Genomic DNA, 288,358 nt, shown 5'->3' on the forward strand with positions numbered 1-288,358 from the left:
GCCTGGAGGCAGACACATTTTAAAGCAGACGCGCGTATCAGAGCTGCCCAGTGACAGCGGGGCAGACGCGGGAGGGGCAGTGAGTTGAAAGACCCTCAGACAATCTCAGAGAGAGAACAGCCCGGAGACAGCCTGACTCCGTCTCTGCTAAACTCAGATCCTAGAAGCAAATCATATTCTGTTTACTCAATTGGTAGCTAATGAGAAGACCAGATAGGAATTATTTTTTGTAACACTCTGTCTTTTTGTATTTACTTGATTGGACAGTAATTTCAGAGAAGCTAAAGATAATTAATTGCTCTGAGTGGGTGCCTGGTATGTGACTGAAGTACAGCAAGAAGAAATAGCTGCATGAAGCCAAGGTCTGGTGGAGAAGGAAATGAGTTGCTCTACCAGACCCCTCGGTGACTTAGGGGGTGAGCATGGCAGCCTCTCCATCCTCTGTGGACATGATATAAATACTGAATGACATGCGTCACTTTACTCTCCAGATCTGAGACAGGTCAGCCTGAGCTGTCACCAAGTAATGTCCCACAGCTTCTCACTCGCCTCAGAGGTAGTGGAGCCCATGACGGGCATCCTTTTGCTTGCAGCTGACGTTTATAACCAAGTAAGTTCAATCCTTCAAAGAAGCAACTTTTAAACAAGTGACGTAGCTGTGTTTAAGTCACTGGCCCGTTTCTAGAGACCATCTCACACACTGGAATGCCCAGAAGACAGGTTCCATTATTCTATGCACGGGCCTTCATGCCCACATAATTAGAAGTTGTCTTTTCTCTTGTTAATCTCTCTTGTCAATTTAATTATTTTCTAGCCACACAAACAAGGAGGTTGGGGGAAGATTAGCTTCCTCCCCAACACTTCCTAACTAGTTTGAAAGCCTTTTATATGTCTCTTCCATGGCCGAATGCCTTCCCAGCTTTCAGGACTCCCACAAACGCTTCCTTTTTTTTTTTTTTTTTTTTTTTTTTTTTTTTTTTTAATTTTTTTTTTTTTCTTTTTATAGAGGCATGTTTTATTTATTTATTTGTTTGTTCGTCTGTTTCGTTTATACATGCACTGGGTACAGTCAGAAGCGTGGGAGGGTGAGAGAATTCACCAGAGCCAGAGCAGGGAGCAGAGCAGGCAGAAGGACCGAAGTACACTGCTGAGGGGAGCAGCGGGCGGCAGGAGAGGTCTGCGCACCATGTGGGACCCTCCTCTGGTGGCCGGGGAGCAGCCGGGAATTGAACCGGCGCTGCAGAGGCTGCGGGCAGCTTCGCAACCCAGCGCTCAACCGCTGCGCCACCGGGGAGGCCCAAACGCTTCCTTTTGAGAGGCCTTTGATCCCACCTCTACAGCAAGCCAGAAGCAGAATCTTCCTGTTTATTCCTTCATATTATTTGCACAATCTTTTCATTTTGTGTTGTTTCGTATTTGTTTATGTTTATTCTCTCACTAAATTCTGCTCCATGTGAGCACAATTCACATGCAAGCAAAATCCCGTACTTAAGAAACACTCATGAAACTATTAGAATCATTTGTTCAAAGTTAAGCTCCCAGTCCTTGAAGGAGAACCATATTCTGTAGACTGTCTCACAGGAGCTGCCTGGATCTCCAGCTTGCCGGCCTGCCCTATGCATTTAAACCCCCAGACCCCACAATTACATGAATCAAAATGTCTCTCACTCCACAACACACATGTAGCCACGACACACACCTCTCCTACTGGTTCTGTTTCTCTGGAGATCCCTAAGCCTGTCTAGAAAGCCCTTGAATGGACTTACAACATCAGCACTCTTGGAGTGAAATGAACCCTCCACGTGCAAGTGCTTTGCTGGTGATGACATTCTGCACAGGTCAGGGACTCGTCTCTCCACGTGGACGCTAGACAGAGAAATTCCTGTTGGGTCAACTCTGTGAACAGTAAAGGCAAGTGCATTCTGATACCTTCACAGGCCCTCTCCAGCCGGGGTCCCCACATCTGGCGCCTGGTGCTGCGCAGGGCCTCTGACGGCTACAACAGCAGAGTAGTAGCAGAACTCAGGTTTTCTTACCCATTCGCTCGTCATGCAAATCCCAGCTCGTTCACTTAGGAACTGCTACCCTTGTCACTTCTGATCTGAGATCTCCACAACAGGACCACTGTTCTCAAGCTCGCGGAGGTAACATGCTTCAAGAGCTCAGCAAACTCCTCACAGCTGTTTTTTCACCATCAAGTGCTTCACCCCAAAATATGTCAGTCCCTGGCATGCTCTGTTCTGTGCCCCAAATCACATGCCTCTGCTTACGCCACCCCTCCAGCCAGCTTCTCCACAGCCATATTCTCTATCTGCATCGTCCAAAGGCCAATTACCCTGTCTTAGGCCACGGTAGATTATCATAGTGCTTACTTTTTGTAGCTAGCTAGTCTTTGTTTTCTAAGAACTAGGAATTTGTGCCAGGACTGTTTCAGGCAGTATGCACGCACGCATGGACTCAGCTAACCCGAGAACATTCTAGTAAAACTGCCCTGATAACATAAAGGAAACTGAGGCTCCGAGAAACTTAAGAAGCCAGTTCAGGGCCCCGGGGCTGGACTGCCGTGAGGTGGCCTTGACAGAGGACCCTTTTCGCCAAGGTTGAAGGCATCTACTGTTTGGTCGTGGGCACGTAAGCATAGATTGGAAGCTGTCGGGCATGAAGGCTGTGGGGCGTTTAGACAGATGGGAACACAGACGGAGGCTCTGCTCCCCCAGTTCCGCCTCCGAGAACCCCGCCTCCGTTCCAGTGTCACCGCTGAAAAAATCGCTGTGCTCTGACACCTTCGGTGCCTGACATTTTTCTTCCTGAGTGCCTCTTTACAGATGGAGAGTTTTATTCTGACAGAAATTTCAACAATTAGATCATGAACTGCTCACAGAGGGCACAGGGCAGCGGATGTGCCGCGACCTTCCAAGGACGCTTCTGCGTGTCACCTGCAGGCGGCAGAGGAGGCTGCTGGGGAGTGGGTTACACCCTCGCGGCACCAACCCAGCCCTGCACCCCGACACTGTGAGGGTGACCCCGGGGTGCTGGGAAAACTCCATCACAGCTTCTGGGAGTTGGCCCAAGCGTCCCGACGGAGGAGATGCTTTCTGGGTGATTCTAGAAATGTAACAGGGTGGTCCCAGGGAAAGGGGAGGTTCCAGCTTCCCTGCCCCCCAAGGAAGGGTGGAGCTGAGACACACAGAAGCTAGAGAAGGCTGCAGAAGGTCGATGGAGAGCAAGGAGGAGACCTGGAGGAGGCGCATGGAGCAGAGACGTGGGAAGAAGCTGCTCTTGCCTCTGGGCCCGGGATGTGCACCAGGGACTTGGGGGACCTGGAAGGAGATGCCTGAAGCAGACGTGGGTGACAGCCGGGGGTGGGAGGCTGACAATGGCAGCCTTTATCTGTATTTTGATTTTGTTCCATTCCTTGCAGACGTCTCTGGCCCTTTTTGCCCCTTCCCTATGGGTGCCTTAGACTTGGGCCTTACCTCTGGGTCTTTCAAATGGAAACTGTTGTCTGTTCTCTCCGGCTCTTCCCTTCACCGCAGCTCTGGCATCACTGTCCCCGGCCACCACCAAGTCTACACCCCGGGAGTGTGTTCTGTCTTGATGCGTGGTGGGCAGAACCCATTTAGAGCCAGGGAGCGGCGGGTTTAGGGGCTCCGGGGTGCCCCTCACCCTGCCCTGGAACAGAAGCAGCCCTGGGGCAGGCGCCCTTGCGGGGTGTCTGGGAGGGGAACGCAGACGGGCCTTCCTCTCGGGCGCCCAGAGCCTGTGTAGCCACCCGCAGCGCTGGGGGCAGCCGGGAAGGGGGGGCAGGAGGGGGTCCCCCCGGCCACTGGGCCCGAGGCACAGGCGGGTGGAAGGGGACACGGCCCCCCCTGAGGTGAGGCAGCCTCAGCCAGGCCCAGGGGCAAGAGTGGGGGCCTCTCAGACGCTCACCCTGCACGCGAGCCCCCCAGGACAAGGAGTCCAGTGGGTGCTTGGGGGGGGGGCCTGGCCACGCGAACCACGACGGCCCAGGGGCACCCCAGCTGCACCTCGACAAAGCCGTGAGGAAGCCGCGCAGGGACGCCTGGACGCTGCTAGAAGGCGGAGAAGGCGCCTCCTGGGACCTGCACAGAGGCAACCCCACCCGCCGCGTCTCCCCACGAGAAGCCGCGTCAGGCACCCCAACTTGGCAGCCCCGCATGTGGGGGAGGCGCCCCCCGCACCCGCACCCTAGCCGGAGAGCCCAAGGCCCGAGGCGCCGAGGCTGAGGAGGGCGTCCGCTCACGGGCCCCCCCGCCCTCGGGAAGCACCCCGACTGTGCATGGAAAAGGCCCCGTGCTGACCTTCAAACGCTGGGCTGCGGTCGCGGGGCGCGGCCAGACCCGCGAGGAGCCTCGGCCGCCGCCATGTTGGCTGCGCCTTCCCGCGCTCAGGCTTCTTTCCCGGCAGCCCCCGCGCGGGCGCCGCCTCCTGTGGGGACAGTGGGGCTGGGGGTCCCCGCGGGGACAGTGGGGCTGGGGGTCTCCGCGGGGACACTGGGGCTGGGGGTCCCCGCGGGGACAGTGGGGCTGGGGGTCCCCGCAGGGTCAGTGGGGCGGGAGGTCCCGCGGGGACAGTGGGGCGGGGGTCCCGCGGGGACAGTGGGGCTGGGGGTCCCCGCGGGGACAGTGGGGCTGGGGGTCCCCGCGGGGTCAGTGGGGCGGGAGTCCCCGTGTGGTCTGTGGGGGGGGCTCCCGCGGGGACAGTGGGCCGGGGGTTCTGTGGGGTCAATGGGGCGGGGGGCTCCCGCGGGGACAGTGGGCCGGGGGGCCCCGCAGGGACAGTGGGGCGAGACAGTCCTGCAGGGACAGTGGGGTAGGAAAGTGAAAGGAGATTAGGAAGAAGGAAAACTGTACCCGACATGCTGTTTTCTATGCCTTTAATTTTACAACCTATGTTTATTTCATTTCTTTTCTTGCTTATTGAATAACACTGCACTGTGACCTGGGTCAGGTGTGCATCATTAGAAATCAGTATCTGGGAAGGGACAGTCTCTCTATAAATGGGTTGGGGAAACTGGACAGCCACATGCAAAAGAATGCAACTGGACCATTTTCTTATAAAATAGACAAAAATTAACTCAAAATGAATTAAAGACTTGAACATAAAGTCTAAAACTCAAAATGAATTGAAGACTTGAACATAAAGTTTTATTTTTTTTTTTTGGTTGCTTTCTGTTGTTGTTTTTAACAAAGTTTAAGAAGAAAACAAAGGTACTAAGCTCTGGATACTGGTCTTGGTGGTGAGTCTCTGGATTTGACACCGTCTAGTTAGTCACCAAACTGGGATAATAATTCCCCCATTTTATGCTTCCTACAAATATTTCCTTGGAGAAAATATGTAAGTAAAATAGTGACTCCACTATTTAGTGGCTCCAAATTTCTACTGCCTGTTTCTGAAAGAAAAAAAAAAGGACAAAAAACATTCAACCAAAATCAAAATACTGAAGTCATCCAGTATTTGCAGAAAATTCATGTACTTAATTCATTCACCCATTCCAATGCGTATGAAAATCCAACTACAATACATTACATGATCTATATCTTCATGAAAAGTTTCGTAATTACAAGCTTTGATTATTCTAATCACATAAATAAAGTGTGTGGTAGATTTGCTGTAAACAGATTAGCCCATCAGAGCTTAAGGAAATTTAAGTTTTTTGATAATGCAGCATCCTAATTTATGAATTATAAGTCATAAATTGCATACATCAAATTTTCTTAACATGGTATACAATAATACTGATGACAACACCATTAATACTTTCTACACATAGACTCGGAGGACAGGGAATGAGTAAAAGAGATTTTCTAAATGCTTTGCAGTATCAGAACTTTTATCATCTAAAGGGTGCTAACTTTCATGAAGATAATGACCACAGGAGACTTTTCCTTCATTTAGACTAAGACTGTCTTCAAAAATAATTACTTAGAGGATAATTTAAGAACATGCCATCTGGTGTTCGGTGGGGCACTGCCCTAGTTTAGAAATCAGTGCTGGGATGCTGAGTTGTGTGGAAGATGACAGTGCATTAAATGCCACACCCTCACTCCCCTCCTTTTAAGGGCCAGGCGCATACCTAAATGAGACAAATAGTGGGGAGGAAAGAAGCAGCGACTGTGTATCAGTAAGAAAAGCAGATACTTGCTTGTACATCTGTCCCACCAGGGCACGCTGGGTTAAAAAAGAGAGAAAACAGGGCCTCCCTCGTGGCACAGGCGGTTGAGTACAGCACTGTGAAGCTGTCCACAGCCTCTAAAGTGCCAGTTCAATCCCAGCGGCGAGGGTCCCACATGGTATGCAGACCTCTTCTGTCACGCCCGCTGCTCCCCTCAGCAGTGTATTTCATCAGTCTGACTGTTCTGTTCCCCGCTCTGTCTCTGGTGAATCCTCTCACCCTCCCGCACATCTGCCTGTTCCCCGGTTCTTGTATAAATAAATCAATCTTTAGAAAAAAAGAGAGAGAGAAAACAGGTGGACACCTTAGCACTGATGGAAATGCCATTTAGCTTCCTCGCCTGCATAGTGTCTTTATTGATCAACTAGATAAGGAGTTCTATTATGAAGGCTCAGTAGTGTGAAAAATATACTAGCTATTCAATATATTTTTTCTCATTGACTTGATGAAGTTGCTGTGATGTGCCCTATTCTGCTTTCCTTTGCTTGCATAAACAAAGAATGACCTTCTCCGAGTAGTTGTTTTCTTTTAATATCAAATCTATCAGAAAAAAAAATGGAGGGAGAGAAATGAGTCCTTTGTTTTATTTCAGCAATTCATATCCCTGGGGATTCACACTGTTATCTTATGTGGAATGGTGGAAAACATTTTTTATTTTAATTGCAGATTAGGAAAATATATAGCAACATTCTATACATTTTGCTGCAGCTTTTCTTTAAAATAAGTCCATATAACTGAAAAAAAATGAGTCACTTTAAAGAAACACATGACCCTTATAATAGTGGAGGCAAACAATGGTACTGATGGTGGCGCTCAAGATTGAAGTTGGAAAGGCTGGCTTAGTGGCCACAGCAAGGGAAGAGGATGAAGACCTGTAAACAATCATTATTGTTGATAGTAAATGGGACGTAACAAATCCAGCTTGTGAGCAGCTGAAGCTCCAAGAAGCCACGCGGCTGAGGTCTCTGGAGCCCTGTCCTTGGCAACTTGCAGAGAATATCCTTCCAAGAGGAAAATTTCACCATGGCATCCTCATCACCAGCAAGAGATGTCAAGTCATCACCAGCAAGAGATGTCAAGTCCTTTTTCCCTAGTCAAATTACCCTGCTTTTTTCTTCTAAGTAGGAACGGATGAGACAGTCCTTGCTCACCTGCATGGCAGATGTTTTGTGGGAAGCCAGCAGGCAGTCATCTAGGTGAGGAGGGCCAGCCCCACTCTGCTGTCTGATGTGGTCCAGAGGCCATTCGCGTCCCAGGCTCATCTGCGCTAACATCGTTCCTATTCGCTCTGGAGTCTGGTGATTGCAAAGTGGGAATCCAACAATGAACATGAAGTTTTCCTCCACATCTGCTGATTTCATAGTGTGTTTAAACATGGGATGTGGAAGCTGCCTTTGGCTCTGCCATTTCAAGTGATTACAGACCCTTATATGGATTTGCCGTGTCTCTGGTGGGTCTAGAGTCTGGGATGGAACTAAACGGATCTCCAGAAGGTCACTGGGCATATAGAGCAGGTTAAACTCCTAATTCTAGAGAAATGGTACCCCTCTAACAAAGTCTCACAGGTCTCTCCTGGGAGCCTCCCCACAGAAAAGGAAAAGTGGGGGGTTTGGACAGCATCATCTGAGAAAGGCTGTCAATCAAGAGGATGCTGGTGAACTCCTTATTCCAAGAGTTAATGAGAATATTTGCCAACTTTCTCTGTCCTTGTGGGTAATTAAGGAGACTGTAGGATAACAGGCCAAATGGATTAAGTAAATACAGCATGCAATTGCATAGGAGAGGTAATTAGAAATTACATGTATTATTTTGAAAATAAACAGTTTAGCTTAGTAAAAGTTGAAGATAAAGTTTCTAAATGTAAGGAAGTACAAATTTATTCAGACTCCTAGTGAGGAAGCTTGGAGGGCACAGGTTAACTGTTGTGGCTTGGAAGTCTTAGAGTCAACCTTTGGCAGGAGAAATACAGGGCTCTGATGTCTACTGACACGTACTGTTGTCATTAGCCCTTCCCTAGGAAGTGGGCATGCAGTGTGGAAGAAATGCCTCTCGTTAACCCAAAGTGCCTTTCTTTGGGTGACCTGTACTTTTCAGCACATTAACATTAAATAGAATGCTTCCCTATTTCATAACAATGCAGTTTTTAATTATTTTACTGGCTTCAATTGTATCAAATAAAAAATATCAGTTAGGATTCCAGCTTGAATCAGAGATTATTTTAAAATAAACCTCAAATTTAGCAAATGGCTCGAGTGGGCCTATGAATCTTTGGACCAAAAAAAGGAATGTCTTCTCTGTCTTCTGCTCACCAACAGCCGCCCAACTAGGTCAAGAACAAGCTGCGTATGAAAGCATCTGGTGGAAGACTATTTGAGGCAGTCTGATCCATCCTAAATAGCTACTGACTATCTTCTATGAACAGAGAAGTTAGCACAAATCTTTCTCCAAGATGGCAAACCTCTCCATCGGGGTGCCTATGCTGATTAGTTCATAGTAGTTTTCTGGAGAAAAGTGCTAAAATTTTCCTGAGTCTGAATTAAGTTCAGTAGGGACATATGTTCACATATATTGAGAAAGTTCCCTATCCAGAGACAGAGAAAATAAGGTAAGTGTACTCACCACCCTTGTTCTAAAGCTAGGTCACTGATCTTCAATATTGGTTACACAGTCACCCAGGACATTTTAGAAACACTGATGTCCAGTCTCTACCCTTAACGATTCTGACTCCAGTGTGCTAGATGTGCACAGATGTCAGTATTTTTGGAAAGCTGCCCAGGTAACACTGTTTGCAACAAGACAGAAGAATCTCTGCTAAGGATCAGAGTTCAGAAAATCTCAAGGCTCCCGGAACCCATCTCCTGGCTTAGGTATTTATATGGGGTTTCCAGGAAGCTGTGTTTCTTCCCTGAGAGTCCCGGAGACAACTGAAAAATAACCATTTATTTGAACTTGGTAAAGGGCATCTAATGCCCGTCAATGTATTTATCATCAAAAGTCCCAATGAAAATACATACTAGTTAGCAGACTCTGTATTTCCACTCTCTCTAAATGACACATACAAAAGAGTCTTATTAGTGATTCATGTTTTACACATTTATTAACGTGACTTGTAAAACAAGTGAGTTATAATTCCAAATGATTATTTCAAAATGGTGGTGACACCTGAGTGCCTTTAAAGCAATCTCTTTTTTAATATGCACATTTAGCATTTACTCAATCTATTTTATTCTACTGGGAATGCCACTTCTCCAAAATAGCTTCCAGAATGTGTTAGGAAATTTTGAAATGATTTTAAAATAGACTTTCTCACTTCATGTGAAAATTAAGAATGAAAATAGAAAAGGGGAAAGTCGGTTCCAAATTAAAAATGCTTTGATAAATCAATGAAACTGTGAAATGGTTTCTAAATCTTTGATTTAGTCAGACAATAGTGTTTCCTGGTACATAATCTCTCCAATTTTCCCTTCCCCCACTGGACCACCTCGCTTTGGGGAGAGGAAGAAGATGCTTCTTGTCTTCAGAGATGCCTTCACTTGGCACTGACTTTGCATACCATGGATTTGTTCCATTCTTAGAGTTTCTCTTGGCTCTTATCTCGTGAGCACCTTGTGAATGTCCAGCCCTGGGCCTGGTGCTGTGATAGAGAAACAAGACGCAGTTGCCACCCATATGTAGCTTATAATGGAGCCCTGGAAAATCTCCATTAAAAATGATACCACCACTGTCATCCCTGGTTATCCTTCCAGATGCGCTGTGTGATCTGTATTCAAAGTTATCCAGAATTGTATGCAAATAACTATAAATAAAATAAATAGACTATAAATGTAATGTGAATAAAATAAATATAATCAAGTCACTTGCATTTTTCTTTTTTTTAAAGTTTTATATATTTATGCATATAAGAACTGGGGTGCAGGCCAGAGGTGTGGGGGGTGAGAGGATTCGCCAGAGACAGAGTAGGTCACTTGCATTTTTCAAGCTATGAATACATAAACATGTGAGATGTGAAATGGACAAAGAAGGAAGCACTTGAATAGAAGGGGTGGGGCTCTTGCATACACAACTTTTAAGTCTAGAATGTGTGTTATGTTATTGCTCTCTGACCCATGAAATGTATTGACAAGAAAAGACCACAGGGCTGAGTCTGTCGTTTGATGAGTCACTGTATCAAAACAACTTTTTTTATATTATTCCTTGTTTCATAGGTGAGGAAACTAAACCACAGAGAAATTGGGTGATTTACTCAAACCATGCTACCAGGGAGCCCAGATTATAAAGAAGTCTGTTCCTGAAGACTTTGTGGGACCCCAAAGAGGTGCCAATAGGGTATGACACCTGTCACCAGCCTCCTGGCAAATGCAGCCATCATATTTTTTTATCCCATTTCCTACTTTCTGTAAAATTGACATAAATAATATTTATATTAGTGATAAATTAGCAAGAAAACAAGCTCTCATTTCCAAACTTCCAGAGACTTGTGTGTTTTATCTAAACTGTTCAGACTACACACTATTACGTATGCTAATAAGGGCAAACAGTTATTACCAGAAGTTGATTGACCGAGAATGTGGGAGATAATAAACTTTCCTTCATGCCGAATTACTCATATTAAATGGCCATTTATTCTAACATTCTGAATACCTACCCTGTCAAAATATATTAGAGACCATGAATCTTTTATTGCTTATTTCTTTCCTTCTTATATCAAAACTTCTGGTATTTTTGGAACCATGTGAGAAATGGGTTCTAGTATTTACCATTTCCCTGGAGACTCAGTACGATATAGCATAAACTACATTCCATTTTTATATAGATTTAGATTTCATTTGTAAGGCTGAGCATTTAGTAAGGTGAGAGGAATTTATTTCTGTATTTGCCAATCGCATAAACAAAACCAGGCACTGCTGTTACATAAACAGCGTCACTCATCACTTACCCAGCTCAAAGGAGTAAAAGCACCAAAGAGGTGTTCAATCTTCAAATATTATCATTCAGTTTGAATCGTCAGGATCTGAGAACACTGTCATCTTCCCAGTAGTCGCCACAGAACAAACTAGTTCTGGGAAGGGACAAAAATAGAAAAGGAAGCTGACTTTTAGAGGTACCCGCTACCCTGTCAGCCAAAGGCAAAGCAAGGACAGTAACTGAAATGACCCTTCAGACTCACTGTCTCCTGCACAAAGGCAGAAACCAGTGCCTTACCTTCATCACATTAATTCATGACAAAAAGTTGGTGGCATTTTTGTCTGCACTCTACTAGTTAACAGATTTCTTTAAATCATTAATTTATTGAAACTGTAATTTTCAACAAACTATGGAAGTACTTGGTGCATTCTGAAATGCTCTCTAGAAACCAGGTATATTACACTCTATGAAAAATTAAAATCCAGTAGGGCAAACACAGAAGTCCTTTATTACTCTGATTATCAAGACATCACAAGGATCTACTCAGTGATTAATCAATTTAGAAAATGATGTAAGCTCATGTGTCTTGCTCATAATGCTCTCTCACTTTTAAATGTAGTTTAGGGGGCCTCCCTGGTGGCGCAGGGGTTGAGCGCAGTGTTGTGAAGCTGTCCGCAGCATCTGCAGTGCAGGTTTGATTCCCGGCCGGCCAGGGAGCTACCCATATGGAGTGACAGACCTCTCCTGTCTCTCCCGCTGCTCCCCTCAGCAGTGTACTTTGGTCCTTCTGCCTGTTCTGTTCCCCGCTCTGTCTCTGGTGAATCCTCTCACCTCCCACACCTCTGGCCTGTACACCATTCTCGTATGCATAAATAAATAAATCTTTTAAAAATATATATATAAATGTTGTTTAGGTGTCTTGTCAACCATGCTAGGTAATGTCACATCTTTAGGAACCACACAATTGGGTAACTATTGGGCCCATTGATGCTGGTTAATAAATAGATATTGACTGAATGTTCTGTTGCCATCTTGAAATCCCACATTATCATTTTTCAAATGATGTAGCTGGTTCTGTCTGCTCTATATAAGATTCTTTTTGCTTTGGATCATTGAAAATTTTGTAAAATGCTGTTGTTTGCTTAGTTTTGCTCACTCTTCAAACCTATAAGCTCAGGAAAAGTAAGGCCATGCTTACCACCACAAGGATGGGCAAAGTGTCTGTTAGGTGACATTTTAACAATGAATTAAGACAAGTTTGCTTTGGTTTGAACATAACATCCGCATCCCCACCACCGTAGGCTTAATATAGAAAGACAAAGACTCCACTCAGCACTTGCTATTGGTGAAGGGTTATCTGTGACTCTTCCTGGGTTAAATAGAAAGTGTCGCCAGATTCAGATTTGCAACCAACACATTCCGTGTACGGTGCAAAGGCAGTTCAAAGTCTCCCAGCTGTCTCCAGATGAAAGGGCCACTGCGTCCACACACAGTCTCGGGAAACGGGGGACATGTGGCATTGACAACGTAGATGAGGAATTACTCAAGGACAGTTCGTCTGCATTTCCACCATCTCACAATCTCAAAAACCTTAGGAGTAAGTAAGAGTTCAAAGAATTCAGAGTAAAATGTTACAGGTCCCAAGACTAAAAAAAAAAAAAAGAGGAAACAATGGTTGAATGGGGTAACCCAATTCCACCATTCATTAGTGTAGGAGGAAAGCTGATTCCCAAAATGAAAACTCTACCCTGTACCGTATTGCATAATAACTATGTATAATGTAGCTATTCAATATTCTTCATCTACATAGTAATTATGTGCTCTTGTAGCCTGCTTAATAAATATACTTATTAGGGCCAAAATGGATGACTATGTACCTTACCCTGAATTATGAAGTGGGAATGATGCTGTACTTATTTCGTAAAGGACTGCCTCCCTTTCCTTTTCATTTCAGACTTATGACTGGGTCTTCAATTTGAACCAATGCCTGTAGCTAAATTGTACCATGACTCATTTAACTATGTCTGCCCATGCAAATGTGTAGGCAAGTGTTACATTAATTATCTTTAGAGTAGTGTTTGCTCAGCTCACTCTGTGAACATAACCTGTAAGAAGTAAAATGAAAGAACAATGATACCGGCTCCTGGAGGTTTCCTTCCCAGGGCCCAGCAGTGCAAGTTCCTAAGGAAGAAGTGATTCACAGAAAGGCGGGCGCAGAGGCAGCGTCCTGAGCTCAGCAGAAGGGGGTGACCTCGGGTAGCACTTCAGATGTCTGAGTCTGTGTGTCAACAGATCTTCGTGAGATGCCGAAACTGGGAAGTGTCTACTTATGGGGGCGTTTCCATCTGTACTTTCAAATTGAAGTTGAGAGGAAGTGTTAGCCTTGTTAACATGCTTGATTAGATGGATAGATGAAGAGAATAGGAGGAAAATGGTTCTTATCTAACTTATTCTGTCTGTCTATCTGTCTGTCTGTCTGCTTGTCTTATACTATCCATCTATCTTACTGGTTTTGTTTTCTGCCATGGAGCCATGATTGAGCCACTCATATAGCATGAAAATTAAGTGGAAAAGATAGTGCCAGGCAAACACTAATCAAAAGAAACCCAATGTAGAGCAGTATTAATTTCAGAGAGTAGATTTCAAGGCAAGAAGTATTGCCAGAGATAAATGAGTGTGTTTCATAATTACAAAAGGGAGACTTTGTCAGGAAGATAAAGCAACCCTAAATATATATGCAATTAATAAATAGTTTCAGCTACAAAGAAAGCATATAGAACTAGTGGATAAATAGATAAATTGATAACACGAGAATTTAAAATATTCATGAGGCTATAGAAGACATGCACGATGCTCCTAACTAAATTACCTTAATTTTTACTGTAGACAGCTGTGGCCAATAAAAATCAGAATGCGAAATCTAGTCAAGGACAAATGAATATAAGCAATATATAAGCAATATGCCTAAAAGCAAACTTCGATAAATTTTAATTGACTTAAAACACACCAAACTTGGAGCCTCCTTGGTGGCGGAAGGGGTTAAGTCTCAGCACTATGAAGCTATCACCAGCCACTGCAGCACGAGTTCGATCCCCGGCCAGCCAGGGAGCAACCCACATGGCGCAGCCGACCTCTCCTGTCTCCCCACTGCTCCCCTCAGCAGTGTATGTCCGTAGATCTGCCTGTTCTGCTCCCCACTCTGTTTCTGGTGAGTCCTCTCACCTCTCCGCACCTCTGGCCTGTACCCCAGCTTTTGTATATATATATATAAATAAATAAATATTTAAAAATAAAATAAAATAAAACACCAAATTTACTCCATAACACAGTAGAATTGAACTTAAGTCAATGACAAAATAATACATATAAAATAATCAAATGACAATAAATTCAGTGACACACTTCCAAAAATCTCATGAATAATGAAAAAGATCACAATGAAAATTAGATGTATTTTGATCTGAAAATAATGTAAATATAATCAAAATTTATCAACAGTTCTGCCTGCTTTGAATACACAGACCACAGAGAGGTCTTTTTGTTACTTTTTGTTCTTGTTGAAAATCTGGAATTTATTGTCATATAAAATGTTCATCTTTATGTGGAAGTCTTTCCCACTAGCCTAACTATGGTTTATGTAAAAAACACTTTTCAAAATAAAAATTCATTGAAAAATGTGCTTTGATCAACCGTGATTAAAGAGTGGCAGACAGGACTGACATAAGATCAGTGTTGATAAAGGCATTGACCAATCAGCAAAAATGAAGTTTCAAAAACTGAAAATGTGTTCTTTATTCATAAGCATCAACCAATAGGCAATATAATGGCTCTCCATTTTAAAAGGCATAAACTAGAATTATTAGAGCACATTAATCCTTTGCCTTTTTTCTTTTGTTCGATGCATTCCAAAATGCCATCATTGTTGTACAAGTTCAATCAAAGAACTTCTCACTTTCAGCATTTTTTCTCTGGTTATTCTGATGATTGGTTTCATGTAAGGTGGTTATACTCTCATACAGAAGAGAGGGGATGTTTAAAAATGATCTGTTCTGGTTGTCAAGTCCATTAATTCATCACTAATACAAAATAAAAAAAGTGTGATCTTCATTTTCTTTAATATGAAAAAGGGACTTTTCTTTCCTTTGTGGAAGTGAGATGGTTGTGAGGGAAAATGAGTTCTCAGTTTAACTCCCAGTTTTGTCATTAAACATGTAATCTCTGGGAATCCCCTTAATCTTGTTGATCCTTATTTATTCATAATTAAAATTAATATAATACTACTGACTAAACAGGGTATTATAAAATGCATCTAATTAATGCTATCAGAGGAGACTGAAATCCTTACAGGATTTGCTGAAAGAACAAAACATTACCTTTATTTTCTCCACCCTTGTGTTTCCCACCAAGCTTATTCTAACGTGTTCTTTGAGAAATCCAACATTTGGCAGAATATTGAAGAATTTGACATACAGAGGGATTAGTTTTCTAACTTGCTGCGTAGGATGTGTCTATATTCACTTCTGCCCACTACAAATGTACAGTTTGCGTGATTCCCCTGAGCTTGCAGGAATGGGAGGTTGGAAGTGAGAAATGATAACCACAGCAACAAATATAGAGAAGAGACCTGGACACCGTGATGGAGGTAGACTCATGGAAGGGACTGGAGCTAGGTAGATCGGAATAGCGGTCAACTGCTTTGTTTTACTTGGGTTTTCTCTGTTAGTTCTGGCATGCGTGAATTGTGTGATGGTGTAATCCCAGAATGACTGAGGTTACTGCTGGCTCAGCTCTTCATCGATTTACTAGTCTTCTAATTTTGCCAGGATCTAATTCTGTTTCTAGTATTATTATTATTATTATTATTATTATTATTATTATTATTAATTGCCAAAAGTGGCAAGTGTGGATTCTGTTAGGTGCAACTAAATAAAATGCTCAACAAATGCAGGTATCACTAGTTGCTGTTCCTATTACTTCTATTAACATATTACAGAGAACCAGGACATAGCTCGAAATAAGGGCGAAATCTCAAACAGTTAAATGAAAATGGAATGGGCTACCTATGGAGATTGTGGGTTAACCCTCTCCAGAGGTTTCCGGGCTATAGTGGAATAATGAGATTGAAAAGAGATTCCCCATAAAGGATTGATGGCTTTTGCTGTGACCCCCTAAAATTGTTTCCAGGGCTGAGATTTAGTAATTTTATTTTTAAAAGGTGCCGCTAGTGAAACCTGCAGGAGCTGTAAGGGGTGTGAATCATTTTATTCAAGGAGACAGAAGGAGTGAAAATGAATCCCTTCTTCTCCTTGCACTTCCAACCTATTATAACACTCGCAGACGAGGCATCTCAACCTGCACTTAGCAACTAGCATATCCCTGGGCGTGATGCCTATTAGAGACGCTGGAAGAATTACTTTGCAACACTGACACATCATCTGTCTCCATCAGGATGTTGGTTAGTTCTATTTGAAAAATCTTAATTGGTTTAAAAATCATCACAAATACTGTATGTATTAATCACATCGGTATATTACAAAGAACAAGATACGATGAAGTAGATTTAACACATTTTTTAAAAACCTAGTAGATGCAGCTAGTTATGTAATAAACGACGTTGAGCTTTGTTTTGATTACTCTAGAATCAAAATTGTTGGGGCCTCCCTGGTGGCCCAAAGGGTTAAGCATAGCAATATGAAGCTATCTGCATCCTCTGCAGCATGAGTTCAATCCCCGGCTGGCCAGGGAGCAGTCCTCTTGTCTTGCCTGCTGCTCCCCTCAACAGTGTATTTCAGTAGATCCACCTGTTCTGCTCCCCACTCTGTCTCTGGTCGATCCTCTCACCCCACATATCTATGGCCTGTACCCCAGCTCTTGTATGCATAAATAAATAAATCTTGTTTAAAAAAAATAGCTACTTGCATGCCCACCCATCATGTTACTTCATTTTTCTTTATTTTTCAAGACTTATTTATTTATTTTTTTGCATAGAAGAACTGGGGTGTCGGCCAGAGCTGCCAGGGGTGAGAGGATTCACCAGAGACAGAGTGGGGAGCAGAACAGGTGGATCCACTGAAACACACTGCTGAGGGGAGCAGTGGGGAGTCAGGAGAGGTCTGCTGCGCCATGTGGGTCAGCTCCCTGGGGATCGAACTCAGGCTGCAGTGTCTGCAGATAACTTCATAGTGCTGAGACTTAACCCCTGTGCCACAAGGGAGGCCCTAATGCATGTCATTTTATAGACAGTAGCATGTGTTCCTATATCAGACTAGACACTGTCAAGCACTTTTCCTGTCTGTTTTAGTTGGGCTCAGGTGTGTATTATGGGTCCCACCAAAGTGGTATGAACCAAATATGGCCTTGCTTTTTTCATACAACGAAGTTTGGAGATAGTCCTTCCAGGTCACTCTCGCTGAAGTCAGGCAAGAGCCACCTTCAAAAAGCAGCTTTTCTATTCACCCAACGAGGAAGGCTGTTCTCACCCAGGAGTCATGCTGGTCTTGGAGGCGTCAGGAGAGAAGAGGGGCGGAGGCATAGTGTGGATGCCAGCGAGCCGCAGCCCTGTCCTTCTCACTCGGCTCCCCCCAGGGCACATCCTGCAGTCATTTGCTTGCATTGATTGCCCATAACTGCAAAGAAGAAAACAGAGGAAACATCCTGAGAAAATTGTGGCCTCCCCCAGCAGCCAAACAGCGGGCCTCTTGGAGAGGCAAAGCTGGAGAGGCTATGTCGGTGGGATAACAAAGAGACTCCGACCCACTATTAACTCACTTCATCCTCACAGCAACCCCAGCGGTGCTATTCGGGGGACACTTCCATCCCCATCCACAGAGGAACAAAGGAAGCGTTAGAAAATGCAGCTACTTCCCCCCAGCAAGACAATTCATCAGTAGGTGTTATCAGATTCCCAATTTACTGGTTCCAATTTACAGAAGTTGAAGTAACTTGTCTAGAAGCCAGGACTCCAGCCTGTGGGGCCACACAGGGATTCTGGACCTCACCCTGGATGACAGAGATCTCTAGCCTCTACTCTGTCCCTTTTCCCAAGCCCTGCAGTAGGTATAACCCTTCCAGAGTATCCCACTGGCCATGTCGTCAGTCTGCTTGTGAACCTCGCATCGCCCTTCCCATGCTTGCTTTTGGGGCCGCTGCGTCACAACCCCAGGCTCCCAGTCACGGAGGAGACAGATGCGAATGCTGGCAGGGCCCCACCTTAAACACCTGCCACACTGACATGACCAATTCTCATGCTCAGGACCTTCTCTAAAGTCGAAGGAACTTGCTTATCTCGTGCACATGGAAAATGGGGGTTATCATCGTGCAGAACAACAATAAACTCTGAGACACTGACTTAGTGGGTAAAAGCTGCAGCCTCGCTCCCTTTGAAGGGGCACACGAAGGCAGCGTGGTTCCTGCAGAAACTAGCCTTGCAGAACTCAAGTCTCAGATGCATTGCAGCTGCGGGCCAGGCTGCTCTCTGCAGCCCTCTCAGTGTGTGCTGAGCCCCGCTTTCCACTGGCTGCCCCCTCCCAATGACAGGTCGCAGGTCTACTCCTGGGCGTCACACTTGCCTTCCCAACTGCCTCACCAAAATCTCTCTAGACTTCATGACGGTTCTGGATGCTTTACCCACCCTCCGTCTCATCTCACAGAAGCTTTCACGACAAATTGACTGCGTGTTGAGTGTTGTCTTGGTGTCTCCTTCTTGGAGGATCCACAAGACCACAACTCCTCACCTCATCCCTCCTGGGCTTGAGCCAGGATTGCCCACAGCAGTTAGCAGCTCAATAATGTCCCTGCTGCCCACGATTCTCCTCTCCTGCTCTCTCTTCCACCCCCTTACTTCCACTGGCAATGCCCAGCGCTCTCCTTTTGGGGAGACAACCTGAAACAAAACTGCTTCTGCAGAATAGCATTGCTGTGCAAACTTCTCAGCTAGACTTTCAGAATCGGCACTTCAAGTCCTGAAACTACTACTATTCATTCTTTCTATTTTGTTCCCTTCCTGGAGTCCAGACAACTTCTCCTAGTCTCAGTTTCCTTGCACCCTCTCCTAAGCATTTATGCTCGGCACTTGAAGTCTATCGAGAGTAGCCCTTCTCCACCTCAGCGGGTGGTGATAGTATGGAACCACTGCTCACCAATATCCATTACCCCCCCATAAAGGAATATTGTGCTTCCTCACCTTTCCAGCCATGACATGCCCCCCTGATTTGTACAGCCAATTAAATATACAGGAATTATAGTGTTAATTCAAGGCTCCCATAACTATAGTGGTACCCAAGGTCATAAAAAAGCAGGTGATGCACCCCTGTGTTTATTGCAGCACTATTTACAATAGCTAAGCTATGGAAACAACCCAACTGCCCAAAAATAGATGACTGGATCAAGAAGATGTGGTCCATATACACCATGGACTATTCCTCAGCAATCAAAAAAGATAAACTCATGCCATTTGCAGCAACATGGATGGCGCTGGAAGGGCTCATGCTCAGTGAAATAAGCCAGAAAGAAAAAGAAAAATACCGGATGGTCTCACTCATAGCAGGAATCTAGAAAACTTAAATAAGGGACCAGGAAAAAGACTAATCAATACAAAGTGAAAATCAAAATCAACAAGCAACTATAGACCAGAAACACACTACGTGGGGGAGAAGGGAGTAGAATCAAAACAAGGGGGGGGGGGGCGTGGGAATTTTATGGGGATGATAACCAAGATGAAAATTGTACAAAAATGAAAAATGATGTAAAAATATATAAAATAAAAATAAAAAAGCGGGTGAATGTAAAATCAGAAATTGCTGCTGAAAAAGATGTCCATATCTCAGTGTTAGACACCAACTAAGTTATTACATTAGAAAAGTAACTTGGAACTAGATCAGAAAGCAGAAATATAGTGGTTTTGCTCCAGTGCTTTGAACGGATGCATACACTCTACTACAATCTAGACATAACCATTCATTGTTTCTGAAGCATCATTTTAGATTTACACTTTGTTCTTTTGTTTTTATTTTAGGAGTGAAGTGCTAAGAAAAGTAGAATGTGCTTTTTTTTAAAAAAAAATTAACTGTCAAAGAGAAACACAAGTACTTTAAAAGATGAATGTGTGGTGACTCATGTGCTAAGCATGTGGGTGTAATCACCTCCCCTCTCCTTAAGAGAAGTAGCCCATATGCAACACTTCCTAGGCCAGAGTCAGTCAACACTCACTGGAATAAATATCCCCCTGTACTTTTATTCATGCAGTTTCTTATGAATCATAAGTTGATTCTTTTCTCTGATGCTGCCTGGGATCCATTTATCAGAGTTTTGTCATAAGCTCTGTAAGATTTTACAGCTCACAGTCAATATTTTGTTCATAGATTATAAGAAGAAGCCAACTGTCAGCAAGATATAGTGTAATAAAACAACTCCTATGCTTATGGCAATTTTGAGTTTATTATTTAAAAGTGTTGACTTGCGGATGCTCATTCCGTCGACAATAAGCAGGTTCTTAGTATATGTAAGACAACAGAATAGACATTGTCAAGAAATAAAATCTGCCTTGAAGTCTACCTAACCACCATGTGTGACAAATGCTATGGAATAGAGATGAAATATGACAGAGTAGTTGCTTCTATACATGTACATTCACACACAGACATGTATGCACTCATGCATACTATACATATGTAGTCTTATATATTTCATATATTTTTCATGTATATTTCATAATAAAAAATAAAGCCAGTCTGTGAGGTGAATGATCACTGGAAATAGTTAAGTACAGACCTCAAAGAACACAGGAGAGTAATGGTGTGGAGGTCTAATTCATTAAATATGGACACTAGTCTGTGTCCACACAGGTCTTAGGAGACAGGTGTTACAGAATGCAAAAGTTGCAACAGGACTTGAACTACTCGTTCCAACAAACAAGTCCTACAAGTGGAAATTAGAATTTCCCCAACTTACCTTACTGACTCATCAGCTTTCAATATAAAAAGAAATGGTGGTAGAATGGATGAAGTGAGCAGACTTCCCCACTCACATTCCCTAAACTGCCACTCAGTTAGAGAAACAGAATTTTGCTTACATCACTCTTGACACACCGGATTGTGCCACTAAATGCCACTTGCTTACCACCCACTTGCTTGAAGAGTCGTTATACTTTCCTGTTCACAGACATGGGGGGAATCCAAATTCAACAACACATTCAGGCATCTATTTTGTTCTAAACTTTATTTTTTTAAATTACCAGTAATACATTAATGAAGCCTCATGACTGCAAGTTCAAATAAAGTGGATTTGGCTTGATGACCCCAAAACTCTTAGATTTCACTTGACCCTCGAGAGAAACTGTTACCAATTTTGAGCAGTTTTAGAATTTCAGCACGACTGGCAAAGAGGGTGAGATAATTCTTTTTTTTTAAATATTTATTTATTGTTTATACAAGAACCAGTTTACAGGCCAGAAGCACGGGAGGGTGAAGAATTCACCAGAGACAGAGCAGAGAACAGAACAGGCAGACTAACTGAAATACACTGCTGAGGGGAGCAGCGGGCAGGATGGGAGAGGTCTGCTGCACCATGTGGGTTGCTCCCTGGCTAGCTGGGAGTCGAACCTACGCTGTAGAGGCTGTGGACAATTTCACAGCACAGTTCTCGACCCGCTGTGCCACCGGGGAGGCCCATGGGTGAGATAATTCTTGATTGTGGGGTGGCCCTGAAGGATCCCTGGCTTCTCCCCGAGATGCCAGCAGCATCCTCCTACCCCAGCTAAGAAAACCAGACGTTGACAAATGTCCCCAGGTGGGTGGTTCGGTGGGTGGGGAGACAATGTCTGCCCAGGTTTAGAACAACCACCGAGGAGCTGAAGGGATGACGCTAGTGAAATAAGTCAAAAGGAAAAAGGTAAGTATCGGGTGGCTTCATTTATATGTGGCATTTAGAGAAACCGAACAAAAGGTCAGGAAAAAGATGAAACTAGCAAGCTGACCACAGAGCTGAGGCACAGAGCAGGGGAGGGGAGGGAGGGGTCACAGCAGGGGAGGGATGAGCACAAGGGAGAGTGGTGATGGGTCCCGGGTGGCCTGCTGGTGGGGGAACTAAGGGGACCCCGCCTGAGGGGAGAAATCAAATACTGTCCAAAAACTAACAACAGTGTAAGAAAATAAATTAACTTAACAAAAAACCACCATCTAGAATGTGCTACTTGAGACTTTTTATCCTGCATTTATACTATATTTTATCCTGCATTTATACTGTATTTATATTATATTCATTCGGCCACTGAAATCGATAGGGATTTGTGTATATATTTTTAAATATAAAGACATGAAATATACGTATTATTCTGTATCTTGGTTCTCTTCACCTAATAGTAGGTATTTCAACATCAATACCTTATTTTCTTTATTTGCTATGTACCACTCCTTAGTGCGATATATTATTTCTTTAAATACTAATGTTTAGGTTGACTTAGGTACATTCAACCCACTAGGGAAAAAATCATTCCACATATTTGCTCCCAGTTGTGCCTAAAATTAATGCCTGTCACATCTGTGTGAGTCGCTTTTGCTTGCCATTTCTACCAGACAGAATAAAAATATGCAATACCAATATTTCAAAATATCCCCTGTAATTTCTTACATGTTCTCTAAATTATTCTCCACCCCATTATCTGTTTTCTGATGAGGGAGCCACAATGCCTCGGCATAAACAGGCCTTGGGCTTCACCCTTGCAATACCCAACACACTCTGTTTTCTTTCCTTGGGCATTCTGAGGCTAAGCATTATTGAAGCTATAAATCACCTATTCACAGATTCATTTCCCCTGAAAGGGCCCAAGAGCCCCCTGGGTGTCCTGTGTTTGAGAAAACATTGATTCTGAGCTAGAAGCTGTGTGACAGAATGGAAAAGATTCTTGATTAAGAGTGAGAAGGACCAGGTTCTGCCCTCAAGTGCCCTAAGAAGTTCCTCCCTACTCCAAACCTCTGTTTTTCTATCAGAGTGATAGGATTCCAGTAAGATGGCTTCTTAAGATTCCTCCTAGCTGGAATTCTGTGGTTTCATAACCTTTTCAATCCCTTTAGTTAGAAGACCAACATTGTCTGCAGCTTTTATTCAGCCTTAGTTGACATAGGGTGCCCACGTCAGTTGCAAAACAAGGTCCTTTTTTCAAAAACCTGTGTTAGTGGAGGTTGCTGACCCTCTTCTGCATCTCATCTATGCCAAAGGTATTAGACAACTTGCTGCTATACTGAAACTATGATCTAGCAATGCCAATAGAATGTCTCACCCAGCTAGTTCTTTGCTGGGCACGTGAGACAGAATGACCCAACGGGTCATTCCCAAAATGACAGCTGAGTGCTGCGGAGGAGAACGTGTGCCAGGTGCAAGAGGAGCCCTTGTCTACATGACCAGTAAGAACCCACCCTGCCCAGAAGCTCCAGTCTCCCAGATGAAAGTTAGCCCCTCCTTGGAGCAGTACTTTTGAGCTTATGTTCTCTCTTCTCCAATGCTTGCCATGCAGTAAGTTCTTACTCTGATGAGCTAAGCCTGTATTCTGAATTTTTTGGCTTTTGGTCATCAGGCAAAAGGACCCTCACCCACGTGAGTTGGTAACAATACCAATAGTCACATCCTAACAGTGCCCATCTGGCCTATATTCAGAGGAAAGTGTCCCTAACTGTCATCACTTCAATTCTGTAACCCCAAACTCTATAGGTTGGCAATCTGTAGATTGGGAAGGGACAAATCAGAGAGTGTTGATGGAGATGGAGTGAAACTTCCCCACTAGGAACAATAATAAGCAATAAATCAGTCAGATCCTCCTTCATGGTGGTTTGGATTGGAGATTCAGAAAACTCCTGGAAATAGAGCCATAGACATAAAATATAAAAGAAGAAAGATAATGGCAAGAAATGACAGCTACAGGTAAACAGAAGTCATGACATGGAGAAGAGAATTTCAAAACAGAAGGTGAAGATTTGTAGAATAGAAACAGAGAACTGAGTCATAGAGGACCCAGGGGTTCTTGTGGAGAGAAGGGTATTAGGAAGAATGCAGCTGAATGTTGCTGAATCCTCTTTGCTGACATTGTAGACTCTGGGATTCCATGGGCATATGCCTGAGTTGAGGACAACTGGAGACTAAAGATTTAACTATATGATAGATGAGAGAGGCATGATATCCTAGCAAAGGCCACAACAAAACCTCAGCCGCATTCTCTTTTCCATCGACCCCATAACTTTGACTACAGAAGAGTATCTAAAACATGATAATTAGCCCTAAAATTATAGCGTACAGTGAGAACAACCTGGGGAACAACAGGACATCAGTCAAGAACACATCACACACTGTAATAAAACAAATGCAATCTCTGGACAGAGCTGCCCACACAATGCATGAGCAATGTCAAAATCAACTGGACTGACAACATTCTCTTCTATTTTTCAATAGAAATGATCACCGATGAGCCCAATCTGGAATAAAAAAAAACAGTAACTCAAGGATTAGAAATAAATTCCCCACAAATATCTGAAGCTGGCGAAATCTTATTAAGAAACTAAATTAAATAAAACAAGAACTCAAAGACATTTTCCAAAGAAATGACAGAGCTGAAATAAATTTGGGAATAAAACAAAATCAGGAAGTTTGGAGAATGGTGATTGGAGAAAGTAGGAGAATGCTAGTTTTCAAAAAAACTTTAGAAGGATATTGAGATAAAATTGCAATATCATTTAAAAACAATGATACCACTGTCTTCATATTTTTCACAGTACAATTTTTTAGCTTAAAGAGGATGATTTTAAAAAAAGCAATACTTTGTATACTGAATCATTATTTGATACTCATTTTTTCTATTTGAGTTTTTAAAATAATTTTTAAATGGACATGAAATAAATGAGTAATTCTGATATTCAGCATTTCTAGGATGTCATTTTAACAGCATTTTCTGGTTTATCATTGTGTATTTTTCACTTCTCAAGTGCACACAGATATTCAGAATGGCATTCATGTAATGGTGATAATATTTCTGAAGAGCTAAAATGATTTTCAGTGATCTTCAGTTTTTCTTCTGTGTACTTTTCTACCTTTTGTTCATTATTTAATGAGAGCATATATCCATTTCACAAAAAAATAATAAATTACATTTTAAAATGTAATCAGGCAAACTAGATAAATATCTCATTTTCTCTTTCTCCAGTTATGATCAGACTCTTCCAAGGAGAACTAGACAATAATGCAAGAGCCCTCAGTTTTCTCAAGAGAATAAATGTGAAGATATTTTCATTTTCTACAGCATCACCGAAACTCATAGAAATGGAATTTCAATGACTGTCTACTTCAAGTGTTCGGCTTCATGTTTTTATTTTTAAGTTTTGAGATTCGTTTGTCCTCTTTAGAAGCTTAACAGCACTGTGGCTAAGTTGCCCATCCAAAGTAAAAAGAGCCAGTTTGCTCACAATATGTTTTGGACTAGTTGAGGGGTCCGTGTGCGCAGTGGTGTTGACCCACGACCCCCAGGAGACATTCCCTAGGTGTGCTCCATGTCTGTGAGAGTGCTGGCACTTGGGTCCCCTTGCCAACATGCTGTCACGCTCACATATATTTGCACACATCTGGGAGAAGCCGAGTTATCATCAAAAGCTTGCGATTCCTGTGTCAAGAATGACACATCGGACCAATAGCTGGAACAAAGATGTATTGCTGATAAGAAATATGAATGCCCTACCCTGAGCATAAATCCACCAAATCGTTCTCTGCGAACACTCGTGAAGCTTTATAAATGAGGCGCACACAGACGCCAAGGTGATCAGGGACGGGTGTCAGGCGTGCTTAGTCTCCGAGCATCACGACACCCCAAGACAGGAGAAATGGAGAGCAGGTGAGCCTGGCCCAGTCTTCGCCACTGCAGAGGTGCTGTGTGCCACTAAATCCATGTACTTTTCCATTCCAGATCCAAATTCCCAAGTGACAGCAATTCTGTCACTTGCCTCAGGAGATTGAGTCTATCATCTATCTGCCAGCAAGATGTCGCCGAGAATAAGTCTAAGTGTTCCCATTATTTTCATCCTATTACTCCGAGTTATCCCCTACTGGGCCATTCTAAATACTGTAATTCCACTCTCATCTGTTTTTATTTCTTTCAAATATTCACAGGCTATCATTATTTCCCCCTGTATTTGTCCCTCAGCTCTTTTAATCTTTCCTTATAAGTAAGCCCCTCCATCATATTTTTCCTTGGAAGACACAGTAGTGAGTATAAGGGTGCCGTCCATTTTTCTTCATTGCATGTGGAAAATGAGGTCCATTTATAAGAGTTTCCCAGGAGATAAATCACCTAGATCCCAGGAAGCTGGAGGGTTTTGACAATGCATTACTTGCTCTGCCAATGATGCTCGAATTTGGGGACTGTTCTCCTAAAATTGGTCCCTGAGGATCATTCGGCTGGGCCTAGGATGCTGCCCCTGTCCCAGAGAGCCCGCGTGGGCGGCCTGGCGGGGGCTCACCACAGCACTTCTAGGATCCCAGTAAGCTGCAGCGAGTCTCAGCTGCAAATTGAATGCCAGCGAGAAATTCATGAGACGTGTCTCTAATGAGGATGGAAAGCTTGTTGGGCAGCGCAGAGCTCAGCTTCGATGATTCAACTGTTCACCAGGCTGCCCTGTGCCACGGTTATACATAAAACATACCTTCACCTGGGATGTGGCCAGCAAAGCGCGAGACCTGGTGCGCTGCTGATAAATGGGTGCTTTTCATACTCTCTGAGCTGGAAGAAATCATTACTGCTCAGCTTCCCAACTCAGGTTCTGTCCGGGGGTGCGGCTGCATGAATGTCTAGCTGGGGCCAGCTCCCCACACGGTGACTGGGCGATCTCCCTCTGGACCACCTCCACCCTCTCCACGCTCCGCACGGTTGGGCCACGGAAGTGGGTGAGCTATTGAGTCATCCTGTCTCGATGGATTATCCTGATTAGCTCATAGTCCACAATGAACCCGAGGTCTTTAGCACAAGTCATACTTCAAAGTATCAGAATAGGGTACTTGGAAGAGAGAAGGGAGCTCTTCAAAAGAAAATGAAGATGGAATGATCCTCAGAAAACAATGAAGAGCGCATCCTCAGCTCCCTGTCAACATTTCCTGTCACCTGCTGGAGACTTCCGGGACACTGCCCTCAAGGTGTTACTCCCTGGCTGGGTTGGTTGCGTGTTGCTTTTGGACCTTTTTGTAGCTTTCTCACTGTTCTTCTCATCCCCCCTAAAATAGCTTGTTCTCTCAAACCCTCTTCTTGCACTGGAGGTTCGACTTCTCACCATTTTTCATTGGGGATTCATACTCACTTTCATTGCATCCCTTAGCTTTCATACGAGTGACTCTGCACCCTCGCTCTCTCCAGGGTGCAGGTACACACGGCACTGCTTGCTTGGAGACCACCTGAAATTCTCCCAGCTGCTCGGATGCGGGTTTGCACAGACCCTCCCTGGCTGCTGTCCCCTCTTCAGTGGCTCCATTTTTCATGGATCCTCTTGCCAAGCCCCGTATCATCTCCGACTCTGCTTCCCTCTCTTCCCACCTCCCCCTCTCCTACTAAACCCATTTGCTCCCCATCACTACTCTTCTCCAAAAGAAAACCCCGCAGGGCCTTCCCCAAGGCCAATGACAGTCGCTTTTTACCCACCTCCCATCTCCCCCGAATCAGCCGTGTCTTCCATCTGCGTTGACATGTGTCACAAAGGGTTTTCAGTATTAAATGTGTTCGAGAAATATGGACTATAAAAGTGTTTAACTTCAGAAATTTTTAGGGCTTTTAACATCATAATGCAGATCATGGGTTAGAATACACAATGTTTACCAAATTTATGGATAATGGAATCCCTTTTAGAGAGGAAGAAATGCTTCTTGGAGCAGAGCTTGTTGACAGATTAATTTACTTAAAATATTTGTCTTTAAGAGGTAGTTCCAGTGATGTTTCTTTCTAGAATTTTCATTCTGAAATGTCTTGTTTTCCGAAACATAACAACAATACGATTATCTGATATTATTTTCTTTGCCTACTCTGATACAGTCAAAAGATTAAATTCCTTTGTTCCCAATGTTATACCTTTACTTACAACAAATCTTTCAATGAATATATTCTCCCTCTTTCTCATCCCACCTCATACCTTTCTTTCAAAATATACCCATCCTTCGACATTCATATTAAACGCTACTTTCTATAAGACACTTTCTCAAAAGAAATTTCTTAAAAGGTAGGAGATAGGTGATAATTAAATTCATTTGTTTTACAGGACTGTTGTGTAAATGTACTTACATGTGCTTTTGCATACTTTCTTCCCCTGTTAATCTGAGGGCCTGAAATATATACTTCACATATTTTTGGATCTATAATGTCACCTCAAAATATACAGAAGAATTATTTGATAAAATCAAAAATAAATCCATGTTTTAAAAAATTATATTAAATTCAAAATCTGATAAATTATTCCAATTTAAAAACACAATAATTAAGAGCATTCTAAATAGGGCAATGTTTGAAAAACTTCCTTTAAAATGAAAAGCGAAGAGACAATTCACACCATTTAAGTCAACATTGTACTGGATAGCCTCGCTGGCAAAATAAGTAAAGGAAAAGATGTTGAAATTATAAGACTTTAAAGAAAGATTTAAAAAAATACATTTTTACCATTTGCAGATATCAAAATGATCTTCAAGTAAAACCCAATGAATCTTCAGAAAAAACATTGGGAGGCATTGCACAGAAAAACAAATACACGAGTAAGTGTTAAACTGGATAATCATTGGGCAATGCCAACCAAAAGCATGATAAGGATCATATTGTACAAATTCCATGGGTAAAAATTGAGAAATCTGATAATACCAAATGTTGGGGAGACCATAAATCATTAAGGTTTTTAAACCTTTTTGATGGGAGTGTAAGTCGGAAACATTGGAAAACATTTTCAAATTAGTATGTAAATTTGAACAATCTCACATGGCACAATCAAATAATCCTGTCTAGGCTGACCACACCTTTTACATGTGCACAGTAAAAATGCACAAGAATGTACAAAACGAAACAGCAACCCAAAGGCTCATTGGAATGAGTATGAATAAAGTTGAAATATTTGGATAATAACTTTGAAATATTACTCAATTGTCATCATTTTTTGAACTATAGCACATGCAGTAATATGGAGGAATCTAACATTGCCATATTGAATAATCATATTTTTATAATTGTATTTTTATAAGCATTTTAAAAACTTCATAGGATGCTTTCTGGAATACATACATACATACATGATAATATCCTGAGAAGCAGCAAGGGAAGGATTAACGCCAGAGGCTGATTCATAAGAGGATGGAGGGGAGACGTGGAGGGGAAATCAGAGCAGCCATGAGCCAGGATGTCCATTCATCCAGTTCTGTTGGTCATTTTCAAGTGCACAGACACAGGCCCGGGTCCAGCGATGAACTGGAGAGAAGCTCACGGGGGACTTGGCTTGAGCAACTAGGAGAGAGTTGTGCTGTTTACTGAGGTGGGAGAAGAAAATTTCAATTGAGTTTGTTGGGGAGAAAAATAATTTTCCCTCTACCTTTTGAGTGCTTAGTTAAGATCCCTGTGATAAAAGACTGACTAATAGAGAAAATCCAACAGAAATCTGTTAACAAATGTGTCCTATGAATACATGGGGGATACCCAGGGAGAACGAGTTACTCCCCAAGTTTTCTTTAATTTCAGGATTTAATACTATCTTAATAGGGGTGGGGGGAGAGAGGAGAGATGTAGGTCACTTAGGGAAAAGGAAATTATTTTTCAGATGATAAATGGCCCTTGGAAGAATGAATGGAAGGTACCGTCGGGTGTGACTCAGGGTGCACGCCCGAGTGTGGACATGGTTTCCTAGCCTGCAATGAGTCAGCACTCCCTGCTGATGAAGCGCCTGCAGAGGAGATTTAAGATAATTGAGTTTCTTTTGGAAGATCTGTCACTAGACCTAGAAGAAGCGTTCAGAGAAAGCCTCTGCTTGCATTTCCTGCCTTGTAAGTGCCTACAATTCAAAACAATCAATAGAAGGAATTGATGTAGTTCAGGTGGTGGGTCTTGCTGCCTCCCAGCTGAACACAAAGTTCCCCTGTGTCAGAGTCAGAATCTCAGGGGTTCAGGTGGACTCGCACATAGATAGTATGGGGGAGCAGCCTCCCACCCAGAGCCCTGTCACTCTCTGTGCCAGCTCACATAGTGGGACCACATATCCCAGCCTGCCTCGCAGCTGCCTAGTAGCCCAGTTCTAGCCACATGGGTGAGCAGATTGGATCGGGATCTCTGTTCCTCTTCCCTTCCCGAGGCTTAGGGATCGTGGTTCCAACAAACCAACATGCTGAAATCCCTCCAGAACAGAGGCACCTGCTAATTACTCCTGCCTTGAAGAGTTCTGTGGTCAAGAAATAGACTTTTTTGATTGCTGAATAAGTATTCCATTGTGTGTATGTATGTATGTATGTATGTATGTATGTGTGTATGTATGTATGTGTGTGTGTGTGTATATACACACCACATCTTTTTGATCCAGTCATCTATTTGCGGGCATTTGGGTTGATTCCAAGTCTTACCTGTTATAAGTAGTGCCACAATAAACACAGGGATGCAGGTAATATATACATATATATATATAAATTATTAAAAAAAAAGACTTCATGTATGCTTGTGTTTGAACCATTTTATATTTTTAGATACATGCTACCTAAGTAAGTTATAACTGAAGAGCTGTTCCATCAAGATTTAATTAGCTAGATTTAAAATGCATATTAATACTTTCTAATATAAATATGGAAATATTTAACACAAGCTATCTATGTGTTCAAGCCATTCAATCGACCCCACCTAATACAAGACCAGTGTTTTCAGTTGAAGTTCTGCTTTAATGAAAACTGATTAAATATGGAGCCACAACAGGTAGTACAGAAATAGACATCACAGGTTAGAAAGATGGAGGCGCATCTCGTAAAACTGTCACCTGCTATCGCTTGGAAGGAAGATGGAGAACTTCTGAGTATTACTCTGGAAGCAGCAGAAAGAATGTGCTAGAATATTCATGCTTATGGGTCGTTTCTTGATGTTTGTACAAGGAGTTACATGCCAGCGTGTGTAAGCAGAAATTAAAGAACTTTACGGGGCTGAAGAAGCTGATTTCTTCCAGGTTGCAAAGAATAGGAGAAAATTTAAAAGAGGCCCATTAAGATTTCCCAGTTAAAAGAAAAGAAATAGGAGTTGAGCCTCATGGCAAAGATAGATTAAGGTTGTTATAGTTCTACCCAAGCCTTCTGTTTCAGACAGCCTCAAGGTAAGTGCAGGTAATTTGAGGGCAAAAGAGAAGAAATATGGGGGAGGTATCTGGGCGCAAAGCTAGGACAGGGTTGCTGCTGCCTAGAGCTCCCCAGAAGCAAATAGATCAAAAGTCTGTTGCCAAGCGCTGTGAGGGCGGCCTGGCCAGGGAAATCCTGGCCTGGCCTGAGATGCCTTTAATGTCTCAAGCCATAACCCTCTCCTTCCCAGGGTTCACACATGCACAGCAGCCCACAGGCCGCCAGCACTGAGCTCCACGCAGATGTGCCAGCAGGCCAGCAAGGGCATCGCAGGGGGCACCTCGGAGAAAGGGGGAGGGTCTGCTGGCTCCCCTGCGGGACTCTCCACACGCTGGTTCCCCGTTCCCGGCTGGCAGTGTGCCACTGAGGACCGCTTGGCAAGCTTCTTATGAATGGGAGCTCCCACTGGGTCCTGCTGTTACCCTCCGTGTCTAGAGGTTCTCAACCAGGCTGATGTTATGGAGCGAGGGAAGGGAGGAAGCTGCGAAAGGCCAGCGCTTTCTGCTCCTGAGTTTTGATTCTGCTGCTTACTGTGCCTCCTGCAAGGCCCTGACTCATCCCCTGTCCTGCGTGATCTCAGAGGCGGAACCTGAGTTCCTGTAATAGACCCCATCACCCCAGGCAGGCCAAGGAGGAGCAGCCTGGCGGCGGCCTGTGCAAGGCTCTCCAGAGGGAAAGGCAGGTCCTTCTCCCTGAGGCCCACTTCTCCCACAGAGGTGTCTGCTCAGGTGGTGGATGGCGGTCAAGTTCATCATTACTGTTCTGCCTAGATGCCGGGGGAACAGACCGAGGGAGAGGCTCAGACACCAGTGTTTGGGGAACTCTGCACCATGTGGCTGGTATTTCTGCAGCTGTGAGTTCCAGGCAGTGCCAGCTCCTCCTTGTCCACACTCAGATGCAGAGGGGAAAGTGTACGAGAGCCCGCTGCGTCTTAGACTCCGCCTGTTGGCCTATCCAAGCGCGGACTTTCGGAGGGCATCTTCATTACAAACAGCCTGGAGAGAGACTGCTGCTCTCAGTCAGCCACAGGCAGCACGAGTCATGGCTGAGGAAGCCAGGCTCCGCCCTTGCATGGCTGCATCAGCATTTAGGGCTCTGTCTCCAAGGCCAGCGCAGAGGAGGCCTCCCTGCTGATTGGGATCCCCAGGCAGGAAGCTGCGCATGTCGCTCCCGATCACGGTGCGTGTGGTCAGGACTCCACCTGAATCCCGAGGTCAAATCCAGGAGGCAGATGGTTTAGACAGGGACTCACATGGGGCAGGAGCTGTGTGAGATGTGGCGTCTACCTGCTGATACCAGTGACGGCCCTTCTCCCCCGTGATGACTCCAAAGATGTCTCCAGATGTTGCCAAATTGTCCAGAAACACCAGCCTTCAACAAGGCTGTGGATCATCATGGCTGTGGCTGAGAAATGCATCTCTGAAATTCTGCCCCCGAGTCAGACATTTGCCCGTGAAGGCACAGTCAGGAGACCTGGTTTTATTCCCAGACGGTTTAAACTTCCAAGCGAACTCCAGATGTGACTATTCCACATGCCTGTCCACGTCCACCTGCTGATGAAGCCTCAGAACATCTGTGTGCGCTACAGTCATCTTTTTTTTTTTTTTATTCTTGATCCCTTGAATTCTTCATTTTACACTAAGCAGTCCCGGGCACTGAGGAGGTTTTTAAACCAAAATAACAACAGAGGAAGGAGGAGAAAAGCCGTGTTGTTCCTCCTCTGTTTTGCTTGAAATATTGACATTATTGGAAAAAGTCACCAAAAGAAAACAGGAGAGATAATAAAAATGTCCCCATTAGAAAGGAATTTATCACATCAAAATTAATGATTTTCAGCCAGGAACAATGCCACTCTTGGGTTGTCAAGTTAACTCAATTTCAATTTAACTGAGTCACTCTATCATCCAAATCAGAGCAGCAGACAGAGATGAATTAGGGCGACACAGGGGCTCCTTACGCGATGTGCTCTGGGTGAGAATGAACCCCACCAGGGAGTGTTTTCGTCTCTTCATACTCTCTCTCCTCCAGGAATTATCTTTCTCAATTGCAATGATGAAGGTGTCATCAACTTGACCTTATTCCAAGACTGTGATGGCCATTTTCTTTGTCTCCCTTTGCAGCAGAGAGAGACGCCACACTTTCCAGGGGTGACAACATAATCTTCTCCTCTCGGGGGATCTACAGTGATTTCAACAGGTCCCATGAGCACCTCTGCTTAGTCCTTTAAGACGTCGGAAAGCTGGCTGTCGGCATACAGAAACCTCTCCATGTCTCCTTGTGGGGTGAGTAGGGGTGAAAAGGCTCCCGGGATGCCCCATTGGGCATTCTCAGGACGTTGGCTCAGCAAGGGTTTCCTGACAGCAAGGCTAGGCCATTGGGCCAGAGATGAGAGAGACACGGGGCTGCACTCGCCAGCGATTCGAGCGCCATCTCTGACGACTTTCCCCGAGCAGCACTGTGGGAGTCAGAACAGCAAGAATAGCAAGAGGGGTGTCCAGGTACTGGGGAGCCCTCTCCCTAGGTCCCCGGTGACACCAAGGCTGGACTGGAGATGCTTCCCGGTGCTCCTGACTCATGTCTCAGCTCTGCACCCAGTGAGCATCGGGAGAACACTCCAGATGCAGCTTCAATAAATGTCGGGGCCCCCGTGTGGCTGATGCTCTGTCCAGAACTGCATGGCAGAAATGCTTCATCATCTAAGAGCGAAAGGAAACTGAGAGGGCAGCCTGTCCTTCGAGAACATGCTTCCGAAGCCATCGGAGGCCCCCGAGGCCCAGCAACACTGCTCCCGGCCTCTCTTCCTCGTCTCCCCACTTACCTCCCGCCGCTGCACTCCTGCCCCGGGCCCCTCCCTCCGGCTCCTAGCCTGTCTCTCCACTCTTTGCTCTCCACCTGCCCCTCCAGTTTGCATGGTGCAGATAGCTGCGTTTTCCTCTGCTGTTCTGCCTTTCCCTAGTTCCTTTGGGCCTTAGCAGAGAAAACATCTCTTTTGCTCCCATGTCTTTATTTTTGTCTCTCTCTCTCTCTCTCTCTCTCTCTCGCTGCCTCATCTCCTGATTCTGTTTAATGCACATTTAGAGAACTGTGCAGGCAAGAGAGCGAGGAGAGAAGGCCTGGAACGCTCACCCTTCACCTCACTCTGCATCCTGCAAACTCAACACAGAGCTGCTTGGAATCTGCTTTGCAGAACATCTAGTCAGAATTACTTAGAGGGCTAAGGTGACAGCCCCGTCGCATCTCGGAGCTTGAATGCTCTCTCCATCTCTAGGGGAGGATCCAGCAGGTGTTTAAACAATTTTTGAGTCTCTGCTATAAATATGGGCTGAGGAGGAGGAGGGGAGTGACTGGGGGCTGGCGATGCCGGGGCGTCTGCATGGAAGATAATGCTTTTGAGTCAAGCCTGGGGGAGAGGGGAGAGAGGTGGGGGTCGAGTGGCGGCGGAAAGCTGCTCCAGGAAATGACAAGAAGCAGAGAGGAAGATGACATAGTGATCAGACAGTGCGTTCAGTGAGGGGGTGTGTGTGTGTGAGAGAGAGAGAGAGAAAGAGAGAGAGAGAGAGAGAGAGAGCGCGCGCAAGGGGCCTCTCCATGGCTTCCTAACTGTCCAGTGTTTTTCAGACCCTGTTGATCTGCTCCTTTCTTACCCTAACTTGTAAAAATTTCTTGTTGATGATCTTAAAATGACGCCTGCTCCTGGTGGCTTCGGCACTGCCCGCTCCCGATCCCTGAACACTTGCTCAGAGCTTCTCATCTCTCATCCGTGGGGAGTGAACAGAACCCTAACAATGGCCGTCGTCAGAATTCTCATTCCCCTGGATTCTGTGATGCGCTTCGGTGAGGACAGGAGCCGCTACGTTTACTCTGCTGATGTGAAGTTGCTGGAAGCAGCTCAGACACCACGAGGCGTTTTAGAAGCCATCCTGGTGGGATACAGGAGGGCCAGGGGCTTCCGGAGACCATCTCAGCCTCTCCAGACACTGCCTTCCAGCCCCAACTTACCGACCTACTGTGGAGAAGACTCTTAATTTCTCTAGCTTCTAGTTCCCTCTCTGGTTAAGTCCAGATGAGAAGAACCACCTCGTGCTGTAATGCTCAATGAAGACTAAGCAACAGTAAGTGGCAAACGCAATTGAAGCCGCGTTGTATCATGACATGGCACACTCACTTCGCTCTTCCTTAACCCGGTCCACAGCTATAGGAAGAAAGCAATGGCACTTTTTCCACAGGCTGTGGTAAGAATTTAATGAGATCACTTGTGGAGTACATTTACAACAATGTCTTCATAATTTTTAGCTGTGATCATTACCATCATATAAGAAAAATGTGGGGGTTTTTTGATGTTTCAGAGGAAGACTGCATATTTATTTGACTCACCAGGGAGAAGTCAATGGGAGAATGTGTAGCAGCATCAGTCTCTTGTTGGGTAATCCTAATGGATATCTTCTCTTAATGTTTTACTACCAGCTCATCTTTATTTTTATTTTTTGTTTTTTTCTTGAAATCACATTGCACTATAACATTATATAAGTTCCAATCATATTGCACTATAACATTACATAAGTTCCAAGTGTGCATCAGAGAACATCAGCCTGCCTGTATACAATGTTAAATTCTCCATGAACAGTCCAGTTCTCTCTTCATGCCACAGTCCCCTTCGTCAGGAGTCACCCCCTTCCCTCCCCCTATCTTTCTGGAAACCACCAACTGGTCTTATCATCTACAGTTTTATTTTTGTTTTATTTAGTTCATCTGCTTTTTCTCTCCAACACATAAAAGTGAAATCAACAAATGGTTGGAAGGTATTCTTTATGTTTTGCATTAAATCCTGATAAGGAAGAGGTCAAAGCACAAATTTTAAACTTATAAAAGCTAATTTTTATACAACTAGAGAATGAGCATAAGACAGATATTTAAAACTCATTAATAAGAAAATCAGGAGGGTAAACCTAGTCCCATGATTATGTTAAGAAGTGAATAATTATTGATAAGTATTAAAAATTTAATGTTACCCCCCAATAATCCCCTATAAGGCAATTAAAGCATAACCTTTGGAGTTATCCTTTCTACCACATAAAAATCTATAAGTAAATAAAACTTCAGAGTCTGGGTTGAATCAAATAGTACATAGCAAAGTCAAACACCAGTACATCTTCCTACAGAATGAAATAATTCTTGGGTGGGCCAGTTAAACAATCCAACAGTGTAACTTTCAATGGGCATATTAATATGCGCTTTCATCTTATGTCCAAGTTTTCAAGACTTTTTTCTTAACTAAAGTAAGAAGTAACAAAGTGGTAATTAGGCTATCCACAGCTTAAAGTAGGAAACACATCCTCCATATGATGAATCTTCCTTGCGGTATTGATGCAATAACATTTATTAAATATCTGTTATGGGTTTCAGTGCTGGGTGCTCAGCATGGGGAGAAAACAAAGAAAAGGTCTCTGCTCTTGAAAGGTCCTGAGATAAATAGATATGCTCAGTACCTTGCTGTTGACTGATGGATGAGATCCGCACTCTCCTTATCAAAGTATTTAAGAAGGCTGCCTAGATTGTGAAATGTTCTGGCTGCGTAAACTTGGCAAGCTTTTTTATGGCCTGAGCTTCAGTTATCACCATTGCAACAGGAAATAATAATGATACTCACAAAATCTGTACAATCATTAAGTAAGTTCACAATTAGCAAAGTGTCTGGTGCACAGTGATGTACAATAAATGTTAGGTAGCATTATTATGATGACAACGAACTCCTGCAAACTCTGTAACTGGATTGCAAAGACAAAACTTGCCTAGTAACAAAGCCTAACAAGAAGCTAACCCTTCCCAGGAGAAGCTACTCCATTGCTTTACTGAGTGGATGGATAAAGGGATGACTGAGTGATCGGTGAAGCTTCGCTAACCATGGCAAACGTGACAGTCAATTTTCCGACATAATTGCCCGCAACAGTTGCCATGACCTCCCTGTTTTTCTTTGACCTTGACATTAATAGGTCATTTAACAGGTAGTGCATCCATAGACCTAGCAACCTGGCTTCAAATAATTACTTAAAATTGAGTTCCAAATAAATTCCTGAGCTGAGACTTAATTATAAGAAATAGAGATACAGAATAAAATTGTTCCCCACATGTTGTTTACTTTCAGCCCATTGTTTATAACCTTCTTATCCTTCTTCTAATTATCAGCAGAAACCACATTCCTGCCAACAATCCAATTGGCTTCCAAGCCGGTGTCTGCAGTTTAGTTTCTGAAAGGGTTGTGTGCTGTGATGAGTGCATCCTACAGTTCAAAGCATTTTTTGATCCCCAGTCTTTACTCCACCCTGAAGTTTCCCAAAAAAAACCAGGGCCAGTGCTAAGGCTAAATTGTGCAGAAGAAAACAGCAATGCTTCTGAAACACGCAAGAAATTGACTTGTAGGAAGAACCAAGTCACATCTTCACCATGTCCGGCTTCCCCCCTAACAGCCACATGAAAGTGCTTGAATCCAGGTTCCTGAACTGAACACTATACTAGAAAAGAGACTTTATTTATTGCCAGCACCCCCCACCAAGGTGATACCCTTTCTATTGCAGGGATGACCCCCTTTCTTATTGCCACTAGGAGATCTTAAATTCTAATTACACTACTTTTGTAATTACTGACTGGCTTACGTGGTTCATTCAGGGGACAGTGAGCTGCTCCAATATTAAGTCCCACTTATTTTTGTAAACTCCAATCCTTAAAAAGTTGCCCGGCACACATTCGGCATCTGGTAAGCATGTGCTCCACCCACACAATTTCATTACACCTGCTCTCGGGCTCACGGGACCTAAGACTTCCTGGAGGATGCAGCCCTCATCAGGTGGGGTACCCATCTCCAGGTCGGTCCAGAGCTCTTTTTCATGCCTACGGTTCTCTTTTGTTCCCTGGTGTCTTACTCAACACCTTCCTACTCTTTGAAGATGTGCTTAAACTCCTCTCCACCTGACACAATCCATCATTTCTCTGAAGATCCAGGCTGGAGCCCCACCCTTCTATTGCCCCGAACTGCTGACCACACCCCATGAGGATGCACCCCATCTCTCCTCTCGCTTCTGTTTACCCCGTGATGGCCAGCGCGACCCAAGCAATAAGAACTCGGAGATTATTTACTTTTTTCAAATTGAGTTTGCTCACATCTCATAAACGAATCTCTTCCAACAATTGCACTCGAAAGGGCCTTGTGTAAAATTGAAATCTCAGGCATAAGAATGCCAGAATATTTGATCATGGCAATAAAACCAGTAATAGACTCCTTTTCCCTTTCAAAATCTTTAGAAACTAGTAACCACTTCAAGAATGGGAACGCATGGCTCAATTATGAAACGAAAGGAAGATGGTACTTTTTAAAAACCTGTTCCTCCGCCCCTCTCCTCCAGCCCAGGGACATCTTTTTGCTAAGGTGCACTTAATGCAAAAAGCAAGTCTGTCTCTACCTCTTCTTTCTTTTACATTTATTTTTAATTTAGAAGAATACCATTAAGAATCCATTTGAAAGCATAAAATCACATTGCTATGAGTTTCAAAGGGGGAGGAAATTGATTGATAGGTCCCTTGTCTACTCTGAAATCTTCCTTATCTCCCGTTTAATTCATTTATGTAATCATCACAGTCCTTTTCTTCCAGTCTTCCTCTCTCTCTTTCTCTCGGCCCCTTTTCTCTCTGAAATTTCAGGGGTATAATTATTCTCAAAAGTCTTACTTTCTTTGCTGCAAAGCTAACGCCCCCTGAGAGATTTTTGACCCCCCAAATGAGGAAATAAAATAAATATGAAAGGAAATAAAAAGAAGAGAGTTGGTTGCTTGGAGCAACTCTTCAGTGACATTTCCCTGCAGGTTTTTTGGTCCCCACAACTGGCATGCAAATCACTAGATTCCAAAAACGAGGGGAGCACATCCCTCTATGAACCTCTAGCTTGTGAGAGAGCTGCAGCCGCGCTGAAAATAGCTGGCATCCCCCCGCAACCCGGAACAGGCATGTCTGGGCCACAGACACCACCTGGGGCGCCCCTGTATCGGAAATAAAAAGATAAAATCACCCTCACTTAGCTATTTTCAAATAATGTAAAAAATGAGCCTCACAGCATGTAAATGCTAACTCATAAATGCACGGTCAGGCCTAAATAAGAACAAACACTCCAAGGTGGGCTCCTGCGGGTTCTGCTGCTGAACTTGTGAGGATGGCAGCCCCTGGTTTGATTTAAACAGCAGCCCCCCCGGGCAGCTCAGCGTGCCCGCACACCCCGGCGCCGCTCGCTGGACCTCACTGCTCCTGCACTGAAAACTCTGTGATTTCCAGACCCAAAAAATCCCAGCTGTAAAACACGGATCTCTAACCTGGAGGGGGCCGTCTTCTCTTAGAGAATAACAGGGGGGCATGGATCCAGTCACACAGCCTGGGAGAGGAGGAAGAAATAACTCACAGGAAGGAGGAACAGGGAAGAGGAGATGGACTTGCTCAGCGGTGGGGAAAGGACAGACTGACTAGAGAGAAGAGAGGGTTGGGGTGGCATAAAGGGAAGGGAAAGGTTCAGAATAAACATCTTGTTGGAAGAATCAGTTAAATTGAAGGACTGTCGGGCAGACGGCCTTGGAAGCCACCACCATTTTGTTTTTTTAGCAGCTCTGACATTATCCCCTTAATGAGGAATATTCCTGGGCGGCCACAGACGTCCACCTTCCATCCGCCTTTGTCTCCTCACACCCGTCTTCGTGCAGCAACGTGTTCACAAGAAAGGACAGAGGCTGTGTATTTCTTCTCTCCTGTAGCAGCGCTTTTTCATTTGGGTTTCTTGGTCCGAGAGGCTCCAGAATCTGACATGGTCCACTTTGAAGGGCTAAGTTATGACAGCTTAGAAGACACGAGCTTCCCCTGAGAAGATGGCATCAGAAAGGTTTTCTGAATCTTTGGGGAGGTGAGTTTCCTTCTTGAACAAAGAATAACTGGGTCTAACCAGGAGATGTCACCAGTGTCCACCTCTACCTAGGCTTCAAATGGGACCACGCCAACTGCCGGCATGTGATACATGCCATGTGTCTGGCAAGCAAAACGAAATTGTTCCAAGTCAATCTCTGTCACATGTAGACACTCGAGAGTCACGGGCACTGGGTCACAGAAAAGTAGGTGAATAACCAGGCTGGAAATGAGAAGTTGGAAAGAATCAAAAGGCAGGAAAAAATACAGAGGGTGAGTAGTAAAGATGATGGGTCTAAGGAGAAAAGCTCCAGGTGGACCAGGGCCAGCTCCATGGGTGTGTAACCTGTACAGCTGCACCTGCTCTTAGCGGGCTGCTGTGTTGGCTCTGATGCTCTATTGCCACCATCTTGAATTTCTCAATGACTTTTTGTAAGAACTCTCTTCTTTTGCAATGTTGGCACTGATCACTGTGAACTTTGCTTGAGTGTTGCTTCTGCCACATCGCCTACGTTTTGCTATGTTGGGTTTTCACTTCCATTGTCTCAAATATTTTCTGATTGCCCTTTTGATTTCTTATTTGATCCAGTGGTTGTTTAGGAATTTGTTATTTAATTGCCACAAAGGAATTTTCCAATATTCCTTCTAGTTTCATACCAATTTCTGTTGTCATGCCAATATTGTTGAAAGAGATACTCGGTGTAATCTCAGTCTTCTTAAATTTATTAAGATTTGTGTTGTAGAAATAAATTCTAGCCTTTTACCCAGGCAGAGGAAGAACAAGTGGTACTTCAGGAATGGTGAGGTCAGGAGAAGCTTTATGACTCATGCATGAGGTCCCAGACCTGGGTAACCCCGTAAGGTCTGAGCACCCATTTAAATACCAAGGATTTCTTTTATACACAACTGTGTCCATATCTGCCACATTGATAACATCGTTTTTCAGCACAACCATTTGCAGCAAAGTCCCCAGACAAAGGGGGCAAGGCAAGCGGGGAAAGATGCAGGCATTCGGGGACGGCCTTGGAGAGAGAGACCAGCTTGGCCAGTTGCCCGATCTTGTAGATTTTGTAGAGTGCTGAGGCCCTGGCCATGAATCTAAAAAGGGAAGGAGCTGTAAGAAGAAAACTTGTTGATGATGCCTGCATTGGAGTGTTCATTGCACCTGGGCTGGAATCTTTATTATATCCGTTTGCTCAATAATATATTCTCTCATCAAATGGCACTTCAATTAAAAAAAAAGAAAAGATTTGTTTTGTGGCCTCACATGTGATTGATCTTGCAGAATGTTCCCCGTGCACCTGAGAAGGATATGGGTTTTGCTGCTATTGGGGAGAACATTCTGGGTGTGTTTGTCTGGTCCATTTGGTGTATAGCATTGTTCAAGTCTGCTGTTTCCTTCTTGATTTTCTGTCTGCATGCTCCATTCATTGTTGACAGTGGAACTCTATTTTTGCAGAGCTATCGGTTTTTTTCAGTTCTGTCAATGTTAGCTTTATGCGTTTAGGTGCTCTAATATATTTATTAGGTATTGTTATCTTCTAATGAATTAGCCCTTTTATCATTGTATAGCATTTTCTTTGTCTCTTGTGAGCCTTTTGGACTTAAAATCTAATGTAAGTATAGCTTCTCCTATTCTCTTCTGCTTGCCACTTGCATGGAATATGTTTTCCACTTCACTGTCAGCCTGTGTGTGTCTTTAAATCTAAAGTGAATCTCTTATAAATACCATACAGTTGGGTCTTGCTTTTTGGTTTTTATTTTATTTTAATCCATTCAGGGACTGTATGTCTTTTGATTGAGAAATTTAATTCATTTACATTTAAGGTAATTATTTAAAGGGAAGGACGAACTATGGTAGTCTATTGTTTTCTGTCCATCTTGTAGTTACTATGTCCTTCTTTTCCTCTCTTGCTATCTTTCTTTGTGTTGTATTATGGTGATTTTCTTTCCTCTTTTTCCTTTTTTGTGTCTTTTGTAGGTATTTGCAGTTATCTATGAGACTTAATATAAAACATCTTGTAGTTATAACATTCTATTTTCAGCTGATAACAATTTAATTTCCATAGCATACAAACACATTCATTTTCATTTTGTGTATCCATCAAATTTTTGTAGTTTTAGCAATTCATAATGTTTTAGTCTTCAAACTTTTATACCAAAATAAACTGATTTATAGACCACCATTGATGTTGCGGTTTCCGGTTTTTGTCTGTGTATTTACCTTTACCGGTGATTTTTATACTTTCATATGCCTTTATGTTGCTGTTAAGTGTCCTTTCATTTCAACTTGAAGAACTCACTTTATCTCCATCAAAAGAAGGAAGCTCTCAAAGAAGGTGAATTTATACCTCAAGGAACTAGAAAAAGAACTCAGGCCAAAGTTAGCCGAGGAAGGAAACTAATAAAGTCCAAAAGAGAACGAACGGAAATTATAACAGTGAAAAATAAATCAATGAGCCTAAGAGCTGTTTTTTTGGGGAAAAAAAATAGAATTTGCAAACCTTTGTGTAGACTAAGAAAAAGAGATGACAAAAATGAAGTCACAAATTAAAGATGAGACATTACAAATGATATAAAAATAAAAAGGATCACAAGAACAGTTGCATATGAACAAATTTGATAATCTAAAATAAATGGATAAATTCCTAGAAATATACAACCTATCAGAATAGGAAGCTTAAAACTGCATCCTGGTATATCTCCATGGTTAAGCCCAGTTATTTGGGTGTTTTTGCTCTGGAGTTGTAGGAGTTTGGGCAAACGACTTAAATAGACATTTCTCCAAAGAAAATATGAAAACAGCCAAGTGTTATAGGAAAGGTGCTCAGAATCACTAATCATCAGGGAAATGAATATTAAAACCTCAGTGATCACCTGTTAGGATCAAGGACACAAAACATAACCGATGTTGGCAAAGATGCAGAGAAACAGCAAGTTGTCCCCTGTTGATGGAATGTAAAATGCTGCAGCTGCTATGGAAAATAGTAAGGAGAGGCCCCCTATAAAAACAGAACTAGGGGCCTCCTGGTGGCACAGGCATTTGAGGGCAGAGCTGCGAAGCTGCCCATAGCCTCGGCAGTGCCGGTTCGATCCCCGCTGGCCACAGAGCAACCCACATGGCGAGCAGACCTCTCCTGTCTCCCCGCTGCTCCCAACAGCAGTGTATTTCAGTCAGTCTGCCTGTTCTGTTCCCCACTGTCTCTGGTGAGTCCTCTCACCCTCCCGTGCATCTGGCCTATATCCCGGCTCTTGTATAAATAAAATAAATCTTTAAAAAAAAAAAAACAGAACTAATATTCATTGAGGTCCATCCCTGGAAGAGATATCTGCACTCCTAAGTTGTTTGCAGCATTATTCACAGCAGCCAAGATATGGAAATAATTCAAATGTCCATTGACAGATGAATAGATAGAGAAAATGTGGGATATTCACACAACAGGATAGTATTCAGTCTTTAAAAAGAAAGAAATCCTGTCATTTGCAACAGCATGGGAGAAAATGGAGGAGATTAAGTGAAACCCACCAGCCACAGAAGGTCAAATACTACCCGCTGCCACTTAGGTGAGGCACCTGGAGTAGACAAGCCCATGCAGCAGGGAGTAGAGTGGCAGCCACTGGGAAGAGAGGTGAGGATGCAGCTGTTCAGCGGGGTTGAAGGTTCACTGAAGTGGGGTGAATGAACTGTAGACATGGAAAGTAACTAGAAAGAGTGAGTGATCAAGATGGATTTGCCAAGGTGTCCTGTCAACAACAATGCAGGGAGCACTGAAAATATGTTAAGAGGGTACACGTCGTATTAGTGACTTGTCTAGTGATTTAGTCCTTCCTGCAAAAAATAAAAGTAAAAGATTCCAGGGAACTTTGGGATGTGATGCACATGTCTGTTTCCTTGACAGCTCCTGGGCGCTCCCACATGTCCCAACACATCAGACTGTATATATATTAAATATTACCGCTTTCTTAGAGCTGTTGTGCATCAGTCAAGGTGTTTTTAAAACACCACACATTTGCAGATGGTGTAGTTGCTTTGTTGCGTCATGCTCCTTTTCCCATATCCTGTGGCAGATGGACACTGGACCCCACGTTCTCCAGGGCAGAGCAGTGGTGGGGGCAGCACATCACCCCTGGGACTCAGCGCTGTGTGCGTAGCACTCACCAGTGTGCATATTAAGTGTGTGCTCACAGCAGGCACTGGTCACTGTTATTGTCGGTTATGTGGGACTGAGAGGCACGGGAGGAGACACCATCTTGGGGTTCGGGAGGGAAATGGTATCTTCTTACAGCTGCATCCTCCCCAGCCAAGGGATGTCAGCAGAGACTACATGGAAGACATGATGCAGGGCCAAGGCAACCCCTCTTGTCTATGGGTCTTCCCTCGCGGCCCTCTGGCCTCTCCTTGCATGAAATGTGGCCTAGTCTTGCTTCCCGACTTCCCGGGGCGCACACCGGGCTCTGAGTCAGGCACACCCGGTGGACAGCCCCCCTCTGGCTCTTGGCCCCTGTCCACATTAGCAGCATGTCTGCTGAGTATCTGCCCCTCCTAAACACCCTATTCTTTTGTGCCTGTTCCATAAATCCTGGAGGAACTTAGGGCTTTATTCTGGTAGCACTGGGGGAGCAATGTGCTCCAGGGGCTATATTTTAAAAGAGACTTCTGGAGCCTCCTTGGTGGCACAGGGGTTAAAGACAGCCACTGCAGCAGGATTTCAATCCCCGGCTGGCCAGGGAGTTGGCCCACAGGGCCAGCAGACCCTCCTGTCTCCCCACTGCTCCCCTCAGCAGTGGATTTCAGCAGATCCACCTGTTCTGCTCCCCACTCTGTCTCTGGTGAATCCCCTCACCCCCTGAACCTCTGGCCTACACCCCAGTTCTTGAATGCATAAATACATAAATCTTTAAAAAGAAAAAGAGGCTTCTGCTTGTTTTTACTGGAAGGTGAATTTGCCCTGTGCTCTGTGAAAGCAACCCCAGACCCTCAATTGTGATGGGGTCTTCACCTTGGGCCCACTCGTGTCTGCAGGCAAAGGCGGCAGTGGGAGATCCTGGCTCTCAGGCCTCCACTCCCTTCCCAAGTCCGCGACCCACATGCTCTTGCCGCCGCGGGGCTGCCAGGGGCTCTGGAAAGGCAGGCGCCTCTTTAAGGTACTTGAAACATAATAAGGAAATTCAACTGCTTGATTTGAGAAGAGATTGGCCCAGCAGGCAATATAAAAGGATGGTGGGAATATCGAAAAGAGACAGGCAGTAAGTTAGGGGAGAAATACAAAAATACAAACTAAAAATGATACAGGATATCATTATTTCAGCTTTGCCCTAGCTTTATATGACAACTCGCAGAGAGAATACTAATGTAAGACAATAGCAGTAGCAGAACAACTTCAAATGTTCTATTTCTCTTTGTGGAATGGTTGCAAAAGGAAAATTACTTTTGATTATATAGCTCTGTCGGAATCTACTTTCTTATCGGGGGTTGATACTTACACCACATTTGGAGTCTGGCATTGTCGGGATTTGCGGAACAGGCACAAAAGAATAGGGTGTTTAGGAAATAATCTGCTAGATGAACAGAGAATTTGGTCAGACGCAGGCTCAGGACCCCATACTGGGCTGCACCCAGGGCCGGAGGCCGTGAAAGAACAAGGTGTCATGGCTCTAAATAAAGAAAATACGGCCCCTGTTCTAGCGGGGAAGGTGTCTCCTCCCTGCCTCCGTGTCTCTAGGCTCCAGATGGTTCACAGACAAAAATAATTTCCTTGGATTCCATGAAGTGGCTTCAAAAGCTACGGCAAATCATGCGTGGTCCGTCTTCGGGACGTCGGGGATGCAGACGCACAGGAAGAGGTGTCCATGCTACTGCCACTGTCATTTCCCAGCACTGGGGGTGGGAGAACTCAGGGCACTTGCTACCATTTCCCTTAGCCTTCGAGTTTGCCTCCAGCTCCATGGCCTTTCTCTCCCCAGTGGCATGCTCACAGGACACCCCGTCCTGCTTTCTCTAGGCCCGGCTCTCGGCCTTTGCATCCAAGGCTCCTGCCTGCTGCCTCGCCCTGCCCACCCTGGGCCCTGCCCACCTCCATGACCCCCAAGGCAAATCCTAATGGCATGCCCCTCTCTGCAGACACATCCTACCACTTCTGCTCTTGGAAGAATCCTGACCATTCCCTGCCCGCTCTGGACAGCACCACGGAAAGCTTAACACCTGCCACACTAGTCCCCTCAGGGCCCTCTTACCCAGGGCCCTGGCTGACACCATCATTCTTTCCTGTTTGATGCCCACCTTCCTGTTGCCCCACCTCACCTCCTTGGCAAGACAATGACATCATCCTACAAAGTCCAGGATCCTCAATTCAATGTCACTTCCACCTGGAAGCCCTCCCGACTTGTCTTGACTAGGCTGAATCCTCTACTGCGGATTCATAACCTCTGTCCATTCACTTACTCTTTCATCTTGACCCTGTTGAAGCGCTGTGCCCTGGGCACAGGGCTGGCGTCCACCCTTGGTGTCGGGGAACGTGTGATAAATGCAAATGTGGTTTCTGCTCTTAACCAGTGAGCATATCTTTGACAGTATGAGGATGAAGCATAGGGAATTCATTGTCACTAAGGAAATGATAGTCATGTTCGTGGCTCAACTGATAGGAAGCAAACAAAAGAAAATAAGACAATGGGGTGGGCATCTGTATGTTCTGGCTTCACCTGGTATCATAGGGGGTCTCTGTGATTGAGACCTCAACCTGAGATCTCAGCAGCAGGGGGATTTCAGCAGGAAAACACAGTCCTGAGGCCCTGGCCCTGCAGTGAAGGTGCCGTGACTGAGGCAGAGGGAGAAGCAGAGGCCAGACAGAGGGAGGATGGAGATGTGGGAGGGTAGAAATGTAGGGGGGGGAGATGTGGGGGAATGGAGGTGTGGGGGGATGGAGATGTGGGAGGCTGAGATGACAGTTGAGCCAGATCACTCATCTACTGCACATGGAAAGGGGTCTTGGTTTATTCTAGGGACAGCCCAAGGTTTTGTGCAGGAGGATGATCTGATCTGATGGGAATTTTAAGAGACCGCAGGCCGCCGAGAACATCGACTCTAAAACAAGAGTCAGGAAGAGGAGACCAGTTATAAGATGGTTTCATTCAAGTCTGTAATCAAGTTAAGAGATAATGGCTCCAATTAGAAAGATCACAGGAAATAGGAAGGGGAGCGCTCTCCCTATTTGAGATATGGTTAGATAATTGAATCAACAGAACTTCCCGAGAGCTTGAAATGGTGGAAAAGGGTTGAAATGAAACAATACACCCTGGTGGTCTGGCTTGGCACAGCTGGTGTTGCTTGCTAAGCTGGGGGACCCCCGGGGACGGAGCAGACTGGAGGCGCCATGGCAATCCCCGGCCCCAGCGTGCCTATTGGGAACGCTCGGGGGGTGGGGGGTCAGTTGGCGATGTGGGCGCCTGAGGCCTGCAGGGGAGGCCAGTCAATGCCAGAGACATAAACTCGGGGTCAGCCTACAGATGACACTGTCGCCTGCGGCGCCGGCTCAGGAAGAAAGGGGACCACAATAAATTCTTCGGCTGAACCCTGGAACTCCCCAAAGTGAAGCTCTGAGCAGGGAAGCAGCAAATGAGACACAGGAAATAGCATATAGGGGAGAAATAAAAAACAGAAAGAGCAAACAAACCACCCAGAAAGTGTAGCATCCTCGCAGCTCTATTCATGGAAATAACCTAAGTGCTGAGAAACATCTGCAGCGCCGTTTTGCAGCCCCCTTCAATGAGGATTAGCTGTTCTGCAGAGGCGAAGAAACATCCTCCGGCCATGAATCCCATGTGTAAGCCTGAGGGAGGGCGTCCACTCAAGGGCCCTAAACGGGCGGGTAATGATACTGTGGTCCAAGGACACACAAGGGGTGGGGAATGACTTGTGTTTCAAGGATACACGAATGCGTGAGAGAGAAATGATCATTTCCCTGGATTGTGGTCAGTGCTGGGAAATGGAGCCTATATGCAGGGGGAAATTCTCTGGGCAGGAACTTTGTGTCCACAGAGGCGCATTTGATGCCCACCAGTGACACAGCGGAGCAGACACGCGACCATCGTAGTTAATTCAGGACATGCTCATCTCTGCCCCTCACACAGCTCCTCCAGATTTTACTGTCGCCTGCGTTACCCTGAGATTTATATCACGTGACTCTTACCTGGGAACTAGAATGTAACATATGTGTACTATATATATACAATGCCTGTATAGTGTGTGTATACACATATATGTTATAGACATGACCTAGAGAGAGAGCAGATAATATTTATAGGAAAAGGATGTAGCTCTTTTTCCTCACCTGATGAATACAGCAACAATAATCAGACACCAATTATTAAGCCTATACAATATCAGACTCTCTTGGAAAATTCACAAGCCAGGAGCTCTTTCTAACAACGTTACAAGGATAATTTAATCAATTTGCATAGATGGAAAAATGTATATTCCTTTTCCGCAGCGACTCTCTTTTGGAATAAATCATCCAGTTAACATTGTCAGCGCTTTCCTTTGATCTCAGCAGACCTCTTATTACTTTTAGATAGTTCATGAAAATCAATGATAAAGCTGCTCTTTTTTTTTTTTGCAGAAATGTTCTAAGCTCTAGCATGGCAACGATACTTTCTGTTTTGGGTGCTTTTCCCTGCCACACAGGTGCCTTCAATGTTCACTGTCCAGATAATGCTTCCCACGGGCTGCCATCCCTTGTGTGAATGTTCAGTCTCTCCCCGCACTTTGATTTGGCCTTGGGGAACTGCAGCTGTTCCCAGCGAAGAGTATATGTAAATCACCACCCAGAAGCATCAGCTGATTTTACCAAGAAATCCTACTAGGGCAACTTTGCGAGGCTGAAGGATTTGGGATCGGTCTAAATGTCTTGAGATTTACTTCACAACTGGTCTTCAACTCACTCCATACTTGTAAATAAAACCTTAGCGAAAAGAAGATTCATGTATTATGGGTTTTGTTTTTTTTTTTGAGAATAATACTCCCTTTTTTATAAGTGTAGTTAGAGGAATATTTTCTGAGCAGAAAACAAGATTCACAAGGTCAGCTTCTTTGTTTTTTTTTTTTAATAGAGGCATGTTTTTATTTATTTGTTTGTTTGTTTTGCGTGGGAGGGTGAGAGGATTCACCAGAGCCAGAGCGGGGAGCAGAGCAGGCAGAAGGACCGAAGGGCACTGCTGAGGGGAGCAGCGGGCGGCAGGAGAGGTCTGCGCGCCATGTGGGACCCTCCTCCGGTGGCCGGGGAGCAGCCGGGGATCGAACCAGCGCCGCAGAGGCTGTGGGCAGCTTCTCAACCCAGCGCTCAACCGCTGAGCCACCGGGGAGGCCCCACAAGGTCAGTTTCTGAACTTCCCTTTAGTTTGACAATTACATGAAAAGTTAAGCCAATCAGCTTTGCTTTAAAAAAAAAAACAAAACCAACTCAGTTCAAACTGGATGAAACCAAAATGACAGCTGAGATATGATGGTTTGGTTTTAGTGTTTTGGAACCTGGGCCTCTTTGTAATCTTTCATCTCAAATCCCTTTTACCCACACAGGCATTAAACAAAATTCCATAATCCCATAAACTCCTTTTCTAGAAATTCTAACAAATCCGGACATGGCCTTTGTTTCAGTGAATTTGCATCATTTCTTGATGGCTGTCAGGTTAGTCCTTTCTTAAGGGCTAACCTTTGTTTACACATACCAGCCATTTTAAATACAAGAGTAATGACAAGAAGGACAGTTTAATCAAAGATAATGGGAACTTGATTACAATAACCAAGGGGGGTGCATTTGGGATAGTGTGTTTTTTGTTTGTTTGTTTGTTTAAGACAGGTTTCTCCTTAGGAACCTCGGAAAAATAACCTCTCATAGTAACCTCCCATAGTTACATTTTTGAGGGCGTATAACCTTGGATATTCTGATTATATTGTATTTATTTCACTAAAGAGGCAGCAACCTAAGAACTTCCCTATACAGACCAAGCACTCCCCTTCTGATAATATCAGTTCCTGACTTCAATATAACTCCCCAAAAGAAAGATTAATGCCTACTGCTTTTATTTATAAACCAAGATTATACTTGCTTCCTTCTGAGATCTGATTTCCTAAAGTTTTCTTTTTTTTAAGTTCAGTTTATTACCAAAAGGTACACTGCATAGAAATCTAATTTAAAAGATTTTGACTCCATGTACTAAAAGCAGAATTCAGAATCAGTGAGAAAACCATGGTAATGGCAGAGTAAACATTTTATGCAGTTTGCTAAAATGAACATATGTTTAAGCAGCCTTAAAAAAAGACAAAATGTCAAAAGCAAATTTTCAGTCTCGTCTTAAAAGTGCAGAATCCTCAATTGTGTGTTAATTATTATGAGGGGTTGGATTTCTTTTTCTTTGCAGTATTACGAAAATGAAATTGACAGGCAGGACTGTGAAAGTTACAGGCCTACAGCAACATGAGTTGACATCTATAAACTGTGAAATGGTTACCATAGTAAGTGCAGTTAACATCCAAGCCTCATGTAGATACAAAAAGAAGCAATTTTTCCTGGTGATGAGAACTCTTAGACTCTACTTTCTCAACTTTCTTTTTTTTCCCTAAGATTTATTTATTTATACATACAAGAACAGGGGTACAGGTCAGAGGTGTGTGTGGGTGGGTAGGGAGAGGACTCACCAGAGACAGAGCGGGGAACAGAAAAGGCAGACTGACCAAAAGCACTGCTGAGGGGAGCAGCGGGGAGACAGGAGAGGTCTGCCGTGCCATGTGGGTAGCTCCCTGGTCGGGGATCAAACCGTGCTGCAGGGGCTGCAGATAGCTTCAGAGGTTGCGTCAACCCCTTCAATCACACCACATAGGGCTGTTAACTGTAATCACCATGTCGTGCATTACAACCCTGCTCTTATTTATCTCTAGAAGCTTGTACCTTTGACCATCGCTCAGTTCCTCTCCTATATGTCCACATCTGATAACCAAAATTTGACATCTTTTTCCATGAACTTGGCAAAATCCATCATGTTTTTTCCACAAATGGTGGAATTTCCTTCTCTTTATGGCCAAATAATAGAAAGTAACTATGATGTCCTGGGTATGGTACATAATATTGTTCTGAACAATATGACGGTGAAGATCATCTTCCCGAGTTAGTGTTTGTTTCCTGTGATACAGTCCCAGAAGTGGGACCACTGGATCCTATGGTGGCTCTATTTTTAATTTGTTTCGAGTAACTGTCCTATTTCCCTGCAAGAGTTTATCACCCACCTGCAGTGCACAACGGCTCCCTCCTCTACAGCCACAATAGACTCAGGGAGTGATCTCGTGGGGTTCGGATTTGCATTTCCCTAATGATGGGGATGCTGAGCACCTTTCCATGTACTGTTCACTGGTCATTCATCCATTTTCTTTAGAAAAATGTCTATTCATCAACTTTGCCCCTTTTTAGTGGATTATCACTTTGCTATTGAGTTTTATGAATTATTTATATAGCTTATATGTTAAACCTCTTAGCAGATATTTGGCTTGCAAATATTCTTCCCCTTTCCCTAGGTTGTCTTTTCACTTCGTTGTTTTCTCTCGCTGCTCAGAAACTTTTCTTAGGTGATGTAGTGTGACATATTTTTATTTTGTAGCTTGTGTTTCTGTTGGTTTCAAAAATCATTGCCAAGCCCCATGTCAAGAAGCCTTTTTCATAGGTTTTCTTATTGGAGTTTTGTTTTCTGGGTATGTGTAATACTTTAACCCACTTCCATTAATTTTTGTGAGTGATGGAAGATAAGAATTTAGTTTCATTCTTTTACATGTGAGTATCCAATTTTCCCAGCACCATTTATTGAGAGACTGTCTTTTTGCCATTGCATATTCTTGCCTATCTTGTCAAACGTCAGTGGATGATATATGTTTGTTTGTTTTTTCCTGCACTCTTAGTTTTATTCCACTGGTTTATGTGTCTAGTTTTATGCCAGTACCATCCTTATTTTTTTATTACCAGTTTTATAAGATAGCCTGAAATCAGGATCCAAACGTGATGCTTTCTTCTTTCTCAGCATTGCTTTGGCTGTTCGGGGTATTTTGTGGTTTCATGAAAATTTAGGAATGTTGTATTCTTCTGTAAAAAACCACCACTAGAATATCGAGAAGGATTGCTTTAAATTTAGAAATGATGTTGGGTATTATTTAGTTGTTAACATTAAGTATTTAATAACTACGTCTTCCAATGCAGGCCCAAGAAATAGCTTCCCATTTATTTGTACTTTAATTTCTTTCGTCAATATCTTGTAGTTTCCAATATAGAGAACTTTTACCTCCTTTAATTTTTATTCCTAAGCATTTTGTTGTTGATAGCTCATGGTTTGTAGGATCATTACAGATTTCTGTATGTTAATTTCGTCGTCAGCAACTTTAGAGGTCTCATTCATTAAATTTAACAATTTTTGGAGGGGTACTCAGGAACTTCTGTATTATTCCATGTCATCTGCAAAGAGAGGCAAATTTGCTTCTTTCTTTGCAAATCTGATGGCCGCTCCTTTTTTCCCACTTGCCTGATTCTGGCAAGGACTCCCAGTACTTGAATAGCAGCAGTGAGAGTGGGTACCCTCAACTTTTTCCCTTAAAGTTTATGTCTGCATTTTACTATTGAGTATGATGTCTTACACGACCTTTATTATGTTGAGGCTCTTTCTAGATGTAATTCGTTAAGATTTTTAATCATGAACAGATGTTGAATTTTGTGAAATGCTTTTCTGCATCGATTGAGGTGATCACATGTAGTTTCCTCTTCTTTCACGGAAGTCTTTAGGGAATAAATGATTTTATCTTTCAAAGTGCCAAAGTGCATGCCGTCCTCAGGGAAATCAAGCCTTGCTGGATGAGAGCGCTCAGCCTCACCTGCTGCTCCCCAGGACTGGGTGTGAGATTCAGAGGCTTTGCCTCCCTCCCATCCCTGAGGCTGCCAGTTCTCAGGGGGAAATTTTGTTACGTTTAGATCCCTGACATGTGTTTCTTGATGAAAACTATTGAATCTCCATGTGCATAGGGTGACAGGGAAACCCGGCTCAGGGAGAAGAATTTGTAGGCTTGAAGATTATTAAGCGGTTCACTTACACACAGGGCTTCATGTGCTGGGGGCAGAAGACAGCAGGCACTGGCACGTGGAGTCTTACTCCGAGTTAGTGAAAGTTGCAGGACAGAGGCAGAGAGAGTGTGTGGGCCACGTCCCCTGTCCGAGCGCTGCCTACCCGGGCTCGTCTACCGCCCCCCACTTCACCACGCAGGCAGCTCGCTCATAGTGAAGGTGTGTAAGACATACCAATGCCTGGCGGACACCAGACAGACAAAGGGAAGAGAAGAGGAATGAAGAAAAGGAAACGAAACGAGCTCTGGTGTGCAGCCTCTGCGTGTAGATTTTCTAACGTGATTTCCAGTGACCCGTCTTTTCTGGAAGTAGCAGGACGAGTCACAGGGAGACACTGCCTTGGAAGGCTGATGACCGGGGTGGGTGCTGCTCTGGAAAACACACACACTGGAAATGCTCGGCAACCCGTGACATCTGAAAGAAACGTCACTCTCGATGGCGGTCGGGGGGCAGGCAGCAGTGGAGTCAGGTGTGGGCTGGCAGGTGTGACTAGGTCGCAGGAGCCAGAGGTGCAAGAGTGGGGGGCCACTTCCCCAGACTACAAGGCTGTGAAGCACGTGGCAGTGCAGCAGCAAGAAGGAAAACAAGGGATTCCTCCTTGAATCTGATCAGCCAGCCCCACTCCCAGCCCCACTCACAACCAGGCCTGGACACCTGGCCCTGTGGGAGGTGCAGGGGGGATGTAGCCGCCCACCCATCCAGCCCTGGTTGGGTGTGATTTTCCAGATTTGCCTGTGTGACATGAGAAAATGTAACTGACACTGGCGGGGAGAGGGAGGTGCTTAAATCAGGGTAAACTATTGACAAATCTGGTCAAGTTTGGGTAAGAGCATTTGTCCTCCAGCTGCTCATCTCTGTACCCCCTTTTGTGGTGTCCTAAAGGGCGGCTTTTGTGTGGTCTGGTGGAAGGCAGGGGTGCCCGATACACACGACCATTTGCCACAGGGCCATTTGCTATCAGACCTTGTAGGTAGAATGAGAGTAAAAGAGGATTTGGGGGATAAGGGCGCGGAGGGTGATAAAGGTCATAAATGCAGGCATTTTCCCATCCAAACAAGACCCAGGTGCCTTTGTTGCTGGGAAATATTTCCAAGCTAAAAGTGTCGGTGAAAGGAGTCCTGATGAGTCATGCAAATTGCTTCTACTAAGATGGTTGAAGTCTGGGGTCTGGCAGGGAGACAAAACCAATCCACGTCACAGGCATTGCTTTCTGCCACTTTCTGGAAGTTTCTCAGGGCCACCATTCAGCAGCCCCTGTACACTGACACTCGGCCAGGTCACAGGACTGTCAGGAAGAACATGGGGTTTAATTGAGAGACTGGGGCAAATGTCAAGGTCATTGAGACACATTTTAGTCTTGAACCTGAAATTGCCTGACAGATGTCTTCATCTTTAAGCAGGTTTTTCCAAAGGTTATTATAATTAAATTCTTCCATCACGTGTATTTTTTCTAAGGCTGATTATTGGGTACAACTCCTCTCTGAAGGACCTTTCAGGACTTCCTTGAACTAGACTAAGTTCTAGTAAAAGGGATCTTCCGTAATGTCCTTTGACTCAAATCAGATTCCCTTCCTTGTCTTCTTGCCCTGTGTCCTTGAACTTGTCTGTCCCCAAGGCACATAGGCCACACCACATTGCGTCCTCCCTGGAGAGCTCTTCTTCATTGCCTGGCCAAGAGAGAGGGATGATCCACTCTCAACACACTAGTCACCTTCTAGGGAGATGGCACTGCCATCTCCACTTACACTGATCGGGTGCCAGGCACATCATGGACCTTTGATTGACATGCATCAGCTCCGGTAGTCATCACAGCACCCAATGAAGAAGGTGCAGCTGGTACTCCCAACTCAGAGGTGGAAAAAGTGGGAATGAGCTATGAAGGTGTTTGTTATGGCGGATAACTCTCAGGGGAATGCTCTCAGGTCAGACTCCAAAGTGTACACTCGGTTGCTACTTAATGATATAAAAAATGATGAAGAAGATGATGATGAATGTGGCTGATGTTTATTGAACAATTTATGTGTCCGGCAAAGTGCATGGCACTGACCACAATTATAATCGTGTTCAGTTCCAACCACCATTCCAAGGTCAATAATGAGACCCCCCAGTTGGTCTATGATGGAGAAGAGTCACGAAAGGGTGCACAGCTCTCCTACAGCAAAAAGTGTTTCTGGATTTCACCTGGCAGGTAGCACGGTCATCTAGGATTTCTGATCATCAAAGGCATCTGAAGGGGCCTCCCCGGTGGCGCAGCGGTTGAGCGCTGGGTTGCGAAGCTGCCTGCAGCCTCTGCAGCACTGGTTCAATCCCCAGCCACTGGGCGAGGGTCCCACATGGCGCGCAGACCTCTCCTGCCGCCCGCTGCTCCCCTCAGCAGTGTACTTCGGTCCTTCTGCCTGCTCTGCTCCCCGCTCTGGCTCTGGTGAATCCTCTCATCCTCCCTTACTTCTGACTATACCCAGTGCTTGTATAAATAAATAAATAAATCTTTAAAAAAAAAAAAGGCATCTGAAGAAATTATGTGAACCAAACACAAAAGGTGGCCCCCTATGCTGAAGTCATGTGAGGAAAGAGCCGACTAAAAGCCAAGAAATTATAAAATTATTTACACTGTAGTTACTAACACCTTTGCAGGATTCCTCGGGGCTGGAAAAGCATTTTAATTTTTAACTAAAACCCCAGACCTGGTGTCCTAGGATCTTCTGACAACATCACAACAAAAGTATGTTTTGAAACCACTTCATCAAGGGGTCCAGCCCCTAATCAGACTGAGGGAGTTGAAAGTTTTGGTGGAACACCTCACAAATATTATTTTTTGTAAATATTTGTTGATTTCAATTTTTCCTGCTAGGACTCAAGTTTCCATTGACAAAAGTGTTCCTCAGACACCCTGCGGCTTTTTTTTTTTTTTTTTTTTGGCTTTACAGAAGACGGTAGCAGGACGTGGTTATATTTGCTCCACCACGATTACTATTCTTTGCCCATTGCATTGTGGTGAAACTTATTTGAGAGCTGTTAATGGATGGGAACATGATTTGAGTACAAAACAGATGATTAAGAAGGTAGGTTATCATTCTTGTTTGTTTTGGGCAAGGATTGAAGAGAGCGTATTACTTGTTAGGCACTTTGCAAAACTTGCTGAAGGAGGCAAAGATGCACGAAGAAATACGGGTAGTTCTACCAATAAAACCCTAGTTGTTGGTTTCATGACTCTCAGGATTAGGATCTCGAATCATCTGTGATGTTAACCACTTCATGCTCCTCATTTGCAAATACAATGAATGATCCTGCCAGCAAATGTGTAAACAACGGCCATTAAATACATAAATACACCCATTTAACTATTCCTTTCCTTTTGCTAATAGAGTTCATCTTCTCTGTTAATAAACTGCTATACACAAACATTTATAGATGAGTTGCACTTAGATGTGAAAAAAATTTAAAAAATGCTGTTCTGAGTACACAGTGGTAGAAATGATATAGGTATTAAAAATAAAGCCCTAGAAAAGTTAATCACATTCCTTCATATGTCACTGCCTGTGGTCTTCATGGTAGCAATTATCAAAGAATTTAAAGTCCATTAGTTTTCAAGACTTTTGTTAACAAAACGCATGGCTTTATTATACCTTTAGAAATTACGCCTGCAATTACCTTCCTTAATATTTTGTTTTAATACGTTTTCCCTATGAGACATTTCCACAAAGATACTGACTATAAATGTGGAGTTTGTTATGATTTAAAAAAAAAAAAACATTTAAATCCTATTGCCAGAAAAGGAAGAGGCAGTTTTACATTCACATCGCCATCTCTAAATTACCTCCCAGTTCTGCTTCACGCTGGCTATGTAGGTAATGAATATAAATCCCTTATATTTGTAAAGCACTTGGGATTTTATTTGTGGTAGTAAAGCCAATGAGGTACCCGAGCCAAACCAACTAAAGTTGGAGGGTAATTTTTCTTCTTTTCCCCTTTGCTGAGCTGTAACATACATATGTACAAGCATGTAAATTAAATGAAATCATCCCCCAGGCACAGCTGCAGCAGTGCTCATGCCTGTGAACCCAGCACCAGCTCAGAATCTCATCATCCCCCGAGCTTCCTAATTAATAACCAGCCCTGCCAATGCCAATGCAGGGTGCCCAGGAATGCGGACGCTATCAACCCCGATGCCTTTCCCTGCTCTCATAAGTGAAATTATACAATGTTCCCTCTCCTGTCTGCAGTTTTCTTTCCCTCTCAACATATCAGTTTCATCTATGTCACAGCATGTAGTTTTCTTTTTATTGCTGTAACACATCCTGTGAATATAATGCAAGTATTTATACATTCCTCTCTGGGCTGAATTTCAGGTTGTTTCCAATTATTGTGTATTATGTGATTAAGATCTGTTTTTTGTGGTGTAGGCTATGTGTTAGAGATTCAAAGATTAATGGCTCAGTCACTCTTTTTCAGGAATCTTGCAGTAGTGAGGCTATAGCTCAGTGGTAGAGCATTTGGCTGCAGATCAAGAGTCTTGCAGACATGTTTTAAGAGGGAAAAAGGAAAAGTTCTTTTTATTCAATATATTTTTTTAAGTAGTATGCAATGCCCAGCTGACTTCAATGCCCATATCTTTCTGCTACTGAGCATTTTGTCTATAGGACATTCCCCTTGGGTAAAGTTTTCTGCAATCTTTCTAAAAGCACATAGCCCATGAGAAATGATTTGAGCTAGAAAAGGGGTTTTATTATTTAATTTTTCAATATTTACTTCTTCTATACCTAATATTTATTAGATCTGCTGCTTGATTTCTCTTGGTATGTCTTGGATACTAACAACACTTATTACATATGTAATGCATAAAAATTTTCTTTGGCTGCAGGAAAGTTGTTTTTTTTTTTTTAATTTGAAGTAACTCCAAATGTTTATTTTTGGTTTAATTTCCCTTGCTGTGGGATAGAATCTCCAAAACACCTTTATCACAGATATCCTGAAGCATATTGTCAATGTTTTCTTCTAAATGTCTTGTTGTTACAGGTCTTCAATCTTAATCTTTAATCAATTTTGAATGTATCTTTTGTGCTTGGAGTTAGAAAGTGATACACCTGCATTCTTCTACATGTGGCTGTCCAGTTTTCCCAGCACCATTTATTAAAGAGACTCTTTTTTCCCCATTGTAGGGTAATGGTTCCTTTACTGTAAGTTAAGTGTTGATATATACATGGATTTATTTCTGGACTGCAATTCTGTTCCATTGTTCCATGTGCTATTTTTATTCCAATACCATATTGTTTTAGTACTGTTGCTTTACAGTATAGTTTAAGATCAAGTAACATGGTCCTTCGACTTCTCTCTCCTTTTTTTTCTCAGAATTGTTTTAGCTACCCTAGATCTGATATGTTTCCATAAAAATTTTAATACTGTGAATAAATTTTTAAATAAAACTTTTAAAATACCATTAAGCTGAAACAAAATAAGGAGCACTCAAGAGACTAAAAACTGAAGGTGGAGACTGAAGCTGACTTTGAACTTGAGGCTGTTTGCTGAACTTTGAACTTCAATTGTCACAGAAAGATGTTATTATACCCCTTCTGTCTTCTTCTGATACTTTTGAGATTCTTCCCAGATTACACAGGACAGAAAGAATCTTCTCCAAGTACCGGAGAAAAGGAGAGCCTAATGGGAATCTCTGTATTAAGCTACAACCCTCATTTTAGGGTAAATAAGTAAATTTAGTTCTTTAGAGGACTGCAAAGAAAACTATCAACCAGTAAATGTAGTACAAAGTGCAGACGAAAGAGAAGTTCACTCTGAGAGTTTCGATCCCCAAGTTAGGGGTGTGTGAGTTTGCGGCTGAATTTGCACCTCCTCCATAAAGCATCCTTTAAAGTTTTCCAGGCTATTTGTGTCATCCAGGTATATAGATGAAACAAATGCAAATTCTTTCTAGAAGATTCACATTCAACTGAGGTCTCAAAAATTCTCATGAAGGGCCTCCCCAGTGGTGCAGCAGGTTGAGCACAGCGCTGTGAAGGTGTCTGCAACCTCTGCACACGGGTTCGATTCCCTGCCAGCCAGGGAGAAACCCACATTGTGACTCCTGACTCGCCCACTGCTCCCCTTAGCAATGTCCTTGTTCCGTCTGCCTGTTCTGCTCCTCGCTCTGTTTCTGGTGAATTCTCTCACCCTCCCACGCCTCTGACTATACCCCAGTTCTTGTATAAATAAATATTTTTAAAAATTGAGAAAAATTCTCATGAAGTTTTTTTTAAAAATAAAATCATGAAACACAGGAAATATGCCACCAGAGCAAGAGCCAGCAGAAGCAGGACAATAAGGACAATCTGTATTATAAAATAGATTATAAAAGAAAGTGACAGATATGCTGAATGAAATAAGAAATTGAAAAATATGAGTCGCGGAAAGAGACCTCAAAGGGACTAAGCAGTTTTGGGGGAAGATAAAACAAAATAGAACTTGAATCAATAGAAATTATAATAATTCATGATAAGACTGAAAAATATAAATTGCATTTTGTCAGCGTTTCAAAAGGAGAAAAAAGAATGATGAAGAGGCAATATTTGAAAAGATAAAAGCAAAGAACTTTTCAGAATAAATGAGATGATTCTACAATGCCAACAAAAAAGAAAGGAAAAATAACAGAAGCAGAATCCACATCTGTGCATAGCCTGTTGTATATGTAGCTCATAAGGACTAAGAGAAGAAACTGAAATCAGAGGAAAGTTACTTCTGAACAAATGCAATTGAACCGGCAGCTAACACCTCAAAAGCATCAGAGGAAGCCAGAGGGACATAATAATAGCCTCAGTGTCCTTGGGGTAATTAATTTAGAATGGTATACTTACCAAAAAAAGAAAAATCTTTTAAAATGTGGGTTAAACAAAGCCCTTTTGAAATGAACAAACAGACTTTGTTGCCAGCTGAAATTGAGAAAATGTACAATAGACAGAACATAATCTAGATAAAAGGTATAAAATACAAGAAGTAATTTATTTACAATGCAAGCAAACTAAACAAACATTGCATACAACAAAATCTTTTAAGATGAAAAAAATAAACAAAGATTATAGTATATAAGTTGTGAGGGAGCGTAACTGAACTTCAAGTGTTCTGAGGACACTGGGTTTGGGGCGGAGGTGCTGGCATTGATTACCTTTATGGTTATTAGTTAAGTGCGCCTGTTTAGATTCTAGAGAACTATAACAGAAATATAGCTAACTCCCAAGCAAGTAGAGGGACAAGTTGAATGAGAAAAATAATCTGAAACAAGGCAAAGAAAGAAAAAAAGGAGAAAAAAAGATGACAGAATTAGAAAATACAAAATAAGAGGATAGAAGAAAATCCCAAAATGGAAGTGATTTTCAAATTAAGTACTTCAGCTAAAAGACAGTTTGTCAAAGTGCATTAATAATTGTAGACTTATGTTGTTTATAAGTGAAAAATCTGAAATATTATGCAAATCCATTATCTGCAAAAGTGAAAATAGCTTTATCAAAAATTAAGAAATAACTAAATTATGAAAAAGCCCTCAATACATAGGAAGACCTAATAATTCCAAATATGCCTGTACCTATAACTTCAAAATCTATCTAAGGAAAGATAAATAGAATTACAAAGAGAAAAACTAGAAATGGCCCCACACAACTATAGCCAATTATATTTTCACAAAGGTGAAAAAGCAACTCAATGAGGGAAGAACCATCTACTCAACAACTGATACTGGAGCAGTTGGTGGTCTCCAGGCAAAACATGATGTTTCACCTAAACCGAAGCCTCCCACTTAGTATAAAAATTAATTCAAAATGAATCACATTTTGAATGCGACTCACCACACTAAATCTTTGGCGGGGGGTGAAAAATCTGTAATGAATTAGTGAGCCTAAGAAAGTAAAAAATAATTCAAATAATTATTATTAATAGTAATAATGATTTCCCATCTCCTCATGGGCAAATACTAGGTAAACATGGTTGGCCTGAAGTGGGGCCACTGAGGCACAAAAGCCTGCCACAAGTCTGGGGTGTGGCTTCTGGTGGGGACCCACAAGAAAGGCCTAGGCAGCTCTCAGAGAGCTGAGACTAAAGGAGAGATTCAAAATGCAAAATGTGCCAAATAATCCACCATGAAATCAAGACAGCGGCTGCCAGTGTCTCTGCCAAGAACTAGGAGCAACCCCCCACATCTCCCCCCGACGCATCTCCTCCAAGTCACCTTCCCTGCAGGACCAGGGATCAAGTCAGGCTGCAGAAACAAGGGCCACAGATGTAAATTGAAACCTAAGACTTGAAACTTTAACTCTCAGAGGAAAACATAGGAGAGAATTATTGTAACCCAGAGTTCAGTGAAGAGTTCTTAGGCATTACAAAAAGCATGTTCCATAAATTAAAAAGCTATGAAATTGGATTTCATTAAAATCTGCTCTGCCAGAGACCCTCTAAGGAGGGTGAAAAGGTAAGCGAAAGAGAAAGTATTTGCAACACACGTATCTGACAAAAAGATTCCCTGGAATATATAGGAACCCTCAAAACTCAAGAGAAAATGTCAAATTAGGATCACGTGCAGGGGCCAAGGGAGCCGTCGCACAGATGGCAGGCAGCAGTGAGAAGACCTCAGCATCACTACACCTCAGGGAAATGAAGACCCTGGGGAGTCAACCTGGTCGATTTATTAAAATAGAATCCTATTAGAACAGCTAAAAAAAATCCTGACAAGACCAAATGTAGACGAGGATGCTGAGAAACTGATCTCCCACCCGCTGCTGGTAGATGGTAAAATGGTGCAGCCACTCTGGAAAAAGGGACGATTTCTTAAACTAAACATGTACTCACCGCATGACCCAGTAATCACAAGTCAGGACTTTTGTCCAGAAAAAAAAAAAAATGAAGTGTACGTCCATCAAAAAACCTGTAGGAAGATGGAAGCTCTATTTGTAACAGCACAGAAGTAGGAGCACGATCCTCAAGAGGTGTCTGGCCAGACAAGAGGTGATACATCTACCCCCCGCCCGCGACTGCAGTAAAAAGCCACAGGCTGTTAACACACTCGGCTGGGATGGATCTCAAGGGCATTATGCAGAGTTAAAAAGCCAGTCTTTAAAGGTCATATACTTTGAGTCAAGGTATATAAAATTCTTAGAAATGGCAAAATTATACAGATGGAAAAAAGCTTAGCGGCTGCCAGGCAGCGGGGATGGATGTGAAAGCAAAGAGTGGCCATGATAGGGTCGCCTGGCATCGGGGCTGCCACAGAATCAGTGTTTGAGGAGGCTGCACACCTGTCTGAGTGGCGCAGGTGTGCACACACATTGCGTGGGTCCTGGTTTTGATCGTTTGCTGTAGGTATATAAAACAGAAGCTGGGGGATGCTGTGTGAAGTATAGGCGGATCCCTCTGCATTATTCTTACAACTTCCACATCTACAATTATTTTTTAATGAAAAGTTAAAAAATGAGCTGGATCCATCCACCATCAGAGTGGGAGATTTTTCACATTTCTATATATAACTGGCAGAACAAGCAAACTAAAAATAAATAAAAACAGAGGGGGCAATAATTCAGCACAGAGAAGATTTGGACCTTCGAGGAGACACAAGTTTCATGGATACAAACACACATAGATCATTGACCTCAACTCATTCAATATACATTTCTTTTAAGGCAGATTAAAATTATTAATATGCACACCATCTCCCACCTTGCCCCATATGGCAACGAAAGTCAATACAGAATTTTAAAAAGTTGATCAAATACATGTTATTTTCTAGCCATCATACAATCAATAATGAAAGGAAAACTTGGAAAACTACTTATGTTTGTAATTGAGACACGTTTCAAAATAATTAGCCAAATAAATACTAATGGAAACTAGAAAAGGGTTGACTCACTAACAATGGCATGTAAAAATAGTGGCAGCTAAAAACTGTTCTAGAGAGAAATCTTTTACCTCAAGTACTGTGTAAAATATAAAAGGCTAAATATTAACTAAACATTCATTTAAAATGCTATGAAGCTAACTACAGGTTACATCCAAAGAATATAGAAATAAAAAGCGTAAAGAGAAGAGCAGAAATTTTAATGACATATGAAACAATGATACAATATTTTCAACAAAGCTAAAATGTGTTCCTTTACAAAGGTGAATAAAATTAACAATTTCTGTGGCAATATTGATCAAGAGAAAAGAGCCGATGAAAGCAGGCTAGCTGATGCTAGTGTTGATAAAAGGGGCATAACTACAGACACTGTGATAGTACAAGCAGTGTGGGGGCTTCCTCAAAAATCTAAAAAAAGAGGGCCTCCCTGGGGGCACAGGGCTTAAGACTCAGCACCATGAAGCTATCACCAGCCACTGCAGCACGAGTTCAATCCCCGGCCAGAGAGCTACCCACATGGCCCAGCAGACCCCTCCTGTCTCCCCGCTGCTCCCCTCAGCAGTGGATTTCAGTGGATCTGCCTGTTCTGCTCCCCACTCTCTCTGGTGAGTCCTCTCACACCCCATACCTCTGACCTATACCTCAGCTCTCATAGGCATAAATAAATTAAATCTTTAAAAAAAAAACTAAGAAAAGAAGAAATATTTTGTAGACCTTGCCGATAAATTTGAAACACATAAAATGGACAAAAACTTAGGAAAAAACAAGATAGCGGGACTCAACAAATGGGAAATCCAGATTATTTAAATAAGAGCTTACTAACTCTATGAAGGACAAATGGTTATAAGATTATCTGGCTTCCTTTCTTGCCACCTCAAGCAGAAAAATGCCAGAAGTCTGATTGTTTTCTGCCTTTGGGTCTATGCCAAATCCCAAGTCAGGGAAGGAGGTAATTGTCCAGATAAGCTCAAGATGTCAGTCCCTGGGCCCAGGCTGCCTGAACACTCCCAGTAGGAAAAGCCATTCCTCAAAGTTCCCCAAAACAGGGGGCAGGCACCCAAAGACTACAGATCATACCCATCGACATTCTTTCATATGGCACCTCTAGAGCTTAAGATCCAGCTGGCCACTAAATACTGCATGTGGTAGTTCCCCAAAGGTGAGACAAACCCCCCCCAAAATTCCCTTACAATCAGATTCATGTTTGATTTCCGAGCAATAGAAAAAAAGCATATTTCAAAACCTGGCTATAAGATGGTAAAGAATTTCGAAGAAACCATATACCATGGTAAAAATAAACTTAATTAAAATTTCATTCCACAAAATCAATCCATTAGAAAAAAAAGCTTTGCTTCTTTAATAATATATAATAACTAGAAAAAGGAATTAATTATTATTAATCCAGCTAGACAAGAGAAACCAAAAGTCACACCAAGGTTACCCCCAAAACTTGCAGCATCTTGATAAAAGCAAGGATTTAGAATTAGACAATTACAGAGGCCTAGATCTGCTTGCTAGCTGTACAAAGTATTCAGCCGTCTGCTCTTGGATCCTTCATCTATAAAGTGGAAATGTTAATATCTACCTCATAGAGCTGTTATAAAGGGTGAATGAGTGGTAAAGTAATTAGAGCTGTGATTGGCACATAAATGTTCAATAAATGTTTACTGCTGCTGGAATTACCGTTGCATACAAATAAGGAGGTTGGGAAGCCCATTCAGAGCACGATGAATCTACTGGAATCACATAAGAACACGCCACAGCCTCCAGCTACACAATGAACCAGAATTGAGTAATCACCAAGATGGATTAGATAACAGAGCCTGAATAAATAATTCAGAACCCAAACTATATTTTCCCCCTCACTTGCCTGAATTATCCAGAAAATTGCCACTTCTCGCCATTTAATTTGCCTTGATAGTGTCATAAAGTCACTTTTTGCCTCCTTATTTGATGCTTTGACAATCATATTCATAAATGAGTCATTAGGACCTCAATGCGTTGCTAGCAGATGTTGTAAAACCCTATTTACTCTCCAAGGCAAAGCTTAGATCTGGAGGTTCTAGGAACAAGGAGTTCACGACAACATACTCCCGGGGACACAGCAATGAACAGTGATACCCCCACAGTGCTATCGAGGCGTGCCTTCGTGCAAGGTACTTAAACTTTCAAATTGCCATCTTCTTGCAAATGGCGCTGCCTAGCCCTGCCCTCCTTGCTTGAGGCTTCAGCTGGGCTATTACTTGACATTAAAATGAGCATTCTGGGCCTCCCTGGGGGCACAAGGGGTTAAGACCCAACCGATGGAGCTACCCACAGCCACTGCAGTGCGAGTCCAATCCCCAGCCAGAGAGCAACCCATATGGCACAGCAGACCTCTCCGGTCTCGCCTGCTGCTCCCCTTAGCAGTGTACTTCGGTCAGTCCGCTTGTTCTGCTCCCCATTCTGTCTCTGGTGAATCCTCTCACCCCCACACCTCTGGCCTGTACCCCAGCTGTTGTATGCATAAATAAATAAATCTTTAAAAAAATAAAAAATAAAACGAGCATTCTGTAGACTGGCTTCACATTTAGACAACTCAAAAACTTAAGGTTTTGAACCGTCCGTGACTTGCCTATGGCAGAAAAAGGAGGACAAAAGCTTTAAGTGCCTTAACTCTCTTGATTTTTTTTTTTTTAAAAGATAGGCTTATTAGGAAAAGAAGAAAGGGGGAAAGCCGCCTGCATAGACACAGACGGGCAGGCTTGGGACAAGAACTGAACCTTCTTGACTTTTAACAGATGTTTATGTAACTCCTCTTCCTTCTCGTTGCTTTTGAGGACTTGCAAAAACTGAACCCAATGCAAATAGAACGAAAAAGGGAGCAAGGAAACACACACACTGACTTGCCTTCCCTTTCAATTCGTGGCGACACTCGGAGTCTTAGCTCCAGTTTAAAGGTTCATCTGTGTTTCCATGATTTGTCGGCAAGACCTGTTCGACAGAACCGGTGTGAGATTTAAGCACAGGCCTAAAAGCTTGTTCACAGCATTACTAGGTTTTAAAATCATCCACATTTCCAGGCAGATGGCCACAGAGCGAGTGTGGGAAATAGTTTTCACCTCCAAACTCATTCCAGGTATTAGATCCTGGCAGGACAGTTAACTTGAGTATGTTCTTCTCCGACGTAGAAACATGTCAGTGGGAAAAGTCCTGAAACAGAAATTGGGCAGGTTTTGATCTAGAAGAAAGGCAACTCGTTGTGACCTAAATCACAATGGAACAAATAATTTTCCTTCTCTGGACCTATTTTCTTTAGCCGAAATGGGGACATGATGGTATTTCCGCAGAATGTATCATCCTAAGGGCCACTTCTATTACACTGTGATTGTTCAGTAAGCTTTATCTGATGATGATGATGATTTTTAATTGGGTTCTGAAAGTACCTGCTCTTGAAGATGACAAGACAGATGCAGATTCTGGCTGGGGCTGCGGTACCCGCTCAGGGAGGCAGGCCGGATGAGGTAGCCTGAGAGAGATTTCTCAAAGCCAGGATTCTGTTTCTAAGACATGCTCGTGATCCTCTGTGGAATTTGTCCACCGATAATTAGCTTTTGACAATGGTGTCTCTCCTTTCAATTGAATGTGAATAGTCTTTGTCAAATGATTCCTCTAAGTGTCGTGTTAACACTAAGATAATGGCGCAATGATTAATTTCTAGGTGCTGACTTGAATAACATTAATCTTGTTGAAATCAGTTGGTATGAATGTGACTGTCGAATGGATTTAAAGCATCTGAAGTCAACGCAGCTTTTCTGATCTGCCTTGTCGCTGCTTGACATCTGGAGGAACTGGGGGGTCTGCCCGCCCTAGCGCTGTTCTCATGGGTTTGACAATCACTGGTAACTGATGGAATTGTGGGCTACAGGGCAGGAAATTCACTCTCCCGGTGCTGACCAAGCACTTCTCTCCCTGTCTCTCCCCCCCAGGGGCTGAGATGCTTACTCAGACCATAAATTCCAATCCCCGCCATTAACCTCAGGCAATTGTTGCAAAATATCACTTAAGCATGGGAATATTCCGCATGGGATACTGAGGGTGCCTTTCTGTGTCCATCGCTCCCTGGGGAAAGGCACTTCCGAAAGCCCCAGGATGAGTCTCCGCACCGACGCAGGATCACTCGTCAATTCATGTTCATCAGTGACTTTCATGCCAGGGCTTCTAGCAGGTAGCGGGGCACACCTAAAAGGTACAGGGGTGATTCATAATCCTGTGGTCAAGTCTCCCTAGTGGGGGAGGAGCAGAATGAGCGAATCCTAAGCTTTTGAGCCAGACAGCCTGTGTTGTACGCAAACATGGGAGTCAGCGCTGAGCCACCCAGGGGAGTCGTGGGGGGGGGCGGGGGGGCCTCGCTCATTCCAAAGGGGTCAGCTGAGTCTCCGGGAGAGTGACAGGTTATGACATCATTGGCTAGGGGAGAAATGACAGGCGATGACCTCACGAAGAAAAGGGTTATGGGCCCAAATCACATTCTCCATAACTGAGCAGCTGTGATTGTGGCACAGGGTCACTAAGAAAGTGTCCTTTGAAAAATGTAAACCTGCTCATGGGGTCACATAAAGCCTTAACGTGACTGCAGAGGGAGCAGGGATATGTTTTGTGTCTCTTTATCTAAGTCAAGAAAAAGGAAGGCAGGGGCCTCCCTGGTGGCACATGGGTTAAGTCTCAGCACTCTGAAGCTATCCACAGCCACTGCAGCACGGGTTCAGTCCCTGGCCAGGGAGCTACCCACGTGGTGAGGCAGACCTCTCCTGTCTCCCCGCTGCTCCCCTCAGCATGTGTTTCAGTCAGTCTGCCTGTTCTGTTCCCCGCTCTGTCTCTGATAAATCCTCTCATCCCCTGCACCTCTGGCCTGTACCCCAGTTCTTGTATGCATAAGATAAAATAAATCTTTAAATAAAAAAAGGAAAGAAAGGAAGAAAGATGAAGGCAGGTGTTGTCAGTGGAGACACAGACTTGAGGAGGGTTCTGGGGTATGTCAACCCCTTTATTGCCTCTGACCACAAATTCACCTACTCACTGAGCAGTAATCACTGATATTTTTCAATTATTTTAATTAAAAATAGAAGAACCTTCTCTTTTGTTCCTTCCTACGATGTGCCAGACATTGAGATGAGAATTTACTTGATCTTCTAAGCCAACCTGCACCACACGGGTGAAAGGAAGGACCCAGGACCCAGGGAAGAGGAAGCTGAGGCTCAGAAAGGGTAAGTTCCAGGGCAAGGTGGTGGGGTGGTGAGTAGCAACATGAAGGCAGAGGGCATGAGTGTCACTACAACTACCCCCTTCAGTGTTGCCTCTTTTTGAGGTGGGATTGATGTCACATTTGGTCCAGAGGGCAGGTGTTGACTGAGGACAGTGAAAAAATAATTATCTCCCCTCCCCACCCCAAAGGAAAAATCTCTTCTATAGTTGAGAATTTAACCTCTCACACACCCAGGTAAAGGTCCCCGGATGGAAAGTGAGTCCTGAAGCCCTCGACAGGCACTGGGGACACCTGAATCACCTGGGGATATGTATCCAAGGGGAGAAAGCTCAGTGGCGAAAACCTGAGAATTGTCTTTCATGGTTCAGATGCTCAGACCGGGCTCTGTGGGCCTGAGAGCAGGTTCGCTGGGTGCCAGCTTCCTGCCAGAGGGGCTGGTGACACGGGAGGGGAGAGTATGGCTGCCGGGCAGGCCCACCCCCACCCAGCCAGGACCGGAGCCCTCTGGCTGATTCTAAAACCAACAATTTTAAGAAAAGCTGCTTCATAAAATAAGGCTAGTGATTCATTAACTCTGTTTCTCAGCTGAGTAACTGGCTACTTAGCGTGGTTTTAGATTGAGGCGTTTTATGATTTTTATGAAGTCAGTCTGTCATGCAGTGGGTCCGCCCTATGTCTACTATCTTCATGTCTCTCTATTTTTTGAGCAAACATTATCTCGTGTTTATCTTTTAAAATCCTTAAACAGTTCCTTTTTATGTATAGAATTATGGATAGAATTGTTTCCTCCAAAGATAAAGCCAGCAGTCTCAACAGCATATATTGAATGCCATCTTTCCCACTATTTCATTTCTTACATTGAAATGAATATTTTAATACCATGAGTATTTTAAGAAACCTCATTGTTTGCCGCCAACCTGGGGGCGGTCTCAGCTGGAGCCAGACAGCACTCGCAGCCCGGGTTGTGTGATACGACCTCAGCACCTACCTATTCGTTAAGGTGCTCCTTCATTATTTTCCTTTCCCATGATAGCACAGATTATGCTCAGTCACTTCTATTTCCTGATTAAATGTAGAGTAACAACAACATGAAATTATGAAAAATACACTGTACTATGTTGTTGAAAATTGCAATGAAATGATGTACAGCTTTGCAGAGAATTGACCTGTTTCTGCCTGGGATTTCCAGTACTCCTGTCCATTACTTGTTCTCCATATACATAGTCGATGAATTTTTACATAATTCCTCATAGCCTTAGTACTCATGTTGCCAGATTTGCATTAGTGCAACACTACACAACCTATTTTAAGTGACCTCGCCTTTATCCAAGTTTCATGAACTTTTTGCTCTCAATTGGGCTTCCAACTCCTCTGTCTGTATTTGACATAATGTCAGTCACTTATTACTACCTTCTTTGAAAACTCTTCTATCATGCACTAGAAAAATCTTTGAGTGAATAGTATCCATCTCCCTGGAAGAGATTTTCAAAAAATGTTCCCAAAGGCAACTGCTGTGCCCTGTGTCCTTAGGTGTCTCTATTTCAGGACTCTGTGTTTTTCCATCTTCCCAAAGTCTATTGTTTTTTTCAGGCTGTTCTTTTCTTTTGCACTCTTAGGAAATCTTAAGGTTGGATTGCTCCAAAGGGTGGTGAACAGCTATACCGGATGCTATGGATCACCAAAACCTTATGTGCTTTTCTGTAGTGAAGAGAAAGTGAATATAATTGAAAGTTTTGCAAAATTCTTTAGCTAGTAAGTATCATGCAAAATTTCTGACATTTACCGTCTTTGTGGAGAGTATATAAATTGAGATATTTTAGCACAAAATATAGATATTATTTGAGCTTTATGTAAGATGCCTAGAAAGAAATCCTGGATCCTTATTATAATTTGTAAAGTTAGTTCTTTTGCTTATTGAACAAAGAAAGAAATATATTTATTTAATATACATGCTATGCCACATGTATTTAATATATATGTTACACCAAACTACATGAGAGCTTTCATTTAATTGTATATTTAACTCAACATCTAAGACTCCATGACGGGAAAGTAATAAGAGATCACATAAGCTGAATATGGATATTTTGAAAGTAAAATTAATTGTTAAATATAGGCATATGACTGCAAAACAGAATCTAGTTCCTTCAAAGTCATTGTGAGTTTCAGAAATGGCCAAAGGTTCTTCACTACAAAAAAATTTAAATTTGGGTTGGAATTTTCTGTTTTCAAAAGTGGGGACATGTGTATTTTTTTAAAGATTTATTTATTTGTGCATATAAGCACTGGGGTACAAGCCAGAGGTGTGGGGGGTGAGAGGATTCACCAGAGACAGAGTGGAGAGCCGAACAGGTAGATTGAAGTACACTGCTGAGGGGAGCAGCAGGCAAGTCAGGAGAGGTCTGCTGTGCCATGTGGGTAGCTCCCTGGCCGGGGATCGAACTCGTGCTGCAGAGGCTGCGGACAGCTTCATAGGTTGCATCTTAACCCCCTACTCCACCAGGGAGGACCACATGTGTATTTTTTAAAGTTTTTATAAAACAGGTCACTTTGTAAATTAGAACATCCAAACAGCTATTTTAAAAGTTTGACACTGAAAAAAGATACTACACACTATGTAAAACTATACACACTACCAGAAAGAGATTTACCATTCTCAGGGAAGTTAAGGGGTTTATGTACATGGCTGCCTGAGATAGAGACTCCTCAACTTTCATAATTAAAAAGAAGCCCAAGTCTGAAGTCTGATAGTTCTGGAAAAAATGATTCATAATTACAAGTGAATAAACAATTTTTCCAAAGAATTGACTGGTGTTCTAATGGGCTCTTTTACTTAAACAATTAAATTAGCATTTAATGAGAAAGAAAAGTTGTAGCCAATTAAAGACCAAAGTAATACACACACTGCATTTTCCGGCAATTAACTGATAACTTGCTTACCATGGGCTATCTAACAATTAACCAGGGAAACATGCCTAGGAAATTGAAAGCATTAATGTAAATTAGTTCGGGATTTATTCTTTTCAAATCCATTTACCATATTATCTAATCTGGCACAAGCAAAAAGCCCCCAAGAAAGATTACTATTCAAAAACACCTCTAAAGCCTTTTTATATTGGGATCCCTAATTGTTTTGGCAAAATAAGTTATTAAAATAAGACATTTCCAAGGGCTTTCTCAGCCATCACAGGCATCTGGATAAAAAAAAAGGAGAATAAAGCGTTTTCCAGGCCTGCCCAGTGTGCAGAGTGGCAGCCCCCATGGTGTACACAGCCTGTAGATGGATGCGCTCACACCCACATGCCCATGATGGTAGCCAGGGTCATGCAAGTTTGCAAGTATCATAACTGCATCCACGACTGAGAAAGGATATTGCAAGTGACATCAGCATCTCTGAAGTCTGAATTCTTCCTATTTTTTCTCCCTTTTGATGGACAATTAATCAGACCTCCATCCGAAACTAAAGTACCTGGCGCAACACACTGCAAGAGATTCAGGCGCAATTCAGAGATCCAGCCATCTGTAAATGTGCAGGTGGGTGGGTGGGGCACTGGAGGGGGCTGTGGGGCCAGGGAGGCACAGTGGCAGTGGAGGTGGAAAATGAGAGTGGGGAGCAAAAGGCTGCTGGGCTGCGGGGGGAGGAGCTGCTGCCTACATGGTGAGAATGGACCACCCTGACTAAGGGCAAGAGACTGGAAAGAAAGGAAGTAGATACAGAGAACTCGATCAATATATTTGCTGCTGTGAAAAGTTGGCAATGGACAGGTTGTCCAAAAAGAAACACTGAAATTTAGAACAAATTATCTTAACAGATAAATATGTAAGAGAATGTCTAACAGCTGCAGAATACACATTATTCAAAGGACGCAAAACACTCTCCATGCTAGATCATATAATAGAGCAGAAAACAAATTTTAGCAAATTTAAGAAAATGGATATAATAAATGAGTAACCTACCATAAAAAAGAAGATTGAAATCCTCAGTGGTCAGAAATTAGAGATGACAAAAAGGAAGTAAATGGAAACGCAACATATCAAATCTTACTGGATATCGCACAAGCAGTTCTGAGAAGAAAATTTTATAGAAAGAGAAATACATTTATTAAGATGTTCAAATATCTCAAATCAGCAACCTAACTTTACATCTCAAGGATCTAGGAAAATAACAAATTAAATACATAGTTACCAGGAGGAAAGAAAGAAAAAAGAGTAGAGCAGAAATAAATGAACTGTTCACCAGAAAAAAATAGAAGAGGATCATGAGACTAAGAAATGATTCTTCAAAAATATAGACAAAAAAGACAAGGCTCAAATAAAATTAGAAATAAAAGAGGGTCTGTTACAACTGATACCACATAAGAGGCTACTATGAACAATCATATCACTACAAATTACAAAACCTAGAGAAATGTCACGTATCTAAAAACACAATCTATCAAGACCGAAGCAAGGAAATTGAATCAGTAACCAGAAGTCTCCAAATGAATGAAACCCAAGGATCAGATGTCTTCACCGGTGAACTATATCAAACATTAAAGACTATTTATCCTCTTCATACTCTCCCAAAGTATCAGGGAGGCAAGAACACTACACTCTAAACTCTGCTTGTGAGGCCAGCATCGCCCTGATGCCAAAACCAGACAGACACCACAAGAAATCTATAGACCAATATCTCTGCTGAATATCAATGCAAAAATTCTCAATGACATATTAGCAAACTGAGATCAAGGGCACATTAAAAGGATTACATGCTACAACCAGTGGTTGCAAGAGTGCATCCCTATCGTAAATAGTGTTGCAATCCAAAGGCCTATGCAGATGGAATATGGGTGCTTTGGTGATGGGTGTTGTGTAATAACAACACCTGAAGGGGGAGACCCTGTATCTCAGAATTGCGAATAACAATGTATGTAAACTAATGTTAACTCAAAAAATAAAGTGCAAGAAGGGGTCAACATATGTAAATCAATGAATGCAATATGTCCTACCATAAAATGAAAGATAAAAATCACCCAGGCACAGCAGAAGCATGTGCAAAATCCATATCCTTTCATGATTAAAAAAACTCAACAGATTTGATAGAGAAGTAACATACTTCAAAATAATAAAGGTTATTTATTACAAATGAGAGCTTGCACGCAATGGGGTCAAGTTCAAAGCTTTTTCTGTACATTCAAGAACAACACGAGGATGCCCACCGTGTCCTCTCCTATTCAATGCAGCGCTGGAAGTCCTCATTGGGTGATCACGCAAGACAGAGAAATAAAGACATGCAAACTTGAAAGGAAGAATTACGACTGTGTCCATTTGCTCGTGTGATTTTACGTAGAGAAAATCCCAAAGAGCCAACTTCAAAACTGTTGGAATGAATGAACAGTTTCAGTCAAGTTGCAAGAGAGAAATCAACGTTCAGAAATCCATTACAGAAAACGACTTAAGATCACAGTGTTATCTGTCAAACACATTTAATAAAAAAATTAAAAATGGAAGCTGTCCCCACTCGGTGTGAATTAGTGTGCATTAAGCAGAAGAGTATTGTCAGTGACTGGAGAGACATCCTTAACCTTGGCTTCTATCTCACACTTAAAAAGCCCATTTTATCTTGACCTCTTAGCACTTATTAATTCAAAACTGGATGTGGCCCGAGAGGGTCACCAGGCTGTCACCACACCAGGACTGAGAGAACTGCTAAAATCGCACATGGCATGACTTATCTTCCCGAGTCCTGTGAGGACAGCGCCATTCACTCAGAGCTGCCAACGCACACCCCTTCAGGTAAACAGTTCAGAGGTTCAAATAATTAACATAACACTGGGCTTTTTAGGGGCGCAACCATTGGTATGGGGTAAATTAAATATCTAGAACAGGGTTTCTCAGCCCTCAACACCATGGAAATTGGGGCAGAACAGCTCTCTCTGGAGGCTACTCTTGTGCATTGCGGAAATTGACCAGCTTCCCTGGTTTCTACCAATAGATGCCAACAGGAGCCCCCCAGGTCCCCATGCAACCACCAAAATGTCTCCAGATATGGTCCAAGAGCCCCTGGGAAGCAAAATCACCCCTGGTTGAGAACCAATCTAGACCATCAAACCAGAATGTCCTACTTATTCGGCCTTGGGTGGTTGTATAAGCAAAGCCCTGGGGCCAGCTCTTCAGAATGGTTTTTCCTAAGTGACACATCACAGACTTTTATAATTGACTCCAACCATACTCAAGTTCTTTCAAAGAAATGGGAATCTTTACACAGGTTGGAAATCAAAGGTAATGGGCCGTGACAAAATCACCTAAGGAGGAAGGTTTTCTCCTCTTTCTGGAGATAGCCACGTGAGGTATTTGACAAAGAAGTTTATAGGTTGTTAAATTTTTTTGGTTCATTATTTCAAGGCAAAATTGAACCTGTTTTCCCCAACGATGGGGGCTTTCATCTCCAGGAAAATGTTCTCACTTACGGGAGATATCCTCATCCTGGGCTTGTAAAATACAACAACCTCAAGCGCCCCCTGGGAAAGCTCGTTTCGTGTCGACACATTGTTCACCTGTTTCTGGGCATGTCTCCGTGTGCGGAGACAGAGAGAAATTACAGGACTTCTATTAAGGCTTAAACACTACCCATCTATCCCAATAGAACAGTCACAGAAAAGATAATTTTTCTCAGTATCACCATTACCTTCAGTCTGTGTAAAATTATTACTTCCATCTACAGAAAACCAATGGACCATCTTAACTATTTATTCCACTCAAGTTGTCAAACTAAAACAGAGCGAATCCACCAATAATTTATGGCGAGGCCTTAACTCTCTTCCAGAGTATCACAGATGGAAATCTAAGCTCAGAGTAGACAGTTTTAGTCAATAACTGAATAGCAGCTGACCAAACCCTACGCGGACAAGCCCCCACCAAAAGGAGTTCGCATTTAAGTTCTCGATGAATGTATTTTTTTTCATCACCTTCCATGCAGTTAGGACTTGACAATATTGTTCTTTCAGGTCCAGACCCTGAGGGTGTTGGTCTGCACAGGGCTCTGGGTGTTCATTGAGCAAGGCCTCAACTGACTCTTTTTTTTTTATATAATAAATTTTATTTTTATATTCCCCATACAATTGCAACCCCCTTATTTTGACTCTTAATTTTGTTTTTATCAGATAAGATTGTAACGTAATTACAGTGACAGTGGACTCCTGCGTGGTGAGAGGGGGAGACCAGAGGCCATCTTCATTTTTCTTTTAGTCTAAAATTCTGGCTAAAGAAATTGACATTAATCAAAATGAACCTCTGCTTTATAGACTTTTATAAGACATAAAGATGTTTGTGAGATGAACTAAAGAATGGTGTAACAATGCGATGCCTTTTAAAAACAGATTTTAAAATAACCTCTATAAAACAATTTAAATATAACCCAAACTCAGAACACTTCGAAAATGCCAAAATAGGTATAATTCTTAAAATTCTATTTTCGGGTATAAAGCTATTAAAATATTGGCCAACTTAATATAATTTGTCACCATTAGTTCACATGATCCAATAAGTACATCTGATTTAAGTTAACAAAATACTATGAACATTCATAATGCTTTAAACGCTCAAAACATTCTTTTCGAGGATTGTGTAAAATTTCACCGGCACACGTGTACTGAGGCTGACATAACCGTACACCCATCGCTGGCTCCTTAGGGTATTTCGGTATTTCTCAGGTTCATGACGCCAGCACTGCTAACGCTGACCCAATCTCTGCTGCCTTCTATTTGCATTGACATCTGGGGCTCTGTCTATTTTCTGCAATCTTGCTCTATGTCAGCAACTGCAGTGGGTTGAATTGGGTCCTCTGCTAATTCCCACACCGAAGCCCTAACTCCTACTGTCTCCCCTTGACCGGGAGGTTCTCCAGAGGTTCTGTGGGGTTGTTAGTCTGGCCTTGAGCTCCCTGTCCAGTCTGCCTTCTCTTCCGTTGTTTTGTTTCCAAACAAATCCTGCTTGTTGCTGGAATAACGTCTGCCTTTGTGAGAGGCCCACACTATTTCAGTTCATTTAGTAGCTGTCCCCCCCGCCAACACCCCAAGAGAGAGAAGAAACAATTTTAAAAGACTGTTCTGATGTCAGAAGCCCAGGAGAACACGCGATGGGAACACCAGCAAGTGGCTAAAATCCCAGGACAGTGAGACCTGGCAGGGGCTGGGCTGGCAGGGAGGGGGTGGGGACTGAAGGTGCCACCCCTGACCCTGCGGTCCACGGCACTGGTGACCAGCCCCACCCTAGGGATGGCCCAGGAGTCACTGAGTCACATATGGAAGCCCCCTTGGGGATTCGCATCACCTGGGGTGACCACCACATGCAAATACTCCCCCTAGAAGTCACAGCACCACACTCAGCCTGGAGAACCGCTGCTGCTCCCCACTTCACTGTTGCTGCCAGGGGAGCTGTGAGTGTGCCCCAAGGGGGTGACATGGACCTGGGAGCTGGAGACCCTGCTTGTTCAATGCCAGGGGCCTCATGTCCCACCATGTGCAATAAAATGCCTGTTTCGGCGTATGGCACCATGTCGAATTTGACCACATTGGTGCTGACAGCAACAGCCGCAACCCGTCTGTTTCCTCTGGACGCCTGTAAGTGACATGCACAAGTGTCTTGCAGGAGACCCCGTGCGGGCAGCTCACTCATCCGCTATTCTGGAAGGCCTGGGCCGCTGCTCAGACGCCTTCCCTCTCCAAGCACGCAGAACCCCCAGCCAAACCTGGTGAAACACATGCCAGATTTATTTATCTATTAGATCTTTATTTTATATCCCTATGTTTCCCTCAGCCGGGATTTCCTGATAACTCAGCTACATGGAGAAAATGATTTGCCGAAGTTGTTCTTGGCTGCCGTTAGGTCAATTCTGTCTTTCAATAAAAATGCACTGAGGACTTTGATTTATGCCAGGCATTGTGCTAAGTACTGGGAGGATGGTGGGGGGCTGAAACAGTCTTTACTGGGATGGAATTTGCTGGAAGGCCCCCCAGTGGTCACAGCTGCAGACTTGAGGGTCTCCCAGGATTCCTGCCATCTCTACCACTGCACCGTAGCCCCAAGGCTGGATTTCCAAACATTCAAGCCTGACAAACATTTCCCTGGGAACCTCGCAACTGCCAGCAGAAGTGGCAGCCTGGGTGTTTGGGGGCTCAGTTTCCCGGCCAGGAGCTGGTGTTTCCAGAGAGACCCGTTGGCATCTGGGGTGCAGCTGGATCCATCCCACTGCATTTCTCTGATCCTGCAGCACTGAATCCTTTTCAAATGAGAAAGGGGCTGTGCTCCCTAAAGCTTATTTTCCCCAAGAGGGGGTGCAGGACCAAGGTCACAGTTCACAGATTCCAGTTATTTGGCTTAACACTTGATGATGCTGTTGTCTCCCCAGGAAAGAGTGTGTGGTCTTACCGCACAGCAGGCATGCGATTGGACTATAATGTCCTGCAATCGCAGTAGAACTTTCCAGGAGACTGTGCTTATTTGACCATTTAGGTGTGGAGAGAGCTCAGGCTAGCTTTTCACAAGGAAATGAGGGAAACCCCCGACCCATGAATCCCCCAGGGGAGCCATAAGCCTGGATCCAAACGAAAGGGAGAGCAGGCCCACCTTCTCGCTTACCCCACACACACACACTTGCGTGGCCCCTCTGCCGTGCAAGGCTCTGGGGATACACAAATGAATGACACTCAGCTCTGTCTGGTCCAGGGGGAGAACCCACAAGAATGTACTCATGTTTGCAGAGAAGCTCAAGACACTACAAATAGTGACAAAGCCAAGGGCTTACTCGAGGACTTTGGGTGGGAGCAAGTTCCGTGATGGGAGAGGACCTGGGAGGGGTAAATACGTGTCCTTACTAGTCAATATAAACAGATTTTTGTATGTACTATAAACATAATCCTCAGTTCCAAAATAGGCTTAGAGCAAATCCATGTAGTAAAGTCACACCGGGCCCCGGTGAGGGGGTCTGTCAAACTCTGGTCCTTGGAACAGAGGAGGGACTGATCAGGTCTGCTATGGGACAGCTTGCAGGGGTGACACTCAAGTCTTGTGAGGTCAGCAGTGGACAAGGGAGCACTTTCAAGGAAAGGGAACAGCATGCCTCCAGTCCAAGCAAAGGTGTGCAGGTGTGCAGGCCTGCAGGCGAGCAGGTATGCAGGTGAACAGATGAAAAGGTGTGCAGATGAGGTGAGCATGTATGCAGGTAGGTACCTGGTGTATTGGCAAATTTCCAGGCTGTCATATGGCTGGTAGACAGAGGTATGAAGGACGAGTTTTGAGGGAGATGACAGGAGGGCCCAGATTATGGAGGCTTTGTGTGTGAACTGCACCAAGGAACAAGCACACTGTAGCCCAGCCACACGTCCGTGGGGATCTTCCTGAGCACCAAGCTCTAGGACTAATTTCAAGACTAGAGTGAATCATGAGGTGCATGGGAATAAAAGACCGCCCCGTCGTCAGCACCATCCCCAGGCAGCTGGTGCTGAGTCGGTGCACTCTGACCCAGGTCTGAGAGTACAGTACGCCGCGACACTATTCAAACAACAGGGAGCTGCTTTGTAGTGCATCCCAATTGTACTCACGCGGCCTGCATGTTTCCAGGGTGCCTTATCCCACAAGTCTGACTGTGCTGAGCATGTTCACCAGAAGCAAACAGACTGGGTGCAAAGCACATGAGGTCGGGCATCCTCCACCAGTAACAGCACAAGCAGGGCCGTCTGGAGCTCTAGCATGATGTGCTAGCACGCTCGCCAGATCTGGCCTCGCTACTTTTCCTTCCTGTGCACTAACCTGCCCAGCCTCCTCGGCCCCAGGGAGAGAACGCACAGGAAGTGGCCACACCCTGCTCACTTCTCAGCATGGCCTTGGGCTATAAGAGCCAGTGCTGCTTGTAATGCAAGCAAGAGCCAATCTGCAGCATCCAGGCTTCTTGGTAAAGTGGGTATCACTGGGCTTTGACCAAGGCCTATGGAAAAGATCCCCAAAGCTGGGGCCCAAAAGATCCCCAAAGTTTATGCTTTAAAGAAGCTCGCAAGATGATTTTTGAGCAACCACCACTAATCAATAATGATGACACTAGAAATGAGTTTCAATAATGTTTGAAATGTGGGCCTCCCTGGTGGCGCAAAGGGTTAAGTCTCAGGACTGTGAAGCTATCTGCAGCCACCGCAGCATGCCCCGGGCCAGGGAGCTGACCCATATGGCACAGCAGACCTCTCCTGTCTCCCTGCTGCTCCCCTCAGCCGTGGATTTCAGCAGATCCACCGGTTCTGCTCCCCACTCTGTCTCTGGTGAATCCTCTCACCCCCCACACCTCTGGCCTGTACCCCAGCTCTTGTATGCATAAATAAATAAATTTTTAAAAATAGTAACACTTTGAAATGGGGAGATGTCTGAGATCTCCAGTAGCTGAAACTAAATGAAAGCAGCAATCTGGGCAATGAGGACTAGGGTATCCTGGGCTGGTGCCTGCGTAGCTGATTTCTGTCAATCACATTCATGGTCCAAACAGCCACAGGTCAAATCCCAGATCCCCTTGTATGGCATTTGGCAATTTAACTTTTCTGAGATTCAGTTTGCACCTTTATAAACTGTGGTTACTAATAAAGTCTATCTTCAAATGCTGAGCATCTAGTAAGGCTTTGGCAAATGGTAACTATTGTTATTAGAGTCACTGCATATAAAAATATTACAGATGCATTGTATACACACACGTATCCATCTGCACGTAGTACATATTAATGTCCCTCTTATATAGCTTCTTTTCTTATTCTATTACCCTTCTTTTTGTTCCATGTTTTCTTGGTGAAATTGTCAATTAAGTTACCTCTTCTCTGCTAAAGTTACCTCTTCTACTGGCTAAAAAGTAGGGGCTTCACCTACACAAATTCACTCACAATCTGCCTATAGGAACTGAGTCTTCAGAATAGAAAAAGGTCAGAAGAGAAATATTTTGACATAATCTAGCCTTTCTTAGATTTGATGAGCAGCCCAATTTTCTGACTACATGAAGACAGATGTGTGGACAGATACCTTGAAAATCATTTTACTATTTCTAATAATAAAATAGACATTTCAATAGGCGAGGAGTGAATGCTGAAATGTACCAATGTCTCTTGGAGACAACATGGAACTTTGAAAATTGTTTATGCTAAGACCATCATAGAAAGTAGTTCTGGTGGTATCAACTCAACCGGTATTTGCAAAGCTGGCCTTGACCGTGGGATCCAGAGCTCCAGAAGCTGAGTCATCTCAAGAAGCAAGGCTCCTAAGCAGATGACATCTCGGGCCACCTACATGTATCTCTGCCCATGTCTTCTTCATACTTCCACATTGCGGCATCTTATGCTTGGAAGTCAGGTCTTTCTGCAGCCTGGACAGAGATTTTTTTCCTTTATGGATGGAGACATGCAGGGTTCCAGGTGGCTTATATCGCATATGAAATCACAGAAACCTGCTAGAGCTCACCTAATACATCATTTGGGGGAAAAACACAGTCGATGATGCGAGAATACGCCATTTGAGTTTGTTAACATTTGAGGATTCTTCAAAGTTCTAGAAATGTTCATAGTTCCTTTTATTAGCGAAATGAAGCAACCTCTTGAAATATAATTCTGGTAATTAGTATATTTACTGGGCATCATAAATTCATTTCAGTATTAACTCAAATTCAAATTAACTTCATTATCTTTCATTTGAAAAAACAATAACACTTTTATGTCCTGGGATAGCATAATGAGATTAAGCAAATCCAATTTGATTTGGTGATTAGATTTCCCAAGACCAGGTCTATTTTTCTTGGCATGTGTTACCCTCTTGCTTCTCTTTTTGATAGTTTGATGCTTTTCTTTGCTTCCTGGAAACTAACACTGATAAACATTTGCTTAGTGTTAACAACTTCAACATAATGCAATGGCCTGGAGCCATCACTGGCTACTCTCAAACTCCCGTCATTCCCTGTTAGACAGTCTTGAGCCCCCTCAGATGCACTAAAAGCTGCTCCCAGGTCTACTGTTCACAAGTCCCCCTTGGTTCCTCTTCATTGTTGAGGCCCCCAAGGAACTCTGACTTATGTGACTTACGTCTGTTGATATCTTATCGGGTAAGAAAAAAATTATTTCTTGATTCATGCAAACCAATTACATGTTAATAACAATATATGAAAAAATAAGTTATGTGCTATAAAGCACATAATTAGTGAAAGGATGCCATTGTTTTAGATCTCTGTCTATCTTAGCTGGATTCCTATCTGAATCTGCCTTCAATTTGCTTCCATGTGTTATATTTTTTTAAAGATTTATTTTATTTATTTATGCATACAAGAGCTGGGATATAGGCAGAAGTGTAGGGGGTGAGAGGATTCACCAGAGACAGAGTAGGGAGCAGAACAGGTGGATCGACTGAAACACACTGCTGAGGGGAGCAGCAGGGAGACAGGAGAGGTCTGCTGCACCATGTGGGTAGCTCCCTGGCCGGGGATCAAACTCATGCTGCAGTGGCTGCCAATAACTTCATAGTGCTGAGACTTAACCCCTGCACCACCAGGGAGACCCCCATGTGCTATTTTGGTTGATGTAAATAAAGGAAATCTGGCCTCACATATATAAGTAGCTATACAATGGAGGAAAGCATTTTAATATTCCATTGGAAGATATTGGGAATAATCACCTTCGCTTTGGTCTTTTAGAAGATAATGGTTCATACTACATATGCGTATTATTCAAGGAAAAACATTCTGACACTTGTTGAAAGGTAAAGAAGGCTTTACCTTTACCTTTATCTGGAAGAGGGGAGATGAGGTCAGATCAATTCTGAGTGCAGTCAAGACAGTTGGGAATTTACTGCCAATGAGCAGAAGGAGGAGGTCATTGGATGAGAAATAGCTAATAGGGGACATCAAAGGTAGAACGTTCTTACTTCACCAACTTAGTAGGACTTTTGCTGAAGGCAGGTCAATGACTTGTGCTTAAACATAAGGGATGAGAAAACTGATTAGCTACTGAGGGTGATCAGATATCAAAGGTGGGAGATTCTCATGAAACTGACTTAGCAGCATTCTTACCAAATAAACTGTGCAGGCACAGCAAGGCTGGGGGCCAAGGTCAAGGTCTCGCTGAGAAGCAGACTCAGAGGTAGACCAAGGCTTAGGGAGAGTCTTTGTCAATATCTTCCTAATACTGACCCATGCATTCTACAATTTCAGAAAATTGTTTATACCACAACACCAATGTTAACGTCACAACTAAAACCATCAAAAAAGTCTAAGTATCGCAAACCCATCTGTCTAACAGTGGTGGAGTTTTCTTATACTCTAATTTTAACTCTAAACTTTAAATTTTAGAACTGGCAGCACATAATGTTAATTTTTCCTTGATGTAATAGGTATACTTTGTTATTTTTTTAAGTCTGTCAAATGTCCAGTGTTGAGTAATCATAGTCTGTCCACTGATGGTTCTTTCACGTAGAAAATGGCGCTCCTTGAGAAGAGTGGCCCGTTCACCTGGCAACCACAGAAACTGCCAGAGCGTTCTCTCTCGAGACAACCATCACATCTCCGTACCTAGGGGCTCTGGGTATAATTCAGGTGTGCTATATAAATGCTAAAAAAGAGGTGAACTCAAGGGGTAAGATTTACCAATTTTTACTGCTTCCTTACGGACAAACTTAAGTGACAATGGGCTTATTTTTAATTAAAAGTGCATTTTGATGAATTGTATGAATAATTGCAGGACAGTTCAAATTCTGTGGTCCTGATTCATGCTCAAGTGCCAGAAGTTTTACGTACTGTTACTTTCACTCCAAATAGTGCAAATGTCAACCACTGAACAAGGCAACTGCCATTTTAATATTATGAGGGAAATAGTTTTCACCTCAGGGACCCCCAAAAGGATTTTATCCTCCTTCCCCTCAGCAAACCAATTTACTCTAGAATGTTACTCTGACTTCCATAGCTCAACCTCCTAATTTAAGGGGCTTAACCATGACCATATTTGAAACAGTAGTTCTAATTTAGGAATATATTTCAAGAAATTATTCAGAAATGAGTTTATAAATAAATGTATGAAGAAGGATTATTTCAATGTAATTCATAGTCACAACAGAGCGGAAGCAACTTAAGTATGCCAAAAAACAGGAAAACTTCTAGATAATTTATGGTAAATGAGATCAGGAGGCATTTTGCAGACATTAAAATATTGTTTTGAAAGATGAGGCAAACCTCATTATCTAAGTGGCCTCATAAACGTAGGATACAAAACTATATATTTAAGATAACAGTTGAGATAAAAAATATGTGCATGGATACTGGCAAGAGAAAATGGATGAACTTGAGCACTGCTTACCTCAGAGAGGAGGGTTATGGATGATTTCTGTATTAATATCATGTTTGCCAATATTTTCCCTTTTTATTTTGAATATCTGATAATATTATCAAGAAAGAGATGTGGACAAATGCTGGAATGAAAAACTAAAAAGAGGGGTACAGTTAATTAACCACGTGACTGGGAGATCAGAGGCAGCCCCAGAGACAGAGGAATTGAACGAGACTTTGCATTGTCTGCTCTGCCATGGCCTGGAGCTCAGACTTGGGGAACATCCCTCCACCAGAGTGGCTGGTCGCTGAGCTCAGCACAGTAGCCATACCCGAGTGTCCCAGAGGGTGTCTCTGTGTTTCTGTCCTTTCAGATGCCCACAGCTCTTTCCACCCTGTAGCTGTCAAGAGAACCTTCTGGATGGAGTAGCTAGACTCCACGGTGAAAGCTCTTCCCCAGCCCGCCTGGTGCTGCCACAGCTCAGGGTCCTGGTGGGACTCGGGGTGCATCGCCTCAGGTGGGAACAGCTGTGGGGACCATCAGCAACACTGAGGACACCCGTCCAGCCTCCCTTCTGGTTACAGCCCAGGCCCGCGTGAGGGGATGTTCTGCCAGCACCCCCACACTGGGCAGACCTCGGGCTCCCTCCTTGGCTGTGTGAGAGCTTGGTGGGAGATTCAGAGTCCAGAAGGGATTTAGACATTTCAAGTCGGCCTTTCTGTCAGCTCCCTGCTGCCTCTCTGGGCCTCTGCCTCTCCACTCCAACTCCTTTTTTTTCTCCAAAGATTTATTTTTGTGAAGACCTACTGGGGTGCAGGCCAGAGGTCCGGGGGATGAGAGGGTTCACCAGAGACAGAGTGGGGAGCAGAACAGGTGGATCCACTGAAATCCACAGCTGAGGGGAGCAATGGGGAGACAGGAGAGGCCTGCTCCGCCCTTTGGGTTGCTCCCTGGCTGGGGATCGAATTCAGGCCATGGTGAACTCAGGCCATCTTGGTGACAGCCCAGAGACTTAGCCCCTAGGTCACCAGGGAGGCCCCCTCCCCCTCCTCCCAGGGCAACCCCCTCCCTCTTAGCTCTGGCCCCGAACGCTGCTGCATCTGCCAGATGAACTGCCGCCCCACACTGATATTTGCCCTAAAACCGATTTGCTGAGAACCTGCACATTCTTCAGAGAGGATGTCGAGACAAGCCTCTCCGATGCTAAAAATGATCACTTCTCCTAGAATATTTCTCCTGAGATCAGGGAGGAAAAATGAGGAGAGAGTGGCTAGCACAGTTCTTGCAGCCCCTCCACGGGGCCCTGGCTGCCCCGATCTCTCACCTTTTGATCAAACCTTGATCAATGTTGCTTCAAGGGACATAAACTGAATTTCTTATTAATTTTCAGAGATGGACATTTCTCCACATGTGCTGTGAACTGGTTTTCTAAAATCAACCTTGTAAAAAGAAACCCAGGTTGAAGAAGGAAAGCATAATCCTTTAGTCATCCACAGAGGAACTGTGCTTGGAAACAAACCTCTGATGAAAATCTCATGCATACAGATACCCTCACCCTCGGCGAGTCATAAAGAGCCGAGATAAACAGACCATCTGACATTAGCAACGTGGGTCCTTCTGTTACTAATTTCTACTTATGACCCTGTCATGTTTTAAAAAAAATGCCTCTGAGGACTTTCCTCTTCCAGAAGTTCAAGATGTTTGTGGAACGAGAAGAGGACTCCATTGGGGACTGTAACATGGAGGCTGTTCTGTCCTTTCCAGCAACTGCCCCCTTGTCTTCCCGCAGTGGACACACTGGGTGGCGGCTGCAGGGAGAAGGGCACCTTCTGCAAGTCACCTGCTGAAGAGGCTGGAGTGCAAAGGCACAGCTGTTGCCCAACACGCCATCCAGAGGGGCACCACCAGCTCCAGCATGGCAGCAGCAAGGGGAGGAGCTGGGCTGTGCGCAGCGACCAGAGGAAGGCATGGGGTGACCACAGCTCGGCGAAGGCATCATGGCTCATGCACACCGAGAATGAGTAACTGAGATCACAGAGTCTGGTAATAAGCTGGGATCGTCTGTCCAGTTGCTTCTTGGGCAAAGGGCCAGCAGTGTGGGAGCAGATCTGGTGAGGAAGAGGAGAGCAGATGCTGGCAGGTGCTTTGCCAGAAAACTGACTCGAGATCAATGAGTTGTCCCTGAGGAGCCCCCAGGAATCTCCGGAGCCAGGGGACCCTGTCGGGAGAGCCTGTGGGCAGCCATCACATGAATGGAGACTGGAGATAGCATTGTTTCTGCACATGCCTGAAATGTACTATTTTTAGACGTCACAGGCTAGTATTTTGGGACTGTGTCATGCAAAAAAATTAAAAAGCAATCCAAGGCTGGTCTCAGCTGTGGAAATGATCACAACCATCCCTTTTCAAAGCCCACCACAGTGGGTCTCAGGGCCTTGTGATCTCCATGGAACCATCCAGCTCAAAACCAAGACAAAGCATAGGTTTCTGGCATGTAATGAGAACCTGTGTGGGGCCGAGGCTTGCTCTGCCGGATGGGAACATGCCCAGCCTATCTAGGCCCCAAGAAAGGATTCTGATGTTCGTTCTGCAAGTCAAGCCCATGTTTACTCATGCGATAACCAGCTGACAGACCCGCGGCCGGTTCAGGTGAACCCCTGCTAGAGAAGGAATCTTCCCGGCAGGGACGGGGGACAGTGGGAACCACATCAGGGGGTGACGAAGCCATAATCCCCACTGTCCACATAGGAGTAATTACTCAGTCTCTCATTAGATAGAGGACTCTGTCAGTCATGGAGTCTGGGTGTTGGGAAGCTTTAATCCTCAGTTACCACCACCACATTGAGTATCTCCTGATTTATACAACACACAAGAGTCATAAACTCCAACCAAACTTACTGATTTGTATAATTTATCAAAAACGAGATGCGTGCGCAACCTCTCTCCAACTCACTCCATTTGAGTTGATAAGAGCCTTAGAGCAAATCCAGGGGCCCACATGTGGTTCCAGCCCATTAGTCTGCACAGCTCTGAGATAAAGCACACTGGATCCTTAATTGTATCTTGCTAAGGGACAATCCCCCGAGTGGGGGACCCATGGCATTGAATTATTCATCGGCTTCTTATTTCAGAGTCTATTATAACTCAGGGTGCCTCTGGGACGCAGGTACTTCATTAGCAGATTTGATGGTCCTTCTGCACCTCAGCTATGGGGAAAATGTGCACTTAAATAGAGATAATCAGTATTAATGCCAAACCAAGTTTATAGTTTCTGGAAAAGTAAACTTTGTAAAGTCGAAGACAAATATTGTGATGAACTATTGTATGTGGCAGTCCTGTGGGGGCTCAGCTGGTTTCAGTTTTATCCTATGTCCTTGGGTAAATGCGAAATCCTGAAATGCTTTACAAATTAGTCACTTAGGAGGTAAGAGCAGAGAATAAGAACTAGCCATAGGTGATTTGCTATCAAGAGGAGGAATTTTACAGGAACTACGCCTGAGAGGAGAAAGCATGCAATGTACTAAAAGGAAGAATGATGTAAAAATATATATAAAATAAAATTAAATTTTTAAAAAAGAGGGCCTCCCTGGTGGTGCAAGGGGTTAAGCACAGCACTGTGAAGCTGTCCGCAGCCACTGCAGCACGAGTTCCATGCCCGGCCTGCCAGGGAGCTACCCACATGGTGCAGCAGACCTCTCCTGTCTCCCCGCTGCTCCCCTCAGCAGTGTGTTTTGTCAGTCTGCCTGTTCTGATCCCTGCTCTGTCTCTGGTGAATCCTCTCACCCCCCCGCACCTCTGGCCTATACCCCAGTATGCATAAATAAATAAATCTTAAAAAAAAAAAAGAGTAGGAGAACCTAAATTCTTGTGCTCAGAAGTGACCTAGAATCAGCGAGGCGCCCCATGACAGTCATCGGTAAGGCAAGGGGGTTGTACAAAGTCACCTACACTTGACCTACAGATGCTCCGGCTTCCTGCTGCAGGCACCAACTCGGAGGTGACTATGTGGCAAGTGTGTTATGGCACACCATCGTCACCACAGGGGAGTAGGTCACATCTTAAATTGATCTCTGTGGTTTAAATCCCACCAGTAGTCATTCTGGTTTAGTTGCTGGACCCCAAGGACCCCTTGTTTGTGGTCTGGGTGTTACCAAGGTCTGATTCAGTGAATCCACTTGAGATCTGATTGCTCAACCTCAAGTGTGTGTAGACGGGAGTGTAGCCTCCGCTGGGCCTTCTTGTGTGAGGTCAGCCACCATGCTCCAGCTGTCACATGACCCATGATAACTGTTCGTCTTGGTCTAAATAGTGGGTCCTATAGTGGAGGCAATGCCCAGAACACAGTGTCAATCTCCAAGAAGAGCTAGAAAAATCTGTGCACAGAGTGCTCCAATGTGACTTTCACACACACGCAAAAGGATCCTTCCCCAGTTCACTCACGAGACCAGGACAGTATCTCACCCAAGGTGGTGCAGAGGGCAACCTCATGCTTGTTAACTGCGTGAGACACACACCCTCGTGGTAAGTCAGGGAAGGGGGAGAAGATGAATAGTTACGGTGTCTGGGTTGATGCTTACAATATTTCTGGAGCAAAGAAAGTCATTTCGTCCTCAAATATTCACTATATCATGTAAGTCACAATATCATTGATATCATAACAATGACAATGATGAGGATGAGCTTTTATTTAATAGTATTATGTAACATCTATAATATCAGGGATCTCGGGTCTCCTCTCCAGGCACTTCTCATCTACTTGATGACTCGGTATTGTCACTGAGATCAAGCCCTAGTTCCCCTGCCAGAGTTTCAATCTTATCAGCAAGGCTTTCCACTGATCAGCCTTTGGGTCCCTTGTTATACATTGTCCTTGCCTCCACCTCCAACCCCCGGGCATTTGGGTCATATCCCCTGAGGTATAAGTCGGGAGTACATTTTATGCATCGGTCATCAGCCCCCCAGGCACTCCCAGCCATAGCTGTGATGCCCAGCCTTCCCAGAGTGACCCAGCTTTGTGCTCTTGATTGATTTGAAAGGTACCTCGCAGGGTTGGACTCCTGTACCTAACTGACCAGGCCCTTCTGACCTTATTTAGGAATTAGAACCGTAGATAACAAAATGGTGGCCGAACACACTGCTTGGGATTAGCAGACCCACAGAAAGTCCTTCTCAGCCTGTTCGTTCACCGCGACTCACGCTCTGGGTTGAGTGGAGATGAAAAATGACGGCACTAAGGCTAAATCAGGTGATAAAGGACAGGAAATAGCAAGGAACAAAAATCTCTAGTATATCCAATAAAACACTGAGCATAGGGGAAACACTTCCCTTCCTACTCCTTAAAGCATCCATGGCCCCAGTAATAGTATGTCAGCTGATTTCTTTTTGCTGATGAGAATTTTCTTTAAAGAATAGTTTTTACTCAACCGAAAAGATACCACCTCCTGTGACAGGTACAAATGTACACAAGAAATACTTTCCTGGTTTTTTGTTTGCATTGAATGTATCCAAATAACTTCAAAATCAGCTTGCCAGGGCGTCAGTCACCTACACAGGACATGGTTTTATATTTAAAGGCTTCCTTCATCCGGATAAGGGGGCCAATACTGTGCACTTGAATTTGTTATTGAAACAGGAAAGAAAGCAGATTATGCCGCAAACGTCCTGGACCGTTAGTTGCAAAATGAGACAATCGGAAGAAAGTTGTAATCAGGGCTCCGGACGTGCCCTATGGTGGGCAAAGGAGAATGCGCGGAGAAAGCAGGACTCCCAAAGTCCATCCCCACTCGTGTTCCATCTTCAGAGCCCTGGTTTGTGCTCGCTTGACTTGCTTTGTATTCGTGGAGGTGTGGCGGGTCACGCATCAAATCACTCCCGGTGAAACTCTTTGTCCCCCTCTCCTGGGCTTCAGAATGTGGGGAGAGACCCAAAAAACTGCTCCTATTGTTATAGGACAGGGAGAGGGGCAGCCCAAACCCCGCAAACCTGCCTATTCTACATGGGTTCTGCCATCCGCCACATCAACACAAAACATAGGAGACTTTAATGGGAAGGAACTTTAATACAACTAGGAAACAATACAGGTAAGGCAAAGAGTCTAGTTTCTAAATGAAGCACCCAAAGTGACCCGTCCCCTCGTGGGTAAAACTCCATCCATATGGGATCGGCCCAGAGCAAGGCCCCAAAGCCTGCCCCAAGTCTAAAGCATCTTCCAGTGGGGACCCACAGAAAAGAGTCAGAAACAACCAGACAAGCCCGGAAGGAAAAGAGCAAAATCAACATCAAGATAAAAGCTGCCATGGTCACCTCCCCATGAGTCTCACCCCCATCTGTGTCACCCAGTCCACGACCAAAAGACAAGCACAGCTTCTTCACGTGTCTCTAGGCTCCATGCGCCTCCTCCAGGTCTCCTGGCTCCATCCAGCTTCCTTCCTCAGTCTCCTCTGCAGCTTCTCCTCTTCCTGCTCAGCTCCACCCTCCCTTGGGTGGGGCAGGGAACCTCCCCCTTTCCTGGGGACCCCCCTGTTACATTATGACTCCCATACCTACGAATGCACTCTTACCAGTTTACTGCTCTCACATGGACGGCATCTAAGCACAAGTTCATCTTCCCTGCAGGTAGATGTGTACAGAGTCACTATGTCAATTTTCTCTATCCATATAAATTGCACATTTTAATAAAACTCTGGAAAAGTGCTGGCAATGTTGCCCACAGTCTGAGCTTGGAAGGACAAGCCGTACCAGCATGCAGACATGGCCTCAGAGGCCAGGTCGCCTGGTAGGACTGAGTGACAGAGAGGGAGGGAGGACCCACCTCAGTGTCTACACCACTTGATCCCCACAAGTGGCCCTAGGCCAGAGGCCCTGCTTCTTCAGAAAGGCCCACATTTTCTGACTTTATTTCACCAACATAATTCCCCCCTCCCCTGAGTTGGAAGGCTTTTTCTTGCTCTGGTTTATAAAAGCAAGTTAAAGTAGCGAGAACCAGGGTCCTACGAGATTGAAAACAGTGGATGGGTAGCCCATCACCCCAGGTCTCCGGGACAAAGGAGTCCAGGCCTGGGGGTAGTGACAACACCTGCAGCTGGTCCTCTTTCCCAGAGAAGAGAGGGGTTTCTACTCCAAGCTGGCGGTGGTGTTTCTTCTGCAATACTAGCCTTTCCGCCCTGCAGCCTCGCGAACTGATCAGAAAACCAGAGTGAACAAAGGCAAGGCCATATTTTGGTGTCTTCGTTGACTCAATGACCAGATTCAGAGCATAAAGTTTGGAAATTTATGCTCCTGGCTATAAAGAGCCCAAGCATGAATATATTCATAATTCCGAACAAGCATAACACTTCTGGCACAAAAAGAACATAAATCAATTCATAAAATGCTAATTTATTCCTCTGTTTGTCCATAGGGGAAAGAAGAAACAAGGTATAGAAGATTGTCTGTGACTTCAACCTCATTAATAAAAACACAGCTCCTTTACGGTAGGACAATTATAGCAAAGCTCGGTCAGTTCATTATTATTAACAGAAGCCCTGCCTGCTCTCTCAGTAATTCCTCAGTAATTCTCACCCAATGTTCTCAAAATTCCAGATTCTTTTTTTTTTAAAGATTTATTTATTTATGCATACAAGAACTGGGGTACAGGCCAGAGGTGTGGGGGGTGAGTGGACTCACCAGAGACAGAGCGGGGAACAGAACAGGCAGACTGACTGAAACACACTGCTGAGGGGAGCAGCAGGGAGACAGGAGAGGTCTGTTTTGCCATGTGGGTTGCTCCCTGGCTGGGGATCGAACTCATGCTGCAGATGATGCAGATAGCTTCACAGTGCTGTGCTTAACCCTTTGTGCAACCAGGGAGGCCCAAAAGTCCAGATTCTTTTTTTTTTTTTTTTAAGATTTTATTTATTTATTTATACAAGCACTGGGTACAGTTAGAGGCGCAGGAGGGTGAGAGAATTCGCCAGAGCCAGAGTGAAGAGCAGAACAGGCAGAGTGACAAAGTACACTGTCTAAGGGGAACAGCGGGCAGCAGGGGAGATCTGCGCGCCATGTGGGACCCTCCTCCAGTGGCCGGGGATTGAACCAGTGCTACAGAGGCTGTGGGCAGCTTTGCAACCCAGCGTTTAAATGCTGCGCCACTGGGGAGGCCCCAAAAGTCCAGATTCTTATTGCAACATCCCTATTCCTATATCATTCACGAAGGAAGGCTGAAGCTTTGCAAGTTACCCACAGGGCCTTTGACCTTTGACCTTTCCCAAGACTCTCACATTCATGCATATGTTCAATAAATCTTTACAAAATGCTTTGTAAGCATGAGACACTAAAGAAGAACCAAAAACATTTACAACAATTAAGTCATCTTTAAAAAGAGATTTTATAAAATAACTACAACTACTCACCATCTTGGTAACACAGATAAAAATGAGAGCAGAGCAGAACAGGCTAGATAAAATGTGTGTTTTCCTCAAAAGACATTCTTGAACTTCCCTTTGAACGTCTATCATGTTGAAGTGTTCAGTAACTAAAGCAGGAACTCATGAGTTGCACAAAGTCACATAATACTTTCAACTTAGAGATCCTGTAGAGTCCTAAGTTGATTAAGTTCTTTTCCCCATAGGCTTAAATTTCTCCAGTCAGTCACATAGCACAGGTTCCTAATGAATCAAGTGAACTGATATAAGCCATTATGCTTCCTTACAAGAATGCCAAGGTCATGAACAGCAGGAGCACTCGCCCAAGACTCAAATGCAGAGTTCCAGATTCCACAGTCAATGATCTCTTGACCATGGTACATGGTTCTTGATTTATAAGATATAAGTCTTCACGGTACATTCAAGGAAGTCCATTTCATCTCACTGAAACCATCACACCCTCCCCATAAATCTCCTGGAAACTACTCTTGCCTGTTCTGATTGTCTGCCCTGCTGCCACAATGAGCCTTTTGAAAAGCAACCAATCTTGTTGCAGCAGAAGCCAGCTTGACAATTCCTCAAAAACTTTAGCACAGAACCGCCATAAGATCTGGCAATTCCATTCCTAGCTGTAGACCCAAAAGAACTGAAAGCCGAGACTGAAACAAACTTACATACCAAAGTTTTTTGCAACATTATTCACAATAGCCAAAAATAGAAACAACCCAAGTGTAGATTAACAGATAATTGGATATTCAGTCATGAAAAAGAATGAGAAGCTGCGATAGGCTATGTTATGGATGAACATTGAAACATTATGCTTAGTGAGATAAACTAAATACCAAGTCACAAATATTTGGTGACCCCAGTTATATAAAATATCTCTAATATGCAAATTCAGAAAGTAGGTTAGAGGTTACAAGGCTTGGGGGAGTGAGAAGTGGGGATCTACTACTTGCAGCGTAGAGTTTATGTCTAGAATGATAAAGCTCTTTTGGGGAGGTGGGCAAAATGGGTAAAGACAGTCAAAAGCTATAAACATCCAGTTATAAAGTAAATTGTTTAAATGTGCAACACGGGGACGATAGTTAATGTAATGTTTTCATGCTTGAAAGTTGCCAGAGATAGGTCTAAATTGCTTACCACAAGAAAAAAAATATTTGTAACTATGAATGGTACAGATGTTAACGAGACTTATTATGGTGATCATTTTGACACATCGACAAATATTGAATCATTGTGTTGTGATATAATTTGTCAGTTATGCCTCAACAAAATATATAGAAATAACAAAGGTAATATCAGATATTAATGAAACATAAGTGCAATGCCAGTGTACTAAACAAAAACATTAAAATCTTCTTTTAAATAATTGATGAAATGAATATGCTATCAGGTAATTTAATAAAGAAACAAAAGCAAAAGACATGTAGAAAACATTTTAACTTTAAAGAATTAACTCTTCATACTGATAAAATTGCAGCGATCATGAGACTGTTTATCTACTTCTAATGCAAAATTAATTCAAAGAAACTATCTCAACAAAATCCTCCGGCTCAGATTTTTCACAGAGGAATTCTAATGTATCATTAGACACAAAAATGCCCCCAAGCCAGATTCATTATTTTAGAGCACATAAAATTAAAAGCTTAACATTCTTTAAGAAATAAAATGTTGTACCCTGAGCCTGATTTTTTAAAAATAGCACAAAAATAAAATTATGGACTATCACTTAGATTATCAGTGAAAAATGTTATCAGTCAACCAACTCCAATAGCTCATTAAGAAAATGCAGTATGATTAAGGTTTATTTATGTAAGGGATGCAAGGATGGTTCAATATGAGGAAATATATTAATATAACTCATCATATTAAGAACTAGAAGAGATTTATTACCTCCATAAATGCTGAAAAACATTTTGACAAATTTAATATTCATTCCTAGTAAAATCTCTCTGAAAAATAGGAATAGACACATTGCTTTAGCAGGGATATTTAATTCTAGATTTCTGAAGCTACAAGCACAAACACCCTACTTATCTATCTTCTATCTTATTTAGTGAGCCTATATTTCTAACAAGGGTTAGGAAAAAAGGTAAGAAATCTCACTTACTACCCTTTAATGTCTTACTGGAGATATTAGCCCATACAACTAAATAAGACAAAACAATTAGAAGCATATGAATTGAAAAAAGAAAAACTAGGTCTGTATGCAGACAATCGGTACATTACTGTACCAATAATGGAGAAGCAATCCAAAAACAAACAAGGAAGTAATTCAACAAGATAGCAGGATATAAAATTAAGCTACAAAAATCAATAGTCCCTATCTGCACAAAAATAATCAAAAAACATACTTCAAGAAGAAACCTCATTTATATTAGCAACAAGATTGAAATGCTTATGGATTAACTAAAGAAATGTTCAAAACCTATAGAATGGATATCAAATATACTCTAGAAAGATAAACTAACAAGGGGAAACCATTCCTTTTTCTTCATAAGACTATCTCAACATCAAGATGTCAGCTCTTCCTACATTGATTTATAAATGCAATTCAACCCCAATAGAAATATCACTGTATTGTTTTTTATCAAGAACGAGGCATGTTGATTCTGAAGTTCATGTGAAAAAATCCACGTGAGCATATACAGGAATAAACTGGAAGGAAGAGCTAGGGTCGGGCTGAGAGCCCTACCAGGTATTTAAAAACACTTATAGTTAAGGTGTGGGACTAGCACAGAAACACACAGGTCCATGAAACAGAACAGGAAGCACAGAAATGCACCCACATACCCATGACTAACTAAATTATGATTAAGTGAGATTTCAAATGACAGGGGCAAACAGACTTCAAATAACTGGTGTTGGTGGGCAATTAGCCATTTGATAAAGGATGAAGTCATACCCATTGCTCCCACCCTACACCCATCTGTGTGGCAGCCTTGTGTAGACCCCACCCGTGTGGCTTCAGAGTTGAATTGTGTCATATGTCACCTCTAGTATTTGATTTGAAAAGACTACCACCTCCATCTTGGTCTCCCTCCTCCCGCCCCCTAGGTGCCCCCACACACGCATCACTCACTCTGGGGGAAGCTACATCGTGAGCAGTCCCATGGGGAGGCTCCCTCCATTGGAGCTCAAGGCTCGGCGCACCTTCTCTTGAGCGAGCTTGGAAGTGCCTCCTCAGGCCTAGTCAAGTCTTCAGAGAGTGCGGCCTGGCCCACAGCTGGAGCTCGGCCTCCTGCTCGACTGAGCCAGAACCACCCAACCACATTTCCTGACCCTTACAAGCTTGGTGAGCTGAGAGATGTTTGTTGTTTTAAAATGCTGGGGGTTGGGATAATTATTTTTCCATCAGAATAAGTAACTAATGCACAATTATCGGATTAATGTCCCCCATTGAGTACAATGGAGGCAGAAGCTGTTCCTTCCCGTGCTCTCTGATCCCACCACCCACACCTACTGCAGTATCCGACAAGCAACAGACACCCCGTAGACACGTGTGTGTGACGTGTGTGTGACTGAACGAACCCCGCGACCTCCCGGGCCGACCAGAAGGACAGGTGCAGCGTGGCCCTGGAGGCCAGGGGGCAGGCGGCAGTGAGCTCTGCTAACACAGCCTGCAATGTAAATCACACTTCATTCACCGCCGCCCCGGGGGGGAAATCAGGACTCATATTTTTCGTTAATAGACCATGCAACTGGACAACCTGGAGAAAAGTAAATTTAGACGGAGCGGAGAAAGGGAGACCCGGGCCAGTGCCGAATGCACGGACCTTCCTTTGTAGAAATTGAAGCCACTGCCAGTCATCACAGAGTTGAAGAAAATGAAAAGGACAAGGTGAAAGTGAGACAGAAAGTTATTTGGGGGAAATACAGTTCCTGTCCATCACTGTGACTGACAGGTTGCTCAGGAAAATAGCTCAAATCCAATGCACGCTTTCCTACTCCCTTAACACAGAGATAACTTTTTAAATGATTTTCCAGACCCAGGAATGATTGCTAAATGACGAGGAAGAAAAACAGTGTACAAATACAGAAAACACCTGACAAGCAACTGCATTTAGCAAGAAACAGGAGATTGAGACATTAGAGAAAGGAGTCGCTAGAAAAAGATTGAGTCTTTAGTCAAAGTGGACACAGAACACCAGCCTCTTTTCCCAGGAAGGATGTGGTGACAAGTCAACACTATGGGACACGACACTTAGGCCAGCTTCTCCCCAGCCCGCGATGGTGGCTCCGGCAGGGCTGCGTCAGCTGATGCCTGCAACGTGTCCGCGTCAGTGGGGTGTGCACGCAGAGAACACATTCAGGAAAGGGACGTAAAACTGGAGGTTGGAAGCACTCAAGAGCAGTCCTGACAGAAGATAGGCTTGGGATAGTGCACTTGAAGCTCTCAAGATTGGCCAGATGGCGAAGTGAACGGCACCCGGGGTCACGGAGGATATGGGTGCCTCCCCTGCTCGCACCCTGGCCTTCAGAGTGTACTTTTTCACACGCACATTGTGCTTACACAGATTTTCATCTTCATTGTAGGCGACCAGACCCTGGCCGTCACGCAGACACGTCCTGCTCTGCCCTGAGTTGCCAATTCCCAGAACACGCTGCTAAGAAAAATCAAGTTGAGACAAGATTTGAAGCACAGAATGGAGAAAGAGAGAGGAGCTTCTGTCCTATTTTCACAGCCATATTTTTAGAGGGGAAAACAGAGCCCCCGGCATCATTCCCTGGGGCACCCCCCGGTCCCTGGCCTGATGACTGCCCTGCCTGACTGGGTTCTTGGAGCCTGTCTTCTGGGGAAGGGAGACACAGCCTGCAGGAGGCGTCAGGAGCTGGCTTCAGACACATTGCAGTGAGGAACTGACAACCTGGGGGTGTTTAGCAGGAACCTCTCAGTTGTGGCATCAGGAGAAAATTCTGGAAGCGATGTGCAAGGTTGAAAAAATAGAAAAAAGAGAAGAGAGCAGCTAGGGTTGTGAGGGGAGAGTAGGCTGGTTTGGTGCAGCTTTCATAAAAGGAAGGTGGTAACTGATGGAAAAGGATGTTTGTGGGGTCAGAGAAGCCAAGAGAAAGCTGAAGAAGCGAGTTTTGGAGAGGCCCTGCCCCCAAGCCTCCGTGGAAATTCCAGTCAAGAGGCCTTCCTGGGTGTGCTCCTCTGGGCCAGGCCCACGGCAAGAAATGGGGTCAGTTACTTTCCTTCTTTGCCTCACTCTTCGGGACCAAAGGCCCAGGAATGCGTGGCTGGCAGGGCGACTGCTTGGCCAGGCCAGGGAGAGGGTCCTAAAGGACAGTCCCGTCAACACTTGACGTATTTTCCCTTTTACAAGAGACCGGCTGCTCCTTCTTAACGTTAAAGGGACACAGGCCATGGCCGCCCAGGTGGGGTCAGCAGGCGGCTGCTGTCCTAACCCAGCAGAGGGGAGACCAGCCCACAGCGACGGGCGGCCGCAGCCTGTTGTCTGAGCTCAGCGCTGACGCGAAGCCTGCAGGGCGGGCGGTCCCCACACAGGGGCAGCGAAGGGCCTGCTGAGCTCCGAATCTGCTCGTCGCTGCCCAGAGTCCATCCAGCGTGCACAGGGAGTCCCGGCGTCCCTGCCCTCTGCTGCTGGCCCCGCGGCCTGCCCTGCCCTATGATCTCCAGGTGGGAGCTGTGACGCTGGCCGGGGAGGACTGAGCCTGCCTGGCAGCCAAGAAGCTGAGGTTGAACAGTCACTGCTCACTTCTGTTCTGGGGAGAGCAGTGACCCGGGGAATGCTAGCGCCCCCTGCGCCCTCACACCCTGAGGGGTGACATCCCTATGAGGTCATGGCCCAGGTTCCTGAGCACGGGCCACAGCCCTCAGCCCTACAGGTCCCCAGCCCCCCAGATAGGGACCTCAGGACCAGAAGGGGACGCGCCCCCCGGCTCAACTCAACCACTGTAAGAAGATCTCAAGGCAAAGTTTGTGTCTAAAAAGATGTCTATAAAACACAGAGAAATGAACAGCATTTGTGTGAAAATAGAATAAGGAGGCAAGAACAAGGGTTAGGTAAGCCGTTCACTGTGCTTTTCGCTTCCAGAGAAAGAGAGACACCCTGTGGATTTCAGGGAGTCCAGCCGAGCTCAGTTAACTTGAACATTCTACAAAGGAAAACTATTATTGCTTAAGGAGCAGGCAGTGCGCGCGCACACACACACACACACACACACACGCACACACGCACACACACACAAAAGACACAAAGAGAACAAGGAAATTAAAGTGGACAACACGGATGAAGAAAAATCTAGAGCTTTGTGGTGCTGAGCAGAAATGCCCAGGGAGGGTTTGTCTTGACTGTGTGATGAGTGGGGGTTTAGGCGGGCACCCTACAGGTGCAGACAGACTGAAATGAAAAGGCGGGAGGAAGGTGGGGTTCCAGGTGGGCCCGCGTGCCCTCAGCCCTGGAGATGAGCGTGGGCGGGGGGCACAGGGAGGAAGCCTGAGAAAAGCATCTGCTGCTCATCTGCTCCCCACAGCGGGACCCAGCGGGGAGCGGGAAAGCACGTACACTCCCACCTCCTCCAGATACTTGGCTGAGGCTTGAATCAGCAGAGAACAGCACCTCTGCTGACTCTGATATCACCTGACACTGAAAGACGCCTGAGGGAGAGCAGGTTGGCCTGCAGCTCCCCCTAGTAGAGCCTGGGAAATAACTGCCGGGACTGAGGGGCCAGGGCCGCAGGGGAGGGGGCAGAGGGTCTGGGTTCCTGAGCAGGCTGAAAACCAGCCATGTGCTCCCAGTGGGACCTGCTTGGTGTCTCCTCGGCAGCCCCCGAGGCGCTGGCTGGGGTGTGATCTTGGCACTGCCCCACTGACCTGCAGATCGCAGGACTGAGACCCGGCCCCGAGGACCCACCGCTCTTTTCCGAGAGAGCTCTGGCCTGAGCGGCGAGGCCAGTGTGGGCAGCACCTGCTCTGCTGCCTGCAGGACTAGGCAGTCTTGCTTTCTAGTTCTAGAAATCAGCTTGAAAATACAAAGCAAAGCCAAATAACGTACAAGGTGTGATCACGAATATTCACGCACTTAGACCCGCCTGTAATATCACAGGCTCCGCCGTAGCTGAGAGTCAGCCCCTGAGGCCTATCCCTGAGTCACCAAAAAGACAACCAAGCGCATCAGAGAGCTCGTGTGGCTAAGTCAGCAAGATGAGGTGCAGGCCCCCAAAATGTGATAAGACACAGGCCTCAGACACAGAGAGGCATTTTCTAAATCAAAAATCATGCAAAACCTCTAATTTGCTCTCTGTAGATGAAGAATGATGCTGAGATTAAAAAACATAATCAAACAGCTATGCCTGCACTTTTGTGCCTTATAATTCCAAGTGCTGGTTCTAGAAGCCAGTGGGCCTGGCGTGGTCCATCGCCTCCAGGAATGGCCCTCTGGACAGTGTCCTCAAAACCAGCATTGACTCACACACACGCTGCTCTCATAAAGCATAAAATTTAGCAGCAAACCTTTTATACACTACAATGCAAATGGTAGAAGCTCACTGTCCCGTAGTGTCTGCTGCATAATTGTGTTCACTCCCTTTGTGTGTTTTAATAATGGGAGTCTAATTGTCAGTGCTTATAATACATATAATCTCATTACTGTCACTCCCGTTCGCTGCTTCCACTTCAGCCAGTACACAGTGTTCCACTTTCCCTTTCGCTGAAATACATAAATATTTCTCCCCTCTTGCAGCCAGATTTCAGCCTGATTCCTGACAGTTTGCCCGCTAATCACGGAGACAGTGCTGCTGCCTCGTTTTCAATCTACCATCATGACACGATGCCAAGAAGCCAGCATTGCGCTGGCACTGACTTGCCTTACCTGCATCCTGGTGCCCCGTTAGGATGGTGGAGACTCTTACTTGGGGCCAAAGCTTATTTATCCTGCAAATGACTGTTCCTGCGGTGGCAGTGCTGGGAGGGCTGGGAAGCTTGAGAGCATATATCACTGGCCTCTGTCATTTTCTTGAATGTCTTCTGCTTCTAAGAATTCTTATTACCTGTAAAAGAGTTTAATCAACTTTTTAACTTCATTACCTTCTCAAGGTAATGTATATATATAGTTTTAAAAATCAAACAGTATTAATAGAATTAAAGGAAATATCCCTTTCCAGACGTAATGACTTCAGATTCTCTTAATTAGTTCTGAAATCCAAAGACCTTTATAGTTCTATATAAATTTCTCTATATTTCCATATTTTATATATTAATTATGCAGAACAACTCTCGTCTCCCTATTTGATAGGTGAGAGTGTAGCTCTCTTTCCTCACTTTTCTGTTTCTTCTTCCCCAAAGTCTAATTATAGTAATATGGCAATTTTCATTAGTAGGAATTCTGCTACATATATCAAGGATATACTCAGTTATTTTCTTTATGGTCTTAGACCTTACCTCCTCAGGTCTAATTAGTCTATCCAGTTTATATATTTCCCAGCTTTCAAAATATTATGGACTTACATTTTAAAAATATTTTTATGATAACTTTAAGTCTATCTTTAGAAGAAAGTAAAAGTAGATATATAGATATTCAATATGCCATCTTAATGTGAACATTTCTAAATTTCTTTTTTTTCAGTATATGTATTTTTATATATATTTCTTACATCATTTTTCATTTTTGCACAATGTATGCATGTTCATCTTGGTTATATTCCCCATACAATTGTACCCCCTTTATTTTGATCCCAGGGCTCCTTTCCCTGTCCCCCCATAGTGTGTCTCTGGTTTATAGTTGCTTGTTGATTGTGATTTTTACTTTATTGTAATTAGTCTTTTTCCTGGTCCCTTATTTAGGTTTTCTAAATTCCTGCTATGAGTGAGACCATCTGGTATTTTTCTTTTTCTTTCTGGCTTATTTCACTGAGAATGATCCCTTCCAGCTCCATCCATGTTGCTGCAAATGGCATAAGTGTATCTTTTTGATTGCTGAGTAATATTCCATGGTGTATATGTCCCACAACTTCTTGATCCAGTCATCTATTTTGGGGCATTTGGGTTGTTTCCTAAGCTTAGCTATTGTAAACAGTGCTGCTATAAACATAGGGGTGCAGGTGCCCTTTTGAATTAATGCTTCTGTGCCATTTGAGTAAATACTTAGGAGTGGAATTGCTGGATCCTATGGAAGCTCTATGTTTAGTAGGTCCAGAAATCTCCACACAGCTTTCCATAATGGCTGGACCATTTTGCACTCCCACCAGCAGTGCAGGAGAGTTCCTTTTTCTGCACATCCTTGCCAACGTTTGTTGTTACTAGTGTTTTTAATATGTGCCATTCTCACTGGTGTCAGATGGTATCTCATTGTAGTTTTGATTTGCATTTCCCTGATTACAAGTGATGCTGAATATTTTATCATATGCCTGTTGGCCATTTGCATTTCCTCTTTGGAGAAGTTTCTTTTTAGTTCTTCTGCCCATTTTTTGACTGGATTATTTTCTTTGTTTTTGTTGAGTCTCATCAGCAAAGCCATAATCATCAAAACTGCATGGTATTGGAACAAGAACAGACACACGGACCGATGGAACCTAATAGAAAACTCAGAAATAAGCCCACAGATTTATGGTCAACTAATCTTTGACAAAGGAGCAAAGAATATGCAATGGAGCAAAGAGAGTTTGTTCAATAAACTGTGCTGGGAAAAACTGGGTCACTACATGCAAAAGAATGAAGCTTGACCACTACCTCATGCCATGCACAAAAACCAACTCAAAATGGATTAAAGAACTAGACATAAGTCCTGAAACCATAAAATATATAGAAGGAAATACAGGCAAAACACTACATGACATGCACCTCAAAGACATCTTTACAGACACATCACCCAAAGCAGTGATAGTGAAGGCAAAGATAAACAGCTGGGACTACATTAAATTAAAGAGCTTTTGCACAGCAAAAGAGACAGTAACCAAAATAAAGAGAAACCCCACCGACTGGGAGAAAATTTTTGCACACACACTAATGATTTTAAAGGACTGATCGTAAATTTCATTTCAAAACACATTCTACCATAACACTAGTCAGTCATCTTGTACTGTGGGTCAAGCCTACCTTTTAAATGCTCTTCAAATCCAGCCTCTCAACACCCACCTCTGCTGTCCCATAGTTCAAATTTTTCCTCCACGGAAACTCAGAACAATACCCTTTCATAATGTAATTCTCAATCCCCTGTAGGTAAATGAGCAATAAACAGGAAGGAAAAATCTTTGGCGGAAGGAGGATACTCAACACGTGAGATAAAAACAAGTGAGGCTGTTTGTCCAAATGACGTAAAAACTCAGGTCCACACAAAACCTGCGCACAAATATTTACAGAAACCTTGCTCATTATCACCAAAAATTGTAAGCAAGCAGCATGTCCTACAACAGAAGGCTGCATAAACAAATTGGGGTGAATTCATGCACTGTCCTAGTATTCGGCATTAGAAACGTGTGAATGATCAAAATCATAAAGAAGAAATTGATGAATCATAAATGTCTACTGCTAAATGAAAGCAGACAATCTGAAGAGGCTGTATGATTCCAAGTAGCGGACATTCTGAAAAAGGCCAAACTACAGAGACCACCTACATCACTAGCCACCTAGTGGGTAAGCACAGAGAGTGGGTAAGCACAGTGGACCCCAGGGTGGGCCAGAAATCTCTGTCCCTCTAGCTGTACACCCATGATCACATGCAATTGTCAAAGCCTATAAAACTTTACACCACCAGGAGCAACCGTGAGCATATGCAAATTTTAAGTCATTTAGGAGATCAGGGGAATCTCAGGGTGGAATGCAAAATGAAGCAAAGCAAACTAGTTGTATTCTGAATGCTTAAAACAACTTTCATGAAGAAAGTGGAGGAAAAGACCCTATAACTAAGAAACTCCAAGTGTGAGTAAACTCTGTAAGAAGAAACACCAAAAAAAGGGTTAAAAAGCACCATTATTAACTTTAGTTAATAAAGTTACATGCATCACGGGTGGGTCTGGGGTTGCCAACTCAGGTACCCCCATATAGGTAAACTGGCATGAATAGTGAAGTAAGTACAAGGTGGACGGTCATGGCAGCTTCTCACTAATGGACTTGGGGGGTTAAAGGTAAAAAGGGGAGGAATTAGACTCATCCTATATTGATGGATAGAGGTGAAGGCATCAGTATGAATTCAGGCGAAGCTCAGCAAAGACAGAGATGCCTACACACAGGAGAGTTTATAGAGATGTCTAAGCATGGACATGTGTGTATCGTGGCTAGTTAGTGTGAAAACACACAGTCATCTGAGAAGGTCCAGAACAACATACCCCAGTAGCAACAGGCACAGCTAGTTCCCATATCTTGGTTTCTGACACCACACTCCGATAAAAAATCTGCCATCTGGAATAACAACACTGGTCTATTAGTGACAACTAACTCCTTAGTAACAGAAAGTCTTCTAAAGGTGAAGCTGGGTGTGGTGTGGGTGGGGACTCTTTGTACTGACTGTGTCACCGTTTATCTGTGCATCTGTAACTATCCCAACCTTTAGCATCTATTTGAAAAACAAAATGACCAAACATAAAACAAGTGATTCTTGCGCACGATTCCATGTGTTGAGTCAAAAATAATCATCTATAATTGAGAATAGGATCAAGCTCCACATTGGAATAATCATAACACTTTCAAATATCTACCAGTGCTTCTTGGTTGCCTGGTCTGACCCTGAAATGAGCCCATTCTTAAATTATTTAATCTTATGGGCAACTATGACCAGATGAAATTTTTATAAAGAGCATCAAAAACTTTGCAAATAGCGCAGGTAGTCCTGGCTAAGGAGCGCAAAGGTGCTGAAGCAAGCACCTGTTTCATCACCTTGCACAGTGTGACAAAGAACAGGTCTTAGGTGAAATTTTGGAGTTGGCCCTGCAATGAAAGTCCCGTCCCTTTATCCAGGCAGCCGAAACTACCATTCCCCCATGTGAGTCCCTGCAAAAGGAGGTTGTTCCTGCTACTCCTCCGCATGAGCAGGTCGCCATTGACCTTCACAGCAGGCGCCTCCATACACCACATCAGAGCAAGGTGTCTGCTGGCAGCTTGAACAGAGTAGAATCCTCCATCTCAATTGGCCCGAGTCCCCTCATGTGGCTTTTCCACATCTTCAAGGGAACAGAGGACAGTAACCCAAGCTTTGGTTGCTGACTTTGTCAGCCTCTCAGGAGCATTGCCCAGAAGTCTTGAAGCCTCCCAGGGGCACGTGGGGAGGCGATGGGTCACTCAAACGCTATGGCAGATGGCAGTGTGAGCACCATGGGCACCTCGGCTTCTTTCCCCTTGAAGGCTCTTTTCCAATTGCTCTCGGCAACGATCAGCCCACGAGTGTCACAGGAGTCCTGCCATGAATGGTAAACTCGATTTCAAGAAATGGAAGAGGAAGTGGCTATGGATGGAAAATATACGCAGGGCATGGGCCGCTGCATGGGGTGGGGGGGTCTAAGCCAGCCTCATCCACACTTTCCCTGAAGATGCAAGCCTGTCCCCTAAGGAGCTGCTGTGAGGTCCTGCCCACGTGGAGTTCAAGGTGAAGCCTGGGAGTCTGGGAGGCAGCACCTGAGCTCAGACAGGGAGCCCTGAGGCCACTTCGGGCCTCCTGGAGCTTTCGGAACCTCCTATTTTTTTTCAATATGCATCAAATTGGATTTGAAAGAGTTGTGAATGTCACAGTACATAAATTTTATTGAGAACTGCAAGCTAACTTTTCAAAGTGAGGTGGTGTTGAGCCATCCTGACACAATCCAGTGTCCCCTACACTTGAACAAGCAATGTATAAGTGGAGCCTGTGACAGCGCTTTGGAAAATAAATAGGTTCACACACACACACACACACACCTCCTAGTTCTTCCCACAGGAAGAGCCTGGAAGTAATGAACACCCAGAATCCAGATCTTCATTTTGAAGGGATCTCTGTGGGGAAGCCAGGATTCAGGAGGAAACCTCTTATTTTATTGTAGGTCTAGGGGAGGCAAGCCATAAGGCCCTTTGTCTTACCACAGAGGGAGCTGGGGTGAAGCAGCTCACACCAGCCAAAGCCAGGAGGGTGCAATACTGACCAACAAATCCTAGCAAACAAAAGCTACCCATGACAGAAGAATGCCAGTTGGTAAATAAGTGAGGAAGGAATGATATTGGGGGGAAAATCACCATTTTACAACAACCAATTTGATGACTGAGCCTGACAGGAATCACCTGTGGACACAGTTACTAAAAAGTGGGGGTGGGCACAGTAATGGGGAGTCACTCACACATTGTCACCTCACTTAGGCCTAGAAAACCGCCATCCAGCATCAACGCAGCTCAGCTCCCGACAGAATTAAAGCGAGAGTGAAGAGTAGAGTTCTGGGAGAATTCTCATCTGGAGCCTCTACTGTTTTTTAATAGAGCAAGAAATATTTAATCCAAAATTACCATAAGAGTCAATAGCTTCAAAAAACAAAAGTGTGAAAAGTTAAAGTGTTGGAGGATTTAGGCATGCACTTGGAACTTATATTTTATATTTCTTTAATTTATTTGTGGGTAGAAGAACTGGGGTCTAGGCCAGAGTTGCGAGGGGTGAGAGGATTCACCAGAGACAGAGTGGGGAGCAGAACAGGTGGATCCACTGAAATCCACTGCTGAGGGGAGTAGCGGGGAGACAGGAGAGGTCTGCGCGCCCTGTGGGTAGCTCCTTGGCCGGGGATCGAACTCAGGCCACAGTGGTAATAGCGCTGAGCCTTAACCCCTAAGCCACCAGGGTGGCCCCAGCACTTGGAATATAAAAAATTGAAATTCTAGGAATGAATGATGGATTGAAAATGAGTATTTCAGTTGAGAAGTTTAGCCACAGATTAGATGTTGGACTGATGAAGGTCAACAGAAAATTCTAAAAAGAGAACAGAGAACAAAATACATGAAAGGTAGGGCCTCCCTGGTGGCACAAGGGGTTAAGCACCACACTATGAAGCTGGCCGCAGCCTCTACAGCATGAGTTCTATCCCCGGCTGGCCAGGGGGCAACCCACATGGCTCAGCAGACCTTTCCTGTCTCGCCCGCTGCTCCCCTCAGCAGAGTATTTCAGTCAGTCTGCCTTTTCTGTTCCCCGCTCTGTCTCTGGTGAATCCTCTCACTCCCCATATCTCTGGCCTGTACCCCTGCTCTTATATGCATAAATAAATAAAGCTTTTAAAAAAAAAGCTCTGTTAAAAAAAATACATGAAAGGTAGAAAACACCCTAAGAGACATGGACAGGAAGAAAATGACCGACATGTTTATGTGGAGAGGAGAGAACAGAATAGAATAACAGTGGAAGATATAATGCCTGAGAAGTTTCCAGAAGCTAATGGATACATTCTAGAAAACCCAAGCAAGTGAAATATGAAAAATCATGATTAAGCTGATGAAAATCTAAAATGAGAAGGAAATTTAAAAGGACAGCCAAAGAGAAAAAGGACATTCTACTTTAAAGTTTGAACTATACCTGAGAGTTTCTCAAAAGAATCAGTGCAGTCCAGGAGAGGAAGAATGGCGCATTTTAGGTGCTAAAAGATAATAAATTTCGGCCTATAATTCTATGCTTGTCAAAATTATGCCTCAAAAATGAAAAATAGTACATTTTCAACTACTAAAAGCCCAGGCATGAGAAACCCACAGCAAATAGCACTGTCAGAGGTGAAAGACAGAAGGGAGAGGAAGCCTGCTTCTCGCACGTCTCTCCGCAATGTTGCCAGAAGCCCTGAGCAGAACAAGGCGGGACAAAGAAATTAAAAACACCCAAATCATACAATAGAGAAGTGTGGTTTTATTTGCAGGTGGCATAACCTCATATGTAGAAAACCCGAGTCACTCCACCCCCAAAAGCCCTGTCACAATTAAAAAATGAATTCAGCAAAGCTGCAGGATACAAAGCCAACACCCCGAAAATGAGATGCATTTCTCTACACCAACAATGAACCATCTGGAAAGGAAAGAAAGAAAACAATTTCATTGACAATAGCCTCCAAAAAATAAGATGAAATACTGTACACTTGAAATGACAAAGTGTCTCTGGAATAAACCAAAGGCACCAGTGTGGGGAGGGTTGGGGACAGAATGGGGAGGTGACATTCTGGGTTTCCACGCAGGACGTCACAGAGTTGGAATGTCGGTTCCACCCAAAGTGCTCAGCCCCTTAAAGATACTAATCGAAGAAGGATGAGCCATCACTCAGGAGACATCGGGTGTGACTTCACCTCGAAGAGTTACTCGAGCACTCAAATTCAAACAGACAGCAAGGCACACTGGGCCTCCCGGGGCCTGCAGAAGGAGGTGACTAGGGAGTTTGGGTTTAATGGGCTTCAGTCGGGGAAGACACAGAAAATTCCCTGGAGGATGTTGGTGATGGTTGACGGAATGTGACTGTACCAGTGCCACTGCCTGGGTCACTTCACAATGGTGGCTTTCTTAGCGTTTGTTTATCACAATAAACTTTTGCCTAAACACCTACTCTCAAAAGAAAAAAAGAAAAGGCTCGTCTCTAAAGATCAAGCGTAAAGTAGAAGGGTATCTCTCATTCACAGAAATCCTTGCCAATGAACTTCAGTTTAAAGAAAAATCCAATTATTCCTGGTATTCGGAGTTAAATAAGATAAGACTGAACGTGTCAGCAACTCCTGAGAGTGGCCCTTGACCTGAAGGTCCCCTTTCAAACTTCCCGTGGCCAACCGCTGACCCCAGGGCCCTGGGCTCCAGCCTGTACGTAAATCACCCTTAGCCCGCGTGCTGGGCTGTTCTGGAAACTCTCCAGGCTTGCTCAATCCTCTGCTACTCCCGCTCAATAGCACCTCTTAATGCCTGGCCGCCCATCGCCTGAAATGTTCCCGGTAAGATATGAGCTAATAAAGACTTGAAATGACTGTTGAGCAGGAAAACTTCAAGGAACAAAAAAGGCTCTAAAATGCCAAGGAGGGTTCCTTTTCAACTGTGAAATCTCAGCCAGTGACAAACAGGAGCTATTTTAGCACAAGGAGCTCTGCAACAGTCCATGAATCACGAACCACGAGGCTTTGTTTCAAAGTATGAATCGCCCTGATACGGAAATGATCTCAAAGATATTGAGAAGATTTTCTGATTCAACCCCTTTAATTATTGCTGGGAAAACATCACTGGAGTGACTCAGCCGCCATGTGGTTTTCCCTGCAGCTCCTGACACCCCTATGCATTCGTTCATTCATCCATCATTCATTCGTTCATCCATCATTCATTCATTCATTCATCATTCATCCCTCGTTCACCGTTCAGCGGTGTCTAAGGAGCACGGGTTCAGGTCCTGGGGACGGAATTACGGCAAAGTATGGTTATGATGTAGCACGTTTACTTCGGACTAGAAATCAGTCTTCTGAGTCCCCAGTATTTTTAACATACCTTTAAATTTTCTTGTTCTCCTCTGAGTTCCTTACATATCTAACTATCCTTTTTCAAACATTCACTTCCTAAAGGAATTATGATCCTCCCACCAGAACGTCACATCTTTGTGCTGGTCTAATTTTCGTTAGCTGACAAAAACAGTCAAATAACGCGCATTCACGCTGAAGCATCAAACAAAAATCAACAGATTGTGCCAGGGTAGACGCATCGACCCAAGAGCCCCCCGGCACACCACAGAGCCAGAGATGGAGCCCTGTCTGCAGGAGGGGCACCCGGTGGGCACCCTCGAGACGGAGCACAGGAAGCTACAGGGTGATGGCATCCCAGCAAGAAAACGCAGGCGCTTTGCAAAATTAGTGCCGGTTCAAACAAGGCACCCCAGAGAGGAGCCTCTGAGCTTGAGCCCCACGGTGCTGAGAATGGGCTGCTCCAGAAGGAAATATGGGATTTCCAGGCAGGAGGACAGAGGAGAAAAGAAGTGGGAGGTAGAAAAGCCTGAAGTTATGGATGGGTCTGGCCCAACGAGGGCCTGTTGGGCTGTCCGGGGGCAGGGAGATGATTATTCAAATCTGAGCAGAGACGCTGCGAGTGTTGGCTAGAAAGTCAGCCCTTGCTCGCGCCTCCTCCGCTTCCATCCAGGCTCCCTCATCACACCTTCCCCGCAGGTGAAGCCTCACCTTTCCCCTCCAGCCACAAACACCTTTCCCTCCTCAACCTGAAGGGGATGCCCTTGCTGGAAGGAGGCCATAGGACAGACATCACCAGCTCAGTAGCTCTAATGAGCATTGTACTCACATGCGCATTATTCCCGCTGTGTGTGAATATTTTGTATTTAATCTGTCTTTAGGATCATTAAGATTTCTCCTCAATCCAGCGACACCACGGGCTCTAGCATTGCTGGAAAGGCTGGGTGTGGAGAGCTCCTAAACCCTTCTAAAGAGCTCCTACAATAACACATGGGGGCCTCCCTGGTGGAGCAGGGGTTCAAGTCTCAGCACTGTGAAGCTGTCTGCAGCCACTGCAGCATGAGTTTGATCCCCGACCAGGGAGCTGACCCACATGGTGCAGCAGACCTCTCCTGTCTCCCCGCTGCTCCCCTCAGCAGTGGATTTCAGTGGATCCCCCTGTTTTGCTCCCCATTCTGTCTCTGGTGAATCTTCCCACCCTCTCTACCTCTGGCCTGCACCCCAGCTCTTGTATGCATAAATAAATAAAAATGAATCTTAAAAAAAAAATCATTTAACAAACTGCCTCAGATCCTGAGGTGGGAAGGCCAGCCCAGAGGCCAGGCCGTATCTTTAAACATGTGCACTGAAAGCTGATAAACACTGAGGTCCAGGCCTCGCAGTGCTGCATCTGCTTCTTCACCTTTACCTATGTCAACCCATTATGAATAGACTGGGCCTCGCCCCCACAGCCTCGCAGGTGGGAGCAAAGCCCTGGGCCGGCTGGAGGGTCAGAGCAGGCTCTGCGGTGCTTCCTGAAGCAGCCAGGAGGGAATCCGCTGCCTGCAGGTGAAACTGCCTTTCAACCCCACTAACAACAGAGGAGCCAGCAAAAGATCCCTAGCGGTGAGCACCAGCCTCTGCCTCTCCACGGCGCATCCTTTAGAAACCGGAGAAATGATTCAACGCCTGCATCTCCTTCCTCTACAAAGATAGCATCGCCATGTCTTTAGGTCGAGATCACTTAGAAAATCAAAAGCTCTAAACCTATAGACCAAAGCCAGAGCCTCCCGTCAAGAATCATTACTTTTTTTTAACATTAACATCACACTTCCCCATCTATATATAGTCCAACTTGTGATTTTGGGGACAGTTTTCTTTATTTTAATGGAGGTAACATTGGTTTACAACACCGGCTATGATTTAGGGTGCAGGGTAACCCCTCCTCTGATGCATGTCGCCACGGCACACCCACCGCCAAAGCACCCAGAGTCCCTTCCCCTAGACCATGGGTCCCCAGCCCCCTCAACCCTCTCTTCCTCTGGTAGCCTCAATGCTGGAAGAGCTCTCTCAGAGTAAAGCCCATCAGACTGCTTCTGGGGTTCAAACCCTCACTGCCATCTAATAAACCGACTCTATGGAGAACCGTCACATGAGCTGCCACCCACGTGGCGAACCTTCCTGCTCCATCCCGCTCGTACAAGGTGGTCCAGCCCAAAGTCTGCTCTCGGAACCAGCATTGACTGTAGAAGTTCTTTTCTCTCTGCATAGAGACATGAGCACCCCAGCGGGTACTCATAAAGTTCATCTTCCGCGTCCCACCTTTCCTGCCTCATTAGAAGAACGGTAGGTGTGTAAGAAGCAGCACATGCCAGCTCCCCAGATTTTCACCAGATTGAGTGCACTGGATTTTAACCATGAGGTCAACCACACGGGATTGTAAGATGTCTTACGTTTGTTCTGTCTTATCAAGGAAAATGGTTGGTTCTACAAAAAAAGTCAAATAGTTTAAAATATGGGGGGCAGTTGTTTTGGGGCCTACTAAACTGGTTCAGTTTCTCTAGGTAGGCCTCACTCAAAAACATCCCCAGAGCAAGAGGAAAGAGAGGTTTCCTACCCACTGAGATTTCCTTCTGAGTTGCTCCCTCCACCCCCAGCTAGGACCAGTTTCCTGGACAGGCACGCAGCCCTGTGCTTAGAAGAATTCCTCAGTTAGTCTAATATTCTACTGTCAGTCTTGAGGTCTTAATATTTTTTTAATAAGAGGTCCTACATTTCATTTTGCCCTGAGCCACCAAAATTATTAGCCAATCCTGCCCATAGGAACCTTATGTCAGAATGCTTTGGGCTGCAAATAAACCTGACCAAATTGGTTTAACCTATGAGACAAACAAGAAATCCCAAATTACGTTATCCCACAGCTGCCGTGACTCAACAGTATCACCAACAAGTGCAGAAAATGGTCCTGAAAATGTTTATGTCCCCATGTTCTATGTCCAGAAATTCCGATAAGGACCTTATGTGGAAACTTCTCTCCAACGTGGTAGCAGCAACAGTATTTTAAAGGCATGACCATCAACTGTACAGTCAAGGCCAAAGTTTTCTGACATGTTGAGGAGGGAATAGAAACTAACAGAAGTCTAGGCTGCGAGAGTCACTACAGGCTGTCAGACCCTGCGCTAGTAGATGCTTCCCTTGTTCCTGGCCCACTGGCGGCGCCTGCATAACCCCTCTGGTCAACCACAAGTCCCAAGCCCCAACAGTCCCAAGCTTCCACCATCTCCACTATGAACTAGAGACCTTCCTGAGTGCATCTCAGTATCAGCATTGAATGATCTCGTCAGCTTTCTCGTCGGCAACAGCAGAAGCCACACAAGACACTGCCTGAGATGCAGTGAACTCCAAGTGGAACAAGGGACTGAGGCGTGGAGTGTGTCTGAGCCACTGCAAACGCTGCTGTGGCCAACTTGGCTCCCGTCCACACTAAGACTGGGTGGGGGCTTCTCCGGGCAAACCCCACGGTGACCCCCATAACGGGTGACGTGGAGCTGGGCCTGCCTGCAGCAGAAATGCTTCCCTGGGGCAGCGCTGAAGCCCCCCTGGAAGTGTTTGTGTGTGTGTGTCCATAAGTGCATGCACACATACCAAATCTATTGCGTGCCTGTGCCTGCCTGCCTGTGCTGTGCTCCTTTGCAGTGCATGTGTGTATTGTATGTGTGTCCATGTGTGTGCATGAGCAACATGACTTCTGGGTGTGTGCATGTGTGTACACATGTGGTGTGGTTATGTGTCTGTGGTGTGTCTGTGTGTGTACACATGTGGTGCATTTGTGTTTGCAGATATGTAACTGTGGTGTGCTCACAGACATGCATGCATGTAGTGTGTGTCCATGTGTGTACATACACCCATGGGATGTTCAGTGTGTGTTTGTGTGTGGCATATTCATGCACATCTCTGATGCTCCTATGGTTATGGGGTGCTCATGTGTGTGTGTGTACATGTGTGGTGGGGTGCACGGGGTCAGTGGGGAGAAGGGCTGAGCAGTCCTGGGCCTTTCTGGTTATTCACTGAGAACAATAAAGTGGGCAGCAAACAAAACAGCCATTTTTAAATCATCCCCAATTCAATATTCCAGATTAATGGGCTGAGAAGAGCCCACTTTAAACGCTTGACTCCTGTGCAGAAAATACCAGCTCAGTGTCTGAGGCTAGAACTTCCCCGTATCCTGACAGCTAAGAAATCCAACGAGCCATGCATAACTTTTTATTAAATCATCTCAGCATCTCTCCCTCTGATCCCTTATACATTCGGGTTTGCCCAGGCGGGGTTTTTCCATTCAAAAATCTAGTAAATAGAGGTCTAGCGCCAAAACAGAACAATCTTAATTATAGCTATTCACACAAGGCCTCTGTAATTCTCTATTTATTGCATCAAGAAAAATGCTCAGAAGACAATCAATAAATCATGTTTTCCTTTTAGAAAATTTTAGACAATTCACAAATGTTTTTCGATACACGATTTGGTAGGCAGTTTCAGATGCAGGCTAATCAGACAGTCTTGTAATGAAATTTCAGGCCACAGTGAACTCCAAATTCTGTACTTAACACTGGAGGCCACTGTGCCCGCCTGCTGATCAGACGAAACCCAGCCGGGGGAGGCGGCTCCCCGCCGGCTGCAAGCCAGGAGGAAGTGAAAGGAAGCCGCGATGACTCACTTTGGCCTTCTATTCTGTGCCCCGGGTAAGGGGACCAAAGGGGACCCAGGGTCCGATCTGCCAGCGTGGGCAAAAATAATCAATAATAATCACTCGCCAAATACAGCAAGCACACGCGGCCAGCCCGACGCGCATGTAAACGAGGCCTCTTCTTCTCCAGGATAGTAACGGGACGTTTTGGAGCCGTGTTACCTGGCACCCAAGAGCCCCCACTCATCCAGATAAGGCCAACCTCATGCTCCTCGTGCAAGGAAGGGGCGAGCAGAGCACCCCGCCCCGCTTCCCAGGACAAGTGTCTTCAATGAAAAAAATGCATATTTTTTTAACTTTATGTATCTGAGCTTCATGGGAATCCTGTCCTCTAAGTGTCCCCCCACAGCCCCTGTAGATTCAGTCGCAAGATCGACTGGAAAAAGGGACTTTGAAGATTCACCTCCCTGAACCCAAGTGATTTCAAGGTGACTGTCCCAGGACCCCCCGAAACATCCGTTAGCCTGTAAAAGGTAGCATGTTTTATTAGACTAAATTGATATGATTTTTGTGAGATTTTAGTTGCTGCTAATTCACGAGTATGAACAGCGCGATGATCCTCCTTCCTCGGTAACATTTCAGAGTAATTAATTCCCACACTTGCAAACAAGGTCACTGTCTCCAAAACTCCAGGCTCGTTAAGATTCCAAAAGGAGAAATTAAGGGAGAGAAAGTCATTTATTTTGGAAAATGCAGACACCAAAGAGAACATGCTGTTCTTCTGGAGGAGCCCCAGTGAATGTCGTGTTGACCTGCAGAGAGACTGCCGCGCGTGGTACAAACAGGGAATCCGAGGCATGTTTTGACAGACGCGGAGCTCAGCCGAGAGCCAACCACGCCACCTCGACGGTTCCAAGATTTGGAGAGATTTATTTTCCAGAATGGGCCATGTCATTGGAAGCCTCCCCTTTGCAACGAGAACTAGAAGCCATCGAAGGAGTCGAGGGAGGATGACACCTGAGTGAAAGGGGCGGCAGAGAAGGACGAGGACGACAGAACAAGTTTAAAGGGGGCTTTGTTGCGTTCCCGGGAGAAATTCATGGACCCAAGGTGGGGGTTGGTGAAGCCGCGCCCTTTGTCAGGGGAAGGCAGGTTTTTATAGGGTGGGGAGAGGGAACCCGGGCTTGCAGGTGGGGGAACTGGTCTGAGGAGGAACAGAGTTGTTTCCTGACGGCATCAGCAGGCCCGTGTTCTCGCCCCTAGTGGGCATCCTCATTCTCGCCCCTAGGTGGGCTTCCTCGTTCTCGAGTGGACATCTGGGCCTGCGGTCTTCAACGTTCCCTGACGGTTCCTCTTGCGTCAGTCAGGACTTTCCAGCAGGCGCCGGCAGGAGGGGGTGGGCATGGGGCCCTGTTGAGCAAGATACCAGATGCCTTTTCACCCTAGTGTCTCTGCCTCCACCAGACCTTTCCCCGAGAGACAGCAGGTGAGGGCTCAGATGGAGGGGCATGGAAGAAAGGGGCTGAGGCCAGGCACTTCCTGCAACAGGCACTTCCTGCAACAGACACTTCCTGCAGCAGGGATCCAGAGCCCCCTGGGCCCCGGGGCACGCGTGGGCTGCTGCTCAGGCAGCCCTTTAGGAAACATGGGTCCAAGAGCCAAGCACCTGCCAGGGCTGTCTCCTCCATGAGCTCCAGGCCAGGTGTAGTGATAAGACAGGGCAGGGCTGGGGGGGAGGGGCAGGCAAACAGCAGGACCAAGAGGAGGACGAGGGTGGGGAGACAGCAGGACTCACTGCAGAGAGACCCCAAAAGAGCAGGCGAACAGGGGCCAGGCAGCCGGGAGTGACATTCCCAGGAAGGGAATGTCAGCTCGGTGAGGGCAGTCATGAGGCAAAGCCCCAGAGGAAGGCGGAGCTAGAATACAAGCCCCGAAGAGGGGGGGAGCGAGCTTGCATTGTCATCACGAGAACCAAGGAAAGCTAATAAAGAATTGAAGTGATTGCACCACGCTATTATGTTGCCGGCTGTTTTCCTGCGAAAGTTCATTAAGAAAAAAGACAAAGGGAATAGTCCAGATATTCTCATTTGAGTATATTAAAGCTAGACTACCAGAGCAATTACATTTTATAATTGGCTTAAGGGAAAAGACATTAGAATTGAAATAAGATCCCGGATGGGTCATTTTCCGCCGATTGTCCTGCCCCAGGCCTCCTGCAATGCAGCGCTGGCGCTCAGCGCCCAGTGCCAACAGCCCGGTCCTGGTGAATAGAATTTTGAAGGCCCACGTGGACGTTATGATCCCCTGCCCTCCACTCTGGCCTCTATTTTGGCCCCTTCAAAAATGTCTTCAGAGGGTGAGGCTGTCAGTGTTAGCGACGGCTCGCCTCGGGCCTCTGACTCCATCAATGGAACAAAACCTGTGCTGACGCTCCTGGAGAACATTTACGCATTTTAAGTTGGTGAAGGAGAAGAAATGATTTTATTTTCCATTAAGCTTATTTGTGGGAAAATAGCAAACTCTTGGCCTTCAAACTGCTTTTCATTTCCACCAACAAATCCTACCCTTGCCAAATTGTTTTACAATAATTGCAGCTTTTTGAGTGTTTTCTCAACAACACTCAGAGATCCATTTTCCTATAAGCATTTATATTAAGACAGTGGATAAAATGCATCTGCCGGGATGGGTTTTAACACTAACAAGTCGGTGGTAGGGAACAAGCATTTGTTTCCTTTACTCCAGCAAAGCAGGCAAAGGTCAGGCAATTTCTCTGTGCATGACTCGCCCCGCCTCTGCCGGGGTCGCTGTCCTGTCATCAACGTCTCTCCACCCACGGCCACCGAGGCAAAGGGCAGCTCCCCTGCCACTCTGAAGCTGAAGCTGTGGGTGTCCTGCCCCATCACCCTGGCACTCGCCCTCCCGACAGCGACGGAGGCCCAGGACGCTCCCGGCAAGAGCTGCAGAAGGATGCCCGGGCCTCACCTGGGCGGACGAGGCCTGGGAGTTTCCCGCTGGCACATGGGAGTCCGTGGCGTCCTGGTCCATCCCGTGGGACCTCTCTGAGCCGTGACCCAGCACCGCCCGCCGGGGACCCACAGCGATGACCTGCCCGTTGAACCCGCTGGTCTCCCCGCTCCCCTGTCTCACTCCCCCCGCCCCCCACACTGGTGCTTCCCGTGTTATCTCACAGCTAAGCTCTCACGCCCACAGCCTCGTTTCTGATTGTTAGATTCTGGGGAGTCCACCCCAGGCAACAATGTTTTCCAAATATACACCAAGGTGTCGTTTTTATCCCCAAACTCTGCTTAGTATCTGCGCAGGAAAGAATGGCCTTGACTTTTTCACAGAGGATGAGCTCAGAATCATTAAGTAGCCAGACCCTTCCTGGTGCCAGATGTGCTTGCCGGACCCAAGGACGGGACAGGACAGTGAGGACCGCAGCCTGGAGTCAGTCTCTGCCCTGCCACCGCGCCCTCAGGTACTCTGAGGTGCTCAGAAGCGGGGGACGGTCCGGCACGGCCCCTGCTACAGTTTCACTCCAAGCCCCGGACCCTTCCATGGAAGACTATCCTGGTAGCGATTTCCCTTGATTAGCACCCCAGGTTCTGGGGACATCCAGTGCCACACTATGAACGCCCCCAGGCAGGCAGCCCGCGGGTGCCCAGGAGAGCTCCCGCCTCCCTGAAACCCCTCGTGTGAGGCCTCCCCGAAGCCCGCAGACACAGCGCCCGCCCCGGGCTCTTGGCCGGCCGTGGAAACACGGCGCAAGACATGATGTCGCTTGAGTTTTCTGGCAGTCACGTTGCAAAGAGGAAAAAAATAAGATAAATTAAGCCTGACACTGTGTTGCATTTCAGCCACCATGTCCAAATCATGGATTTTAATATGCAATCAACATACAATGAAGAAGCTATTTGTACATGATTTCTCCGTTCTAGCCAAGTCTCCAGATTCCACAGCGTCTTTGACGCTCAGCACACATCTCGGTTCACACCAGGCCCGTCGCAGGCGCTCAGGAACCACATTTACCCAGCAGCGGCCTTGCTGACAGGGCAGCTTAAAGGTGAGAGAGCCGAAGTCTGTTCCCTGACCCTCCTCACTTCCCTTTCTGATGAGCTTCTGCCCTTCCAGCACCCCCGTTTTGCACAGCCCGTAGTTCCCTCCCCCATCTCAAATCAAAAGTATCTCCTCGTCTGTCTCCCCCTTGCTGGGAAGTGCTCCCAGTCATGCCGGGGTGCTCCGCATTGACAAGTTTTAGAACAGAAATTGCCAACAACCTTCTAGTCAAACACCAACTCTGCCCACTTCCTCGGGGTTCCCAGGGTTGAGAAGGTCCCAGGCCGCACTGGGGCCCGGGGGGAGGCTGGGATGGTTCATCAGCCCCATCCTCCGAAGTTACACAAGTAGGCGGCAGCTTCGGAGCTCCGTACCCCCATCAAAGGAATTCACGGGGTGTCGGCTGTTTCTTAAATAACCCAAAAAGTTGGTCTTCAGAGGAGATCTCAGGTGGACACACTCAGCAGTGACTGAGCGTGAGTCCTCCCCGAGCAGTGACTCATCTGTCCTTGGACTCCTTCTGTCCAGGTGTAAGCGTTCAGCGGCATCGCTGTAGCCGTAGCTCTAGACTGACCTTCTACAGGAGAGTGGGCTGACTTTCCAGACAGAAGACATGGGGGGCGGCTAAACAGGGCTTTTTGACCCAGCTGCGGCCACATGCAAACCACCCCGACGTCTCTTTGGGTAGCCCGAGGCGGGCTGATCTGTCCACCCCCTCTTCGATTGGGATGACCAGTTCTTTAAGCAGGCAGGAGAGGGAGAAACGGCCAGTGTGGGGTGAGGGCTCTGTGGGTGGGGTGTGAGTGGCGCTCCCAGTTGGCAGAATGTCCCCCCGCTCTGGGGGTGCCTGTTCACTGCGCCCACCCCCAAAGGGGGTTTCCCAGCCATCCACCCAGCGACGCTTCTACCTTGGCTGTAGTGCTTGGAGTTAGAGACGCCACCAGTGGCCTCTGATCTCAGGAGCAGAATTAGGCACTTCATGGCCACCATCATGGTGACAATCCACTCACCCAGACCCTTCTCAGGAAGGGGCGGTTTCCAAGCGTCCTCACGCCCTGCCCAGCACAGACGGCCAACACATGAATTTTCTCTTTTGCCCTATTTTTAGCCCTTTTGTAAGGTTGGGCCAACAAAAAACTTAGGTGGAGAAAAACACGTTGAGGCTAAAGGATGAGAAACACTCGCTCCCTGCAGAGCTACCTCTAGCCCAGCCAAAGGCGGGGAGCAGCGAGCGGGGCCCAGAGCCGGCTGGGCTCACGGGTCCCTGCAGCTGGGATAAAATGCTTTAGGGGCCATCCAGGGAGGAAGGGCCCTCGCGGAGTGTCCAGAGGCTCTGGGGACTTGGGGTGTGCGTCCATTTCTCCTAAGCAGGGCCAGCTCCAAATTCCTGATTCTAAGGATTAGGCCAGTTCACACATTTCTTCAGTGCAGTATTTTTGCTCCAGAACAGCCACGAGGACACCGTCCACTGCTGGTCTAATCCCCCCAGTCTCCCCAGCGCTGGCTACTGCGGGTCCCATCCCCCCAGTCTCCCCAGCGCTGGCCACTGCGGGTCCCATCCCCCCAGTCTCCCCAGCGCTGGCCACTGCTGGTCTATCCCCCCAGTCTCCCCAGCGCTGGCCACTGCTGGTCTATCCCCCCAGTCTCCCCAGCGCTGGCCACTGCGGGTCCCATCCCCCCAGTCTCCCCAGCGCTGGCCACTGCCGGTCTATCCCCCCAGTCTCCCCAGCGCTGGCCACTGTGGGTCCCATCCCCCCAGTCTCCCCAGCGCTGGCCGCGCCGGGCTCGGGGCGCAGGCGGGGCGGGCTCCTCAGCAGGGCGCGGCTCGGGCAGCATCGCCCCTGCGGGGCTGGGACAAACCCCGTCAGATGGGCCTCGGCCCGGGGTGACCCCCGCTCCCGCCCCCCTTCCTCCACTGCCCCCACTCTCCTGCTGCTGCGCCATCACCAGGCGCCCCCATTCGCGTGCAGGACAGTGGGGGGCGGGGGGCAGGTTCCAGATGTCCCGGCAAGCGCGGCTCGAACCCCTCCTCTGCCACGACCCCCTTCCCCCTCCCTGAGCGGCGACCGCCCCTGGTCAGGTGCCCGTCCCGGGTGAGGCGCCCCAGCAGCAGCCCCGGGGGCACGGGGGGGGGGGGAAGGAGGCCTTCCAGGGACAGGGACCCCGGAGCTCTCCGCGGCTGGTCCTGGCCGCAGCACCCGTGGGGTGCGGGCTCGGGGCCCCCTGGCTTCCGGGGTGCTGTGAGGGCGAAGGGCCCCAGCCGCTGAGGGGATCCCCCAGACCAGCCGTGGGCGGGAGTTAGAATCGGCGTCATGGTGGCGGGGAGGGGGGGGGCAGGACGAGAGCCGGACCCGGGTCTGGGCCCAGCATCGGCACCGCCCGGGGGCGCCCCACTGGGGTTCCCTGCTGCCCCCCCACTCCCCGCCCCGCGCGGGCGCCCCACAGGCGGCCAAGGCAGGAGACCAGGCGGAGGGGCGTGGCCCGCGGGCGGCTCGCTGAGGCGCCGGTGGGGGGCTCTGTTCTGAGGGGGGCCGGCTGGGGGGGGCCGTGGGGTCACGACCGCGTGCGGGAGAGCGGGGCGCCCGCCCTGCGGGGGACACTGTCCAGGCTTTCTCCGAAGGGCGGAGGCCGCCGCGCCGGCTGAGCGCGGCTGAGGCGGGAATCGGCCGCCATTTGCCGCGACTCCCCGGGCCCCAGGCCGCCCCGGGGTGCTCTCGCCGGGCCGGGCTTAGACTGGAGAGAACGGGGTTAGAAACGGAGGTAACTTCTCGAGGAGTGAGAACAAGGAGCAGCAGGCGCGCCCCCTGAACCCTGCTGCGTGAGGAGCCGAAGGCCGCGTTCTCCACACAGTCTCCCCTCAGCGGTCACCGTGTCGCCCCAAACCCCAAAACAAGCAACAACCAGCCATCGGGGACGGGGTGGGAGCCGCGATCGTCGCTCTGAGGTCTGTTCTGGGGACCTTAATGAATGACTGAAAACTTTCTTACACACACACACACACACACACACACAGACACACACACACACACACACACCCTTTACTTTCATCTCTTAGGAATACCACGGGTAGGTTCAGGATAAGCTTATTAAAAAGCACTTTTAAGTTCCTCTTTGCAGAATCCTCTACTCCAAGATAAAGCAAAGAAAATAATTAAAGACGTTTCCATATTTTGTTAAAATCTGAATCAAAGAACTTATACTTTTAAAACTTACGAAAACTGTGAAAACTTGCCTATTATAGATATCTCTCTGCTAATTTTTTAAAATCCCAAATTCCAGGCAGAAAAGTCACAAATTATCATAAAGTCTAGAACTGAGAGATCGTGTTTGTTGCTGCTAGGCAATTGACAGCTACAAAATGATAAGTAGAAAATGAAAAATTATTTCCAGAGCCGTCTGAAATGACACTGATATGAAAAATGTTTAATAAAAATCACATCAGTGTTGAAGAAATTGATTATTACTGGCTGACCTTTTACCTCAAACTGCCTTATTTTTAATAATGCTTAAAGCATGTCAAAGGAAGCACAACAAGATATTTTATATTGTGGTCTTCAATCCTTTTTATGAAAACTTTTCATGTTGATAAATGGTAAAAGGAGAAAATATATAACCTGAATCTGGATTTTTTTTAATGACACATCTATCTACATGAACTACAAGCCACAATTATCAGTGTTATTTGGTTGGAGTTTTTCGCTCTTCCCTGAGAATCTAATGATGATGAAGAAACAAAAGGGATGCCTGCACCCCTATTCTCATGGCAGCACTATTCACAATAGCCAAGGTTGGGGAATAACCCAAGTTCCCAGTGACAGAGGAGTGGATCAAGAAGATGTGGCCTATATACATGATGGAATACTACTCAGCCATAAAAAAGATGAAACCTTGCCATTTATGACCACATGGAACTGGAGAAGATGATTCTAGAGGGAGGAAAAGCAGGAGAAAGACAAACACTGGACGGCTTCATTCATATGGAATATAGAGAAACAAAACAAAGCAACTGACAAAACTGAAACACAACAAACTCTAGAAGTTTGACTATAGACTTGAGGCTCCTAGAGGGGGAGAGTTGAATGGAACAAAGAGAGGAGGAGCTTAATGGTCTGTGATAAAGAACTGTGGGAGCTCCAGTGGGTGTGATGTGATGACATCCATCTGAGGAGGTGTAAACTTATGTTCCTAAATACTTAGTGTCGTAAACTAATGTTACCTCAACAATAAAGACAAACCATTAAAACCAACCCTTGAAAGCTGACCACAGATCTGAGAAATCCAGAGGGAGAGAAAGACGGGGGAAAAGGAGGGTCGAAGAGCACATGGATTATGGCGAGGGGCTAGGGGTGCTTTGGCCGTGGGTCACTACGATGACCACACCTGGTAGGAAAAATCCTATACTGTCAAAAAAGTAACGAATAGTGAACAAAATGTATACTTTCCCCAGATTGTGTTAACTAATGCTTGTCTTTCTCACAAGAACAGAGGGGTCAACAGTCTTCACCCTAAAACCAAATCTGGCCCTACGAAACCGGCTTTTATGCTCCCTAGGGGCTGGGATTGATGACCTTGGAGGCCATGATGTAAGTGAAGTGCCTCCTCACTCTCTCTGTTATCTTCCTGCTCACGCGATCTGCCATGTTTACTTTCCAGCAGACCACACACGTCTCTTATCCCTGTATATTCAGGAGGCCCGGGCCATGTCTGGCAGAGAGAAAACAGAGAATCCAGATAGATAGATGAGTCAATAACTAATAAAATGACTGTGAAAATATTTCGGTTCCCATTCTCTGCACTGTCAGAGTGCGGGGCTCAGTTGCTGCAGGGGTGTTGAATGAGGAGAGGTTTAAACCAAAGCCTCTCTACCTGCACACCTCGCTGAAGGAACACCCTTTGCTGACTAAGACTGAAACATAAATCTGAACTGGGGGAACTAGCTGTGTGCTCATCTGCCTTTCCAGTCTTTGCTTCCTGCTGAAATGCCCAGTTCAAGGCCAACGTCAGATGGATCCTGCCGAAGACTTTTCCCCAAGACTCAGGTGAGAAGGAAGGTCATACTCAGCTTGGCCACACACTTTAAACCACAGCTTTCGGAATGGATTCCCAGGACCATCAGCATCATTACCTGGGAATGATTACATTTTCAGGAATGGAAAAATCTAGGACCCCCACTCCAGCCTGACTGGATTAGAAACTGGGGGACCAGAAGCAGCAAGGGGGACAGCTGGCTCCCCAAGGGGCAATCTGCTTTCAGGCAAAATCACAGAATCCGAGCACATATTACAATCACCGTGGACACTTTTATACAGTATCATGCTCAGGTCCCGCCACACGAAGTAATCCAAATTAAAAATATTGGGTAGGGCCCACTATGATTATTTTTAAATCAATTGATTGATCAATCAATCAGTAAATCTACTCATCATGTCTGGGTCATTCTAATGAGCATGAGAGCTGAGCAGTTCTTACACGCTCACAACTCGGATCCCTGATGGATCTTACTGGAACAGCCAGTTGCTCCAGAGCTTCCAGAGGAATAACGTGTTCTTACAGGCATAGGGTGAAATGAAATAAATGAAGGACAAAAATACTAAGCAGGACATCTCTGCATATACAAAAGTAAGGACAGCAGCAACCCCCAAGAGAGGCCAACCAGAATAAGTCTTCAAGTTTACATCATCATTTGTTCTTTGCAAATTAGAATTCACCTGATACAAATTCACCTAAGCCTCTGCTCTCACAGCTCACCAGGAAGCAAAGAGAAATGGCCTTCAGCTTAGGTAAACGGTGACTTCAATGACTTAAGGGAAAACAGGGCACATCCCTTACGTAACTGTCACGCTCCTGAAGACATTCGTCTCACTTGGTATTCCAGCTGCTTGTTCCAGGTTACTAAAGTGCTGGTTTTATAAGCATCCTCTTCACTGGGGTGGAACATTTTGCTTCTGAAAATGCAATTTTACCTCAGAAACCTCTTGGGACACTAAGCAATATACTTGCCAGGAAAATCATCATTTTAACAACTCATCATGATGGACACACTATAAAGAATACAAATCTAGCAGGAGTTCTCTGAACTTGGCCAATGTCCTCTATTTCCTTGATGAGAACAAATCAAACAGTCTTTTTAAGTTCATCCATAATTTGAGGGGAAGGCTGATGAGGGAGAGCAATGGGGGTATTAATTTTCAAAGAAGTAATAACAGCCAACAATGGATTCACTTTGGCTTATTACAACACAGCTTCGCCTCTGCCATGGAAACACTCATATTGTTTGAGAAATAATTGACCTTCAGGTGAACACTATTGTTTAGAAATGGATACATGTAGCTGGAGAAATGGGCAGGAAGCTAGAATGACCTCCAGAAGGTACCAGAAATTGGCCAAGTCCCTGGGACTATCTCCTCTGTCACACTTTGCCATGTAACAAGGATCACACACCGGCAAGATCAATCACCCGAGGTCATGTGTTCTCCCTGCTTCACTGCTATTCCGTGCTCCTGCTCCTACCTAACCTCTTCCAATCAGGCTCTTTCTCAACCAGTCCAGATCAATGTTTCTCTGTAGCCACTGGCCACTTTTTCACCTCTTCTATTATTTTAATCTCTGATCTGTCACAGACCAATACTTTGGAAAATCCAATTAAATTTAGCTACTAGAAAAATTAGATTCAAAGAAACAAAGGCATGCAAAACCATGTTCAATTTTGAAAATTAAATCAAGAGACATAGAATTTCTCTGTTCAGTGGCCACAAAAGTTTCTTCCTGCCCACTGTCACCACCTACACCATCTCTGTGGAGACCAGTAAGACAGTTTCTGGTCCAGCAACGTCAACCACATTTCACTGGTTCTTTTCTAGAAGAAGCATATTTTTTCCACAGCCCACAATAAGCATGTTGCTAACTTGCACAGGGGTCATATCACTGGTGGTCTGTGCTGATCTCCGTTTGTTGATGGTCCACTTTGCAGGCATGGCCATTGGTACGAGCTTCCCTGGAGTCTCCTATGCCCCTGATCCCATGGAAACCTCTGGGAAAATTCCCCAAAAAATGGGACAACCCAACCCAGTTCATAGAGTAGAAAACAGTGAACCACTCAAGCACTGTCGCTCCCTGTACCAACAAGGAGGAGGGCTGCGGGCAGCTGTTACATGTTCTGCAGGAGTGTCTGTCCACCCCCTGGCGGGCAGCCGGCCAGCATCTGTGTCTGGAGAGCTGGGTCTGGGAGGGACCTCGCCAAGCTTTGTCCCCGATGTAACCAGTTGGGGGCAGGCTCTGAAACGGGAGCACTGGTCTCTCTAGAACTCCCTCTCCCCCAGGACACTTCGCTCCCACACCACCTCTCTTACCCCCTTCTTATTTCACTTTTTATTTATCCAATTTTTGGTTCTCCTGCCTGGATTATAAAAACAGAGCACAGGAAGCAAATAAAAGAACTTGCTGTTAGTTGTGGACGCCGCCCTGTGCACAGCCCTCCTGTAAATAAGCTGCACCATGTGGAAGTTGGGTAGTCCACTGTTTTTGACCTTTAGAAGCCATTTCATATGATTCGACCTCCCCCATGCTGTCTGTCTGGAAGTCTCTTTGCCATGATTTTCTGCCAATTAACTTCCTTCAGAAGTCAGTTTAATTACTCATTTCCCAGCTGAGTCCTCCCTGACGGGGCCAGTTCCCTCTCAGACAGGCTCATATGCGGGTGTCATTCCATGTTTCTAGTGTAATTATTTTAAAGACATCTCCCCCCCCACACACACCAGATGAGGGCTTCCACGAAATCAGACCAGGGGCCTTTTTTTTCTTTCTCGCCACTGTTTTCCCAGTACAACTCTCATGGACTTGGTAGGGTTCAGCGAGTATTTGTTCCGGGAATGAGTGGGGTCCACTAACCACAGGCATCTGGTGGGGTCAGAATATTGCCGGATATGGCAGTGAGAAAGCTATTCGGCCCCCGCAGCTTGCCCCCAGGATCCTGCAGCTTCTGAAGATAAGAGCCCCGTATGAGTTGGGGCGGATATGATAGCTCAGGAATGATCCGCCCGCACGCGGTTATTATCCCATATCTGTGTTACCTTTCTTCAGCTTCCTCCCTGCTTTCGCTTCCACTAGTTGGTTCTGTCCCAATTTCAGGCACTGAGATTAATTCCCTTCCGCGAGAAGCCAGAGCTAAGAAGTTCTTAAGCTCAAATGGTTTTGACATTGACGCATCTGGCCGCTGAGCCTCTGGGTCACCGGGGTCTGCTAGGTGGCCACAGCCATTGCAGCCGAATCCCGGCGTCTAGACCTCTGTTACTCTGCCCTGTCCTCTGAAACAGCTCTTTTTTCTTTGTCTGCAGGCAATGCATCCCTGAGTGCATGCGTCAACCAAATCCCAGTTCTGTCCCCAGAACATCCCATCAGAACCCTCAGTCCAGAGGTTAAAAAAAAAAAAGACACCGTGTGTATTCAGCTTCTGCATTTTTGCAGCAGTTTTGCAGCATTTCAAGGAAGGGAGAGAAAAAAATCACAAAGTGGCAGCTCTTAGCACAGTTAACTGAATCCAGAAAGCATGAGGATTCAGTGGCAACTGGCCTGTGCCAACTTTTGGCAGCTCTCCAGACTCTGGTGGTGACGGCCCAGCTCGTTAAGTTGGTGTGAACATGGCGCGAGGGTGTCTGCGTCCAGCTCAGGGCCTGCCCAATGTGAAGGACGCGTTAAAAAACGGCAACTATTACAAATCTTCATTAATACCAAGAGACTGTGACTATGTGAATTTTACCTTTATCACCAACTCCACAGTAAAAAGGAAACTGCTTTCTCCCCAAAGCTCCTACTGCATGGCCTTTTCTACGGTGCAGACATGGGCGGGGGGGAAGCCAGTGGCCCTTGAAAACACTGGTCGTTCAAATTCTTCCTGCTCACTAAAAGCAAGTAACTGTTTGCACTTCTAAGTGCCTTTCTGGGTTTTCCCTTTTAATTGCACCCTAATGCCCAGGTCTGAATGACTCCATAGCTGAGCCTTTGGGCGAGCAAGCGTGGCTCCACTGTCTGGGGTCTCGGAACAACCTTCATTCTGTAGCGGGGAGCCCGTGTGTGGGCCGGCTGAAGCTTCTCTCTGAGCAGGCACCCAAACTAATCTTTGCTATAAACCGGTGCATTTTGTATGTAAACCGCAGACCCATTATTAGCACCGGCACATTAATTCTTCACCAGCACAACCCGCACCTTCAGCAGTGATCAGGACGCAGCCCAGCAAGCCACAGCCTCAGGCGTGTTCACCGTGGCACCTACCATTTATTCCCAGTTTCTTCATTTCTGATTCTTCTGTATAACATGCATAACCCTGCATCTTGTGTCATTTAACCCAATACTGGGTGGTGTCGTTTATTAAGGGATTTAGAAAAACAAAACAAAGGGTCTGATAAAGCCAAACTAAAGCACTAAACTTGAAAGCTGATTATGCAATGGGGTGGCAGAGGCAGAGGGGAGGGTGGGAGAGCCGGCAGGAACAAGAGTGAGGGTCGGGTGTGGGCGGGGAGCGCTGGGTCTATGACAGTGGGCCTCGCAGCTTGGGGGTGGCTTCACCATGGCAACCTTACCGGTAGGGGGATCCTACCCTTCGAAAATGCAAACCTTATAAACCAAAGTTAACTCAGTAAAAAACATTCAAATGAAGGTAAATAACAAGAAAAAAAGAATAAAAAAATAAACTTCATCTACGGGAGAATTTCTAAGTTTGAAGGGACTTAGTTTCCTTTTCATTTCTCGGCAATATATTGATGCCTTAATTTTTTTCCACCTGTGTGGAGCTTTTCCTTTTCATTGTTTAATGCTGAAGACGTGGTCCCTTCAATAAGCCTCAAACATCAAAATGTACAAGAAGGTTTGCCATGGAGGCGCCTCCAGTCCCGGGTAACCACTGTTGTTTATATCTTGTTTATCATCCAGAGATTTTTGTTCCTACCCCAGTCTGGACAGGTTTTTTTCTCATTGTCTCAAAATTAGCCTATTCTACCTGCTGCTTTGCACTTTCCTTTTTCTCATTTTTCATGTAAATGTAGTTTTAATATCTTTCCACATGAATGCACACGGGGCTTCCTGATGCCTTTTTTTTTTTACAATTATGTATTCCTCCAAGGTAGGATCCACCACAGCTTATTTAGGCCAAGTCTAATCTTTAGTGATTATGGTGGCACAAAAGATTGGACCAAGTTCACGTCGTGTGTATTTGACTATGATTACAGGATAAAGTGTAGAGCAGACTCGCTGTGGCAAAGGGTGGACGTCCACATTATGAATTTCCACAGGACCCTCTGGCTCTCCCCATGGTTCTAGCGGTTTCTATTCTACCCAGCAACCCCTGGCCCTTCTCCTTTCTCTGCAAGTCACCCACAAAATCACAAACTCTTGCCTGTTTGGTAGGTGAGGGATTATATCTCCTCAATTATATCTCATCATTACATCTCATCTCTGATTCTGGGTTGAGCATCTTCTCAAACGTCTAACGCCATTGTCATTTCCTTGTCCTGATCTGCATCTTTACCAACTTTGCATTAAAAAATGTGTCTCTTTTTTCCTACTCTCCTTCTGCCTTTTGAGGAGAAAGGGACACGCAGAAGCTGGCTTTTCTTTCTTTTTTATGTAGATTATTTCATCGTTCTTTCATTTTATGATTTTTGGATTGTGAGTTCATGTTAGGAAACCACCCTAACTTGAAAAACTTTCTCCCAGATTTTTCTTTTAATAATTTGACATTTTAGTTTTCTTAAAATTTTGGTCCACTGGAATTTTTACATAGTGGACAGAGCATGGCCCTACATTTTATGTCTTTTTTTCCAAAATGGCTACATTGGGAGGGTTCCAGGACTTCCCCTGGTGGAGAGTCTGGGCACCTTGGTGGGTGTGGGTGGTAACCTACACCTGGAGAGGTGTGAGCCTGTACCTATCAATCATACACAATGTTCTAATCCAATATTAGCGCAATAAATAAACAGATGTCCCTTAGCCCCCAAAGTCCAGAATCTCTATATTTACATAGAATGGAGGCCACTTATTTTTAAAGAACATCTAAAGTCTAAGGAGGAGTAAAGAGACCGTTTTTAGTTTGTAATTATGAGGAAGGTATAGTTTGGTTGATGGAATATAATTCTGAATTATTAATAATATTCTCCTCTTTCATTTACTGCTCACACTCCCGCCCCACCCCCAAGAAGGCAAACTAACTTCACATCACTAATCAGGCCCCCAGATACAGGGTTCTTCCCACTCAGCTTTCTTCAGGTAAACTCCCCATCGAAAATCTGAGACCCAATCTCTGGTCATGTAATGGGAATTTACCTTGCAGAGGCAAAATGGAGATTGCCTGGGAAAATTCAGGAACGGGGAGGTGGTAATGCATTTTATAAGGCACAGCAGGATATGAAAATTTCCTGACCCGTAAAGAAGATTACAAGCAAGTCGGTGGGAACAAATTCATGAATCAGGTCTCGACAAAAGCCTATCAGTCTCTGTCCACCCTACACAGCTCCAGAATAGCAAGAGTTGCTGATTGATGGACCAGAACTTTAGGGCTCCTCCTACTAGCTTATGGGGACAGAGGAAGACCCAACACTTCCCAAGACATCAAGAGATACAGAATGTCCTGGGCCTTGACCTATTTTGAAAAGTTGTAAAAATGGGTTGCAAGCTCACCTACAGGCCATGAGGGACTATGCAGTCGAAAGGGACTTCCACCCCAGTATTCAATATTTGGTAGCGCAAAGGGGCTAAGAACTTGGCAGGTGGAGACCAGTGTGGTGATTGACATGGGGGGTTGCTGTCTTCACCCAATCGAGAAAAATGCCGGGCCTCCCTGGTGGCGCAAGGGGTTAAGCGCCGCACTATGAAGCAATCCGCAGCCTCTGCAGCACCAGTTCGATCCCCAGCTGGCCAGGGAGCTACCCACATGGCGCAGCAGACCTCTCCTGACTCTCCTGCTGCTCCCCTCTGCAGCGTACTTCGGTCTGCCTGATCTGCTCCCCACTCTGTCTCTGGTGAATCCTCTCATCCCCTGCATCTCTGGCCTGTACCCCAGCTCTTGTATGCATAAATAAATACATCTTTTAAAAAAAGAAAAAAAAAGAAAACTGCTAAGCCACAAAACAGAGACGTTGAAGATTATTAGACATACTCCATCATGAAAATATCTTTCCTTTACAAAAGAATTCACTACAGGGATTCTTTCAAAGATTCTACTTTTCAACGACATTGACCTTTTTGGAATCGTTTTTCAATATCTTCGGTAGTTTTTAAATTTTTCAGAATCTCTTGCTTCCATCCATGTGAAACTAATTGCAGAATCTATGACCGATCGCTGGAGGAAACTACTTAATACGTTGGGATCTGATCTGATTTTTTGATACCATATAGAATCAACCATAAGGCCTCCCTGGTGGCCCAGGGGTTAAGTCTTCATGCTATCACCACCGGGTCCTGAGTTCCATCCCAGGCCAGGGAGCTACCCACATGGTGCACAGACCTCTCCTGTGTCCCCACTGCTCCCCTCAGCAGTGGATTTCAGTGGATCCGCCTGTTCTGCTCCCCACTCTGTCCCTGGTGAGTCCTCTCACCCCCCACACACACACACCCAGCCTGTACCCCAGCTCTTCCATGCAATAAATATTTTTTAAAAAAGAATCAACCATAAATTGATTCTAAATCCTAAATATTTTTCATCTTTCCCAAAACCCCTTTCTCTCTTGTCTCTCTGAATAGCCAGCACATAGTTCCTATTTTTTGAGCCTGAAAACCATACCATCAGCTCCCATATGTTCATTTTTTCTAGTGAGCTCTTCCTGCATAACAGCAGCCCATTCCTGGTGCACAAACCACAAGACGCTCCATCAGCACCCACTTCCAGAGCCTTCCAGCAGGATTCTGCTTAGGGCTTGCCTCTCACTCTCATGTCTGGACCTTCTCATCGGCTCTGACTTTCTGTCAGCCCAAACCTGAGGCTGAGGTTTGGCCTTAAGTTCTCTCTGACTCAACCCTACACCTATTTCCATCATGTCCCCTCTTTCTTAGCCTGCAGTCACATCCAGTCTTAGACCCTAAATGACTCTCACTAGGCTTCCCCATTGGAGGGAACTTTCTAAGACTTACAGTCAAGAGCTGTTTTGCCACGGAGCGTGAGTGCCTCCCACACATGACCCCACACATGGCACCATTATGAGAAGAACAGGGGAGGGGCAGGCCTCACATATTGCACTTAAATGTTCCTGTGTTGCAAGTACAAAGACAAGACAAATGTTTATATGTATCTTTAGATTTCTGTACACATGTGTAAAAGAGGATACAATTCCACAATAAAAAAAAAATGTCCATCTTTTTTCAAAATATTTTGGAAACTGAGCTAGTGTTCTTAGGACCCACTCAACAGCAAACAGTCACAACAGATCTTTAACACAAAGAGAATTAAATATCTTGCCAAGCAGTAGCTGGTGATAGTCACATTTCCTTATTTGCAACAGAAGACCCTTCCCCGGGTAGGTGGCACTTTCAAGTTTTATGAATCCAGTGAAAGTCTATCACACAACCGGTATTGTTTGTCCAGTTAGAGAGGAATAAAGGATGTCGGTCTGAAATCTATGAGCCCCCTGGCTCTGTTACAACCTTGGGTTGCATTTTGGAAAGAAATAGAGCACAGTCCAGAGAAGTCCATGAAAAGACACCTCTGCCTTGATTGGGTAGAACTCTGCTTAGCTCCTCAAAAACGTTGTTTGGTTTGGCTAAATTACTGAGACAATTCTATTTACCACCCTCTTCCTTTTGTCTGTGTAGACACGCAGGGAAAGTTCTTAGGATGAGTCTTCTGTATGTGGATTGCCATGGATAATTTACACTGAGCAATGGAAGTGAACTCTCAAGGATGAGCCCTTAACTTCCTCAACTGTAGCTTTTGAGGGGAAAGTGGGTTTCAGAAAATAAAAAGACTGAGTGAGTGTAAGGTGGAGCAGCTTCAGTTCCCAACGGGGTACAATGTAAACCACATTAAACATTGAACATCTAAGTGTCTCCCAGCAAGATCAAATACTTTCAGAGGATGAGAGCAAACTCCTTAATTATTAAGACTTTGCCCCAAATGAAAAAAGGAGGAATTCAGTAAGATGAAAAATTAGGTAATCACCCAGCACACAACCATTATGCTTTATATTTCCAGCAAGTGATTTAGGAGCGGGAAGGGGATAGAGTATGAATTAAGAGTCTGGACCACTTGACGCCCTGTACTGGATACAATGAAGAGAATAATTTTGTCCTTTGTCAATAAGTGTAATGGGCTGTGACTTCAAATCCCCTGTGGGGAATAACTCTGTCTACTGTTTATCTGCCGTGCAAAGACTTCCTCTGAAGACTTTCTACAAGGTGTTATTCAAGCAGATGAAAAATGCACCCCAGAAAAACACAGCCTGCCTCTTCTTTATAAAAAACTGTTTTCCTTGAGAGAAAATGATACACATATTTATCCTGTTTGGGGCCCGAAGAAGTGTTGACTGTGTAAGCAAAGTATCAGCTAGTCATCGACTTGCCTCAATGCAAAGGGAAATACAGAAATGATCATTGAAGAAACATCACTGCCTTGTACAACGTTTATTAGATTCTCCGAATTTGCCCAAAGGAGACCAGTCATTTAGGAATTCAAATGGGGACTCGGTGATGGAACGATTTAGTGTGACTTTGGCGAGGTAGGCACTGGCTAACGTTCTAGAAAGTGAAGGATGCGGGGGCCATGGGGTAGGGAGAGTGCTGTGATGCAATAGGGGTTCAGTTCAGAGAGGGGGGATCTAACCCATCATATTGTGAATCCCAGGATGCCTTATGGGGCAATGGAGAAAAGGTTATGGTGTGTTAGTTACCCCTTCAACTTTCTCAATGAAATTGAACTGGAATGAATATAATTCAGATACACAGAAGCCCAGATCTTGGGCAAAAGAAGAGATTCAAAAAAATGGATTCTTCCAGGGAGGGCATTTGCACATGAAAGCAGCAGGGTTTGTAATAGAGAGGGGTCACCTCGCCATCACGCAGCTGCTGGACTGGAGTCCAGTAACAAGAAACTGAACAGAGAGGACCGGGGAGTGCGGCTTAGCTGCTGTCACATGATCACATTTTCAAGGGAGAAATTCCCACATTTCATTCCCAAACAACTAGAAAATTATATATGTAGTGTATATCTTTTGCTCAATGTATATATTAACTCCTTCCCATTGATAATTAATATGATAAAAGGTAACTTGCATACCAAGCAGACTCTATTAGTCAAAACACATGAATCCCATACCATTAATCGAACCAGTGTGTACCCACTGCCTTCTAGTATTTAGGACTTGGATACTAGGAATGAATAAGAAAAATCCTTGAATGAATAAGAAAAATTTCATCATTTTCCTAATTCTAGACAAAGCAGTTACTGCAATGGGACTTAGATCAATAACTGCCCGTGTTTTCAGTATGCCAGTTGGTAACAATTTTCATCTCATTGCTGAAGATTACAAGATTCTCAATTTCTAAGAGTATCCACTGAGAAACAGCAATTGATCACTAATCCTTGCACTGCAATCCGAGCTCATTCATAATTTATGAATCTAGATAAGAAAACCTTTGCCGCTGTTCTATTCAGGCCCAGAAGTCTTCTGTCTATGCAAACTAGGACCAGAAGGCGAGTTGGTGGGACTGGAAGAGACACAACCCTTCTTTCAAGTCCGCACAGAGCCTCCCCTGGGGGGGCTGGTGGAGGATCGATGGTTCTTGCTACCTCACCTGCGTGAAAAAGCTCAGCCTCAAAGGAAAGAGAAAAAAAAGGAGAGAAACGGAGCAGGAGATAGAAGCAGGAAAAGAGGGTCTCACCGAGAGAGAAAGCAAGAGGAGAGGATACCCCAAGGTCACCCGCGTTCACGCGTGCAAAGTCAAGGGAAGGTCTGGAAGAGAGACAGGGGAGAGGCAGATCCCAGAACAGCATTTCAGGGGAAATGCAACCATGGTTATGGCCGCTGCTTTTCCCGTCAAATGAAACGCCTGTGTGTTCTGAAGAGACTAGCTCAGAACTTTCTCCACTGTTCTCTCTGTCACTTTCAACAAAATATGGACTACGTTGAATATTTTTTCCTGGCTAAACACACTGCTCCCAGAGAAAGCAAGGGCGTGCCTGTCGCTCTGTAAAGGCCAACTCTGAAACGGATGAAAGAAAAACGAAGTCTTTGATGTGCTGGTCTGTAGAAATTCCATCCTATGGATAATTAATGAAACCAAGAGGTCATTTTAATTACACATCCCGGCCATGAGACTTGATTTTTCTAAGCGTTTTGAGAGTCAAAGGACCTCATTCTGCCTCTGCCCAAAACGGTAACTCGTGGTCACTTTCCATCAGCCGCCGGAAGGAGTGAGCTGCCTGGAGAGGCTACAGACCGACACAGCCATGACCTGTCTTGTGTCCAAATTCCTTTTTGGCATTTCAACAGGATGACCATTCTGTATCTTTTTTTAAGCATTTCTGTTCCAACCGAGCTGCTGCTGAGCCACCTCGTGTCTTCCTGTAAAGACAAACTAGACAATTTTGAAATAAGGGAGGGTGAGTTACAGGGAGCAAAGTAAAGGGATAGAAAAGGCAGAAGCAGAAAAAAATAGCAGGAGGTGATGACAGGACAAATCAAAAGGCAGCGAGCAGAAAGCGGGGCGATGAGCTTGGCCCCCTAAACAGCCACGTGGTTCTCTTGCTCCGTGTTTTCCCATTCCAAATTCCATCTGTCCTCTTCCATAGACTTCAGCTGAATTATTTGTTGAAGAAATATTTGTATTACTTCCCCCATGGAAAAAAATGACAAATCATAGCAACTGGGACGCCATGTGAGTGAATCACGGGGTACGCCTGGTGACTGCCAGGCCCACCAGGAGCCCCACCCCCTGCCGTAAATATCCAGCCTCTGGATTTTCTCCTGGAAACCCATTAGGTACTACTTCAAATATATCTTTGCTTGCTGATTTTAACGTATCGATTACATACACCCCGAGCAACTCTAGGGACCAGCGATCACCACTCCTGGGTAGATCCGAAGGAACTGAAATCAGTATTTCAAGGAGTGCCCTGGACTCCCGTGTTCACTGAGGCTCTAGGCCCCTTCGCTGAGCTGTGGGGACGGCCTATGTGTCCTTTGAGGGGAGAATGGTCTAGAAACGGGGCTATTGACATGATGTTCGATGATTCTGCCTTCTAAAGAAGGATGTCTTGCCATTCGCCACGACATGGCTGAGGCTTGAAGTTTTTCTGTTCATTGAGATAAGCCAGACCCAGGCGGAGCCTGCGCGCTGTCACTTACATTCGCGCCACACACAAAAATTAAGTGTGGGAGATGATGGAGTGTTGACTCTCTTGCTTTTGGTAACCATTTCACAGAGAACACGCCTGTCAACTCGACAGAGAGTCTGCTTTCAATGCATACAGTTGTATTTGTCTTTATTCCTTAATAAGGTATGAAAACCCTGGTCCTTTCTCATTCCCTTACGATAGCATCACTAGAAAAATACCCAGTTAAACTCAAATTTCATATAAACAACTAATTTTTTCGTGTGTGTGACCCCACCTGCTACCTGGCACAGAGCCCTGGTTTTTGTTTTCGATGCTGTTTTCATTGCTTTGTGTTTTGAGCTGTTTTGGTGAAACCTGTGATCTCAAGGGAGCAGACAGAGTCACTGTGGCCACGACCCACCCGCGGAAGCTGGATGCTCAGCACAGGGGGGAAGCTGGGTGCTCAGCACAAGGGGGCTCCGGGGAAACAGAAGCGACGAGAGCCAGAGCAGGAGCAGAGACTGGGCGTGTTTTTGACTATAAGGGAACAGCATAGAACCCGAAGACGGCAGGATCTGCTGTCTTCACAACCCCCTCCACCCTCGAGCAGGAATCTTGAATTTTCCACTTCAGTTTCTATGACGTGGAGTCAGGAAGAGGTGAGGAGAGACCGGCCCGGAGAAGCTGGGGTGAGCATGGGGATCAGCAATGGGGAGACACAAGCAAAGAACACCAGCTTTCCGTGGTAAGAGGAGCCACGTCCTGAGGAGAGGATGTGCTGGGGTTTCCTGGGAAGACGAGAGAAAGAAGGAGGGGCAGAAAGAGGGAAGAGACTTCATCTCAGAACTGTCTCTTTTCTTTCTGTGGTTGTGTGTGGGTGAGACATTTTGACGGGACAGAGTTTTCCAAGTAAATGACATTGAACCTGGCAGCAAAAGGAAGAGGAGATTTGTGCAATATTTGGGTGAATGCAGGGGCATCTTGCTCCCATCAGCAGATTTGTGGTGACAGCAGGAAAGACTCCCAGGCCTCACAAGCGCTTTTCTCCAAGTGTGTTTCTGTGAAAGTAACACTGCACAGAGACAGCGACGCCAGGACTCCACTGATGCATTGGGGTTTACACACACACGGGCGCTGGCCAAAGGCTGGGCCGGGAGTTGAAAGCAGGCCCCTCGTCCTTACCCTGGCGGCCATAGACACCATTGGATGGCTCCTGAAGCCAGCAGGTTTTTTCCATAGGTTCAAGACCCCATTAAAAGAAGAAAGGCCTCCTTCTCCAGGGGGAGAAAATGGTATTATTTTTAAAGCTCGTTTAGGACACAGAGTTCAGAAGCTGGCCATGATAAAGAGGGCAGTGTGTATTGGAAGGACATTGCTGGTTTCTTCCATCTTCTCTGCCCCACCCTGCATCAGCAAGCCGGACAGCACTGGGGCAAATGTTCACCACACTTTGTCCTCCAAGGGTTTCAAGGTCACTCTCACCCTGGCCAAGCTGGCCCGGTGACAAGCACAGACGGATCTTTTAAAAAAGTGCACTACTGAGTCCCCTACTCTATTCACGCAAGCTCTCGAGCCCCTGCTTCCTGTCCCAAGGCCATGTCCTGCTCCCCTGCACTGGAGTGGACCCCAAAACAGCAGATGAGGAGAGCAGAGCAAAGCGATCAGCCTTTCCGCCCCTTTAACACCAAGTCCCGCAGAGTGAAGCTGTGACCCTTCCTCCCCTGACAGCCACGTCTTCCAAATGACATTTAGTCTAATTTAATAGAATATTTTTTTTAATTAAGGTGAGTTGTCCTTGGAGAAATCAGAACAAATGACATGTAGATTTTTCACAAAATAGGGGTGTGCTATTTCAGTGGGTGCTATCAAAGCTCACACTCTATTCCTCTCATGTTTTAGTACCACATCTAGTCATAGGGCAAGAAAAGTCAGCTGGAGAGCTTAAGGGAGTGGAAAAATGTAAAATCACACAATTAACTGGCATGGGCATTTCTGATTTAATTAGATCTCTGTAAAAATTAACTCTGACACAGTGAGGGTGCAAATAGCTTACAGCAGAAACAGTTCATTCTTCCAAATATCCATTATTTCACTGCTTTCAACACTCCCTCCAGTCACGCTGACCTCTTACAGGTGAAGCACCAATCTCCAGACACACAGGAAGTGAGACAAGCCAAATGGAAAAGACAGAAATAAGGGCCACGAGAGAGAAAACACGGTCTATGCAAGAGCCCAGAGTGGGCAGGAGGTCAGTCCCTGGGGAAAAGCCTGGTCATTATCGGCCCTGACAAAAATAAGAGTGGCAGGTAAGGTTTTCAGATGTAAAGTTGAAAGTGAATTATAAATAGCTGAGCAGGTATTACATTCTAGGGGCTGGGCGTGCGAGGCTGGGGGTGCAGGAACTGGGTCACTCCGTTAGGGCTTCTTGGTGCTATTTGTTTGGTCATGTGTATATAAGATTATTGTCATTTTTTCAAATGTAATCTAAATTGAAAACCAAATCTTTGATGATATTAACACCATTTCATGAACTCAGACCAAATTTCCTAACTGGCCCAAACCTCTCTCCACGCTGGAAGCATACTTTAGAAAGCTCACAATTGGGAAGCCACCTGTTCAGCCTGTGACTTGGCTGGTCCGGGGTTTAAAGTTCTTCCAGAAGGTGACTAGTGGGACGCCTGCCACAGACTCACCAGGACCCTTGAGCAGTAAGAAATAATAACAGTAGCACCAAATCGTATACACAGTCTGAGATGCGCTGATTCTCATTTCCAATAATGGAGTCCAGAATGCAGCCTCTTACACACACACACACACACACACACCACGCCTTGAACAAGCCTGGTTCAGACCCTAAGCACAAGGTGAGACCCAGTCTGGAGTAGATTTTTCTGGCTTGCGTACATCGATACCACGTCCCATGGAGGATTTGTTGTTACAAGCAAATGAGGTGACCTTTGTGATAACATCTCAGAATTCACATTAAAAGCCTTTAAAAAGTTCCTGTATTTTAGGGATTTCTGGCAAAAGTCAAATTCAGACTGAGGTCTCTGTATACAGCACTTTCCTTAAAGGAGAAAAATAAATTTGGATCAATCCAACAGTAAGAGCACTAAATCAAGGATGCACATAAGAGTACAGAGCAGGCAGTTGTTAAATCGTGTTTCTGTAGAAAAAAAACACCGGGGGAATTACTCGGAAAAGAATATTAATTTTTAAAAACAAGCTAAAGCGCTAACTATATGGTGTGATATGAATTATGTGACAAATGAATGTGTCCATGAACGTTCAGAGGAAAAATGAGATCATTATATCAAAATGTTCATGGAGTTTTATGTCTAGGGGGTGTTATCCATTCATTTCTTCTTTATAATTTTCTCTGTTTTCCCAGAAGTTGATAAAAACGTATGTTTCCGAATTTCTGTCATGGTTTTGGGGGCAGGGAGACCCGGTTCATGAGAGAGGGCGACACTTCCAGAAAGCGGAGTCCTGGGGGGGCGAGACCTGCCCTCCCGCGGCACCCTCTACCCTCGTAGTTCGTGGGGCCTTCAATGAGCATCGGGACTAGCCTAAGCCTCAGTTTCACCAGCAGTAAAATGGGGTGACCAGCACGCCCACCACCTGCATCACGGGGAGCAGGAGGGGTAGTTTGAACGTCAAATGGTGCTAACTTGTACTCCGAGCTTTATCAAAAGCAGGGACCCGCCACCTGCCACACACTTCCCTGGACAAGTGTGCGACCCCATGCTTGTGTGTGTGCCTGGGGTGACAGCCGCAGCACAGCCTCCCTTCAGGACATTTCTGTCGCTCCAGAGAGCAGCCCAGGCCCATCAGCAGTCACACCTGCTCCCTGCACTCCTCAGCCCCTGGAAACCATCAGTAGTACTTAGTGTTGCTATCAACTTGCTGTGGATGTCTCAGATAAAGGAATCACACCATGTGTGGCCTCGTGGCCCTGGGGTCTCCTACCTGGCAGGACATTGTCAAGGGTCACCCGTGAGGTAGCAAGCAGCTGTGCCTCACTTCTTTTGATTGCCAAGTAATATTCCACCGTGATGATACTCCAGACCTGGTTCGTTCACTGGCGTGTCGAAGGGCACATGGGCTATTCGTGTTTTTGAACCATCGTGATCAATGATGCTTTCAGCTTTAGGGGGGTGTGTGTGTGTGTATAATTATATAGCTTTAGATATAGCTCATATATGCTTATAAAGATATGTATTTATGATCTACATACTGATCATAGGTAAAATTTCCAGTGGTTACATGTTTGTCTTACTGGGAGAGGGTCTACTCCGCTCCCCCCTCCATCCCAGAAGTCCACTGGGTTGAGCTTTATAAAGAAAGAGAAGGCTTGGCTGCCTGGAGGAACCCTGCAGACCGTCTGCATGGGGGAGATGCACTCGCAGGGAAGGCACGTTGCCCACAGTCGGAAGCGGGCAGTGAACCCCACTCTCGCTCACAAACTCAGCAAAAAGGAGCAACGTCACAGAAAGGCTTCCAAGAGCCAATGAAGGCCCCCACCCCGCCTTGGAAGTGAAGCCCCGACATCTAACCACAAGACAAGCCCCTGCTAACAGCTGCAGCGAACAAAGGGTGCGAGGCCCCTCCGCACCTTGGAGTGTGTGGCTCTAATCATGGAGCAGAGAAGTCTAATAAGTCCACCTTGAGACTGCCCAGCTGAGAACCGCAGGTGCGCCCACCTCCCGGCAGAGGCCCTTCAGGGCCACGATGGAAAGCCGGTGGAGGAAAGAGCAGAAATCTTCCCGGAGGGAAAAAAAATGGTGCGCAAGTGACTTAAATGTCAGGCTGAAAATGCAAGGCTGGCCCATTTGGAAGCTTGTAATTTATTTAACATCAAAATCTCAAAATCAATTTTGTGCTTTACCTCAGGTTGCAGCAGTCACCTCAGCAGAGGGGCCGAATCGGGGAAACGTCGCGCTCCCAGCTCTGCAAGGTAGCCACGAACACCCGGCCCAGCCGCGGCCGCCAGTCACGGAGCAGAACAGCGGGAAAGGGGTTGTGAGCCCGGGGGCTCCAGGAGAGCCAGGGCGGGGTAACGTGGGGGGCTGATCCAGGACGGGGTGACCAGCGGGGGGTCCACCTGCTTCCAATCTATGAATTTCCCACAGCTGTTGTGGCCCAGCCTCGCTGTGGTCTTGGCTGAGGACATGACGCTGAAGAATTGCGCAGGCAGCCAGGAGAGCTCTGAATACCGACCTCCTCTGCATCTTGTGCTGAGGTCCCGGGGCCCCCCCTGCAGCTGCTGCCCATCCCAGCAGCCCACGTCTTGCAGGGTGCTCAGCGGTGCTCACCCGCAGATGGGCAGTGCCCCCACGAGGACCAGAAGGCCCCAGGGCGGGCTTTTCACTGGTTTGCTTGCTGCTCTGTTCCTTGTGCCAGGACAGTTGCAGCGGCTCTCAGCACGGCGCAGGTGCTTGCTGTGGACACACAGACACACAGACACACCTTCCAGAGCCCGCGGCCAGGGCGGAGCTGCTGCCCAGCAGGGACTTCTGCCAGCTGAGGGCCTCCGCGTCAGCTCCTGGGGTCAGCCTCCATCAGGCAGCTGGGAGAGGAGACCCCCTAGACTGTGATCCAGTTTATGGGCCCTCGATGGTGGGTGTGGCGTTGTGACACCTACATCTGAAGGGGTGTGACCCCCAAGTCATAGACAGTGTTGTAAGCAGTGTTACCTCAATAAAAATTAATATTCTTAAAAGTTTGTCTTGTCTTCTCTTTCTCTCCAGGGAAAAAAGGCTCCTCCGTAGGAAAAGCAATCACAACCTGTAGCAAAAGCTGCTTGAAACTGAGGGAGAGAGGATAAAGAGGGATGTCGGCAGGACAGGGAGAAGAAGGCCTTGTAATGACAACTGAGAATTAAATTCCCAAAGAAATTATCCAGTTAAGTCAAGATTTGTGGCTCTGTGTTATCATCACCAACCCCCAGTCCCACGGGGACCCCAGGGGTTTGCCAGAACACAGGCTGAGGGCTCTGCCCAGCCCCCACGTGAATGCCCGCTCTCACCCCTGACAAGTCCACACTTGTCTTATCTGGAAAGCATTTTCCAAAGCAGCAAGACCTCTCCGCAGAGAGCATCCCTCGGCGGCAGGGATATGTCCATATTAAATGTTTATCTGTTTAAATAAATCGTTTGTGAGGTTTATCTAAAGTCTGCAGATGAAGGCAGAGGGCCAGTCGCATATGGATGTCATCGATATCATTCTTGGAATGATCCAAAGAGAGCTGCTGAGACACGGGTGCAGGAAGCTCACTTAGAAATCCAAAAGACACAGCGGATGGTCACGGAGAAATCGCTCAGTAAAATGTGGTCTCAGTGAGATACCGAATACCTTCAGAAAGAGCCCGTTTGCCTAGAAAATTTTTTGCAACTTTGCACATCCCATTTCTCCACCAAATCCCATTTCTGCCTTCCTCCTTTAAGATGAGATCTGTGGGGCCTCCCCGGTGGCGCAGCGGTTGAGCGCTGGGTTGCGAAGCTGCCCGCAGCCTCTGCGGCACCGGTTCGATCCCCGGCTGCTCCCCGGCCACCAGCGAGGGTCCCACATGGCGCGCAGACCTCTCCTGCCGCCCGCTGCTCCCCTCAGCAGTGTCCTTCGGTCCTTCTGCCTGCTCTGCTCCCCGCTCTGGCTCTGGTGAATTCTCTCACCCTCCCGCGCTTCTGACTGTGCCCAGTGCTTGTATAAATAAATAAATTAATTAATTAAAAAAAAAAAAGATGAGATCTGTTAACTTGCGTAGAGAGGCATTTGGATAGATGGGGGGGCACAAAGTGGCATCAAATGGGTTTCTGTTTTTCAAACATTTCCCTGCTAAATTAGGGTGAAAATAACAACTACCTGATTCTAAGGCGTTTACTACTGTGCTGAGCTTCCAAGCTTAGCTCAGAGGAGCAAGTGTGATCTTGTCATTGTAGCAGCTGTTTTACATCACGTACTATTGCTACATCACTTATCATCCAGTGCCACATCATCTCTGTCTCCTGCTCCCGCCCTCCCCCGTGTGCATGCGTGTGTGTGCGTGCACACGCGTGTGCGTGTTCATTTCTCACCTGTGTCTTCCTCCACCTCAGGCTTCCTGCACTGGGATGCAATGGGTGGTGATAGCACTTTTCTCAGCATCTCCCTTAATCAGTTACAAGAGATAAATCAAAATCCTCTCTTATCCAAAAACACTTTTGACAGGAAGCGGTTTCTGTACTGTCCAGAGGAGACTTTCCCTGGTAAATTACAAGCGCTCCTGTTCCTCTAATGCCCAGTGTGGCCAATGAGAAGTCAGATGCCAGTTTAAATCTTTGTCCTTTGAAAAGAACATATTCTTTCTGTCTGGAAGATTCAGAGATTTCTTCTTCACGCTCAGAGCTGAAAATTTTTACTAGATATGTGTCTCTACTTATTAATCCAGCCTGGAAATGTGGGCGACTTCCCAGTCTCTGAGTCAAGTCTGTCTTTAGCATAAGGAAATATTCTTCTTTATTCCTATGCTTCTCCATCCTTCCTTCTTATTCCCTTATTACACACACGTCACATGGCCTGGCTGTGGCCTCCAGGTGTATCTTTTCCTTCATCATTTCCATGTATTTGCAATTTCAATCATGAGCTGCAATATTTCTTTTGCTCCATCATCGAGGGCACTAAAGTCTGTCGAGTCTCGTGCTCTTGTTCAATTAACATCTTAGTTTCAAAGCCCGGAGAGTGAGTCCGGTGTGTCTGAGTGAGTGTGTCTGGCCTGCTGGAATACGCTTTCAGTGCACACCCTCCATGTGTTCCGTTTGTGAGCTGTTCTCATGTCAGTTCTCTTTTTCAGAAGCCATCTTTTTCCTCAGTTTGCTTCTCCTCCTGCTCTGTGGCTGCAGAACCCAAGGGGTGTGTATTACTTTCTCAGCTCTAGCCCCACCCACAGGCAGGCACCCAAAGCCCTGCCCGCCTGCCTGGGCAGCAGGAAAAGCTCTCCACCCAGGCTGGGTCGCGAAATCGCAAGCTCTCTGCCTGCAGCAGGGCCCCTTGGCCCCTCCCCTCATGCAGCTGCCATCCTGTCACAAGCAGCAGTGGCCCCTGAGACCTGCCCTCGGGGAGAGCACAGCCCCCCCTCCAGCTGGTCCCCAAGCCCTCCGCCAACAACCATCTCTTTTCAAATCCTCAGCCAACCCCTATTTCTCACATCTTGCTGATAGCTTCTTGACTCAAGATAGGTCAAAGTGCCTCAACAATAGCAGCAACTGCTAGCATCTCTGGGGGGCTAACTATACAGAACTTAATGACACCCCAGAGGCACTTCCCTCCCATCGGGTGTCTATTTATCCTTTGCCAGCAGCTCAAAGGCACATGACATTTCAAAGCAGGCGTGATGCTGCTGCTAATAAAATAAATAAGGCAGAATTGGAGGAAACTATACAGGGACATAGAAATATTTTAATATTTGAAGATTAAGAGAAAATTCACACAGTGGCAAAAATCACAGATTCAGCAGCTTTTGGTAATCTGACTTAGAAAGAACCACAGCTTCATTACCTGAGATCTCGGGTGCCCTTGACATAGACTTTCTGCATCTCAAATTGCTCCTTTGTGGCACAGGTCTTTGCAAGAATTCAGTGAGGAAAACATCTTTTTTTTTTTTTAAGATTTATTTATTTATTTATTTATACAAGCACTGGGTACAGTCAGAAGCGCGGGAGGGTGAGAGGATTCACCAGAGCCAGAACAGGGAACTGAACAGGCCGACTGATGAAATACACTGCTGAGGGGAGCAGCGGGCGCGGCTGGAGAGGTCTGCGCGCCATGTGGGACCCTCGCCAGCGGCCGGGGATCGAACCGGTGCTGCAGAGGCTGTGGGCAGCTTTGCAACCCAGCGCTCAACCACTGCGCCACCAGGGGAAGCCCAGGAAAACATCTCTTAGGACTGTCTCTTAGGTAAGGTAGGAGCCAAAAAATATCAGCTCCCATTATGCTATTTTCAAACTAATTCTCTAAAACAAAGCCTCACGTGAGTAAGGTGCTTTGTTCCTCCATAGGATCCCCCCACCAGAATACAAGTCCCCTGGGGGTGGGAACTTTGGTCTATGTCACTCGCAGATGCACCCCCAGGTTCTAGAAGAGTCCCTGGTGTGTGGTAAACTCGGCAAATATATGATGCTAAACAGTGACATCAGCTAATGTCAGTCGTGTCTTAGTCTACAAAGAACCTTGGTCTGCCCCCTCTCACTTGTGCCGTCTATTGTCCCGTTATTATTATTACTCCCTTTGTTGGATGGAGAGACCAAAACTCAGCGAGGTAAAGCGACTCCCCGAAAATGGCAGAGAAGGGAGTGACGCTTTGTCTTCAGACTGCACTTTTGTGCCCTTTGCTCCAATCCTATTACCAGCTACTATTCTCACGCTGCCTTCTCCGGGGGGAACAAGTTCCACTACAATTTCCTTCCCTTTTTTTGCAAACACCCCATTCCAAGGGGTCATGTAAGGTCCAGGAGCGAATGATCCAGAACGCCCATTATCCCCAGCGCACCGCCGTGTTCTCATTACCTCCGCAGCGCAGAAATGGGCTTGGGCAGCAGAGAGCACAAACGCTCCCTCCGGGCCCCAGGAGAGACGAACGGCAGGGCAGGGAGCTCAGGCACAGAAGGGCCACAGCAAAAGCTGCTCCAGGTCAAATGTGCTCACAGACCTCGAGGAGGCTTGAGGGGTCCTCCCTGACAGGGGCAAAGCCAGCGACTTGACTTCACAGAGGAGGAAACTGAGTTCCAGAGAGGTGAGTCACCTGCCCGAGGTCACGCAGCAGGTTTGGGGACGAGAACTAGCCTCTCAGACGTAGCATCATCGGAGTCTGATGCAGGCAGATGCTTGCCCGCGAGGCTCCGCACAGGAGCAGGACTCCAGACAACAAGGCGGGGCCCTTTCCTCCTGCCGGAGGCGCCCAGCCTGCCCCCTGAGACGGTCCCGTCAGCAGCTGATGTCGCGGGAGCGGCCCCATGGCGACCTTGGACGGAAAGAGCAGCATGGCCCTCTTGCAGTGACCAGTGTGGACCAGTGAGTGAGCTGCAAGCTTAACCCAGGCCCAGCCACTCTCCTGCTCCCTCCCACCAATGCAGGAAACAGGGGCGCAGGATTTCAGGAGGCTCTGAAGTCTCCTGCCCCTCTGCTTGTCCAAATGACGACAAAGGTGGTGGAGGCGAAGCTGGGCAGAGCTAGAGACAGGACGGAGCGGAGGACTCGAGTCAGCAAAGAGCACAGTCAAGTCCCCTGGCCCTGCCTTCTTCCTTTGTTCCTGCCCTCTGTCCTGTCAGGAGTGGAGAGGTTGTGCGGGCAGCTTCCCAAGGCAGAGCACAGAGGTTGTGCACACAGCTTCCAAGACGACATTGCAGAGAATGCTGCCTCCCCGGGGTTCCTGGGGTGGACAGTGAGGACGAGGCCAACCAGGAGGGGCCGGCAAGGCCTTCACCTCCACCCCAAACAGATCTCCCCGCTCACAGCTCCAGGGGTGTGAGGAAGCGGCCGGAGGCCTCCCACCTCCTTCCCCACAGCCAGAAGCAGGGAGTGGAGGGGCTGGCCCTGCCTCTCTCAGCTGTGGCCTGGACACCTCAGCACTTATCCAAACTCAGACCCCAACACCAAGGAGAGCTGCTTTTACTGGGTGCAAATCGACCGACCCCTCAGATGTAAATACTCGCCCTGCATGAGCAGTTTCCACAGCACAGTCGGCACCAGCCGCGGTTCCCAGCCTGGGCCAGGCCACGCGGCCCCCAGGGAGGGCACACGCCATGCCGACAGGAAGGCAAAGGTCCCCAGAAGAAAAGTTTGGAGCAAACTATTCACCTAAACACCGCGTGAGGCAGGGACCCAGGGAGCTTGAGGCGAGACACACCTGTGCTCAGGTGAGGACCCCCCGATGGGCCGCGCGTCCCCCGCTGAGTCCACTCACCGCTCAGATCGGGGAGCAGCTGATGGATGGGCCTCGGCCATAAATAATTAACCTCCCGGGGGGCAGGGAGAGGAAAGTGGCTCTTACAAAAAATTTCCTCCCTTCGTAATTGATATTTATCTCTTCTGTCTTTCTAACTATTAAAAGCTGCTCATAACACTTATTACTGTCACTCGGAGAGAGAATCCTTAATCCATTATAATTCCAGATGATTTATGTAGAGACGGTAAAGGGACAGCTCTTGCGATGGCGCTCGCAGAGCTCCCAGCTTCTCACAACCGCTGGCAGCCTCCGCCCGAGGCGGCCTCGGTGTCAGCCGAAGGGACAGCTCCAGGTGGGGGGTGGCCACGCCCTGGTGGGGCCCGCCCAGGCCCAGGTGTGAGTCCTCTCCGTTCTGGGCTCAGTCTGGTCAGCAACGTGCATCAGCCCTTGTCGGGTGCTCCCACATTCACCGTCCCGGGGGTGTCGGTGAGGTCACCCTACCGGTTACATCCCTGTCTACAGGTTCTGGCCCCCCAGACAGGAGGTCTGCTCAGCTGCAGTGACTCACCTGGGGCGTCTAGCACCCCCACAGGATACCCCCAGACTGTCAGTTATTGTCAGCAAAAGGTGCCCCAAGTCCAGCCTCTGCGGCAGGCGCACCGCCTGCAGCCAGAAACCCTATGGGGGTGTCCCCGGCAGGGATCCCTTAAAGTCTCTCCTATGTACCCGAAGGGACAGATTCTGTGGTTTCATCTCCAGAAATCCACCCCCCAAACCCAGGCCCTCAACAAGCTCCTCCAGGTCACCCTTGCTGTTCCTGCCCGGCCTTGGCCAGCAAAAGCAAAGGCCAAGGCCAGCCGCCTCCAGGGCCCACCTTCGGCTCCCCGGGGCTCCTCTCCAGCCGGGGAGGTGAGACGCCTCTCACACGCCTGTGGCAAGGCCTGGGCATGGCAGGGCGGCTCCTCTCCCGCCTGCCCCTGGGCCCCGCGCCCGCGCCCACCTCGGCGGGTCAGGTCAGCTCAGCAGCAGCTGCTCCGCGTCTCTGCAGGGCGCTCCCGCCTGGCTGCGCCCCTCCACCGCGCCCGCATCGCTGAGGCCGTCCTGCCCGTCCACAGCCCGTTCCCCCGCTCCCGGGGTCTCACCACAGCCTACAGAGGCGGAACGGGGGCTACTTCAGAGTCACCCAAGGAAACTGAGGCTTAAAGAGGCTGAACAACTCACTGGCTGGAGCCTCTGGTGGCCCATGCATCCAGCACCCCCGAACCCGATGTCCCGCGGCTCCCAGCCTGGTGCTCTGCGCTTTCTTCTTGCCTCTTTATAAAACAGTATTTCCAGTTCCCGTGGCAGGAAACAGGGACGAGATGGGTTTCCTTGAAGAAACTTCGTTCTCAGCATTTCCAGCCCACACTCCCGCAGCAACAGTTCAGGGCGTTGCCTGACCAACGTAAATGCTTCTTACTGCGCACCCAGACTCTTCAAAATCATTTGCGTCGTGCAGTAAAAAGTAATTTCTCAACAATCTTCATCGTGCCCTAAGGTTTACGTTGCCATTCATAATTTACTTTTAAGAAATGATCTAATCACAATCTACACCAGCACTCCCAGTGCAAATAAAAACACCTTCCGTCGCAAACAGGACAAGCTGTTCACACCACACACTGACGTCTCTGGGCAGGGAGCCCACAATGCAGATATTATTGTAGGTGTAATCACACTAAGAGCTTGAGAGATGATTGATTGATTGATTGATTGATTGAATGAATGAATGAGTGAATGACAGACAGAAAGAGTTATGTATTCTGAAAAATAACTTCCCTTTTCTAATCTTCAGTTTTCTATTCATAAAGGAGATTACCAGGCCACCCTATTTGTTCTATGATTAAAACTGATAAAGTCTGGAGACATTCATGTGGTGATGACCACAGTGTCCACTGGGTGGCAGGAGAGGCAACCTGGCAGCCCTGACACACGCTGCAATCCCCTGGGCTCCTCACCTTGCAGAGGAGGCAACGGAGGCCCAGCCGGTTGCATTCCACCTGCCTTTGCCCCAGGACACCAGGCAGGATACTGAAACCCCGCACCTTGCTCACCTGTGAAACGGGCCTCCCTGTGCCCACCCCGCTGCAAGTTTATAACAAGCACGTCTCACGATTCCGAGTCACAGCACAGACCTGTGAATGCAACTACAATTACTTTTTTTTTTTTAAAGATTTATTTATTTATACAAGAACTGGGGTACAGGCGAGATGCGCAGGAGGGTGAGAGGATTCACCAGAGACAGAGCAGGGAGCAGAACAGGCAGACTGACGAAATACACTGCTGAGGGGAGCAGTGGGCACGGCCGAAGGTCTGAGTGCCATGTGGGACCCTCGCCGGTGGCCGGGGATCAAACCGGTACTGCAGAGGCTGTGGCAGCTTCGCAGCCCAGCGCTCAACCCCTGCACCACCAGGGGAGGCTCACCTACGATTACTTTTACTTAGAGTTGTTGGCAGAGCTGGAAAGCTCGACTTTCTTAAGTGACAAAATTACAACCACGTTTATGTCCTTGATCCCACGGGAGCGAGGTGAACCAGCAGTCTTGTCGTTTTCATTGTCCGGAACTTCCCTTTCCTTGATGAAACTTACGCTAAGAATGTATTATTTTTTGATGCCACCGTGAATGGGAGAGATTTCTTTATTTCCTTTTCAGGTATTTAATCATGAAAGGAAAGGGTTACAAATGATTTGTGAGGCTGATTTCCTGGCCTGGGACTTCACTGCATCTTTGGTTCCTTCCAACAGTCTTGCGGTGGCTGTTTGGGATTTTCTACACATAAAATCATCTCATGGGTAAAGGCCACAATTTGACTTCTTCCTCTTCAGTGTGGACGGTTTTCTTTTCCCTTGGTCTTGCTCGAGCTGGGTCTCCAGCACTGATGAGCGATGACAGCAGACAAGCCTGTCGTATTCCTGGTCTCCACGGTGGTTTGTCACATGACTCTGTGCTGCGGCGTGTCCCCTCGATGCCCAGGCTGTTAAGGGTGTTGTCACGAAGGGATGTTGTGTCTTGTAAAGGCTTCATCTGCGTCTGCTGAGCTGACCATGTGATTTTTATCTGTCCTTTCGGAGGTGACGAGTTACACTTACTCCTGCCGTCTGTGACAACAGGGGCACACCCCGAGAGTGTTGTGCTAAATGAGATAAGGCAGACGGACAAGTACTGCGCACGTCACTAATGTGTGGAATCCACAAGAGTCAGACTCATGCAAACAGTAAAATGGAGGTTATAGGTGGTGGGGGTGGGGGAGGTAAGTGGCTGCTTTAAGGCATGAACTTGCAAGAGCAGTAAACAAGCCCCAGAGGTCTGATGCCCAGATAGTCCTTGACGATGACACAAGAGCGTGTCCCACCCTAACCTGAGGGCCTGAAACTCAGTCACCCCTGAGGTGACCTGCGGGATGTAAACTGTCGCTACAATGTCAATACCAGTGCAATATACAGATGCATAAATTAACCTTTGTGTGCCTTCAATTTATACAATATGTCAAACATATTCAATAAAAAGAGGTAATGAAGGTAATTAGGGCTAAGTGGGGTTATTAGGGGTACATGAGGCTATTACTAAAGGCTGGAGCCTTCCCAAGGAGAGCCTAGGACAGGGGGACTTTGGGGACACAGGGGGAGGGACCATCTCGAGTCAAGGAGACAGGCCCTCAGAAGCAGCAGCCCGGCTGATGCCCTGGGTTCCGGCTCGAGCTGCAGGCCCGGGGGGAGGTCACCGGTGTTGTTCGACCACCTCGGCACCCCCTAGGCCACCGGCACCCCCAGAGCCTGCGGCCATACTCCACCACTGCCCGCCAGAGACCAGCTTCTGCGGAGAAGTTATCTCTGTGCTCCCCACACAGCCTGTGGGGGCAAACACTAGGGTACCCCCAGCTCGGCTCCCACAGACTCGGGGTCTCTCTGTCCTCCTGAACCTGTCAGCAACGGCACACACGGCCGAGCAAGCGCCCAGTCACCTGAGCCTTCTCGGCGCCGCGGGGGAGCTTTTCTCAAGACAAAAACACTTGTTTCTAGTAAGTTCCCCTCCCTAGCCAAGTCCGTGGGGTTCAACAAACACGTTAAAAAAATAAATAAATAACCTCTTGCCTTTGGGAATGGGCTGCCCCAGCAGCTCCGAGGCACCGCAAGCAATTCCTTCGTCCTGAAGGGACGCCGGGCCTGGCAGAGCAGCGCCGGCCGCCTTGGTGCTCACGCCCCAACCCGCCGGGACCTGCCAGCATACCACTGCCAGTGGGTGTTTAGATCCCCGCCTCCCTCGTGCCCGCCGCTCCCCGCCGAGTGCCCGGAAGAGGTGGGCAGTCCTGGGGTCGTCCGAGCCGCAGCTTCTCCTTGCTTGGGGTCTGCCCTGATGCCACCGCAGCAAACAGCCCGGGCCTCATGGTGGGAAATCCATGCCCGTGGCGGCTCCCCCACCTCAAGTGGCCGAAGCCCTCCTCGAGACCCACAGCAGCTCGGAAGGGGGTGGCTTTGCTGAGGCACAAGGAAGCCCCCCTCCACGAGAGCCAGACATTCAGGTCATCCGCACGGACCACCACCCCTTCCTCCACAGCAGCATCGTGGCGAGCACTGGGATTCAGACCCCCTCGCACATCCGCACCCGTGGCCAGCATCACACAGAACTGCCTTCTGAGCAGTCACCACCTGCCTGAAAAAGGGGAAGCGTTTCTCAGAACAAACTCAACGCACATGACCGTCAACCTGGCACTTCCTTACACGGAAGACACCGCACCCTGCGCCATGAGACCCTGGGAGGCCCCCCCCCCGGACTGTCTGCAGAAGAGGGGATCATCCGGCCGGCTCCCTCCCACCCTACAGCAGCTACGGGGACCTGACTTCCCTGCAGGTCCTGGCTGCCTTCTCTGGCCATTCAGGACCACGAAGGAAGGAGCAGCGGGGCCCTCACTGGGCTGCTCTGTTCACACCCAAACGGAGAGAGGGGAGCCCTAAGGCTGGGAGCAACCAAAGCAGAGAAGAGAGAGACGCAGAGGAGGGCAGTGGAAAGGAATATACAGTGTGTGTCAGCACAAGGACTCGTGAGAGAAGCGTCCCAAGTTAGTATTAAGTATATGGGAGAAATACATGTGTGCGCACGTGTGTGGTGTTGGTGTGTGTCAACATGTCAAACATAGATGCATTGTGTTGTGCATTTGTGATTGTGTGGATACACATAAACATGCATGTTTGCATTGTACGTATTTATGTAAATGTTTGTGATATTTGCACAAGACGGCATACCCAGGAGACTCGACTACAGATGAGAATTGAATCTGTCGCAAAGGTAGCATTTCAAATCAAGAAGGAGATTTGTTACTTAAAATAGGATGTTAGAAAAAGTTAATAACAATCTGACAAAAAGAAGGTTGGACCCCTCCTTCATACCTTACAGCAAGATAAAACATCTATTGGATAAAATAATTAAATAAAAAAGAAATCATAAATGTAGCAGAAGAAATCAAAGGGAATTTTTTTGATAATGCCAGAGTAGAAAATGCATTTCTAATATGATACAGAGACCAAAGACAGACAAGAAAGGCTTTGAATCAACTACATAAAATGTTAAATCTATTGGGGGGAGAGGGGAATGCATGGGAAAAAACTCAACAAAGCCAAAAGCAGATGATAGAGGAAAAACTTCCAACAGATAAAGCATTAATTTACACAAAGAATATCCACAAGTCACAAGGTATAACACTAGAATCAAAACAATATGAACTGCTGGTTCAGAGAAAAATGCAGCTGCCACACACACGACATGGCCCTTCAAACATCCCTTAGAGAAATAAAACTATGATGAGATACAGACTGTTTGGAGGCGACAATTCAGGTGACTTAGCAAACACCTGCTCCCAGAGCTGGGGAGAGGGTACTTAGATGCTGTTTGTGGGGATGTCATTTGGTAGACTCTTGAAGCTAGAAATTCAGCAACATTTATATCCATCAAAACTTAAAGGCATACAGTCATTGACCAGGCAATTTCACATTAAGGAATATTACACACACACACACACACACACATACACACTCTTACATAGATAGGCATATAAATTGACTCTAAATATGAAGTCATGTGTATAAAATATGTATTGTGTTCATATGTATTGTAGTCATGCTAGAATACACACTATTCTAGCAGCGTGTATAACAACAAAAACCCTAGACATAAACTAAATAGTCATCAATGGAAAACCAGATAAATACATTATATTACATACAAAAAATGGAGTAATTGTCCCTAGGATTCTCTGTAGCTACTGTCATGGAAAATTTTGAGATACATAATTACATTGAAGGTCTAGGGCAGGAGAGAGTTTCTGGCATATACAGTTGTGTTCAAAGCTGCCTGTTCTTGAATATGAGCAGAGTCTATTCAAAATATCAATATATAGCAGGTGTTAAAGTAGTTGTTTCCTGGGGAGAAGAATAGCAAGTTTGGGATTTGGAGATCAGGAGTGATGAATAAACACCCTTGGGCATGTGGAGCTGGGTGGGCCTGCTGCTTATTCAGGAAAATCAACTATATTTGAAGTCTCTTTGTTCTCTAGTTTATAGAAACTTCTGGTGGATTCTTCCTGTTCTTTAGCAGAACATCCCTAGCTACAGCTGAATCCCAATACAAGCACAATTTACATGTACTCATAAGGAAAAAAGAGTCAAAAGAAACAAACACCAAAATTTTCATTGTAGTTACTTCTGTATTGTGGGGTAACAGAAATTGTGGGCTTTTTCCCTGCTTTTCCTAACATTCCTAACTTGCATATTGTGTGTCTCACACCACTTTTATAAACAGTAAAAACAGTTAAAAGATTCCCTAAGTTATAGTTAAATACCATGATCGAGAAAAATACTCCACGCGAGTATTAATCAAAACAAAACAGCACTAACCCCATTCATTTCAGGCAAAACAGACTTCAGGGCAAGGAACGCTTGCAGGGATGGAGAAGGGAATTACTTCACGATGATGTGATCAATACCAAGGAGATACGGTGACCTTGAACATGGAGGCACCTAACTGAGCATTAAAACAGGTGAGGCAGGGCCTCCCTGGTAGTGCAAGGGGCTAAGCACCGTGCTGTGAAGCAATCCACAGACTCTGCAGCACGAGTTCAATCCCCAGCCAGGCAGCTGACCCACAGGGCGCAGCAGACCTCTCCTGTCTCCCTGCTGCTCCCCTCAGCAGTGGATTTCATCAATCTGCCTGTTCTGCTCCCCACTCTGTTTCTGGTGAGTCCTCTCACCTCCTGCATCTTTGGCCTGTGCCCCAGCTCTTGTATGCATAAATAAATAAAATAAATAAATAAATCTTTAAAAAAAAATGGTGAGGCAAGGACTGATAGAACTGCAAGATGAAACAGACAAACCCAACTGCATCTCTTCTGGTAATTGCCAACTGCATCTCTTCTGGTAATTGATAAATCAAGCAGACAGAAAGTCAGCGATCATAGAAATGACCTGACAACACTGTCATTTGACTTGACCTAACTGACATTGAGAGAATGCTGCCTCCAACAGCTCAGAGTGGACATTCAGGGACCTCCGTGGAATATTCAGGGAGGAAGACCACACTGTGGCCAGATCGTACCTGAAATGTAAAAGAATTAGAAACGATCCAAAGTAAATCCCCAATCCATATTTAAGCCAAGAATCCACAACAGAAAGGTCAATGGAAAATCCACAAATATTTGAGATTAAACAACACACTCCTACACAGTATATGTGTCAAGGAAGTGTCAGGAGCAGACACAATTACAAATACAGAGTCCCCCAATTTGCAGTTTCTGCATATTTTCAGTTAACCCAGGTCAAGGATGGTCCAAGAATCATGTGTACAATGAGGGATGTAGAGAGATACCACATTCACATAACTTTTATTAGAGTGTGTTGTTACAGTTATTCTATTTTATTAGTAGTTATTGTTACTCTCTTATGGTGCCTAATTTATAACTTTATCATAAGCACCCATGCACAAGCAAAAACACAGTGCCTATAGCTACACACACACGCGCGTGTGCACACACACATATACACACACACACAGGTTCATCTGGCTTCAGGCATCCACGGGAGTTGAAGAATGTATCTCCTGTGGGTAAGGGCAGAGCACTGTAAGAGAAATCAAAGAGGTCTTATCACTACCGGTTCTGAGGACATTAGCATGAGAGTAAAGGGATACTATAAACAGCTCAATGGCCACACATTTGATACCTTATGTAAATGAACCAATTACTTGGAAGATGCAAAGTGCCAAAAATCAGGAAGGGAGATAGACAACCTGGGAAGGTCTCAATCTATGAAACAAATTACATCAGCAATTACATTCCCCCTCCAAAACAGGGCAGCTTTCTCTAGTGAGTTCCACCAAATACCCAAGAAGATATGATGCCAATTCTCCATGTTCTTGCCAGGGAAGCAGAAGCAGGAGAAACGCTTCCTAACTTGTTCTGTAAGGAGAGTGCACTCCACTAGCCAAAGAAGATGGAGACATTACAAGACAGGCAAATGCTGGTCAAGATCTGTCATGAACAAGGGCTTCCTCGGTGGCGCAGCGGTAGAGCGCTGGGTTGCGAAGCTGCCTGCGGCCTCTGCGGCGCCGGTTCAATCCCCGGCTGCTCCCCGGCCACCGGAGGAGGGTCCCACATGGCGCGCAGACCTCTCCTGCCGCCCGCTGCTCCCCTCAGCAGTGAACTTCGGTCCTTCTGCCTGCTCTGCTCCCCGCTCTGGCTCTGGTGAATTCTCTCACCCTCCCGCGCCTCTGACTGTACCCAGTGCATGTATAAACAAAACAAAAACAAACAAGCAAACAAATAAAGAAAAACATGCCTCTATTAAAAAAAAAAAAAAAAAAAAAAAAAAAAAAAAAAAGATCTGTCATGAACAAGATGCAATAAACAAAAGAAATCAGAACGTTGAAAGCAATGTGCATAAGAAGAACTAGGTAACATGACCCAGTGGGTTATCCCAGGTGTGCAAGACAGGAGCCAGGTTAAGAAAAATCAGTCAGTGTAACCCACTACCTACGAGAAAAGTCATGTGATCGGATCAGCTGACACAGAAAAAGCAGTTGACAAAGCTCTCAAGAAAAAGCACTTTATAAAAACTCTCAGGAAAGCATGAAAAGAGGCGAACCTTCTCAATTTGATAAAGTTCACAAAAATAGGCAAATTATATTTGTAATTATGAGAAACTGAACATTTTGTTCCCAATATCAGAACAAGGCAAAGATACCCTCTCAAAAAACTCCTATTCAACATAATATTGGAAGTTGTAGATAATGCAGCAACACAAGAAAAGGAGTTGCAAGACATAAAATAAAAGGAAATGAAGACATGCACACACATTTTTTTTTTTCACAGAAGACATTGCTGTCTAGGCAGAAAACCCCAAATATCAATAAAAGTCTCCTGGAATGTCTAACAAAGCTAACCATAGTCTCAGCAGACAACTCAGCAATCACACTAGTGCATATTAACCCACAGATATGAAAACTTACATGTGTACAATCACCTCCACAGCAATGTTTACCACAGTTTTATTCATAATGACCCCAAACTGGAAGCAACTAAGATGTCCTTCATCTTTATCTAAGATGGCTACATAAACAAACGATGGTATAGGATTACATTGGAATGTGATTCAGTAATCAAAAAAAAAAAAAAAGCTGTCAAGGCAAGAGAAGACGTAGCTGAATCTGAAATGCATGTTGCTAAGCAGCCCTTCTGAAAAGGCTGTATACTGTAGGATCCCAAGATGAGATGTTCTGGAAAAGGTAAAACTACAAAAGCTGTAACAGAACAGTGGTTGCCAGAGTACATTAGTGGGGGGGGGGTTTTGAAGTGGCAAGGCACAGGGGCACGTTTGAAGCGATGAAACTATTCTGCATGATTCCAACATTGCAGGTACATGATACTATAAATTTGTCAAAGCCCGTGGAACTTGATGGATTAAGGAATTAACTTCATATATTTATTTTAACCATCTAGGTTTCCAGGGAAACTTAGTTCTGAACAAAGAATGTGACAGAACTACCCCCACTGCAGAGGGGCAGGAAATTAGGTAATAACTTTAGTAACTTTGGGAATGAGTGGTCTGTAAAATTTAAGACAAAGAAAAAATTATGCATAAACACCACATTCTAGCTCGTAAAGCTGTTTCCCCAGGGGGTATGGTTTAAAAATTCTGATATTGCAAAAAGAAAGCTGGAACAATTTAAGCAACAAAATAGAGTAATATTGGATTACAACCCAAAGTGTAAAATAAATATCCATGAGCCCTTAGTGATATAAATTTTGAAATAAACAGAGAAATGGGGTAGAAGAGAAAGATTTTCTAAGCAGAAGAACTTCAAAGAATTTGTATAGAAACTCCACCCTTGAGGATTATCTCCTTAAGTGTGGATTGTTTCCAGTGACATCTTTCCAGAGCGCTACGGAAAGAGAGAAACCAGGAGGGGCTTTACAGTGCAGGGACGGCCCAGCACTACCTCATCCTCCTCATCACATCAGCACCACCGTGTCCAGTTGTGTAGACAGAGGGTACCCAGCTGTGAGGTGATGGCTCCTTACACCTCGTCTTCTTCCCTGAAACACATCACCTCCCTCTAATCAAAGTAGAACATCATCAGAGCCCTGCAGAGGGCACGTCTGCAGAGCATCGGATCAGGACGCCATCGTACGGCAAGGTGAACATGAAGAAGGGCAGTCTGAGAAATCGCCACAGCCCCAGGAGGTGATGAGATGTTAGGTGAGATGCAGCCTGGGAGCTGGAGGGTGTCTTGGATCAGCGACAAGCATCAGGTGAAAACTAAGGAAGTTCCTATAAACTGTATCCAATATAAGGTACAGACAGGTGTGTCCACTGATTGTGACAAAACAGTGTAGTCACATCCAACATCAGTGATCTAGGGGAAATCGGGTGCAGGGTGTGTGAGAGCTCTGTGCTGTCTTCACATTCTTCTCTAAATCTGAACAATCCTAAAAGACATATTATTTAAAAGAAACAAGACAATAACAATATGCATTGGAAGGATGACACTTAAGCAATGAAACGAGAAATAAAATCTCTCTCCAGCTAGACGAGAGCTCTGGGCCCCTGCAGACAGGACACGATGACCAATTCAGAATATTCTCCTCTAAAATGCAACCAAGGAACAAAAAGCAGTAAAACCCTCCAAGAAAGTTTCCTGTAGTAAATAATTAAGGGGGAGGGAAGAATTTGACATCATGACATTTTCTAATTGGCATCTGAGTAAATGTGAAATTCCACAGCAAGGTGGGAGAGCAGAGCAGCCCCTGCCTCACTGTCCTAAACAAGTCGACATAATCCTGGCCACCCTCACTAATTCCCTGGAAGCAAGTGAGCAGGCAGCTCGTCTCTGGGCGACCTCACCTTCCTCCTACTCTGTCTGCTCTGAGAAGGTGAAGCTGTCGCACTGAACTGGAGAGAAGACCTGACAGGGAGTGCATCCCCTTCACCTGGGCGCACGTGCCCTGAACAGGCGGGGTGACCGCCAGGGCAGGACGCTTAACACGAGCTCGGGATGCAGACTGAGCCCACGGCCCTCCACATGCCACCCCTGCAGCTCCGGAGCAGGCCTCGGCCACAGCGGCCTCGTGGTGAAGATGATGACCATGGACCCCGGGGCCTGGAAAGCACAGAGAGCTCCAGCCCCATGTGGGAGAGCAGGGAAGGGAGGCAAAGGGAGAAAAAGGATTTTAAAAGGGCAGGAAAATCAACAGGGAAACACACCACCCAGCACTGGAAATAACTACATCTAAAAAGTGGCACATAACAGACTTGAGAAGAGGCAGGTAGTAAATAATTTAGACTTTACAATCCCAGCTACTCAACTGAATGCAAAGACTGCCGGAGACAGTAAGTGAAAGAACAGGTGAGGCAGCTTGGACACAGATGCACTTGACACAGACACACGTGTGCGCATGCACACATCTCTGGGTGCAGGTACAGGCACGCGAGCAAGTAAAAGAGACCCCAGCCCACCCAAGGCATGACCCCAAGTGCTCGGCACTGCCCAGCGTGATGAAATGCAAACTCAGACACAGACTTGGACGGCTGCAGGAGGGCAGAGGAGCAGGGGACGCAGCCGGGAGAAAGCATGTGAAGGCAGGAAGCTTTGGCCACACCGGGCCGGTAAGTGAATTAGAAACAAACCTGATCAGAAAAGATGCAACTGAAAAGCTCTATTTGATTAATAAGAGACTGAGTAACAACACACAAGTGTGAGCCTCAAAGTTCAGGGGATCAACCAGAAAAAGCAAATAGATGAGAAAAACAAAGCATCCAACAGAGAAATTACTGCTGCTGCCAGGTGAGCAGAGGCATCAGCACAAGCGGAGCAGGACAACACAGTGAATGCGATCAAGGGGGATTTTATAATAAAGGGAAATTTTCCTGAAACAGGAGGCAGGTTGGAGGTGGGGAGGGGCGGAGACCGGCTCTTTAGAACCAAAGACAACAGTCCTTTTACTGGAAGTTAGCAAAGCATAGGCAACCCTGGATACCCCCTGCTATAACATGTGACCCCCAAGCACAGGGGGAGAATTTTAAGTTGTCCAAGAAAGAAAAGTACATAATGGGGGGCGGCAGGGGATCCGGCGGGCTTCACAGCTTTGCTCCAAGTAGCACAGAAGCAGACGAAATCTTGGTTTCCTCAAAGAACGTTTAGCATTCTACACTACACCTGGAAAATGTAAAAGTAATACCTCATGAAAAGTAGGAGGCCAGGGAGGGCAGGTCGAATGTCCTGCCCTTCATTTGTCCTTCATTTCAAACACAGTGTTTTTCATAAATTCTTAATCTGAGAAAGATCTTTCAGGAATAAAGTGACTCACCAGCTTACCCAATGCCAAAAGCTGCCTGCGGATAGGAATGCGTCGGTGGGACAGTCTGAGAGGTCTCTCTGCTGCGACCCGCTGTTGCAGAGTTAAAGCATTTGCTTCCAGGATCTGCATATGAGATTGGACACACAGTCAAGGCAAATAAGTTCTATCATATAAACAGTTATTCATGTACGAGAGGAGCTTTGATGAGTCACTCTGGAAGGGGGACTGGCAAGCTGGAAAAGGGCCAGATAGTAAATATTTCAGGCGTTCTAACCCCAACTACCCTACTGTGGTGTTGGATGCAAAAACAGCTGTGGGTGGCAGTGACCGGACAGGGGGTCGCTGAGTGACAGCGGGCCTTCACCCACACAAGTGACAGCAGGGAGGGTGGGTCTGGGGGGGGCAAGTTTTGGTATCGTTGCTCCAGATCCCAGCATTTTGTTTACCATGCCAGAAAAATATTTGAATAAAGATATTCTGAAAACACTCTTACTTTATTCTACATTTTGGGATACTTGTTCATTAAAATAAAAATATTTTGAAAGGACACTGAATTTATATAAATGTATTCATTATCCAAAAATAGAGATTTGCTATCAACATAGTTTCCCCTTTCACTACGTATTATTTTTCAGACAGCAATGCAAAACAGCGTTGCGTTCTGATTTTTCTGTTTTACATTAAAACATAAAGAATTCTTAAACATTTACAACTTTTATAAGCATGATGGTGTCTAACACCGGCATAACATTTTACTATATAGTCATATGAAGATTTGCTCATTCATCCCTTTTTGTTGTTATTTGCTGTTTCACCTTGTCCCTATTTTAAATTATCATTTGTACTTACACCTCTTACTGTTTTTGAGAAAGATCTGCAGAAGAGAAATTACGGAGTATGAACATTTTTGAGGTTGGCAACACACTTTTCTAAATCCCTTAACTTTCTCCACCACAGCCCATGAGGGCAGACACAGAAGACTTCAAGTTCCATTCATCTTACGGGGTCGGGTCCACCCTCCCCTTAAAAATAACCATCTAGATCTCAGGCTCATCTTTCCAGAACCGACCCAATCCGGCTGGGCATCCTTTGGTTAAACAAAGTAAATTTAACTGCTATTCTGAGGCAAGGCGTGAGACATTTATTTGTTTCAGATTTGGGGGTGCAGAGGTAAGCACCCCAGCAAGTTCTCAGAGCAATGTCTTGCATCATCACGGCCGGCTCATTGCCTTGGAGCATAAACCAAAAGGCAAGTTCCCCTCCCCCCCATCCCCACCCCAAACTGGCCCCCAGGGACACCAACCAGGCACAAACGTGGAGAGGGAAGTCTGACGCTGCAGTCCTGATCTGCATTTTTCTCCTTTTCCACAAATAAGTAGCAAGATGTTAGCACAAAGACCTTCTACCCTGTGATGTACTTTCTCTACCACATATTACTCCGATGGAGGAAAATGGAAGCAGAAGTCTCGGCCCAACAGAGGTAATTTTTCCTGGGGTAAAAATGCCAGAAGAGAACATCATCTGACTAAGACACCTGCTAGGAATGGTGTCTGCCCCCAAGCAGATGTGGAGAAGCAACTGAAAAGAGAGGTAATGACGCAGAAACTGAGCTCCTGGACCAGCTTGGAATCCTGTTGGCGAGTTACTGCCTTGTGATTTGGGCCCATGGACCTATTCAGCCCTGTTTCCCTACTGCAAAATGGAGACAATATTGCGCATCTCCTAGACTGTAATTAAGAATAAGAAAATGGGCCCCGAAGTGGGTAGCCTGGGCCCTGGAAAATCAGTCTCAATGGATGTTTGTTGAATTAAAAGCCTAAATACACCCCAAGCGCCAAAAACTCTTCTACCCCATCTCAATAATTTAGTATCTCTTCTGCACAGTGACAGCAAACTTGACCTTTATAGTTCACTGACTTAAATGAGCTTATACCTTATTCTAAAATGCAAGGGTCCTGATGAAGATGTTTCAGTAACTCCATGGGATTCTACGGCACACAGAACAGGACCCCAAATTTTTGTACCTGCTGCCAAGTCTCTTCTCATTTTTCAACCTTGTGTTTGTACAAAAATCCAGACATCACTCACAGCACACATTTCACATGCACTATTGCTGTTTCTTTCACTTATATTAAAGAAGAGAAATGATTAAATGATTAAAACCCCATAAAGTACAAATTAAAAATTAAGGCATCATTTTGCATGAGATATTCATTGAATTGAACTGAGCTGAGTAGATCTACATATGTTAAGGAATTCTTACAAATGCACATTGTTAATTTTAATGCAGTTCTTTAAAATATATTATACATACAAGAACTGCAGTGCAGGCCAGAGGTGCGGGGGGTGAGAGGACTCACTAGAGACAGAGTGGGGAGCAGAACAGGCAGATCTACTGAAATACACTGCTGAGGGGAGCAGCGGGGAGACAGGAGAGGTCTGCTGCGCCATGTGGGTAGCCCCCTGGCCGGGTATGGAACTTGTGTTGCAGAGGCTGCCGATAGCTTCATAGTGCTGAGACTTAACTCCTGTGCCACCAGGGAGGCCCTAACGCAGTACTTTAAATGGGGAAAAAACCCATTCGAACCTTTTAAAAATAGAGAGTACAATATCTTCCCAACAGATAAACAAGATGACACAGAATCTGTTCAAGTCTGTTATACAAATTCACTGCTGAGTTTTATGGGCCAAAAACAGCACAGGTGGCTGCAGAGCATTGGAGAAGGTAGTCCCGCCCTCTTCAGAAGCTCTGCCTTTATTGTAAAAGCAGCAGCAGCCCTGCTGGCATCCACCGCGACACCCGCTCATGAAGATGGCGTGCTTGGGAACAAGTTCTGCCATTTAGTACTTAGCATTGACTTAGTTCCCTCTTGCTATATGCATTGGTCATCTGTAAATTTTCTCAGAAGAAACCAACAAGGGGAAAGCCCAGCAGGTGAAGGGCTAGACCCGGCACCCCCTGCTGGGGCCCCTATGAACTTCCACATCTTGGAGTTTCTCTGGTGCTCACCAGGTGGGCTTTTGTGCCAACATATCAGAATGCTAATGCCACCAGCAGCCCAAGGAGGACAGGGGTCCATGACCAAGCATCCTGGCTCTAGGAAGCCAAGTGGTCCAGCTCTCAAGAACCAGCTTCTGCAGAAGTTCCTAAGCCCAGCTTTTAGCAGCAGAATGTGCAAAGGAGAAGGCTGAGAGGAAGGCAGGGGCGCGTCCACAAGGCCCCTGCTGGAGTCTGGTGTGTGTCTGAGCTGCTGTGCAGCGAATGCATAAATGTGCTGTGCTCCATCCAGGCCTAAACCAAACACTCTGGAAGAGTTGAGGCCAGGCTGTGCGCTCCACCATGCCAAGGAGTGCTTTTCATCATACCTGAAGCTGTTTCTCATCATGGCCTACAGCCGCATTCATGGAGCCATTGAGTATGTACATAACGATCACTTGCAAGCAGGGATCCCCGTCTGCTGAGTCTGCTGAAGGGATGAGCTTGCTTTCCATGGATCAAGCACTGTTCCGAGGTCAGAAACCGCCTCTAGGCTCCTCTAAATTGCTGGGAATCAAGGGGCAGATCTGCCAAGAGAAGGGCTGTACCATCCTCGCCTTTGTGCCCAACACAAAATGCATCTCTCGGTCTGTGGACACGCCGTGTCCTTCCTGAGAGAGCCAGTGCACCCGCAGGACTTGAAAAGTGGAAGAACGGACCGCCCAAGGAAATAGCTTCAGTATTTCTTTAAAGACTGTCTCAGGCCTGCCCATACCCTTACAAATCTGGGACCCTCCATGCCTCCCCGGGCCAGCAGCACCACCCCCTACCAAGGACCAGCTGGGACATATGTCATTTAATTAGTGCTCCTTGGATGAGCTGGGAATGAGCTGCCACCCAGTTACTCCAAAACCCCTTTTCACTTAGCAAGCATGACAGTGTCCCGACGTCTAGTGTCTGCACATCATGGTCTGAACATGAGCATTTACGGTTTCATGTATCATTTTGCCACCTCCCTGGAGAGCACGGACATCCTTGGGGAGCTGAGATTGTGGGATCACCTTTGCTAAACAACAAAAATATGGATCAAAATTGACTGAGTACATCTACTCATTCAAACAACATTTTTAGGATCCTCTTGAGTTCCTACCGTAAATGATGCTTTCGTGTAATTTTCCACAGTATCATCCTCCTTGTCATACATCTTCATTAAAGACTTTTAATCCCCTCGCCCACCCATGTTTGGTCCTGCGTACCATTTTAACAAGACCAGAACTATTACTCGCCACAAGAATAAGTTTATATTTTCCCTAAGGTTTGGATGGTCTGCAAATGCCCACACTCCTCGGAAACAAAACTGTAGCTTCTAGAAAGTCTAGCTCCTAGAAGAACACAGAAAGAGCGCACTTGCTTTAGAAGCTTCTGCAGCTCGGCGGTGAGTGTAGAGAGAGCAGAAGCCACAGGGGTCGGGCTGAGAGAAGACACGCAGCACCCGTCGGGATGTGTCTACAACATGCTCCTGTCACAGGCGTGAGCCCGTGAAACGCAGACTTCTAATGAAATGGAGCAAAACATTTCATAAAAAGTTAGGGAGCTGCTACCTAAAGTCTGCAATTTTCTAAATGACTGTAATTGAAGTTATTGTTAGGTTGTGAGAGGAATGACTTCAAGAGTTCCCTAATTGGTCCCCAAGCAAGCCAAGATTTCACCAGATAATGAAATGCGCCCATTAACCCGAGCTGCCTGACGACCCCGGAGGAAGCTGCCGGTTTCCAGGTTAGTGAAGATGCCGTGGCTGCCGCCGCTGTGTTTCCAACACTGGCTAGATGCAGGGGGAGCAAAGCTTCCGTGCAATCCCTTCTCTTAAGGGTGGGTGGAGGGAGGAGGCTACCAATGGCTCGTGACCCCGCAGCTTTGGGGCCTTCAGGCGCAGCAGAGGCACTGACAGCTGTGTCCTCATGGTTGTTTACTAGATGGATACCGAGTGATTCCAGGCTTCTACTCATACAAGTGTTGTGCACTGGGCGGCTGGGGAAGCCAAGCAGGGAGAGGAGCCCAGTGGTGTGCGAAGTCCTGGATGGTGATGGTGCTGGGGTCCGTGAGCTTGGATAGAGCTCACCTCTGCGTCCAGAGCCACCAGCTCAGCAGCCCCAGCCTCATCCCACATAATGCCACTAGTGGGGCCAAAATACCTAGGCGGGCGGGGGGAGGGGAGGCCTCCCTGGTGGCACAAGGGGTTAAGTCTCAGCACTGTGAAGCTGGCCGCAGCCACTGCAGCCTGAGTTCGATCCCCAGCCAGGGAGCTACCCACAGGGCACAGCAGACCTCTCCTGTCTCACCCGCTGGGCCCCTCAGCTGTGGATTTCAGTAGATCCAGTAGATCCGCCTGTTCTGCTCCCCACTCTGACTCTGGTGAATCCTCTCACCCTCCCCCCACACCTCTGGCTTGCACCCCAGCTCTTGTATGCATAAATAAATAAATCTTTTTTTTAAAATGTAGGCAGGTAAATCCAGAGAAATGAGTGGGAAAGATGTGGTGCAGAGGACACTCACTGGCCGCACCCGCCGTGCTGTAGTTAGGGTATTCTGTGCTCTGGACACAAAATGGCCGCGTATTTTAGAGGAAGACAAGAGACGAAGAAATTGAGGGTGGGAGAGAGTGGGAGTTTCTCTCTGCTATATTTTTGAAAGCGCTTGTATAGAAGAGGTATTATTTATTTCTTAAATGGTTGCTGGTAAAACAAGGAGCTGAACCTGGAGCTTGCTTTCTGAGAAGCCTGTTATAAGCCAAGTTTTCATCTTAGAATAGTCTTAGATTTACAGAAAGATTGCCAAGATAATACCAAGTCCCCATTCAATTAATTTTCCTGCATGTGTGTGTGTTGAGGTCTTTTTTCCTACTGTGGCACCATGGGTATTTCAGGCCAGAAAATTCCTCGTCGTGTGGGTTGTCCTGTGCATTCCAGGATATTGACTGGGATACTTACCTTCCTCATGCTCAGCACTGGTAACACTCCCGCCCCAGCCCCCAGTTGAGAGAGCCAGAATGTTTTCAGACACTACCTGATCTTTGGGGACAAAGATCATTCCTGACAAAGAATCACTGCCCTAATGTAAACATCTTAATAGGATTTATTTGTGAAATCAAAGAAACAGTCCATTATTCTTAAACTATAGACGATTCAGATTTCAACAACTTTTCCATTACCATCCTACGCTGGCTGAAGACGCAATCCCAGCGATCAGGCAGCTTTCAAGACGAGAAGCATTTGAAACTCAAGCACAGTTGCTGTTGTTGATGTAAACTATTCAGTCCACACTCCTCCTGGGTCAATTTTCATTTAAAAAAAAAAAAGTCAAACACTTTCTCCCTTTTATCTAAGTTGTTAAGTCTATTTACATATGAGCAGTTCATCGTATTTCTTTATTACCCGTGTATTATCTGTAGAATGGGTAGTGAGCTCCCGTGTCCATTCCTGATTCTGGGAATTTACACTTTCTCTCTTGTTTCTTCACCATCTGGCTAGCGGCTTAGTGATTGTCTGTTTTATTGATATTTTCAAAGAATAAGCTTTTAGTTTTGTTGAGTAGCTCTACTGATCTGTTTTCATTGTGGTGATTTTCCCACTTACCATTACGCTCTTCTTCCTTCTACTTTGAGTTTAACTTGGCCTTCTTGTTCTAGCTGAAGATGGAAACTTAAATTATTTGACGACCCTTTATTTTTATTTAAAGCTGTGACTATAGCTCTAAGTACTGATCTGAATGCATCTCAAAAATTTAGTGTTTTGCTTACATTTCCAGTTTATTCAACATAATTGAATTTATTTTCTTTTGTGATTCCTTCTTGACCTGTAGTTTATATAGAAATGAGTGTTTAATCTCCAAAGGTTTGGAGAAACTTCACATATTTTTCTTTTAGTAATTTGTGATTTAATTCTTTGATAGTAAGAAAAAACACTTTGCATGAGGTCACTTCTTGACTGCATTGTGTTGCTTTATGGTCCAGAATATGATTAACTTAGAAGATATTCCACGTGCATCTTCAAATAATGTGTATTCTGCTGCTGTTGGGTCGATTCTCCATAAATACCAATTTGGCCAAGTTGATTTATAATATTGATCAAATCTTCAATATCCTTATTGATTTTTTGCTCTACGTGTTCTGTTAGTTATAGAGAAAAAAAGGCTGAAAGTCCATCCCTAGACGTGCATTTATCTACTTCTCATTTCATTTCATTTCAGTTTTACTTCATGGATTTCAAAAATTATTGGGACACATGATTTTAGATTCTGGGTCTTCGGAATTGACCTTCTGTCATTAGAAATGTCCTCTTTGTCCCTCGTCATGTTCCTTGTTCTGAACTCCACTTACACTGTGTTAATTTTGTCACCCCAACAGTCTTACAATGAGTTTTCCCAGGATACATCATGTTTTATTCTTTTACTTCTTCTAGGTCTATATATTTAAAGTTGGTTTCTTACCTACAGAATATAACCACTTTCTTTTTTTTTAATCCAGCGACACCAATGCTTATTTACACTTCATTTTTTAAATCCAATTTTTTTTCTGCAAGTAGAATTCTAGTTTGACAATTTTTGCTTTTTTCCCCATTTCGATACCTTGAAAACATAGTCCCTTGTCTTCTGGTTTACATAATCAATGATGACGAGTCTGCAGTCATTCTTAATTCTGTAAATGTTTTGTTCTGGTTATGTTCAAATTTTCTCTCTCTCTTTGGTTTTCAGAAGATGCATGAGGATGACTGCCAGTGAGGATATTTTTCTACAGGGGTTGATCTTGCTGCTGTCTTATTGAACTTCTTGGATCTGTGGATTTAGTCTTTAACCTTGAAGTGCTGAAACAACTGAAAGTATTTTGTTAAAGAATTTGAAAAATTCTCCTTTCATTTCTTCAATCATGTGCTATTTTCTACCTTCACGACCTGAGCTGTGCGTGTTGCATCCTTTGGCAGCCTGGCTCTGTTCTGGGTCACTGAGACTCTGAGCCTGGTCCAGTCCTTTCCTCCTGGTGTTTCACTTGGACAGTGTCTGCTTCTGTTTTCAAGTCCACGCATCCTTTCTTCTGCAGACCTGATCTATAATTCCAGCAAAAGTTTCATTTCAAAGGTTGCATTTATTAATATCTGAAGTTCCATTTGGTTTTTTCTTTTTTTTCTTTCTCTCCTCACTACGTCATTTGTTCCCTTCAATCTTTCCCATATTTCTACAGATTATACTTATAATACCTGTTTCAAAATTCCTACCTGCTGTTTCTTGCCTCTCATTCCTGGAGCTGTTTCCATTAAGAACTTTTTCTCCTACGTATTTTTACCCTTTTTATTGTTGACAAGTGCCAGATGGGTTTTGTGTTGTTGAGTACTGGGTTGTACTGAACTTCCCTCAAAGGGAGCTGACTTTGTTCTGTCACATGGCTGAAGAGTTACTACAGGTCTAGTTGATCTTTTCAAGCTTTGTTTACAAGCTTTTAAGGAATCATCTAGCATAGCCTTTAATCTAGGACTAATTGGAGCTACCATCCTGAATCCTCCACCAAACATTATATTTATTCCGTGATGTCTCTCCATTCACACTAGAGGGTATTCAAAGACTCCTGCCCTGTGTGAAGTTTGGCCTGTAGCTCCCAGTAGACACCCCTCCCTGCCAGGTATTCTGTGCCCAGCTTCTTGGAATTTTACCCTATATGTTTGCATACTAGTATTCAGTCAGGGATTTCAGATGTCTTTTTGCTCACTCTCTCTCTCTCTCTTTCTCTCTCTCTCTCTCTCTCTCTCTCTCTCTCTCTCTCTCTCGTTCTCTCTCTCTCTCCCATCCCTTCCCTCAGCATCTCTGAAGTGTGTCTTCAACTCAGCCAGGTCTCTAGCTATGTTCGGGTTTTCCCTCCCTGCACAGCAGAGGAACCTGTGCCTCTGTAAAGAAAGTCGAGGTACACATCATGTTCACTTTGCCTTTGCTTGTGAACCAAGCATGATTATGCCCCCACCCAATATTAAAAAAATCATTTTTGTGCATTTTAGCTGGTTTTCTACAGGCTTCTGAGAAGCAGGCAAGTCCTGGAACAGATCGGACTTTAAGGACCTAAACGGACGACCCAACACCGATGTGCTCGTAGGTGTCTGGATGCTGCACCGGTGCCTCCTTGCAATAAATCACTAACTTTAACTAAGGTGTGTGAGGCTATCGATCTTCTCAAACTTCAAGGGCCAGAGGTCTCAAGGGCAGCAACTGGCTGATTTGAGCCAAGGTCTTTCTGTTTTTAAGTTCAGTTTTCTTTTCACATCAAGAAGCAATTATCTTTTTGACATTTGGATGAGTTCATTGGAACTCAATTTTTCCATTTAATTTTCCATCTTTGAATTATTTTTTCAAGGCATCATTTACCTTACTCTCTGCTTTGAGAAGCTCTGCATACTAACATGCCCACTGAATGGACAGGCCCATTGGTGCCCAGCAGGTTCTATAGTTCCCTAGACCCTGCAAGGGGAAGCTGGAAGCAAGGCGAGCCCGTCCACCTCTGGACTGCTAGACTGGCATTCCCTCCCTATACTCCACGGGAGACTGCTGGTTATAAACGGAGAGAGAATAAATCCTCAGTGGAACGTCATCAATTCATACTTCCAGCTCACCTTCCCAAATCTGAGCCTAGAAAAGGAAATGAAGTTGCAGTGCACTGACATTCTGGCAACCGTGTCCTTACGAATGGATCCCAAGGTCTGCTTTGTTTGAAATGACAGTCATGAGTTGACTTGTAAAAACTAATTGGTTCTGTAATTTCATACATGTCAAAATCTGCCACACACTGTTCCTTAATTGCTGTTTTGTGTGTGCACACAGGTGTGAAATCAATTTAGTAGCTCGGTAGTTCTTGGCACTGTCTAGATGCCACAAAACTATAAAATGCAATATTGTCATCGCCTGTGGCTCAAGCTTTTCAAAACCTTTCTGTCTCGTCTGAAGATGCTATCAAGGTCAAAGGATACATGGGCCTCTGTTTCCCCAACTCTAGAAATGACAGCTGAGGGTCTATTTTTAAGTAGAGTTAGCTGGCATCGCATCAAATAGGAACATCGTTCATTGCAGCAGCCCCAGTCCAGAATGGCATCCAGCCATCTAAATAAAAACAAGATACAGAGCTTGCCCTAGAACTGAAATATCTGGCAGCTTCCAATTATTTGAAAATCAATGAAAGTCTCCTTGAATGTTAGCAATAGATGGAATACAAAGGTCACTTTGTCCAGTGATTCTCAACATCTAGTAGGCCTGGAGCCCCTGGAAGGTTTGCTCACGCCCAGATTTCTGGGCCTCCCTGCCAGAGTTTTCTGATTCAGCGGGTCAGGGATGGGTCCTGAGAATCTGCATTTCTACAGGTTCCCAGGCAATGCTGGTTCCAAGAGGAAGCGGCGCCTTAACCCAGCCTGTCTCTAGCACCCAGGAGACAAAGGAACAGGTGCAGAGAAGCACAGTCGCTGCCCCAGGGTCAGCTCCCCTGTCCTCACACTGCGCACCACCACCCCTACCCCCGCCCCCATCTCAGGCCCAGGCCCCGGTTTCTGCTAAGACATGAAAAACTCATGTTACCTGCCCTCTAAGCTCATCGGCGTCACTTGATATCCACACCTTTAACTTCAACCTTTTTCTGTTGCTTCTTGTAACTGCCCTGACGTTTCAAACGGGTTAATACTATCATTGCCAGAAACACAAGTTTCGTCACCATGTCGCTTCCATCACCACGTCACCTTCAAACCTAACTGTAAGGGGGACTGTCCATACACTGGGAACCATGAGGAACACCCTGTGCCCCACAAGCACAGCAGGGGCGAGGCTTCAGGAGCACATACTCAGGGGGTACCTTTGATGGAAAGCCCAAGATTCCCGACCCCAAAGCCCCAGCCATTCTCCAAAAACATGCAAGACGTGTACCCACAGCCGAGGGCCCCGCAGGCGCGCACTGAACGCTGGGAGTTTCTGTGGAGCTGCTGTTTATTCCGCCCCTTCTGAAAGTGCAGCCCCTGCAGCTGAACTTCTCAGGCAGGACAAGCCCCAGCGGCAGAGGAGGGAAAGAGAGAAGTAGAGGAGGGTGAGGCTCCTGCACAAGCCATCGGGTAAGATGATGACATTGGACACAACAAGGGCCGCCCTGGTGGCCTCGGGGCTAAGTCTCAGGCTGTCACCCTATGGCCTGAGGTCCTTCCCTGGCCAGGGAGCTGCCCACATGGCGCAGCAGACCTCTCCTGTCTCCCCGCTGCTCCCCTCAGCAGTGGATCTCAGTGGATCTGCCTGTTCTGCTCCCCGCTCTGTCTCTGACAAGTCCTCTGACCCCCCCCCCACATCTCTGGCCTGCACCTCAGCTCTTGTGTGCATAAATACATAAATCTTAAAAAAACAAACAAACAAAAAACAGACTCATGGGGGCAATCCATGGTGGGGGGGGTCCCCTGGGAGGTGCTTGTTGGGAAGATGGAGCCTAGAACAAGTGATTACACGCGGGGTTGGCAGGAGCCAGCCCGACTCCAGCTCCCCAGATGCAGTTCCAGCGACCAGAGAGGGGCTCAGGGCTTCACACCCCGCCAGAAGCGCCATCTGGGTGGGGGAATGGCCTCCACAGAGGCGCAGGGGTGCAGGGAGTGCAGGGGTGGCCGTCCTGTGGGAATGGGGTGTAGGAACAGCACAGCTGGCAGAAAACACAACCCCATGGCCTCTCTGGGGCGCAGGAGCGGGGTCGGGGGCACCTACATTCTGGCACCTCCGCACCTGAGCTCCCCAATTCTAACACTTGGAAATGAGCTTCTTGTCCTGAGAAGGCCGTGCCAAATGTCAGCCCCGAGGGAGCCCCAAGGGAATTTCAGACTCGACAACAGCGACCCCTCGGCGACTCTTCCTCCAAATTGCCATCGATTTCTCTGAAGCGCAGCTCTAAAGAGATTCAAAAATAAAGAGCTGAGGCAGAATTCTTTCTCTTTCTCAATTTCAGATGGAGGCATGTGGAGCGCAACTGGACTTGAATTTGGGGGGGAGCTGGCACCGGGGGCCGGGGCGCTCGAGGCGGTCGGGCAGGAAGGAGCCGCCTCCCAGGCACTGGCAAGCTTCAAGAAAAACATCACTTGGCTAAATTTGTCACTGAGGACACAAATATATTTAGCTTCTGTTTAGCAGCAAGAAAACACGGATCCCTAAAAAATCCTAGGGCCCAAAGGGATGTGAGTGTGCCCCTGCTCACAAGCCGTGGGGGCTCCCTTCATGCCACCCCGGCCGTCGCCCCAGATCATGTGCCAGGCAGGAGACAAGGAGCATCCCTGCTTTGATCACAGATGTTTGTTACGTGAGATGAACTTTTAAAAAATAAATTTTATGCGCAATGATTAAGCTGCCCAGCCCACAACATAAATACAGTCAACGAGCAAAAGCTGCTACCAGAAGCTGCCGGAAATAAACTGCTGTTAGAGGCGAGGCTAGAAAATGTCAGGTGAAAAAGCACAGGAGACCCCGGATGGGCTCGCCGGCTCCTTAAGCCTCTTAGGAAGGAGCTGAGCTCTCAGAAAAGATCCTTCGGATCTTCGTATCAGCCTCCCATTTCCAATTCCTCGAATTCCGCTCTATTAACTGGCAACGCAAAAAGAATATTTCTTGGGCCTCCCCTGGTGGCGCAGCGGTGGAGGCTGCCGCAGCCTCTGCAGCGCCAGTTCGATCCCCGGCTGCCGGCAAGGGTCCCACAAAAAAAAAAAAAAAAGGAATATTTCTTTCAAAACACTCCACCGAAAAATATCCATGGCAGGCAACGGGTGAGGCCTTCTTTCCCGGCCTGCCACTCAGCCTGACTCCCGCTCCCGAGGGCACGAGCGCCTCTCTCCACGGGCCCTCAGCAGAGTGAGCCCTGACTCCAGGGGGAGGGAGGCCGCCGAGTGTGGCGCCTCCGTGAATCTGCAAACATCTTCTGGGCTGGGTTTTAACGCCCACTTTCTCTGCAGTGGGAACCGGGCTCTGTGGAATGAAGCCGTTTGTTCAGATGGAGAGCAGAGCTGAGCTGCTCCCTGTGCCCGCCTCCGCCTGGCAGCAAAGAGCCGAGGAGCCTCCCCAGGCTAACCCCCCCGTCAGTCAGTGGAATCCAAAGGGAACCCTCTCTCTGACCGGAGGGGCGTCTCCTCCCTGCAAGCACGTGTTCTGGGAACACACTTGAGTGGGAAAACAGGGTCACGGTGGATTAGCAATGCCTGCCAGGTACAGACTTATGGGGTGACCTGTACCCTCCAAAACTACGGGTTGGCATCCTAACCCCCAGGACCGGAACCGGGACCTCATCTGGAAAGGGGCCCTTGTGGAGGGAACCATGTCCTCATCCAATGTGACCGGTGTCCTTACAAGAGGGAGGGCGACGCGGACAGAAACGCCCCGAGAAGCCACGGCATCACAAGGCAGGGACCCCCAGGAGCGGGGAGAGCGCCCCAGGACAGCCCCTTCCCCAGCGCCTCTCCGCCTCCCAGCCCTGCCAATGCCTGGAGCGGAGACCTCCGGCCTCCATAACTGATGGTCAATGCATTTATATTAAGTCATTTTGTTCGGGGAGATCTAACAAATGAAGACAAGGGCTAAGAATGCATGCACCCCAGCTCTTGACAACTCTGGTTGAAGCTGCGTGACCTTGCTCAACTCAGTCCTGCCCCGCGCCTGGAGAAATGCCGGGTGAAAGCGCCTCAGCCTGAGCCCTGACGCAGAGCATGGCTGGACACACCCCCTCACCAGTGCCCAGAAGCCAGATCTGGTCACACGACTCCACAACTCAGCCCCCAGAAAACAAGCCCATCAGAAAATGAGCACAGGGGGCCTCCCCTGGTGGCTCAAGCGGTTAAGTCTCAGCACTATGAAGCCATGGGCAGTCGCTGCAGCACGACTTTGATCCCTGGCCAGGGGGCTACCCACATGGTGCAGCAGACCTCTCCTGTCTCCCCGCTGCTCCCCTCAGCAGTGGATTTCAGTAGATGCACCTGTTCTGCTCCCCACTCTGTCTCTGGTGAATCCTCTCACCCCCGCATCTCTGGCCTACACCCCAGCTCTTGTATGCATATTTTTTTAAAAAATGGGCACAAGAGCTACACAGACGCTTCTCCAGAAAAGACACAGATGCCAACAGGCCCATAAAAATGCTCATCGTCATGTAGCCTCAGGGAAAAGCAAATCAAAGCTGCAGGGAGAAACCCCCTCACACCCACGAGAGCGGCGCAAAGACCAGCAGCAGCCAGCACTGGGGGGACGTGGAGGGGGAAGCTGGTCCGCCGTTGTGGGAATGCAGGCGTCAGCCCAGGGAAAACACTGTGGCGGCGTCTCGAAATGTTAAAAATGGATCTGCCGATGACGCAGCAATTCCACAGAAGGAGGGAAGTCTTCAGAGGCAGCAAGATTCCCCCTCAAAACTGGGTAGTCTGGAGAAATGGGGAGTTTGCCAATAGTTCTATCCTTTTTCTGATTTTTAAGACTCCCTTGGAAAGACTGAAACAGCGATGTTTAAAAATTGAGAAGGGGGGTGGGCATGGAAGAGCAGACGCCCCACCACCCACAGAACACACCTTCCCCGGCACCTGCCCCTGGCCGCGCCCCTCCAGGAGAGCAAGAAGAGCCCGGTTCCAGCAAGAAAGGACTCACATGTCCCTGGCACTGGCTCCATGCGGTCTCTCCCCAGGAGCCTCCAGAAACACCCTGTCAGGGCGGGAAAGACCCAGAGCGGCAGAGGTTGGAGACACTGTCGACTCTGCCTGCCTCGATGCGCTGGGACCTGTAGATTTCATGGCGGTTACAGTCAAGTGATTAACTCATAACATGACGGAGGCAGTGTGCAAACAGACCCACAGCTTATTTTTAATCAGCGCTAATACATTTACGCCTTCCTTGCCAGACTCCGCTTCCACAAACATTTGGCTTCGCAGATCCTATCTCCGAAAATGAGCTGTCAGTCCCTCCCCTACGTCTTAATGAAGCCGTTACTCAGAGTGACGGAAGCCAGGTGTGAGAAACTGCCGCTCCTCCGGGCCTGATAAAGCCCTTTCCTCTTTCTTTGCACCAATTTAATTAGGTGAGAGACCCAAAAAAATTAATTACTGCTGCAGGATGATTTCACCTCTTTCAACAAGTGGAAAGGGTTTGTTGGTGTTTGAGAGCTTCCTTGCACCGAAATGGCAATAAACAGAAGACACGGCAAAAATTCAAATGTATTTGTAAATTCTTTGCTTGGGAACAGCTGAGATGCTTGAGTCATCAAAGTGAATTTCCTTCCTGAGCGACTCAGAAGCCACAGGTCCGAGTGCTAGAGAGAAACGAGGGGTGGGGGGTTGGGGGAATAGCCAGGGTGGAAGGGAGGTCTGGCCCGGGAGAGTGATCTTCCCCAAGGACGCGGCGTCTGTGTTGGCGCCTGCACACGGCAGGGGCATGGATGGCGGGAGAATGTTGGGGTGCAGGGAGCACCCAGCACAAGACCAGAGGCGACGCCGGATTCGTGACATTAAGCAGAGTTCTGAAGGGTGGCATGGGTGTTGGCAGTGGGATGATTCCTTGTCATCGGCGTTGTTCTGTGCCCTGTAGGATGCCAGTGCCGGCCCTGGTGTCCACCCACATGACGCCCCTGCAGTCCAGACACCCGCAGGCATCGTCACTGTCCACGGGTGGAGACAGCGCGCCCCTGGTGAAGACGGCGGAGGGCGCCTGGCTGGAGCAGGGTGAGGAGGAGGCCCACGGGGAGAGAAGGTAGGGCCTGGTCATCCCTGCTGGCACCACTTCAAGCCTCACTGATGGCACCGCGTGCGCCTCTGTGCCAGGTCCACACCCGGGGCACCAGGCTGTGCTGAGGATCAGGGGCCGCCAGGCCGTGTCCGTCTCACCAGCCCTCTGCAACCTTCTCCACCCCCTCCACCCCTTCAGGTGACTGTGGGTTTCAGTGTCCACTACTTTATTTTGGGGTCAGGGCATCTGATTGGTTGTGGTCACGCGCCCCCAAGGCCCAGAACCAGGCTCCCCGCACCACCGCGGAGCAGAGAGAAGCGTCTCTCCTTCCAGGTCGATCTGTATTGCTCTCTCGCTGCAATTCCACCTCGTACCACCCACTGTACTTCACAACCGTCTTAAACCTGGAATCGCTGTTATTTGATGCCCGCACACAGGCAAGCCCGGAGGCGAACGCCGCTGCCCTGCCCAGCGCCTATGCGTGCTGCCCGCTGGCCCCCGCGGGCAGTTCCACGGAATCGGTCAGGTGCCCGGCGGCCACGGCCCAGAACGGGCGCTCTGCTGCCCGTTTTAATTTTTTTGTGCAATCAACAAATTTGTATCGGGGTGGCAACTTGCAGGCAACTACTCAGCTCAGCTCAGTTGGAGACACTGGAAAATGGGAGATGTTCGTTGCCGTCTACACATTTGTGTTATTTCTGAGAAGCGGACCCTGGAGACTGAAATGTTCACCGTCACCCAAGAGCTGAACAGAAACACGCAGGAGGGGCGCGGCCGATGCGCAGGCAGGAAGGCGTGGGGAGCAGGCTTCCCCGTGGCCCTTGGCGCTCTGGCTCTCAGTCGGCCTCGTGGGCATATTCTCACCACCGAAATCGGCACATGGCACACATCAGAGCTTTTCTCCAAAAATCTGTTTTTTCGACACTAACCAGCTACAGAAATCCAAAGTCTTGCTGGGTTTGGCAGGGGCATCAGCATCTCTGCCTGTCTCAGCATCTCTGCCCAGTGACTCAGAACGCAAGTCTTTTTTTAAAAGCGCTAGAACCCATCTTCCCAGAAAGTGAAAACAACATGGCGCGCCCGCTCCAGCCCGGGTGCAGCGCCTCTCTGCCCTCCGGTGGCAGACGCTCGCTGGCGCGCTAGCCCCGACGCCTGATCCAGGCTTTAGTTTATGATGCCTGTAGCCGAAAGCCACTGAGCCTATAAATTCTGGAAATCACAGAGGGGCGAACGGAGAGGCCATCTTAATATACAAAGCATCAGGATTTCTTTTGTCAGCGTATGCAAGGATGGAACAGCAGATCCTCCTGAGAATAAAGAAGTCCATGCATCACGGCGTCAACCCAGCAAGCTATTTACAAATTTACAAGGAAGCCTGTGGAATTTCAGAAATCCTACAAGCTTGTAAATAATGCATCCTGTTCTGTGAGAATCATTCAGTGAATAATACATCAGACACTGAGGATCTGAGATCCAGAACAAAGAACGGGACGGGAGAGAATTTCAGGTGACCTGCAGCAGGCGGGCGGAGCAGTGCAACGGGATCAACATGAGCAGGGCCCAAGGACAGGGGGTTAAAAAAGAGAAAGGACTAGAAGAAAAAGGAGGGGCTGGGGAGAGAACAGCTTTAATTTCTTAGAATTAAAACAGGCGATAGCGCGTTTTGCAAGGGTGTGACAGATGCCAAGGACAGCTTCGTTGCCCGGCAGCTCGTGCCTTCACACGAGGATGTTAAAGTCACTGGGAACACTAATTGGTTGGTCTTCACGGCACCCTGAGGAGGGAGGGGGGTCTCTCCGCCAGCACTTGGGGGGCTCGCAGTCGTTCCAAGAGCCCTGATCTCCAGCTCCAGGCCCAGCAAGCCCATCTGGTGCACCCTGCATCACCCCCAGGCGCTGAATCGCGGAGGACAGTGCTTTTTCACCTGACAAGAGACCAAGTGGAGAGTCGGGAGGGCCACGTGGTGATGTTTCTGAAGCAGCAAGGGGGTGGGAGATGGTCCGGGCCACCTTGCAGATGGCCCATGGGGAGGGACTAGAGCGCCTGCTCAGCCTCACGCAGCCTCCCACTCTGGTCTCGGCCCTGCGTGCCATGGTTCAGGCTGTGGCCTTGGCTCCTCGCTGCCCCTCGCTTCCAGCCCCATCACCAAACCCTGCCTCCTGCGGGCGACCCAGGCAATCCCGTCCCAGCTGCCTCCACCTCATGCCCGAGTCACCCAAACCATCCCCCGCCCCGTCATGCAGTCGCAGCAGCAGAAGTGGCCCCTCACCCGCTGTGTCCTCCCAACACACAGCCGGAAATTTCAAGAGCCTCTTAGCAAACCCCGCCAAGGCTCCCACGACCTGCACAAGGTGATCACATCTCACTGTGATTTCAAGACCTTCTAGAACTCAGCCCCAACCTCACCGACAGCCCTATTCCCGCCAGCCCCTCTGCTCCACACCACGCAGTCCCTGCTCAACACCGGCTAGCACTTTCCTGCCCCGCCACCTGACAGCGGGGGTCTGGCTCTGTTTCTTTGCAACATTAACAGCCACGCCCCACACACTGGACATGCACCGGTTTCCTCCCCAGGACTTGTGGATCAGATCCAAGGATTCTAGCATTATCCAAACACCACTCCCCAGAGTTTTATACTTGCAAAGCCCTGCAGAGAAGATGGGTCGTGGCAGGCCGTCCAGACATTACCCCGCCACAGCACACCCTTCCCAGAGCCCTGGACGGCAGCGGGCACTACCAGTGGGAGGAGGGAGGAGGAAGGAAACTTAACCCAGAGGCCGGCGGCCCGAGACACCCGCAGACCGTGATCTGGGAGTGTGTGTGTTTCTTCCCACCCGGGGCCTTCACTCCTCTGCTTAACCAAGTGGCGTTTGCTTGAGTGACTTCCTGGGGGGAGAGAAACAGGCCAGCGAGGAAATCCATCTGTAGGAGCCCTTGCTCGCTCTGCCTCTGGGCCTGTCAGTTACCGAGGAAGAAACGGGGAAGACGGTGGTAGACCTCGATGCTGGGCATGGGGCCCAAGGTGTCCCCCAAATAACTTCACAGTCTTTCCAGAAAATACAACCCCCCACCCCCAACACACACGCAGGGGCGCTCCCGGATGCCTGCTGTTATTCTCATCTAAGGCAAATGAGCGGAGCTGTGACTGCAGGACCAGTGAGTTCTCCTCAGATGAGGAAGGCAAGTCCAAGTGCGATCCAGACCAGATCAAATGCCCGGCTTGGGCTGCCAACCGAGATTTAAAAGGAGTGGGCAGAACATAATGGCAGCCCAAATTTCCTTCCAACTCACCAGATCTGGAAACGAGAAAAGAGACAGCGTCTCCCTACATTTTCAAGTCTCAGATCCGGGCTAGGACCAGTCCAGAAAAAAAGGGCCTGAGCTGGGGTCGACTCGACTGTGAAATTGAGGCGAAATCACCTTTTTTTTTTTTTCCAGTGGCCATGAACACTTCCCCTCCCCAGCCCAAGCCGCCCAGGCCTTGCAGGAGAAAGGGAGAATGCTCCCTGTTGGCAAACGAAGCCCAGAGATTAAATAATATTGGAAAATGTGTCTGCCATAGAAATCTTTGCTATTTATAGATTCACACTTTGGTGTGACACCGCGGCTTTCTGAAAGGGAGGAGGAAGTAGATGAGAAGGTGCTGGAAATACTAATGAGTGGAGCTGTGAAACCTCCTGGATTTCTCAGCCTCTGTTTTGGAGCAGCGGCAGTAAATGCTTCCAGTTTCAATCTGGGCTCCACCCTGAATCTCCGGGCTCCCCGAGATGGCCGAGCCCGCTCAGCGCAGGGACGGGAACTTCAGGGGGCTGACGTTGCCCGGGGAGACTGTCCCCTGCCTGCCCACCTCCCTGTCCCCGCAGAGCAGACAAGTGTGCGGAGCTGGGGTTTTTCCATCGCAAACAGAGCTGGAAAATTACCCGCAAAAACGTCCTAGTTGCAAAGTCCTGGGGAGAGGTGGGTCCTGACAACCCGGCCAGACGTGACGCGCCTGGCAGGCCCGGGAAGGCGGCAGGAGGAAGGGGTGAGCGCAGCAGAGGCCGGCGCGGCCTTGAGCAGCAACAGGCTGTGACCCCGAGCCTCTGAGCCGCTTCCGCCCAGGGCTCCGACTCCCCTCCTCACCTCGGGAGGCCAGGCCACCGCCTGCGGGGTAGAGCAGGGCTTTCTCCCGGCTCTTTTTCTCATGGAACAACAGTTTAATGTGGAATCAGCTTTTCCTTCGTGTGCTTTTCCTTGAGGGCCTCAGGGAGGCCGGAGAGGGAAGATGCTCCTGCCGGGGCTCCCAGCCACACACCCTCACTGCACCGGTGGCTGTGGTTTGGCCTCTGACTGCGCGCCCTCTCTGGGTGCCGAGCCTCTGGGTCACGCCCGCTCCCCCGACACCTGTCTGCTCGCCCTGCAGGGCTGGGGCAGGGTGCTGCGGGCAGCTGAGTGTAGAGGGGGGAGCACCCGCTAGGAGCACCCACTAGGAGCACCCGCTAGGAGCACCCGCTAGGAGCACCTGCTAGGAGCACCTGCTAGGCGTCCTGGGCCTGCCCCCACCTGACACCAGAGGGGGACCTCAGACACCAGCCTCCTGCTCGCCCCCTCACCCACAGTGGCCCCCCACATTTGTTTGGAGGTTCACATGAGGCTACGGGATGTGAGCACTTAAACACGGACAATTTTTCGAATGGTGCCATTCTTTTATTTTCGAGTGTGGAGGGAGCCTGCTGGGATGGGTGTTAAGGAAATGTCAGGGGTCCAGGGCCAGGCATGAGGAGCGGACACGTCTCGGTGAGTAACTTTCCCTTGTCTGCTGAATGCTCCTCACACCTGCTGGGGCTCGGTCATCCCCACTTCTCTGTGTTTCCCCGAGTCAGTGGGACCCACGAGTGGGACAGTCAGGACTTGATTGAGCCCAGATCCATCCCAGGTCCAGGGCCACCTACATTTTCCCAGGAGCAGGAAGGACCAGCTGGATTTGGCAGGAAAACAGCCTCAGGCAGACGGGCAGGCGGGCAGGCAGGCGGGTCGGCGGGCAGGCAGGCGGGCAGGTGGGCAGGTGGGCGGGCAGGTGGGCAGGCGGGCGGGCAGGCGGGCAGGCAGGTGGCCCCCGGAAGTGTCTTCATGGGACGTGACAGAAGTGCAGCAGGAGACGGTTCCCGGCCACAGTCCTGCAGCCCTCAGTTCTGAAGACAGCAGGCAGGTCACCGGCTGACATCCAGCCCCATCTTCCCTGGGCCAAAACTCTGGGGGTCAGACGCCTACCCCTGGCCCTGCCTCTGTGGCCTTTGAACCAGGCCCCTGGTGACCAGGGAGCTCAGCCTCCAGCCAGCCAAGCGCCAGCGGTCAGCAGCTTGGGTCACTCAGCACACTGAGAACTCTCCATAACTGTGTTTCTCATGTAAGTCACTGTGCCCCGGCCTCGGGGTCTGTGCTTCCCCACCTGCAGCCCCCGGCCCTCGGGAGGCAGCCTGGCAAGTGCTCAGAGCAAGGGCCTGCAGCCAGGACTTCTGGTCTAGTCCCCGCTCTGCTGTTCTCTCGCTGTGTGACCTCCATCCCCCCGTAGCCCTCTCTGTGCCACCCCGGCCTCACCTGCCAAGCAGGGGCCCAACAGCACCCGGCCCGCAGAGTGGGGAGGACGTGGGAAGTAGCTTGATCTTGCTGGGAGAGTCGCTGTCTTCAGCAGGAAGGTCATCGTGACCATGTTCAGGCAGACGCATGAGACATGGCGCCCTCACATAGAGCAGAATGAGCTTCTTGTGACTGCTCTGCCCCCCGAGGCGAGGCATCCACTTTTAAATACATGTGAGCGCTTATTCACCTAAGGTGGAACCAAACATATGTTTGCTAATTATCCTCTTCTGCATTTGCAGAAAGCGAGCTCATATGTCAGTATTATTTTAGACCACAGCTCCTTCTGTGACTCTAAATTGGAGGACGAGGGAACACAGAAGTCAGCATTAAAATGCCAAAGGGGCAAGACAACCTCATGGTATTTGTTCAGGGAGGCCTGAGGGCTCAAAGTGAGGCCAGCACCCTCACAGCTGCAGTATTTTGTCCTTCAAATCACTGGAGCTGCTGGCTACCTGCAGCAGACGGTCCCGAGGACTGGGCCACCTCCCCCTGACCTGCAGCCTGGCCTGCTGCCCCACCCACCACCTGGGGCGGGGGTCTTACTGATCTCCACGCCCTTACTGTCCCCCCCACCTCTGCCCGCACAGCCGTCTGGGCGCCCACATCACGACCTTCTCAGATTCACCACCTCCTGTCAAACGTCCCTGGCCACCAAGACTCCCTCAGGGCTCACCTCCTCCACCCCAAGCCCGCGGCTTTCTCCCTTACAGTCCCCAGCCCTTTTGATGTACGCTTTGCAGGTGCCTCTAAGTCAGACAGCCGACCCCCTGGCGCTGGAGACAGGCGTCTCCACTGGAGCTGGGAAATGACACCACACTGTTATAATTCAGAGGACTTGGAGGAGGAAGAAATCAATTCTGAATTTGTAATCCAGGGCTTGTGAGTCAAAGCAATTCCCTCTGGCTTAATCACTTGCTGAATTACACTGTTCATCTCGGAAACGGAGCACACCAGCCCGAACTCTCGAAATCAGGAACCGTCGCGCGCGGCCTGAGAGCCCCGGGCTCAAGAATCGCCAGGCTGGGGCCATCAGCAAGTGCTTTCACGGCTGGCTCCCTTCAGCTGCCATTATTTGCAGGCCCGGGACCTTCATGACCCCGGCCAGGAGGAGATTTAGTGCTGGGTTCCATCTCATCTGCGTTTCTGTCCCGTGGGTGGGCTCAGGGTGGCACCACCGTCCATCCCACCTTCCCGGCCACCGCTTCGCCTAAATATGACTTGCTCCGAAAGATCACTGGTAATTCACATAAAACATAGTCCTGTTACTTTCCTCTTCTTTCAAAGGAGCGTGATAATTGCAAACTGCAACAAACGGAGCTGAAAATAACTCCCCGGGTAGTTGTGCATTAGGAATTAGATTAAAATGAGCCCAATTTATTTTTAAATGACCTGGTAATTTGTAGGAAAGATTTAAGCTGCTTAAATTTTCATCAGTGGAAAACAGGGAGGCTCGGGGAAGCCAAACGCTGGCCACTGGGGTGAGAGACTGGACCTCTTCCCAGAAGCCAGAGAGGCAGCGGTGAGGAATTGTTGAAACAGCAACAGGAGAGAAGAAAAATCTATTCAACATGCGTTTCATCTGCTTCGAAAGCCTAAATGAAGCAAGTTCAATGTCAGCTCACAAGCAGACGTGCCCAAATCTGTGCCGGGAGCTCATTGCTCAAGCACAACCCCTTTGGATTGGAATCAGAGCCCTGGGGGCTTGTTGCGGGCATGGGATTCAGTTCGCAGCTCAGGGGCCAAGTGAAGGGACAGCAAGCTGCTCCCACAGTCCCCGGGACCCGGAGGCTCAGCTGGGGCCCCGCGAAGCTCCCGTTTCTGCTAGTGACTGTCTGAGCGTGTTCAGAGCCCAGCCCGGAGTCTCCCATAACAGGAGTGGCGTTTGCCTGTTCCCCGGCGCTCGCGGAGCTGCAGATGTGGCTTGTGCATCTAAGGTTACAAAGAATTTCATGAACTCCTGCAAGTCTCACAAGACGATTCATGACTCCAAACTCCCGGCCCCCTCCTGGGGGTCATGACATCTAATCAGGTGATACGAAATGTTTTAGTAGAAACTTGTGAAAGTCTTTCAGATGCATCATCAAGCAGCTCCCTTTCTGAAACTCAAGGTATGTGAAATCTTGTCTTGATGTACGACCACTAAGTTTCCTCCTTGTCTTGCTAAATGGCAACCACCTCTCCTTGGATTAACTCACTCTCTAGAGAGGGACAGAGCTGGCCATCTACACCCTCGTGGACACGCAGTAGAGACATATCTCACATGCTCAGCATCAGAAGAAACAGTTTGGTGGGTCATCGACTCATCAAGTCCCTGACTCATCTGCTTATACGAATAAGTTTTTTTAAGGAAGAAAATGTCCACATGGTTTAATGGTCAAGGTCGCCCGAAGTTTTCTCAAGCTTCCACGATGAGCCCACCCTGGCCACGACCCCCCCCCCCGGAGTTTACACAGGAAGAGACAGCTACCGGGGTGTCCGTGCAAACACGCTTACTGTGTGGCTCTTGAAGAGTCGGGCGTGTGTTGAAGAATCCAGCGCCTTGGAGCAGTGTTGTGCAGCGGTGGGAACAGACTTAAGTCCGGGCAGCTGGGGTGAAAGGTAAAATGTCGCGGACACAGCAATCATCTCCCCAAAGAGAACGCCCCTCGGAACAGGGAGGGGGGTTCCTCGGGTGTTCATGACAGGAAAGTCTCAGGCTCACAGAAGAGGCGGGAATCCTGAACCCCAGGTAACCAGAAATTCCGGAGGGAAACCAGCTCCTAAGCCCCCACGAGTGCACGCAAACCACCAGGGGACCTCATGTCCCGGGAGCCTTTTGGGGTGCTGCACAGCCTGAAGCGGCCCTTCACCTCTCCACATGCTGTGCCAACGTCTGTGAAAGTGGGCTACCACCACAGCAGGCTGTGTGTGACCCAGGGAAATGTTTTCTTGAAAATAACTGGTGCCTGATAGGACAGCGATAAACATCACTTCTCTCCCTGCCCCCCCTTTCATGGTAGAATGTCAGTCAGGGCAGAATACAGTATGAGATAGACACCCACATGCCTTGCTGGAAGCTATTCGTTCTTCCCACAAACACTGAATGCCCGAGGCTGCCACTGTATGAATTAGGGCTCTTGGCAGCCAAGGGTACGCAAGACCCCAACTTAGCTCAAAGAAGCAGGAGGTGACTATGAGCCAGGCAGGGGACGCAGGATGGCTCCGGCACCAAGACCTGCAAAGTATGCAAGCTCTGTCTCTAGCTGCCTTCCCTCCTCTCGCACGGCTGCTTCCTTTCTACACCCCCTCTTTCTCTGAAGACTGACTTCTGATTCTCCAGCCCCTGGTCCAGTAATGCAGCGAATTTGATTTACTCCCCATGTTTCAAACAAGTTCCCAGAGAAGGATTCAGACAGGTTCAGCTTGGGTTGGGAGCCTGCCCGTTGCGTTAACCACATCCGGCAGGGTGGGGTCACGTGTCCAATGGCTACAGCACAATCCCCACCGAGAGCTGAAGGGTCTTTACTAAGAATGAGGCAGAGTCGCGAAAAGCCATCCAGCGACCGGGCCCTAGCTCTCAAGAAGAGTCTTGCCTGTGCCAGAGCCAGGCTACTACAAATCACCATGTTAAGCAGAACTAGTGCACGACTGTGTCACGTCAAGTCATGTAAGTGTTGTCAGTGACTTCAAGAAAAAAAATTTACCCTAAGGAAATAATTCGCTGGGTGGAAAACAAGTTGGCATAAGCTTCTCTAATACTTTCTTATTGAGAAAAACAAAAATTGCCAACTATCCAACCAAGTGGATCATTAATTATGGCGCCAGTTTCCCATAAAATACTCTGCCATCATTAAAAATAACCATACCTATCATCAGGACAATATTTTGGAGGAAAAGCATAATTTGGTGCCTTGCTTTTGTTTTTAATTAACAATGACCGACCCTATAAGCCCCCTCAAGTGTTTTTGAATGCAAATGCTTTATAAATTAATAAATATGAATTCATAAAAACATACCACTAAACTATATGAAAAAACAGACATTGTTTTATTTGGAACAATGGAATTAAGAGTCATTTTTCTATTTGGTTTCAAATCTTGATTTATCAATAACAGCAAACATGAAAATAACAACAGCACCCTAACTAGTTCATCACTTGGCCTCTGTACCAGAGACAGGACTGCGTGTTTTACATAAATTAGTTCATTGAATTCTCAGTGCAATCCTCTAGGATTGGAATCATAAGTGCCACTTAGAGCTGAGAGTTTAAGGTTTTGACAAGTCAAGCAAATTGCTCAGAGTGGTGCAAGGTCAAAGTCATGTGACTATATGCTGAGTCTGGAAAATTTCCTAACTGTCACTGCTTCTTAAGCTATGATTTAAAAAGACCAGGTGTGTGCCTATGTATGTGCCCATGCGAATACGTGCATGCAAGTGTTTAAAAATACAAAGCAAAATTGCAGCGTTCAAGAAAGCAAAATAATAGCTCCCTTCTCCGTTGACAGCTGGCTGAAAGCTGGGGAGAACAGAGCAAAGCCCAGGTAAGCCAGCAGGCGGGGAGGTCACGGTGGAATCTAAAATAGTTTCCTTAACGATGTCCGTCAACTCCAAAAACACTCCGCGTTTATACTCTTCAACTTCCACTCCCTCAATAATTCTTTAAAAAAGAAATCTTTCACAAACTAATCTCCACCAAACTAATGAAGCTGATATTAGGAGAATTCTTCGTCTAATTTCTACTGGCTGCGATAGGAATATATCCACTCCTATCATGATGTACCCCCAGGCAAAACAAAACAAGTACAACCCATTTTGAAGTCATTCCACAGATCCAAACACTCAGAGATATGATATAATTAGTCTGATGACAGTAAGAATTTAATTAAATTAGGGAGGAACAACTAATTAAATGACAAAAAGGGGAAGAAGATCAAAAATTAACATACCATTGACATTAATGTGTCGAAATGAGGCTGTGATGATGGATACAAATACTTAAATGACATAAATCTCACCAAGAATAAAAACAGGCTGTCACGGGCACTCGGGCTATTGCAGGATGAGAAAACCCTTTCATTTACAGATATGAAAAAGCTGCGTATTCCCCCTGGCTCCTGGGAGGCATTTTACAAGATAAATTTAAGAAGAGACTCTATATTCTGAACCAAGATTTTCTTGCTACAGTTTTTTTCCACACGCGCTCTATCCTTTTGCATTTTCAAGATCACATACCCTTGGCTAATCACTTCAATGTTCTCGGCTAGAGAGGCAGCAGAATAAAGTCTCAGCGCCTCACACCAGATAACCGTGTCTAGAGAACACAATTCTATCAAACGACACGAAGGGGTGGACGCAAGCTTCAGCTGCAGAGTGCTGATGAGCTAAGTTTATAGAGGCCGAAGAGCACAGCAGCCAAACATGGATCATACTGTGCCATGATAGTCAAGCAGAAGTGGAGTAAACCGGGAGACAGAAAAACCGTAGCATCTTCTGTTTGCAAAGCAAAAAGACCTGACCTCACCTCTCCCCCAGGGGAGCTTCTTGAGAGCCCCACACTGGCAAACACCTTGACTCTGATTTTTCCTATTGTCGCAGCTAACTGCATTAGAATATCTCGATACTTTTCCTGGCTTGTTATTAGTGGCTGTAAGATAATAGAAAATACCAGCATCTGCTCCTAAGACCCACGCAGTGTCCTGAAGGAGAGCTGCAGGGGCATATTCAGTCTGACCCCATCGCTCACAGAGGGTTCCTCAACCCATCTGAGTCCCTACACAGTCAAAGCGCGAGGCTCACCTCTGGTTCCAGCAGGTGACTATGATAGGGGTGTGCTCCCAAGTGGGGGCTGGTGCCCAGAAGGCCAAGCTGCGATGGAAACTTGGAAACTCCAGTCCTAGTTCTCAACCTCCAGAGAGGAGAGACGGGGTGAATGGCATTCAGAGTGGGTCGTACTTACATGAGGAAACCTCCATAAAAATCCCAACAGCACAGGGTGGAAGAGCATCCAGGTGGGCGAACACAGCTGCACACCAGGAGCATGATGCACCCAACTCCATGGGGCAGAAGATGCTGTGCTGGGAACCCCCGCACACGTCACCCCATGCCCCCCTTCATCTGATGTTCATCATGTGGTCTTCATCATACCCTGTGATGATCTGGTAAACATAAGTTACGTCTCCCTGAGTTCTATGAGCTGTTCTAGCCACACCTCTGGACACGTCTGCTGTGTAGCCAAGTCAGGCAGAAGCCTTGGGGAGCCCGGGGGTCTACTCCTTGTGTTGACTTCACAGTGGTACAGTCTCACGTGGGGGAGTCCTCAGCCTCTGCGACCTGTCACTGACTCCCTAGCCTGTCAGAACTGACTTCAATTGTAGGGTGTGCAGCTGGTGTTCAGAAATGGTTGGGAAAACACACATTTGGTGACTAGAAGTGGCAGAAGTGACACAATCTGTGTGAAAGGAAAGGAGAAGGAGAAAACTAGGTTTTCCCAATACCATGGCCATGGTCAGGAGCCCTGGGGAGGTCCTCCCTAAAGCAGACGCGGGAGACTCAGAAAGATAAACGGGAAATCGAGAGGAAGAGTCGGAAGTGTCTTACAAGGCAAGGGCCTCCAGTAGTAACACCAGCGATAAAATGACAGTAGAGGCAGCAGCAGTCATAGTTATCATATTCCACAGGCATTTTACTTAGTTAAGTCTCTTTTTCCCACTGAAGTCTAGAGTCGGATGGCAGGAGCTAGATATGAGCTAAGGAAAACAGAATCACCATAAGAGACACGATCACCATCCCATCCACCCCCAAGTGATGCAGGTTAAAAATTAATGAGGAACAAAACATGCCAGATGAAAACAAAGAAAGAGAAATCAAATATTCTGATTGTAGTAGCAAAAAGATGCAATAGAATCCAAAGTATGAAACATAACAAAGAGGGCAGTTTACTATGTAGAATGACAATGCATAAAAACTAAACAATTATAAACATTTATGAACTGAAAACATAGCAGCAACATTCCTAAGATAGAAGTTGTGTGATATAAAAACACACAACAGCTACAGGCTAATCTCACCGATTATATAGACATCTTGCCTAGGATGGCAAATAGGGATAGGAAAAATGGTTCACACGGTATGTCACCAAGAAAACGTGAATTAAGGCAATGAGATCCACTGTACATCTATTACAATTCCAAACTCCAAAACACACAACACCAAATGCTGGTGAGGATGTGGGTCCACAGACCCTCACACCCATCCCTGGCCAGGATGCAAAATAGTGGCCCCACGCCGGTGGCATTCAGATGGTGTCCTACCTAGCCAGACACGCTCTTCCCATACAACCCAGCAACCACACTCCTTAGTGGTTACCAAAGGAGTTAAACACAAATGCCCACCCAGAAGCCTGCCCAGGGCGGTTGACAGCAGCTTTATCTCCAGCTGCCAAAGCTTGGAAGCAACTAAGGCGATGGGTAAACTGATCATCCAGGACATGGGTTGTTATTTAAGGTTAAAAGCTAGGAGGCCTGGGAAGCCTGGAGGAATCGTAGGTGCCTATTCCCAAGTGAAGAAGCCAACTGACAAGGCTTCACGTTGTGATTGCAAAGGTATGGTACCTGGAAAGGAGAAAACTATGGAGACAGTAAAAAGAACTCTGTGGTTGCCGTGGTTACAGGGCACCGTGAGATGTCCAGGCAGTGTGGGGGATGTCTAGGAGTGGGAGGTGACCCTGCGTGATATCCTATGATGAATAAATGTTATTAAACATCGTTCCAAACCCACAGAATGTACAACACCCCAGAGAACCGTAACGGAGAGCATGAACTCTGGGAGAGAGTGACGTGCCAGCATCATCCATCCTGATAGATGCCCACCTGGATGGGGGTATTGAGGAAAGGGAGGGGTCAAGGGGGGGGATAAGAAACCATTGTCCCTGTTTTATAATTTTACTGTGAAACTGCCCTAAAAAATAAAGTCTATTTAAAAACCCCTACGTAAACAAGAACCCAGCAACACACTAAAAGAATACTCGATAGAAATGAACTATTCATGAAAGAAAACACCGGGAGAGCTGTCTGCATGTTAATATGATCAAATATGACTCAGGCCCAAAGCAAGTTTCATGTTCAACAGCGAGACATCGAGGCGTCACCCTAACTCCGGAACAGAACCAGGAGGCCCAGCTCACCTTTTGGATTGGACATTGCACGAGTCAGTGGAATCAAACTACAGGAAGAAATGAGAACAGGGCCTCCCCGGTGGTGCATGTGGCTGAGCACAGCAGTTGAGTGAAGCTGTCCGTAGCCTCTGCAGTGCTGGTTCGATCCCCACCTGCCTCGGAGCAACCCACATGGCACAGCAGACCTCTCCTGTCTCGCCCACTGCTCCCCTCAGCAGTGGATTTTGTCAGTCTGCCTGTTCTGTTCCCCACTCTGTCTCTGGTGAATCGTCTCACCTCCCGTGCATCTTATACATTCTTGTATAAATAAAAAAAATTAAAATTAAATAAAAAATAAAAGAAATGAGAACAATGAAAATGATTGCTATTTTCAACAATATGATTTCATGCCTGGGAAATCCAAACTTCCATGGGAGACTTCCGGAAGTCAAAAGCCTCTGAAATTTAGAAATGATCCAACCTCTTCTATAAAAACAATAACTTGTTAGGAGTGTAAGGGAAGAAAACATTCCAGTTACAATAGCAACAACAACAAAAGATACAATGCCTTGCAGTTGACTCATGCATCAAGCCAACAAGAAGAAAACCTCAAATGCTTTGAAACACTGACCAGGCGATGGGAAGCAGGGGCCAGTGCGGTGGGGTAGAAGCATCCATCGGCACCAAGCTGTAGAGGGCACTCAACAGTGCCGAGCCAATTAGCCAACGCAGAGCCTCTGACCCACTGACTTACCCCACAGGTCCAGTCACATATTCCTTAGTTGCTGACATAAAGATTATTCTTGCATAATTCTGAAGATGAAGAGTAATTTGTTCCACAACAGGAGATGGGGTAGTGCAAGGCTGCTCACACCAGGCAATACCAGGCAGCTGTCAAGTGTGACAACACTTTGCACACACTGACGAGGAGAAGCTCCAAAGTACACCGAAGGCTGGAAAATCAGGTGCACAGAGGACATGAAATGAAATGAAAACAAACTTTTTAAAAATAAAAATGTCTTTAAGAACACCGAAGAAGCAAATGTCAGAGCAGGACCTGGGGGTGAACTGAGCAGAAGACAGGCCAGAGAGGAGGCTGGTCTGCATGTGACCCTGCAGACGGCTTTTAACCACAGGAACTTAATACCTAGCTGCAGAATTGAATAGTTAAAGTGTTGTGGTGGCATCGTAAATGACTCAACATTGCAGTCAAGATAAGCTAGGTTAGCTGCTGTAGCTGACCTGCCAGGCCAGTGACTCCTCATAAATTTAATCCTCCCCTACATTCCATGTACCTCCTGGCAGGGCCTGGGTCAGCTGGCAGAGACCCACTTCAGTCCCCACGCAGAGGGCCCAGCAGATGGAGGGGACACGCTGAGCATTGAAGACTTTATCGCAGGAATGAGACCTGTGGCTTCTGCTCACAGCCCACCGGTCAGAGCTTGTCAGTGGCCCCCAACCATAGCAAAAGAGGCCAGGGGGGTGGCAGGGAGAAGAGCGGAGCAATCTGTGAGCAGGTTGTAAAAAATCAGGCCATTTTCAAAGTCCAGATGTTCTTAATCCAGTAACTACACTTCTGCGAAGCTAGTGCAGGAAATATTCCCATCTGTCAACAAATAAACAGGTAGAAACTTCCACCCCCAGGCATAACACTAACACAGATTGGGAGAAGTGTCCCTTGTCCCTCCTTGAAACAGCTAAATGGCCCCCAACTCCAAGGAACACAAAATGCGAGCGTGTCCAAGAGCAGGCGCCATGGCCTGCTTTGAAGGCTGCGGCACTGATGCGCGCTCTGGCTTTAAGCACTCTGTGAAGTTCAAGCTGAAAACCCTCTGAAATGAAGCAGTATCAGAGGCTTCATCCCCAGCTCGGGGGAGAGGAGGTGCGCGGGCATTATCGTATCACAGGGAAGCAGGAGTCCTCAGTTAGCCAGGTCTCCGCTAACAAAGGCCAGTCGGTAATTACAGCAGTTGAAAAGATATTTAAGACAAAAAAAAGGGAAGCTAATCTCGCTGTAATTATGGGTGTATATATATTTCTTTTAACAGAAAGGTCATTTAGCTCATTTGAGATAAAGTACTACTTACTATGATTTTTAAAGCCAGTACAATAGATCGCTCACGTACCTGGACCCCAGAGCCTGGCGGATCACACCTGAATCCTAGTTTGGCTCTTTAATTGCTGTGTGAGCTTGGAGAAAGGACTGGACATCTCTAGGGTCCATCTCCTTGTCTCTGGAAGAGATGGGTGTGCCTGTGCCTGTGCCTGTGCCTGTGCCTGACACCTCAGAGTGTCGTTGTAAAGGCTAAGTGAGATAGGACACGCCCAGCATTTGTCGATGGGGCCCGTGACTTGAGCTGAAGACGGTTCCGTGTCATCATCACGTCTGTCTGCGTGTGTGCTCCCGGAACAAAGAGGCTGGACACTCACGCGGGGCTGGTGGGAAATGGACTGGTCAGAGGGGCCTGGATGGGGGATGCCAGCCTCGAGGCCCAGGACAGGGAACCAGGGCTCATGGGGTGGAGCAGGTGGGGAAGTCTCTAAACAGACAGGACCAGCTGTGCGTGGTGCTCCCGGCAAGCCGGGACGGGAAGAAACAAAGGGGAACGGGAGAAAAGGTCACAAGGCGTGTGTGGAAAGGACACGCCAGGGCGTGTGTCGGGGGAGGGAGCAGCGCGTCTGGATGGAAGAGGGTCCTTGAGAGTGGACGGAGGGTGGGCACGGGGACAGCGACCCTGGTGGCGGCTTCCACTGAGTGAGCTCAGGCCACACACGATGGTGAAGAGTGAGTGACTCCCAACCGCTTGCCGCGGAAGCCTCAGACAATGCCGAGGGATTGCTTTCTCACCTCCCCATGAAAATTTCCTGATGAAATGGAGACTAGAGAAGTTCACAATGAACCTGAAATCCCACCGGAGGGAGCAGCATGGTCCAAGCTGAAAGGTCCAAGCTGTGACCTGCTGGTTCCACCGCCCTCCCGGCTCCTCAGAGCAAGGCGTGAACAGAGTTCAGAGGTGCCTGGGTCTAGGGTGATGGCCCGGGAACCCCGCCCTTTGCTTATCAGGACCAAGGTAGCTCTCAGGGCTCTATGTCTGCTCCAGCCCACAGAGCCACAACCTCCTTGAGGGTGCAGGTGTCCTTCTGTCTTATCGATGCACCCCTAGACCATGCACACCACACCCTGACTCTTCTAGTCACTCATGCATTTATTCCACAAGTTTTCAGTTTCCAACAAGCCCGGCCCTGTGCTAGACACCAGCGTTAACAATAGTAATAATGGGGACCCCAAGATGCCAGGGAGGTGGTCACTCTTGGACTTGACTGTAGGCTCAGGTGCATCTGTGATCACTTCTGTGCACATCTGAACATTTCCATGGTGGAAAGTGTTAAGAAAGAAAAAGAATGGACGTAGGCAAAGAGTTGGAAGTGTCCTGGCCACAGCCATGCAGTCCCTGCTGCTCGGTCCTCGTTTCCCCAGGAGCTGCCACCCCCAGCGGCAGGAGGAGCCTGCAGAGCACAGGGTGAAGGACCCACACCCTCCTCTTCTCCTGCAGGCGGCCCCTCGGCTCCTGGCGCTCCCTCCCTTGAGCTGGAGGTGGGCTGTCTGCTTCACGGTGCCCGATCCCTCCACTGACTCAGCCCTCCTCAGTGTGCTCACCCCCTCCCCAGACGCCCAGTGTTGTCACCTGATGGCGTTTTCCCAACTGATATTACGAGACCAGATTCTGTCCTGAACACCAGGAAGGACTCCAAGTGCCCATGGAGCTTATATTCTTGAACATTCCAGAGCTCCTCAGAGTCAAAGCATCAGAATCGCTGCCCTCATCCTCCCTCCTCCACCTCCTGCCCACAACGGCCCCCTGTTCCTCTGCTGAGTACAGAAGGGGAGACCGTGTACCCCAGTCATCCGGGGGATGACCTCAGAACCGGCTTAGTGCACCCAGGCCATTCCCTCTCCTCAGCAAACAATGGGCGATGCATGAAGGGGCTGAGGCAAGTCCTCAAATGATCCTCCCTGGAGAGCAGGACAAAACACAGAATTAAATGTGATATTTCACGTATTTGCTTCTATCCCCAACTGACTGAAAGTGTTTTCCTTGAAAAGTTGACCAAAGAATTTGCAAGAATTTTCCTACTGCCTTAATCTTTGTTTTACTTGAATATTTATTCAAAGATGATTTAGTTTTAATTCTGTGCTAGAGGTGAGAGAGAGAGAGAGAGAGAGAGAGAGAGAAAATCTATGCTCTTGATTGCTTCAGTACCACGGGGGTCACTTTGAGAAGCTCCTGTAGGGCGCGTGCTCACCTCAAGTGTAACCCGGTGGCCTGTATTTAAGCCTTGGCTGGACCAGAATAGTGACAGCAAAGGGCCAGTTGGAGAGAACCACGTTGAAACACCAACTGTTCGTGGTAGGAACTTTAAATAGCTGAAATCCAAGTGGCGGCGGGGAGGTAGGATCATCCAGTATGTATCAGCTCATTTTAAGAAAAGATATTCTTACCAGGCCGAGCTGCTCCGAAACCAGCTGAAATGGAAGCTTCTCTCAAAGATACTGGTACTGACATTCTCAAGGCAGAAGGGCACACTGGATGACCCCAGAAGGTTCCTCCCAGTTCTGAAATGTAGGGCTTTTACCCCCAAGAGATGGAAATGGATCTCAAAATAATAGCGATGCCGTAATCACAATTTCTCAGTGAGCCAGGATTGTCTACAGAGGCCTCCCTCTGCACCAAGAAGGCACCAATGTCTCTTTAGGTCAAAGTAACTTAGGACCAGAAGCCTCGGCAAGAAAAATTCCATTTTTTTGAAGTCAATGACTCACTGTTCCTAATCAGAGAATCAGCAGATGCCCCCCCTTTTATGACCTAGGTGAAGGCATTTGGGGGATTTTATCCAGATGAAGGTTTGTCAGTAAACTCGTCCTCCTTATCTTGACCTCATCTTTACTCCCGGAGGAAGGACAAGGTCACCCTTCTTTTACAACAATTTACATGGCCATAATTCTCAAGAATAATGGGGCGAAATGGGATATGCCCCATGTTTAGGGACTGGGGTGCTGAGGAGAGAGCTGGCTGGGGAAAACATCACCTGCACCCCAAGAAAAGTCTATTTAAATGTCAAGCACAAGGATGCATTTCCTAACCAGCTTGTTCTGTTGTGGCCTCTCTGACTCCGCAGCCGGTCACAGCACTTCCCAGAGTGCAAATCACGGTCATGCTGAGCCTGTAACATCCACCCCTCCCCGGCAGGCGAGCACGCAGGCAGGCCGAGCAAGGCCCACGGCTGCCGTATCACCACCACATCGCCACCCTCCAGCTGGTGCCCCCTGGTCCCGCGGACATTTGTGAGATGAATGAACGAGTGAATGGTCATCTCGACACACGCAGGCACCTGAGGACAGACACAGCATCCTGGGCCTGAGAAGCCCGAGCCGTCTAGTCAGAGAGCAGAAGACAGATAGAAACATGAAATGTTTGCAAAAGCAAGGAAAACCTTCCATCCCCGTGACTCCAAGTTGGAAGACAAATCCACCCCCTGGGTTTCTCTTTCTGGGACTGTGTGCATTTGCATAAAAATGAATTCAAACTAAAAAAGCAGCTCTACTGTCAACCATTAAATAAGAAGCTGAAACCCAATAAGGAAGTTTCAGAAATTATCATAAGCCAGGCAGGGAGTCCTATTCTAGCAAAAGGATTAGGCACCAGATAATCCCAGAAAAATCCAAGCAAGTTTTAACCATCACAGAGGAAGCCCTGAACTCTGGGGAGGGGCTGTCAATTACTCGGGGCCATGCAGAGCCTGTAACTTGAGTGGGGAGCTGAGACCAGAGCAGAGGGTCTCACCCCAAACCTCTTTGAAACCGCCTGGCGGCTCCCATGCAGCACAGGGCCCCCGAGAGTCTTCCTCGTTCTGGGGGTCAGTGGGGTGGGCTTGTTGTTTCTGCCAGTTTCTAGGTGGGTGATGTTGATGGTGCAAGTCGTTTTGGGGGTCACTTTGAGAAGGTTTTGCTCCAACTCTGGAACATAAAGCGGGGACCTGAGGCGGAAGGGAGAAGCAGGAAGCTGAATGTATCCTTCCTCCCTTCTCTCACTCTGCCATCGGCTCCCCCCAAATCCACCCCACCCCAGGGATGCTGAGCCCACACCCTGAGGGGCAAGCAGCTTAAGGGTACAGTCCTCATGGGGTGGGGCACAGACCAGCCGGCCAGGGAGCTACCCATGTGGTGCAGCAGACCTCTCCTGACTAGCCCGCTGCTCCCCTCAGCAGTGGATTTCAGTGGATCTGCCTGTTCTGCTCCCCACTCTGTCTCTGGTGACTCCTCTCACCCCCCGCACCTCTAGCTTGTACCCCAGTTCTTGTATGTATAAATAAATAAATAAATCTTTAATTGAAAAATAAAGTAACAGAAGGCGCAGCCACTGGCAGAGCATGCCCCGCGCTCAGCCCTTGCACCCCTCGTCCACAGGCCGCGTGCCCTGCTCCTGTCTCCGGGGCGTCCTCGTGTGCACATTCACCTATGCCCAGCAGTTACTAAGACCCCGGGTGTGATCCGCAGACACACGCAGGGCGGCACAACACAACACAACCCGCCTCGCTCCTCGGCCGCGGCCAAGCCTGCCCTTTCTGCCGCCTCCGTAACAGCAGGTGACTTGAGTCTTTGTGATCTTTCCTGGTGTCATCGCTGCTCAGCACGGCCCAGGCCTGGTGCAGACGCGCCCTCTGCTACCCCGGCACAGGAGGCGGCCAGGCCACACGCAGACACCGACAGCCCGGCCAGGCTCAGCGAGAGCCGCTCGCCTTGAGAGCCCCGAGAACGAGGGAGCCGCATATTAAGTAAGGCGGCTTGAAACACAACACACCACACGATCCTTGACAAAAGCGCTGTGAGCAGAGGCGGGCGGGAAGCTAGCCCCTCGGCTCCCAGGGCCACGGCTGGGGAGCAGCTCACTGGGTGCGGCAGCAGCTCCGGGCCTGCGACCGCGTGAACAATGGAAGCCGGGGGCACTGGGGTGAGGACTCTGTCGCTTCACGAGGCTAGCGCGCCCGGCCGGGAAGCAGCAGTCTGGGTTCCATCAACCCCAAAGCCCGTTCAGCCACGCCACCCCCCACACGTGGGCACAGGCACGCTGGCCCGTGCTCTCCCTGGCCCTCAGTTTCCTCGTCCGCGCCACGGGATCTTCCCAACACAGCCGCAAGCCACCTCCCTCTGAACCTGGAAGGCAGATCCATTTTCAGAGGTTCTCTTTCCCCAGGCTGGAGGCATTTGCACAAAAGCTAAGGTGCGTCATATCCTTAGAACAGAAGGTTCAGTTCATTTCAGAAGGATCCAGGTCAGACCTCACCGTGGCAGCTGGGGTGCAGCAACACCGGCGCAGCAGACGAACAGGCTCCGAGTCAGGAGATGGGGCTCCCCGTGCCCCGTGTCCCCACGCGGTGGAGACCGTGGCGGAGAGTGAGTGCTCCCCACACACCGCCTGCGTCCTCACGGCTGCAGCTGGCGGAGGGCCTCAGCGCCTGGGTGCTAAAGCTCCTTCTCTGCATAATCCCCGCCTGAGAGGATGCTATTTCCCAATTCTTTTAAATCTATGTCTTTGTAATGCCCCGAAGAAAACATCTGTATCCCAGCCCCTTCCTGGCGAGGGCGAGGATTTATTTCAGGAAAACCAACCCTGTTATAAGGGATCGATCGCCATGTTGTTCAGCCTGAAATAATACGGAGAGGTATTCACTGAAAAGCAGCAGTGCGGATTTCTCCGGCTGCTTTCCGAAACATAATAGCATCACCTGGAGGCGTGCGGGCTATTCGTCAGGTTCGATGAACTGACACCGGAAGCCGGCGCCGGGCAGGCTGGACCGGGCCAGGGGCCGTCCTCAGAGGCCAGCTAGTCCGCAGAGCCTTCGCGCACCGGCCACGCTCTTACCAGAGACGCCAAACGCCGCGTTGAGAGAAGGTGGAGAACAGGCCCCTGCTGGCCAGGCCCCCCTGCAAGAAACTCAGCCTCAGCCTCGCCAGAGCTCGCCTGAAACCCGCCAGCCGCTTGCCCGGGGCAGGGTAATCCCGGGGGAGGAAGAGGGAACTCGTGCCCAGGGTGAGGAGACTGAGCGCTCTCTGGCCTCACCCACGAAGCGCCCGTGGCATCTCCCACCAGGGGACACGCCGAAAGTCTCCCCAGACACTGCCCCCATCTGGGGTCACAACGGCCCCGGTAGTCGAGTCAGTACTCAAGGGAAGTCGTTTACCTGAGCAGCACCCTCGGGACCCCTGCCCCGTGTCCACGGGCCCTGGACAGGGCAGTCTGCAAGAGCCACACGTCAAGTTAATGCTTCTGGCTCTGCCCATGTAGGGGTGAGGCCTCTGAGCCCCCCAGCATCAGCCCTTCCCAGGGCAAGTGGCGACGCAGCACAGCCACACCCACGGGGGCCGGGGTGGGGGGTGTTCTCCTCTGCTCTGGCTTGGAGGGGTGCAGAGGGTGCCTGACCCTGTGGGTGTGCAGCGCGCCTGCTGCTCCACAGCTCCCGTTTTCATCACTAATATCAAAGTTCACTCCACGGCGTCGCGACATACGTGCAGCCCGGCACTTTCCGTTTCCAGGGGTTCGTGTTAAAGTCGAATCCACAGAAGCAGAAACCAAGAAAACATCACTTTCTCTCTTCCTGAAAGGAGAGTTTGGGTTGAAGCCCTAACCGTGTCTTGAAATGTGGGCGATGTGTTATTTCGAGGTGAGTGCTTGCCGCGCCTGCTCTGCACACGTGTAGCTGCACCTGCCTCTGCGCTCAACCTGACAACTCCTAGGCCAAGCACGCTCACCACGGGGGTGGCTTCCAGGCAGACCAGGCCTCTGGGTGCTGCTGTTGCTTAAAGAGGTTACAGCTCTGCCAGGAAGCAGCGCCCAGGCGCCTCCGTCCCAGCAAGAGGGAGGGGCGGGCGCATCCCCACCCCCCCTCTCTGTGGTTGTTGGGCCAGGGAAGACCTTCCAGGTACAGGGCCTTCCAGGTACAGCTCCTAGAACCTTCCAAACTGTATCTCCTAGCAAAGCATCATTTGTTGGGGTGTTGACCAAGACAGACACAGTGAAGCTAAAATAAAACAGTCGTGTTCATGCGGGGAGGGGGACCTTTGATTTGCAAATCAGGAAGCACAGACTCAGGTATCAGCCCAAACTGCGTCCCCTGGGGCCTTTCCTTGAGGATTTCAGGGGGAAAGATGGGGGAAGAGGGATAGAATTGCAAAAACTAGGATTGCCCCTTGATTACATTCCTTACAGCTCATTGGTTTTTAGTCAAAATGGCCTTGGTTACCAAGGAACCAGGGCGGGAAATGATCTCGCACAGTTCCTGGAGAAGGCCCAGCCCAGGCTGCAAACTGGTTCTCAGTAAATGAATTGTTTCTGAAAGGTAAAAGTTCAGTAAGATGGAGCTTCACCCGCAGAATGAAGTCGGGCTCATCTGCCTCTAATGGCAACTTCTCCCAGGGAAGATCAGCTGCGGCCTGGCCCGCGGCACGGAGAGCTCAGAGAGGCCAAGGACAGCAGACAGCGCCGCGGACACGGCAGCCCCCAGCCCAGGACGCGCGCGGCCTGTGCCCGTGGGGATGGGGACCCGGCTCGGCTCAGACCAGGGGGCGGCTCGGCTCCACAGGCCCCGCCGGGAAGCTTCGCAGGACACACTGCACCTCTCCCAGCAACGCCTTCCTCGGGTGCGTGGAGGCCGCCGCGTGGGCCATGCCGGGGGTGTCCGCCGAACTGGGCTGTGTGCGGGGCGACCTGGGGGCTGTGAACCCACTCCCCGCGCTCGCGGGCTCAGTGTCCAGCAGAAGACTGAGGCGACACACGGCAGGCAAGGGCGGCGCGTGACAGGGTCAGCAGGATCCACAGAGCTCTGGGAAGGCAGCTCTGCCGTGGAGCCGCCCCAGGCCGCCTCTCGCTGGTCCTTTTGTCAGTGGGAGAGGATGTCCTGCGCTAATCCCATGCAGGCTTTGTGGACCCCACCCCCACCCCAGGCCAAAGCCATCAAGACACTGGGAAAGACAAATCCGGTCACCACCAAAGGGAGGGTGGCTGGGACCTGAGGGTGGAGTTAAGCAGCCAGGTTGGGTATAAAAACCAAACACGTGGGCCTTGGGGTCTCTCGCGATCGCTGACCTCCTGGCTTCACGGCTCCTGGCTCGCGGCCAGCTCTCAGAGTGCCATTTTGGGATTCCTGATCGGCGGATCGGGTAGGACACATTTAAAACTTTGTCTCCCACTTTTCTCCCTGAGCTGCACATTTCCTCCTTTCCCCTTCCCTTGTCAATAAACCTTTTATCAACCTTTCGCGTGTGCCTGCAGTAGAGCATGGATAAGCCCTTTTAAGCGCGCGGGTGAGGACCCACAGTCAGGCACCCCGTTTTGAATTGGGGCTGCCCTATAACAGTTTGGCGCCCAGCGTGGTTTCAAAGTGACACTGCTTTGTACGAGCCCACGGGCTTCTAGCGCCACCGGGGCCAGCATGTGCACAGACGACACCGAGTCCCCACCCTGAGTCCAGATCCGCCCTCACCATGCCCCGGCCCTATGTCCCAGCTGGCTCAGCCCTGCCCCTTCCTTTCGGGTACAATCACTCATCGCTCTTACAGTCCCAAGGTTTGGTTTGGTTTTATCTAATCCATCAGCTGCTGTTCTCTCTAGGCCTCATAAGAGTGAAATAGGCAGTCTGAGTCTGTCTTCCTCTGACTGATTTCACGAAGCGTAAGTCCTTCTAGATCCATCCAGGTTGCCACCTGTGGTGAGCTCATCCTTTTTTAGAGCTGAATAGTACTCCTCCGTGTATACAGACGGTGTCTTCCAAGCAGGAGTTTTGCCCCAGACGTTTCTTAAAGTCAGGAGTGAAGAAATAAGTGGCACTCTCCCTGCACCTTGGTTTGTGCTCTGATTTTTTACAGAAAGGTTCGTGTTAGTGCTGCGTGTCAACACTAAAAAGATAATTTCCATTTGGCAGCAGTCTAATGAATAAAACATGCCAGGAAGAGCGAGCAGGAGGCAGCCCATGGAGGCTACACACAGAGCATCAGAAATAAAACTCTCTGACCCGGGGGGTGGCTGCCAGGAGGAGCAGACAGCCCACGTTCCGGGCACTTAGGGAAAGAAGGAAGTTTCTGGAGGTGAACAGCACACCCTTGATCTGTTATTCCATTTCAGAACATTAGAAGCTGATTTTCAAATCAGCCAAAAATAAATTACGAGGAAGATGGACTCTACTGGAACATCGCAAGTGAGCAACCTTTTTGCTTTCAGGTCTGCCTGACCTCGCACTCGAAGGCTGGGGAGTGGAGCTGGAATCTGTTTGCTCTCACTGTCTGCCAGGGCTTCCAAGGCTCCTCTCAGATGCCTCCTCTGCCACTGATGTTCCAATCAATGCAGCAAGCATTTATTGAGCTCTTGCTGAATACCAGGGTACCAAAAAACTATAGGAGCTGTTCCAAGAATAAGTTCATCATCAAGGAGGGCAGACAGCTGTATGCACAAGCAGCTGCAATCCAGTGCGAGGGGTGACACAGCGGAGGTCACGCTTAAGGCACAGAGGAAAGAAGTGGGGGGTAGACACCAGTGAGCATCACTGATCCTGGTTAAAGACACATCCTTGCCCATAGTCTCCCCGCCCACCCCGGGGTCACGTGACCAATGTCTAGCCAGTAAGGATGGTGTCGCCCTGGAGACTGGAACCAGTTCAAAGATGGGTACATGACAGAGAACCCCTTCTCCCCAGGACCCCAAAATGAATTTCAAAACCCATGAAAACTCATCCAGCAGCAGCAGATGGTTTCTGTCATCCTGGGGGGAGACCGCTGAAGAATGCAGACTTCGCCAGGGAGGGACACCAAGGAGGGCGACAGGTCTCTGTTGAGCCCCTGCAGGGACATCACCATGTCCTGCCCTGGTCCATCGCATGCCCAGCTGTGTCCAGGGTAGCACAGGCCCTGGCAGCACCATCTCTGGGACACCAGTGCCTGCCCAATCACTACACTTCCAACTTCACCCCCTCTGGGAAGAGCTTTCAACTTCCAAGGCCCTCCTCAGTGTGCTCTCGACATTTCCAAGGCAGCCAAGGGCCTGGGGCTTCCAGGCCAGCTGGTGAGTCTCTCACATCCTGACTCGACCTCGGTGCAATCAGGCTGCACCCCAGAACCACCACGGGCTAACGTGCTGAGAGACACAGGATGCAGACGTTACATCACGTGAAGGGATTGTGAAGAAATCAAATGCTTTGAAATAGAACTTGTGGAAAATAAAACCCCATGCAATCGTTTTGGCAGGTAGGACACAATTTATATTTGAAATCTGGAAAGCTAAATACCCAAATGCTTGAAGAACGATCTCGAAGTGATCAGATGGGGATTGATTGATTGATTACTTTCTCCTTGATTCCTTTCTGTATTGTCATTTTAAGTACTGCTTTATAAAGAGTATGAATTTATAATAAAATTAAAAATTCTTTTCATTCCAAAAATAAAAGGGCCAGCTCCCTACCTGGCTCCCCATGGTGGGGAGTTTGGAGGAGCCTCACCTAAAGGAAACAGGCTCAGGGCCCCCAGCAGCCTCTGCACACATGCTCTTCTCAAACACTGACCTCTGGGGCTGAGTCACAAATGCCCACTCCCACCCACAGCTCGCTGGCTCTGCAGATGCAGCCCTGCCCCTCAACATGCCCCTGCCATGACCTGAGCTGCAGTCCACTCCCCAACTCTCATCCTAGAATAATTGTGTTCAGTGGGTTAGAAAAAATAAGCGTCCATCATGACCCAGCCATATGGCAATCAAAACAAACCCTATTTGCAATTAAAATTTCATGCAGTTGCTCAGGGCCTACATCTTGAGGTTTCAGATAAAAATAAAGATGAGAAAGCCCATCTCTCTTTCCCTCGGGGGCCACCTCCTTGCAGGTATCCCTAGCTTCTTGGGGTAACTAAGAAATGGAATAGAAAGTAGGAACCCCTGGAGGGAGGGTTTAAAACACTCCAAATCCCACCCACTGCTCAGTGCAAGAAAAGAGGGCAGGTGCAACCAGAAGAAGGAGAGAGACCCCCATGACCTCATCCAGTGGGACCAGATACCACCCCCCTGACCCTCACATGCTCCTCCATGCTCCTCCTGGGATTCCAGAGCTGCCAACATCATGCCCACCTTCCATGAAGTTCACCCAAATCTCTGCCCCAAGTTCAGCTGGTACCGATGGAGTATCAGCTCTGTGCCAGCACCATCTCCATGCCAGCACCATCTCTGTGCCAGCTGTGATGTGCTTGCTCATGCTCAACAACAGGGGCTCCAGGTACCTGCCTGCTTCTGACCACAGAGTTGGGACACCCCCATGGCTGACCACAGGGTACAAATAATTTCAAGAGCAGAGAAAATAGCAAAAGGTAAAAAAAAAAACAGTTAGGACATGGTGATCTTTCAGTATCTTTGGCTTTTAATATAACTCATTTCATTATCGTTTTATGTAATTTAATTTTTAGTAATAGCTGTATTTAACCACCTCCTTGCAAAACGTCTTCGCATTTAACATTTGGCACTCACAAGCCATTACGAGCCAGCTCCCACAAGGCGCTGGTGCCAGGCCAGCGATAAGGTCTGGGGACGCATGAATAAAATATACGCTCTGCCCGCAGCAGCTCTCGGGCCTATAATAAAGACACAACGAAATTACAGCGCAGTGAACGTGCTAAGAAAGTGTCCACAGAGCCCGGCGCAGGCATCAAGTCTGAATCAGGGGAGAAATTCAGAAAACGTTTTGCAAAAGATGCAACATTCAAGCTGAGCCCCAAAGCGTGCTTAGAAGTAGGTGGAAAAGAACGTGGACAGCAAGCAGAGGCACTGGCGTTTCGGGCCCAGGAAACAGCCCCAGCAGGAGTCTGTCTGGCTGCACGGAAGAGCCAGGAGGCCTCTGCGCACGTGCAGGCACCCGGACCCCAGAGCTGGGGGAGGAGAAACAAGAAAGGAACGCTCTGGTCCTCCCCCCCATGTCAAAACTCTCCTCCGCATGAGTGGTCTGAAGGACCTGCAGTCACAGGGTTCTGGAAGAGCAGGCTAGTGAGTCCACACCCAGCAAGCAGGTCAGCAGGTGCAGCTGTTAAGCGTTCCTCAAGAGACGGGCTGAGCTCCCCGAGATAAACACATCATGAAATGAGTAAGACAGCGGCTCCCCGGAGCACGCAAAGTGGTAGTGACACATTCACTCTTCCACCGAGAACATGATCGTGTTAAAGGAATTATGGGGGGCCGCAGTGTGCTCCCCTCCCCGTCAGCACTGGAGGAAAGAGTCCCCCACGTGACAACACATGAGCAGATAGCCCACACCCATGGTGACTCCCCAGCAGGTCCCAGCCCATAGACGATCAGAGGCCTGACCTCAGACCTGGAACCCAGACAACTCTGAAGCCACCCCCAACGCCCCGGCCCCGCCATGTGACAGGCAGGACTGTGCGGAGAACGGGTTCTTTTGTGCACTTCCACCTCCACAGGTGTGGATCCTAGAAATACCCTCCTGGCTCATCTCAGAGCATCTTTACCAGGGAATCCAGTTTGCAACAAGAGCTCAGTTCCTTCCTTCATCCCATAAATGTGTGCCAAGCTCTGCCTGGGTGCCAGGGTCCATGCAGGGCACTCCAGTTTCAATCGTGAACAAAATAAATTAAAACAAAGTACGCAGCCCTTGCTCGTGAAGTCTAGCGGGGACACAAAGAGGCCTCGGGTGCTCTGACGAGTGAACGCACAGGTTGGACTATTGCAAGGCAAGCATCCATCACCAGGAGGCCAACGACAAAGGACCGACTGTGCCAGGTGCCCGTGGAGGGGACGTGGTGTCAGCAACCGGCAAGTTCATGAGTTAGTCTGCCACGGTTTACGGACGCAGTGGGAGACACGGGACTGGAGGACAGTCCTCATGCACAGCACAGCCATAGTCGGCATTTCAGCTTGTGCCACCATCTGCCTCAGCCCCAGTCCCAGCAGGGTGATGCGGCGAGGCCAGGGGCCCCTGCCAGTGAGGTGGGTTGCGTTATGGGAAAGCAGTCCCGACTCTCAGGAACCCAAATCTTTTATAATGGGCTGTAGGGACAGCTGCCCTTGACTCCAGAGCCAGGTCCTGTGTTCAGCTTCCAAAGCTGTTCTGCAGATATCCTCGGAAAGTTATCCGGGAAAGTTAACTGCCCGGCGTAGACTTGTGGACACAGCAGAGGCGAGAGACCCCTGGAGAGTTGTCTCCTGAGTATGTAACAGATGCCGGATCCCTGAGTCTGTGTCCTGATTTGCAAATCAAAGACACCCCCAAATGAAGGCTCATGGAAACCTGCCCCTCTCTGCTAGACCGCTTTGCTCTAGGCTCTGGACACCCATCATGAAGACGGCAGCTGCACACTTCTCGAATGCAGGATCTCAGCAGCCCTGAGGTGCTGGCGTCGCATCTGCTGGTGATTTTCTCGTAGGTTCTTTGGAGTTAAGATGCAGGATATTTTTCTCTCTTAAAGGAGTTATGTAATCTGGACTTTTTATGAGCAAGTGCTGGGTGTCAGGTGATGTATGGGCTTGGAGCTGTACCCTGGGACACCCCGAAGCTGGTAGCAGGCAATGGAAATTTTTACAACCTAATTTGTGGTGTTCTGACTGAAGATGCCAATGACTCAGGAAAATCGATGTGGCTACTCAGTATGGGATATAAATCCTTATGGGGTATGAGCTACAGGAGATTGAAAGGGTACTATCGCCCGGACCCAGAGCTGTCCTAACATCATTTTTCAGAGACATTTATCCTTTGGAGTAGACTTTCAACATTGCAGAGAATATTCCATTATGTGAGCCGACACGGTTAAGTGAAAAAAGGCCTTTTCTCTAAGACAGACAGACCTCGGAGCCAAGAAATCCAAGACAGACAGCTCTCTGTTTCCTGTGTATGGTTATAGGACTCACAGACAGCAATGGAATCGGGAGAGCATGAAATTTGTATTTTCAAGCAAATGTTTTAGAATTATTTCAATTAATCTTAGAATTATTTATTAATTATTTCAATTCATCTTAGAATTATTTCAATTAATCTTACTCCCTAGGATGAGACATACTGCTAAGAAATCTTTGTAAAGATAATTTCGACATTTTTGTCCTCAGACATACCCTACGATGTGCTGTGAAATATAAAGTAAAATGCTTTAAAGGACAGTCATTCTCAAAGCATGCCCCGCCCCCCAACCTGCAGCAGTCACCCCACTTGGGAATTTGGGACATGCTAACTCTCGGGTGGTGCCATTGCAAACACTGGGTGGGCACAGCCAGGAGAGCTGGCCAGGAGAGCTGGCTGAGGGTCTGTTCCAGGTGAGGGTGCTGTGGGGTCCAGAGCGAACTCCACGTTCAACCCAGATGCTTCGGCGTTAATCGGGGACTCTGCTCCCACCACCATGGGAGAAAATGGCTGACAACTTTTATTTTATTTTGCAACTTAACAGCTAAGCAATAAGCCCAACAGCCTGAATTATCTTCCTTATCCAAACAAAACAGATTCTGGTGTGGTGTGATATACAGCGGCAACCACCAGATTCAAAGAAAATCAATATGCAAATCGATACATTTAACTCCAAATCTTGTCTGTCAACTCTTTCATGTAAAGCAGCTTAATGAGGAGCTCAGTGAAATGCAAGAATAGGCCTAACTCAATATCCCATGCCAAAGCTTTATCAATAATATCTACTTTTCCAGAAGAAGAGACAAGTGGTCGATAGCACAGCTGCCTTCCCTCAGAAAACTGAGCTCCACTTGGAGACAATTTGGCCACTCAATCTACCATATGTTTGCAGAGGGAGGCTTGTAAGTGGCTGACATTTGTGTTGTATTTAGATGGGATCCCTATGTCGTGTGTATCATGTTGCCATGGTGCTGACGGGGCCAGAGCGCCTGGTATTGACACTGTAATGAACTCCCTGGAAAGGTGTGGGCAGAATGAAGTCAAGTGACTCAAGTTATCTGTGAGAAAAGCAACCACTTGTTTATGAAGACACTAGTAAATAGATTAGTGAAAGGTAGGAATGGGTGAAATCTGGGGGTACAGAGAGAGATCCCATCTAAATCAAAATGAACAGGTGGCCCTGATGCTACTCCTCTGAAACGTGGTATTGGCACAGACGCCATGTCAGCCGACTTGAGATGCACATGGATCCCATGCCTGTGGCCCTGAAGCCTCCAGGTTTGGAGGAGAGCCCCAGGGACACCTCCCCTGCCCGGAAATTGGCCACCAGGAGCTCTCCAGGTGGGCCCCAGCCCTCTGCATCTCCAGCCTCCTAAGCTCTGTCAAGAGGGTCATTACCTTCCCCCTACATAAGACGTGTAGGCTTATGTTATTGCATGATGACCCCCACCCGGGAAATCCATGTCATGATGACCTGGGTCAGGCTTGAGTCACAAGCGAAACCTCCCTGCTGCGTGGCAGTTAGCACTCGAGAGAGGCGAACCTGGTAAGACAGCTGGTCATGAAAAGCTGGACTGATTCTTAACACGGATGCCTAAAAGGATGTCACCAGAGGAAGCCACGGCTGGCTCCCCACACGGGCTGCGCGTCAGATGCATCCAGGGCCCTACTAAGAGACCACATGGTTGGGACACACGCCCGCGGCACACGGCGGATCCGCACGGCGCTCAGTGTGGGGACGGGGGAGTCCCAAGGCCATGCTCCCTGCCCTCTGCTCGGCGGCCCTCTCTCCAGGCTGCTCTCTGATAGGAAAGATGAGATATTATGACATGGCCATTTACAAAGAGGGCCCCTGCATCATGCCCGGGGGTGCACTTCATCAACTTAAAGTTCCAGAGGGAGCAGTTTCCGATGAAACAGGGCACAGCGCGGAGCTTTGAATGATGGGGGAGGCTCAGAGTATCATGTCAAACAAAGCAACAGAAAATAAAGCTTTGCTTTCACTGTGAAGTCAAAAGGCAAATGTGTGAGCACATTGTAGGCAGCAGAGAGGGAAACACGGAGCAGCAGCCAGGAGGTAGGACGCAGGGGGCGGCTTGCTCTCACTGCGGGGACGCGGACCAGTTACTCTTGTCCTCATGTGTATTGATATTGTCCAGCTTTCCACAGTTTGCAGAAGAAGCGGCATTACTGCATTCGCTAATGGGAGGACATCAGTTTGCATCACCGTCGTTTGACTCAGGGGAGCAGCCTCCCGCCTCCTCAGATGGCGTCACCCGCCCGCCCACGTCCCCTCATCCACACCAGGGCTCCCTCCCCGCGGGCATCCTGCCCCTCCCTCCCCCAGGACTGAATTTAAAGAAGAAAAAGGTAGATTTATAATTTAATCTCCGTTCACTTGCCACACAGAAATGCTCACAACTCAAGCAAAAGGCTGATTCATAAAATTTCCCCTTCCCTTCCCACAGACAAAATTTTTTCTTTCAGGCCCATTAATTTTGAGCTCACAGAAATAAGCACTTGACCCAACAGCAAAGCGCTTCCAATTTCAGCGAGCCGGCCGGGGCGTTAAGCACTTTTCCAACCTGCACTTTTCCACGGCGGATGTCATTATCAAATGAAGCTTCCCTGCGACGGCCCTGCGTGAGGGAGCGCCACGCAGCCCTTCGAGTTGGGGTCAGGCCCAACGTGTGGAGCCGGCCCTCCCACCCCCGCAGGATCACCCAAGCCCAGGGCTTGCTCCTCGCACCCCAGAGCAAGTGCTCCCCAGACCCCGAGCCAGGGAAGAGCTCAGGGGAGCTGGGGGCTGTGCTCTCCCACGCCCCCACTTCAGCGAGAGCAGCCCCGCTCTGTCACTCACGCTGGCATCTCCCAGATAATCTGATCTGAGAAAAGGGCACAAGGCTCAAATGTGGCATTTGGAAGAGACGCGCTTCAGAGACGCCGCCTGCAGGGACTCCTGGAAGGCCGACGGGCACCCCCACCACGCACGGCGGCCTTCCCTGCACCCGGCGTGGATGCGAGTCAGCTTGCTTCCCGCGTGTCTGCCCTGTGGTGAGCGGCCTGGAGGGCGCTGGGCTACAGGGAGATGCTCGAAGGAGACGAACGGAGCTCTCCCTTACCTGCGGGGTGTGAGGGCGGACAGCGGAAAGGGGTCTGCGTGAGCAGAGGGGCACCAGAGACGCCCGCCAAGGGACAAACAGCATTAAGGAGTTCTGAGAAGCGGCGGCCAGCATGTAACCTCGCTCGAGTGTACACGTGGCACTACCACAGGGCGCTGCTCCAGTGCTCTGGAACACAGCTTAGTGTCCTCACTTGACAGCAATAGTGTGAGCTGAAATACCCACCTCCTGTCCTCACTGCGCTGACACTCAGCAAAGCTCTCTGTCTGCTGTATCTCGGAAGACTGGAAAAAAGATGCTTATTTAAAATTTCTTCTCAAACTTCTTTTCTAAAACTACATGCACACTTCTGCTTTTGTTTGTCGGGTAATAATATGTCTCGGGTAGGCTGCCACGCCATCCAAGATAAATCTAGATCATTCTCAAGCTTCCGAATTTCATCCTGAGTGTCTACCATGAGGCCGGCTGCTGTCCACTGAGCAGGCAGGCCGGGGATCCTGCTGGCCAGGAGAGAAAGCCCTTCCCACTATCAAACTGCCGACACATGAACTCACTGTAGTGTCAAGATGTGGAGATTATGGGTTTTATACTCTTTTCTAATTTCTGGATGTTCTTTAAAAAAAAATCATTTAGGCATACAGAACTGGGGTACAGGCCTGAGGTGCGGGGGTGAGAGGACTCACCAGAGACAGAGTGGGGAGCAGAACAGGCAGATCCACTGAAATCCACTGCTGAGGGGAGCAGCAGGGAGACAGGAGGGGTCTGCTGCACCCTGTGGGTAGCTCCCTGGCCAGGGATCCAGCTCATGCTGCAGTGGCTGCAGATAGCATCTTAGTGCTGAGACTTAACCCCTTGCGCCACCAGGGAGACCCATTAATATCATTTTCTAGAATGAAAAATAATTTTGTAGGAAAAGCGTGGCATTTCCAAAATAAAACAGTGACAAACCACTCCTCTCCAGCAAACGCGTGTCCACCGGGACAACCGCCTAGTCCCAGGACTTGCTAAATCAGCTTCAGGCTCACTTTCCCAGGTTAAAGTATTGCAGACAGGAGAAGCCCCTGGGAAAGCCGATGTTTTCCAACCAAGCATTCGAGGCAAAGACAAATGTCTCCTGCTCCTCCTAAAACAACATGGCCTCGTGAAATAACACCCTCAGCCGAGCTTCCTGAAAGCTTCCGCTGCAGCAAAATCACTTCTCAGAGACGAGCTATCAGTTCCCAGAGCAGAATGGTGTTTATGCCACCGTGAGAAAGCTCCTAGATGATTTGATTCCCTGAATTTTTGTAAGTGTTGCAGGCTCACCAAGCGACCAGGTTGTGTGTGTTCTGAGAAGAAAGAGCCGTGATGAATGAGAAGCGTCGGGGAGGCTGGGCACGACCCCCAGGAAACAGCAGTCTCGCCACTGACACCTCCAGGCCTGTGTCTGGGGGGGGGGGGGCTTCCTTTGCATCTGGGCAAAACTGTCTGGCAAATAAAGGTTATTTTCAAGTATCCCATTCCCTAAATTTGTCCATCAAAAATTTCAGTAAGAACGTAAATGAGCCTCATCAGAATCACAATAAAATATACCTAAATTAGAAAGCGAATTCTAGAAACAACTCAGCAAGACCATTAAGTCTCAATCAATTATAAAACGAAAAAGGTTAAGTGAGTCTCCTTCTAGGTTATTAAATCTAAGTGCTTTAATAAAGTAAACCTAAATAAATTTAGGTTATTAAATCTAAGTGTGTGCTACTTTAATAAAGCTAACACTCAAGCAAAGCAATCCCAGCGACAGTTTTTATTTATCTACACAAGGTTCAGTCAACATCTTGCACCAGTTTGCACACTTGGAAACTAGTTTATAAAATTAATGGATCAAATTATTTGGATTTTTCAAAGTAGATGAAAGAGAGGGGTGTCCCGAGCGTCTTCCTGTGTCCTGAGTGACCTTGAACAGGTCACACAGTCTTTCAAGCTCGGTGACTTCATCGGAAAACCAGAGCGAACCAAGGCTCCTCAGCACGTGGGGAGGGACAGATGGAGCACTGCGGATGGAGTTTCGTTGTAAATTAAAAAGTGTGCAGGAAGGGCAAATAATCTGTCGACTCCCTGGCGGTGGTGATGGGAAAATCCTGCCCAATTCTCCCTCCAAACCCTCCAACTCGACTAACAGGCGCTGACTGCATGCCGGGACTGCCCCACATTCTCACCTTAAGGATTCAGGTCCCCAAAAGGGACTGTCCTAGTCATCTCGTTCACTTTGCTGCAGGAGCCAACATCAAATAGGAGGACCCCAAGCATCTCTTCTTGAGTCTTGACTTTGTAATACTCTAATTTTCTTATTCTTGCACCTTCTGGAAACCAGAAATTACAGATGAAGACTTGCTATATCAGATTTTCCACAGTTCTCTTCAAGATCTTTGGCCAAACCAACAGCAAACAAACAAACTCCAAAAAGAATCAACCATGGGCCTCCCTGGTGGCGCAAGGGGTTAAGATGGAACCTATGAAGCTGTCCACAGTCTCTGCAGCACAAGTTTGATCCCCAGCAAGCCAGGGAGCTACCCACATGGCGCAGCAGACTCTCCTGTCTCCCCGCTGCTCCCCTCAGCAGTGGATTTCAGTAGATCTGCCTATTCTGCTCCCTGCTCTGTCTCTGGTGAATCCTCTCACCCCCTCCCACCCCGCACCTCTAGCCTGTACCCCAGCTCTTGTATGTATAAAAATAAATCTTAAAAAAAAGTCAACCATAGGTGTTATATTTGGAGGCAAATTTTATAAAAACTGCACCGAGAATCAGCTCCTTAAGGTGGAATGTCCCCTCCCCACCCGCCCGCCCCAATCTAAGGGACGATTTTAAATTAGGAAAGCTACACATGCAAATGAATCTTTTTTTCCCAGCAGCCTCCTAGTGGCTCCCCACTTATTCCCACATGAATCTTCTGACCTCAGAGATTTTCTTTCTGGTATCAGGGTCATTTTAAAGTCCAGGCAACACGAGGCTCTCCTTTTTCATCAAGTCAAATTGTTCTTAATCCAGGACTTGGGAGGGGCGGAGCAACATGGCGGCGAGGAGACGCTGCGAGTAAGATCTCCCATTAAAAAAAGTTAATAGGGAGGAAAAGCGGCAGGTCCCAGTGAGAACTGGGACACGGAAGATAAACGGACGACTCCAGCAAACTGCCCGAAGAAGAAAGTGGCCATAAAAGAGGACGAGAAGGGAGGGAAGCGCAGAACCCTGCTCCCCTCCCCCGCCCACAGAGGCGGCACTCTCCGACCGGCAGAGACGAGGGAAACAACAAACCAAAACGGCCAACAAGAAAAACGGATGCAGCAAGTGGGAATGTGAGTGGAAAGGGACTATTTCAGCCACCACACCCCGTGAACGGGAGCTGTGGAGAACCCTGCAGGATCCGCCGCGGAGGTGAGCTCCAGGCGCCATTAAAGAGAGCCCCGCCCCCCAGGAGGAGACCAGCACCAGCACACAGCCCCCGCCGCCCGGTAAGCTTGAGCGGAAAGCAGCGCACTGATCCGGATCAGATCAGATCGGATCGCAGCTGCCCAGGTCCCCGCGCCTGCGACCTAGGCTTGCGGGGAGACGACCTAGGCTTGCAGGGAGACGCGCAGAGGTCCTCACTGAGGTGAAGGTCCCTCCCTGAGTAAGCAGGAACCAGGCGCCCAGGCACGGGAGCGGGATTCAAAAGGCGCCATTCCCGCGCCACTGAACTGGGCTACAGCCCGCGTCCTGGAACTGAGGGCTTTGGAACAGAGACCCGGGGCACGAAATTAGGGGCGTGGGTTCCCCACGACGGTGGGGCACAAGGCAGACACAGCACCCCAAAGCCGTTGAGGTGTACCCTACCATCCCCGCTCTGCTCCCTGTCCCACGGGGTGGAAAATCAGCTCCCCAAGGGCTCTAGGAGAGATCTCTGGCGCCACCTAGCGACTTGAAGCCAGCAGAGGCTCCTGAAGGAGCTAGTGGCCAGCTGGGGAGTTAGCCCACACCGGGCCCCTTCCGAACAAGTAGTCTGAGCCCACAGGGAGAGCGAGCACCCACAGCCGGGGCAGACCAGGCGCGCAGAAGAGTGTGCCTGAGACCAGACGCTCAGGGAGTGTGTCCCACATCACCATTTTAGAACAGGGACATTTCTTCAGTAAAGACTACCTGCAGAAGGCTTCCTCAGGAGCCAGAGGTGAGCAGGGGAAGTTCGCCCACGCCAGACCCCCTCTGGCCTGCAGTCCAAGCCCAGAGGGGGAGCAGGAACCCACCGCCGGGGCAGACCAGGCGCACAGGGGAGTGTGTCCCCACATCGGCATTTTAGAACAGGGACCTTTCTCCAGTAAAGACTTCTTGAAACTGACAGATGACTCCTGGAGGAACCAGAGGGGAGCAGAGAAGCCCACCCAAGATGCCGGCCAGTCCCAACAACACAGTGTCCCAACGCATACGGCAAATTAGAAAACAGACAGTAGGGAGGAGAAGAACCACACGCAACCTAGCAACTCTCCAGAGAAAAAGCACACCACAAAAAGAAAACCAGCCCCCAGATTGCAACGACAATAACTTGGAAGAATTTCTGAGCCTTCCAGAAAGAGAATTTAAAATTGCCGTGATTAAAAAACTGACAGAAGTCATAAAGGAAAACAATGATAAGGGAAAAATAATCAACGATCAGAAGAATGCAATTGAGTCCCTAGAGAGGGAAAACAATGGTCAGAAGAAAGAAATTGAGTCCCTAAAGAGGGAAGTAAAGGAAATGCAGGAGATCAAAGAATTAATGGAAGAACTAAAGAATTCTGGGAAAAGCAATGAAAGCAGAATAGATGAAATGGAAGAACAAATAAGTAATCTTGAAGACACAGAAATAAAAAGAACCAAAACAGAAAAGGAAAGAGAAGTACGAAGGAAAAAGAACGAGGAAAGACTTCGGGAACTATCTGACTCCATGAGGAAAGGAAATATAAGAGTTATAGGAATACCAGAAGGAGAGGAGAGAGATGTAGGAACAGAGAAAATATTCAAAGAGATAATTGAAGAGAACTTCCCAAATGTGAAGAAGGAGCTGAAAATTGATATACAAGAAGCAAGAAGAACACCAAACTTCCACGACGAAAGGAAAAATACAGCAAGACACATAATAGTAAAGCTCCCAAGAATCCAGGACAAGGAAAAAATAATGAAGCTGGGAAGAGGGAAGAAACAGATAACATTCAAAGGAAAACCAATCAGGCTGACATCAGACTTCTCCGAAGAAACACTACGGGCAAGGAGAGAGTGGAGGGACATAGTCAACAGACTCCAAGAAAACAGATGCCAACCAAGAATACTCTATCCCGCAAAGCTCTCCTTCCTCTTTGAAGAAAGAATATGGACCTTCCCAGACAAACAGAAACTCCGGAATTTCAATGCAACTAAACCCCCACTCCAAAAAATACTACAAGGAGTCCTAAAGCCAGAACCTCAGAGGGACGAATAACAATGAAAGAAGGCAAAAAAAAAAAAGTTATTAAAAGAATAAATAAATAAAATCAAAGGAAAGACAAACACAATGGCAAATACAGATGTTAACATATCAATATTAACTCTAAATGTAAATGGACTAAACTCTTTAATAAAAAGACACAGAGTTGCAGCCTGGATTAAGAAACAAAACCCAACCTTTTGCTGTCTCCAGGAAACACATTTAGCTACAAAAGATAAAAATAGGCTCAAAGTTAAAGGATGGAAAACAATCCTACAAGCAAATGGACCAAAAAAGAAAGCAGGAACAGCTATACTTATATCAGATAAAACAGACTTCAAACTCAAAAAGATAAAAAGAGACCCCAATGGTCACTACATTATGATCAAGGGGACAATACTTCAAGAAGAAATAACACTCATTAACATATACTCACCAAACGAAGGAGCACCAAAATATATCAGACAACTGTTGTCCTCTCTGAAAACAGACATCAGAGAAAACACATACGTAGTGGGAGACTTCAACACACCACTATCAACAATGGATAGATCAACAAGACAAAAAATAAGTAAAGAAACCAAAGCTCTAAATAAGGACCTAGAGCAATTGGGCTTAACAGACATCTATAGAACACTAAACCCCAAAAAAACGGAGTACACATTTTTCTCAAGCGTACACGGATCATTCTCCAGGATCGATCACATACTGGGGCACAAGACAAACATCAACAGATACATCAAGATTGAAATCATATCAACCATCTTTTATGACCATGAAGGCATCAAACTAGAAATAAACCATAAAAAGAAGGCAAGGAACTTTCCTACCTCATGGAGATTAAAAACCACACTACTGGAAGACCATTGGACTAATGAGGAGATCAAAGAAGAAATTAAAAAATTTTTTGAATTGAACGACAAGGAGGACACCAATATCCTAAATGTATGGGATGCAGCAAAAGCAGTAATAAGAGGAAAATATATAGCAATAGAAGCTCACATCAAGAAACAAGAAAGAACGCAAAGAAACAACCTAATCTCAAAGCTCAAAGATCTAGAAAAAGAACAACAAAAAAACCCCAAAACCAGTAGAAGAAAAGAAATAATAAAAACCAAAGCAGAAATAAATGAAATTGAAACTAAAAAAACAATCCAAAAGATCAATGAAACCAAGAGCTGGTTCTTTGAAAAAATCAATAAAATAGACAAACCCCTAGCCAGGCTCACAAAGGAAAAAAGGGAGAAAGCACAAATAAACAGGATCATCAATGAAAGAGGAGAAATCACAACGGACACAGCAGAAATCAAAAGAATAATCAGTAACTACTATGAACAGTTATATGGAAACAAGTTTAACAATCTAGAGGAGATGGACAAATTCCTACAACTCTACAATCACCCAAAGCTAGATAAAGAAGAAATAGAACACCTAAACAGACCAATTACAATTAGCGACATTGAAATGGTAATCAAAAACCTCCCCAAAAACAAAAGCCCAGGACCTGATGGATTTACAAATGATTTTACAAATGGATTTACAAATGGATTTACCAAACATTCAGAGACGAATTAGTGCCTATCCTTCACAAACTCTTCCAAAAAATTGAGAAGGAAGGGACAATACCAAACACGTTTTATGAAGCCAACATTACACTAATACCAAAACCAAACAAGGACAACACAAAAAAGGAAAACTACAGGCCAATCTCCTTAATGAACACTGATGCAAAAATCCTCAATAAAATTTTAGCTATCAGAATCCAACAATGTATCCATAAGATAATTCACCACGACCAAGTAGGATTCATTCCAGGGACACAAGGATGGTTTAACATCCGAAAATCAATCAACGTCATCCAACACATCAACAAAAAGAAATATAAAAACCATATGATAATATCAATAGATGCTGAGAAAGCTTTCGACAAAGTGCAACACCCATTCATGATAAAAGCCCTTGAAATTCTTGGGATACAAGGAACATACCTCAACATCATAAAGGCCATCTATGACAAGCCAACAGCCAGTATCATTCTCAATGGTGAAAAGCTGAAAGCAATTCCATTAAGATCTGGAACAAGACAAGGATGTCCACTCTCACCACTGCTTTTCAATATAATACTGGAAGTCCTAGCCAGGGCAATAAGACAAGAGAAAGACGTCCAAGGAATCCAAATAGGAAAAGAAGAAGTCAAACTATCACTATTTGCAGACGATATGATATTATACATAGAGAACCCCAAAAACTCCACAGAAAAGCTAATTCAACTCATCAATCAGTTCAGTAAAGTGGCAGGATACAAAATCAACACGCAAAAGTCAGTAGCCTTCCTATACACAAACAATAAATCTGAAGAAGAAGAAATCAAAAAAACCATCCCTTTTGTTATTGAAACAAAAAAAATCAAATATTTGGGAATAAATCTAACAAAAGAGGTAAAGGACCTATACAAAGAAAACTATAAAACACTGTTAAAAGAAATAGAAGAAGACACAAAGAAATGGAGAGACATCCCCTGCTTATGGACTGGAAGAATAAACATTATTAAAATGGCCATCCTTCCAAAAGCAATATACAGATTCAATGCTATTCCAATCAAAATCTCAATGTCATTCTTCAAAGAAATAGAACAATTATTGATGAAATTCATATGGAATCACAAAAAACCCCGACTAGCCAAAGCTCTCCTGAAAAAAAAAGAAGGGAATGGAGGCATCACACTCCCAGACTTCAAACTATACTACAAAGCCATAATCATCAAAACTGCATGGTATTGGAACAAGAACAGACATACAGACCAATGGAATCGAATAGAAAATCCAGAAATAAACCCACAGATTTATGGTCAACTAATCTTTGACAAAGGAGCAAAGACTATGCATTGGAGCAAAGAAAGTTTGTTCAATAAATGGTGCTGGGAAAACTGGGTCGCTACATGCAAAAGAATGAAGCTTGACCACCACCTCACACCATACACAAAAATCAACTCAAAATGGATTAAAGAACTAGACATAAGACCTGAAACCATAAAATACATAGAAGGAAATATAGGCGAAACACTACGTGATTTGCACATCAAAGACATCTTTACAGACACATCACCCAAAGCAGTGATAGTGAAGGCAAAGATAAACAGCTGGGACTACATCAAATTAAAGAGCTTTTGCACAGCAAAAGAGACAATAACAAAAACAAAGAGAAACCCCACCAACTGGGAGAACATTTTTGCACCCAACACTAATGATAAAGGACTGATCACAAAAATCTGCAAAGAGCTGATGAGACTCAACAACAACAAAGAAAATAATGCAGTCAAAAAATGGGCAGAAGAGCTAAAAAGAAACTTCTCTGAAGAGGAAATGCAAATGGCCAACAGGCATATGAAAAAATGTTCAACATCACTTGTCATCAGGGAAATGCAAATCAAAACTACCATGAGATACCATCTTACACCAGTGAGAATGGCACATATTAAAAAAACTAGCAACAACAAATGCTGGCGAGGGTGTGGAGAAAAAGGAACTCTTCTGCACTGTTGGTGGGAGTGCAAACTGGTCCAACCACTGTGGAAAGCTGTGTGGAGATTTCTGGACCTACTAAACATAGAGCTTCCATAGGATCCAGCAATTCCACTCCTAGGTATTTACCCAAAGGACACAGAAACATCAATTCCAAAGAACACCTGCACCCCTATGTTTATAGCAGCACTGTTTACAATAGCTAAGCTTTGGAAACAGCCCAAATGCCCAAAAATAGATGACTGGATCAAGAAGATGGGGTCCATATACACCATGGAATATTACTCAGCATTCAAAAAAGATAAACACATGCAATTTGCAGCAACATGGATGGCGCTGGAAGGGATCATGCTCAGCGAAATAAGCCAAAAAGAAAAAGAAAAATACCGGATGGTCTCACTCATAGCAGGAATCTAGAAAACTTAAATAAGGGACCAGGAAAATGAATAACTATAAGAAAGTGAAAATCAAAATCAACAAAAAACTATGAACCAGAGACACTTTTAGGGGGGCGGGGGCGGGAGGGGAGGGATTGGGGTCAGAATGGGGGGGCTGCAATTGTATGGGGAATATAACAATAAAATTTATTAAAAAAAAAAAATCGAGGACTTGATCAAGAATGGTTTGCGACTCTGCAATAAACCAATCCACCAGCAAGTGTTCCCACTTGCCTCCCCCATCAGGGCTGAGGAGAATCTGGCAGGGTCCCCACGTGAGCCTGAGGGAAACCGCAGACAGATATTGCTCCACATCAGCATCTTCAGAGAAGTGATGATCTGCCGACAACGTGGAAGAGGAGGCGCGGCTGCGTGTCAAAGCTCTAAGTGCGCTTATTAAATATTGATCACCGCCACCATTCCAGACAATCACAATTGCGCAAACAGCGTAAGAAAACGCTGACACTCTGGTGCAGGGAAAGAAAAACAGGAGAGAAACTGTGTTTGTTCCCTCAGCTAAGCATCCTTTATGGCGGCGATGTTCCCGGGGCTGGAGACCCGGCAGCGGCGAGCTTATAGCAATGCACCAGCTTAGCTTAAAAGCGATTCGAGAGATGGACGTAATGGCCTCGCTGGGTTCGCTGCGGCAGGCTCCGTCCCGAGCTCTGGAGCCCCTTCTCATCTGCGCCCACTTGCCATCGCGTCGCTGTCAGCACACGGGCAACTGCTGCCGGATCAACTTCACGGATAAGGACATCGAGGCAGAGATGGACTAAGTAGCCAGACCAGCGGACTGCAGCCGGGGCCGGACCATTCCCTCTTACCTAGCTCACCGTTTCACATCACACTCTGTTCCCCTCAATCTACTATACTCCCTGGCACCCCTCAACTCACAGTCATGCAGGCGCCTTCGCTCCTGAGCAAAGCTGAGGCCCGGCTGAGATCAGGAGGCTCCAGACCTGTCTCCTGAAAATCCCAGCGGAGCCGAACCGCTAGGCTCTTGCTCTGTCCCAGCGAACTCGACGCCTACTCAGAACAGGCTTCTCTAGTTAATCCCCCCATTGTGCTTCCCTCTTGCCACCTCAATACAAAGCCCCCCAAAGCACCGTGGTCTAAGACTCACTGGGGTGCACACCTCCCTGACACTCTCGTGACGAAGAAGGGTCAGGTTTACGCAGCTACAGGCACGCCAGCACGTCCCAGAAGGGCTCAGGCTGAGAGCAGGAGCGAGAGGCCCAAGCTAGAGGTGCCACTGAGCTCACGTGAGGCCACGGCAGGAAAGCCTGGACCCGCAGACACGTCTCTCCTCCTCTGGAAAGCAGCCTGATGTGGGTGCGGCCTCGGCCCCTTCTGCCTCCTTGTCACTGCCCCCTCCTCTGCTCCTTCAGCCTCTCCATGGAGATGGCGCGTGAAGACGGCCCCAGAGCCGGCTGACCTGCTTCTTCCTCTCCTCGGGGCACGGCTCGCCCGCCTTTCAGCTTCCCTGTGCAGGACGCGCTCCCAGCCCTGGTCGGGACCAGGGGGCCGGGAAAGAGCCCCAGCCAGCACCCCCAGATGGAGGACACAGGAGGCTGAGGGCCAGGTGGCAGGGTGGTCACTCGTCCTGCCCAGGCGGTGTGGAAAAGCACGGTGGCACAAATCCGCACGCCTGAGAGAGGAGAGCCGCCTCCGCCGACGGTGGGAGAGTGATTCTGACATGAAGTGACTTGAAAAGAGGGTTGCGCTGGGAGGCTGCACAGGGAGGTCACCGCCGTCGAGGCCATGGTGTCTGCAGGAGCCGCGTGTCCCGTCCACGCCGAGATGCCGCACGCGCTGAGTTGTTATTTCGTCAGAGGAACGCGTTCTCGCCAGTGCGTTGTGGAAACAAAACTTCTTGAAGAAAATCTCTTCGAAAAGCCCTGCAAGAAAGACAAACGCTCGCACTCAGCTGTCCGCCTGAAGCCGCGGGGTGGAGTCAGCGATGAGCAAGGCCGGGAAGGCCCCGCCAGCGTCTGGCTTTGAGACTATTTCCGAGCAGGCCTTGCTCTCTTGGGTAAGTCTGTTTGGCAGGAATGTGAGGCAGAAATAGTTGGTCCAGCCATGCCCAGACCATGAACAGCTGGGATGTGTCTTCCTGGGCCTTTAAAAACTGAGGGGCATCTAAAAATCCCCTGGTAATTATAGGTTTAACTTTCTGTGTTTTATGCATGGTTTACATCATCCTTCCCTCTCGCACATGCATGCTGTCTCCTCTCAGCGGCGGCCCCCGTGGCCAACGCCACGGTCCCTTGTGCTCTTCCCGCCCTTGTTTTGAACCCCTCTGCCTCCCCTGCACAATGTTTCTATTTATAGTCTCCTGTTGATGTGTTTTTAATTAATTATAGTTATTGTTTTTTCCCTGATCCCTTATTTGGCTCCCCCGAATTCCTCCAATAAGTGACACCCTCTGATATTTTTCTTTCTCCTTCTGGCTTTCTTCACTGAGCACGATCCTTCCAGCTCCGTCCATGTTGCTGGGAATAAATCCAGAAGAAACTGCCGAGTCTTTCTTCCAAAGTGGCTTAGGGCAGAAGGGTGGACGAGCCGGGACCATACCAGGAGCCGCCGGATGAGCAGAGGCCGGGGACGGTCAGCGCCGGGGTGCGTCTGAGGGAGAGCTCCGCGGGGCTGGAGCAGAGGGTGGCACAGAGGCAAGACCAGGGCGTGCTGGGGAGGCTCGAGGGTGCACCCAGCTGAAGGCTCTCCACCTCGTGCTCATGAGCTGGACAAGGAGTTTCAAACACTCAGATGTGAGGAACACAAAGGTTGTTTCTTTCCTCCTTGCAAAGTTTTTCCCATCATAAGTTCACTGACAAAGCACCAGCTCTCTAAGAGTGGGGGCAGGTGCTACCCACTCACCCCGCCCCCCCACCTTCTGATCCTCAGCCCACGGGCTGAAAACGATGTATAAAGGGCCTTTAAAGGGCTCTGCCCTCACAGGTCCAGCCGGAAGGAGGCAGGGCCCCGTGGAGACTTACAAAGCAGACAGAGCTTGAACCTGCTTCTGAGTTTTGTACATCTGTGTTGCCTCTGTGTGTAGAGTTTAAAAATAACAGAATGCTTAACATCCTTTCTCCTCCTCTAAAGCAATCCCCAGGCTCCTCGGTCTCTGGGTGAGTGTGTGTGTGTGCACGTGTGTGTGCATGCATACGTGCTGTGTGTGTGCAAAGGAAATGGTGGTCTCCCGGCCATTCGGGCGTGTGTGTGTATGTATGTGTGTGTGCATGCGTGCTTGTGTGCGTGTGTGCGTGTGTGCGTGTGTGTGAGCCAGCTGCTGTCCTCAGGCCTTCTTTCATTGGCTCCTTTAGTCTGCGGGTCAGGCAGGACAGGACACTGCTTGAGGCACTGCCCTCCCTGAGGCACTGTTCTCTCTGCTTTACCTTACAGGCGGGGATGCCAGCCCCCCTCGGAGCCTCGGGTTCATCACGGAGGACTGCCCCAGCTCTTCCTCTGGGGATGGGCTGAACGTGAGAGAGTGGCTCTGGGGAGCTTGCTGTTTGATCCTTCCAGCAGTGGCTTTTGTTTCAGCGACTGAAATGCTTTTCTCTGGGAATCCAGGAGCCCTGTGCACCCTCACGCTCTCTTGCAAGTGAGTTTCATGCCCATTCAGGTGACTTCCCGCAGGGCTGCTGTCCCTACCAGTTCTGTTCCAGGATGTCGTCTTCACTGTCCCTTCACAAGAACACTCTGGAGAGTGTCCTGGAGGAACACAGTCGATATTTGATACTAACAGCAGTCAGGGGACCCCTGGCAGAGAATTCCAAGAGTACATTGGGAGGAGCACAGAATCACTGGTAGAAAGTTCTAGAAAAACATTAGGAGAAGGGCATCAACCCCGCAGCACTGATCATTTTCCCTACGGCAGACTAGCTTGTGAACATCAGAAAGCTCTGTGGCCTCTGAAATGATCAGATTGGGAAATTTATGGTCTTCAGCTCTTTCCTGACTTCAGGATTATATGATTTTTTTAAAGATTTATTTTATGTATTTATGCATACAAGAGCTGGGGTGCAGGCCAGATATGCGGGGGATGAGAGGACTCACCAGAGACAGAGTGGGGAGCAGAACAGGCAGATACACTGAGATACACTGTTGAGGGGAGCAGCAGGAAGACAGGTGAGTTCTGCTGCACCCTGTGGGCAGCTCCCTGGCCGGCCAGGGATCGAACTCAGGCTGCAGTGGCTGCTGATAGCATCATGGTGCTGATGCTTAACCCCCTGAGCCAGCAAGGAGGCCCTTCAGGATTATATGATCTTGACTGTTATGCACACCCAGAAATGTCCTTAGGCTGCACAGAGACGAGCACTGCACTGTCCAGAGAAAGGGGTATCTGGAAACTGGGAACAAGCACGGCTGGGGAGGCTGGGAGGGGGAGGCCAGGAGATGGGTAGGTGTTCACGTGGATGCCACATCACCCAACCAGATGGCCATGAATATCAGCAGCCGGGGGCCTCTCCCCGCGGAGCGCCTGGTGACAGGGGGGGGAGGTGGGCGAGCACCCCAGCTGTGCAGGCAGCTGTCTGCCGTGAGGCTGTGCACCGGCTAGATGGGAAATCTTTTCTGGAATTGATGAGCCATGTTCAAGCGCAGCCAGAGCCGGGAAGCCCCTCATCCATCACATCACCCCTCGCATGTTGCTTTTCCTCAATTCAGACAAACTAATGCAAAGGGTCTGCACTTCCTGAGTGCTTCCCTCCGACTCGCACGCCCGTCACACTAGCTCTTAAAAAATATAACACTTCCCTCTCTGCGACGTATGCAATTTCTGGTCAACACCTGCAGAGTCTGAGATGAAAAATAACAGTAAAAACCATCCGTACACATCTCAGGAAATGGCCTTATTTATTTTTGAAGAGAGGCCCATCAGCCAACTGGAAATCCAGATGTGTGTACCTGCAAGCTGGAAGGTTCCACGGGATGCTCCATTTCAAGCCCCGTCATTTTACAGTTGAGCTCTGGGGACCCCTGGCCTGTCCACAAGGCCTGGAGGACAGACATTCGAATTCAACCTCAGCTGTTTCCACCGCTCTCTTATTAAAATGCACAGGACTTCTCTTTAAACCCAACTCTGCCAGGAAGTATGACCTGGGAATGCCATCTCATCCAGCTGAGGCTGGGGTCTCCTCACTCACCAAGGAGAATCAACCGCTACCCCTATATTAAAGCAGCCAGAGGTAGTCCAGGCAACCACCTCACGTAACCCTGGTGCACGGAGGTCTAAGCAAACAGGGCGGGGAAGGGAGCTAATGACTATTGTCCTTTCTTGCCCGTAACTATTATTAATATCTCAACATCCCTGCCAGCATGTTCCTCCTTATCCTCTCTTGAAGTCGGCGGCGGTGGGGTCGTCTGATACTATACACTCGCCTAGGCCCCCTGCAGTGGCCGTCCTATTTCGTCAAGCCAGCCACACCCTAATAGAGTCCCCACTACCCTATAATTAGGTGGGTTCCTAGTTTTTGCTTTTAGAAATCTTACTGCAAAGACTTCTTTTTGTCCTTGGCTTTGTCCACATTTTTGAGTGAGCGCCTCAGGCTCAGTTAGCCAAAGTAACCATTTTGGACCTTGAAACAGAAAGAGCTCTCTGGAATGACATTTCACTGCACAAAGTACTTAAGTCCCCACAAAGTCATATACCTTGATCCGATTCCGAATTCTTCTCCAAAAAGTTTATATATACACTCAAAAAGACAGAAAACGCAAAGCTTCCAGAGACAATACAGAATCTATTTGGATCAGAACTATTTTTAGAGGGGCATGTAAGCAGAGGGGGGAACAAGACTTATGAAGCTCCTGGAACTTCGTGGCGAAGGTGAGAATGAACGAGACAAATGCAATATGGCTCAGAGAAGGAGCAAACGTCTGAGGACGGATTTACCGGGAAGGAGCTGGAGGTGATGCATATGCATAGCTGGGTTCGGTGACAAGAAGGAGGAAACTAAAGCAGCTTCTGAACTGGGAAGAAGTAAACATCAGAATGGCAAGAGACAGTTGCCACATTCTGCTTCGTATCAACTTGCTTCACAAAAAAAAAATTTAAAGCAGGTCCTAGAATACGTTTACTCTCCCCGTCTCGCTCCGTTAATACCAGATGTATGTGTTCGGCATAAAGAAGGAGGAGGAGGGTGGACTCAGCTTCGTGCTCATTAATTAGTCCGATTTTCTCTTTCCGGTCTGATCCTGGTCTTCCCTGCCAAACTACCCAAACCAGAGCAGGGGAGAGAATGACACAGGGTCATCACCTGGCTACAGAGACATCTAACAAATAGCAGTTCCTGCTTCTCCACTTCTTTCTAGCACGTTCTCACTGTCCTCTGCCGTGGGGCATGGACAGCTGGCCGCCTCGGAATCACCGAGGGAGGAAGTGTGACTGTGTCCACCTTCTGAGATGTGCCTTTTTCACGACACAGAAATCACAGGCCCGAGAGGCCAGCCAGGAGCAGAGCCCAAGCTAAAATGCAAGGACCCAACAGGGGGGCGAGGAGTCCCCCAAAAAGAAACTGGGTTCTGTGAGCAGCAAAGGAAGAAATGGACCCAGATAGCTGGCATTTTTCTACCATAGAAGACTGACATTATAACTTAGAGGAGGTTTTCTCCAATCAGCCCAAAACTTGAGAAAATAGAATAAGGAAAAAAACAAAAACATTTTCAGCCCATATGTATTGATTTTTAAACATTCATTTGCATTAACTTTATTCATCTGAGAATTGAATGGGTTTGCCTTCATTATTCAGAGAGGCAGATGCTTATTAAAATGTGGGCAAATCATGCAGTGGCTATGATGGCTTTCTTTTATTGCAGCCTTAATAACTGCAAACTTCAATGGATATCAACAATTATATTACGATTAATGCCTATTTTATTCATTAGAAGTGAGAAACATCTAAGCAGCTAGCTTGAATTCTTTTCTTCTTTTATTCTTGCTAATGATAAGCCTTCTTATCTGCCTTCTTCCTATCTGGTTTGCTTCCACAGCACGATAAAGAAAAGAATATAACAAATTGAATCTATGTGAGGCCCGTTTCTAGACGGATAGATCCTGTACTGAGGAGGACACGCGGCTCATCCTCCCCAATTCGCTTAAGAATTGGTTGCGGAATAAGATCTTTTCTTTCTCTGCATTTCCTGGACTGTTTCGGTGATTCTGAGCAAAAACAACTCTTGCAAAGACTGAAGGACTACATCCAATGGCACAACAACCACACTATTAGCAGCTCACGCCTATCGATGTGCAGACACTACATGTTGCTTCACCGCATCTCGGCAACACTCCTGATGAGGTGCATCATGTCATCATCCCGCTAGACAGATGAATGAGCTCTGGGGGTTACTCCAGAGGCATTGGGAGCCCATGGTACTATGTGATCCTGTCATCTTGGCCAAGACGGGTTGCATTTGAGGAAATGCCTGGTCAAGGCAGGACCGATGAGCTTACCCTCCATGAGAAACCTGAGTCAGCGGCCGCAGCTCAGCAGAAGCGGGAGAGTCTGGACAGAGGAGACAGCAGTGATCCTTCAGCAACGAAGCCATTGCAGTCCCTAGTTTCGGTCTCTCCTGAGGCCAGATCACCTCCCCGGGCTCAGGGTGTGTCTACCTTGTACTACATGCCCTGCTGAGGCTCACATTACCTGGGGAGGATTTCTGTCGCCTCCACAAGCACATTCATTATGCTGACTTGAGTTCATCTGAGAACCAGGAGGGGTATCTCCTTCAGGCTCCTCCCCAGCACTGAGAGCTGAGAAGGGCGGGCCAGGCTGGTCAGAAACACGAGTCTATTTGCAGCACAGCTGTGGCCATGGGCTGCCTCAGCAGCTCATTACTCAGAGTTAACTCTGCATGCTTTGAAAATGGCATCAGCACAGCAAAGTAGTAATAACTCTGGGAAATCTGGTACTCAAGACACTACACTATTTAAATGTCTTCTCCAAACGCTAAACCTCAGAGGAGATACACTCTCCATCCACCTCATTCCCAGCCACCCACTCCAGGTTTCCAGACTTCACTCTCATGGAAAGGCAGCTACACGACAGATAAGTTGACGTGGGTACCCTCTGGTCTGATTTCTCAGCTCTCTTCCCATAACCCTTAAACTCCAGCCACACTGGTTTCCTTTCAGTTGCATTTACTCATTGAACTTGACAACATCTAAATCATTCAGTGCTTTATAAGCCAGTCTAGACATGTAACCATGGCAGCCTAGGATACAGGGTTGGTGGTGGGGGTGGGAGGGTGACACACATCTGAAGAGGGGTGAGCCCCTACCCCTAAATCACAAGCTCATCAACAGAATGATAGTCATCATTTCTCATTTTCTGGTCTGACGCGTGAGAAATACCTTTTGCTGTGGTTTCAATTTGCATGTATCTGACTATAAGAGAATCTGAAATTTTTTCCTGTTTAAAGACTATTTTAACATTTCTGTAAAGTGCTTATATCCTTTTCTGATTTTTCTGTTGGGTTTTTAGTCTCTTGCCTCTAAATTTTAAAGAGTTCTTGCTGTCTTTTTTTAATGTACTGGAGGCTATTAGTCTCTGACATGAGCTTTTGTGCATTCTTCCAGTGTTCCAGCTCCCTTTTTACCTTGTTTTTTTCATGAAGCAAACACTCTCATGTAGTGGAATTTATCAGTATTTTCTTTCATTGCTTCTGAATTTTGAGACATCATTAAATAGTCTTTTCCTACATGAAGAGTAAGGAGACTTCACTGATTTTCTTCTAGAACTTGTACAGTTTCAGTTTCCACATTTAGGTCCCTAAGTTACTTGCTAGTTTATTCAGTTAATTCTGGGAATGGAGTCAGATCTGACTAACTTTGTTTTCCGAATGGCAACGCAGTTGCGCCAGCACTATTTATTAAAAGATCTATTTGCAATTGATTTAAGATGCCACTGTTGTCACATCCCGAGTGTCCATATGTCTTTGGGTCTAATTGTGGGCTCTCTGTTCCGTTCCATGAACCTGCATCCGTGCACCTGCCGGTGACGCGTGTTAATGCTAGAGGGGTTAAGAGTTTGTTTCCACGTGCCCTGTCATTTCCCCTGCTCAGCACCCGCCTTCCTATGCACGCAATCGCTCTTCCACGCGACCGCCACTGAACTGGTAAAACTCCATAAAATAGTTGGCCCTGTTCATGGGGACGGCTCTGAGTCCTTCACTCTCTCTGCACAGCACGGTCAGAAGATCCTGAGGAACTGCGGTCGCGAAGGTGGAAAGAATGGCCGAAGGGCCAGGACCGCCAAAGGGGACCTCTGACCACAGAATTAAAAACTGTTCCCTCAGCATTAAGAGGAAAGAGCCTAAAAGACTAAAGAGTTTTTAGGGGTCCACTCTGCAGGTAAACTTTTTTTTTAATATTTCATTTTACAGAAACATCCATTCCAAAGAGCACCTGCGCCCCTATGTTTACAGCAGCACTGTTGACAATAGCTAAGCTTTGGAAACAGCCCAAATGCCCAAAAATAGATGACTGGATCAAGAAGATGTGGTGCATATACACCATGGAATATTACTCGGCCATCAAAAAAAGATACACTCATGCCATTTGCAGCAACATGGATGGCGCTGGAAGGGATCATGCTCAGCGAAATAAGCCAAAAAGAAAAAGAAAAATACCGGATGGTCTCACTCATAGCAGGAATCTAGAAAACCTAAATAAGGGACCAGGAAATAGACTAATCAATACAAAGTGAAAATCAAAATCAACAAGCAACTGCAGGTAAACTTTTTAATGCGCGTGTGTTTTCAAGCCCACTGACCCTCTGGTGGCAGCTGTCCTTGGCCTGATTCACCCGGTCAGCCTTCCTCTCACTCCAACCCAAGTCCTCAGAAGCGTCCCCTGACCTTCAGAAAGCACTGAAGGGGGAGAGCACATCTCCTGGGGTGGGGGCAAGGGAAGATTGCAAAGATAACCCCTCCCACCCCCGAGCCCTCCCCAGGCACTGAAACATCACGTGGAGGGTGAGGCTGCTCCACAAGTGAAACCCGGCTCAAAGGGCTTCAAGTTTCAGTGAAGCAAGAGGAGTAGGTTCCAGACACCTGCCAAACAGCCCGCCCCTCTGGGCTCAGCAGGGCTTTAACTTCTGTTAGGAGGGACGAGCTCATATTAAATGTTCTTTCCTCAATTTAAAAAAATTGATTCATAGCCTGATCCATTCTGCCCTTTCTTTGTGTGGACCAAGATGAGGACTGATAGTTAAATCCCAAGAAGGGCTTCCACTGGAAGATGAAATGAGGAAGTGATAAGACCATGTGGAGCAACAGAAGCGGCTGGGGACAAAATAGGCTGAACCATACCGCAGGCCTAGCAGGACGTGCACCAACCCCTGAATCATTCTAGGAGCCGCCACATTGATGAAACTCCAGTCTGCTCATCTCAGCCAAGAGTTGACAGTAAGGCTTGGGCTGGTTTTCAGAGTCTGACTGTTTTTTGGCAAGAGTAAAAATCTCTGATGACTATGAACATGCAGCTCGCTCAGATTCACTCTTGGGGCGTAGAGAAGTAACACGCTCAGCCAACACCAAGCTTGAGGGTAAGTTGAAGATTCCACAACTCAGCATCCATCGCCCACCAGCTTTCAGCATCCACCTGGCTGCCCCTGACTGTCCCTTCAATTCCAGGGAATCATGTCAGTAAATCTCTCACGCAGACAAACTTGGAACCCTTGGGGTGCCGCGCTGTCCTAGTGAGTAGTGTCATGTGATGGGTCAAGGTGTACCCCAGGATTAAGCATTGAGGTCTGAGGGTATGTGTCCCCCCACTCTCTGGCATCTGAAACCCAACATGTCAAGTTCACAGGCTGCAGCACAGGCGCTGACGACTCTCGTGAGCACCTGCAGTGGCAGGGAGCCAAGCTGGGTGCCAGTCCCCAGAGCCCGCTCCTTCCTGCGCTGCTCTGTGACTCAATGTGATGGGGAGAAAGCTGCAAGCTTTCTAGGAGAATCCTCTGGATACTTCTCATTCTGAATTGGGGACAGTCCAGAACACTCACTCCTTGATCCCTCGGAACACGGGGTGCTGTGCAGCCAACAAATTCTTTGACGTCTGCCTCAGTCAGTCCCTGTCACACTGAAAGTCACTCCCAGGGTCTCCCTGAAATCGAGGCTGCTCTGGGGATGGGCTGGGTCTGAGGGCACATGTTCTGTGACATCATAACTGTCTTCCTAAAGAGCCTGGTGACATCAGGAGCTGGAGAGGCAGGACCTCCGATTCAAGAGAATTTTACTATAAATTCACAGAATTCTCGGTGATACTGAAGACTCACTGCTTGTTCTATCTTTTGTCACCAGCTCTTGATACCTCAGGAATGATGAAAGCATGTATACTTTGCCCCCAGTTTTGTGTTTCTAGAAGAGGTGGGAAAAATATCTCAGCCATATTCTCCCTACTTAGGGTCATGCAGCTGAGGGTGCTTGTCTTCCCTAAGACGCCCAGAGGCACTTTTGTCAGCTCAGCACACACACACATGCACACACACACATGCACACACAGAGTCACACGGGGAGAGAGAAAAGTAAAGGAAATCATTTACTTCTATTATACTTTGAAGTGTTGTAATTACATTTACTCTGAATTATTGAACAAAGAAAGTCAAAGATAATAATAAAAGCGCCAAGGCTGCCGTATATAAATCAGAATCACATGATCTCTAATAAGGCATAAAAGCATATCGAACAGTTCAGGGTTTCTGAACACATCTGCTTTAAATATAGCATCGTGCTGCCTGCTGTGGAGACAGAACACAGACTCCTGGGGTCTCTCCACTCCGGTGGCCCCAAAAGGCAGGAGGCTGGGGGCGGGGGCCCGGGGGCCTGAATGTATCTGAATCAAACATAACGTGAGGTGTTCTCGTATTTGAGGCTCCCATCAACCTAAAGGTGTCGTTACGTGACCCTGTCTATGAAATGAAACAAAAATTACCAAAGCCCCGGTCGAGACACAAAGCAGACCAGGACTTGACCTTGGAAGCAAAGAACTTGCTCCCTCTTCAGGGTCACCTCAGCCAGGGGAGCCAGGTGTGCAAACTCCAAAAGCAAGTCAGCCTGTCTCCTCTCACCCACAGCTCTGCCGTCCCCTTCAGCAAGCCCTGGGCGCTCCCCCCAGAACACACCCCACGCCGGCCTCTCTTCCTCCCACCTGCACAGGGGGTGTTGTCTCCCCCTGGCACCAGCATCACTGCAGTAGCTTCCTCCCTATTCTCAGCCTCCGCCCTTGGCCCCATCAGCTCCACACAGGGCTCAGAGCCACCTTTCGAAACTGCGTAGGAGACACACATCTTTGTTGATAAAGTTTTATTGGCACTTGGCCATGGGCTTAATAGCCTCACGCTACTAAGAGGGAGCTACACACTTCTCACCCAACCCTTCACAGGTTCACAACACCCACATTAAAACACAAATCAGATCAGGCTAGTCCCCACTCTTATGCTTTCTCTTTGCACTCAGAAAAAAATCTAAATTCTTTCCTTTATCCTACAAGACCCCAAACACTTGTAATATAAAAATATTCAGTAACTGGGGGTAAATCACACTGGCTTGTCCACTTTGGTGTCTTTGCTAAGCCAAGGCTCCACATTCAACCAGCCAGGCAAGCGCGTCTAAAAGCCATCACTGAGGACCCGGGGGCGTCGCTCAGCGCGGGGTCTGCAGCCACACCACAGGCTTCGGAGGCGCAGACAAGGGAGTGATCTCCAGCCGTCGCGCTGCTGCCTGTTCCCCACATGCTCACGGGAGAATGTCATCCTCTCAGGGGGGCCGGGGGTGGAAACACACCACACACCGATCCCACAACTGTGGGCATGTCGTTCCCCAAACCACACTCAACACCCTTCGCTTAACCTGCCTCCTCACGGCTCCTGGGAGTTAGCATTCCACGGGCTGCAGAAAAAAAACACAAATACATAAAAATAAACTACATGAAAGTGTCCTGATGTCTCCGATATAAACGTCAGGGAGCTTCTACCCGAACCATCTTCTCCCCCCGGAACTCACATCCTCCTTGGAAACCGAACACCAGCTGCGCTTTGCCAGCCAGCCCCGAGGCCCGTCGATGCTAATATTTTCACTTCTGGAGTCATCTTTCGAGCAGGAACCTGGCAGGCGCAGTAACGGAGCCAGCGGAGGTTTGGCTTTGGCTTCAGAACCCGGTAAATGTCCTTCGATGGCGTCTGTGCCCCTTAGGATGCTCGGCCCCGGGGTCGAGTTCGTGACGCCCATTCAAGGGGGGCTGATTCATCCAGCTCACCCCAAGCCGAGGAACCGCCTGGAAGGGGACACTTCACGTGTGTGCACTTGGCCCTCGTCAGCTCACTCCAGGACAAGGCCACAGTGAGACCTTATGATCCGCTGCACGGTCCAGTGGGGACAGACTCTGGCCCTTCCCTGCTGGCCTCTTACACCCCACCGGCCCCGGCCCCCGTTTCGCCTGCTAGTTTATTCCAGCGTGGGGAAGAGGCTCACAAGTTACAGGAGACAAAGCCAGCTGTGTGCGGTGAGACTTATGGGAGTAATTAAAACGTGCCCACACCCAAAGCCGAGTCTGCTCGTCTTGCTTACCCACCTGCTCTGTGCTGCCTGGGGACGGGCGTCTCCCGACTGGAAGATATGCCCCCTTCTGGGAGCTGCACTCAAGGAAACTCGGGTGTGAAAGCGGAGGGCTGCCTGGTGATCACTATGCCACCTGCTACTAAGGAGCTCCCCCAAAACTGTGCCACACACGCAGATCCAACCAGAAAGTCAGGACCCATGTCAGCGACAACACAGCAGAAGCAGCAGCAGCAGAGGGCAGGGAGAAACAGGGCCCAGCACCAGCCCCCCACCCCGGCAGGCCCTGACCCTCCTGGAGACCTAACCTGGACCTGCAGGCAGGTCCCCCGAGAGACTAGGGGGAGAAACTCGGGCAAGTGCTTCCTGGCCAGAGATGTCTCAGGAGACACTCAGGGAAAGCTGACACACCTGCTCCCAGAGAGGCCTCAGCTGCGCCCCTCCAGCCCCAGAGCTCAGAAGCACAACTAGATCCCCACAGTCTGAGGCCCCAAGCAAGGAGACTGGGCCCCCAGGCCTTCGCAGCCCAGATTTGTCCAGGCAGCCCCCGTGGTATGAGCATGACGGGGTGGGGGGTGTGTTCTGGCGCAGCGCTTCCCCCAGCCAAGGCTGCTGCAGGAAAGAGGCACAGGCAGGAGCCACCGCGGGGTGCTCTGCGACATACTGGAGATGGGGGAGCACTATGGCACCAAGTGAGCCCCCCACCATGTTTCATGGTGCCTCAGCAGAGACTGTTCATCCTGCAGGCAATCTCCTATCTCCACCCTGGCCGGGTCACTGGCTTTCCCTGTGCACCCCCAGATCTGAGCACATGCTCCCCAACTGGAAAGACACAGAATGAGAGCAGGTTCATCTCCCCTTAGGCCGCCCACACCCCTGCACCCGCCTGTTTTTCCTGCTCAGTCTTTCCCTGGCCCTGCTCTCCCCAGCAGTCAAGCCCACAGCTCCACCTACAGTCTCTGGGGGACAGGGCGGTCCAGCTGGCACCTGAGAGAAAGCTGAACACCCCTGGGGCGCAGGCAGGCTGGAGGGGGTGTCCCTTAGTCCTGGCAGTTAAATCGTGCCTCGGTGGTTCACAGGCTCCCTCCTCTCCCCAGCCCAGGCCAGCGCTTCCCCAGAAGGCGCTTTCTCGGGAGAGTCAATGGGTAGTTCAGGAAGGAAAGTCTCAGGATATGGACGCGGGGCCGGGCAGCCTGCGGGGCCCTCACTAGGATGGTTTCTGGCTCAAGAAGCTGCTCAGTGGTGCTGATTATGGGGGAAGAGACCCAGTAGGCTGGTACACCCCCCACACACACAATTTACAAAAACACCAAACAGACGATGAGGGTCACCCTGCAGGGCCGCACGGGCTAAAGCCCAATCACCCCTCAACACCAGCCAGCCCTCTGGAGCCCCGACCTCCACCGGCCGGGAGCTCTTCCCAGGCAGCTGCCCTCGACCGCCCCCCCAAGCACAGGCCCAAACCCACACGGCTGGACCCCGCGTGGCCAGGAAGCAGGACTGACTCTGTCATGTCCGCATTCCCCAGCCTGAGCCTCCTCTCTCCGGGCCGCGGTGCGGGCGCAGTGCCTGCCTGGAGTCCGCACGTCCCGGCCCCGGCCTCCGCGTGGAGGGGAGGTGGGAAGGGGGTCGGCACTGTGTCTGGCCCTGCTGGCCCCGTCCCAGCAGCCTCTGATCGCCCCCTCTCGGGACTCAGGCACCAGCCCCACCCACGCACTCCAACGGGCACCAGGAGCCCCGAGCCTCGGCACCGGCCCCACAGCTCCCCTGCCGCCTGCCAGCCCCTGGCTGGGCAGCAGGCGAGCGAGGGGACGGGGTGACAGGGCAGCCCCTCCCGAGTGCGCCCCGCCAGGAGGCTGCAAGGGCTCTGCGGGACAGCAGTTAAGCGGCCAGCTGGCCACGGGCCGCCTCCCGCGCAGCGCCTTTCTGAAGGCCGCAGAGGAAGGTCAAAGCCGCCGCGGGCCTGGGCCCCTTCTGGAGCGAGTGCGGGCGCGCCCTTCGGGTCATGGTGCCCACAGCTTGGCGTCGGAATGGCAGGGCCGCCTCAGGGGGCGCCGTCCCTGAGTAGCCACACCCACCTGCACGCCAGAAACATGCCCGCCTGGCCCCCGGCGCCTCTCATAGCCTGTTTGTGCCGCGCCGCGTCCTCCAGGCCGGAGCCCGCTGACACGGCGGGCAGCGCTTCAGGGCCAGCGACTCCCGAGCAGCGGCCACAGACATGAAAAAAGGCAAGGAGAGCCCCGCGCGGACGGGCAAGAGACGGGCCGAGGGGGCAGTGGGCTGTCCTGGTCTGGACGGGCCGGGCTTGTCCAGCTCCGTCGCCGCAGGAGGCACCGCGTTCAGTGCCTGACCTGCCCCGGCCCACGGGCGCCCGGTCCTCTCCTGCTCAGCTCCCTGCCCCAGGGCCTCTCCAGGCCAGGGCTGCTTCCGGCCCTGGCGAATTCGGGGGCCAGGCAACTTCCCGATGGGGCCCCGCTACCCCCTGAGTTCTCGGGGCCCCTTCCAGCTCATCAAAGGAGCCCAGAGCCTGACGGCGCCTGGCCCGGAAGCGACGCCTCTTCCACTCACCATGCCGGGGCACCCCTGGTCTTTGGAAAGCGTCTTGAGAGCAGGGAGGCAGACAGATGGGGCCCTGACAGACTGGCCCCCAAAGCAACTCAGCACCACAGAGACTGAGCCAGGCAGGGGGCGGCCCGCTCTCCAGCAGACGTGGCAGAACATGCGGTCAATGAAACCTGCTTTCCTCGCCGGCATCTTAACACGGTCACGATTTTATTTTCAGCCTATTGGTGTGGTTATGGATTTCTCACCTTGTGAGTTGAGGGCCTGCCCACAGCCCCCCAGATCATTTATCCCAACCCCATGCAAAACCAGCTAATAAGATGCAAGTGGAGGTGGGAGAGACGCGGAGATTTCAAGGGTGTTATCTGGGCCCTTCCACCCGAGGCCACGGCCAGAGCTACCCTGCAGCTCGGGCCAAGTTCACAGACAAACACACATTCTAGAAAAACCACACGGACAGCAAACGTATCACAACACCCGAGAAAACCTGCCACAGGCCCCAGTGCTCTGCAAGAATGATGGCCCAGGAGCAGCACGTGCTGCAAAAGCAAAAGGCATTTTGTGCAAAAGCAGCGCCGTGCAAAGGTCACACAGAGGCAGAAAGATGATTTCTCAAAAAGTAACTTTGTGACGGAGAGAATGGATGGCCAGGGCGAGGAGCGCAGAGGAAAGCCCAGGCCGATGAGCTTGTCACCGGGATGTACTGCGCCCAGGCGACTGCTCTCCTCTGCCCACTCCCGCACCTGCCTGCCGCGTGCACAGCCCCGGGGGCTCCTGCAGCCTATTTCAAGGTGCTTCTTGGAGCAGCTGGATTTTGCATTCAAGTGCAAACCAAAGTGTCCCAAATCTATCCAGGCTTGTAAAAGCTGTAAATGACCAGGTTGAGGCGCACAGATGCCCAGTGGGATGATAAAATGTGAGGCTGGTTTGCTGGAAGCCTCCCTGGCTTTAGAGAAGTTACCCAGCCCTGCAAGCAGCTCAAAACGACACTACCAGGCCTCCCCGGTGGCGCAGCGGTTGAGCACTGGGTTGCGGGGCTGCCCGAAGCCTCCATGGCACTGGTTCATTCCCCGGCTGCTCCCCGGCCGCTCCCCGGCCACCGGAGAAGGGTCCCACATGGCGCGCAGACCTCTCCTGCCGCCCGCTGCTCCCCTCAGCAGTGTACTTCGGTCCTTCTGCCTGCTCTGCTCCCCGCTCTGGCTCTGGTGAATTCTCTCACCCTCCCGCGCTTCTGACTCTACCCGGTGCTTGTATACATAAATAAATAAATCTTTAAAAAAAAAATGACACTACCGGACAGGAAGTCAGATCAATTCTGCTTCACGCTCCGAGACCCTGCGCCCACCTCCCTCCTTCTCTGAGCCCCACCTTCATCGAGAGCCTGCCATTCCCCGCTAAGTGTCATGCCATGTCTTAAACTTCACCCAGCCCTGATGAAACATTAGGTCCTATCTGAGAGGCACCCCCCAAGGCCAGGGGCAGTGAGTTGCTTCCATGCCTCCTCCCCCATATCCCCCTGCAAATGCACAGCTCAGATTTGCACGGTCCATCATGAGGTCCAGTCGGCCTGACTCAAAAGTCCGCCCTCTCCTTCTGCAGGTGCCCGGCAACAGTGCCACATCCTGACCGTCCATCTGCACCATGTGATGCCACTGGTCAGTGTCTAAGACACCACACTTCCTGCTCCACCCCAGGACGCCCCTCCCCTCCTACTGCAGGTCCTGTCAGGAACCTTCAGTGTTTTCCCAGGTCGATCAGATGACCCCAGACAAGCTGCCCTTTGACAGGAGGGGCGTCCCTGCCCGCAGGCCAGCAGAGCCCTCTGGGCCCTGCCACCCCCTCTTCGGCCAGAAACCCCTGCTTCCTGTCTTGGCCCCATGGGTGTGGCCTCCAGGTTCTCCAGACAGACAGATTTCACAGGGAGACAGAGAAACAGAGAAACAGAGACAGAGAGAAAGAGATAGGGAGACTGGGACATAGAAATTGACATAGAGAAAAGCCTAAAACTCCAAGGACATCTGCAGAGCACAGCAAACAGCGACACGATGTGCAGGCAGCCGTGGAAGGGAGAGCAGACTGCCAGCTGTGCGCCTGATACAAGGCTGACCAGCAAGATATCTAAGGAACTCATGCAACTCAGTAGTAAGAAACAGAAAAAAAAAAATGGATTTTTTTTTTTTTTAGTGGGCAAAAGACCTGAATAGATATTTTTCCAAAGAGAACATACAGATGGCCAACAGGTACATAAAAAGATGCTCGACATCATGCGTCATCAGGGAAATGCAAATCAGAAGCATGGTGAGAAACCATCCCTCACCCAGGGAGTGCAAACTGGTCCAACCACTATGGAGAGCTGTGTGGAGATTTCTGGACCTACTAAACATAGAACTTCCATAGGATCCAGCAATTCCACTCCTAGGGATTTACCCAAAGGACACAGAAACATCAATTCCAAAGAGCACCTGCACCCCTATGTTTATAGCAGCACTGTTTACAATAGCTAAGCTTTGGAAACAACCCAAATGCCCAAAAACAGATGACTGGATCAAGAAGATGTGGTCCATATACACCATGGAATATTACTCAGCATTCAAAAAAGATAAACACATGCCATTTGCTGCAACATGGATGGCGCTGGAAGGGATCATGCTCAGCGAAATAAGCCAAAAAGAAAAAGAAAAATCCCGGATGGTCTCACTCATAGCAGGAATCTAGAAAACTTAAATAAGGGACCAGGAAAATGAATAACTATAAGAAAGTGAAAATCAAAATCAACAAAAAACTCTGAACCAGAGACACTCTTTGGGGGGTGAGGGGCGGGAGGGGAGGGATTGGGGTCAGAATGGGGGGGTTGCAATTGTATGGGGAATATAAAATAAAATTTATTATTAAAAAAAAAAAGAAACCATCCCTCACCTGGAAGAATGGCTGTTCTCAAAAGGATGGGAGCTCACAGGCGCTGGCAGGGTGTGGAGCGGAGGGCACAGCTGGTGACAGCGTGAACTGGGAGAGCCAAGAGAAAAACCAGTGTGCGTGATCCCTGGGAAATTAAAAGTAGAGCCACCCTATGGGATCCAGCAACCCCACCGGCTGGGCGATGGGGAGACAGAGGCAGCGAGCCCCGGGGGTTCTCACCAGTGATGCTTTGTTTGCAACCATGCACACAGGCGAAACCACATCGTGTGGCTGAATAGAGTGAACAGGACCTCATGTGACAGTTGGCCTGAACCCTGGGTGAGCCAGAGATGAGAGCCGTTCACTCTGGACAGAGGCTGACGATGATGCCGCCAATGAAAAGATTGCATTAAGGTTTTCAGCTGTGGCTGGGGTTTATCACCAGAGGATCCTGTTTGTGACTTCTCAGCAAATGTTCGACAAAACCAAGACTGAAACTTCTTCCTCGACCACATAAAAGACGCTCCTGCTGGAGCTATCCGTGGTCCTGACTGTTCTTCAGCGAGGCAGGCGCTGCCACCGAGGCAGGCCTCTGACATGGACTCATTGCTCTAATCACAATTAAATTTCTGATTGTGAACATTTCTTAGGTCTACCTGCTTATATGTCTGCTTTATTATTCCAGGGGCCACCCCAATATCCACGAATAAATCCCCTTTTATTCATAAGCTGATTTGAGTTGGGTTTTTAGTACTTACATGTATAATAAACTGGGAGAGCAATGATTCCTGAAAATGCTGGAGGAAAGAAAGGTGTGAAGGGTAAGGTATTTTTATTATCCAGGCATAAGACCGAGTAGAAAATACTAAGCTTTTCTCTAGTTTGATTGACAGAAAATTGACATAGAACATTGTATTAATTAAAGTATACCACATAATGATTTGATATATGCCTACATTGTAAAATGGTTATCACAATAAATTTAGTTAACATCCAAAAAAAAGAAGCCTTCATCCAATGAACTAGCACAGATGTCTGACTGAGCGTGCACCTCTGCTTGAAATCTCACTGAAAGGGTTCCTTTAACATACAGTTGAATTGTATGGGGAATATAAAAATAAAATTTATTTTAAAAAAAAGAAAGAAAAGAGGGCAAAGGTTTGGCAGCAGATGATGATTTGGGATATATTTTGGGCAACCAATAGGCAAGAAAATATAAGGTAAAGGAAGGTTTGGAGACCTGAAAGTAGAGGATTTAAAAATATGGTAATAAAGACAATTTTGCCTACAAAAAAAAAATAAAATAATAAAATAAAATACAGTTGAGATTTGTCACCAGCCTGATCCTCCCATTCTTTATTCCCTTGCCAGCTGACAAACTAGTGCATGTCTCCATTGGTTCCCTTCCCTTCTTAACATAAGACATGTTTCCAAGGGATGGTAAAACTCTCGAAGAGGAAATATTTGACATATTTGCATATTCATTTTTAAGTTTATGAAGGTTGGTTATTGTTATCCAAATATAATTAATCTTCACCATGTTCTGCTAACCAGCAGTAAAAATGGTAAGAACTCACTTCATATTCTCTTAAATCTTCCTAATTGACTATATTCCAAGCTCTATTCCTCCATGATTTAACATGAAACTTGAGAAAGTTACTTAAATTTGATATATCTAAATTTCCCCCGGTGTAATAGCTATAATAATACCTAATGTACCTTGTGCCAAAGTTATGAGAATTAAATGACACAGTGGCTGTAAAAGCTTGTTAATAAAGATAAAACTGCATGTATAATAAAACTTGAGTTCTACTTATCCCGAGACCTATTCCCCGGAACACTACTCTCACAAGATTATTCGAGGGGAAAAAATGATTTCTGAAAATAGGCTTGGAAAATGCTGTCTCCTCCACTTTTCTCTTGGAGATTCCAAATGCATACCAAGGTATTAAAAGTTCTGGGATGTTCTAAAGTTAAAAAAAAAAAAACTCTTGTAATTTGAGCTTGGGGCTCCGCTCAGACTGCAGGTCCTCAGCTCAGCCGTATCTCGGCTGGAAATTTCGAGCAACTTGCTTAACCTCGTTGAGCCACCACTTTCACCTCTACAGAGTGGAAATGAGGTAATTCCTCCCTCAAAACCCTGTGGTGGAAATTCAGGGATGCACACCCTGCTCTGGGCAGAGGGACTGGCAGGGCTGCTGCTTCCAGAACAAGGCCTGAGTTATTTCTCTTTGACTCCTCCTGAGCTGAACCTCGAGTCTGGCACGCAGTAAGCCCGATACTCGTGTATAAGGGATGAATAAAAACAGAAAAATGCCAGTGGTTTATTACAGTCAAGACCAGGAAGAGGGACACTCCTTTGAAGCTGTTTTCTGTACTCAGTCTTTAAGGAGAAGAATTTTATTTCTTGAATGCAAGAGGTGCTACCATTCTGTACAGGCTGAGCCTTAAGAAAGGGGGTGAAAGAAATCTGGGAAAATAAGAAGCTAAGTTGGAAAAGGATACAAAGGTAGGGAAAAAAAAAAAAGAGCAGGCCTGGTAATTCTTGTGCTGGTCACATCTCATAATTCTCCTGATGCTAAGAACTGTGACAAAAGCCTCAAGTGAGGACAGTTATTTATAGACACCCATAGATTTATATTCCAGAAAATCTATGGTCCAGCTTAGAAATTGCTAAATGAGCCTATGAACCTGCTGTTTCTAAGTAGAAAATCATAAATCCTCAGAGATTTTTGGCTTCATAATTTGTTTTCAAAACTCAGAATATACAAAAGACTCTTATAAAAATGATATATGCCATTTCTCAAAGACCATGCAGATGGCTGGGAATCGGGGGGCGGGGGGAACAACCAAATGGAATGGGAACTTTAAGTGAAAATTTGTTTACAGGAAATCGTTTCTAACATAGGAAACTTCCCCGTCTGCCAGTTATGAAAATGTGGACATCCTATAAATATCCATCTCATCATTTTTGATTTTGAATTTCCATAAAAATCTCTCTTTGCGAAGTTCATTTCTGCTCAGCAGAGTTATGACATACAATCAATTCAGTAACACAGCATTGAATTTTAAAATACGGTTAATGTGCCTGGATTTTCAAAGCATCAACCTGACTCCACATCCTCATCCTGAACACCCACCTTTCAGAGGAGATTTATGTTTCCCATTCAAGTCTGGATTTCAAAATCAAAGCCACTGAAGCCGTCCCATACCAGAAAACCCCGCAGGCCCCTGACGGCCGGCTGTAAGGGCTTTCCGAACTGCAAAGCCTGATCTGGGGGTGGCCTTGATTGTGAGTGACCCCAAACTTCACCGATTATCAGAGGAGAAGGGGACGGCGGAGACACAGGTGCAGGAGGAGCGGTCGCAAGGGCCCAGGGGGACCACAGCCATGGGCGAGCCCAAGAGACAGGCCCGCGCCTGGGCCGTGGGCTGGAGGCTGTGGGGGTGCGAAATAGCCCAGGAGCCCCACCTAGTGTTATTCGCGAAAGCCACCCCGGCTGGCTACAGCAGACACTCTCGGCTGCTGATTTAAAGAACCTGAGAGATTAAGCGACCTCACTAATGCCCCCCTTGCCGGCCCTGGGGTCCCACACCGGTGGCTAGACAGCAGGTGACGCATGGAAGGAGAGGGAGAGACATTTATTCACAGATTTCAACTTATTAATTAATAGATTCCACTTTATTAATAGATTCCAAACTCGGCCGACCTGCTGAGGAAGTGCCAAAAAACAGCAAATAAAGGAAACTCTTGTGGGCCACGCCAGAGCAGCTCTTGGTCCCTGGTTTCCTCTCCCTCCCCAAGTTCTCAGCCACACGCAGTCACGGCCTGTGATTCGTTCCACAGTGGCTGTGCTGGGCTGGCAGCCTGGGGTGGTGATGGTGCCAGACCAGAGGGACACCCCAGTGCTGTTCAGGCAGCAGAAGCCGCAGCCCAGGGCCCGGCGCCGTGCACGGTCCTTCACCTGGAGCCGCCCACTACCGAAACCAAGCCGGGCTTCGGAAGGTCAGGGAAGGAGCCGGTCCCCTGGGGCTCCCCCACACGGTATTTCAGGTTCCGCACGTATGAAACAGTAGACACTTCAAAACCCCCATGTTGAAAACCGCAGGCCTTCATGCCGGTCAGCTCAGCCACAGCCCAGCTGCCCCTGAGGACTCTCTGGACATCGGCCAGCGAGTAAAAACACTCACTGTGGCCACTGAACAAAATGGGAAGTGGCCGTACCCTCTCCATCCTGAGTCGGGGCTCTCCGGCACGAGACGGAAGCCAGAACTCAGTGCCCAGGTTGGGCCATGCCTGGAAGGGTTCGGACGAGTCCAGAAACAACCCAGAGGCCGAAGCCACGGGTGTGAGCCCGACTCTCCTCTGCCGGAAACAGGGCCCGGCTGAGCTGCGTGCCCGGGAGACCTGAGTCTCGGCTGGTCATGACCTGACCGTCGGCGGGGGAGGGAGACAGAGGTGATCTCTCAAGGTCTGAAACTCCCCACGGTGGGGAGGAGAAGGTGCTGGGAATGGAGGATGAGCAGAGAGACCAAAGAGAGGAACTGCTGCTGGAAAACCTTACACGTGGTGCGTCACATTTCACTGCAAACCACCCCTCTGGGGAGGGACACCCACGGCGCTGCCACGCGAAGGGTTGAGGTGAGTCCGAAGGAGGGATGGGCGCACCCTCATGTAGCCACAGCGTTTCCTCCAGCCACGGCGTTCCCCGGGGTCAGAGGAGGAGGAGGAAGAAAGGGCCGAGTCCTCACAGGCAGGCCTTGTCCCGGAAGGGGGTGGCCAGGACGAGGTTTGGGAAGGTCAGAGTTAGACCCGATGACAACAGCCCGGTGGCCAGACGGGGCAGCCCGGGGCCGTGCTGGGTCTGCCCGCTGTCCCGCACAGGGCCGCTCCCCCGGCATGGCCGTGCGGCGGCGCCTCCCCAGCCACTAGGAAGGGCCGGAGCGAGACGCCCTCCCCAGAGCCGCCGGCCCTCAGCAGGCCACGCAGTCTCGTCGCCGCGCCAAGTCCCGTGGCTGGTCCTGGCCCTTCCTGTGAGGGGGCGAGAATGGCCCCTTGTCTCTCCGATCCGCTTCCCCCAAACCCATAACCATGCTCAAGCCCTGAGGAAAGAAAGCGTCAAATAAATCCCAGCAGAGGGGCGCCCCAGACGGGACCTGCCTCCCCAAGATCATGTGAAGCAAAACTCACGGCCCAGAGGATTCTGCCTGAGGAGGACGAGGGCTGAGGGTAATGAGGCGTCTGAGACGGGAGAGGTGTCAGGGGAGGACCAGGGACATGTGAATAAAGCCCGGGCATGAGTCCATCATCCTTATCAATATTTGCTCATTAATAAGAACACCAGGAAGACAGACAGGTGTGATAACGTGACAGTAACAAGAGCTTAGCACAGGGAAGCTGTGGCTGCTCTCGGGACCTCCTGGGCTTCCTGCAGGGCCCTTCTATAAATCTCACGCTACCTTCAAGTGAAGTTGATTGAAAAAAAATTAAGAGGACCAAAAAAATCACGATTCCCTTTCCACATTGACACTCCCAGGAGGCCCTCGCTTGGAAGAGCGCCCTCGTCCTGCGCCGCTCACATACTGTCATTCTAATTTTATCTGGAAGGTGCAAAACACAGATTTAAAAATTATTCCATATAAATAATTCAGTTTGTGATTAGTGCCAAAAAAAGAATAGATTAAACCTGGTGTAGATCGCCAAGTAACACCAGATAACATTTTGGAGGAGAAAAACTCCACTTGGGATAAAGGAAACAGGACTTACTGACATCCTAGAAGGTCTGGAAGGTGTCCTCCTCAGCAGTGTGGACAGCTCTGTCTACACTAACTTGACTGTGGGCTGAATGCAAAGGACACGCATGTCGCCTACTGCTCTGTGAAAATCAGACTTCTGCGGAGAAGAAAACCCCACAGGAGAGAATGTGCCCGTATTCACAGCTGTCATCTCCCCGGCCTCACTTCTGGGTGGCCCTGAGTTTCTCTACAGACTCTGGCCAGGGCAGAGGACAGGCCATTCAAGAAAAAAACATTGACCCAGTTCCTCACTCCACTCCCAGCCACGTTGAATTTCTCGCTATTGCATGAATAAAATTGTGACAAAGTGTGGGAGTCTTCGGTGGTCGCTCATCTCCTGTGTTAGACTGAAAGTTTATGAGAAACTGTGGGGTTTTTTAGATTTATTTATTTATGCATACAAGAACTGGGGAACAGACCAGAGGTACAGGGGGTTGAGAGGATCCACCAGAGACAGAGTGGGGAGCAGAATAGGCAGATCTAATCAAAAACACTGCTGAGGGGAGCAGCGGGGAGACAGGAGGGGTCTGCTGCACCCTGTGGGTAGCTCCCTGGCCAGGGATCGAACTCATGCTGCAGTGGCTGCAGATAGCTTCATAGTGCTGAGACTCAACCCCTTGCGCCACCAGGGAAGCCCCAGAATCTCTGTTTTGTTCACTGAGGTAGCCCTAAAAGTCCCCATACCCCGGTCCATGTAAAGATTTGTTGCATGAAAAGCTTTAGTGATGGTGAGTCACCAGAAGTTAGCTGACGTCCACGGATAACCCCAAATAATTTCAAATCCTCGCTGCCCCCAGAAGTTCAGTTTTCTACTGTGAGGAACAGCAAATCTTGCCTTTGGCTCATTAGCTTTATTAGTGCTAAGTCAGTGTTACAGGTTCAAACAACTCGGTAATGGAAGACAGAAGCGATTAGCATTATTTTCATGTTCTAAGTGTCAGAAAATATAGAAAATAATGAGTTGCGGGTGAGCTCCCAGCTGCACTATCGATTTCTGTTCACCAGGGGGTAATTTCTCCAGGGCTGGGCCAGGTAGTTTGGACGGCCACCGCAGTCTGTGTGAACAGGCACAGCTGTTTAAACCAAGGTCTGGGGTTTCAAATGTCTGCATCCAGGGAACACTGTGTCAGCCTAGAAATGTTCACAACGTGTAGAACGGTTGGGTCCAAGAGGCTGACGGGGAAAGATGACCCAGCAAGAGGCCAGAGACCTAATTCTTGACTTAACCCCACGTGCATCCCCAGATGCCGGACACTGCCCAGGCGCAGTTACAGTCACAGAACCCACCTAAGCCTGGTCTCTGCACTCAGATGGAGAAGAGGTCAAGTGTAGAGCCAGCACGTGCCGCCAGCAGCCTGCCTGCGCCATGAAATTCCACAAAATAACGTAGACGTTATTGGAAAATAAAATAGGCCCACAGCGTTGCTTGTTTGTGTTCTGATGACCCGGCAAGAAATGGTGCATTCTAAGGCCTCGGGAACTCAGGACCCCTGCGACAGAGAGCGGACAGGACCAGACCAGAGAGAGCCAAGCCCCGGGAAAGCCACGGCCACCCCTGTGTCCTCGCTTTCTCCAAATTAACCCCAAATTCAGAGCCCAGGGATCCCGCTCCCCCCACAGCACCTACCAAAGACTGTGACTCCAGCATCTGGCACGAGTATGAGGCACTTTGGAGCACAGTGGTGGTGGCAGCCCCTTTCGGGCCCTGCTCTGCACAGGCACGTCTCTCCTGGGGAGGTGGGCAAGGGGAGCCTGGGGAACACGTCCCTGCGATGCCCCGGAGCCCCCAGCACCCCGGGCAGCCCACACACCTTTACCTCTTCTCTCCCTCGGCGTCCTTCATAACGACAAAGCAGCGGGTAGAACACACAGACACGAATGCCTGAGTGTGTCATGACCTGGGGACCCTGTGGACCAAGCCAGCAGGGAGGGGACAGTCCAAACGCCCAGAGAACACGGCCCCAGCACACCTGCTCGCCAGCATGATTTCAGTTAGACGACCGCCTGCAGAGCTCATAAGCCTTTTTATTTTTATGTCTTGTTCTTTCTCTTACTGTGCTTTTTTTATTGGAGTAACAGGGGTTCACAACACCGTGCATGGGTTAGGAGGCTCCCAACACCCAAATACCAAAACTCCCCAATATCTCACCCAAGATTCCACCACTTGCATCTAATTCTTTGGGGCCATTCTGCGTCCTTTGGCTAGATTCTCCGTTAAAATACCCATTTATTCATGGGGAAATAACCCTAGACATGGGTAGCTTAAAGACAGAAATATTCCAAATGCCTCTTGGCAGAAGAGTTCACTCCTTGGGAGAGGAGGGAGCACCCCGGGGTGGGGAGGGGGCCGTGAGCCCAGCAGGCCAGCAGACACAGTTGCCTCCGTCAGGTTGGCCTGGGTCAGCTTTCTGTGTGAAACAGCTCAGGTGTTGGGGGAAACTGGGCATAGCCTAGCCTTCGACCCCTTTGGAATAAACGCCAAAACTAAAGTTGAAAGATTGTACAGGAAAATGCTGTGCTTGATCAATTTCAGCTGGCCAAGTGAGAGTCACCACTGCAATCAACTAGATTTAGGCAGAAGCATCGAGCCTCCTTTCTGTGGAATCAAAAGGATGAGCTGCTTTTATCTGCATTGAAATTATACATGCTTTTTTGTTCCTAAAACTTCAGTAACAATTTCCATTGCCAGGGTCTTTAATCACGAGATGATTTGCCTTTCAGAACTGACAAGTAGATATTTATATTAAAAATGCCACCTCTTTTATCCATCAGAGTGGAGTGCTGTTCATTTAACCTGAATCTTTGACAAAAATATGGAGTGTTTTCTAAGTTTCAAAGGAGAGAGAGAACTCCGCAAGTCTTTTTTCTCAGTTCCTTAAAAATCAGTTTTTTGAAAAAGTATCTCAAGAGCCCTATTTCACGACATTATTTCTAAGTGTCATTTCTAAAATATTAGACACCAAAAAGCTCAGGACATCAAACATGTTCTTTTCTAGAACATTCCATCTAGAGTTAATATCCACCAACACCAAAGTTATCGCTGTTGTTTGAACTCAAGTCACTGAAACTGAAAATCAAACATCAAGAAAATACATCGGTCGGGGAGTTTAATCTTCAACAGTGCAACAATCTAAATTCCCTCCTGAATAGAGAAGACACTTCTGGACAAGCCTTCACACCTTAGCGAGAATCAGAATTCTGCTTTGAATGTTGTTCTTCATGATCTGCCATGGCCCCTTCTCATGGCCTTGGGGGGGAAGCTGATCAAAATCATATATAGAAAGAATACTTTGAAAGTGCAATCCAAGTATAAGGTATTATCATTCATTAGAAAAATCAAAGTTAACTCTTTTACTTCTGCTTTTTAAAAGAGCCTGTTACAGAGCCTGAAATGCCCCAAATTCCGAGAAGCATGGAGCGCCACCCGTATGCCTTCAACTATACTGGGAAATGTTTCTCACAATTAATGCACTTCCTCAATCTGTACCGGAATTGCCACAGCTTGACACAATGATCTCACTTCACTAAGATCTTACCTGCCAGAAAGCCCAGTGGAAAAGCTAAGCAGAGGCCTGAAATCTTTTTTAAAAATTCATAAAAGACAGTAGCTGACATTTACTAAGTCATTGGTATTTTCTGAGCTGTGTACATAGCAAATCCTTTCATCCCTGCAATAACCCTGTATCCACAATATAAAATATACAAATCTATAAAATATATAAATTTTCATATATAAAAATGTATGAAATTGTACAATATAAAAACAAGGAAACCGAGGCAGGCATGGAGAGGTGAAGCAGCCACGGCAAGTTCACACAGCCAGTAGCAGGCGGTTATTACAGGACAGCCACACCGCGGCCAGGACAGCCACCGGCCCAGCCTTGGCCACATAAGCGGGTCAGCCGGCCGCAGGGCACACGGCCACATTCTCCCAAGGAGAACATCTGGCCTGTGAGTGATCCTGTTGGGACGGCCAGAGGCTCTGGCCTCGTGGGCTCCTGCCCAGATGGAGCATCGGAGCGGACAAGGGAAAGACAGAGCTGAAGCCAGGGAACTTAAACTAGTGGGACTGAGCCCCCAAATAGAACTAAATTGCCTCTGGAGTTAAGATGACACTGCGCCCCACCCTGCAAAACTTTAAAATGATTCGTGAGGGCCTCTCCTGGCGGCGCAGCGGTTGAGCGCTGGGCTACAAAGCTGCCTGCAGCCTCTGCAGCTCTGGTTCGATCCCCAGCTGCCGGCGAGGATCCTACATGGCGCGCAGACCTCTCCTGCTGCTCACTGCTCCCCTCAGCAGTGTACTTCGTCGGTCTGCCTGTTCTGTTCCCTGCTCTGGTTCTGGTGAATTCTCTCATCCTCCCACATTTCTGACTGTACCCAGTGCTTGTATAAATAAATAAATAAATCTTTAAAATAAATAAATAAAATGATTCTTGAGAAAATGAAACTGACCCATGGGCCACCCACAGCCTCCCAGGACAGACAGAGGAGCAAAGGTGCAAACAAAACCCACAGCTGCCAATCCACAAACGCCAGGTCAGTGGGGACCAGTGTCTCTTGGAAAGGAAGTGCCTCTGCAAAGACCCAGATTCTCTGACCTGCCCCTGGGTCCTCCTGAGCCCTGGAGCACCAGGCTGCCCACCCAGCCTGTCTCCACGCCACAGCCCACACCCGGCACCCAGAGAAGACACCAGCCCCGGACCTGCCTCCAGCCCACCATGAGGAATCTCAGGTCACTTGAAGCTGGATCTTTCGAGAGAGAGTGAAAAAACAAGGCAAGGTGCCCGCTAGGGTCCGCCTTTATCTGGCTCACGCTCACCGGTCATCAAGCCCCTGGTCCTGGTCATCTCCCAGGCCACAGCTGAGTCACTCATCCCAGGCACCTTCTCGCACTCAGTCCCCCGCTCACAGGGACTGAACTCTCTACCCCAGGGACCCCCAGACTTCCATCTGCTCCCTCATCCGTCTTCCGCAGGGCTCCAAGCTAGTAAGGCAAGGGACAGGCCCCATGCCCGCCTGTCCCCGCCCCTGTGTGTCCTCCATGTCTGAGGGGTGCACAGAACGCGCCCTGGCCCCTGTGGGCAGCTGACCCAGGCATGCCAGGAACAGAGCGGGAGCCGGCCTTAAAGCCCAGCCCGGCGTTGGCTCCCGCGTCCTGTATCTGTGAGTCCAGGTGTACCCCAGCGGCTCAAGGCCGTTGCTCCGTTTCCGGTCTCAGCATGGGGCGTCTTACGCGTTACTGAATTATAAATAACAATGCTAATTGCGGGACAAAAATATTCTACATAGCAACTGCTCCCGATAACATGCTTACGTCGGCCTTTTCATTGTCTGATAATCACAGGTCACTAGAGCACACGACACATCCTTGCGGGCTGACAGGGGGCCGTGCCCAGGGACGGTGTCCGGAGGAAAGAGCAGGGTCTCCCTTCAGGCCACCAGTCAGTGGTGGGTAGAGCTGGCGGGGAAGGGGGGGATGCAGATGTGCCTTGAGAAAGCGGGCAGCGGAGGGTGAGATTTACAGCTAATTCTGGGTGACAGCATCCAAAACGCACCAGGAAGCCGTGAAGCACAGCGAGAAAAAGGGGTCGCTCATCCCTCACCCCAAAGTCCTGCTGTGCTGCCCCAGAATCTTCTCATTGCCATGAAGATTTGATTTTTTTTTAATTTTGATGAACTGAAATATTCAGGAAGTACAGAGCTCATTAGCTGGGTTTTCTACTGAAGTGAGTTCTGCCCCCGAATTAGTCTCGTGCGCCCACTCCAGCACGGCGCTGGGGAGCGGGGTGCACGCCTGCCTCCTGCCCCCGGCCACTGCAGGAGGCTCCCCCTCCTCCAGATGGGGGCCCAACACCCCTTCCTCAGCCCGTGGGGTCCCTGGCCCTTCTGCCCCCTGGTGAAACCCACTCCAGCTCTTCTCCAAGTGTTTGTGTTCCCCGCTAGACCAGTGCCCAGGCCTGCCCGCCAGCACGTGCCCTGGACTGCATTCACGCGTTCACCCAACAGGCACATCCCGGCCCCTCCCTGAGGCTTTCCGGCCCAAAGTGGCATGGCCTGAGCACCGCCACTCCCGTCATGTCCCCCTGCTGGTCCGCAGAACACCCCTCACAGCCCCGGGCCGGCTGACCCGGGGCCCATCGCCCTGGCCCTAGTGCCCAGCCTGCAGCCTGGCGCCTGGTAAGTTCTCAGAAAAGACTGAGGCAGCGCTGGAGACAGGGGCCTGGGTCTGGTGTTTGGCTTCTGGAAAACAGCACATCAGTCTTTCCCTGTAGCTGTGGCAACCCCTGCTCGGCTCCAACTCCCCCGGAGCAAATGAGGAGCAGATGGGCCTGGACGGGCGTCCATTACTCAGCAGAAGTGTCCTCATTGCCTTAAAATTACTCCCAGGGCAGTTCGTCAGCCTGGCAGCCTGGGTCTGCAGAAGCTGAGACAGCCACTGTGGGGTGATGCAGAGATGAAGCCCCTCACCCCCAAATATCCATAGCCTCACTGGACGTAAGCTGGAGTTTCCACGGGGAGAGAAACCACCCCGGCTCACAAGCCCTGCCTCTCCAGAGGAGTCGGTGAAAACGCCGACATGGAGTTCGAGGCTCGGCCGTCACTGTGGCCCCAGATGGCACCAACGTATCCACTTTCTCAGCAGCGGTCAGCCTTGGAAGCCTTGAGGAGGCTGCGCTGGGGCAAGGGCTGCGGAGAGCCCTGGGGCGAGGTGGGCCTGACAGCCCCGCAGCAGTGGGGTGCTCCGTCCAGCGGGGTGAGTGAGACCAAGGAGGGGGACGCAGGTGGGTGCTGCTGCAGGTCAGGTTGGGGTGTTCAGCCCTGACGTGGTGATGGTCCTGGCTGACGGGCAGCGGAGCAGGAGTGACGTGGTGACTTGCAGTGGAAGAGCCACGGATTCACAAGGCCCTGGGCAAACAGATACACGAGGCCAGGGTGGATAAAGCCGAGGTCCCCAGGAGATCACACCCCAGAATTAGCAGGTGTCCCATAATACATGCCTGTGAGGTGTAAGCATCTGAATGAAGCCATCCAGGGGCTTATCCCACGTGCGGACTCTCCAGGCTGCGGCTCCCCGGGGTCATCACGGCACCAACGTGGCCAGCAGAGAAGAGGCCGCTGGAGGCCGATATTCTCCCTGACCCCCCGCCTCAGCCGCCCTGCGGCCTGCTCGCTGTGGAGACGGACACAAAGAAATGCGCGCGTGGAGTCCCCAGCATCTCCGCCCTCTGCCGAGGCGCCCCCTCCGCGCCCCTGGGGTTGGAGGATCCTCCACATGCTGCTCTGACAAAGCGCCCTCCCTGGCTGCCTCACACGGCGGAGACCTGCCCCTCCCGGCTCCGCGCTGCGAGTCGGGGACCAGGAGGCTGGCGGGGCCGAGCTTCCCCCAGCCCGGGTAGAGCCCCACTTCGGCTCTCCGCGTTCTGCCACTGCCACCGGCCCCGCCTGCCATGGCTCGTAGCTGTGCGGCTCCAGCTCTGCTCCTGGCCCCCCCAGAATCTGGGGGAGTACCATTTACCCCCCAACAGGACCTCACAGCTCATGTCACAATCCCTTATGGTTGCCAAGTAAGAGCCCACTCACAGCTGCCAGCGGTGAGGCCTGGAAGTTATCTTTGGGGGACACAGTGTCTCTCAGATGGCTTCCAAAGCCACCCCGAGCCCTCTGCCCTCTTCCCCCCAGCACAGAAACAGCCGCTGCTCCCTCCTCTCTGCTGCCCAGCACGTCCGGCTCCTCACTGCCCAGTTTCCGAGCCCGTGGGTGAGTTCGGGACGTCTTGGGCACAGAAGGGCCCTTCTCTGCAAATGCAAGCTCAGCTTTCTAGCTCAGCGCCCCGTCGCCACTGCACGCTGCCCGAGGGGTCATTCACGGCAGGACACAAAAATGGTCACGGTTTTCAAACAGGCGCGGAGCTGGGTCCAGGGAACGGTACCTCCCGGCGTCGTTCTTTCTCGCGAGCCGGCATCGTCAGCACGGGCAGGAGGCTGCTGCTCAGAGCCCTCGCCTTCCGCAGGCCTGGCCACGAGGGGCCCCTCCCCCCGCGGAGTTCTGGGGGTCCTGCTCGCTGCCCCTCCACCCTTGAGCGGGGCCTCCACAGCCGGGTCTCGGACAGGTGCCCACGCTGCTCCCGCGCCGTGGCCAAGAGCTGGGTCTCAAAGGAGGAAACTCCGGGTCCGACCCCAGCCCCGCCACGCAGCTGAGCCAGTGAGGACCGGAGCTCCCAGCCCAGGGCTCACGCTCAGAGGCATCTAGAGCGACAGGCGAGCTGTGGCTTCAGAGGCGTGTTGACGGCCCACCCGGGCTTACGGCCGAGCTTCCCCACGTCCAGCAAGGCAGGGACACACGAATATGTCCTTAAGCTGCTGTGATTTTCCAAGCACTTCTGACTCCCTGGGGGTCCCAGCGCCCCAGGGGAGACACTGTCCCTCCTTCCTGAGCTCTCAGAGCTGGAGCAAAATGGTTGCCTGAGGTCAGGGGTGGGGTGAGGGGCCAATCCTAGACTCTGGCACAAGTTTGGGTTCAAATACCAGGCTCATCTCTGGCTTCCTCAGCTGTGCGATGGGATCCCCCTCCACGAGCCCCGCCTCCCCTCGGAGTCCTCATGATCAAGGGTCCCCCTGGACAGCGACTTAAGACCCGGGGTCAGGTGTTTCTGCGGGCGGCTGCTGGAGGCCGGCGTCACCTGGTGCAGGGAGCAGCACGGTCCTCCCCGCAGACGGCACCGTTGGTCCTGCCCAGTCTCTGCTCCCGGCTTCTCTCTGCGGGGCCCTTGGAGCACAGGCCCTTGCTCGGTGGAGACCGCCGCCGGCGACCCCCATCTCTCCTCCTAAGCCGCCAGCCGCCTCGGCCTCCCCAGAGAACAGGTACGTTCTGGACTCGCTCTCACGCGTCTCGACCCTCACAGGTCACCGAGAAGGCCATGGCACCGCGCTGGGCCTGTGCAACAGAGCCGGCACCTGCTGACCAAGCCCATGGTCTCTCACTCTCTACTCGGCCATGAGCTGGAGAGCCGCTCGACCTCCACGAGCCTCGCTGGGCCCTGGCCGGCCTGGGCACCGAGCGGCCGCTGGGAAGGACTCCCGGCAACGTGGCCTGTCTCCCGCAGCTGAGGTTCAGTTCCGCGGAGGCAGAGCCAAGGCCAGGGTTCCGACGACCTCATCCATTTGGGAAACACTGAAACGAGTGGGGAGGTCGGAGGGGGCTGGGCGGGGAGTCATAGGGAGCAAGTCACTGCTGGGGCCGGGGGCTCAAGGCCACAGAGAGCTCTGGGGGAGGGTGACTCATCCCCACCGAGAAGAGGAGCTGGCCCCTGTCTCCCCAGCTCTCCATCTGCCCTTAGGGGAAGGCAGCTCTTGGGTCATCAACCCCAAATTTCCAGGGCGCATTATCCCCTCACCAGGACTGAGCAGACACCCAAATGAGCCCCGGGGCCCAGGGGTGCTGTGCGCAGCTGGCGCCACAAGAGTTGTGAGGCACAGACTCAGCCTCGCGCTCTGAGTCCAAACGGAGCCACCACCCAATCGACCCAGGCCGACCTCCTGGGCAGCCTCCTCCATGACAGGGACCTTTTGGGGGGTGGGGGTGCAGGAGCTATCATGTCCCTCCATTTAAAAAGACCTCAACAGGGCCTCCCTGGTGGTGCAGGCGGTTGAGCACACTGCTGTGAAGCTGTCCGCAGCCTCTGCAGCGCCGGTTCTATCCCCACCAGCCGCGGAGCAACCCACATAGCGAGGCAGACCTCTCCTGTCCCGCCCACTGCTCCCCTCAGCAGTGTATTTTGGTCTGTCTGCCTGTTCTGCTCCCCACTCTGTCTCTGGTGAATCCTCTCACCCTCCCGCGCATCTGGCCTGTACCCCGGTTCTTGTATGCGTGAATTAATCTTTAAAAAATAAAATAAAAATAAAAATAAAATAAATAAATCTTAAAAAAATAATAATAAATCAATAAATCAATAAAAAAGACCTCAACAGCTCAAATTCTATATCACAAAGACACAGAGTGGTAGAAAGTTCCTGAGCCCACTCTCGCACCAGGACATCAGCCAAGGCTACTCCCCATTCCCAGCCAGGGTTGAAGATCCCAGGGCCCAGCCACGCACAAACGGCCGCTGGACAAAATCCCCAGGATTCTGGGCACCCCGTGGCCAGCAGCCCAGCGTGGCGCCCGCGGAGAAGCGTCCGCCAGGAGCACGCACAGAAGGCACAGCGTCCTCCCTGCCGAATGGACAAGGCTGGACACTCCACCCAGGGAAGTCGCACAGCCCGTCTGGGCGTGGCAGTGTCCTCCCGCGAACACGACCCCATCGCCGGCCTCCTGCATTGCCACGAGTCGCCGCGCCTTTGCAGGCTGCAAAGGCAAACTGGAGAGGACGCGCCCCTTCCTCCCTGCGTGGGAGCAGGCCTGTGGGAAGCTGGCCCAGACCCGGCGTCGCTCGTCCATCCAATACACCGGACTGGGCTGGGGGGGGGGGGGACTGTACTGGACCATCAGCCCCCACTTTTAATGAGACCCCGGTTTGAAGTCCGCTAAATTTTCAAGCTCAGGCCTGACTCGCCTGCAAGAGCAGAGAAGGGTCTTTTTACCCCTGCAACACGGACACGCAAGGCGACTCTAAGATGCCTTCGTATTCTTCAACTGGGTAATTAAAACCGAACAAAGACTGGTGAAGGGCCGGGTCGCATGGAGCACCGGGGCGTCCCTGAGAGGCACCATCCGTCTCCGCAGCCCGGCAGTCATGCCGGGCGCCGCCCGGGCGAGCCCCAGCCGTCCAACGTGGTCTCGTATTAGATAAAGTCGTCTTCTCGGTTGATTTTTTTGTAAGTGGAGGACTTCTTTAATGATCTGATTATCGAGATGTAGGTCAGCTCTTACCCCGGGGAGGAAAACACGCTAAGTCCCTGCCGGGCAGAGGCGGCGGGGGAGGCCAGGAAGCCCCCGGCCCTCGCTTCCCTGCCAGCTTTGGGCCAGTAAGAAGGCAGCTGGCAAGACCCAAACGAATAAGCAGGCACAGCTGATAATTCAGAGGATGGGTGGTCTTGCCAATGGCCGCAGAGGCCCCCGCGCTGATTTACACAGCGTCATTCCCAAGGAGAAGCAGTGAAGGGGAATTTACAGTGACCCGGGGCTAGGCAGGGAGCCGCAGCCAGCAGAGAGCGGAGGGTGTGTGACGGATGAGCCGCCGTCCGCGTAAATCTCTCTCCATTTTATTAACCATCAGGCATCAGGACGCCGCTTCCCGCCTGCTTATCAGCACTTCACCCTCCATCAGCACAGCGTTAGCCTCTCATTCCTAAAGGACCCGCCGGGCCTGTCCTCACCGAGAGGGAACTGAAGTCAACACTTGGGGTTTTGGGTGCAAGAGGGGGGCCCGCAGGATCAGTCACGTCCCAGGGCACCCGCAGTTAGCGGAGCTGCAGGGGACGTTCAGACCTACCTCTTTCCACCTCTTCCTACACCAAGAACTAACCGCGTTTCGTGAGACTCTTCCCACCCTCCCAGACTAGGTGACCCGTGGCATATACTGAGCCAGATCCAGCCACTTACGGGGACTTCGGTCTACCCAGAAGCTCCATTAACAATACTCCAGTCACACTTTACTGATGCAGCAAAGAAGGGACTGGCTCTGCCAAGGCGCTTGCAATGAGCACCCCAGCCCCCTCTCGTCATCCCAGTGATAGCGCAGGAAGCCACCGAGGGAAAGTCTGGCTGCCCTCCCGAGCAACTAAGTCTCTTCAGATGTCACCTGTCTGAGGCAGGTGCCAAATGATCTCCCGACATCTCTCCCGAGATTCCATAAATTGCATTTCTGTATCCAAGGCTGAATCAAAGTAGCGTTCCCGTGCTATGTATGACCTTATAAAAGGTTCACCTGTCTGCCTGCTGCTGCACTGGCCACGAGCATGTGCACGCAGGTAAACTCGCTGTCTTCTAATAAGCCCGTGAGACGAAGGAGGAATAACATGCATTGGACAACCTAGGGGAAACGTGTGAAGGTTGGGAATGCACGTTAGAGCATCCTGGGTTCCAGCCTCGGCTCCGGGGCTCTTACTGGTGCACGTTCACTTCTCTGAGCTGGGGGTCCCATTGTTATAGGACAGGGAGAGGGGCAGCCCAAGCTCCACAAACCTGCCTATTCTAAATGGGTTCTGCCATCCGCCGCATCAACACAAAACATAGGAGACTTTAATGGGAAGGAACTTTAATACAACTAGGAAACAATGCAGGAAAGGCAAAGAGTCTACTTTCTAAATGAAGCACCCAAAGTGACCCGTCCCCTCGTGGGTAAAAGTCCATCCAAATGGGATTGGCCCAGAACAAGGCCCCAAAGCCTGCCACAAGTCTAAAGCACCTTCCAGTGGGGACCCACAGAAAAGGGTCACAAACAACCGGACAAGCCCGGAAGGAAAAGAGCAAAATCAACATCAAGATAAAAGCTGCCATGGTCACCTCTCCACGGGTCTCACCCACATCTGTGTCACCCAGTCCACGACCAAAAGACAAGCGCAGTTTCTTCACGTGTCTCTCGGCTCCATGCGCCTCCTCCAGGTCTCCTTCTGGCTCCATCCTGCTTCCTTCCTTAGTCTCTTCTTCAGCTTCTCCCCTTCCTGCTCAGCTCCACCCTCCCTTGGGTGGGGCAGGGAACCTCCCCCTTTCCTGGGGACCACCGTGTTGCAATGTGAGGGACATGGGTGTTGTGTACAGCAGGTGGGATGGGAGCCACTCACCAGGAAACACGCCGGTTCTTCTGTCTCCCCACCCTGCCTCTAGATTGCCCCACCCACCATCAACCCCATATTCACCAAGTCTTTCCTTTTCTCTGTGCAGATGTTTTAACATCTGGCGCTTGCTGAGCCTGGAGGAGCTGCCCCTCCCAAGGCCTGTCAATTCCTAGAGTGAACAACAACTCGCCCGAGGGTGCACTTTTAAAGGCAACCCAACCCAAGCAAGGTCCACACCCAGCCACCAGCTCAGAGGACTCAACGCCAGGCCACCCACCACCTGCTCACTCACCCCGGCCAGAGCCAGACCACCAGGGACAGTCCCTATACCCCAGAGCCACTGAAATTATTGTAACTAGTCAATCGTAAGCTGCTTACCCTCCCTCACCCACGTGGCCTGCGGAGCCACAGAAAAGCTTGTGCCTCGGGGCCCTCCACCTCCTCCGCCTCCCAGCTGCCCTGGTGCACCCCCGTGTGCCCAGCGCCCCCGCATGGCATAACGTGCCCACCTCCTGGGAGCCGTACATCCGGGTCCCTTATTTACCTCTGCAGAGCCCTGCGTCTCAGGGAGAGCTGCCGACCTCAGGGTTTTTCTGCAACAGAATTTCCCACTGTAATTACCTCAAGTGTCTCTGGGCAAGTTGAATAAATTAGACATGCGATAATCTGCAGTGCACTCTTCCAAAACTGCAAGTCATCCCCTGAACTTTGCACAGAAAAACAAGCCAAGGAAAGACAGTGAGAGGACACTGGGCTGCCCGCCTGGGACCGCGGGCCGCGGGGCCGGCTGCGCACTCGGGCGCCGGCTCTGGCCAGCAGTGGTGGCTGCGGAGACGCTGTCGGGAGCTCGGGATTGGGCCTGACTTGGGCCAGGGGAGGTGGGAGCCGAGGGACCGTCAGTGCCACCCTCAGAGAGGCCAAGGACTTGCCCACAGCCACGCGCCTGCTACGTGTCGTCCAGACCTCCGTCTCCAAAGCCCATGAAAACAGCAAAAAGAGAAGGACCTGACATCGGAGAGAGGCATCCATGGCCAGAGCAAGCGCCTCGTTGCCAGAAAATACCCTAAACATAAGGCTCTTGGCAAAAAACAGCAACAAAAAATTTCCAGAAGAGTTTGAGCTAAGGGGATCCGTTACGCCTTCAAACAGGCCAAGAGAAAGGATTTGAGGAGCTCGTGAGGCCTGAACCCTCCCCCCCACCCCCAGCCGAGCCCTCGGCAGGGCCTCACCGTCGCTCTGCTGGCCCGGAGGAGCAGGAGCCATCCACTCAGCCGGGCCGTGCCAAGCGCGGGCCCCAGGCAGGGCCAACCGCCTCAGCCCCAGCCCTTCCGGCACCTGCTCTATTTTGGCTACGACGCCCTTCAGCACGTGCTCACCGGCCGCGGGTCTCAGAGGTGGGGCGCACCCCGTGTGAGCTCCGTGAGCTGGGGCCACCTCAGCCTCGTGCGCCCCGCACCCTGGCGGACACCGGCGCCCAGCACGAGGCCAGCGCTCCAACTCTGGCTGACTGAACACCAGCACAACCCCTGCCAAAGGGCACAAAGAAACTCCCGTCTTTCTCCAGCGGCCTGCAGTCAGCAGGGCCGGGCCGACGTGTCGGAGGGCGCGTCTTCTCGGCCTGGAGCTGACCGTCCCGCTCTGTGGGAAGCGCCTGGCTGGCCGGAGCCCTCGCGCCCTGCTCACGGCCGGGGTCTCTTAGGTCGTGACTAAAAGCGTCACCCCAAGGGACATTCGAGCTCCTTGGCTCTGCCGAAGCCAAAACCCAAGTCAGCCGAGCCAGAAACACCTTCGCGATCTGGCTGTGTTCTGCGTCACTCCCAGAGAAACTGGAAGAGCTCCCAGAGAGGCTTCCTCGCTCGCAGCAATTATCTGAAGGGCTGATTAGCATTTTAAATGTCACCTGTATAAATTAAAACTGTTTACAACGTACCATGTCATTATTCTGTGATTCGTGACTTTGCCAGCGGTGGCCAAAACTCACGTTTGGAGGACGCCACCGTCGAGGCTTCGTGATGGACGAGGCCCGGCAGCTTCCCTTTTTATTCTTTACGCTCCTCGCCCTTGGAACACCGAGTGTCAGGGGTGACCGACGGGGCGGGGAAACGCTCGCAAAACAGCCGTTTTGGTTATCGACGTTTGCAGGGTAAATGAAAAGCGTCAGGCTTTTCGGCCCTCCCGCCATCAGGATGGATGATGGATCCTTGCGGTCCTGAATGCACACCTGATGGCGGGCACCTGGAGTAAGGTGTGGGCAGAGGTAGATGGGATTCACCTGGGCCCGTACTGCGCTTATAAGGGCGGCGTCTCGGAGACGCCAAGGGGAGCAGAGCAGAACAAGAGAACCACAAGAGCAACGGAGAACAAGACCACCAGAGAACGCCAGAGAGCCCAGAGAGAGTGAAGACTTGCTGGGGGCTGGGAGGCTGGCAGTTTAAATTTGGCAACACCAAATTTAAAATATTTTTTATTGTAGTAACATTGGTTTATGACATTATATTTGGTCCAGGTGTGTATATATCTGTATACACAGCATTATGTTCACCACTAAAAGTCAAAATCCATCCTCCAGTATAGAACTGGCCCCTCCTACTCCATTCACCCAGCCCTCTTCCACCTTCCTGACTTGGTCTTACAGTCTAAGAGTTTGTTTTTTTTTAGTTCCTTCGTATGAGTTAAAGCATATGATGTTTGTCTTTCTCCTTCTATCTTGTTTCACTGCACATAATCCCCGGGAGGTCCAGCCATCTTCTTGCAAATGGCAGGGTGCCGTCTTTTTTAGAGCAGCGTAGTATTCCACTGTGTATCTATACCCCGTCTCCTTCATCCATTCATCTGCTGATGGATACTGGGTTGTTTCCAGTTCTTGACTGTTATAAATAATGCTGCAGTAAACATAGGAGTGCAAATATGTCCTCAAACTAGTGTTCTTGTATTCCTCAGAAGGTACTCAGAAATGGGATAGCTGGATTGCACGGAATTTCAATTTTTAATTTTTTAAGGAACCTCCAATAAATATAGCTTTCCACACCGGCTGCACCAATTTCCATTCCTGCCAGCAGCATGTGAGGATTCCCTTTTCCCCTCATCTTTGCAACACTTGTTTCTTGCCTTTTGGAAAATATTCTCACAGGTGCAAGATAACAAATTGTGGTTTTGATTTGCATGTACCTAATGATGAGAGAAGAACACCATTTCACACACATGTGTCCATCTGGATTTCTTCCTTGGAGAAGTGTCTTTTCGGATCCTCTGCCCATTTTTTAATCAAGCCGCTTGGTTTTGTTGTTGCTTAGTTTTTTGAGCTTTGACATTAAATTTTACCAGGGGCTCCCTGGTGGTGCAAAGGGTTAAGCACCACACTATGAAGGAATCTTCAGCCTCTGCAGCACAAGTTCGATCCCCAGCCGGCCAGGGAGCAACCCACATGGTGAGGCAGACCTCTCCTGTCTCGCCTGCTGCTCCCCTCAGCAGTGTACTTCAGTCCTTCTGCCTGTTCTGTTCCCCTCTCTGTCTCTGGTGAATCCTCTCACCCTCCTGCATCACTGGCCGGTGCCCCAGCTCTTGTTTGCATAAATAAATAAATCTTTAAAAAAAATAAAATAAATTTTACCAGGCAAAATCACACTAAGGAAATGTCACCCTCTTTCATTCCAGACACTCTTCATGGATGAGAAGCCACCTCTCGGCAGGGTCAGGCTCCCCGTACCCCACAGGGAAGACACCCCCTTTCAGAGCCCGACACCAAATGTCTCACAGGGGCCCAGGGGGTCCCCTTTAGGGCACATGTTTGTCCCGAAACCCATCCTGTCTCTGTGGGGCTCAGGTCAGCAGGGCTGGGTAGTTGGTCGGGTCCGGTCACCGGCCTCCCCATGGCTGATGGAGGGAAGGCGCGAGAAAGCAGGGTCAGGTCAGTTGGGGGGTTGTAAAACCACGCCCTTCTGGTCACATCCGCCACCTGCTGCTGGGGCTTTGCCCACTGCCAGCCTTCATCCATCATAAAATACTCTGGTGTCTTATTTAGAATTCTTGCAGGGAAAGGGTTAAAATGTGAAGAATTTAAAAATCTCACTAGATGCAATCAGCTACCCATCAGGCCCCAAACATGGGATAATTTTCCCTAAAAGTGGGAGTTTTTGTTGGAGCAACCCAGGGACGTTTACAGGTGTTTTGGCCAAACTTTCCCTGGTTGGTGCCAGAAAGACCTGCCTCCGCCCAGCTGTGTTCCCCATTTATTCCAAATCCTGGTGGCGCCCTCACTCCAATTGCATATAGTTAGTCATTATGTCTCAGCTGCAAGACTTGGGAATGCCAAGAAGCCAGCTCACCCACAGGCCTTTTGTGTTTTAAATGTTTGAACCAAAAAAGAAATTCCCCAAGGAAAGTTAGCACTTCAAGTTACACGGGCCAAAGGGCTCTGGTTTGGAAACATTTCCAAACGCCCCAGCTTTGAAACCTGTGGGTTTCACAGGAGAAAGAGTGTAGAGCAGCACATCCAGAAATGGACATTGATCAACCTTTGTGCTTCTTCTCGTGTGCGGCACGGACTGCAGAGCAAGCTGGCCAGATCAGTGAGAACCCAGTTCAATTCTGTGAGCGCTAATTGTGCTCTGATCCAGGGAGGGGGCTCTCAGCTGCAAATAACAGCTGAAAGAGCCAATTAAAATTGGCTTTAAATAATAGGAGCCAATTACCTCTCAGAACAAGAAGTTGGAGAGAAGCAGACACACAAGTTGGGTAATCTGGCCGTCCACGCCAGAAATGGCGATTGGTGGTTTTGAGATTTCTGTGGAAATGGTGTCCTGATTTTAAGGTGGCTGCTGTGGCTTCCACACAACACCCTCACACAACAGCGAGAGGCAGGAGGGGAGGGGTTTCTGCACGAGCTTCTCCTCCTCAGCTCTTCTCAACGGACTTTCTCTTACATCTTTTTTTTTTTTAAAGATTTATTTATTTATTTATACAAGCACTGGGTATAGTCAGAAGCGTGGAAGGGTGAGAGAATTCACCAGAACCAGAGCGGGAGCAGAACAGGCAGACTGACGAAGTACACTGCTGAGGGGAGCAGCGGGCGCAGCAGGAGAGGTCTGTGCATCATGTGGGACCCTCGCCCAGAGGCTGGGGATCGAACCAGCACTGCAGAAGGGCGGGCAGCTTCGCAGCCCAGTGCTCAACCACTGCGCCACTGGGGAGGCCCTCTCTTACATCTTCTTGGAGAGATTTCAGTAGCCTGACCAGTTCTGAACCACGGAGAGGACTGTGAAGGTGTCAGCACTGAGACCAGCCTTGCTCCCTCTCTTAAGTCCGCCCGCCCCGGGGAACACGCTGCCTCCTGCACAAGCCAAGAGGTGTGTTGCGAAGGAAGAGTGAGCAGAGCCAGTCATGGTCTTACTGTCTGTCCTGAGCATCTACCTCTGTGCTCTGCTCTGGACACACACGGATGGACAAATCCCAGGCCCCAGGCTCAAGGAACCCACAGTGACGGAAGCCTCACCCAACAATTTTATTATTTATTGCCCTACTTAATGCTAAATGAGTTTGAAGTGGTAGTTAGCTGTCAGGTTTTATTTTCTAGAAATTTCTTACAAATTCTACAAATTTCTCTCCTTACAATGTGACTTCAGCACTCCTGTGAAGAACTGAGAATTGGGGGTTATTTTCCCTCCCTTAGAATGAAGGCAAACTTGTTACTATAGCTGATGTGACACCACCGTACTTTTGAGGCTAAACTTTTTTTTTTTTAGTTGTGTCTATTGAAGTAATGCTGCTTTATGAACTCCATGTGTCTTAGGGTGTAGGGTCAATTTTAGAAGTCAACTGCCAGTTGATTCTCTTTGGAGAATTCAGATGCTCCCACTTAGAACAGCCACCACGCTATGAGGAACCCCAAAGCCACTGTGCAGAAGCAGCCCCAACTTGCTGGCCACGTGAGTCAGCATCTGGATCCTCAGCCTCTGCTGACCCACCACAGCCGGAGGGGAGCAGAAGGCGAGACACGAGAGGTCTGCCACGCCATGGGGTAGCTCCCTGGCTGGGGATCGAACTCGTGCTGCAGTGGCTGGCAATGGTTTCATAGTGCTGACCCCTTCCCAAATCACAAATTTGCGAGCAAGCAATGATCTTTGTTTTCACAAGCCACTGCTAAGTACTGGAGTGGTTTGCAGCAACAGGGAACTGAAATTATGCCAACTTTAGAACTAGAAAGAAAAAGGTCTTCAAGGTGACGTAACCACATGCGCTTGGAGCACGGGGGAGAGAGGAAAGAGCTTACAGGGGAATCAGACATAGAGTAAAAGTCTTTGGATACATCAGAGGATGAGTGGATAGAGAAGACAGACTCTAGACTCATAAGCAAAGGGAATGGACACTGTGGCCTGGAGCCCATGGAGGAGGTGGTGGACATCCGCTGGGTTTAACTACCGCAGTGGACTTTGCTGGTGCTCACAAAGATCTGGTGCTTCTCTCCTTCCAGACGTGGCTTCTTGAGTCAGGTATGGCCATAGAACTTGCTTTCTTTGCCGTCTTCCTGGCTGGATGAAGAGGCCTCTCAGCCCTCTGAGAGGTTAAGATCCTGAATCTCTCCAAGGGGAAAAGCCACTCCCCACACAGAACACCAGCTTGTTGTGTGAGAGAAAAGTGCACCCTTATCGTGCTAGGGTAGTTCACTGTAAGGGGCTGCTTGTTACAGCAGCTGACAGGATGCTGACTCCGCCAACTGATACAGCTCTGCCTGCTCTGCACCTGAAAGGCCGGCAGGATGGAGGGGGGCGGCAATTTGGGGGACCAGGGGCCGCTTGGAGGGAGCCTGCCAGGACTAATCGGTCACAGAGGAAAGCAGAGCTGGAAAACTGGGCCCTCAACATCATTTGAGCCCCTGATAAAATTTGTTCTATAAAGAAGTTTTTCTGCCATTTCAGTCAATAAATTTTCTCTTTTTTTTTTTAAGATTTACATTTATGAGTAGAAGAGCTGGGGTACAGGCCAGAGGTGTGGGTGGGTGAGAGGATTCCCCAGAGACAGAGTGGGGAGCAGAACAGATAGACGGACTGAGGACACTGCTGAGGGGAGCAGCGGGGAGACAGGAGAGGTCTGCCGCGCCCTGTGGGTAGCTCCCTGGCTGGGGATCGAACGCATGCTGCAGTGGCTGGCAATGGTTTCATAGTGCTGAGACTTTGACCGCGGAGCTACGAGGGAGGCCCTAAATTTTCTCTTTTGCTTGACCATGTTTAAGGTGTTTTTTTGTTCGTTTGTTCTGGTGTTGGGTACACAGCTACAGATGATTAAAATAACCCTCCCAAATTTGCTTATGGAACTGCTGGAACAAGAAACACTCATCTTCTGCCATGGCAACCGCCCCCCACGTCTAAGTCCCCTTCAGGACACGCCTCCTCCAAGAGCTGGGCCTAATCCCACAGCCACCACCGCCTCCTGTCTGCACGCAACCTGAGCTTGTATGTCAGTGCCTCCCTCCCTTCAGTCAACTGGGGGTTGGGCTTTCTGTTAATCATCGAGATCCTTGAGACAGATAGTCCTGACACAGCCGGGAAACAGAAGAATGTGGGGAAAAGAGGATCCCAATGGAGTCGGAGACATGACTGCAGTGGGTCTCTGGGGCTCGGGGCCCTCACGGCAGAGGCAGGCACCCGAGCGGGACCCGAGAACCGGCACCATCTTCTTCGGGTCACAGCAGCAGGCAACCTCCTTGTCAGAGGTGTGATCTGCCTCACCTTCCAAATTTCTTTCCTGCCTACTGGAAGCAATTTGTCCTCCCTCCACACAACTTTGGAAGCTATTCTGCAATTCCACAGCAGTAAATCTCTACAATTTCCGCTGTGACTGGGAATTTTTTAACTTTGAAGGACTGAAAGAAAATTGAGGTCCAATTTTCTCCTAGCAGTGGGGATGTTGAGCATTTTTGACAGTGTCGCTGCAAAGCAAGCTCTCTCCCCTTAGCCATGAAGGCCTCCCTGAAAACTCTGATGGAACAGAGAACCCCCCCAGCCCAAGGTCCTGGAGAAGGTACTTTAAAAAGTCACAGAAGGAGGGGCCCTCCCTGGTGGCGCAGGGGTTAAGCACAGCACTATGACCCTATCAGCAGCCACTGCAGCCTGAGTTCGATCCCCGGCCAGGGAGCTACCCACGTGGCGCAGCAGACCTCTCCTGTCTCCCCGCTGCTCCCCTCAGCAGTGGATTTCAGTGGATCCGCCTGTTCTGCTCCCCACTCTGTCTCTGGGAAGTCCTCTCACCCCCTGCACCTCTGGCCTACACTCCAGTTCTTGCATGCATAAATAAATCTTTTTTTAAAAAATTGCTTTAAATGGTATGACTCAAGGAGAACAGCTTCTAATATCTGCATTTCCTACAGGACCAGTCAGTGCCACTATGATTATCGAAATTCACCACGTCATACAATGTGCCCGTGTGTACTGTCCTGTGGCGCTGGCACTGAACTGGCACTGTAGCTGCAAGGACAGACACCCTGGTTCTCCGCCAGAGACGTTTCAAAGCATGAGAGACACTCCCTGGCCCAAGTACAGTGGGAGAACTCTTTAGGCAGCTGTGGCCCAGCGCCATGAGGGCTGGCCCTGGCACCAGCTGCTCAGGAGGGACTGTCAGGCCCCTTCATTCTAAAGAAATAGAGGCGCAATCTCTGGCTGCATCCAAAGAGCGTGAGACCTTTGCTCCTGTCTCCTCACCCCACAGAACACCCTTCCTTAGGGATTCTTGCAAACTTCAGTGCTGACTGCCGGAACCTGAGCCTTTAGCCTCGGCCCGTGATGCCTGCAGTAACTAGCCAACTGAATTGACATGAGGATTAAATGCCACGTTGTATTTTAAGTATCAGATTGCCTAAAGCATAATAAATTCTCAATAAATGTTTATGCTAATAGTAAAAATAATTAGAACTTAAGAGCATTTTAATTGTGTGCCAGGCCCTGTCCAAAGGGCTTCACAGGATTGCTTTATTTTCCCCTCAAGCACCTCCCTGAAGGAGATGTATTATGCAAATGCGGGCCATGAGGCACAGAGAGGTTAATTAACCTGTCCAAGGTCACACAGCTCATAAGTGATGGAACTGAGATCTCAGACAGTGTAAGCATGGTGACGGCAGATGGAGGCCGACGTGCTGAGAGTGACTGAAGCTCAAGGAAGAGAAAGAGATGTGGAAGGCAGCACCAAGGTCCCTAATCAGCAGGGGTGTGCCTAGATACTTCCCCTTCAACTCGGAAAATCCACCGTGAAACATGAGATTCTGCTCTCCCTGGAATCTTCTCCCTGTGTCGATGAACACTTGTGCTCCACTTCCACGCTGACAGTCATTTTCAGACATAAACAAGGTCTAAATTAAAAATAAATGCCCACGTACATATTGGATGAGGAACACCTGCTCTGATGGCAGCTTACAAGAAACAGATTGAAAGGTTTTAATGGCTGTAAGTTTTGGGGGGAGGGGTCTGCCTCATTATAACCAGAAAGTGGGGCATCACGCCAAGACCCTTCGCCTTCCCCGAGCCCACTCATCTCTCGGCCCCTCTCAGCCTCCAGGATGGTCTATTTCCAACTCGCAGCAGCTTTTCTAAATGCAAATCCAACCACGCTGCTCCCCGCGTGAGCCTGCTCGGGTCTCCCGACCAAGCGGGGGATGGAACCCTAGGGCTCGTCTTGCAGGCAGAGCCCAGTGCCTCACCCCCAAGTCTGCCTCCCGCACCCCCTCTCCCCTGTTCTGCTTTTGTGGCCGTGGGGTTTCCTGCCCATCACCTTCCCCGTCTGGAACCCCCACTGAGTGCCCCGGGGTGGGGGGGGTGCCTCTCGAGGTTGTTCCCTCTGAGGCCAGAACTTCTCCTGAGTGTCTCCTCTGGTCATGCCAATAGAGGCACTTAGCACCCTACACAGATGACAGATGCACCCACACTCGCTTCTCTGAGGATCCAGAACCCCCCACGCCCCACCCCTTTTCCATCAGTGACCTGTCCACCTGTCTCTGCATCGCGTGCCTGGCCCAGACCGGCTGGTCCTCCGTGCGCACGTGAGAGGAGAGCAGGCCCCGCCAGCTGCTGCCCCACGGGCTCCCCCACGGGAGCTCACAGCACAGAAGCAGACCTAACTGGATCCCCTTTCTCAAGTTGGGGGGCTGCGGACACAAGTGCTTCCTTCCTCCAGGTCTGGGTGCCCCGGGGCCCCACACACCCACCCTTGGGTTCTGCTCCGACCCGAGGCCTCCTCAAGCGGCCTCCACCACCTGGGCTCTGCCGGCACCGCCATCCCTCGGGCACCCGCTTCTCTCCCCGCAGTGCCCACGTCTTTTATTGTCAAAACCCGGCTGGTTACTTGGCTCCGTCACATCGGCCACCGCCAGGGCGCACGGGCTGGCCGTCTCACAGGCGGGCCGAGTGTGTCTGCAACAACAAAGCCCAAGCCTGGTGCCCCCAGCCCGAAAAGCCAGTCACTGCCCACAGCACTTCTCGGCCTCACAGGTTCCGGGGTGGCCTGGGAGCCCGGGACAGCCAGGGCCGCTGCCTCAGCTCCCACAGAGCCCTGGCCAGGCCGCCCTGTGTCCTCCCGAGTCTGGGCTGATACCCGGGGGGTCACGGCTGGAACGACCTGGCCTCCAGGTCGGGCCAGGGCCAGGCCTCGCAGCCCTGAGAGAGCCCTCGGGGCTGCACTCTTGGGCAGGACATTAAGGGGCTGGATCCTGATGCACAGCCTGATGCCCAGCTGGCGGCCCCCTGCTGCGACCGAGCCCCAAAGCCCAGAGTCCAGGCGTCACTGAACCTGAGCATCTCCAGGCGCTTTCTCAGCCCGACCAGGGCGAGCTCGGGAACCAAAGCAGAAGCATCAAAATGGCAGAAGGGAGGCGTCGCGAGGCCGGGCCCACCTCCACCCGGGCGGCCTCCCGTCAGAGGCGCCGGCTGGGCCTCTCTCCCCGGGTCGTCCTTCCCTGGGCCCTGGTCTTTACGCTCAAACTGACATTCCACTCCCTGGGGCACTGGGTGAAAAACAGAAATAAACTGGACGAGCACAGCGCCCCGAGCAGCAGCGGTCAGCCGGGGGGCCAGAGCGGTCCCGGAATGCCGGTTCCAGCTTTTCCTGAGGCCACACTGCCCTCTAGGGGCCGCTCCCAGGCAGAGCCCGTCCCTGGCTGGCCACCGGGGAAAACGCTTCAGAGACCAGGCACCCAGAGGGCCCCAGGGGCAGGGCCCGGCAGCTGGGAGATCAGAGCTTGAGAACAGGGGCACTGGCAGCGACCTCAGGGCCACCCCCTCCTGCAGGCTCCTCTTTCGAAGAAGATGAGGAAGGTGATGGGCCTTAGAAAGGTCACGAGCGCAGCCCCAGGGCACAGGATGGAACCACATTGACCCAGAATCCCTGCGGCCCTTCCCGGCCATTCATGGACAGTCCAAGCGTCCAGGACGCGGTGACGTCTGAAGTCCACGCTCTCTAGTCTCCCTCATGACCCGTCCCCCCTGGTCCCTGCCACCCCGCCCAGATTCCCCTCCCTTCCTTCTGATATGCCGGCTGAGTCCCCAGGAAGACGCCTACCAGCAGCAAGCAGGGCCCACCCAAGAGGTTTGCGAGAGATGCGGTCGCCCTTGGGGGTCTTTGTTTTGTAATTTAAGGTAAACAACTACTTTGGGGGCTGGATACAGAAAGAAGCACCTGCAAATCCTGGGGAAATAGAGACAGCAGCTAAACTTCCCATGCGCCAGTGGTTAAGATACGTCCTGTCAACCCCTTCTAATTAGAACCCGAGGTGCTAATTAGTTTCATGGTTTTGTTGTTACCTGTTCGCACTTCTTCATCTGCTTTGTACAAAAAAAAATAATAAAATAATATAAGGAGACCAAAACATTTCCAAACATTTTATCAGCAAAAGTTTGGGAGCTGGGCCGCAGGATGTGGTTCTAGATTGCAGCCAACTGCGACTTTGTGCTGCAAAATTAAGTGCTTTCTCGTGACTCGTTAGGAGTGATCTGGGATCAGTGATGCCCCGAGATCATCTGGATGATTAGGCCTTTGTGCCTCCTCTGCCTGTTCCAGGAATATCAGTTACATTATTTCACTCTGGGTGCAAGAGGAGGTGGGTGGGGAGGGAGGGCGGGGGAAGGGGATGGGACATCCACACCGGGCCTTCGTGGGGGCGAGGGAAGCATGTGCACCCATGCAGGGCCTCAAAGGGTCACATAATTCTGTGTTTTAGAATTATAGTCAACAGGGCTTTGTAGGGGACAACTGGATATGGAGAGCAAGGTGGAGGGAGAGGGAAAGAATTGCTCCCAGGTTTCCATCTTGCACAGCTGGACGGGATGGAGACCCCTGAGGCTGAGGAGGCTGGGAATCGGATACAAGCTAATTATGGATCAAACTTTGTCAGAAAAAGATGGCGTAATAGTCCCAGTTCCGAAACTAGCGCTGTCACCTTGACCTAGCACGCTGTCACGTGGTCTAGCACGTGGGGGTTACCATACCAAACCACTTATGCAGTTACATAAATGATCAGTGAATCAATAAAATGTGAGAGGAAAAGAAATTGTTATTTCAAACAACAGTTCCAGCCACACACTGAGCAAGAGCACCTGAGTTACAGAGCCTTTGTGAACGCCCAGTCTTGGTTTGCCGCCACCTGGCATCACAAACATGCATCCTGCTTCCTGGCAGCGATGAAACCCCACGGCACTGCGCGCCTGCAGGGAGCTCAGGACCAGTCTGGACGCAGAGAGGAAAGCAGGAAGGCGCACATGCAGCAGTGGGAGGTTCCTATTTTGGGGTCCAGCTCCCAAACTTTTGCTGATAAAATGTTTGCCATAACAACACACCTCAGACTGGGGCTTAAACAGCAAGTTCGTTTCCTCCCATTTCCGGAAGCTGAAGCCGGAGATCAAGGTGCCAGGGGTGGGGGTGGTTTCCTCTGAGGTATCTCTCTCCTCGGTTGCAGACGGCCACCTTCTCTTCACCTTCACAGTCTCCTTCTGCAAGTTCTCCTTCTTCATCGCCCCCTCTTACAAGGGCCTCAGGCATATTGGATTAAGGCCACCGCCATGACCTGCTGTACCTTAATTTCCTCTTGAAAGACCCTCTAGCATAATACAGTTCTGACGATTTCAACATATTAATTTGGGAGGCCCGGGGGACACAATTCAGCGCACACCCACCTCTGATGCTCACTCCATGTCAGCTGTGTACATGGGCCTGCAGGAAAATGCACCGCAGAAGGGGCCAAGACCCTGCCTTCTGGAGCCCACAGTTTGGTGGGTAATCCAAACACGACACGAACACAGCTGCCATTGTCACAGTCATAAACGAAGTCTCGGCCACAGCCAAAGCCACACTTGAAGTCGTGCTCGTAGCCTTTCGCTAATAGAGTCCTTATTGGGAGGTCCATGCTCCAGCAGGGGCAGGGTCTCTCAGCTTTTCTTCCACTATCAATGCTTGAAGGAAAGTTTGAAAATTAGGGGGTTACCTGACTGCACTGGTACCTCCAAAACCTCCTCTTGTTTCTTCTCTGCAGGTGCACATGACACCCCAATCTGGGATGCCCGCCTTGCCTGCTTTTGTCTGGGTGGGCTCGTGAGGCCCTCGAGGCCAGAAGGCTCTGCTCCTGGCTCAAATTCCATCTCTGTTACTAACCCCCCGATACTGAGTCACTTTCCCTCAGGCTCGAGGGGAGTTTATCTATAAATGAGAAGCTTAGATCATATCAAGTTTTCAAACCACTTCTGAGGCAAGCATGTAGGCTGTCTACCTGCGGAACCTGCCTGGCTGCTCAGCCGTGCCTGCAGGGGACCCCAGGGTCCTTGGAAGTAACTTAGTCCAGCAGCGAGGGGAGGGGACAGGTCAGCTAGCCAGGCTGTGACACAGTCCATCTGCTTTGTCTGCCTCCTATCCTAACGTTCTGCGCAAAACTCTTCAAAGTTTCTACTGCCTAAATGTTTGAAGACCACTAGTGACTCAAAAGTTGATTTCATGTAAGCACCCTAGTTTGAGGAATCTGCAAGCTGGGGGTGGGGCCATTCCCAGCAACCGTTCTGGGTTCTGTTAGGGAGAAAGGATGTCCTGAGCAAACTCCATACAGGCTTTGTGGACACCACCCTGACTCCATTAAGACACTGGGGACCACCCCCACTCCATCAAGACACTGGGGACTACAAATCCCAGGATCCCCAAAGGGAGGTTGTGAGGACCTAAGGGTGGAGCTAAGCAGCCATTTTCTCTGCTTGTGTTTATAACCAGCCATGTGAGTGGGGTCTCTCTCTCTCTCTCTTGGCTCGTGCTCTTGGCCAGGCAGGTTTGGTCTTGGTGGGTCATTTGGGAAATTTGGGATTCCAGGTCGGCAGAACGGGTAGGATGCATTTTTAAGAATTTATCTCCCTCTTCTCCCCCTGAGTTGTACATTTCCTCATTCCCCTTCCCTTGGAAATAAACCTTGTGTTAACTTTTGAGTGTGCCTGCAGGGTAAGTCCCCTTCAAGCGCACGGGTGAGGACCCACAGTCAGTCAACCCGTTTTATATCGGGGGTTGCCCTATGACAGTTCAAGACCCAAGACCAGCTCACTGTCCTCAGGTGGTCAGGGCTGGGTGACCAGCAGACCAGCATCGCTGCGGGAGAGGGTGAGTCACAGGGCTCTGGGACGCGAAGTGGGAGGAATCCCTCGCTCCTGTCTAGGAAAACTGCATTCCATTTGCTCAGGCTTTTCAGGCAGCTCTCGAATCCCCCCTCATTAAACCTTCTAAATTTATTCCTCTTCTCCACCACTCGGGCTGCGTGCACTGTGCTGTCACCGCCTGTCTGAGCTGAGGGATTCCACGCGGCGGCTTATTTTTAGCTCCCCTGCTTGCGCGGCTACGAGTCTTCTCTCCTTCACAGCCTTAAATCAGGAAGCCCTGGGCTGTGGGCACAGGCTCTGTGCCTGCCAGTCTCTTTGGGGGAGTCCCTTGGGGTTGATAGGTGGCAAGCCCAATACAGGACTCAGTGAGCTTTGATAAGGCACATGCTGTTTATTGTGGCCAAGTCCTGCTCTGGAATCCAGAGGTGCCAAGAGCAACTCCATGTGGATCTGGCCTCAAAAGACTTAAGAGCAAAGGTGGGAGGAAAATGAGGCAGGGATGCCACGGGCCTCACTCCAGCAAAGTCAGAAACTTCCATCTACACTGACAGGAATGTTGTTAGGGACACAAGCTTCCTGGAAGATGATCAGCAGCCTTGAACCAAAAGCCACGGTTTCAGGGCCCTCTGGGTCCACCCAGGAGACTTGAGGTGGTCGCCCCTCCAAGAACACAAGGCAGAAACTGCCTCGATGCTTTCCCTGCAGACACCCTAAAATACAGATCTCCCACTGCCATGTGCGTGCTTTCCCGCCCCCCAGAAAGTGAGAGGAAACAAGGTTAATGGGATGGCGTCCCGGGGCTGGACTCTGGGTGCTTGTTTCTATTCCAGCATCTCCACTTGGTCATTTCCACCCACATCATGGAGGAGGGAGCTCTGCTTCCCTGCAGGAAGTCTGCACTGGGCGCCTGTCCCTCAGTCAAGTGGGGTCTCCTGGGCTACAGAGAACTTCCAGGAATCCCCGGAAGCTACAACAGAAGGGAACAAGAACCTGCCCGGTCCTCCTCTCTCCACGGTGCCCTGTAGTTCTACGACCATTCAATTCACAAGTAACCATGAAGCACCTTCCATGTGCCAGCAGGAGAAACTGGGGGACAAGACCATCAGGATTCGTGACCTCACCGAGCTTTCATTCCCCGCCCCCCCAAGAAACAATGGAGAATTTGCCAGGAATCTGACTCCTCTCCCTGTAAAGAGAAGGGACTGCCTTGCCTGGAAAGTTCCATCCAGAGTTTTGAATCTCACCTCAGGCTCCCCCCAGGCCCCAGTTGCCATAAACAGTTCTGGAAGTTTCCACACCCATGATGGAGGATCTTCTGTCTTGGACCTAGAACAGAGTTGCCTCGATAAAGTCCAAATCCAGTCCCCATCATCACCTGCTCAATCTAAACACACCTCAGGTCATGCGAGGACTGTCTTAAATGACCCTGAGCAAACCCCCGAGGACGCTTTGCCACGGAGAAAACCACTGGGAAGGAACCCAGGAGTGTCCGGCCCCGAGCCCCGTTCTGCCGATGAGCTGGGGGCGAGGCAGGTGGGAGGGCACTGCCTCGAACTAAGGAAGCATGGAGAGATGGCGCGGGGCTGGACACAAGGCCCAGCTATGGGGCACGTCCACCCCAGCCACCCTCAGGCTCCCCTAACCCAACGGCTTGGAAGTTCTGTAGCCAGAGCCGCACGAAGTCCCCACGGAATTGTTCCAGCTTTGGGTGCGCCTTGCTCTGCTCGGTGCCAGAGATACCTGCATTTTCCCAGGCAAACCTTCCTCAGCAGCCCCGTCGGCCAAGGTCACCCACCACCAGGGCCCGCACACCCTCAGCAAGCCTCGCAGCAAAGCCCAGGAGCCTGCGGGCCCGTGGAGAGCGCGACTTCAGGATTTGCCTGGCACACTGAGTGCCCCAGCACCCACCAAACACCACACAGCTCACCCCCGCAGAATTGCTTCTCAGTAATTGGCTTTGTTCTCAGCACCACAGGCTTCTGGATTAAAATATTCATTTCGGGCCTCCCCTGGTGACCCAGTGGCTGAGCGCTGGGCTGCGAAGCTGCCTGCAGCCTCTGCAGTACACCCATTCAATCCCCAGCCACCAGCGAGGGTCCCACATGGCGCGCAGAGCTCTCCTGCCGTGCCCGCTGCTCCCCTCAGCAGTGTACTTTGTCAGTCTGCCTGCTCTGCTCCCCGCTCTGGCTCTGGTGAATTCTCTCACCCTCCCGCACTTCTGACTGTACCCAGTGCTTGTATAAATAAATCTAAAAAAATAAAAATAAAAAATAAATTTTTTACATGTTCATTTCATGCAAATCAAAACTACCATGAGATACCATCTCACACTAGTGAGAATGGCACATATTAAAAAAACTAGCAACAACAAATGTTGGCGAGGATGTGGAGAAAAAGGAACGCTCCTGCACTGCTGGTGGGAGTGCAAACTGGTCCAACCACTATGGAGAGCTGTGTGGAGATTTCTGGACCTACTAAACATAGAGCTTCCACAGGATCCAGCAATTCCACTCCTAGGTATTTACCCAAAGGACACAGAAACATCAACTCCAAAGAGCACCTGCACCCCTATGTTTATAGCAGCACTGTTTACAATAGCTAAGCTTTGGAAACAGCCCAAATGCCCAAAAATAGATGACTGGATCAAGAAGATGTGGTGCATATACACCATGGAATATTACTCAGCATTCAAAAAAGATAAACACATGCCATTTGCAGCAACATGGATGGCGCTGGAAGGGATCATGCTCAGCGAAATAAGCCAGAAAGAAAAAGAAAAATACCGGATGGTCTCACTCATAGCAGGAATCTAGAAAACTTAAATAAGGGACCAGGAAAATGAATAACTATAAGAAAGTGAAAATCAAAATCAACAAACAACTATGAACCAGAGACACTCTATGGGGAGTGGGGGGCGGGGAGGGGAGGGATTGGGGTCAAAATAAGGGGATTGCAATTGTACGGGGAATTTAAAAATAAAATTTATTTTAAAAAAAAAATGCTCATTTCAAGGTAGCGCAGTAATGTCTGGTGCCTGGTCCCTTAGTAGCAGGAAAGCAGGCAAATGAGCTCACGCTGCCCTGACCGTGCTCTGCCACCTTCATGCTCTGCCCTCACCCACCTTCCTTCAGAAGGTGCCAAGAACGTGGTGTCCGCAGGGGTAGCAGACGCGGAAGGCTCTCGGCCCCGCTCGTCCTCATGCTGACTGCCAAGAGGGCCAGGGCAGTGCCCCTTGCCCCGGGGCCGGGCATCCAGGAAGTGGTGGCACTGGGGCGGGCGCAGGAGCCAACTCCGGCAGGTGTCCGTACCCCGCAGGCACAGGCTGAATCAGGCCCCTCGCACGCTGCTGCTGCTGTGACCTTGGACAAGAGGGTAACCTTGACACAAACCAGCCAGACCTCCAGGGTCCCCTCAGCCCACGAGCTCCGGGAGAGGCAATAACCCCCTTCCCTCATCGCTGTGGTTTTTAAAACAAAGAGCAGCTCAAGCCCCCACAAGCCAAGGGAGGCTTGTCAGAGGGACGCCCTCCGAGAGCCGAGCCTTGCCACGGACACCTCTGACCTCGGGAGGCACCTAGAAACATGCGGAACACCTGCTGCCAGAGTCTTCTCCGTGCACCTCAAAGCTGGGGGCCCGGGGAGACCCGAGACCTGCCCACCGTCAGGCCCGCCCTCTCCACGCGGCACAGCCCCCACCCGGGGCCCCTAGAACTAGCAAAAACATCTTCATTGTGTGACACGTTTAACAGTGTCAGACACGCTCGCCACTCCGCCCCCAGCGGCGGCCGGAGACTGGGAGGTCAGAAGTATTTGCTGAGTAAATAATAAAGCCTGGTGCCCAAGGTCGGTGCAGAAGACGTGATCCTCGAGGTGCCCCCTCCCGGGTTCTGCAGAGTGGAACAGCAGGCGGAGCAGGCAGCACCGACGACCAAACCAAACAAAACGAAAACAGACTCAGATTAACAGCAAAGGGCTGGTCACCAGGGGACAGGATGGGGAGGAGGGTAGTGAGCCTCGCAGAGCAGAGGGTCAAAGGCCTGTGGTGGGAGGAGGCTCGCCTGGGCGGAGACACTGATGCAGCGTAAGCAAGTGTCCAGCTGTCACGCTGGACCTGAGACCGCGGACTGTGTTCAGCCAATGTCCCGTCAGGAAAAAATAAAAGAAAGAATTAAAGACAATATAATTAGTTTACGATTCCCCCACCCCCAAAATTCCCCCCACAATTGAATCATTCTAAATACAGGTTATCCGAAACAAAAGCCCTTCTGAAGAAATCCTGTTTTATTGGCTGCTGTTTCATCTGCCGCTGCCTTGTCTCCTCAGCGATGCCCGTGACTGGAAAAATCAACATTGTTGAAGTGACCATCTCACCCAAAGCCACTTACAGACACAATGGATCCCTTATCAGAGTTTCAATAAGAGTCTTCAAAGAAATAGAACAAACATTACTGAAATTTGTATGAGCCACAAAAGATCCTGAATAGCCAAAGCAAACCTGATGAAATACAAAGAGAGGCATTACACGCCCAGACTTTTTTTATTTTATTTTATATATTTTACATCATTTTTCATGTTTGCACAAATGTATGCATTTTCATCTTGGTTATAGTCCCCATACAATCCCCCCACCTTGTTTTGACCCTAATCTCTCTTCTCCTCCCCCCTCGTAGTGTGTCTCTGATTTATAGTTGCTTGTAGATTTTGATTTTTACTTTATTATAATTCATCTTTTTCCTGGTCCCTTATTTAAGTTTTCTAAATTCCTGCTATGAGTGAGACCATCAGGTATTTTTCTTTTTCTTTCTGGCTTATTTCGCTGAGCATGATCCCTTCCAGCGCCATCCATGTTGCTGCAAATTGCATGTGTTTATCTTTTTTGAATGCTGAGTAATATTCCATGGTGTATATGGACCACATCTTCTTGATCCAGTCATCTATTTTTGGGCATCTGGGCTGTTTCCAAAGCTTAGCTATTGTAAACAGTGCTGCTATAAACATAGGGGTGCAGGTGCTCTTTGGAATGGATGTTTCTGTGTCCTTTGGGTAAATACCTAGGAGTGGAATTGCTGGATCCTGTGGAAGCTCTATGTTTAGTAGGTCCAGAAATCTCCACACAGCTCTCCATAGTGGTTGGACCAGTTTGCACTCCCACCAACAGTGCAGAAGAGTTCCTTTTTCTCCACACCCTCGCCAACATTTGTTGTTGCTAGTTTTTTTAATATGTGCCATTCTCACTGGTGTGAGATGGTATCTCATGGTAGTTTTGATTTGCATTTCCCTGATGACAAGTGATGCTGAACATCTTTTCATAAGCCTGTTGGCCATTTGCATTTCCTCTTTGGAGAAGTTCCTTTTTAGCTCTTCTGCCCATTTTTTGACTGGGTTGTTTACTTTGTTTTGTTGAGTCTCTTCAGCTCTTTGTAGATTTTTGTGATCAGTCCTTTATCATTAGTGTTGTGTGCAAAAATGTTCTTCCAGTCGGTGGGTGCACTCCCAGACTTTAAATTATACTACAAAGCAACAGAATCCAAACAGGATGGTATCAGAATGGAAACAGACACACACACCAATGGAATAAAACTGAGACCCACAAATAAACACACATCTATATGGACAGTTAATTTATGACAAAGGAGCCAAGCGCAAACAATGGAGAAGGGAAAGTATCTTCAACAAATGATGTTGGGAAACCTGGAGAGCCACGTGCAAAAAATGAAACTAGACCCCTCTCTCACACCACGAAAAAAATTAACTCAAAATGGATCAAAGCTGAGTGCTCTTTTAGCCCTACACCTCCAAACCAGATGTTCGGGAGGGGTGAGGAGAGAGCGGAGAGAAATCAAGGGCTTAGTGATATTGCGGATGCTGACACTCAGTCCGCTCTCCACATATGTGCAAGTCCATCACTGAAGGCTTGGGATTTTTATGGATTCTTTCGCGAAATGCTTCATCACCCACATGCTGGCACTCACAGGGGACTATATTGTGTGGGGAAACAGATACCACGATTCTGGGTCAGAAAGAATTCTTGGGAGTCAAACACTGAAGGAGAAGTTTAAGGAAAACTTAATTGTATTTCACGTTTTCTTTTATCTGTGAACAAGATGAACATGATTTATTTAATCTCCCTAATTATAAATGTGTTCTTCCCATCAGCATAAAATAAGAACTCTGAAGTGCTTCAAAAGCATCGAATCCTTTCACAGGCGGTGGTTTTTCTTTCTTGGTAGTTGTGATATTGTGAGTTATATTAAGATATACGTATATTTGTTTTTCTTCTTCTTCCTCACTTGGACTTGTGTCTCGGCTGTGGCCCCCTGCTCTAAACGCCTGAGCGAGCCCCCCAATGAGACCCCCGATGAATGCGTGTCTTGGAGGATGCCCCATCCAGGCTTCCTTTCCCCCTACCCACTCAACAGACACCCCATCTCTGGGGAGCTAATCCTCCTCGAACGTGACTCCTCAGCCTTGGTCCAAACACCTGCTGTGCGTCCCGTCACCCGCAGGTTTCTGTAGCTGGTCTCTGGTGTCGCTGGCCCCCAGAGGGGCAGAACTGCTCATCCCAGCCCTGGAGGCAGCAGGGACCCCGAATGCATCACCTCTGACAGTGGGGAGCAGCTTCCTGAGTAGCCACCAGAACCTCAGCTGGCTGGCGGGAGGAGCGCCGATGACTGCCATGGCGCACCAGGCCACCCAGACCTGTCGGGAGCACTCACGCGACCAAGACATCCTCACTCAGCCTTTTCTGTGGGCCTCACCATGTAAACATGGCAGTGACTTCTGCAAATACCTCCTGGGGCTTTTATAACTTGTTTTTCAAGGTTATCTACAACCTTTTTCTCTGTAAGAGCAGGCAGGTATCCTACCTGCCCTATTCAATATCATGCGCTAAGCCCCAGCTAGCGCAGCAAGATTAGAAAAGGAAATAAAATGCACGCAGACCGGGGAAAGAAATACGCTTTGTTCATAGGATGGCAGGACTGTCTATTCGGGCACCCCCAAGGAAGCAACGAAATACTGTGGGTGCTAATAGCAAGTGTCACAAGATCACAGAACACAAGGGTAATTAATATCTAGTCAATGGCTCTCCTGTGTCCCAGGAACGAGCAAGAGAATTCAAGTACTTCCCACAGGACCCTTCACTCTAGCACGCAAATGCAAGAACTGGTTATCAATCTAAGCTAGATTCATCTACAGGATCTATGGACAAAAACAAAACAAAGCAAAACAGCAAAACTCTGATGAAAGATATCATACTCTATGTGAATTAAAGCCCGAGAAAGAATACATATTCATTTTTAAAGGACGCCGGGGAAATACCAGCCACTTAAATCTTGTCACATTTATCCCTGTGCTGCTTCTAGCAAACACTGTCAGGCCTAAAGCTTTGTTGCCTGTTTTGTAAGTATCATCTTTTGCTTCCCACTGCTCCCTCGCTCCATTAATGCCAAGTTGATTTTTTGTTTCCCGTTGAACTGTGGAGAGAAAGTGGATATTCCTCACCTGATGTTTGGTGTAAAATAAAAGGGTCTCTTTATTGACTATGGAAACTATGAGGACAAATTAAATGGCTTAATAGTGCAGGGGGCGGGGAAGCAGCCACAGTCAGAGCTTAATAAGCTAATAAGCTGATCCATGGGGTTCATTAGCATGCAGCGAAATTTATCAGAAGAGGTTTTCAGAACCTAATTAATTAAACCCCCATCAAATAACTGCATTCTGTTCATCAGATCCCATTCTGAGTTTCAACATTGACGTTAATTAACCCCATAATTGCGCCACTTCCCAGCCAGGTGAGCAACACTGGTCCCATTAATCAAAAAAGATCACAATATTAATGAAAATAAACCGAGTAGCAAATGAACATGGGACTGTGTGAGTCTTTGATCCATCCCACTTTTAATTCATTTTTGTCCACGGACGTTAGAAGAACTGTCGGCTGCTGTATCCAGCAGGGAGGTGTCCACAATTAGGAAATGGAGGTTTTATTCTCAGTGCTGTCGCTGACACAGTGGATGACTTCGGCAAGTTTCTTTAGCTTTTCTACATCTCTAATATCAGAGCTGAAGGCAAGTTGGTCTCCGATTTTTCTTATGCCTCTAAAATCCTAATTGTGTGGGGTGATGTAAGGGGCCGGACTGGGCACAGTGCAGGTTTCTGATCCCATGCAGACCGGGTAAAGGAGGAGTCAGAGTCCTCAGTAGTTTTGCAGGTTTTTTATTGGGGTTCACCAGGCATATGGCAGGCAGGGGTGCTGGCTGGGGAGCTGGGAGGCTGGCAGGCCTCCCAGCCCCCAGCAAGTCTTTACTCTATCTGGGCTCTCAAGAGTTCGTTCTGCTGCTTCTCGGCTTCTCTTTCGGCTTCTGCTTCGGCTTCTACTGCTGCTTCTCCTGCTGCTGCTGGCATCCCCCCGTGACGCCGCCCTTAAAAAGCACAGTCTTAGCTCAGCTGAATCCCATCTACCTAGGCCCACACCCTACTCCAGGTGCCCGCCATCAGGCATGCATTCAGGACAAGGATCCATCATCTATCCTGATGGCGGAAGGGCAGAAAAGCCTGACATTTTCTTTACCCTACAGGTGACAAAGCTCAGGCCCCCGTCCCGCGTGGCCGAGCTCCAGAATCGGGGTCTTGGAGCAGCTGCCGCTGTTCTGTGGGCCCTTGGTAGACACGACCGCTCGTGGCTGCTGTGGAAAGTTCCTGGTTTGGGGCGTCTCTTGACAAGACCTTTTAAAAATGCACAGCTTTCTCTTCTGGAAACAGAAGCTCCTTTCCTTCAGAACGGTTTCACTCCCCAGGATGAGGAAAGAGAATTCCACCAGGTCGGTCAGAGCTAGACTAAGGGCAAAACGCCAGGTCTGCTTTTTCCCTCTTCCTCACAAAGACCCCAAAACACGTGCCAGCCCCACCGGGCCCCGTGCTGGTTGAACTGCACGACCCCATGGGCTCCGGGAGGTCCGTGTCCGGCCTTCACAAAGGAGATGACGCCCCCCCAGGAGGTCCTGCCCAGGAACCTGCCAGGCAGAAGTAAGTCGAACAAAATGGATGCGTCTTGAAGGTTTTATTCAACTCACTAATTAAAGAGAGCTGGCACGGTGTTATGGCGGCTTTCAAAGGAGAAAACGGGGAACAGGGATGTGTGTGCTCAGAAGCAGCGTGAGTCGCTAACAGATGCAAAACTGGCTGAGCACCCGCGAGGGGGAAACACCCTATTTGGGGTTGTCCCTTTCTCCCTCGCAGAAATCAGCCTCTCCCCTACAAAACACGGGCGCATCCCTGGGGAAGGGGTTATTTACATTCTTGTCTCAGACAAGACTCGCTTGCAAAGCTATTCATATTTTACGAGTTAACTGTTATCCCTGCAGAGCTGTAAAACAGTGTGGGCACAGGTAGCCCGTCCCTACTACCTGGGGGTGGGACCAGCCCTCAGCCTGTTTCTGCACAGACCAGAAAGAAAGAAAGGCTTTGGCATTTTCCAGGAGCTTGAAATAAAGGAGTAGAATATTCAACAGGGTGTACGTTTACTATCTGGTATTCTTGCAAAAGTTTTCTGACCCCTGATATGCTCAACAGACAGTGCACCCCCGCGTACAATGAACAGTCTACACCTGTACACTCAGACTGTCTACGCCGGTACACTCAGACTGCCCACACATGGGCACTCAGGCTGACCATACCTGGACACTCAGATTGTCCCCACCTGTACACTCAGATGGTCGACGCCTATACACTCAAGTTGTCTACTCCTCATACACTTAGACAACCCGCAGAAGACTTGCCAGACAATGTCTGCTCTGTAGTGAAGAAATCCATCCTCCCTTTGTCTATTTTCAAGTTTCACATCATTTTCCAGACACTGTATTCCTGGCTACCCCGCCGATCAGTCCAGCTACCAAGTCACTCTGGGCCCCCAGAGAGCCGCGTGTCCCAGGGGTGCTGGCCCTCGAGTGACGGCAGTGGCTTCAGAGGACTTTGCAAAGCATCAGGGGTCCTGAGGAATACTCATTCCCGGCACACTCTGCCCCCACCAGGCCTTGCTCTATGGTCCTCTGGGGCTGGCTCATTAACCACCGAGAATATTGGGCCTTTTACTACATTTTGACTTTGTGTTTGTTTTTAACTATTCACCTGTTTTCACGGTGAGAATACAAACCTCCCTCCCCCATGGCCAGACATGAGGCTGGTCTAGCCAAGGAGTATTCAATATTTCCCCTGCAGACCAGCACTTGCTGGAGCTATTACTATGTTTTCCTAAAAAAAAAAAAAAAAAAGAGGGTGGTTGATAAAATCAAGCAACTCTTTCCACTCACTGGCTCCAAAAAAAGCTCCTACTGATAATACATGAAAATCCATTCCCACCTCGTGAAACAAGCTGTTTCCATCCCCCCTACTAGTGTCTGGCCCTCTCGCAGGGCATGAGACATTTTGCCACATATTTTAGCAGATGGAAAAGCAGGAAGAGTCCACTCACATCCCTAAGATGCTTAAAACCTATTTAGAGGATACAGATACATCCCCGCGAGGGCAAAGCCATGAGGTTGCAAAGTCCACAGAGTCGTGAATTCGCAGGGGTGAGGGCCTCGCCGTGGGGGTCGGGACAGCCCATGTGCACAGTCCCATGAAGCAGTCCAAGAGGGGGTTCCCGGTACATGAGTATTTTTGCAAACGTTCATTACTGCCATGAAAAAGCAGGTGTTTCAGATAAGAAAGGGTTCCCTCAAGAAGACTCAGTGAGCCGACACTGCCCTGCCGGCTGGCTGCAACCAGGCTCTCCTCGGAGGGTGAACGAGGGCTCAGGGGTAGGGCCCCCAGCGACAGCTGGTTAGAAATGCAGGCTTCTGTGGGGCCTCCCTGGTGGCGCAGGGGGTTAAGCACCACACTATGAAGACTCTGCAGCACGAGCTCGATCCCCAGCTGGCCAGGGAGCATCCCACAGGGCGCAGCAGACCTCTCCTGTCTCACCCACTGCTCCCTTCAGCAGTGTATTTCTGTTATTCTGTCTGTTCTGCTCCCCACTCTGTCTCTGGTGAATCCTCTCACCCCCCACACCTCTGGCCTGGGCCCCAGCTCTTGTATGCATAAATAAATAAATCTTAAAAAAAAAAAAAAGAAAAAGAAATGCAGGCTTCCAGCCCCCCCCATCCTAAACTACAGCCCTGAGACGAGATGCCCAGGTCACCCCCACACCCTCGAAGGTTTAAGAAGCTCCAAGCTAGACGCAGGGGTGGCCGTGTGCTCCCACCACCGCGTCTTCCTTCACGCCTGCGCCCCCTTGCCCAGGCACGCAGCCTGCCCGGCACGCGTGAATATGTCCACTTCCTGCCCTGACACAAGCCCCGGTCCCAGCAGCCAAAACCCAGCAGAGCTTCTATCTCAAAACTCTCTCCACTGCTCCCAGCTTCCACTGACTCCCCCACACACCTTCCCTCCGCAGAGTCTCTCACCTGAAGTGTCCCCCGTCAGGGCAGCTGGCCTGACACTCAGCCAGAACTGGAGCCGTGATTTTGTTTGTCCGTTCATCCACGCACGCGCACCTGAAACCATGCAGGCAGGTGCAGTTTGCATTGGACCTTCTAGTGTCGGTTGACTCACCTTTGCACCCCTAGCCCAGTGCCTGGCGCACAGTAGGCCAATGATGAAAGCATGCGTGGGGAAGCAAGCAAGAGGGCTGTCCTAGTCAAGCCAGAACGCTGGTCAGTTGGTGACATGTATTGATCACCCATCAGATGCGGTGCCGAGCCCAGCAGGTAAATAAGATCCCACCACGGCCGCCCCAGGAGTCCCCGACACCAGTGGAGAACAGAGCGTGTGCTCTAATGGAGACGCAGCTATTTTCCGTGGCGCTAATAATGGTGCAAAACCACCATAAAATCGAGCGGTGGCTACAACGGTCACTTTTTGCTCCTCACGCGTCTGGGAGGTCAGTAAGAGGCTCTGCCCTTCCTGCCTAGACGTGATCACACCTCCGGGAGCCCGTGGAGGTCAGACCTTCCAGAACACTCTTGGCTACAGTAACTGGCTCGTCCCATCCTCCTGGAGTCTGGCCTGGGCAGCGTCGAGAGGATGGCAGACGAGAAATCGTTCTTTTATACGACAGAACCTTTAAACGGCACTTTTCTTTTGAGAAGGTGAAAGCATTTCCCCAAGGAAATGACACGACTCTGCACTGATTTTAGGAGGAAGAGGCGTGTCTGTCCGCCGCTCTAATTCGTGTTGCAGTGGCCCTCTGCCCCCACAGGCCCCCACCGGCACCTCTTCTTGGTGATGCCCTTGGTTTTGAACCCCAGAGCAGGCCACAGCCCTGATACCAGGCGGCTGGAGAGGCGTCTTGCACCAGCCGGAACTGGCTCCAGAGGGTCCTGGTAGGAAGGTGGAGAGACCGGGAATTCCGCTGTGAGGTGCAGAAGCAGCAGAAACTCTCAGTCTCGCATCTGCCAACAGCACAGGCCAGAGAGCCCCGCGGGGACCCACGAACCCCTTCCACCCACATGGTGAAGGAGGTGGGGCCGCCAGGGAGGGGGAACCGCCCCCTGTTGTGACCTGCCAGGAAAGCAGGGGAAGTGCTATCGGCTGGAGCAACATCTGAGCCAGGAGAGCGGGGGCTTTTCTGGTCCCCAGTCCTGAGATGTTATTTTCCTCAGCGCTGTCTAGACCAGAAAGAGCACCGCAGAGCCACACAAAACAGCCAGTGAAACGTACTGGCTCCTTCAATCCCACCTCTGAATTCAAAGCAATACCCCGATTTCCAATGCAGAGACGGAGCTTCAGAGAAGCGTCACGCCTGGAAGCTTCCCAAGCCTAGAGTCAGGCTCGCTAACCTCTGCCCCCGACCCCAGGCACTCAACTCCTGCCCGTCACCTCGTCTTCCGTTTCCTTCCTGAGAGAGCTCATGACATGGTTTCACATCCCGATGATGTGGGGCCAAATCCCGGGGTAAAACCCCGCTCAGTGCTCCAGAAGTCTGCGGAGCGCAGGCCAGCCGTGAGGGCGCAGCTGGGTGTTCAGGGCCACTGTGGACTCACAGACAAGACCTATTTGTTTTCCTTTTCCTACGATATTGCATTTCAAAATTGCTTCTTCGTTTCGAAAACTTCCAGGGCCTTTCCTGGTGTGTCCATTATGAAGCAAATTCGAGCAATCCTGAAGAATCCAATAATCATACATCACCTGAAGCTGAAGGCTGCGTTTCATTCCATGAATAATGCATTTTCAGGAAACCATTTCACTCCTCAAGTTTGCAAACTCCAGCCCAAGTGGGCAGCCTCTGTGGGCAGCTTCGAGGCGCAGGGGAGGACGAGCTCAGGTACACAGGCAGCGGCCTCTGGGCCACAGAGCCGCTGGGCTGACTTGCCGTGAGAAAACACCTGTGCCCTAAAGAACAGATTCTCACTCGCCGCGACCCGCGTGCTTTCTTTCCTGAAACAGTCTCCCGTTCCCATCGGCGTCTGGGGTGGGGTGAAAAGCTTGCCCACACCAAAGGAAGCCGTCTCAGCCAGCCCGTCAGAATTCCCCAGTGGGATTCTCCAAAACGACCCGCTTTTCAAAGCGACATGACAAGCAATGAGCCATTCAGTGATTCCGCTGGAAGCAGGAGCCCGCCTGTTCACCCTTAAGCTTTTCCACACGGTCGAGAGAAGCAGCCGGGGAACCGAGAAAGGGCGATTTTCTTATGCCGGCTCTGCACGGAGAGTGGGTCCCCAGCTCTCCTGAAAAATTTTGACATCGGGACTGGACACAGTGGACATGTTCAGCAATCAATGAGGCATGTCTGCTGAGGAGCAGCAGCCGGGGGTCAGGGGAGACGCCTTCCAGAGTCCCAGCTGCCTAAAAGGCCGTGCACGCCGCCACCCAGTATGCTGTGTTAGGCATGGACAATTCATGACATCTCTCTTCATACCCAGCATAGTTGGCTTTGCAGGAATCACAGGAGCTACCACGTTTCCATAACGTGCCTCCACACGCAAAAGGGTGACCTGGGGATTTTCCGAGACACCTGAAACAGGTGACGTGCTCGTGGGTCATGCCCCAGCCCCACCGGGTTGGCATCACCCACCTGGATGAAGTTAAACAGTTGTTCTTGCCTGTTCTCTCCCCACAGCCTAGAAGTTGAGTGCTATGAAATACTCCCAAACCATGTCTCCTGCAGCCCCCGAATCTCACCTCTCCAGACAGGAGGCAGGGCGCTACCCAGAGTCTTACTCCATAGAAGCCGCCCGACGCCTGACCCCCGGGCCCACCGCGGGTCTTCAGGCAGACACGGGCCGCCTTGCTTGTCTGGCAGCTCACTGACCTTCTGGAAGAGGAGCCGCCCCCTGTCTCCTGGCGGCGCCCGAGAAGCAGCCTCATTGACTGATGTCAGCAGAGACCTGGGGACACGTGGCAGTTTGTTCCTTGAACAAAAGCCGGAGCGCCCGCCATGGGGCTCATGTCTCCCCAGCAAGGGCCGGGAAGCCCCGCTGCTCCCCGACCTGCCAAGGGTCCTGCTTCCTCCTTCCTCTGCCCACACTCGGCTCCCCCCCGCCCCTCCTGCTGGCCTTTCCTGTTCTCCTTGGATGCTTTTCTTCCTCCTTCTGCACCAGTTACCCGGCTCCAGGCCGGGCGCCTGGAGTCCTCGCCTGATGCCCGCCGCTTCAGAGGCTCCTGCCGCTGGCTGGCAGGGGCGAGGAGGGAGGCAGACGTGGCCCCGACATCCCCATGGCCAGAACAGAGTGAAAGCCAGGTCGGCTTCCCGCAGCCCCGGGGCGTCTCCAGAGCCACAGGACAAGCTCTGGCAAGACCTCAAGAGAAGCGGGAATCCCAGGTTTATGCAACTTTCTCCTTTGCACGGAAGCTCACGCAGGTAGAGACGACCGTGCGCATCAGCCGGTGGGCACGTGGGGCGCAGCCCGCGCAGGCCCAGGCGCCCGGGTCCAGGGGGTGCATTAGCTGGGAAGAGAAGTTTCCCTCTGACCTGTCCCGCAAAGACCCCCGCAGAGCTGCAGGCCTGAGCTGGACCTTGCCAGAGAAGAGGGCGGCAGCGTGGCAAGGAGGGGATGTCTGGGTTTGGAGGAGTCCCTCGTCGGTGAAGGGGGGCTGCGAAGGGCAGTCCCCCAGGCGCTCCAGCCCTGGACGGGACATAAAGACGGGCGTGCCCGAGGCACACGCCCAGCAGAGAGGAGGCGGGTGCACACGGCAGGGAAGACGGCGGGAGGAGGAACGCCTTCTTCGAGGCCTGCTCACTGAGATCGGGCGCAAGGGCGGACGCTCCTGGCCGCCGCTCTCGCTCAGGGGCCTATTCAGAGAGGGAAACGCCATTCCCAAGGACCGTTTTGTAGGAATTCTAAAACTCCGAGACATCCTAATGAGCGAGAGAGGGAAAGGAAGGAGGAGGTGAGAGCCGGGAGAGCGTCTACGCCCTCGTGGATTCACGCGCAGACCATCTGCCCCGCGCCAGGAGTTGCTCCAGGCGCTGGGGATGCAGACGGGAACAAAGCAGGCAAAGCCCCGTCCCGGGGAGCCTCCATCCCGCAGAGGGAATACTAGACAGCGGTGAAAGCAGACGAGCCCTGCCACAGGCGACAACGTGGAAGGAACCGGCGGGGGTGACGCTAAGCGAGCTCAGGCGGGAGAAAGACGATATGGGGAGAGTTCACTCGGCCCACACCTGTGCTGGGGCGCGCGGGCGGTTTCCACAGCCGGGCTCTGGGGAACAGGAGAGCAGACGTCGCCAGCTCACGAGGCTGCTGCCGTCTCTCCCTCCGGCCTGGACCCTGCGTCCCCGGCCCCCGGCTCTCTCTCAGGACGCCTGGTCAGAGCCTCGCGCCGGCCAGGGACGCTCAGGACGTGAGCGCGGTGATGAATGGTGACTCTGAACGACTGGGGATCTGGGGACTCAGGGCCTGCGGGGGGTGAGCGCCCCCGCTCATCAAAGCCGCCCCTCCCCATCCGGGCGTCTGCCTCTCTCTCCACCCCGCCTTGCCCTGTGTGTGGGGCCGGTTCCAGATCTCAGCAGGGCCCTGAGGCTGAGCCAACACCCAGAGCGAAGCCGCCGGGAGCTCACCTGGGGTCTCCTGTCCCGGACTGGTCCTCTCAAGCCCGAGCTGCTGGACGGCTGGCCGCCGGGTCCCCCCTTCTGCAGGACTCGACCGGGACGCTCTACGAAGCCAGCGACTGTCCACTCTGCTCCTGACCTTCGACACATGCCATGACTTCTGGACAACCAGCCCTCCTCCTGGGACAGCTCGCTTGAAAAAATAACCAAAGGGCAGCAAGACTGATTGCAGACCGAGGGAATCCCGGGGCGATGCTGATTGTCCCCGGGCAGCAGACAGGGACACCCCAAATGCGGCGGTGGGGTTCTCCTGCCCAGTGTCACTGACCCCGACGCCTCTCCCCCCTTGGATAATCCACAGGCCAATGACCTCTAGTCTCTCTGCACCCCTCTCTGCGCCGCCCCCCTTTCAGCACGGCCGGTGGGGCCAGGAAGCCGGGCTGTCTGGCTGCAGCCAAAAGCAGCTGTGGAAACGTCCCTCCAGGATCAACATTCTCGCTGCGGCCGCCAGCTACGGACTCGGGCAGCACAGGAAAAGGAGTCATTTGCAACAAGCAGCCCTTCCTCGGCGCAGCTCGCTGAGATCTCGGTTTCCTTCTTGTGAATCGATGCCCAGGTCTGACTTCCTTTCTCCTCGTCTGAAGAGACCTCTCGCTTCCCGCCAGGCGCCCGGGGGGCGTGGATTTAGGAAGAAGCCACTTGCTCCACATGTCCTTCCCGGGAGCGGCCCGGGCGCCCTTCTCTGTAGCTCCCGCCGCCTCCTCAGGGCCTCCCGCGCTGCGACGTGATGGAGAATCTGACTGAACTCGGAGAGATGGAGCTTGTCAGAGAACAGCCGCGCTCGGAGGATAGCCCTCGGCCACGCGTCTTAGGAAAAATTAAGAGCAGCCAAGTGGCCAATATTTCCCAGCCTCAGCCACTGCCCCCGCACCCAAGTCAAGGTGGGCAGCGGGAAATAAACTCACTGTGGGGAACAAAAGAGAAGCAACAAGGAGCCATTTCACGAGCGGGCGCCAGGCGTGTGTGCCCAGCGGCCCTCCTGGCCCGGGAACAGCAGGTCCATCTCGTCACGTGCCGGTTTCATCAGCTGTCCCCATCAGACAGGCTCCCGGAAACGCCGCAGCACCCCGTTGTTCTCAGGGGCGGAGGGGTCTCGTCAGATGTCCACTTCAGTGGCCATGGCGCGGTTCTCAGCGCGCCGGTGCCGACGGAGCTGGGGACGCCTGGTTTTACCCTCTTTGTAACAGCTTCACTGGGGCTGAGTCCCCCCCACAGGTCCGGGGCCTTTGCTACGCTCGCGGCACAGATGTTCTCGGGGTGACGACAGTGCTGCTGTCGCAGTGGTCTTTTTGGAGGGTGCAGGGTAAGAAAAAGTGTCAGGCTTTTCTGCCCTCCCGCCATCAGGATGGATGGTGGATCCTTGCGGTCCTGAGTGCATGCCTGATGGCGGCACCTGGAGTGGGGTGTGGGCCTAGGTAGATGGGGTTCACCTGAGCTGAGACTGGGCTTTTAAGGGCGGCGTCACGGGGATGCCGAAAGTCGACGAAAGCCGGACGCAGAAGCCGAAAGAGAAGCCGAAAAAGAAGCAACAGAAGCCAAGAGAGAAGCAGAGAAGGCCGGAGAGCCCAGATAGAGTGAAGACTTGCTGGGGGCTGGGAGGCCTGCCTGCCTCCTGGCCCCCCAGCACCCCTGCCTGCCATGTGTCTGGTGAACCCCAATAAAAGAGCTGCAAAAACCACTGAGGACTCTGACTCCTCCTTTACCCGGCCTGCTGGATCCTAGAAAACCTGCCCTGTGTCCTGTCCTGCCTTACAGAGGGGAAGCTGGAGAGAAAAACCTGAACAAACGCTTGACCTCAGAAACTCTGAACTCCGAGAATCAGCCGCTGCTTTGCTGCGTCTTCCCTTCTAGAGGAACTCGCTTTCGGGCGAATTCGCCATCCCGTCACGCTCTCCCCACGACGGCAGCGCAGACGTTGCTCCGTTGAGAGCCAGCCCGGCCCGGGGAGGCAGCTAAGGCTGGGACATTTGGGGGAGCTGCCCGTCGTGATCTTGCTGCCTTCACGTTGTCCAACGGGGTGATTTACTCACCGTCACCCCAACGCAAACTCAGAGGGAAAATCTTCAGAGCGTCGACAAGCCGAGGGTCGCCCTGGCAGGCCGCGCCGCCTGTGTGTGCGCGAGACGTGTGTGACACGAAGAGTTGCCAAGTAGAATTTCAAATAATTTCTTTTTAGTATAAATATATCCCAAATATGCTGATCTGAAAATGTAACTTAACTGGCGTCCTGTATTTTACTCACTGCCTTTGGCAACCCCGACCTCTTGCTCACACGCTCACACGCACACTCACACACTCACGCGTACCTCCACCCTACTTTCTCACCTCGGTGTCTTGTACTGCTGAAAATCCCCTCGAGGGTTCCGAGCCTCTCACTTGTCTCTTCCTCTGTGTTGCTTTAATTTTGATCACACCTTAACAGCCGATCAGACACATTTAGATGCGGGCTGGATCAGACACATTTAGATGCGGGCTGGGCCCCTCGAAGCCACCAGCCTTCGGGCGGCCTCTCCACTGAGGGCGTGAGCTGCAGGGGCAGCGGGTTCTGGGCCATGGAGGCTGCAGAGAGGCCAGGGAGAGGCAGCTGGAGGGGCACTGGGGGCATAGGGCCCCGGGCTTGGAGAGGGTGTACCCCTAGGCTTGCTTTCAAACTGGCCAAATCCATGGCAACAACAAGGGTCACCTTGGTGCAAAGGTCCTCCAAGCAGGAGGCGCCCGGCCCCGGCTGCGGCGCGCTCTTTCTTGATTTGTGCAAAGGCTCCAGAGGGGCTGGCAACTGCCTTGGTGACTTAGCATTTAGGAAAGATTGTTACCTGCCAGGAGTGTGCTAATTGGCTTAAAATTCACGACTCCCGGGGGCTCTCCTGATCACAGACAGAACCGGCCCCAGGAGTTTTGGAGCAGTAGCAGGCGAGGCCGGAGCCTGCCGCCCCCTTAGTCTGGACGCCCCACACCACTCACCTGGGCTGCCCTCACCTGGGACCAGCAGGAGCAGCACAGCGGACGACATCCAGGGCTGCGCAGGCCAAGTCAATACAACAGGAGGTTTCTGCTCCAGCCCCTTCCCCCGAGGCTCGAGCGGTGAGGGCCACGCTGCTACACCTGGGGACGTGGTGGGGACCCGCGTCACGGGTCCAGGCTACATGGCAGGCACCAGTCTTCTGGAGATCCCATCCCCTCCAGGCGGCCACCATCGCCTTCGTGTCCCCCCCGTGGACCCTGACGTCCGCTCCTGCAGCAGAGACCTGCTGTCCTCTCGCAGACTGTGTCTGAGGGACCCCCGCATCCGGGGAGCGTGGAAGCAGTGGCCGCCCACCAGAGTGCCCCGTGGCCTGGAACCCGGCCCCGCCCGCAGAAGGCGGTGGGAAGCGTGTGTGGCTCCAGCCAAAAGCACAGCTTCCAGCTGACCAGCCTGAGATGCCAGGAGTCAAGCTTCAGGCACGGCTGCCTCTAGGGGTTCCGACAGCATGCCCAGCTCTGCTGATCGCCAGGCCTGGGGCACGTGCCCGCCCCATAACTGGGTTGAGGAGAGAGGAAACTTTGCTACTGATGGGGTTGGGTGAAGATCGGGGAGCGGGTCCCAAACAAGGACTAAAGAGCAAAGCAGACATGCAGACCAGTCCTCTGCACCCTCCAGAGAAAACCCCTCTTCCCGCCCCACCCAACACTGCAGCCTCCCACCTGCCTCGCCCTCGTAGTGCCCACCAGGCTGC

The sequence above is a fragment of the Talpa europaea genome, assembly GCF_964194135.1.
Source record: "Talpa europaea genome assembly, chromosome: 11".
In the NCBI taxonomy this organism is placed as follows: domain Eukaryota; kingdom Metazoa; phylum Chordata; class Mammalia; order Eulipotyphla; family Talpidae; genus Talpa; species Talpa europaea.